Source organism: Meriones unguiculatus, chromosome 17 (genome assembly GCF_030254825.1).
Source record: "Meriones unguiculatus strain TT.TT164.6M chromosome 17, Bangor_MerUng_6.1, whole genome shotgun sequence".
Lineage (NCBI taxonomy): Eukaryota > Metazoa > Chordata > Mammalia > Rodentia > Muridae > Meriones > Meriones unguiculatus.
Window position 1 is genome coordinate 17,132,562 of NC_083364.1, and position 204,822 is coordinate 17,337,383.

The window sequence follows — 204,822 nt, forward strand, 5'->3', positions numbered from 1 at the left end:
TGAAGGCCAGGCTGTTTCTCAGGACACCCAAGTGGCAGGGGCTCTCTCCACCATGGACCTTGTCTGAGTAGCTGGGCTCACTCATCACAGGCAGAAAGGAATGAAGGCATGCCACCAGCTTGCACAGGGACACAGCAGCATTGTGACCCTCAAGGAGGGCTGGCGAGCACAGTCTACCCAGAGCTCTGGGCTCTCACAAGACTCCCAGAGCAGGGTGGCATGGTCCCAGGGCCCCTTGGATAGAGTTGGTTTTGGGACAAGGGAATCATTTTTCTTGACCCCGGTCACTGAGACAGGGGCCAGCCACATGGGGGTGTGTCAGAGTCCTGCCTGGCCCCCAAAGCACCACACACTATGAAATCTAAAGTTCATACAAACATTTATTCTGTCCTTACCCACAGAGGGAGGCAGGATGACAGCCCGCAGGCCCTTAAAGGCCAGGCCTGGGGGCTGGCTCTGAGGCTGGGGAGTCCTGGTAGACTGGGGTGAGTTCTGGAAGACACCCCACAAGGCAGGGCAGATATCCAGACCCATGGGACTGCCCATGTGGGGTTCAGCCCCTGGACCCCAGTGGCACCAGGGCTGGATTCCTCAGCTGAGGAGGAGGTGTGCAGGTCAGCAGGTTTAAATTAAAAATTAATAAAAATAACAGTATAAAGTAAAAAAAGACAAGCCCTGTCTCAAACCATGAGGGTCTGTCCTGTCGCCTGCGTTATGTACAAAGGGGCAGAAGGTAGGGCCCGCTGCCTGGAGCAGTGGGCTGGGGACTGACTGGGGCACAAGGGCCAGGCCAGCTCTGCTCTGGGCAGCAGCAGGTTCCGGGAACAGGACTGGGGAGGGATGGTGGTGACACGTAGGATAGGGGAGGGGCTAGTCTCTGGGTTGATCTTAGCCCCGGGCTCTGGGCTGCTCCAGACCTGTAGCCCGAGCTTGGGAGGCGCAGGGTCAGCTGTCATGTTTTATTACAGAGTTTGAAAAGAGGCCTAGGGCATCGGGGCTGAGGGCACTGGGGGCATCGGGGCCGAGGAATCGGGGCCGAGGGCAGCCAGGGTTGAAAGGAGGGGGGCGTCATGGTAACGGTGGTGGAGGGTGGGGAGTCATCGCTTGGTCTTGGCGTCTTCTCGGATCTTCCAGATGACAAGGTGCATACAGGCGCTGGCGTCCTCACTGGAGCTGTGCCCATCCACTACAGGGCAGACATGGTCAGCATGGCCCTGGCTTCCTGGACCTCCCAACCGCAGCCCTGGGCTCTGGCTCCTCACCATTGTCTTGGATGATCTGTCTGAGGTAGTCGGCCATGAGGTTGCGCAGGGAGCGCTTATAGGGCAGGCCCAGGCGGTGCGGGAACAGCACAGATGTGTCCACCACTGTGCTGTGGATGACCTACAGGGAGGCAAGTAGGTGGTGGAGAGCCGGCGGGCAGGGCTTCCCAGTGGGCAGGGCTTCCCACCCTCAGCCCCAGCAGGCGCAGCTACCTTGAGGGCCAGCAGGTCACTCTCGAGGCTGTGCCCAATGAGGATGGTGTCAGCGCTGAACATGCTCAGCAAGACGGCCTGCACGTCCCGCAGCGTGATGCTCGTGTCCACAAGGTCGGCCTCTGTCACCCCTGAGAACCTGCAGAGGGCCGGATTCGAGAGGGGCGTCGGGCAGGGCAGGGCGGGAGCGAGGCCGGGGTCCCGCGGTAGGCCGGGACACACCTGGTGTTGTAGTCGACAACTTCATTGTCAGGCTTGACAAAGGTGTCATACACGACCTGCATGTCTGTGTCCACGACTGTGACTCGGGTCAGCTCCAGGCCATACGTGGTGTAGGACTGAGGGCGTGAGATGGGCACCAGATGCAGCCGGCCTCCCAAGCCCACACCCGTGTGGCAGGCCACGGCTGCTGCACAGGCCCTGTCAGGGACAGCAGGGGAGCCACCAAAGGCGGAGGGCGGTGCCAGCTAGGAACTAGGAAACCTTCCCAAGCAGGCGGAGGCCTGAGAGCGCAGGCAACAACCTGGCACACGGTGGTGGCAGCCCTGGGTCCCAGGCAGCCACTCACTCACCTGCCGGCTCTAATCCAGCTTCACTTCCTCACCCCGCCTCGTACCCAGCCTCACACAGCACCCAGGTTCCCGAGACCCCAGACTCACCATCTCACAGTCAAGGGCGAAGACCCCCGCATGGGCATCTTCTGGCAGCTCCTTCTGGAAGGTGCGCACAAAGCCCTCCAGGTTCTCCTTCCGGCCGTCCTGCACGTGTTGCTGGGGGACAGGGAGGTCAGGAGCAAGGCCAGCCCAGGTCACACATGGCGCTGGGGGACGCGCATGCCCTGGCTAGGCTTGGGACCAGGTGCCTGTGGGGCGGCTGGGGCCACATGCAGGGCTGAGCATAGAGCTCAACTGTGCGCTCAACCCCAGTGCAGCCGGCACAGTGACCGAGTCGGAAGCCAGAGCAGGGTGGCACACAGCAGGACTTACCTTGGCGACCTGACAGCCCACAGAGCCGACCGCAGCTGAGCAGCACATGTACTGGGTCTCCCAGCCCCCAGCCACTGGCGAGAGAGACAGAGCAGCGGGGCTCACGGCACCTGCCAGGAGACCCTACCCACCCGGTCAGGGGCAAGGAGCTAAGGACAGGATCTGGGCCGGCGGCTGATGCAGGCCTGGGGAAGGACCCCACCCTCGGGGACAGTGCAGGAGTGACACAAGCAGACCCTGCGCTCTAGAATACAGAAGGCCAGGGTCTTCACACGGAGGCGGGCGAGGTGGGAAGGGTCCTTCGTGGCCAGGGAGGGCGTGGGCAGGGCTGACAGTGGCCAAGCCTCACCTCGATTCCGCCGCAGCCGTCCCCAGTGGTAGTAACACTCCTCATTGCGCACACAGCGGCCCGAGGAGGACACAAGGTACTCGGTGCCACAGCGACAACAAATTCTGCAGGATGCTGTGTGTGAAGATATATGGACAACCAGAGAGGCCAAGTGGGTGAGGGGCTGGCAGCCAGTGCCCGAGCACAACGAGGGCTCGGCCCTGACCTGTCTGCCACAACCCAGCAGGGAGCTAAGCACCCAGTCATCCCGGCTGAGGGCCTGCTGGAAGGACACTCACGGTCCTTGGGCTTCTTGTCCTCGGCTGTGAAGATGACGGCGCCCCCTGGGCGCTCTGGGTGGGGAAAGGGGTAGCCATTCTCCTTCAGCTGCTCCTGAGTGAGCAGGTACTCCTTGAGGCGGCTGTACAGGGCAGTCCCTGCAGGGGTGACGGGCTGTTAGTGCTGCCAGAAGGGCACACAAATACCTAGAGGCGCACATGGACAGAGCCCACAGGGCAGTCCCTGCGGAGACACTGGCTGTCACTGATGCACAGGAGGGGGAAGGAACAATGAAACAATGATAGGGGACAGGGTAGGGACAGTGCAGGACAGGCAGACCGACAGACGGACGGACGGACTGACGCAGAGAGAAGGCATGGGCCAGCAGAGCCGCTAACTGACCTTTCAGCTCCTCCACCCGAGGGCTGCTGGGGCGGCTCAGTGAGAAGCTGGTTTTAGCTGCCAATTTGCCCCCCAGGACAACCTCGTGAGAGACAACCCTGCGGCCACTGGCTTCTAGAAGGACGGACAGAAAATCCAGGGAGGGGTCAGCTAGCTGCAGCCTCAGTCATCACTGTCACCGCACCGCTGTCCCCAGCCCAACAAACGCCCCACTGCATGCACAGCACCCACTAATGCCTACGAGTGCCCCTCCTACGCTGGGGAGGAAGGCGTTGTCTGGGGGCATGGGAACTCAGGACAAGTCACCCCAGGGCCGAGCAGCTCTCCCACCTGAGCTCCGGGTAGTCAGGACAGGCCTGCTGCCCCTGAAGAAAGGTGTGAGGCAGGGGCCACGCTGCAGCCACTCAAGCAGATAACTAATGGATTCTGAGGTGGGGAGAAGCAGCTAATGGAGGCTAGGGGCTGCACCAGCAAGTAAGTCACTGTGGTGACTGCTTAATGTGGCCTCTCAAGAGGACATAATGAAATGTCTTCACCTTCCCTCCCTCCCTGGCTTAATGCACAGCGCTCAGCCACTCACTGTGAAGAGGCTGTGGGCGCCATTAGTGGAGGCCCCACACAGGAAGGAGGGAGGGGCACGGGGCACCTCAGGCAGTCGCCTGAGTGTGAGGACCAGGGACGTCCCTGCTGCTGTAGCCCGCGAGCACCCAGTTCTGGGCAGGACCCTCTGCACACAGCTGCCCCAACTCACTGCTGAGGCTGGGCACGGTGTTGGGGACGAGGCCCCTCAGCTTCTTAAGGGTGTTCACAGCCACGTTCAGGTATATGTTCTTGCTGGGACTGCGGTCATACGCTACCTTTTCCTCGTTCAGGGCCTGGGAAGACAGTGCTTGGCCTAAGGTCCTGGCAGACCCCGGCACCCAAGAACATGGGCAGTAGGGTCAGCAACAGCGGGATGACAGTGGGCAGGCTGCAGGACCAGCCTGAGCCAGGCACAGCACCCATGTATGTGGGGACACACAGGGCTAGTCCGTCACCCACAAGGAAGTGGCACCAGCAGGCACTTTGGACCAGGATGCTTAGAAGAGGGCCAGGGAGACAAGTGGGGACCTTCCCAGCTGTACCCCAAGGCCACGACAGCCAGGGCCCAATTGGGCCCCGTGCAGGAAATAAATGTGCACTGCAGGGCCTACCTTCTCAATGGCCTCCTGGTTGGATGAACAGAACTTGAGGCACTCCTCAATGAACAGGTTGAGATAGCGCTGGCGGACCACAGTGGGGACCTTGCCGCCAAATTCTTTTGGGATAACGGGCTTCTTTAGACTCTGGAGGAAGGAGACCAGGCCGTTAGGACACAGGGCTTCTGGGAAAGACAGGAATAGGTTGTCTATCACACGAGCTCAGCCATGAATTCCAGGGGGAATGGCTGAAGGGGCACGGCAGTGGGGGACAGCGCCTGCCTAGGATGCCCGGTGAGGGGCTGGGGCTGGCACAGGCCTAAGCACCTTGGCAGGTTTGTGTAAGCTCTGGGTTATGCTCAGTGCTAGGAAACAGAACACAGCATAAGGGCAACACAGAATCCTCCTAGGGGACAACAGGAGCAGAGCTCATGTCCCTCAGACCCCTGCGAGCACAGGGAAGAGGCGGGAGTACAGGGTACCTGGAGTGATGGGCTGTGGGCGATGCGCTTGGGGGTGGCGGTGGTGGTTGTCTTGGATGCCATTCCTGACAACGTGCGTGTCTTCAGTGGCTGGCTGCCAGGTTCGGGGCCGTGGGGCACCTGGCTGCTGCTGGCAGGAAGCGCCCTCTTGGCACCTGTGGGGGCTGGAGGGGGACAGGGGATATGAGTGCAGGAGGACAGTAGGCCCATGACGGAGCTGCGGAGCACCAGGAAGCTGCGGTCGTTGAGTGTGAGAAGGACGCGCATCTCGCAGCGCAGCGGGGGCCGGGGCACCGGGCTCAGGTTGCGGAAGGACATGGGACTCTAGCTGCTCTGGGGCAAGTCCATGGAGGTGGGGAAGGGCAACGCGGCTGCGGAGGCCGGCTCAGGCAATGCCACGGTCTGGGCAGTCTGGCGAATGGTGGGGCGTGGTCGGGGCCTCTGCCACATGTTCCAGCCCCAAACTCCGAGACATTGACGTCTGAGGGGTAGCCCTGGCTCCTGGGCACAGGACCAGAGGGCCTGGGATGCCCCAGCCTGCTCATTGTGACAGGATACCTGCCTGTCCCTGCAATGAGGTCACAAACCATACAGTCTCCGCCCTGGCAGAGGCAGCCAGAGCTGCTCCCTCATGTCCATGCAAGGGTGTGGGGTGCCTGACCACCAGAGCCCAGTGACAACAAAGGTGAGGAGGGAGACGCTAGGGACTACATCTGTCCCTAGTTGGGATCGCTCTCTGGGTAGGGCTCCAGGGGCAAGAGCAGGCTGCCTCTGCCACCCTTCCTGGAACCAACCCAAGGCTGTACTTGTCAGGAGAGCTCCTCAGTACTCTCTAAGCCCCTCGGGGGGAGGCCACACCTGCATGAGTAACTCCCAGGCCGTGAGCAAGGCACACCATGAGCACTGAAGCAGATCAAGATGTGTGTGGACACAGTCCTAGACCTGGCAAGACCCTCCCTGGGCAACGTAAGGCAAGTCCTGGCTCCCTGGGGCAGCTGCACTCTCAGGAGCTCTGCACAGCAAGGGGCCGGACCACCACTCAGAGCAGACAGGCCTACTCTACACCTGACCTTCAGAGCCGCTTCCTGCTCCAGGTAAGCCCAGGCAAGACCCACCGAGAGTCCCTGGCTGGGAGGGAGCGAAGCGGCTGCCCAGACTTCCCTGGCCGCTTGGCCCTACTTCACAGTCAGTCACCAAGGTCCTGGGAGGGTGCTCAAGGCCAAGTGCATCAGGAAGTTCTCAGGGTGCTACTTCCCTTCATAGTGCACTTGCGGGGAGTGGGGGTGGGAAGTGGGAGAGGGCAGTTGGGCCAGGCCTTACCAGTGGCCAGGCGGGGGTTAGGTACGTGAGCGATCCTCCTCTTCTCCCCAGGGGCTGAGATATGCACGGAGGAGAGCCTCTCAGGTGGCCGGGGGCCAGCCTGCAGCCAGCTGGCCGAGTCCCGTTGAGCCTGCTGTGCTCGCCGATAGCACACCTCCTGGGCAGTCGGGGGTCGCACTGGGGGCGCCACGGGAGCCCTCTTTGGGGCCTCTGCCTGAAAGATCACAGGTCCTGGAGCCCGGCTCTGAGTGCAGAGCACTCAAGGCAAATGGAGTGACGAGGCCTGAGCTGGTAGAGGCTGCAGGGCTCCAGGGTGAGGAGGGCTTCCCAATCCCAACCTCCCTCGGCTTCCGAAGCCCCATTACCATGTTCCCACTGTCCAGCAGTGTAGGGGCAGCGGTGGGACCTGCTTTCCACCCTCAGTTCTCCCTTTGGGGCTTGTGACCCGTCTGTACCCAAATCTCCTCCAAGATGAAACTTTCCTTGGAGATTGCAGCTGGGGCTCCAAGCCCCGCCACCTGGGACATTTGCGTGGGCCTAAGCTTGTCATCACAGCCCTGCACAGGCCTCTCCCAGCATCCTCACTTCTTCGGCTCACGAAGCACTGGACAGCAGGCACTTACCAAGGCCAGCAGTGGGGCTCCCGGGAGCCGGACCGTGGCGTCAGGCCTCCAGCTGCCCACCCTGTCTCCCCAGATCTGAGTCTTACCTCCTTGCCTGGCTTGCAGAGGTGCGAGACCCTCCTCTTCTGCCCTGGGAACAGAGTGGTCAGGGCAGCACGCGTCTTTTCCTCGGCCTTCTCCTTGGGGGGCTGAAAAGACACGTGCACTCCTCACTTGGGGTGCCTCCTTGGGGCACAGCCCTACCTTCCCACCCGGCCGTGACACCGCCAGACCTCAGGCGGTCCTGCAAGTGAGCGTCCTCCCCAGGATCAGCACCCTGCGGCCCAAGGCCTAGCCCTAGCATCTGCCTCCCAGGCCTTCTGTGGACAGGAGGACAAGTGGGCATGGCCCCTGCTGCTGCCCCCACACCCAGCCCAGGATAATGGCTCAGATACGGAGTGCCAGTCAAGGGCATCCCGCAGGCCCAGTGCTGGAGGGAACTGGCCAAGTCCATCTTTGTTTGTTCAGGGTGAGCTCCCTCTGGTGGCCAGCATGGAGACATCAGAAGAAGGGACACGCAGATGGGTCAAGGCTAGAGTGAGCCAGACAAGCAAGGGAGAGAGGAGAGAGGGGTTAGGGGCCAGAAAAGGAGCAAGAGAGCTGGGGTAGAGGCAGAGGGGCAAGACAGGCCAAGGAGCTGGGGACAGGAGGTGGTGTAAGGCAGGCGTGGGGCGGGAGGGCCCGGTACCCCTTTGCCGGTCAGTCTGAACGGTCAGTCGGAAGCTGCCTCGGGGAGCCGGCTGGGTGGGTGGAAAGCCAGCGTCCTTGTTCTGGGCAGGGTGCAGGGGGGCAGCAGGCGGCCACCGAGGGTTCCTGAATTTTGAATGGAGTTAAGAGGCCAGGGCTGAAGGAGCGGCTTCTGCCTGGGTCGCAGAGGCTGGAGTCAGCTGGAGATGGCTGCGGGACGGAGTGTCCCCTCGCAGGGCCCTCGCCTGCCAAGGCCAGCGCCCTCACCTGCCGGGCCAGCCGGCCCTTGTCCTCCGTCTTCACACTGGTGGACTCGTTGAAGATCCGCAGGCACTCTTCCATGGGGTCCGCATCAAAGTCCACCTCCTTCTCCAGGGCCGAGTAGTCCACATCCTCCTCTGCACACTGACTGGCTCCCGAGGAGGAGGAGGAGGACAATGGGGAGGGCGGTGTGGGGGATGCGGGCGGTGCGGCCTTGAGACGCTTGGACACCTGCGTCTCACCCAGGCCCAGGCTAGAGTCCGAGTCTGACTCTGAATCTGAGCTGAGGCTGGGCAGTGTGGGGGGCCAGACTCGGGGTGCTCCGGCCCCTCCCCCCAGGCCTGAGTCTTCCTCCTCACTTTCATCCCCAAACAGTTCTGCATGGCTCAGGGCCCGCTTCTTGAGCTTAGGGGTGTCTTGCGGGGCACTCTCGTCCAGGGAGTGGGCCTTGCGGTCCACCAACTTGCCCGATGGTGTCTTCCTTGCACTCCCACCTTTCCAGACCAGTGGTGCATGGGGACCGGGCCCAGAATCCTGGGGACCCCCACTGGAGGGGCGGATTGGTACCCCTTTCCCTGAGCTGGCCATTGTGGTGGTAGAGGATGGCTTTTTCTTGGTCCCTTCTGGCCCCTGGGTCTTGCCCCGGGGGCTGCCAGCCTCCGACTTCCTCCTGTCCACACACACCTTGTCCTTCCCTCGGGGCCTGGCTGAGCCTTTGTCTTTCTTCTTGTCTTTCTTGCGGGCCTTGTCCTTGTGGCTGAGGCTGGCTGGGGTCCCACTTTTCTTCTTCTTGGCTTTGCCCTCCTTGGGGACCCCAGCATCTTGAGAGGCCCTGACTGGGGAGGCCAGCTTGGCCAAGGACACTGTGTCTGGTGCTTTGGGAGGCTGCCCGAGGTCTTCCACGTCACACTGCACGGCCATCTCCTTGGTGCCCCGCAGGCCACCCTCCTCGGGCTCCGTGCCCTCTTTGGAGGCAGGCTTTCCAGGCGCCTTGCGCTCCGGGTCCTCGCCAGCCTTGGGGCTGCTGACATCAGCCTTCGGGGGGCTGGCCACATCATCTTCCGAGTCTGAGAACCTGGCCTCACAGCCACCAAAGGGGTCACAGGGCTTCTTGAGGGCGGGTGTGTAGGGCTCAGCACCTCTGGAGCCACGAGGCCGCTTGGTGGCCCTCTCGTCCCTAGCACTGGCCCTGCCAAGGTGCCGGGCTGAATAGTTGGATAGTGGGTCATACTCTAGATCTGTCGATGGTTTTGAGCTGTCCACCACATACTTGCCACCAGGTACAGGACGGCCACAGCGGTGGGGCTGGCCCACAGCCTTGGGGACATACTCCAGGGCACCAGCGCCTCCTCCAGCTCTGCTCTGACCCCTCTCTGAAGGGGCCAGAGAGTACTTGTGACCTGGCTCAGCAGGAGCAGCCAGTGGGGTAGGCTGGTAGCCAGAGTCTGGGCTCAGCAGGCCACCTGGTGTGTAAGTGAGGGCCAGTGAGAAGGTGTCATCGTCATCTATGCTCGTGGCAGGGCTGCAAGGTGCCAGGGCTGAAGGCCCGGCACTGTGGCCCCGGGAAGTCTCCAGGAGTTCCTGGTAGCGCCTCTGCTCCAGCTCCACCTCGCCACGCACAGCCTCGATGGCCTGGTTGACCAGCTCCAGCTCCAGCATGCCATCGCCCTGACCCAGAGTGCCATTCTCCCTCTGCACAGGAGGCTGAGGCAGCTCTGGGTTGTACGGGTCATAGCCAAGCCCTGGAAGGGAAGAGAACACAGAATAGCCTCTGACCTGCCTGAGAGAGATGTGCAGGGTAAGAGAACCAGCCTTCTAGAACCCACTGCACACTGGGCTTGGGCCTCCAGGACATTGCCACTGTGGCACTGCAGTGCTGGGAATCACCTGCCCTCTGTCAGGACCTGTGCTAGGTGCATGTGTGGCTATCTCAAAGAAGGGACGGGGTGGGGGGGAGGGGGGCTGAGGCTCAGAGGGTATAGCACTGCCGGGGAATGCACAGGTTTCATCTCCAGCACCATATAAACCAGGCTCATGCCCACCTTCCCACCTCTAGGAAGGTACAGGAAGGAGGATCAGAGGTTAAAGGTAAGTCTCCGCTACATAGTGAGTTCAAAGCTACCCTAGGTAACAGGAGATCCTATATCAAAAGGAGGTGTAAAAAAGAGAGGTTCCCAAGGACCTCTTGGCATGGCCTAGAGACCACTAAGGTGGACACACTACCCACAGGACCCACCAGGAATTAAACCCTGCAGTTCAAGGCTCTGGACTGGCCTACGATGCTGTCTCCAGCCTAGTGCTCATGTTTGCTGTTCTCACTGACCAGCCCCCTCCAGGCTTAAAAGCGCACACCAGAAAGCCTAGCTAGCTCTTCAAGTGTGAATTCTGGAGTAATAGCTCAGCCCGAGTCAGCACCCTGACCTCGTGGGCCTCACTTCTTCAGGGAGGACCTGAGGGAGGGGCTGTAGATGAGCAGAGGGTGAGGCCTGGCACTGAGCCTGTAGAGGACCTGGCTCACATCCTAGCCCCACAGCAGGTGGCTTACAAACCAGCAACTCCAGGCCAGGGGATGTGACATTTCTGGCCTCCATGGCACTACACCCACACAAACACATTCCTACACACAATTAGAAGTGAAAATCTTTTCTAAAGCTTTAACAAAGGGACTGGCACCTCTGGTATGGGAACCCTAATCACATATAGCATCTGCAGGAGAGCTGGGCTCCAGGCACGCTGTTGCCATCGTCTCTCCGAGCACTGACACCAAGGGGGCCGGGGACGGTCAATTGGGGTGCACAGGTCTGGGGCCAGCGCTGGTCTCCTATGGTGTCAGCCCGAGCCGCAGGATCAGGGAGGGCAGCTTGTTACAGACCTGCTGGCCTTCTCAACGGCCTGCAAGCGAGCAGGCATCTGAAGCATGAGCAGAAAGTCTGCCTCGCACCTGTGCCAGCTCCCCCATGGCCGCCTCAAACTGACATCCAGGACCTGTGGCTGAGAACCCAGAGCTGAGGACTATATCCAACACCATCAGGGGCCTAGGACCAACACAGTGTGGTCATCAGGGCTCAGTGGGACTGGAAGACATGGGAAGAGGCTGTGACAAGGCCTGCCAGGAGACAGGCTGAGGCCATAGGACCTATGCTGGCCAGGCAAGCTTCAGCTTTTCAGTTCTTATTCTCAGACACTCAGTGTCTCTGAAGCCAACACTCCAAAATGAAAGCTCTGTTCATGAAAGATGCAACATGAGGGGACAACTAACAAGGGACTTCCCATCTACAATGTGGAGGACAAAAGATGGGGTGCTCACAGGGAGCCTCCAATAGAGGGGCAGGGGCTTGGGGACACACTAGGACAGACTCGCCATGATGCATCAGTTCTCTGAGGCAGGATCTCAGTGTGGCATAGCCCTAGCTGGCCTGGATGTGCAGCTAAGGATGACCTTGAACTTCTGATCTTCCTGCTTCCACCTCCCAGGTGCAGGGGTAACTCAGGATGAGATAGCAGGCATGGCTGGGCTGGATTCTTAGAAAATAAGGTTCCAGCCCAGGTGTGATGTTGCACACCTGTAATCCCAGCGCTTGGGAGGTAGAGGTAGGTGGATCTGAGTTCAAGGCCAGCCTGGTCTACAAGGTGAGCCCAGGACAGGCAGTGCTACACAGAGAAATCCTGTCTCAAAAAAAACAAAACAAAAAGTAACATGTCAAGGATCAGAGGCAACAGCCATGACACTGAGGCAGAAGGATCAGAAGTTCAAGGCCAACTGAGACTGGCAAAACAATCTCAAACTTGCCTAACACACCCAAATCCCAGTGGAGGGGGCGGGGCAGGAGGGAGAGAGAAAGGGAAAGGGAGGGCATTGGAAGGGAAGACACCCAAACATGGAAAGCCCCGTAGACCACCCCTCTGGTGTCCTTGTTGGGAAAGTAACTTGCTTCCTGGAGCGTTTGGAAGCGGAGGTCAAAGAACAACAGGAAGTCAGTTCTCTCCCTCCACCACTTGGGTCCCTGGGATCCAACTGGGTGGTATGGCTTGGTGGCAAGTGCTGAGACAGGTCTTACAAAGCTCAGGCTGTCCCGGAATTCATGGTGATCCTCCTGCCTCGGCTTCCCAAGTGCTAGAGGGACAGGTGTGAACCTGTCTACAGACTTTGAGCACACAGCTAAGAGGAGCTTGGTTCTCACCCTCTGCAGCTCAGGCCACGGGCCCAGGGTTGGTCCTCAAGGAGGTGACCTGAACCTGAGGGCCCCGAGTGAAGGTGTTTGCTGGTTCTGGGGGACCTTGACTGACTCCAGGGACTCAGGGCACATGAGGGATAAGCATGGCACAGGTAACTTTTGAATCACCAGAAGGCAGATCTGTGGGAGGGCCCCGCTAACTTTGAGGGGTGACCATTGACTGTGTGCAAGGGGCGGACGTATCCCACAGTTGGGGGCACCATCGTACAGGCTAGGGTCTCAGAGATGAGAGGTGAGCACCAGCGTTTGCCTGCTTCCTGATTGTGGACAGTGTGAGCAGCTGCCCCCTGCCCGGCTGCCATGCTTCCACTCAGCCCTGCAGCCGCACCTCCTTCGCCACTGCTATGATGGACTGCGGCCACAGCTGACCCAGAAGAAATCCTAAGTTGCTGTCATTAGGCTTTTCTCACACACACGTGAGAAAAGCTGACCCCAGGAGTGGTTTTGCACACCTGTTCTCCCAGGACTTGGGAGACTAAGGCAGGAGGATTGCACCTGCCTGGGCTTCATAATGAGATGGTCTCAACAAGTAAAGAAAGAAGACTCTTCTGAGGGAAGGTGCGGGCCCTTCTGTGTAAATGTGGGGGCACATGGTGCTCTTTGGGGAGGGAAGACTGGGCCACACAGGTGACTGAGTGCTCGAGAGTTATGCTCCTGGAAATCCCCCCGCCTGCAGAGAGGCTGCACAGGGACCTGCAGCAGAGCGCCTGGTGCAAGCTCGGACTGCCTGCGGGAGGCATGAGCAGACACAGCCACGCAGCGCTCTTCTGGGCGCCCTGTCCACATAGCTGGCCAGCCTTCTGACAGGCCATGCTAGAGGCAGCAGTCTCAGGGGCAGCACTGCTCTAGGCCTCTCCTGCCAACAGGAAGTCAGCCCCTGGCCAGCGCCAGCCCCAGAGGTCTCTGCTCAAGGCCAAAGACTGATAAAGGCCAAGAGAGTGCTCAGGCCAGCCTCCAGCTCTGATAAGAGCTCCCCACCCTGGAGGCAGAGAAGGACGCATCCCAGACACCACAGGGGAAGGAGAGGCAGGCAGTTGGCAATGCAGGGCGCTGGGGGTGGGGTGGGATTCTGGGTGCACTAGCTGCTCTGGGCTGCCTCAGATGGGTTCTGACTGGCACAGTACTGAATGCCAGACCCATAATGGATGGCCACACACAGCCCAAGGTCTCCACAGAGGACTGCAACCCATCTTTCCTAGGCTGGCCCTGTCTACTCCACACTGGGACCCAGACACTGACATGCCCTCAGCTCAGCACCATTGGACAGATGAGGCTGTCCAAGCAGAATCAAGCTCCTAGGGTACCTCAGGAGACTCGTGCACAGAAGAGCACACACACTGGCAGCATGTCACCAGAGAGCCATGGGAGGCTGCACACAACTATAAGGCCTGGCCACAGAACATGGTGCTGAGCCTAGAAGTGCTCCTCAGCCTCAGTACAACTAAGCAGAACTCTTACCCTAGGAGGCTTGTTAAGGATAAGGCCAGGATCTCTGTACCCCAGGTCATCCTCCAAAGCCTTCCCCTTCCACAAGGCCAGCCCTGTAGGATGGCAAGGGCTTCCAGGCCTGTGGGGCCACTAAGCAGGATGCATGCCTCAGCCCCTGCATGCCTCAGGTACTAGGCTGTGTGAGGTCGGGACAGGAGAGGGTCCATGGTATCCGCCAGTCAGAGGCCCACATGCTAACATGCCCCCACGGCAAGGCTGCAAGTGGGCCTTCCTTTCCCACGCACCACAACATTGTGAAGCGCTTTGCAGCCCAACAGAAAATCCTCGACAAGGCCCTGTCCAGCCTTCCTAACTGGCTCCCAGTGGAGATAGCCAGGTCTCCTCTGTCCTGTTCCAGCCTGACATCAGCAGGAACCCAATATGGATGTCTCCCTGGCCAAAGCAGCCCCTGAGATGGCTCCTCGGGCGGCACTCAGGGACTGGAGGCACTGCATCTTCAGAGGAAGAGCATGCAGGCCAGGATGGTGTGAACACAGTCCTTTTATCACTTGACACAGGCTGGTGGGGTAATGTGCGGTTTTTAGAGGGCAAATGCGACCCCCCACTCCACATGACGTTTCTGCTCAGAACTATGAAGAGTCCCCAAGGACCTCCTGTTGCCCACCCAGGTCTGAGAGCAGCTGCCCCATGGCCCACCTCCCACAGCTCCATAGGCAGACCCAGGACCACCAGCCCTCATCACCTTCAACATGGACTCATGGGTTGCCAGAGAGTGGAGAGGCTTGCTGCCGCTGCAGGAACCCTGTTGGCAGGAAAGCTTGGGTGTGGGGCTGAGTCTCCAATCTTCTCCACAAGTCACTCACCCACACCAACTAGCGGCATTTCAGAGGCACCCCAGCCTTTCTAGAAGGCTGGGTTTCAAGCCAGTGTCCAGCCCCTGGACAAACTCGTACTGACCCTTCAAAACCCAGTTCAGGAGCTACCTGACAAGGACCTGCCTCTCAACTCCCAGCTACTCTATCCCAGAAGCGGAGCCAGCGTGCACACCTGTCCTTCTTTCCAGAGCCCCACAGGGGTATTCTGAGGTCAGAATGGCCAGAAAGACTTCCAGAGAGCCTAGGGGCACTTGCCCAGACCACTGCCAGAGTCTCTGGCCAAGTGAAGCAGGGCTCGGGGGCCAGCTTCCACCCCCAGCACCCCGTCCTCAGAGCGGCTCCTTCCAGAGAACAGCGGAGCACGGTAGTACCCAGGGACCAGCACCCGCAAGTAGTAGAGCCTGCCCTGACTCTCTCCCATGTGGCTCCTGATGGCCACGGTCCTCGGAGGGAGTCCCTGCAGGAGGCCACACTTCAGGACTCAGCCAGAGTAGCTTCCACCCCTCAACCCCATCCCACAGGTCTAACAGGCTATCGACCTGCCCTGGGGCACCTGCGCCTCTGTGGTTGGGTGTCCTTGGATAGAATGTCAACCACAAAGTCCCTGCACCAGCAGTCACTTGAAATCCTGTGTCCCTATGTATTATATGGCACCCCCGGGACAGAGAGGCCACAGAGTCAGGCCTCAAAAAGCAGCAGTGCCTGGGTGAACCCGCAACAGCCAAAGTAGCCATAATGAAGACAGAGGAGCCATGGCCAGGAGGAGCAGATGTGGGACAGATACAGGATGGATGGCTTGGCAACTTTTGTGCGCTCCCCAGGAGCCCACAAAAAGCACTCTAAAGACAGTATAAGACACACATGGCAGCTGAGTAGCAGGAGTCCTGAATCCTATCCTGCTTATACTGGGACCCCCCTCCCCACCGTCTGCCCTCCGAGCCACCTTCCCCAGCAACAATGGGGCTGGTGGAGGCAGCGGCCACCACTAGCAAGGTGGCCAAGTGGTGTGGCCCTGATGCCCCTGGCTGGTGGTGCTGGCCTGGAAGAGAGGACAAGAAGGCTGCTGCCAGACACCCAACACCACCTGTCCAACTGGGCGTACTACTGTCTTTTAGAGGAAGCCCAGGCCCCGCGCCTCACCTTTCAATGCACAGATGGCTCCTACACCCACAGTGCTGACTATCCCGGGCCCTCCTTGGGAGACACTGTGGCCTGCAGCACCCCCTGCTGGCACTTCCTAGACGTTGGCCTTTCCCTGGGAGGGAGGCCAAAGTGGCAAGAGTATAGGTTGCCAGTGGCTGGTAGAGTCCCCTCTGTCCCAGGCTTCTCCGAAAAGGAAAGCCACCCTGAAGCTTCCCCAGGCAGTGTACCAACCTGGTCTAACAGGACAATGGGTCCCATGTGTGGGTGGCAAAGTTGGTGGGAAGAGGCCAGCAGTGCATGGCCCCTCTGACCCTTGCTGTCCAAGCATATCGATGGGAACTAGGCTCGGATCCAGAAGAGAACTTAGCCATAGCCACAGCCACTTTCTTGGCCCTTCTCTCCCCCAGGAGCACCCTCCTTGTCTGTTTAAACCCTCTTCCTTCCAGAGAGCTCCACAGCTGGTGCTCTGGACTTGCCCCTCAGCACAAACTGTCCACAGGAGACTGTGGAAGCAACTCCTGCTATGTGGTGTGGTTGGTGTGTGTGGTGTGGTGTGGTGTGTGGTTGGTGTGTGTGGTGTGGTGTGGTGTGGTGTGTGGTTGGTGTGGTGTGGTGTGGTGTGTGGTGTGTGTGTGGTGTGGTGTGGTGTGTGGTTGGTGTGGTGTGGTGTGGTGTGGTGTGTGGTGTGTGTGGTGTGTGGTGTGTGGTGTGGTGTGGTGTGTGGTGTGGTGTGTGGTGTGTGTGGTGTGGTTGGTGTGGTTGGTGTGTGTGGTGTGGTGTGGTGTGTGGTTGGTGTGTGTGGTGTGGTGTGTGGTGTGGTGTGTGGTGTGTGTGGTGTGGTGTGGTGTGTGGTGTGTGTGGTGTGTGGTGTGGTGTGGTGTGTGTGGTGTGGTGTGGTTGGTGTGGTGTGGTGTGGTGTGGTTGGTGTGGTGTGCATGTATCCTCTCCTGGCCACCACCCACACCACACTGCTGGGGAGTCTCAGATGGAATGGAAGTTCCAGGGCCCTGAAGACATGGCGGCGGAGGTGGATAAACTCTCGCCCAGACATGCGGACTTCCCATTTCTGCTCCTCTCACCCTTCCTCCGTTGGCAGGGACAGCTGTGCAAGAGTGGAGACGGCTGGGACCCTGGGCTCCGAGGGCCCAAACAACCCAAGCCAGGAACCCCAAAAGATACCCAAGGCCCAGCCCTACCACTCATTGGGGCTCTTACCCAGGACCTACCCCTGACCCACACGCCCACAGCTCCAACCCCCCTCACTGATGTCAAGAGCAAATGTCCTTTGTCCCTCAGCCTGCCTCCCTCACGCCTCAGCAGGGCAACCATGTGTTCCCCAGCTGAGAAAACCCCTGCCCAGCGGTGCTCCAGGATCAGTTGTCACAAGTTTCAGCTGCAGCTCTGAGGCACTGGGGCAGCCACAGATGGATTTGCTTTGCTGTGGGCATTAAGGCCATGGAGGGCTGCTCCAGCAAGCCCAAAGGATGCCACCGAGGTCCAGCCACTTGAGTTATCCTAACCCTGAGCAGTACAAGCCCAGGCCTCCTCAGAGGGCCACTGTGGTGCACTGTGGTGCAGAAGATGCCGTGAGGAATGAAGCACCTTTTCCTGGGGGACAGCAGGACACACAGGGCGGCACCAGACCCCAAACATGACCTTCTGGGAAACCAAGGAAAGAGTGTGGCACAGGACAGCATAAGAACAACAGCGTGGGAGGGGACTGCCTTGGGCACAGCACAGAGCACATCAGGCAAGCAGGAGACCCTGCTCTCCATCCTCACACGCACAAACAAACTTTACACGCCAGGATGTCAGCTTGGTGGTGGCGCAAACCTTTAATTCCAGCGTTCCGGAGGCAAAGGCAGATAGAACTCTGAGTTCAAAGCCAGTGGCTGGGCCAGTCTACAGGGTGAAATCCTGGATAGCTAGAGTTACACAGAGAAACCCTGCGTCAAAAAACCTGGAAAAAAAAAATCTAAGATGTCCCTGGGCTGAAGGGTGTGAGCAGAAGTTTGAAGTCACAGTATCTGCCACATCAGGTCCCTGAAGTCCAGAACTGCTTACACCTTTAGCCCCAGCTTAACCTTTAGCTCCCACTTGGGAGGCAGAGGCAATCCAGGAGAGCCAGAGCTACCCAGTGAGACCTTGTCTCAAAAAACATGGGGCTGAAGAGACGGCTCAGTAGTTAGTAGCACTGGCCACTCCTGCCAAGAACCTGAGCTCTTCATGGCCGAAGGCTCACAACTGCCTGCAACCCCAGCTCTGGGGATTCAGTGCCCTGTCTGGCCTCTGTAGAGACACCCACACAAATGACAGATACACACATAAACGAAATCTTTAGGAAACAACAAAAGATACTGCATGTCACCCAGTCTGGGCACTGCAGCCTCAGAGAAGCTGATGATGCCAGGCCCACAGCAGTCCCTTGGGTTGAGATCTGCAGCGCTGTCCTTCCTCCTCCATGGCAGCTTCCCCAGGACCTGGGCTGAGTTCACAACTGACATAGCCAAGGACAGCGGGGGCTAGGTGAGGAACCGAACCACTAGGGAGCTGCTCGAGGCCACCTGCTGGTGTCTTAAGCCAGTGTATAAAGATGGAGAGACTCAAAGACAACAGGTAATGTGGCAGCTCATGCCTGGGCCCCCAACACTCAGAAGGCAGAGGCAGGCAGAGTACCTCATGTTCAGGGCCAGCCTGGGCTACACGATGAACTCTCGTAAGAAAATCAAACTAGCACGGATTAAAGAGATGCCTCACTGCTTAAGAATACCAGCTGCTCTCGCAGAGGACCCAAGTTCACCCACAGAGTGAAGTCACAAACACCTGTGACTCTAGTGCTGTGGGATCCAATGTCTTCTGCCTTGGGCACGACAGGCATCGAGGGCAAACGCACACATACATGCATGCATGCATACATAGATACACATACATACACATATACACAGACAAAACACCCATGTACCTAAAATAAAAGTTTATTTTTGAAACCAGATTGAGAGAGTGGTATCTGAAGTTAGCCTGGGGACTGAGGAATGAAGTCGGTGGTGATGCTCACCTCTGGTGCAGAGGCATGCCATCCCCAGTGCTGCATCAACACAACTGTCATGTCAGCAAGAGAACTGGAAACTCAAGGTCATCCTTGGCTGCTACACAGGCCAGCCTAAACTACACCATACACACACTCGAGAGTCACTCCTAAGAAACAGGGATCAGGGAGGTTTAAGCGGTACTCTATTCGACAACCCCCTCCTCCCCCCAGCCTTTTCCTCCAAATGTCTGCCTCTTTTTTGGAGAAGGCCACATATGTAACCAGGCTGGCCTTGAACTCAAAGAGATTCACTTGCCTCCGCCTGCCAAGTGCTGGAATTAAAGGTGTGCACCCCGGTGCCTGGGTGCAATACCACTTTTTAAAGTTTTGTTTTGTTTTTTTTAGCTTGATGCATATGAGAGCTCTGTCTGCATGTATGCACTTGCACCATACAGGTCTGGTGTCCAGAAGCCAGAATGAGTCAGGCCGCCTGGAACTAGGGTTACAAAACAGCCAACCCGGAGATTCTGCAACAGTAGCAAGTGTGTCCCAGCCCCAGACAGGGTCTCACTGCCTATGGCTTTTCTGGAACAAGGCCTCATATGCAGAAGAGGCTGACCTCAAACTCAGAGGTCTGGAGCTGCCTCCTGAGTACTGGGATTAAAGGTGTGAACCACCATGCCCAGCCCAAAGCAGCTAGTGCTCTTATTTCTGAGCCATCTATCCAGCCCCTACATGTCTTCTTTAATGCAATCGAGTTCTTCCTGGGTTGCGTTAGGGTCTTCCCAGAACCAGGTAGGTTGAAGCTTGACGCTCCTGGGTTCCAAACTAGCTCGGCCTACACGCTAAAAATAAACAAAAGACGGCTGACCAAATCCTAATTCCTCCCAACTTCTCTTTTCTAATACAATACCTCCTACACACCGGCGGGTCCTCGAGGCCTTCAACAGTGCCACCACACTAAACACGCTCCCTGCCACGCTCAAAGTCTACACCCGTCTAAGCCAAGCGGGTTTTCGGCTCGACGAACAGCAGGTGCCCCCAGAGCCTTGTGCATCCAACTACTGGAGACAGCGGGAACCTCGCCCGAGGAAAATGGAGCATTCATAAACAAGGTGTGTCACAAGCGCCCAGGGTCGAGGGCGCGATGAGAGCAGAGAATGACCCCTCGTACGGAACAAGGTGGGGACCGGTGGTGCACCCCTTGCACCACGTCCCCCAGCCTGGCGATGCGCCTGCACTGTGTCTCCCTGTCCAGCCCCGCTTCACGTCTTAGCGATCAGAGAGGCCTAGACACTTGCACAGCATCGCGACGGCGACTAGGAAAGGGACAGCAACGTGAGGGGGTGCGGCCGGGCTGCACACGGGAAACACGCAGGATGGGCGGACAGGCCCAGCTGTGGCACCGGGCGCGGCCGTGCGGGCTTTACCTGCTGAGGGAGACGCCGCGCCGCCGCTGCCGGGAGCACCCGGAGCCCGAGCTCCGCGGTGCCGGAAGTGGCAGTAGGGTCGCCGGCAAGGCCCCCCGGGAGCTCCCGCCCAGTACGGGCAGTCGATGGAGCGGAAGAATCCGGTAGAACGAAGCATGGTCCGTTCCGCAGCGGGGCCCCGGTCCGGAACTACCCGGGACCCCGGGACCCCTCCTCACACTCGCCCCGGAGGCCTCCGCTCGCGCCTCTCGGACCCCGCCGCCGCCGCCATCTTGCACCGAGGCCCCCAGAGGCCCCCGAGACGCTGTCGCTAGGGACGCCGGGAAGGGCTGCCCGAAGTGCGCCTGCTTGCAATGTCGGGTCCCGGGAAATTATAGTAGCAGACGGAGGACTTGAAGCCTAGGACAAGAGACCCTCTGAAGGACACATAGTTATTTCTGGTCTCTGAGAACCTCTCGGCACCGGACTTTTGGGGAATACAGACGCGCAATCTCGAGCGTCAAAGCCCCGGAGGAGGCTGGGCTGTCCAGAGCGCGCCTGACTGTAAATGCGCCTCGGACCTCGGCTCTGCTCATCGGACCCAGACTATGCCTATTGCATTTCGCTACGTAAAGCCTTCGTGCGCCCCTCGGAGGACAAGGAGAGCGTTACCGTCGAGTCTCCGTTTATATTTTTATTTTTGTTTGTTTATATTTTATTTAGGCTGTACTTTGTGTTTCTGTGTATGTGCACCATGAGGGTATCTGAGGTGCACTTTAGTCAGAAGAGGGCGTCGGATCCCCTGAACTTGGAGCTACAGGTGGTTGTGAAGGACCATGGGGATACTGGGAGTCGAACCCTGGATGTCTCCAAGAGCAGCGAGTGCTCTTCACCGCCGAGCCATCTCTCTAGCCAGAGTCTTATCTGTTGAGGTGACTATCCAGAGAGACCCACACGTGTCTCAGTTGCCGCTCAAATATTCACCTAACCGGTGGTATCAATGGGACTTTTTTTTTCTTTTGCATTGCCTGTTTACGCTAGACAAGCGCTGTCCCATTGAGCCACACTCTGGAAAGTGTGTGTGTGTTGTTTTGTTCTGGGGTGTTTTGAGGGGTGCAGGACTGTGCACCCATACGAAGAGGCTAGAGAAACAGTGTGCCTTTCCGCCTTTTTGTTTCATCTCTTTTCTTTCCTTTTGAGACAGGCTTCTTCACTGAAATACTTCAGCTAGGCTGGCTGGCTGGGAAACTTCCAGGATCTGCTCACCTCTAACCCCAAGGCTAGGGTTGGGTGCACACAGTCACGCCCAACTTTAAGTGGGTGCTGGGAGTTAGAACTCAGGTCCCCAGGCTTGTGCACAAGCTCTCCAACCCACTGAGTCCTCTCCCCAGCCGTTTTTTCCGTTTTGCTTCTGGTTGAGGTAAGGTCTCATGGAGCACTGACTGACCGTGGATTTGCCTATTATACAGTGCTGGAGATCAGACCCAAGGCCTTATGCGTGCTAGGCAAGCACTCTAGCAACTAAGCTATATTTTTGTTTGTATATTTGGGCAGGGTCTGTCAGCCTAGGCTGACAGGGAACCTGTGGCAGTTTTCCTAAGTGCTAAGGTTACAGAACTAACACACCATGGTTGCCTGCCTTTTTAAATTTTTTATCAGTTTATTTATTTATTTAAAAAGAATCTCCTGTACTCGAGGCTCATTTTCGTGTGTGTGTGTGTGTGTGTGTGTGTGCGCGCGCGCGCGCGCGCGCGCGCGAGCGTGCATGTGTTTGGTTCTTTTGCTTTGTTTTGTTTTTTGAGACAGGGTTTCTCTGTGTAGCCTTGGCTGTCCTGGAACTCACTCTGTAGACCAGGCTGGCCTCGAACTCACAAGAGATCAGCCAGCTCCTGCCTCCCAAGTGCTGGGATTAAAGGCATGCACTACTATCACCCAGCAATAAAGATATATATATATATATATATATATTTTTTTTTTTTTTTTTTTTTTAATTACATGAAGCACACTCAGGACATAGCACAGTCACACTTCCCAGGAGGTCGTGGGATCATCAGAGCCACTGGGTGTTAGTGGCCCTGGTTGGAGATGGACATTACTGTCAGATGGAGACAAGGCTTCAGTGTGGGAAAGTTGTGGAGACGCATAGTAGGACCTGAAGCACAGTTCTGTAGATGAACTCCGTGGCGCCAGGCTACCCATGGAAACATGGCTTAAGTTATTTAATTTTCTTGTTTTCTTTTGTTTTGTTGAGACAGGGTTTCTCTGTGTAGACTTGGCTGTCCTAGACTCGATTTGTAGATCAGGCTGGCCTTGAACTCAAAGAGATCCTCCTGCCTCTGCCTCCCCACTCCTGGGATTAAAGGAGTGTGCCACCACCGCCTGGCAGGCTTAACTATAGTTTCATATTCTGTGTGCATTTATACAACTGTAAACTAGTAAGTGAATGGAGCAATGAGAGGGCAAAGAGAACCAGGTGTAGTTTGGGGACAAAAAGCCTGGACACAGGAGCTGTAGGTGACCCCAAAGCAGGGTCCCTATATAGAAACACAGTCAGTTTGGCAGCAGGGCTCCGGGACCATCAAGAGCGATGTTCCTGGTGAGGTCTTTTCTCAGCAAAGTCCTTGGGCAAAGACAGCCTGTAAGAGCGGGAGATCATTTCTCATCCCAGACAGAAAAGAAATGGGGGAGCGGGGGACACCCCAGAAAGGTAAAGCTCTCAGCTGCACCTCTCCTTTGATCCCTGCCGACACCACTGCTCAGCACCTTCACAGACAGCGCGCCCTCTGAGAGTACAGCTAACTTGATAATATATGTCATCTCCAACCCCCACCAGGCTAGAGGGCCACAGCAAGGCAATCCACAGCACCCATCTATTCACCGAAACAGTGACTGCAAACCAATTAATTCTTCCCGCATTCGGGGTGCTTGTCCAATGGTGGCGACGTGGCATGGTGGCATGGCAGTGTCTTCCTTTCTTCTGGCCTTGAACTGGAGCCTCCTGCCTGGCCTCCCCAGGAGCTGGATGACAGACATGTGGGCTATCATGCATGTTCTCCTTCTGTTTTGTTTTCCTGTAGGCTTGTCTGGACACTGTAAGTAGTGAAAATGACCTTGAACTTCTGATCCTCCTGCCTTCCACTTTCCTAGCACTGCTTGGAACTGTGTGTAAACCACGCCCACCTCAGCCACACTTAGGACTGTGAAAAGAAATAGGCATAGGAGGGAACGGAACAGGGCTTCCAGCGGAACAGGGCTTCCAGCGGAACAGGGCTTCCAGCGGAACAGGGCTTCCAGCGGAACAGGGCTTCCAGCGGAACAGGGCTTCCAGCGGAACAGGGCTTCCAGCGGAACAGGGCTTCCAGCGGAACAGGGCTTCCAGCGCAGGCCAGACTGGTGCTCATCACTCAGCCATGCCCCAAACCCTCACTGGGGAATTCAAGGCAGGGACTCCAACCTGGCCACGTCCCCCAGCCCCCACACCTCACTAGAGAATTCTCAAAAGGATCTCTGAAATAAGCTCAGCAAGGGAGACGGGAGAACACGAGGCCCTGCCAGTGGATCCTTAGACGCTTCTGAAAGAAAAATAAAAACATGCCTCCAGGCTGGAGAAACAGCTCCGCTTAAGAGCACTGGCTGCTCTTCAAGATAACCGGAGTTCAATTCCCAGCACCTGCATGGCAGCTCACAACTGTCTCTAATCCGACACCTTCACACAGACATACATGCAATACACATGAAATAAAAAGTTAAAAAAGAAAACCCACTTCCACCCAAGAACTTAAAATGTCTGTTCATATCAGCATGAATCCTACAAATTTTAAACACAACCCACAGTCAGTTCATGGATGGATGGATAAAGAACACATAGGAGTCTTTTGTTTCACACACTGGAGTCTTGTTCAGTCCTGAATAGAAAAAAAGGCTGGGACACATGACAGTGCAGGACAGTGGTTCTCAACCTTCCCAGTACTGCAACCCTTCAGCACAGCTCCCCAACCATAAAATTATTTCCATTGCTACTTCAGAACTGTAGTTTTGCTGTTATTGTGAATCACAGTACAAATATCTGTATTTTCCGATGGTGTTAGGCAACCACTGTGAAAAGCTCGTTGGACTCCCCTCCAAAGGGGGCCTGACCCACAGGTTGAGAACCGCTGGTGTCGGGCTCTGGAAAACATGATGCTCAGTGAGGCAACCAGACACAAAAGGCCACGGTGAGTAAGGGACTCCATAGAAAACATCCAGAACTGGAAATGCAGTTTGGTTGGTTTGGTTTTTTGAGACAGGGTTTCTTTGTGTAGCCCTGGCTGGCCTGGAACTCAGAGATCCGCCTGCCTCTGCCTGGATTATAGGCATGGGCCAAGAGGCCCTGCTATTGGGAATGCAGATTTAAGAAGGGTTTTCAAGGTGGGGACGATTTGCGGTGGAGCCCTGCCTAGAATTTCCGACTAAGGGGCCCAGGGCGTGGTCAGGGGTGGAGCACCTCCCTAGTCTCTGCAAAGCCCAGGATTCCATCAAAAACGTTTAAAAATGAGTAGAAGCGAGGGGTTCTGGATAAGTGAGCACAATTGTGGTGCTGCTGTTGGAGCTGCAGGCCTCATACATGCTAATCAAGCTCTCACTATTCAACCGCACAGCTTGAAACTGCCGAGAAAGATTTTGAATGGTACAAGGACCCGTGAGCTGATCGTTGTGACGGGGCCTGGGGACAGCATGGCAAGACGGCGCAGTGAAGCGGAGGTTTCCCAGGTTTGCAGGTGGGGATCCAAGAGGCCACACAAGGAGGATGTTTTCGGCCCGCGAGGAAGCTAGAATCAGATGGGAGTGTGCGCTGCGCAATTATAGAGGACTCCAGAGAACCGTGAAAGCCGGAGGAGCCGAAGGCCTCGTGGATGCCTGTGCGCGAGGCTGTGCAGTAGGAAGTGACGAGGAGCGCAGGAGCTGCGGGCGTGCCCCACTCAAGGTCTCCAGCACTGACGAACAGGAGCCAGGGAGAAGTCCCACCAGGCAGGAAGGCTTACCCTTGGGGACGGGGTCCCCCCAGCCGACATATGCGCGCAATACCAGTGTCGGCCACTAGGTGGGGTGCAGCAGCGCCCAGGCACAGGTGCGAAGGGGCGGCTCAGCTCCACCCCAGCGCCAGGTCCCTAAGCTCTGCAGAGCTCTGTGAATCGGGGTCTTTTTCTCCAACAGGGATGTAAACTCCCATTGGTTCCTAAAAGCTCTCGACCTCTTGAATCCCCACCCACATGCCTTTTTCTGCACCAACCTCCTTCATAATTCCAAGAGGGAATGCAGTAGGCATTCTACTTGCTCAGGAAGGCATAGCAAGAATGGCACGTGTGTGTGGTGGGGTCGGTCCCGAGGCATCTTCTGGCTAGAGACTGTTGAGTTCCTCCACTATGTGCAGCTCTAGGGGTCCTTCCCCACCCCCACCTCCCCTGCTGTCTCCGGAAGGGGGCGGGAAGCGGACGCCCCCAGGCGCCCTGTCACCGAGCTCCGGTTGCTGGGTAACGGGGCGGCGGGTGCGCAGCTGCGCCAGGCGTGGGTGACTTTGAGTTGTGCATGCTGCTGTAGGCAGCCCCCTCCCAGAGCCTCAGAGGGTCACAGCCCAGCTGGAGCTGCCTCAGTTTCTCCAGAACGTAGCTGGGGACCTTGGGGGACATACTGATAGGGGCGGGACATGCGAACCAATCACACAAGACACCAGGGCAGGTTTTAAAAAAGGGCTTCTTTAATTAAATACAAGGGTGAGAGGCCAGGCGGAATGGAGGAGGGGTGCCCCCACAGAAAGAACAAAATCCCTTAGACTCTTGTCCTGGCTGCCCCTCAATGGTTAGACCCAGGTCCCAGTGACCAACCAGAACGTGAAGTTAGGAGGGAGGGAGGGAGGCAGGAAAGCTCTGGTTGCTTATGGACCTCAGACCCCGTTTGCAGGAAGAACAGGGGACCAGCAAGAGCTCGGATGAAGCAGGATACATCCAAAAGACACAAGAAGAATGGGGCCCCAGCCCCCCACCCCACCCCACCACTAAGGCATCTCATTTCTGTGGCCAAAGAGAAGGGGCAAATGGAAGTACCTGGGAGGAGGGCTGGGCCAGGACCCTACGAGCCCAGCTCTAGAAGGGTAACCCCTCCCCACACACAAACATAGGCTCAGGTAAAGGTGGCTTTACCCAAAGCCTCCCTCGCTGGACGATGGAAGGTTCTGGAACAAACTGGGTAGGCCAGAAACCTCCCACAGCCTACACAGGGCAGCTCAGCTATCTCTGGGTCCCCAATTCCTGGGGGGTGGGGGTTGTCCCTAATTGCCTTTCTAGAAAAGGAACTCCAAACTGCAGTAGAAAGAGGACCCTGAGAAAGGCTCTCCTGAGAGAGACCTCCCCAATCCACTTCCATGTTCACCGTGAGACCTTCCCCCAACACTTATACCCCTGAGGACGGTGGCCACACAAAAGGACCCCCTGGAACAAGAAACTAGAGCCTGAAAAAATAGTCTATCCCTTAAAAAAAAAAAAAAATTAAAAAAAGCAAATAAAACAAAACAAAAAAACCCAAACAGAACAAAAAAATGAGCTACCCCAGGAGGCCCGGGAGCTGAGGCCCCTGCTTTCAGCCCAGGAGTCCAAGGCCACCCTCTGCAGACACCCAGGAATGTGGAGGGCATGGCAGAGCCCTACACCCCTAGCCTGATGGCCATAGGGGTCCTAGAAAAGATTGTCTGAGACGCAAGGCCACCAAGGCCAAACTCAGGGACTCTAACCCAGTGGGAGCAGGGAGGCTGAGCCCCAGGCATCAGATACCCACTGTCTCTCTCACACATATGCACACCCAGATAGGGGAAGCCAGGGCCCCTTTACCAGCAGTCAGAGAGGACAATAAATAACGTTTCCCACCTGCCCAGCACCCCACCCTGAAGTGAGTGGTGATGCTCTGTGAGGGACCTCCACACCCCTGCCTGAGACCCCCTAAGTTCTCCTCTGAAAACTGTAGCATCTCCTGTACTTCCGGGGCTAGGAGCGCGGGGAGGCCCTTACTGAGGGCAGAACCTGTGGACACCTGAGATTTGAGTACCCATGGCAGGGCGTCAGCCAGGCTGCACGACCCATTTCCCTGAACTTCCGCCAATGGCTTTCAGTGGAGTGGGGACACGCTGGGGCCCGCGGGAAGCCCCAGTCTCCTATGGCTCTGTATACCTGTGTCCCAAGCTGGAGGAGTGACTGGGGGCTGAAGGAGTGGTACTGGGTCTGGGCTTCGTGCCCAGTGCCACCCAGGAGGGAAGGCAGAGGGTGGCAGGAGGGGAAAGGGGGCCTGCTGACTGCCCATTTAGGGGTCCCTGCAGAGGGAATGGAACAGCTGATCATGGCTATTTACAGACAGAACCCTAGGCCACCTTCCAGGCCCCCAGGTGACCCAAGTCCGTTCTCAGTACCCTGGCTGCCTCCTTGAGGTGGGCTGGGACTCCAGGACACGGGCTTTCCAGAGGACAGGCGTGTCCCTTGATGGAAATCCCTGCTGATGCGTGGCGAGCGGACCACTCTCAGGGTGGGTAGCCAGGGCTCTACAAGGCGGCAGGAGCTGGGCTAGGGACAGGGCTAGGGGAGGGGCTGCCAGCCAGGCTACAGGGCAGCGAGTCGCTGGGGGAGGCGCTGCGGGCACCGGGTCGCCGGAGCAGTTCCGGACGGAAGCCGGGATGGCGTCGGGCGTGCTTGGTCAGGTGGTCGCTGCGGGTGAAGCGCTTGGTGCACAGGGGACAGGGAAACCGCTTCTCGCCCGTGTGCGTCCGGTGGTGGCGGGCCAGCTCATCGGAACGTGCAAACTTCTTGTCGCAGCCAGGCCAGTCACAGGCAAAGGGCCGCTCACCTGGACAGAAAAAGAACAGAGCGGTCAGAGGGCCAGGGCAGGGAATGCCCATAAATGCCCAGGCTGCCACCCACCTACAGAGTCAGCCTAATTTACCCTCCACGTCGGGCAACTTGGATGAGCGTGGCTGGACCACCTTGCTTCCGCGTGCACTAAACGGCAGGCACGGGGCTCCGAGCCTGGCTTGTTCTGAACCCGAGGCCTTCCACATGCTGAAGGGAGCGCTCTGCCCCCTGAGCTACATTCCCGGCCAGCCCTACAGGTCTGTGGAGTGGGCCAACATGCCCATAGTTAGTCTATGTCTTTTTCCTGCCCATCCTAACAGGTCCTCAGATGTCCTTTCTTCCAAATGACCACGAGGCGGCGAAAGGAGGCGAAAGGACCTAGGACACATGGACACGGGACACTCCCCTGTACCCTGGGCCATGGGCAGATCTGACTAATCAGACCCAGCTAGTTTCAGCCCACGATTCTGAAGCTGGGGTACAGAGCAGAGCAGTCATGTGCCCTGCCGAGGTCACCAGGCAACCCCCAAAGTAAGCTGAAATTCACCAGCTGGATGGAGAGGAGAGTGCTGGGGGCGTGGCTTCAAGGGGCGGAGCCAGTCAGACTGGCTGCACTTGCAGCTGGGCAGGGGCGGGCCAACACTAGGCAACTTCCTCCACAGACCACTCCCATCCCTCTGGTGGCCTCGCTGGCCCTGCCAAGGACCCGCCAGCAACAGCTATCCCCTCCCTGGCCCCCCGGAGGCCCCCACACCACCAGGCCGAGCTCGCCTCATGGTTAGCATCTTCCTAGACGGACCTCCAAGGACCGAGGAAAGGCCGGTGGGTTCACCTAGAACCCCAGAGCCTCGGACTTGGTCTGGATGGCCCTAGGCTCCAGGGCCCGTGTGCGCACAGGGCCGACCTGAAAGCGTACAATTCTGCTTGTGACAGAATCCAGAGGGGGAAGGAGGCAGAACCAGGCCACTAAGTGACCCGGAGGCCTAAACTCTGGGAAGTCACAAGCCGGACTAGCACAAGGTCATCTCCAGTGGTCCCAGGCTAATCCACTGGGAAACAGGTACTCTGAAGGAGTCCCTCAGAAAATGGCCAAGGGGCCCTCCGGGCAGGACTAATGGAAGTGAGGAGAGGAAGTGTAGAGGCGACCAGAAAGCGGAACAGATACTGGGCTAGCCCGAAGACGGGGTGACCTGGTGACATCTTTGCTCTAAGCAGCTCAAGGGATCCCAGGAGAGAGGCACTAAACTGAGGAAGAGGAGGGAAAGCGGGCGGGTCCGGGACCAGGCACCCATCGCCGCCCAGGAAGCAGCCAGAAGAAAACTCTCTCCATCCGGGACCCCTGCAAACCACACCCAAGCGCCCCTTACTATGGGGCACAGGACGCAGGAAACTGGGGTACCCACGGTCCAGTTGCGTGTGGCATCCGGGCAACCCGAGGCCCCAGAAGTTGCGACCCTGGGCAGCAAAGGAAGGGACAAGGGAGCAGCGTTCCCGGGCGGTTGCCAGTAGCTCTCAGCATTTCCAAAGTGTCCCCTGAATGATCTGAAATGCCGGGTCCCAGTAAGAACGTCCGTCAGCGGGCCCCAGAGTCCCAAGGCAGCCCCAGAACGCACTGCCCCACCCCAGCCCGACCGCAGCGCTCAAGGGGCTCAGTCTGGACGGGAGGGACTCTTGGTTATGGGGAGAGAGGTTGCTAGCTTTGGAACCGGGCGACAGAACCATGTCCGTCCGAGGGGGACAATCCTGTCGCCATTTTGCGCTTGGAGGAGGGGGAGGGGCGAGAGGAAAGGGGATACCCCCAGCATGCAACCAGCTTACTTCCCCTTTCGGGGCCTCCCTGCGGGGCTGGTCCCCGCCTCTCGTCCCCTAGTTCCACTCTGCCAGAAGCTCCGCTCTGCCAGGAGCAGGTTGCAGTGGAGGCGCCCGCGGCCCGCGCCGGCCCGCTGGGAACGCAGCTGCCGCAGTAGCTCGGCGGCGACCGGCGGAGACATCGGCGGCCCAACCGGCCTTGCTCACGTGGTCCTCGCTCCCGCCACGGGGAAAACAGAGGCCCGGGCAGGGTCGCCTGGCTGCGCTGGGAGCCTGCCAGCGCCCGCCCCGCGCTGGGGGGGGTTGGGGGCGCACGTGTGCACACCGGTGGCGGTATGGTACCCAGAGCACACTCCCCCGCCCCTGAAACGTCGGGCATCTACCCGGAGGGGTGCTGCAGGCGAGGGAGCGTTCCCAAGCCCTAGACACCTGACTGCAGGACCTCCTGGCCCGGAGAAGGGTTAGGTGGGTGGGGACCACGCAGAAACGGCCCTGTGGGCGTGGCTATGGACTTGACCCTCTGACTCAGGCGGGGCCGAGGTGAACTGGGGACGACTCGGAAGCCTTAGGTGCTTTGCAGCCTTGAAAACAGGCAAGGTTGTGACATCCTGTAAACTCCTCCAGGAGGGGCGTGGCCAGCAGAGGGGGACCCGAAGGTGCAGTTTCCACCAGGCCACGCCTCACCCTGCCTGGGTCTGGCCTCCTCCGGGGAAGGCCTGGACTGGTACTTTTTTTTTCAGCCCAGCAGCTGTACAAGAGCTTGTCAGATCTCCACCTTGGCTGGGAGTCAAGGATGAAGCCCAAACCTTGGCTCTGTTGGCTGCCAGCTACCCCTTCCCAGAGGGGCATGACCTCTGACTCTGCTGGTGGTCTCCCAATAGGACATCTGTCCCTCCCCAGCTGGGGCCCAGTGCTGGGTTCCTAAAATGTCACAGCATGAGTCTGGCGTGCAGCGAGGGGCTTAACGCTTGCTGAGGGAAAGTCTACAGGATAAAGACACATGAACCAGGGCCAGGAAGGCTGGCTCACTGCGCCCCTCAGTTTGACATCTCCCAAGAGAGGGCTCCTATCACCCCATTTACATAAAAGAGGGGAAGTGGGCTAGCAAGATGCCTCCTTCCACCAAGCCCACGTTAGAAGAGAACCAATTCGCCAAATTGTCCTCTGACCTTTCACATATGCACCAAGGCACACACGTGCCCACACACACAGGAAATAGAAATATGTTCATCCAGGCAGTGGCAGCACACGCAGAGGCAGGCGGGTCCGAGTTCGAGACCAGCCTGGGCTGCATTTTAAGTCCCAGCCTAGTCAGGGCTACCAAGTTGAAACTGTCTCAAAAGCCCATCAATTAGAGAGGGGCGGCATGGCTCTGTACCCCTCCCAGGGGGCCCGGCTACCCGAATACTCCCCACCTCGCAGGAGCTCTTGAGACTGGGGAGTCAAGATGGCACCCTCACAAGACTTCCCAGGACAGACACCAACCCACCCCACCTGCTTGTATCATCTACCCACTGTCAGCCCATCTGGGTGCTTTTATCAGAAGCCTGGGTGGGGGTGTGGTTATCACCTCCAGCAATGTTGGGGCTCCACCACCAGCTGGGGAACATGCCCCAGCTGCTGTGGTGCTGGAGGGAGGCACGGAGGTGAGGGTGGGAGCAGTCCTCCGGGCCACCTGAACCCCACAGGGCCTGAGCCTTTCCCCTCTGCCTGTGGGCGTGACCAGGCCTCAGTTTCCCCATCTGTCTCTCCTCCTGGAGACATCTTCGGAAGAAACACTAGGGAAAGCCCTGGCATCTCTACACTCCACCCCTTCAGGCACCACCCCACACTGAACCCTCCCACCCTAATCCCTCCTCTATAAAGAGATTTCCTGATAAAGCCGGGCTAGCCTCCTAGACACCCCCCCCCCCCCGAGATTAAAGGCAACCCTTCAGTAGCCCTCAAAATCCCAGCCACACCGTTCCTGGCCCCACCCAGCTACGCAGGCCTCAGCAAATCTCTCTCCACTTTCCAACTCACGGTTCGTGGGGAGAGGGTGCAAGGCCCACAGAGCCCCTGACAGCCTTGGTAACCATAGGCATTAACATTTCTTCAGACGCTTGTAAGTGTTTGGCATTAGTGTGTGTGGAGGAGTGTGTGCACCTCGCCCCACAGTGTGTGTGGGACCCAGTGACAGCATCTCCCGCTGTGTAGGTCTCCGGGACCATCTCTTCGCAGTCACCCTTCCCCAACTGAGCCATCACCCTGGCACCGACACTAACGTTTCTCAGACTTAAGGAAACAGGATTTTCAGATAATATGCCCAGAGGTGACCCTGAAGCCCTCCAGAAGAAACTGAGCAGTACCTGGGAGACTTCTGTGGCTGTCCCCATCAGTGGGAGCCCATGGCGAGGAGTGCAGAGGCCACCCAGCAGGGCCCAGGACACCTTACTCAGAATAACCTGGTCCCAAAGGGCTGAGACCCTGCCTGGATGAACATTCAGGCCTTTCCCACATTCTGTCTCCAGGGACCAAATCAAGGACCCCCACCCCCAGAGGCCCAGGGAAAGAGGATGCCAGAGATAGAGGGGGCTTAGAAAGCAGAACGGGAGCCAGCCTCTCCTCCCGCCCCCGCCCCAAGGCTGGCTCTCTCTCAGTATCCATGGTAACCACGTCAACATCTCCCACAGTCTCTAAAGTCCTTCCCCACCCCAAGCAGGGGCTGCGGCATCCATAGTGCCAAGCTCTGCCTACTGCCTGTAGGCCTTCGGATGGGGGTGTCCTGTATTCCCCAGCTCTCCTCTGCACCCCAAGTACAACAGGGTGGATATAATGGGCCGCAAGGTGGCTCTCTAACCTGTTCTATCTATGGCTATGGCAGAGAACTAAACCGATCCAGGCCTTAGCATGCACGAGTGGGTGAACAGAGACAGGGCTCTCTCTCCTGGTCCACAGCCTTCCACATGACTCTGAAGGGGACCAGATCTACCCCAGGCCACTGACCCTGACACAGGCATGGCCACACAGGCTTCCTAAGTCAGACACGGTTCCTGCTTGTATTCCTAGCCCTCAGAAGAAAGCTGAAGCAGGAGGATTGGCTCAAGTTTCAAAGCCAGTCTGGACTACAATGAGAACTTGTCTCAGAGAATGAGGCTTTTAAAATTAACTACGCGGTACCAAGGTTGGTGGCACACGCCTTTAATCCCAGTACTCAGGAGGCAGGGGGATCTGAGTTCAAGGTCAGCCTCGTCTACACAGCAACTTCCAGGACAGCCAGGGCTACAGCCTATCAGGAAAAAATAAGTCATTTAAATTAACTATATGGCAGGACGTGTGATACCCCCAAATAACATTAAGGTGTCCAGATTCAATGTGGCTCTTCTGGTCCCACAAATGGCTATTATAAGGTGAGTTTGGGGCCACGGTACTCCGTTTCCCATGGTGGATGAGTGTCATGCAGGATCAGGAGAAGAATGGAACCCCACGTGCCCAGCACAAGGACTGCCCTAGCTATCCCAAGACCCTCGACTTTACCTCTCTGGCCTCAGTTTCTCTAGCAAGCCAAGTCACCCCTCCCAGCTTAGGGGTGGCTTGTAGCCATTGACAGTTGAACAACAGAACTGTCTCCTGATGTCCTAGGTTTGTGTGGGGGGGGGAGGGCTGGATTCCTCTTTTACAGACCCCAAGTTCTGAGAACCAGGAAGAATGCTGGATAGGAAGGTATGGGTGGTACGGCCTGACTCAGAAAGAAAGGGTCTCTGGCCCAACAGGCTCCTCTTACTCTACTGGCAAACTTACTTGGCATGAGCAAGGATACCCTAGACTCCAGTCTGTGGCAAAGAGAGGCATCTTTTTCTCCCTCCATCCGTCCCTCCCTCGCTCTCTCTCACCCTTGCTTTGCCTGTAGCCCCCTCAAATGTTCTGTAGAGAGAAATGTGTAGCAATAGCGAATGCGGTGGAGCCCACGCTCTGTCGTCCACCTCGGTTCCAACATGGGGCAGCCTCTAGACCGCAGCCTCTGAAGAGAGCGACTGAGGGACAAAGTAAGAGGAGGGACCATCTTTGCCCACCCTCCAGCTTAGCGGTTGCCAAAGATGGCGCCTCCACCCCATACCTGCCCTCAATATGCCTGGTGGCCACCCACACAGCTATGGAGGCTGTCCTAAACTCTTTCAGTGTGGCCATCATGCAAGCTCCTGGACCAAGCTCTCTTTGGGTGCCTTGTTGCTCACAGCCACGGTAAGAGTGGGGTAGTCTGTATCTTTTATACTGACAGGCAGACCAAAAGCAGGTAAGTCAGGGGGGATGACAAAGGCAGGTCGCTCTATGGGGGGGGGGGCTCAGAGCTGTTGACTATACCACACATAGAGGGACAGCCTCTCAGATAAAACCTTGGGGTAACCAATAGAGAAAGCAGCCAAAACCTGGCAAAAGGTTCTCTACCCAATCCCGAAGCACTGGGCTTCTCAGAGACCCTGATGTGTCTTAAGTCTAGCTGCCCACCTTGGGCAGATGTGTCACGGGTGTGTGGAGGGCGCAAACACAAGGGGTCGGTGGGGGGAAGGGAGGGAGTCGTCAAGATTTCAATCCCACTGGATTGGAGATTCAAGCCCCTAATCCAGGTCCAGGACGTGGCCTCTCTCCACTACATTTAAGTACACAGAATGGGGGAAAAAAATGTTGGGGGCAGCCACCCTCTCCCCACCGCCAACCCCTCGTTCAGGCCAGAGGCTTTGCCACCCTCCGGAGGGAATCCGAGAGGCTACCCTGGAGGTGGCGACCCGGATCCACCCAGCCCTTTCACAGATAAGGAAACTGAGGCTGGGGGAGGGTCGAGGAAGAACTACGGAACCGGATGTTCTGACCACCAAGCAAGCGCAAGAGACCAGGAGTGCAGAGAAACAGGAGAGGAACACGAATCAGAACTGAAGGGGTAGAGAGCTGAGGGCCACGATCGCGCGTGGCGAACTCGCCGTGCCGGGGTGGATCCCGAACAGCCCGCAGTCACGGGAGCTCCGGCCACCAGGACCGCCCTCCGCGCGCCGGCCGACCGCGTGGCCGCCACGCCCCCCGCGCGCGCCCCACCCACCAAGTCCACGCCCTCCCGGGCGGCGGGGCGGCGGAGGCCCGGGCGCGCCCCCCTCCCCGCCCCCCACGAGCCACGCAGTTTCGGGGTCCCCAGTGGGGTGGGGGGAGGGGGTCCCCGAGACCTCTCCATCGCGCCCCTGCACCCCACGGCTGCTAAAAACGAGGAGCTTACCTGTGTGCGTCCGCAGGTGTGACTTGAGGTGCGAAGACTTGTAATAGGCTTTGGCGCAGCCCGGGAAGGGACACCGGTGGCTCTTGGCGGCGCCGGGGGCGCGGCCCGAAGAAGGAGACGAAGCAGCCGAGGAGGAGGAGGCCGGTGAGGTGCCCCCCGCGGTGCTGGCTGCGGTGGCGCCTCCCGGCCCGCCTCGCAGATCCGCCAAGATGCTGGCGGCCAGCAGGTGGGGCGCAGCGGTGGCGCCTCCCGGCCCCGGAGCGGTGGCTGGCGGTGGCGGTGCCCCAGGGGTCCCGGGCGGCGTGGCCTCGCGGCGCGTGGCGCGCACATCCAGGCCGGCAGCGGGGCCCGCGCCCTCGGGGCCGGGTCGCCCGCGATGCACCACGGCTCCCGAGGAGATGGCCATGAGCACGTCGGCGGCGAAGTAATCCACGCACGCCACAGCCGCCGACATGCCGGGCAGGGGCGCGCGGGCGCGGGATCGGCGGCGGGAGAGAAGCGGAGGCGGCGGGAGCTGCGCCCGTCCGGCCGGCGGCGGCTGCTGGAGTGCGGGAGGCGGAGGAGGAGGGAAAAGAGGAGGAGGCCCCGGCGCGCCGCCGCCGCCGCCCGCGCTCAGCCCCGCCCCGCCCCGCCTGACGCGCCCTGACGCACCGGAGCCCGCGGGGGCGGCCGCGGACCGCCCCGCCCGGAGGACGCCCCCTCGGGGCTCAGTGGCCACGCCCTCTCCCCACCGCGGTCACGCCCCCTCCCGCCGCGCCCTCCGCCGTCCGGATGGTCGCGCGCCATCGCGGATGGGCGGAGCTCACTCCGCCAGCCGCGGGTCCTCTCCCACTTCCGAGCCTCGTGTGCCAGCGGAGCGCACCCTCTTTACGAAAGAACAAGCCAAACGGAGAGAGCCCCTCCCCTCGGCCTGGCACGCGCGGCCGCCACCGGCGCCCTCGCCGGATCGCCACCTCCCCACACGCTGGGGGTTACGCCCACCTCCGCGGCACGCCCACACGCCGCGCCCCGGCCGCGGGGGCCCCGCCTCCTGCCCTGTGCTCGCCACGCCTCCTCCGGCGGCGTGCTCCATCTCCTCCCGGGCGCGCCCACCGCGCTGTGGCGGGTGCGCAGTCGCTGGGAACCCTCCCCTTTCCAACCACCCCCCCGCCCCCGCCGCACACTCAGATCCTGGGGCGCGCCCCTGTCCGCGGAGGGGGGGGCTGGGATCCGCACGTGGCCAGGGTGGGGGTGCGGAAGCTCGCTGCCCCGCCCCCGGGCCACGTGCGCGACCCTCCCCCTCCTTCCTCGCCCTGGCGCGGGGCAGTAACTCGGCAGTCCTGACTTCCCGTAACTGGGTTCCCCGATGCCGCGCTGAGCTTGGGGACGAAAATATCCTGGAGGTAGGACGCGGGGACGCGGGGTACCCACCACCCCGCCTGGCTGAGCGAGTCTGGATGGAGTGCGTCTTTGCGCACCAGGATCCAGGAATCACTAGGCCTGTGGATAACCGGGACGGCAGAAGTGAGCGGCGGTGCCGTGGAAAGGCCTGGCTCGGCCGCCTATGCCAAGCTGGGAACGCCGAGGTCTGGGCGACCCTCCCCTGGCTCGGCCGGGCCCCTGCTGATAAGTCACTGGAAACTCCACGACCGATGGCCCCCTGGAAGCCCCAGGCGCCCGGTGCGCGGAAGTAGGCGAGCAGGCTCCCGCCCCTTCCTAACTCCCGCCGGGTTGCGGAGGCCGTGCAGTGGCCCTCGCGGCCTCCAGGGGGCGAAGCGCCCCAGCCGACCGCAGGCTCAGCCCCAACTCCTCCATCTTCGTGTTTGTTCCCCAGCGCAGGCTAGACGGTGGCGGAGCTCCCTACCCTGGGTGTCGTCTCTGCCTTCCCTACCTGCACCCAGGCTGACCTGGTCGGGCTCCACCTCTCTGCCGTCGAGTTGGCTGTGTACCCTTAGGCCCCGCTGTACTTTGGGGTGACACCCTGTGTCTCTTAACGGCAGAAGCTGCATACTCTGGGGAGCCCAGCGGTACTCTGGAAGGGCAGGCCACACCCACCATTTCCCCCCAGGCTTGGTCTCCAACAACCAGAACCATGGCGGTCCTGGCCCGGCTTCAGCGCCTTCCTGTGGGAATCCGTTGCCCTACCCTCTGCGCCCCTACACACACCTGAAGAGAGGCGCCGCGTACAGTTCCCTTCTGAGAAGGGCCGTCCGTGGCTCATGATGTCACACCTACAAACCGCCCTGTGGGCTGTAAGCCGGGTTGGTTGTACAGCCACCAGGTGGCGCCACTCAACATGCCCCGACTGTATCCCTACACCTCAGTGGTGTCCCCAGGGCTTCAGGCTGTGAGAGCCATCTGGGCCATGCCTGCCACTGCACAGAGCAGCCCCCGCGTGGGTGCCCGTAAACCGTGGCGACTTATCCTCGTTAGGCCAGCCGCAGCCACATGCAAGCCGGGTAACAATGGAGCCCGCTGCTGACCCAGGACAGTCCTAAGGAACAGTCGCCCTACCTTACCCATGGTACAGTCAAAACTGAAACCCTGCGCACACAGGTCTGCCGCGGAGGATTCTGGGAAAATAAACAGCTTGCTTCCACAAGGCAAAACAAGTGAGTCGCTCTCTGTGATAGTGTCCCTGGGGCTCAGGCACAGGCCCTTGCTAGTCCCGTGGGTGAGTTGTTTTGTTTCTATTTTCAGATAGGACTGGGGTAGAACAGGGCTGAGCTACCCTGACTACCAACATTTGGCTACAGCCCTGGCTGTCCAGGAACTTTGTAGATCAAGTTGTCCTCAAACTCACAAGAGAACCGCTCACCTCACCTTCTAAGTGCTGGTGTTCAAGGTGTGGCCATCACCCAGGCCCCAGAGGTGAACCCCTAAGGGCCCTGTTGAGAGCTCTCTCTGAGGGACAGGACTCTCAGGCAGGGAGCCTGAGAGCAAATGGAGCCACTTGGGTTTCAAAGAGAAGCTGGGGACCCCAGGGACCTGTCGCCTGCCTGAGACTTAACAGTGTGCCTGTTCTGACCTTTGCCCTGGGGAGGGCCACACAGACCTGGTCAGGTTTGACAGAGATGACAGGCCCGTGTCCCTGGTGTCCCAAGCCACGTGGCTGAGGAAGGTTGACACCAAATGCTCCAGAGGCCAGCCAGGCTTCGGCTGTTTTTCTTGGGGACGGCGACTCTAAGATTAGCTTCAATGATGGCAGCATCCAACACAAACAGAAGCAGGGCCAGGGTGTGAGGACCATGGTTTAATTATCCAAGCATGGAGTGCACACCTGTTTCCTAGCACTCCCAAGGTGGAGGCAGGAAGAGCAGATCAGGATCATGCTTGGCTACCGTCGTGAGTTGCAAAGCTGGCACAAACCTGTAATCCCAGCAGGCGGAGGCAGGCAGATCTCTCAAGTTTGAGGCCAGCCTGGTCTACAGAGTGAGTTCCAGGACAGCCAGGGCTACACGGAGACCCTGTTTTCAAACAAACAAGCAAAACCAAAAAAGCCAATAAACAGCTAAATAAACAAATAAACAAACCACAAAGTCATTGGGGAATGGTGGCACATCCTTTTAATGCCTGCTTTTCACAGGCAGAAGCAGCCAGGTCGTTGTGAGTTCAAGGCTAGCCTGGGTGGAATACATGAACAGACCCTGTTTCAGAAAACAACAAAAAGAGAGTAGGGCAGGGCATGGTTAGAACACTGGCTACTTTCTATTTTACTTTTTACTTTTTTCAGTTTGTTTTATTCTGAGACAGGGTGTTTCTGTGTAGCCTTGGCTGTCCTGGGCTTTCTTTGTGGACCAGGCTGTCCTCCAGCTCGCAGAGCTCCAGAACACTGTGGCTCCTCTTACAGAGGATCCGAGTTCAGTTCCCAGCTCTATGTGGAGCGGCTCACAGCCACCCGCACCTCCTGCTCCGGGGACCCGAGACCCTTTTCTTGCCTCCTGGGCACCTGCACTCTAGTGGTTCAGAGATCTACCTATAGGCCACTCACACACTTATTTTTTTTTTGTAAGTTTGTCAGCACTTGTGAGAGTCCAGAGGCATGAGATCTCCTGGTGTGACAGGCCGTTGTGAGCTTGCTGTGGGTGCTTGGAACTGAGCTGGGTCCTCGGCCAAGAGCAGGAAGTGCTCTTAACCACTGGGCTGTCTCCGCGAGCCCCCAGTTTCCTTAATATATGAAACACTTTAGCAAAACAAACTGGGTGGAAAGAGGCCACAAAGCACAGATGATTTAAATATACATCTTTATAATAAATGTACATTTACCCAACTTTGAAGTGACTGAGAGTGACAGAGACGATTAGAAAACAGGAAGCATTTCAAAAGTTGGCTGGAGCAGGGCCAGCCACATGGCTCTGTAAAGACACTTGCCTCCAAGCCTGACAACCTGAATTCAGTCCCAGAGAGAGCTGACTCCTGACCCTTGGCCTCTGACCTGTTCACAGACGTGTTCTTGTTGGTTTGGGTTGTTCCAGAGTTTCTATGTGTAGCCCTGGCTGTAGCGGAATCTCAAATCCAAAGAGATTCACCTGCCTCTGCCTCCCACGTGCTGGCATTAAACTCACACAGTACAGACACCATGCCTGCCTGTTTGTTTTTAATTTGCTGTAGCTGACACCTGGTTCATGTCAGTCATTCAGCAATGGGAAGGCTTAAGGCCTTAGGATTGCCTCGAGTTGGAGGGCAGCCTGGGTTAGTGAGTTGCAGTCCAGCAGGCTCAGAGACAGTGAGACCTTGTCTTACAGAAACAAAATGGCAAACACGTGGGCTGTGGCTGAGCGAGCAGAGCTCTCACCTGGCGCGCACTGCACCCAGGTTCCGGCCCCAGCAGCACATAAGCCAGATGGGCAACACTCTGGATCAGCTCAGGATGACGGCGAGCTACAGAGCAAGACCCTGTCTCAAAAAGGAGACAGAGGACTGGGGCTGCAGCTCAGTGAGCAGAGTGCTGGCCTTCTGTGCAGGGAGCCCTGGCTTCCAAGCCTAGCATCCAGGAAACCAGATATTTGGGGTGGCAACAGCTGGGCTTCGGGGAGAGGGTTGGGGGAAGATCATTTCTTCTAAGTATTCAAACACAGCTTTGCTGCTTGGCCGCTGCCCCCAGCCTCCACCTCCCATTTAGCTTTTGAGACAAGGTTTCATTCTGTATCCTAGGCAGTCATAAATATTGGTAGCAATCCTCCTGCCTCAGCCTCCCAACTGCAGGAGGACCTGCTAGGAGAGACTTACCCCTCCTTACCATCTACATCCTGGGCCTGTGTGCTTTTCTTCCTTCCTGCACCAAGATCTGCCTGCGACAGCTTGGGCTTTGAAGTTCAGCACTGGGGGGTTTGGGAGGTTGAGGGGCTGGGGGACAGTGGGCAGGGCTCAGGATGGGACAGGAGGGGGTTGGGGTGGGAAAGCCTGCAGCAGGAAGTCAGGATGGGAGCTCCAGGCCAGTGGGACTGTGGACAGGGATCTAGTGAGGGCCTCCTCGCAACTTGTGCAAAGGTCCTGAGGCCAGAGAAGAGTGGGCGCAGGATTAGGAATGCCCCAACTTGGTGAAGCTGGCTTGGGGGCCAGCGTCAGCACTACCTAGCTTATGGAGTCACTTCTGTCCCAGGTGCTATGGCCAGGTCCCCACACACCACCCACTCTTGAAGTGACCTTGCAGCAGCAGGAGTTAGCTCAGGGTGCCGACTTCCCTGCAGATAGGCCCTCCTTGCCCTCGGGACCCTACGGCTAACGGAAACAGCACATGGCTGAACTCCACAGAGCACACCACCCTAGGCCACCTGCGGTCCTGGGGAGACCTCTGCTCCCAGCTGGCACAGTGTATCACCTGGCCCAGCTTTGGGGTCCGCAGGGCCTGGGAGCTCATGCCCTCTGCACAGTGGGGACCAGGAGTCCTGCAGAGCAAGGTGCTGCCCTGACCCCTGGGTGCAGGCCCAGGCAGGGAGGCCCCCACCCACCTGGTCTTGGCGACCTCCCAACCGTAGGAAGGCACACTGGAGCCATGAAGAAGCCAAGGCAACCCTAAAATCTTAAACCTTTAATTACTTTCCCTCTTTCCTTCTCTTTTCTTCCACGAGGAGAGAAGAGGGACCTCTGTCACCTGCACATGGCTCGGGGCCCCTTAGGGTGCTGAGCAGGGTCCTGGGCGCCGGGTCACATGCAGCCCCGGCAGGAGGCCCGTATACTGCTGAGGTCCCTGTGGCTTGGCTAGGTGCGTTGGCTGGGCAGCTCCTGGGAGATGAAGCGTCGCAGGCGCTCCAGGTATTGACTGTACAGCTCAATGTCGTTGTGCCCAGCGCCCTCCACCCACAGCGGCTCCACGGCCTTCGGGCAGCGCTCATACAGTGCCAGCCCGTGTGAAAAGTCGATCACCTCGTCTTCCGTGCCGTGGATGATGAGCACCGGTGACGTGATCTTCGACACCTTCTCGATGCTGAGGGAGAAGTCGGTCAGGCTGGGGACCTGCCCCTCCCCTCCCCCGCCCCGCTCCAGCCCCACCCCCATGCTCACTTTGGGAAAGCATCGAAGCAGTAGGTCTTCTTGGTGTCAGGGAAGGCCACCCGCATGCCGGAGGTGAGAGGCGAGTGCAGGACCACCGCAGCGCACTCATAGCGTGACGCCAGGTCCACCGTGGGCACCGTGCCAATGCTCTGGCCATACAGGATGATGCTGTCCGGGCTGATGCCGTACCTGACCAGCAGCAGGATCAGGGTCAGCAGGTCTGGAGGTGAGTGGCTCCCTGGCTTTTCCCGCAGTCCCTCCCACGGGGGAGTCAGCATGATAGTGCCTGACTGGGGCAGACTGTGGACTAAGACCCCATGTCAACAGTTCCTGCTCCCTCCTGACCCCAGAGAGGAGGCAGGCTGACTTCCCAGCACTGCCTCCCCACCAGCCTGGGTCTTTGGGAATTTAGGAAACTGTGTCCCCACTGGCTTGGCCCACTTTAGGGGCCCCTGAGTCCCTCCTGCCAACTTAGATGCTTGCACAACATAGGCAAAGTGCCCGCTCAGGTCCTGGGAGCCGGTCCATTCCCAGCCCCCCACCCCCACCCCGTAGATCCATGTGGCCACTCCCCCTGGCTGAGCTGGCCTGGTGCTGCCCCTGCTGTGGTTCCCACCTGTCTCAGGCAAGCCTCCACAGGGTGCTCTCCCGATCCCAGGTAGGAGCTGGGTCACCTAAAGGCAACCCACACCTGTGTGCTGACCAAGGCCTACCAGCTCTGTCTGCTCAGCGCTCGCCTCGGCTCAGGCCCTTCCCACCATGGGGGTGGCCCCTTCAGGAGAGGCACCCCACCTCTCCTGAGGCTTAGCCTGGTGTTGAGGGAGGTCGATGCCATGGTAGGACAAATGGACAGAGCTCAGCACACACAGCAGTGAGTCTCCAGCCCGGGGCAAGGCACCTGTGGCACGGGGGAGGGGCACGCAGGTCCCCAGCGGCAGCACCAGCAGTAGCAGGGGACCCAGCCCAGTGGGACCAGGCCCTTCTCCAGAGCCGTCCAGTTCCAGCACTACATGGGGGCCTCACGACAAGGGTGGCGGTCCTACGGCCCCCGCATGGACCCTGCTCTATGAGTGCACAGAACGGGCCCCCGTAAGGTGGGGTGACCAGGAAGGCCAAGTCTGACAGGAGCCCCAAGACTAAGGGTCTGGAAGACAGGCTGGGGGCTGAGACCTGCTGACTGCCACCACCCGGGCAGCCTCTAGCACAGCTTGCTGGCCCTTCTGCCGCCTGCCCCGGAGCGAGTTCACCTGAGGGCACAGAGTCCTAGGGTCCCCTGGCCCTTGGCTACCAACCACCTGCTCCCAAGTCCCTCAACGGGTATCTCTTAGACTCAGTGTCCTCTGTTCACCCTCAGACCTTTTCCTGCGGACAGCAAGGACAGCTGGTGCCCATCCCCCACCACCATCACAGGTGGCTTTCCCTGCAGCCCCACCGGCCACTGGCATTCCCCCACCTCTGCCCCAAGAAGCCAGAGCCCTCACCTGGTCCGCAGGGCCTGCCAGGCAGCATCAATGTCAGCATAGAGGTTCTTCTCCGAGGGCCGGCCAGAGCTGATGCCGTAGCCGGAGTAGTCGTAGGAGAAGATGTTGCAGCCGATGCGCGTGCCCAGGCCGACGTAGAAGCTGCACATCTGGCCCAGGTCCACCGCATTGCCATGCGAGAAGAGAACCGTGTACCTAGCGGTGCAGGTGACAGGGGCATGGGCACAGGCTGGCCGCCCGCCCTGGCAGCCACAGCACCCAGTCTCTACTTGGAACTGCATTGCTGGGGGCCGGGTGCTGGCTGGAGTCACGCAGAGGGACCCGCTGCGACTTCAATTTTCCACAGACACAAGTCCAGCCAAGGAGGCCAGTGGCCATTCCCGTGATGGCATGCACAGCCCCATGTACGGGAACTGCCCAAAGAAAGAGCCTGCTCCTGCAGGCCTCCACGAGTGGGTTCCAGTGCTGGAGGGGGGACCTGGCCCATCCCTGGCCACCAGCAAACTTTTTTCCTTCGATACAGGGTTTCTCTGTGTAGCCTTGTAGACCAGGCTGGCCTTGAACTCACAGAGATCCACCTGCCTCTGCCTCCCAGAGTGCTGGGTTCACAGGCCCGTGACCGCACCCGGTACCAGCAAACTCCTAAGGTCCATCCTGTTTTCAGTTGACCTCTGGCCAACCCGGACAGGCCTGTAACAAAGCGAAGCTCTGCCCAGGCGGTTTCCTGAAGCACCTGCCTGACTCCTAAGAAAAAGGCTTGCCCTTGGACCCGAGGCTCCACTTGGCAAAGCTGTGGCTCCCTCTACCTCACCCTCTGGCAAGGGAACTGAAAGCAGGGTCTCCTGTCCCTTTCAAGAGGGGTGAGGTGGGCTGGAACACAGGGCAGTGCAGTACCCATGCATCCCTGCGGTGAGGCCTGGTGGGAGGGCCCAGCTCACCTGGCACCCGGTACGCAGCGCACATACATGCAGGCGATGCGGTTGGCGCGCGCGCTCTTGGTCACGAAGACCTCGATGGTGTCCAGCTCACGCTGGCCGTACTGGAAGTCAGCACGCTCCGTCAGGTGGATCTTCCAGCGCCCAGGGGTGGCCGCTGAGGTCCGCAGGGGACCCGAGGGGGCAGCGCCGGCCCCGCCGGGCCCCGGCTCGGGTTCAGGTACCAGAGAATAGGTGGGGTCGGGAGGCAGGAAGGCGAGCTTGGCGGCGATGCGGCCCGGGCAGGGAGGGCAGCAGAAGAGGCAGCAGAGCTCGCTCACCGACAGGCCGTTCATGGCGGGCGCCGGGCCCGCGCCGGGCCAGGGGAGGGGCGGGGGTGCTCCGAGAAGCGGGCAGCGGGCGGCCAGGCTCGTGGGCCGCACACCTCAGTCCCGTTAGGAGGCCGCGGACCGGCCCCACCGTGGTCCAAGGTGGGCCTCCGGGAGCCTCGCAGCCACAGGTCTCCATGCCATACAGTGGGACACCCTGCGGGGACACCGAGAGGTGGGTTCCCTCCAGGAAGCCCGGGTGGAAGCACGTGCCAGCCTGTGCCGGTCAAGGAGGAAGGCGTGTCCCCGCACTCGCGGCCTATCTTGGACCTCTTGGCCTGCCCACAGCCCTAGCTCATCCGGCAGCCTCTCCTGAGCCTCTGATCCACAGCTCCTGCTATGTATGCCCCCCGAAACCCCCAGGCCTATGCCCAGACCGTTCTGCCCGCTCCAGTGTCTCTCTCAGTCCTTGAAGGAGTTATCCTTCAGAACAGGAAACCAAGGCAGCCCCAGGTCTCTGCCCACCCCCCAACAGAGTTTTTCTGTGCAGCCTTGGCTGTCCTGGTCTCACTTTGTAGACCAGGCTGGCCTCGGACTCACAGAGATCTACCTGCCTCTGCCGCCCTGAGTGCCGGGAGACCCAAAGGCTCATAGGCTCCCAGGCAGGGGGGTGGGGGAGGGTTGAGCCACAGGGCCTTGGAACACAGAGAAAGAGCCCAGGGGAGGAAACAGGCACAAAGACGAGGAACAAGGACAGGATGCATGCCAGACATAGGGCCCCACTGACTGGGACAATGGGTTGTCCCTGTGCTTGGGGCAAGGCTGGTCTCCCTGGAGTCAGGGCAGCTGGGGCCTCCTGCCCCTTAAACCTCAGGGTTCAGTCACCCAACCTCCCAGGTCTTGGTTCCTTGCTTGCCTCGTGGAGGCAGCAAACTGCGGAAGGTAAGTTAAGTGGCAGAAAGGGGCCTGGCTCTAATGGAAACTCAAATGCTCCACTTGTAGGACACCCTGAAATGTGTTCAACACCAAAGCCACTACCATTGTGTACAGGGCTGCCCAATGGACAGACATTTCCAGAAGCTCCCCACCAACCATGCCTGCTGTCTCTCACAGCTCAATTTTAACAGGCTATCTATGAACGCCTGGGGTTTCGGCCACAGCATAGAAATCCACAGGGACAGAGGGCATGCATGGGTAACGAGCAAGGGGAGACACACGACAGACACATCTCAGACCCCCATGGACCTGAGAGGTGAGGCCAGGGGCTAGATAAACCAATGTCCTGGTCCACAATTAAGGGGCATAGCCAGGGCAGGGACAAAGACAGTGTCATGAAGTCCACAGCTCCCAGGTGGCAATTCTCAGAGGCAGGTGACCCTGTTTCCAAGAGACACCAGGCCAAATCTGTAACTGGGAGCACTCCAGGCACGGAGTGGGTGGGGACCAGGGATTCTGTCCAGGACCCCCAAGTAACCCAGAACAGCCTATCAGGGAATGATCCTGCCCCAAACGTCCACAAGGTCAATGTTTAGAGGTAACAGCTTTATGGCCCAGGCCTCCTTACCTAACAGCCCTCGATGACAGAGGGCATGGAGGGATCTGCAGTGAGAAAGAACCCCGACCCCACTGGAGAAGAAAGAGGTGGATGAGGCTTACAACCGAAGCTTGCCTCCAGGACACTCCCACAGATCCTCAGGCTGGCTGGGTCCATCCACCAGCCCCACCGGAACCTTTGCCCTGCTGCACTCTAGCCTCCTTGCCTGGGTCACACACGCCAAGCTCTTCCCCCCCTCGCCACAGCACACACCCATAGAGTGACCTCCCTTTTAGGGGTGTCCTCCTTCCTCCCAACACCAACCACATCCCTAGGCACAGGTTATCCGCTGTGCAATCCCTGCTGCCTCATCTTGCAGTATGCTTTCTAGACAAGTCAAACAGAGGCCTCCGTTTCCCTCCTACACCATTGACCTCTGGGTCCTCCACATAGTATTCTGAATCCTTCTGCATTTCTTCTACAGTTAACCAGATCTCCAGCCTACAACGAGAAACTCCATGTGGGCAGGGCCAGTGAGACCAATAAATACCTGCTTTCACTCAGCAACCACATGCCGAGCAGCCAGAGAAAATGAAGCTATAGGGAAATGACATAAGCCTCCGGGACAGACAGCTTGTGGGACCTCATGTTACAGATGGGTGCCACTGTGTAGCCTAAGCCAAGAGCTTTTCACTCACCGCCACTGAAAAGCCCAAGCACTGTGATCACAAACCTAAAACCAGGCCCTGGTGTTAAAAGTAGCCAGGCTACTATAAGGGCTCTGGGACGACCTACATATGACTGCCTGCACTGGCATGCCTCACCCAGCCAGTCAGAGCAGGGAGGCAACCCTCCCTGGGAACTGAAGGGTGCAAAGAATGTAGTAGGTTGAGGGAGATGGCTCGGCTTGCTACCAGATCTGAAGAGCAGTTGATCAGGGGACCCCCATGGCAGGAGAAGACTGACTACAGAGTGCCGGCCTCTGGCCCCTGCGTGGGTGCACACATGTTAAAAAAAAAAAAAAAAGGAAATAGCTAAGTGACAGAGGACGAGAGATAAGCCCGGGCGGCGAGAGAGGATTGGAAAAACTGCAAGAGGGGCTCTCAGGGGAGCGGGCCGGCTCTAGCTGCACCCTTGGGTTCTGTTGCAACGTGAGGACTTCATCGTGGGGTGATGAGGAACCATGAAGGAGCCCCGGGCTGCATGAGGGAAGCCCGCTGTGGGGCCCCAACTGGCAGGAAGACGCCAGACATGAAGCACAAGTGGCCGGCGAGTGTCAGGAGATGGAAGCGGAGGTGGTGTGGGATCGGGGCAGGTTCCGGAGCTGGCTCCGGGTCTGCGGCTGGGCCCGGGCGTTCCTCGGAGCAGAGCCGCATCCTGAGGAGGTTAGGCGATTGCTCCGGGGCCGCTGCCCGGGGAGATGGGGACGCCAGGGACAGGGTGGGTGCGCTGGTCCGCAGCTCTCCCCGGAGGGCGCAGGGCCACGCTCGACTCGGCCCCACTCCGCAAACCGCCGCAGCCCGCGCGCGCCCGCCCGCACTCACCGCCGCCCGCGCCCGCCGGCCCCGGGGCCGCACTCCATGGCTCCCGGCCAACCGCCCGTGCGTCCGTCCGTCTGTCCCTGGGGACCCGGGCCGGGCCTCCTGCGCCGCCACCACCGCAGCTCCGCCGCGGGCGGAAGTGAGCTTCGTTCTAGCACCGCCCCGGAAGTGATGCGGGGGACTGCGCAGGCTAGGGCCCCCGCCGGGGTGTTTGGGGGCGGGGCAAAGCGACGGAGAAGCCGATTGGGTGGGTTGTTGTGAGGGCGTTTCATGTGCCGGAGGTGGGGCCACGGGGGAGAGGAGCGGGAGTGGAGGGCGGGGCCTGGTTTGTGGGCGGGGCTGTCCTGGGGGCGGGTCCCCAGTAGTCGTGAAGGTGGGTGATCTGGGGGCTCGGCTGGGTACAGGGTGGTCTGGACGCCCGGCCTGAGCCAAACCTAGCGCGGTGGGCGGAGTCTGCCTTCCAGTTGGTTTTTAAAATTATTCCTGCTTACCCCCCTCTCCCATCCCCTACCCCCTCATCACCACATTCCTAGAAGAGGCGATAGAGCAAATGGATCTAAGGGTCTCAGGACAGGCTCCGGAGAGGTGATTCAGCCGTTAAGAACAGGGTCTGCTCTTACAAAGAACCAGGGGTCGGTTCCCAGCGCCCACTCTCATCCCTCTGCAACTGCAGGTCCAGGGGATCCTCCACTGTCTTGGCCTCTGAAGGCACGCGAAAGACGAGAGAATACACACAGGCAAAACACCTCTGCGTTAAAAAATAAGACGCCAAGCCAAGCGGTGGTGGCTCACACCTTTAGTCCCAGCACTTGAGAGGCAAAGGCCAGCCTGGTCTACAGAGAGCGTTCCAGGACAGCCAAGACTACACAGAGAAACCCTGTCTCAAAAAAAAGGGGGTGGGGGAGAGTCCCCTTCCCGATTCGGTTTGATTTGTTTTTCCATGCGTATACGTTACTGCGCCATGGAGCTCCTGCGGCGGTCAGGAAACAGCTTGTGGGAATAGACCCTGTTGCTCCACTGAGTGAGTCCCAGAGATTGAACTCAGCTCCTCAGGCTTAACGGCTAGAGCCTTTTCCACCCTGAGCCATCTCACTGGCCCTCTTCTTGGGTGTGTTCTTCTTCTTTTATATGCATGTGTGTTTTCACTGCATGCATGCATGTGTGCCCGCTGTGGAGGAGAAGAAGGTGCTGAATCCCTGAAACTAGAGTTAGGACAGTTGGGATGAACCGCTGTGTGGGTTCCGGGAACTGAGCGAGGTCCTCCACGAGAGCAGTAAGTGCATTCTGTTACTGTTTTGGGTTTTTTTGGTGTTTTTTTTTTTAGTTTTTATTTTTGTTTTTTAATCAATTAATTAATTGATTTGGTGTCTTAGTTTTTCAAGACAGAGTCTTTCTGTGTAGCTTGGGCTGTCTTGGAGCTCATTCTGTAGACCTGGCTGCCTTGAACTCACCACCGGCCTCTGCCTGAGTGCCGGGATGAAAAGCATACACCTTTAATTACACCCAGCTGCTGTCAGTGCTCTCAGGCCCTGAGCCAGCCTCTTTGGATCAGGCCAGTCTAGAACTCCTTATGTAGCACAGGCTGGGCCCTTCAAACTCAGCAATTCTCCTGCCCCAACTGCCAGAATGCCAGACTGACAGACATGAACTACCATGCCCAGCTGATTAAAGTTCTTAACCTCAAGTGACCCAAAGTGGCACTGGGCTCACGACCCGCCCCTGACCCGCACTAGACCATGTGCTCAGTTTCCCCACACGCCATGACTGCATCCTCATTCCTTCCTCCGCCACCCCACACCCAACCTCTTTTGAGACAAGAGTCTTACACAGCCCAAGCTGCCTTGCTTTTGACACATGATAAGGAGTGAAAGCTGCATGGACTCCTGCTCCGCCTGCCTCGGCCTCCCAACAGTGGCTGACAGCGGGACTGCATCACCAAGTCAGATCTTGGAGAGTACCAACCCGGGGGCTGCGCCACACCAGGACTCTGGCACCTGAGCACATCTAGTACCTCTGCAGTCAGTTTTGGCCGGTTGGTGGGTGGATTGAGGCGGGGTCTCACTCTGTAGGCTTGGCCGGCCACCAATTCACAGAGGCCTCTTGCCCCTGCCTCCACCACTGCTGGACTCTTGCTTGTTTGTAGAGACAAGGTGTCTCCCTGTAGGCAAAGGTGGCCTAGAGTGCTGGGATCCCAGGCACTTAGCTCCACACCAGCCTCATATGGAACTCTACGAGAATACATAGTGCGCCAGGCAGTGGTGGCGAAGGCCTTTAACCCCAGCGCACCAGAGGTAGAGGCAGGCGCGTCTCTGTGAGTTCGAGGCCAGCCTGGTCTACAGCGAGAGTTTAAGGATAGCCAGAGCTACACAGAGAGACCCTGTCTTGAAAAACCAAAAGAGAAAGAGAGAGCGAGAGAATAAAAGTGCACAGGTCAGCAAAATGGCTCAATGGGAAAGGCACTTACCGACAAGCCTGCAGCCCTGAGTTCAATCTCTGTGTGGACAGAAGGGGAAAAACTTACCCTGGCAGATTGTGCTGTAATCACCCGCACCATGGCATTCGCGTATACACGTACAAAAGAAGTAATACACTGGGCCAGTGATATGGCTCCGTGGGAAAAAAAAACAAAAAACAACAAAGACCTGATATGCATCCTCAGACCCGAGACGGAGGAAGGAGAGAAGCGATCCGATCCCACCAGTTATCCTCTGACCCCCCTGCGTGCACCCTCGGACACACACATGTATGCACAACATTAAATAAGGAAGTAAATATGCGTAAGTGAATAAAATAATGGGGACCAGTGGGGTGTGAGAGAGGTTAGTGAGAAACTGAGTTCATGGGTCATGTCAAAGGAACTTTTATTATCCCGTTTCACTAGCTGTCTCAGAGGTGGCTGCCTCTGTCTGCTAACCTAGGTCTACGCCTGGAAGCTTCCGGCCTCCATACATTCTAACCGAGGCCTACAGTGTTTTCAGCCTCTGCGGCTTACTGCGTAATATGCTCACGCCTTCTTGTTCTTTCTGAGCTCGGGACTGGCTGGTTCAACTCAGCAGTTCTGGCTCAAACTTTTCTCCCAGCTGACTTGTTCAATCTGGCTTTTCTCGGCCTCTTAATTGCTCTGCTTGGCCTCAAACTAACTCCAGCAATTATTTCTACTCTTCTGGCTCCCTCTCATTCTCTGGTTCATTAGGTCTTCACCCGTGTTTAGCTTGCTCTCTCGTTCAACCTCTTTCTGTAAAACTCTTCCAGGAAAACTGCCCCTCTCTCTCTCTCTCATTCTCTGCATTGCCCCTTAAGTCACTTCCTTTCCTCTCTCTTCTCCTGAGAGTTGGGCGCATCCTATTCTGTCAAGTCTTTCTCTGATTCATCACTTTTTCTGCCACTCAAACATGGGTGATTCCTTCTATAAACTTACTTTACCTTCATTATTTGGGAATAAAGGCATGTACCACAATGCCTGGACCTAAGCTTTTCTTAACCTGAAACTTGCTCTATACCAGGCTGGCCTTGAACTCAGATCCGCTTCTCTCTGTCTCCTGGACACAGATCACACAGACCTAGAAGGTCTTTGGATGTGGTATCTTGCCAGAACAGCCCTGTTCTGAGTTAAAATTCCTCTATACCAACATGCTGGAGGACAGTAGGGACTCCAGAGATTTTCTTAATGCCCATCCCATACACATACACTGAATGAATAAATATAATAAAATGTAAAAATAAATACTGCATTGGATCAAAAGTTCTGGTGCCTGTGCTTGTTCGTGCATGCGTGTGTGTGTGTGTGTGTCTGTGTGTGTGTCTGTGTGTGTGTGTGTGTGTCTGTGTGTGTGTGTGTGTGTGTGTGTGTGTGTGTATGCATGGGTGTGTGACTTAGATGGGGTTTCTCTATATAGCCCTGGCTGTCCTGGGCTCACTTTGTAGACTAGCCTGGCCTTACAGAGATCTATCTGCCTGCCTCTGCCTTCTGAGTGATGGGATTAAAGCCATGGGCCACCGCACCAATTTTTTGGCTTTTTTAAAAAGTTATCTTCAGCTGGGCAGTGGTGGTGCATGCCTTTAATCCCAGCACTAGGGAGGCAGACTTAGGTGGATCTCTGTGAGTTCAAGGACTGCCAGGTCTACAAAGTGAGTCCATAACAGCCAGGTCTACACAGAGAAACCCTGTCTCAGAAATAAATAGATAATAGGTTAAGATGACAAACTTTCTTTAAAACCATCTAAAGCTGAACATGGTGGCGTACGCCTGGGATCCCAGCACTTGGGAGGCAGAGACAGGAAGATCTCTGTGAGTTCGAGGCCAGCCTGGTCTACAAAGCAAGTCTAGGACAGCCAAGGCTACACAGAGAAACTCTGTGTCAAAAAAAAAAAAAAAGAAAAGAAAAAGAAAAAGAAAAGAAAGAAAGAAGAAAGGAAAATAAAAAGAAAGAAAAAAGAAAGAACAACAAAACAATTGTCCTTGGCTCTGTGTGCACAGCTCTGCCTCCACTGCCCACAGCTCCCTTCCAAATGCCCAGGGCTGTCTGGTGCTGTCACCTCTCCGTGCTGCTCCCAGCTGCTGTTGGATGGGTCTCAGAACCAAAAGTCATTAAAGCAGACATTTCCTTTTCTGGTGACTTCTCTTTTGTTTTGAGTCAGGATTTCACTCTGTAGCCCAGGCTGGCATCAAACTCGGAGATCTGCCTGCCTCTGTCTCCTGAGTGCTGCAATTATAGGCGTGTGCCACTATGCCAGGCTCACGTGATTTAAGTACTACGTCAAGAATGGACCCTTCCTTCGACCCCATGTGTCCCTCCAGGTCATTCTAACCCAGGGCTGGGAAAGGCCAGGGCTGGCTAAGCCAGAAAGCCAAGCTCTGCTGGAACAAATCAACAGGGAGTGAAGGTGGGAGGGCTGTCAGTTCAGAGAGTGCGGAGGAGGAGGATGACCAGAAACAGGACTACAGTTGGTGTGATAACAGTCCCTTCCCCACAGAAGTGTGTGTCCTGCTGTCCCTTCACAAGGCTGCCCACCCACCCCACAGCATTTGGGGGTTTGTTTTGTTGTTTGGGTTTTTGTTTTGTTTTGTTTTGTTTGTTTGTTTGTTCAAGACAGGGTAACGGCTGTTCTGGACTCACTTTGTAAACTAGGCTGGCTCACAACTCTCAAAGATCCGCCTGCGTCTGCCTTCCGAGTGCTGGGATTGAAGGCGTGCACCACCACACCCAACTCCCAGGGCATTCTGCAAAAGGAAAATCCGCTGTTGTAGCCAGACACAGCAGCACATAGCTGAAATATGAGCACTTCAAAAAAGGCACAGGCAGGAAAGGACCACAAGTTCAAGGCCAGCCAGAACTGCACACAGAAACATCAAAAATTAAAACACAGGGGCTGATAAGATGCTGCAGCATGTAAAGGAGCATGCCTCCAAGCCTGAAGACCTGAGTTCGATTCCCAGGACTCAAACAGTGGAAAGTGCCCCAAATCCTGAAAGCTGCCATCAGACCTGCACCCTGTGGCACACCCACAGACCGAATCCCAGCATAAATAATAAACATAACTGAAAAAGCCCACCGTCACGCCTGTGATGCCAGCACTCAGGGAGGCAGAGCGGGTGGATCTCTGTGAGTTCGAGGCCAGCCTGGTCTACAAAGCGAGTCCAGGACAGTCCAGGACATCCCAGGCTACACAGAGAAAAAAGAAAAAGCCCATCATTGCCAGATAGTGGTGGCATGGATCTTTTATATATTATATATACACATATGAAAGATGTATCATACTCATATAAAAAGATATATATATCTTTGGATATATATTCAAAGTGTGGTTTGGGGGATGGCTCCCACTCATCCTGAAGCAGGTGTGTTCCGTGCCGCTTCCTCCTGAAGCTAGCATCTTTCTGTCGGCCTTGCTTTTCTGTAGAAAAGAGGCGGAGCAGCCAACACATAATACTACTGTTTGTGCATGGCTGAAGACCGTGGTGACTTTGTAGCATCCTGGGCGTTTCACATCCATAAAGCGGGAATTGGGGCTCTGCACCAGCTGCTTTTTCCTGTGTTTCCTCTTCTCTTCTGGAGATCCTTTGCAAGAGGCGTGTTCTTCTAGGGACATCCTCACTCCTGGAAAGCGGTGGCACACATCTTAAATCCCAGCACTTGGGAGGCAGAGGCACTTGAGTTAGAGGCCAGCCTGGTCTACAGAGCAAGTTCCTTGACAGTCAGGGCTGCACAGATAAATCCTGTCTTGGCTCAGAAAACCAAACCAAACCGAAAAAGAAAAAAAAAAAAGATGATGAAATAAAGAAAAAAAAACAAAACAAGACTGGTGAGACGCTCAGCAGTCAAGGCTGTTTCTGGGGGACTGCGTTCAGTTCCCAGCACTCGCTGGTACGAGCTGAAACTCCATGTCCCCAGCCCTCTTTGGACTCCCCCTTCTCCACGACCCTGTCCCTGAGGCAGGGTCTCTCTGTGTAGCCCTGGCTGTTCTGGAGATCACTCTGTAGCCCAGGCTGGCCTCGAATTTGCAGAGACCCGCCTGCCTCCGCCTCCCAAGCGAGGGGACTAAATTAGGTGAGTTGCCAGCACTGCCCACGGCCCAGCTCCTGGGAGAATTTTTACAAATAAATAAAACTAAAAACGTTTAAAGGCTTTGGGAGTGTGACTCACAGGTAGACCTTCTGTCTAGAATCCTCAGAAGGGTGTAGCGCGACCTACCTTCCTGGGGATAAGGGAACAATGACCTACCTGTTCACCTCAAACAGAAGCAGTCATAGCTCAAAACACAAATACACCAAAGTCTAACTCAGCGAGCCAGGAATTATATTGGAGATTCTTACAAGAGTAAGAGGGACAATTTACAGCAGCAAAAATGACTCAAAGCTCACGCTGGTGTGGGTGACAGCTCAGGAAACCTGGGAACGCGGAGCACACAGCACAGCCTGCAGGCGGCTCAGCAGATTGGAAGGTGTCCCTTCCAGGCAGCCTAGCTAGTCTCTCCGCCTTCTCTAGGCATTTCTGCTAGTCGGAGGGTGTCCCTCAATGGTCTTTAAGGCTTATATAAGCTTGAGGAGCGAGGGATCTAGTGAATCTGCTCAGTTTCAGAGACTTCCTGACGCTATTAAACTGTTTGTCTTTTGGATGTAACAGCTTCATTGCAGGAGCAAGTGTTTCACATCCTCTGACAACATCTGTTGTCTGTCTTTTCACTCCCCTGTGTGTAGACGGCATTTGCTACTTTGTGGGTCCCTTTTTCTTCCTCATGCTTCTACCCTTTTAACTCCCTAACACTGGATAGGAAAAAAAAGAGAGAAAAAGGATAGAGAGGAAAGGGGGTATTGTTACGGTTAGACTACTTGCCGCTGATAAGGGGCATTGAGCTCCTTGGGGTAAGTCTGAGCTTCCCCATCAGGAAATATAATTTCCTCTCTCTCTCTCTCACCGAGATCTGCCTGCCTCTGCCTTCCCAGCGCTGGGGTTGGTTACATGTGTGCACCACCACACCGGCCTCTTCTTTCTCCCATTACTTCTTTGTACATAATTACTTAACAAGCTGCAACCAACAACAAACAACCTCCACCCACCAATCTGATAGACTGGCTACCCCATCTCTCAGATTCTAGAATTTATACATTTTCTGAAGAGGGCCCAGAATTCCAAAGGTCACACATTCCCAGAAACTGCAGATGGCAAAACCATGCTTCTAATAGAGCTTTAGACAAATCATGGCTGCTAGGGACAATCTGAAGCAGTCCCATATCCCACAACTGGGATTAAAACAAAAAACTATTCTCTCTCTCTTTTGGTGTTTTTAGAGACAGGGTTTCTCTGTATAGCCTTGGCTGTCCTGGACTTATTCTGTAGACCACCAGGCTGGCCTCGAACTCACAGAGAGCCGCCTGCCTCTGCCTGCTGAGTGCTGGGCTTAGAGGCATGAATTGCCATGTCCAGTTTACCCAAGATAGGTTTGTTTTATTTTAAAGATTTATGTATTTTGTTATGTATACAATGTTCTGCCTGCATGTGCACCTGAATGCCAGAAGAGGGCACCAGATCTCATTACAGAGGTTGTGAGCCACCATGTGGGTGCTGGGAATTGAACTCAGGACCTCTGGAAGAGCAAGCAGTGCTCTTAACCTCTGAGCCATCTCTCCAGCCCCCAAGATAGGTTTTAATCCCATCCTTGAGTAAAGGAAACTACTATACAACTGAGGGACTGGAGACATTGCTCAGAGTGAAGCTCCTGCCTACACTCTCCCAGTGAGGGGGAGGGGTATTGCTCAATGGTGAGTGCTTGCATAGCATCTTTTGTTATTCGTTCCTTTGTTCATTCATTCATTTTGGGTTGAGACAGGGCTTCTGTGTAGCCTTGGCTGTCCTGGACTTCCTTTGTACACCAGGCTGTCCTCGAACTCACAGAGATCCCTCTGCCTCCCCAGTGCTGGGATTACAGGCATGTGCCACTTGTATAGAATCTTTTAAAATGACTTACTTTTTTATGTGCATTGATGTTTTACCTGCATATATGTCTATGTGACAGTATTGCATCCCCTCGAACTGAGTTACAGGCAGGTATGAGCTGCCATGTGGGTACTTGGAATTGATCCCAGGTGCACTGGAAAAGCAGTCGGTGCTCTTCACCACCAAGCCGTTCTTTAGTCCTCTTGCATAGCATCCTTTAGAAGACTTGCGTATTTTTATTTTATGCATGAGGGTTTGTCTGCTTATCTATCTGTCTGTGTACCACATGCGAGCCTAGCCAGTGGAGGCCAGTGGAAGCCAGTGAAGGGCACTGGATTCTTCAAAGCTGAAGTTACAGATGGTTGTGGGTGGAGGGTATCAAACCAGAGTTTTCTGGGAAAGCAGTCAGGGTTCCCCACTACTAAGCTATCTCCCCAGACTTGGCTGAAGCATTTTTATGGGCCTGAGCTCAGCCAAAAACTATTAAAATAGATGAGTTTTCTGGTGTCCCTGTTTTGGTGTAATGACCCAAAACTCTTGGTTTTCTTTCAGAGTCCCTTCTTCCTGGAAGCCAGACATAGCACCTAAGGCTTCAGCCTTTGTGATGGCCACACGAATCTTTCACTTCTCTATCTTGCAAGTGGCCATAAACCAATCCTGTGGGACCTACTGTGCTCTGATAGCTAGTCACAAGACACTCCTTATTCCAGAAAGGTCCTGGCAGACAGGCCGGGAAGATTGCAAACAGGAAGCAACCCAGGCTCTCTGGTGCCAGTTTCCATCTTCTTGGCTAGTCACAGCTCAACCAGGCTGTGACTGGTTAATGCAGTGTTCGTCAAAGCAGCCTCATGAGGTCCCCATAAAATGTGATTGCTGAGCCACAGAGAAAGAACTGCCCTGGCCCCTTACAATGAGTTGTTAGCCAGACAAGGCTACACAGTGAGACTTTGACTAAAACAAATAGTAATTTAAAAGTATTCATGTTAGGCCCTTCTGCTCCTATTACTCATTTACTTTCTTTCTTTCTAAAAAAATTTTTTTTGAGACAGGGTTTCTCTGTGTAGCCCTGGCTGTCCTGGACATGTTTTGTAGACCAGGCTGGCCTTAAACTCGCAGGGATCTGCCTGCCTCTGCCTTCCAGTGCTGGGATTAAGGTGTCACCACCACACCTGGCATGCCGCTCTCTATTTTTCAGACAGGACTGTGTCACACAGGCCAGCCTAGGGTGGACTTTGTAATCCTCCTGGCTCAGCTTGCTCATGCAGATATGCTGGCATGAACCCAAGCTTGGCTTCACTTTACGTTTACACACTGCCAGAGACTGGACCCAGGGCCTCACAGACAGAGCAAGCGTTCACCACTCCGCGGCATCACAACTTTTGGAGACGTGAGCTAACTTGTGCCGTGGGATGGAGTCCAGCGATTCCCGGACGCTCTACAGACCGCACCACAGCCGTGGCTCCAATCCTCATTTCTATTCAGGAGCGCATATATTTGCTTCACCCACTGTACAGATACGGGAAATGACGGACTGAGTGGACCCAACTCTCAGACCACAGTCACCTTCCGAGCAGTGGAAGCGACTGTTCAACGGCAACCTGGGATCTTTACAGTAGTCTGAGGGCGGATGCTCTTTGAGTGACAGCCTATGGCCAGAGAATCTCCTGCCTCAAGTCTCTGCTGATGTCTAAAAATGTCAAGCAGGGTTCGAGTTTCAACACCATCCGTAGTTCCAAACACCGTGTTCTGTCCCCTGCAAAAAAAAAAAAAAAAAGCCCAGATACAGTAAGGTGGGGGCGAAGGAGCAACGCGCGAGGCCTTATGGGAATTGTAGTCGAGGCTCCGCCTCCACCTCGCGCACGCCCCGCCCACGGAACTACGCTCCCGTCGTGCTCCGCGGCGGCAGGCGGGGCGGCCCGGTTGCTAGGACTTGGAGAAGCGTGTCGTTCGCGCGGATGTCCCTCAGGTGAGCAGCCGCCGTGAGGGCTCGGCTTCCGCCGTTCCGGATCCGCCACCGGGCAGCGTGGTTGGTGACAAGGCCCCGGCGGTGGACGGGGAAAGGGGACCTTGGCGGGGTGGACCTCGTAGGCTCAGAGTGTCCCGCACGCCCCGGGAGGCTGGTGGGCTTGCGCGCGTGCGCGATCAGTCAACGCTGAGACGCGTGTGCACAGGCCTTTGCCGCCTCCGCGCCCCACGCCGTCGGTTTGCTGCGCACGCGTGTACCCTGCTTTCTCATTCCGGAAACCCCGTGATTTCCAGTAGCTTCCGGTTGTCTGTTCCGGGTCATCACAGTCCCCTGCCTCAGGGTTTTCTGTTCACCATCTTTACAGCAGGTGTGCAGTTTCCCTTTAAGCTGTGGTACCCTGTGGGAATTGTTGAGGTATCTTTGGTGGCATCAGGGATCGAATCCTGGACTCTGGTTATATTAGGCTGGCTCTGAACTACTGATCCACGCCCCCTCCATCCAGTAGCGGATTCCAGGCAGGAGCTCCGATGATCTCTGTGCCCAGCCCCCCCTCACTGGGAGGTTTAGGCAGCGGCCTTCTACCCCTGAGCTAAGCCCTAGCCCCTCACTCTAGTATATACGTAGGCCCTCTGCTGCTGAGCTCTGCCCCGAGGCCTCTGTATCTTATTTTGGAAGGTTTTGCTGTATGGCTCATGCTCCCTAGTGGTATATTGAGTGCCTGGTGTTTCAGTCCTGTGCTTCCAGACCTGATGCTGTGGTGCTGTTTCCTGTCCCTCCCCGCAGGCAGTCCAGGCTGCAGCCATGGTCCCCTTCTGTTGGACCATGGACCCAGGGCCTGCAGTTGTTCCATTCGGAGAGAGTCTGAGGCTCTTCAGAGAGCGGCAGGCTTCCTAAGCCACTGTAGGGAATGTCTGGTGGGCCTCAGGTCCGTCTTTGGCCCAAGGAGTCCTTTTCAAACCTGTTCCTATGCTGACCCGCAGTGGGTACCTGTCACCTAAACAAGGGAGCCATTCATGCTGGTGTCCACTTCAGTCCCAACATTTGTGCAAGAGTTTGACTGCAAGTTTGAAGCTGGCTTGGTATATGTGGCGTGCTCTAGGCCTGCCTGGGCTAAATAGGGAAACCTTGTCTCAAAACAAAACAAAAAAACAAGCAAACATAACAGGCCTCTTTAGCAATGAATTTGAAGGACCCCTTTGGTGACAGCATTGACTACTATCTTACTAGCCTGTAGCTATTAAACCCCTCGCCAGAGGTCTATAAGCCCAGGCTGTCTGTCCCCAAGGCAGTCTTCTTTCTGTGTCCCTTGTCTTGTAGTCTTGAGGGTACAAACAAGGCTGTGTCTTCTGCCCTGGAGACAGTGGTGCTTTGTGGCCCGGGCAGGCCATGTGGGTTGTAGGTGTGGTGCATGCCCTGGGGAGGCCGGATGTCACCGTGGCCCCTCGTGGGCTCTGCCTGCCATGGGGCCTGTGCAGGGGGAACCATGGTGACACAAGGCTCTCAGACGGGCCTGGTGTTGTTCTTCCTTCCTAGACTCACGGCTCCTAGTGGCACCTGCAGTTCTCTAATTAGCCCATAGGGCTATGCAGTGTTGACCTGGGCAGCCTGGGTGAGCCCTGAAGGCCAACAGATGTACACGAATCCATCTCACAGAATATTCCTATAGCCAGGTGGTTCCCCCTATTTCCTTCTGCTTTGTTTATTGGGCCACCTCCCCAACCCCCTGGGGGAGGATTCCAGGCAGTGGCCTGATGATTGTCCTGTCTAGGTGCCTACAGGCCGTGCCTATAGTCTAGTCGGCAAGGGCGAGGTGGGACAGGGCAGGGGCTGTCAGCCAAGCTGATGACTTAAGGATGGCCAGTGTGTTTAGAGGCAGAGAACCAGGCCACAGGGGGTCTGCTGTGGGGGTGCCATCTTGCTGAGATCTGCCTTCCTGCCCCTGTCTAGCTGTGACTCCAGAGCAATTAGAAGCTGTGTCTGAGGGCTAAGAGGGTCCGCTTCCCACAGCCTTGCCCTCACTGGGCGCCTCTCAGAGCATGGCTTTTTTCCTGTGTGTCACAGGGTGGCAGTGGTGCTGGCCATCAGCTGAGGCTTTACCTAGGTATTGGCACAGCAGGCCCTCAGTGTTGGCTGAAGGCTGAGGTGTCATGGACAGGCAGGTTCCCAGGCTAACTCACTGAAGCAGGAAATGGGTGGCCTTGGGCAGGCCACCCCATGGAGCACAAGTCTACAGTGGAAGGTGTCACGGCCACGTGCCTGCCTTTCCTCGAGGGGCTGCATTCTTAGGGTTCGTCTTAGGCCTGCCACCGTTTTCTGGGGGTACAGAGGATTGAGATGGGGTCTTGCTCTGTAGCTCTGACTGGCTGTCCTCCAGTTTACAGCCATCTTCCTGCTTCGGGGCCACAAGTGCTGGGCTGACAGATGGGTGCCACTGGCTAGACTGGTGTGGGCATGTCCCATAGGAGCCACCTGGGTCAGGTCCACTTTGAGGTGTATGCTTTTGGGGGTTGGTCCCGAACTTCCCCCATCGCCACTACATAGAAAATGTGACATTTAGCACCTTGGAATGCTCCAGCCCAAGGGCCAGAGCCAGAAGCTCCATGTCCTGTGGCCACTCCCTCTGCTTGGCTCTTTTCTCAGACCGGACTAGGCAGATCTACTCCCCACACCGCAGGCAGAATTCCGTTCCTTCTGACTATAGGCCTGAGGTCTTGAAGACAGCCAAAGCTGTCAGCAGCTCACACCAGACCAGTGACCTCTGGAGGCACAGACTGAGCAGCAGTTGTCTGTGGGTGAGGTGACCGTGGGCTTGTTTGGGGGCCAAGAACTGGGTTCTGTTTCTCATGTTTTTTTTTGTTTTTGGTGTTTCTTTCTTTTTCTTTTTTTGGAGACAGGGTTGTTTCTCTGTGTAGCCCTGACTCTCCTGGACTAGCTTTGTAGATCAGGCTGCCCTCCAACTCACAGAGATACGCCTGCCTCTCCCTCCCCTAGTGCTGGGATTACAGGTGTGCGCCACCATGCCCGGCTTAGAGACAAGAGTTTTTGTAGCCCAGGCTGGCCTCCAAATGAGCATGAGCTCCTGAGAGGACAGGGTGCCTCCAGGCCTGGTTTACACAGGGCAAGGGCTGGAAGCCGGGGCTTTGTGCTTATTGCTGGGGCGGGTTTTGGATTTGATAGTAATGAGTGCCTGTCTCCACACTATCTCAACACGGCGTCTTTTGGGTGCACTGGACTCCTCAGAGCCCTGAAGAGCCCGGCACAGTTACTCCTTGCGTGGTCGTGGAGGAAGCTGACTCTATCTGGCGCTCTGGACTCCACTTCTGGGCCTGGCAGTACCCACAAGTATCCCAGGACAGACCCCTGTCCCGTGGAAGCTGACGGATGACGCTCCAGTCCCATCTCTGTCTCCCGCAGTTGAGCCCCGCTGAGGATGGAGCCCACCTCTGGCCTGGCAGAGCAGCCTGGGCCCGAGAAGGCTGGAAGTGAGGAACAAGAGCCTGCGCAATGGCAAGCCCTCCCCGTCCTGTCGGAGCAGCAGTCCGGAGCCGTGGAGCTGGTGCTGGCCTACGCAGCTCCTGTCCTGGACAAACGCCAGACGTCCCGCCTTCTCCGGGAGGTGTCCGCTGTTTATCCACTTCCCGCCCAGCCCCACCTCAAGCGGGTGCGCCCCAGCCGCAGTGCCGGCGGCGCCCATGCATCGGATCTGTTGCTGTGCCTGGCAGGCCCCTCTGCTGGCCCGCGCTCGCTGGCTGAGCTCCTCCCCAGGCCGGCCGTGGACCCCCGTGGCCTGGGTACACCTTTCCTGGTGCCTGTGCCCGCCCGGCCACCCCTCACCCGGAGCCAGTTTGAGGAGGCACGAGCCCATTGGCCCACATCCTTCCATGAGGATAAGCAGGTGACCAGCGCGCTGGCGGGGCAGCTCTTCTCCACGCAGGCGCGAGCCGCCATGCAGAGCCACATGGAGCGGGCGGTGTGTGCCGCCCAGCGGGCAGCTGCCCAGGGCCTGCGGGCGGTGGGCGCCGTTGTGGTGGACCCAGCCTCGGACCACGTGTTGGCCACAGGCCATGACTGCAGCAGCGTGGACAGCCCCCTGCTGCATGCCGTCATGGTGTGCATCGACCTGGTGGCCCAGGGCCAGGGCCGGGGCTCCTGCGACCTCCGAGGCCACCCAGCGTGCACCTTCACCCAGGCTACCACTGCCCAGGGTGCCCGCGCCGGCAGCGTGCGCAAGCTGGAGGAGAACGAGGACGGCCTGCCCTACGTGTGCACCGGCTATGACCTGTATGTCACCCGAGAGCCCTGCGTTATGTGCGCCATGGCCCTCGTCCACGCCCGCATCCAGCGAGTCTTCTATGGGGCCCCCTCACCCGATGGCGCCTTGGGCACGCGCTTCCGCGTCCATGCGCGGCCAGACCTCAACCACCGCTTCCAGGTGTTCCGCGGCATCCTGGAGGACCAGTGCCGCCCGCTCGACCCTGACCCGTAGGCCCGCTGACCTGCCTCTGGACCGTTCTCTGCTCCTGGCCAGCCCGCGTCCCCTGCAGCTCCATGGCCCTGGACACCGGGGCCCACCCTCTGGGTCTCAGGACACCGACCACCTGTGTCAGCATGTGGGCCTCTTGTCTGCTGCCTGCTGGGACTGTGGGGCTCAGCTCCCCTTACATGCCCAGTGGCTGTCTTACAGCCCCCGTGGTCCTCCAGGCTCGGGCAGGGAGCAGCCATTGTGTGTGAAAATAAAGCACCTCAAACTAAGTTCCCGTCTGCACTGAGGTGCCAGGCTGGGTTGGGTATCCGAGCCAGGCTGTGTGGCTTGAGTGGGGAGGGCAGCCCTGCTGAGTGCAGACGGCTCTGGGTGTTTGCAGGGCGGTCCCTCCCCCGTCCTGGAGGCCAGCCAGGAGGTTCCAGCTTTGTCTGAGCCTGTTGGCTTGCGGTTGGGTTACCCGCAGGCTGTCCGTGGCCATTCCATGTCCCTCTCTGATGGGAGGCAGGGGCTCCAGAAGGATCAGGCTGAGTGTGGTGGGGTGCTAGGCCTTGAAGCAGGATGCTGGGGCTTCTGACGTGTGCTGCTTGCCTGGCAACGCTGCTTCTGAGGGCCGTCTGACCGTAGGGATCCCCGCCATCCCAGTCTGATGGGACATGGGGTTTTGCTAGCGGTGCTGGCTGTGCAGCTGCCTGCCTCAGGCAGGAAAGGCCAGGCCTGGGTGGGTGGACACCTCAGAGAGCGACCAGGCAGATACGGACAGAGAAAGTGTGGCCCAGCCTAGAGCAAAAGCGGGACTTGGGTTCCAGCCCGCATCTTCATGTGGTCTTCCAGCCTTTCTCCTCTGAGGGAAACCAGGGCTCTTCCTGGAAGCCAGGCTTCTGCGGCTTCACTGGAGTGACCAGTAGGCAGGGTGGGGCAGAGAGAGGCTCACAGCCTTGCCTGAGCACTCTGAGGGCCTGTGGCCATGTCCTGAAGGTGGCACCTAGGGTCACAGGTACTGCTGGGTGCCCCTGGGGCTGTGCCAGGCTGCCTGTGAGATCCCGGGGGTGAGTTCCGTACCCACAGCCGCTGTGACCTGGCTGCTGTCACATGGCAGGGAGCTCTCTTTGGGGTGATTCGATGGGGAGGGGAACACTAAGGGATGTTACTAGAGCCATCAATGGGGGCACAAGACCAGGACATCCTGTTCCAAGGCTGTGGGTGGAGTCAGCTGGTGGCCCGACCCGTCCCCTTTGGACTGCTCTGAGAAGTGACGAGAGGCTGAGCCAGCAGCCAAGCTGGTTGGCTTGTCCAGCAGAGCCTGCAGCCATGGGCCGGGCCAGGGTCATCGTGCTCCCAGCAGCTCCAGTCCCCTGACACTAGTCTCCTTTCAGGTGGGCCATTGTGCCTGGGTGCCAGGCCAGCCAGTACAGAAATGGCAGGTGAGTCTGCCCTGTTCCCCAGGCAGCGATCCCAGCTCCACTAAGCTGCGCTTTCAGAGCTGCCCTCCCTCCCTCCGCCAGCCTGGGTCCCATAGCAGAGCACAGACAGGCCACCAAAGAACCACCCACATCTTCCAGCTTGCAGATGGGGGAGGGGCTGAAGTGAGACAGCTTGGAGGAGTGTGCAGGGACCCCATGGGCTGTGGAGGGCCTCTGGCTGGCCTGTCGCTTCCTGCCCTCCTTGTTAGCCTAACCACTCCTGGACCCTGGGTGCCAACCCCAGGGCCTTCATACCGACTGCGGCTGCTCCCTCGTGGCTTCCTCCTCCCAACCCCAAACACACGCAGTGCTGCGGTGTGACTGGCTGCAGCCCACCAACGGGGCAGCTGATCACGCAGGGCCCGTGTCTTGTCCAGCTTTGGGTTCCCTGAGGTGTGGAGAGACAGTGGCAGGCCGCCTGGGGGTCTCCTTCCTGCAAGAAAGGAGGATAACTCTTCTCCCTTGGCTTGCTTCCTGCCTCTGAGGCCCTGCTTCTAACCAGGACTGATGAGACCCCGTGGAGCACCAGGTGCTGCTGAAGAGGTCTACCAGAGGACCCACTGCAGAGGTGTGAGCCTCTGGGGGCGGGCCCAACCCCGAGGGCACAGGGTCCCCCTGAGGGCAGGAGCAGTGTGGTCCCTGTGTGAGGCTCATCCATAAAGTGCTGGTAGGGAGGGTCCTGGGCCTGGCCCGTGTCCCGTGGTCCAGCTGGTGTCTCCCGGGCCTGGCAGAAGTCCCCAGTGACTTACCCCCTTACTCCTCTTCCTTCTGTGTCTCCCAGTTTACCGTGCGGCTCTGGGTGTGAACTAGTGGCCTGCCTGGCCTGGTGGATGGGGGGCGGAGCAGCGGCCAGCTTCCGCCTGGCCATGCTCTGGCTGCTTCTCTTCACTTCCTGCAGTTATGTGTGCTGGTTCCAGCCTGCATACAAGGCCTTCTGAGCCTGCTCCATGGCCGGAGGATCTCAGCCACTTGCAGAGCGAGCATGCTCAGAGCTGTAGGTCACCAACATGCTGGCCATGGAGGTTGTGTTTTCTGACTCCTGAAGACTTGGGATCTGCCCATCAAGGACAGGCCTTGGCCCAGTTACTAACAGATTATCCTGCGCTTGTCCAGGGTGGGTGACCACAGGCCACAGCCAGCTTCTATCTCCAGTGGCTGCCGAGGAGGCCAGGCCCTGGGCTAAGCCAAGCCCTGCCCTGCCCCCCGCTGCTTTGATGTGGAGTGTTGCTCCCTGCCTCAGTGTCTGGATTGCAGGCCCATACCTCCACACCCAGCCTTGTTTTGATGGTACACCCACAAGCATGTGCCACGGCACAGCCGTAGCAGTCACAGGCCGTCTGTTCTCCATCTGAGGAGTCTCAGGGCTCAAACTCAGGCCATGAGGCTTGGCAGCAAGCACCTCTAACCCACGCAGACATCTGTGTAGGCCCGGCCCTGCTGTTAGACTGCTTTAGCAGGCATTGTCTCATGCACTGTAGTTCCTGAATGCAGCGCACCTCGGGGTTGCTGGCTGCTGCTGTTAGAAGCATCCAACACCCCAAAAGGAAGCCAGTCCTCGGGGCACCTGCAGCCTCCACAAGTCCACGTGTCGTCACAGAGCATGTGGCCTTCTGGGTTCGTTTCTCTAAGCACAGGGTCCCTCCACTACCGTGTGTGTCAGGGCCTTGCTCCTGTTCATGGCCGCGTAGTACTCCAGCCTGTAGCTGGACCCGGCTACGTGTCCGCCATCTATCCACAGGCCTCTGCCTCAGCTGCCTCACCCCCTCCTCCTCTGGCGAGTGTTGTGTTTGCTCACAAATGGTGCCCGAGCTAGCCTGAGAGGAGAGCAGCCCACCAGATCCGTGACACATACACCGGCTTAGCCACCACGGCAGGAGCAAAGTGACCCTGAGCCGAGGCTGGCCCTCCTTCCACCCCCAGAAGCCCCCTTCCTTCCGAGCAGCAGCACCCTGGTGGTGGCCCCTTCCCTCATGGTGTCCATGCTGCTGGCACTCTGTGCCATCCCCAGGGGCAGTGGCACCCTGCGGCCCAGTACTCAGGCTGTCTGTCTGCTGAGGTTAGTCATTTCAGCGTGTGGGCCCATCAAGGACAGCGGACTCTTGGCACTCCGTCCTCCCTCTGGGCCTCACTCCCTCCTTGGTAGTGTGGTGACCACTGCATTCTCTCTCCCTTGCAGAGCCAACAGCTCCTTTTAACTTCACGACATTCGTCTTTGGAGCCCAGTTTGTGCTGGCCGTCATCCAGGCCATCGGCTTCTTGGCCCGGGGCGCACGGTAAGAAGATGGAGGCTGTGCTTCCTCTGCGGGCCTTTGTGTGAGGGTCTCTACCACCATGGGTCCAGGGCTGTCAGGCCCCAGGGACCGGAGGAGCCTGGGCCTTGGGCCACCGGCAGAGCACGCTGTCGAGCTGCCCCCAGCCCTGCGAGGCCAGCGCCACTTTTCAGGTTGAGGGAGAACCATCCTGCCATGCTGCCCAAGCCCGCCTTGAACAGACACCTGTGTCTGTTGCCAGTGTCTTGTTCCTTGGCTGCTCTGTAACCTGGTACTTAGACTACGCCTGCCTGGAACTCACAGAGCTTTGCCTCCCTGACTCCTGAGTGCTGCCATAAAGGCCTGGCCTGTTCCACCATGTCTGAGTGTCTGTTTCTTTTGTGTGTCCTAGTCAAAGTCCACATAAGGGACCCAGGCGCCCGCTTGCCTTTCAGTGCTTCTCATGAACCATGCCCTCCCACACCCTCCCCGCCAGCCAGAGTCTGTAACCTTTGAACGGCTGTCACTCAGCCATGCCGCCAGTGCCTGACTCAGGCTGGCAGGCTGCATCCTCAGGATGGGTGGGCTGCTGAGGGCGGAACCCTGCCAGCTCCCTCCTGCAGCCGCCCAGCAGCCCGGGCCCCTCCGGCGTTCAGCCAGACTTTTTTCCTACCTATCTTTCTATGACACTCCTGTCCAGCCAGTAGACGGCAGGACGCTGGGGTTGCCACCTGCTCCAGCACAAGGGAGGGACCATTCTAGGTGCCTGCCACTGAGCACATGTGTTTAATCCCAGCACTCAGGAAGGCAAAGGCAAGTGGACTTCTCTGAGTTTAAGGCCAGCTGGTCTCCATGAGTGAGTCTGAGGGACTGGGCTGTAGCTCAGTGGGTAGCACGCTTGCCTAATGTGCACAAGGCCCTGGGTGCCTGGCTTCAGTTCCTGGGACTGCATAATTCCAGCATGGTGTCACATACTTGTCCTTTTAGATGGGAGGCCATGAGTTCAAGGCCAGGATGTAGCTCAGTAAGTAAAGCACTTGCACATGGCCCTAGATTCAGTCCGCAGCAGTGCAGAAGTTACTGACTAGACTGTTTCCAAAAGATGGTTAAAAGGTGACCGTGGTGGCCTCATGCCTCTAGTTCCAGGAGGGTGAAGGGAGATCACTGCAAATTCAAGCCTGTTGCACAGTGAAATTCTGACTCAGCCTGAGCCGAGTGTAGGGCCCTGTCTCCGTTAAGAAAGCCCTTCACGGGGGCTGGAGAGATGGTTCAGAGGTTAAGAACACTGGCTGTTCTTCCAGAGGTCCCGAGTTCAATTCCCAGCAACCACATGGTGGCTCATGACAGTCTATATTAAGATCTGGCGCCCTCTTCTAGTGTGTAGGTATATACGAAGATAGGGTATTCATATACATAAAATGAAAAATATTTTAAAAACAATAAAAAAGGCATGTGTGGTTTTTGTTTTCTATTTAATTTTATGTTGGCTTTTTCTTAATATTTTTTATTATGTATATAATGTAGTGCCTGCATTGCGCCTGCACACCAGAAGAGGGCGCCAGATCTCACTATAGATGGTTGTGAGCCACCATGTGGTTGCTGGGAATTGAACTCAGGACCTCTGGAAGAGCAGCCAGCGCTCTTAACCTCTGAGCCATCTCTCCAGCCCTTAGGTTGGCTTTTCTCAAGACAGGGTTTTCTCTGTGTAGTCCTGGTCATCCTGGAACTCACTTTGGAGACTAGGCTGGCCTCTAACTCGGAGATCTGCCCGCGTCTGCCTTGCAAGTGCTGGGACTAAAGATGTGCCATTGTGTTTAATTTTTGAGACAGGTTCTTATATAGCCCAGGGTGGCTTCAAATTCTATGTGCAGACAAGGATGACCTTCAGCTTCTCCCTGATTCTCATGTCCACCTTATGAGTCCCTGAAAGATAGGGATGTCCCACTAATCCCCACTTATTCAGAGAATGAAAGACACCACATTGACCTGTAGGAGTGGTCAAGGCCTTGACTTAATGCCTTCTTTGAAATGCGGTTTCCTGCTCTGCATGTTCTGTGAGCCGAAACCTGTTAAATTGTTTGTTTACCTGAACTGGCGGCTCCTTTAAAGTTACCTTTTTCTTGATGATCTGTTGGAGCTCTGTACATGTGAAGGAAAGCAGGCCTTCTTTACCTGTTCCTTGTTGGTTTGTCAGAGCTCTTTGTATATGAAGGACAGCAGGCCCTTCTCTTGTGCTGAGCCCTTTTTTTTCTCCCTGTCTCCCCTCTCTTTCACTCTGCAGTGGCTGGCTGGCAGCTCTTGGATTCTTTGGGGTCACTGTTGGGGCTGCTATGGTCATGCTGATCCCAGACATCAAGTTTTCTTTGTCCGCTGTCATGATGGCCATCACTGTTGTTGAGTCCTCTGGTCTCACACTTCCCCTACCTGGGGCTGGAAGGGAGGTGTAAGCTTTAAGAAACTCCCCAATAAAGTAGTGTTGGAAAAACTAGCACCTGCAGGCTCCTGAGCCTAAAGCCTAGTGCCGGTGAGGCACAGTGCTCCCTGCTTGCCCTCCTCTGCGGCCTGAGGTGCAGTCACCTCAGGAGAGCTGCGTGTCCTCCACAAGCCCTGAGCTTCCAGGTCACAGCCCACAGCCGGGGACGCCGGCCGTCCTGTGACTGATGCACATGGGGTGCCTGGAACTCAGAGCTACGCCTGCCTCTACCTCTTGAGTGCTGGGGTCAAAGGTGTGTGTGCCACCACCACCAGCTTCTTTCTCTAACAGTACCTCAGTCATACCAGGCTAGCCCTAAACTCCTGGTCCTCCCACCTCCGCTACCTGAATGCCGACATGAGGGGCGTATACCCCCCTGCCCTACATCTCACCCCTTTCTTCCTTGAGGTCCCTTAAAAAGTGGTCAGAGGTTCCACTCACCAGTGACAGATGCCACGGTGGGTGGCACATGCGTCCCTGGAGAAGCCGTTTGTTGAAATGGGCTGTGGAGACAGCAGGGTGGAGATGAGGCCCCTGGGGCACAGTTGAGCAGCAGGGCCCTGCACTGCCCTATCCTGTCACTTGAGGGTTGTCTGTCTCGGTGCACGACTCCTGCTCGCTCTCCTTGTCTCCTGACTCTTCCTGACTGTGGTGCTGGTGGAAGCTTACAGAGGGCACAGAGTGCACGCTGGTACCCGGAGGAACCCACCATCACGGGAGGCCCCGTTTAACGACTTCTCTGGCAACAGCCTGCCTGAGCACCCCACTCATTCCAGCTACTCGGCCAGTGGAGGCCATTGGCCTCAGGCGGCTGGCCAGCCCCGGCACTGTCTCCTGCCATCACCCTTGGTCCTGAGGCCCGAGCATCTCCCTGGGGTCCCAGAATGGCCTTGGCCCGTATTCATCTCTTGCCCGAGCCCCCAGCAAGCAACTGCCCAGCAGCCATTGGCCACTGCCATCCCATCAGAGCCTGGCTGTGTATGCCCCGCTCCCACCTGTTAAGAGGCTAGGAAACCCCCGCCTCTGCTCCACCACCCAGCCCACCCCTGTGCTGCTTTGGGCACAGGATCCTGTGGCTTCCTTGTTCCATCCCTTGTGACAGTGACTGTCCCCTCTACTGTCCTCCTGAAGGCCCTGATCCACTTGGTTGAGGCTGCACTGGGCCCCAGGAGCCCCCTCCCTCTCTCTGGGCTGCCCTGCTGTGTGGCAGGCCTTACCCGCCAGCCACAGGAGAGTGAGGACCACAGGCCCTGGTCTGCTGGGAGCAGAGCTCGGGAGAGAGCTGTGCCTTACAGAGAACTCTATCTTCCTCCCCCCACCCACCCTTCCTGCCCTCCTGGGACAGCTGTGGCTGGGCAGGAAAGCCAAACTGAGTCTTGGAATGTCCGTAGTGCCCCTAATGACATTGGACTCAGTATTCTTCCTGTGAGCACCAACCAAGTCCCTGTACTCCCCAGGCCTCCCACAGGACCATGCCCCTTCTATGCCGGTGTCCTGCCAGACTGCCCAGGTGCCTGGCCTCTGTGCTCCACCCCAGGGTGTCCGTACGGGCCCAGGATGGACTGTTGCTGGCAGGCACAGAGGAAGTGGCCCTGCACCTTGAGGCCCTACCTCAGAGTGGCACTGGGATGTAACCAAGTGCCTGCCATAGGGGACAGGTCCTCAAGCCCCCTGCAGCTCTTGCTCGTCCACCCACGGGCATGTGGGCCCACGTGCCACCGCTGATTGTGTTATGTGAGAACAGTCCGGAATAAACTCAGTTTCCGCAGCAGCCTGTATCTCGGCTCTGGCTTCCGTTGCCGTCCACCCTGCTTTTTGAGGCAGTCCCCCACTGAACTGGGGGCTCGAAGATTTGCCTAGGCTGGGTGGCCGATGAGCGCCAGGGATCCTCCTGCCTATGCCTCCCCAGGGCCACAGGCGGGCACTACCACGTTCTGCTGTTTTCCTGGGTGCTAAGCCAGTGAGTGACACACACATCTAAAAAATAATAATGGGTTCAGGGTTATCCTGGGCGAAAGCAAGTTCAAAGCCTGCCTGGGCTACATGGAAATCTGTCTCAAAAAGAGAAGATGCGGAGAAGGGTGCCCTGGGAGCGCCCATGGACATGGGTTCTTTGCAGGGAACGATAGTGAGTCTGGCACTGGGATGGGTCCTCGACACACCTTGCGTGGTGACATCAGAGGCAGATGCCCTGAGGAGGAACGCAGACGGGACACTGCGGCCCTCCGGAGCAGGCAGGCCTGGGCTTCCCACAAAGTGAGCACGGTGGGGCCACCTCTTCCTTGACCTCCGGGCTGTGTCCCACAGAATAGAGACAAGCTTACCGCAGCCGCCAGCTGACTAACACTTTCCCTCTAAGCTTGTGTCTCTACACAACTCGTGGCCACACATGGAGCAACAGTTCATGCAGCGGCAGTGAGGAAGTCCACAGAATTCTCTCCCTACCCCATTCTGCTTCCATGGGTATGGTGCCACTCTGCATTCAGCCACCAGGGGGCACTCTTCTCTCAGCTTGTCCTCTACAGGTTCCCTAAGGCTGTCCTTAGGGACATGGCCCCTCTGTTCCACCCACCTTTTCCCACCCTGAGGCCTGTCTCCAAAGTCCCTAATACAATATTACATGCTGTAACCCATTCTCTGCTTTTGTTCTTTTAATCTGTTCTAGTTTTTTGTTTTTTGTGTTTTGTTTTGTTTCTTTTTAACAAGGCCTCCTGTAGCACAGGCTGGCCTCGAGAATACTGTGCAGCCAAGGCTGGCCTTGAACTCCTGATTCTCTTGCCTCCACCTTTTTTGGGAGGCAGGGGGGTGTTGACACAAGGTTTCTCTGTGTAGCCCTGGCTGTCCTGGAACTCACTGTGTAGACCAGGCTGGCCATGAACTCACAGAGATCCACTTGCCTCTGCCTCTCAGGAGCTAGGATTAAAGGCCAACCTTTAATTGAGGATTGAGGCCAACCTGGTCTACAGAGTGAATTCCAGAGCAGCCAAGGCTGCACAGTGAAACCCTGTCTCAAAAACCAAAACAACAGCCATTAATCTCACAGTCAGTGTTGCCCTTCCTCCATTCAGGCATCACTAATCTAGGCAGTTAGAGATACGCTCTTCTCAGCATGGAGCAGGCATCACGTCAATGTGTCTGTGGTGGTTTCCCTCCTATATGTAGGGCAGAAAGGTGGCAAAGAGGAAACCACGTGGCAGCTCAGTTCCAACTCAGCTTTTTACCGATGAGGCTGAGGCCTGCCAGTTCACTGAAAGACACCTACAGGCACATCCCGAGACAGGGTGAGCCCCGACAGGACAGCACCTCTGGCTCCCACAGCGTGCGACCTGGGGATTAGCTCCGCCTCTAGTCCCCAGAGCAACACCCAAACAGCAGCGTGTGTCTTCCAAGGCTGGTTCCTGCTAGATGACCCAGACTGTCCTGTCACTCAGAGAGACGCTACCATGGCTGGCGGTCAAGACTGGGCACCCTGCCACTCCGGGTGAGGAAGCCATCTGTAACCAGAGCCACCCGCCGAGAAAGCCAGCGCAGGGCGTGGGCAGCCCTCGCCTGCTGGGTCCTCTCGCTCCTTGCTGGGGACGGGATGTCGTCGGGCTCCTGTCGCCTCCTGGCAGCTCACCAGGGGCCAGTGACTAAGTTGCCTGCTGTGCTGGGCCTTTTTCAGTGCAGACATTACAACCCCGGTCTGGGCTGGGGCTAAGTGGGTGATGCTCGCCCAGCACCCAATACTCAGAAGTGGATAGTCGTTCAAGGACACCCTCTGCTACATGTGGGGCTTGAAGCCAGCTTGGACTACATGAGATCCTGTCTTAAAAAAATCTTGGAGCACACCTGGAATCCCAGCACTCTTGGGGGCAGAGGCAGGTGGATCTCTGTGAGTTTGAGGCCAGCCTGGTCTACAGAGTGAGTCCAGGTCTGGAGAGATGGCTCAGCGGTCAGGAGCACTGTCTGCTCTTCCAGAGGTGCTGAGTTCTCAATTCCCAGCAACTACATGGCGGCTCACAACCACCTACAATGGGATCTGATCTCTTCTGTCATGCAGGCATACATGCAAATAAAGTGCTCATATGTATAAATAAATAAATATTTTTTAAGTGAATCTAGGACAGAAATCCTGTCTTAGGAAACAAACAAACAAACAAACAAAATAAACAAAAAATCTTGGGTGCTGGCGCTAGAGTGCTAGAGTGATACCTCAGAGGTTAACAGCACTGGCTGCTCTTCCAGAGGACCCTGGTTGAATTCCCAGCAGCCACACGGTGGCTCACAACTGTCTCCAGTTCCATGGATTCTGACACCTTCATACCAGTGCACAAAGAATAAAATTAAATACATTTAAAAAAAGAAAGAAAATCCTGCCAGGCAGGGCGGTGCATACACACCCCTTTACTCCTAGTACATGGGAGGAGGCAGGAGGATTTCTGTGAGCTCCGGGACAGCATAGTCAGTTTCAGTCAGCCTGGGCTACACAGTGAGGCCCTGTCTCAAAAACAAACAAAAAATTCTTGGCTTGGAGGGATGGCTCAGAGGTAAAGATGTGTACCACAGTAGCTAGCAACCCGAGTTCAATACCCAGCCCCCACATGAAGGTGGAGGGGACCTGGCTCCACCACATTGGCCCCTGACCTTCACACGTGCTGTGGCACGAGCACGCACACACGATTTTTAACTATTCCAACATACGGTGAGCGTGGCAGTGTCTTACCTGCTCTCCAAAGATCACCCTGGGCTACAGCGTCCCCGTCCCGGTTAGAGCCGCCTAGTGAGGACCTACCGAGTCTCAAAATAATTAACCAAACCAATCAAAACAAAACAAAATCCAAACAAAATGAGGAGGGCTGGAGAGATGCCTGAGGTCAGGAGCCCTGGCTGCTCTTCTAGAGGTCCTGAGTTCAAGTCCCATCAACCACATGGTGGCTTACAACCATCTGTAGTGAGATCTGGTGCCCTCTTCGGGCGTGTAGGTGTACATGCAGGCAGAACATTGGATACACAGTAAATAAATCTTTTTTAAAAACATGAGGAGGAGGAAAAGGGAAAACATTCCAGAATTTCAGATAAGTTAGTCTGAGCTGGCCGTTTGCCCCAAGTTGCATCCAAACATGCTTAGCAGAAGTTCATTGTCTCTTTTGCCTTTTTTTCTTTCTTTCATTTTTGACACAGCCTCTGTAGCCCAGGCTAGCCTCCTCCTGAGTTACTGGGATTACAGGTGTCTGTGCACCCTCTCAGGCCCCAGCTTGAGTAGACACTCCTTCCAGCACAGGTCCCAGCGGAGGATCTGATTGGCTCGTAGTGGGCAAATCAGAAGGGGGCAAGGTGCAAAATTCCCAGGGGAGAAGCTGATTGGATCCCTCTGGACCAATCAGGTAAGCTGGGTGGTCCTAGGGTCCACGAGCCCAGAGCCCCAGAACTTCACCCTTTGGCGGTCCCCTTCTTTCCTACCACCACCCGGTTCGTTGGTCCTCGCAGCTTCACAGTGGTGTCACGGTTCTTGCTCCCTCCCTGGTCTGAGCTGCTCTCGGATCCTCTCTCTCTCCTGTTAGCCTGTGGCAGACTCACCTTCTGGCTTAGCTCAGCACTCCTCCACCATCGACAGTTAGGTAGGCTTCCCATTCTGGTCAGTGTAAACATTTCCCCAGTCTGAGGAAGTGACCCTTGAGTGTCCAGACTCCCTACCCCCAAGTCTTCAGGCTACGGTTGGCCCTCTTCACCACTGTTGCTGCAACCCTTGAAGTTCCCTCAGGCCCACGAGGGCTATTGCGACCCTTCCTACTGGGCCATTGCACCGGGAGCTACCTTGCCGTGTCTTCAGGCCCTACTGGGCCTTTGTGCTCCCACCTGCCCTCCTAGGCTCCTCAGGGCTTGGGGCAGTCTTCCCCTGGGAGGCCTCCTCTCAGAGCTGTGAGGTTCCTGGGCTCCCATGTCCTATCCAGTGTCCTAGAATACCCTTGGGACACTGTCCCACCTCAGAGCCGGGGCACCTTCCCAGCCCTCTTAGCTGGGCCTCACATTTGCGGCCCTGTGAGATGTGAGTGGTCCGGACACCTTCCCACCCCATCAGGAAGGCAGGCCAACACAGAGCAACAACAACACTCCTCCCTTCTCCACTGGGCCTGGGCTCAGAGCCCCCTGAGCTGTAGCCCTGAAAGTGATGTGAGTTGGGGATCCTGCACTGTAGCTGACATTGGAAACAGGGTGGGGGTGCGGAGGAGTCCACTGTACCACACACAGGTCAGTATCAGAACACGGAAGGGGCCTTAGGTAAGAAGGGACCCGAGACTCCTCCGCCTGCAGCGGGTGGCCTGGCGCTGGCCAAAGCTCTGCTGAAGTGCCAAGCACAGCCCCTAGCACCTAGCTGGGAAGGCAGCCAGCAGCATTTCACTCATTCTTGGATTCCCACCATCCATAGGCCATGCCATTAACCTAAAGTTATAGGAAGATAGTACTGAGGCCCAGAGAAGTTAAGTGATTGGTCCAGTCACCTAGCTGCTGCCTGGAAGGGCTCTAACTCAGCCTTAATTCCTGCATACTTTCAACTCCACAAGCCACTCACTGGTTTAAGGGATAAAGGCCATCGCCTAGCCTTTCCAGGCAGAGTTCCTGAGGAGTAGAGGGACGAAGTCAGGGTCAGGATGTCTAAAAAGGAAAAGCCCGACTTCTCCACCATCTGTGAGGGCTGTGTTCATTCAGTCATCCCTTCAAGCAGTTACTGCACATAGGCTGAGCGCCTACTGTGTGCACACTCCTGCGCTGGCTCCCAGAACAGACTATCGCAGCTCAGCTCGGGAGAGAATCGTGCTGAGGCGGGAAGGGAGAAGGGGGCTGCGGCTTGGACCTCTCTACAGTCTGCGACTTCAGGACTGTGTCACAAAAAGCTGGACTCAGCCTTCCCGGTGGACACCTTATTCACCTCCTGTGATTTCTTGTAAGCCCAGAGTGACGCAGGGTCACCGTGGAGAAGCTGGGATCTGGGCATGTCGGGTCTGGCCTTCCCAGGGGCTATCTGGCCAAGGCAACCACTGTCCCCAGGCACTTTACCCCCCCATGACATCATCTGAAACTTGGATCCCCTCCCCCACGACTGAGGACTCCCTAGGTAGTTCACCGTTTTTAGTCTTGGAGGCTCTGAGGATTTGTGAGATTTGTGGCCTTCAAATGAACAAATATCTACTTTGGGGAGGAAACGGGATTCGTGGGGCCAGTGTGCTTCCAGGAGTCACACAGGGACCCTGCCCAGCAAGCTTCCCCTCCCTGCTTTGTTCTCCCAGCAATGAACAAGCACTCTGAAAGCTGCCCCAATCTAGTGCCAACTGGAAGCGAAGCCTGAGCTTGGCGCAGGAGGCTGGCAGGGCACCTGCCTTTTGGCCCCAGCTGACCTGCTGAGGGATTGGGACCCCAGAGGCTCTGGCGCCCGGGCGTATCACCATGCAAAAGGATGAAGACAAACACCAAGGGGTCATGGGTTGTGCCTGTCATTCTAGCACTTGGAAAGTTGAGGCAGGAGGGATTCCTAAGAGGTGGGGTAGCCTGAGCAACACAGCATGTCTACAACAAAATAAATCACCAAAATAAAGTCTTAAGAACTGACACCTAAACCGGGCGTGGTGCTGCACGCCTGTGATCCCAGCACTCAGGGAGGCTGAGGCATGCGGATCACTGTGAGTTCGAGGCCAGCCTGGTCTACAAAGCGAGTCCAGGACGGCCAGGGCTACACAGAGAAACCCTGTCTCGGAAAAAATAAATAACACCAAGACGGACAGCCCTGACTGACCCGCGTGCCGCTCACCAAGATCTACTCGCTGCTGCGGGGCGCACCATTAATTTGAGGGTCCTATTTTCCTTTATAGACGCAACTTTCGAGTCCAGCGCCAACCCCAGCCACGCCCCTCCGCACCGCCCACCGTGACGTCGGATGGCGAGACAGTGACGTCACAGACAACGCTGTGGGTTGGCGCCCGGGAGACCGCCACGCGTCTCCATGGGAACGAGAGGGCGAAGCCCGGCGGATTCCCGAACCCCGCCCCCACAGGGTGGGGCTGCTGGCCCTATTCGCAGACCAGGTACGCTCTCGCAGCCACCAGGCTCTGGCGTCCCTCGGACCCGCACGGGGCCGGCCTCGGCTTGTCCACAAAGCGCGGCGGCCTCTTACCCAAGGCGCCGTCGCAAAACGGCGTGACCGCTACTCGGCCACGCCCCTGCGTTAGGGTAACGCTCGGCTTCTGCCTCCAACCTACGCACTAGTGTGGTAAAGCTCCGCCCTATCACTAGGCCACGCCCCCAACCCGTCGTAAAGCGCTCCCCCTACCTCATGGCCACTCCCCTACCTTGTGGCTAAAGTTCCGCGCCCACCTTCAAGCCACGCCCTCACAATGTCGTAAAGCCCCGCGCTCGCCTCCAAGCCACAGCTCTGAGAGTCGTAAAGCTCAGCGCCCTCCTCAGATACCATGCCTACAGTGTCGTAAAGCCACGTTCCCCGCCTCAAGGCCACGCCCTGCGCTGTGACGCAGCAACGCGCACGCCTCTAGCGGCCTGGTCGCGCCTGCGCAGTAGTGCGCTCAGGCCGCCGCCCCCCCGCTGGCCGACGCTGTCGGCGTAAGGCGCGCGGGGGCTCCGCGGAGCGGGCGCGGCGGAGCGGCGGAGCCCGGCCCTCTCCGCCGAACATGCCGAGGCCGGCCCCGGCAGCGCGGGAGCCGGATCGGGGGCCCGAGCCGGAGCGCGAACGTGCGCGGGGCCCGGAGCGGGGGACGCCGCGCTGCTGAGCTCGGCCGCCGCCGCCCGCGGGCCCCAGGCGGGGCGCAGGTAATGTTGCGCGCGCACGACCGGCCGCGCCCCACTCCCGCCGCGCCGCGACCCCGTGACCCTCACTGACCCCGGTTGACCCCATCTCCGCACCAGGGCGAGCATCGTCCCACCCTGTGGTTCCCGATTGGTGCTCCGCACCACGCTACCCCCACTTCCGGTCACCCTGCCTCAGTATCCCTCACTCTTTGACTCCACCTCTGAGGTGGCTCTCAGAGCCCTAAGTTACCGTGTTTACTGTTTTCCAGGCGCCCGCACTTCCGGTCACCCTCTTCCCGGGACTCCTCATTCTGCCTCTGTTCCCTCACACTCTGACCTCATCCGTGTGCCTGCGCTCTGTCCTCTCAATTTCCTGTACCTCCTTCCCAGGTGTTAAGCCCCACCTGCAACCCCCGCGGTTTTCTCCGTGTCTCGCTGTGTCCCTTTCTTGTCCGCAGACCCGTCCACCTGGGCCTCCTCCCTTCTGGGCCCTGCTCCTTGTTCCTCCGCACTCCCTGCCCTTCTCCCTGATGTTCACTCTGCACTGTTTGTAGTCCTGATGGTTTGTTGGGAGAGAAGAGCTGGGGGCTTGGGGACAGGCACAGAGGGTCCTGTGTAGGCGTTGGGGGGACCTGTTGCAGGGAGCTGCTTGGGAACTCTGGGCCCAGCTGCCTGGGCCCTCCCCCTTCCGCTCTGGCCACCGGCTTTGTTTTCCGGAAACACACGGATCAAGGCAGGAGGGGTGAGATGTCTGAGCAGGCAGCTGGATCCCCTGCCTGTCCGTCTCTGCCGCAACTTTGTCCACGGGTGACTTTTCAATAAGACAGGAACGCTGAGAATGCCTGCAGGGAGGGCTCTTCTGTGTCGTCCTGGGCTTCTGGGTTGGGGGCAGCTGGTTTTCATCTTGGCCTCCGGATGGCAGTTTTCAGGAAGCAGTCTGGGTGGTGTGTAGGTGGAGGCCGGGAGATGTGTTTGTGTCCTCTGTGGGTTGCAGTCTGCTCACCCAGCCTATCCCTCAGGGCTGATGGGGTCTTTGTCAGGTAGCCTCGGTGGTTGTCTGTGGCCTGGGGACTCTGGTTGCTGATGGGTGGAAGGCACCAAGGCCTTGTTGGTATTGGAGAAATGCCAGCTGCCCACAGGGACTGTGCTGAGCCAGTCAGGTGTGGGGGGACACACTATGTCTGGACTCCTCGCCTGTCCTGAGGGCTTGCTTTGGGTGTAGAGAAGGATGGTCTCTGCAGTTGTCTTTCCACCGGAGCGGTGTGGAGCTGGCTGGTGGGCTCTCGAGGAGATCACAGGCACACAGTGCCTGCCATAAGTCTCTAGGCTGGACAGACACTCTTCAGTCCCCACCGTCCCCACAAAGCCGGAGGCCTGGAGAGTCCCTGGGAGTCAGTGGAAGGGGCCCTGAGGGACTGAGCAAGAGAGCTGAGGACCCCCAGGGAGGGCCATATACCGGGGTTCTGAAGCTGGCCAAGGCTCCAGGGCCCGCTTTGGGCAAATGGGCTGAGGTCTGGTATCTGTATGCCCGTGTCACCAGCAGGGCTGCTTTGAGCATGCCTCGTGTATCGCTGGGCCTGCTCAGAGATGTGGCCTCTGTCTGTTTTGACTTCACATGGCATGGTTACTGTGGGCTCCAAGCATGTTCTAGAGGCCAGGCCTCCAGCGCTGTCCACCAGGGTGTGGAATTAATGTCTGAATTACCTGTGATTCCTCCTCCTTAATCATAGAGTAGTTGTGCAGCAGAAGGATGCAGGTGAGGTTCTTGGTGATTGAACTGCTTCCACACGCCCATCCCGGCTTTGGGGATGCAGCATGCCCATTTGTGAGTCAAACATGTGGCATGCCAGACAGATGCAGGGGAGGGCTACTCGGTGTCCGTGGGGAGCTGAGGGGTGAGGGGTGCTTGACCGGGACACAGGCTGAGGATGGTATCCGCACACCCAGACAGGACAGACGCTGTGCTGCAGGAGAGGCGGTGTTTATTCTGTGTGTGCACCCTCCTGCACTAGGGTCCACACAGAGCCACCCCAGGCCCCTTCCACCAGCAAGCAATAGCCAGTATACTTTCTACAAGGGGCTGGGGATGATGCGGCCTGCCCTTGGCTGTGTGCTAGGCCAGGTGAGAGGTGAGGAGAAGCAGGACTGTAGGGCCCTGCTGTGGTAAAGTGCCACGTGTAGTGTGGCCTTTGGTGTCATGATGGCATGGGACAGGCCAGTGGCTTTTTTATAATCTGGACTACAGAAGGAGGCTTTAACCACAGAGTCCTGGGCCTGGGTCACAGTGGGGAAGTGGCCGGGGCTTCATCCAGGCTCCCCCATACATCTGCCATCTACCGGCTTGGTGGCCATGCTCCCGCTGGACCCAAGCCTTGTCCTTGTAGGCAGGACATCAGCTTGCCAGCCAGCGCCCCAGGAAGTCTGTGTCTGAGAGCCTGTTGGTCAGAGCTGGCGCAGCCCTAGGCATGAGACTCACAGAGATGTTGGCTATGCCCTGAGAAAACCCACCTTGTGTGGCCCTGTGGGATTGGGAGGACGCACCGTTTCTTTGCTGTCCTATCCACGCCTCATCACCTCTGTTACTTCCAGAGACTGAACAGTAGTACTTATTTATGTAGGGACCTCAGTCAAGGTTGTCCCCATCCTGGTTCCCAAGAGTTGTCAGTCACACTGTGGGCACAGCAGGGGCTTGACTTCAAGGTTTGGGGTCGGGAACTCCAGCAGGAGTTCTGGCTACTGGAATGCAGAAGTCTGTGGAGTGTGGGTGGCCTCCTGGTCAGCTGAGGAGACGGCCTCTGGCTGCTGACACTTGGGTGGGACCAGATCCCAGGTGTTCAGGGATGTTGGACTATCAGACCCTACGAATCCCTTCCCTCTGTGCTCTGTCCCCCACACTGCCCTGTCACAGGAGACTGTGTCCTAGGCTGAGGGAGCACAGGACACCTGGAACAGGTGGCAGAGAGCCAGGTGGCAGGGACCTGCAGCTGTCAGATGTGCCCATGTGTCGTCTCTCGCCCCATGTTTGTGCCTACTGCCCCATGAGGCCTCCTGGGAGCCCAAACAGACACTGGTCCCCAGTCCTCACGGAAGCCCCTAGCGCCCAGTGACATTGTGGGGACTGGGTGATGCCAGGCTGCACCCTGGGTCGGTGCTCCCATTAGAGGCTAGGTGTTGTGAGTGGCCACCTGTCCTCTCTGAAAGAATCCAGTGGCCAAGGGGCCATTCCTCCCCTGGAGCAGGCCTTTGTATTGCTCTGGCCTTGCTACAACCCTTGCCCCTCGGACAGCTCAGCGCCACCAGGCCAAGACAGATTGAGGTCACATCCTGTTAAATGACAGATCTTTTAGAGCCTCTAACACCAGCCAGGGTCCAGTGGCAGCATGCAGCCTCACACTGAGTGCAGCGAAAGCCAGGAACAAGGGTGTCCACAAGGGCCTGTGAAGACCTGTGACAGCAGGGCACAAACCTGGGACAAAAGAACGCTAGCCTGGCAAGGCCCAGAGGTGTGATTCTCCAGCCAGGGTGCCGATTACTGACTCCCTAGAGACCCTCCAGGGCATGCCACACCTAGTTGGAGCCACGTGGGAAGAAACCCATCTTGCTGTTTTTATTTTAGGTTTTTGAGACAAGGTCTCAGGTGGATTAGGATGATCTTGAACACCTGATCCTCCTACTTCCCTCTCAGTGCTGGGGTTGCTGTGCCTGACTGTTTTGATGGGGGGTCTTGTATCTCAGGTGTGCACATGGCTGTAGAGCACATGCCACTTGGTGTCTGCGAGGTCAGAGGGCAGCTTCTCTTGCACTTAGGTACTTGGGTTTGTTTTTTGATGCACGGGTCTCTGTGTAGCCCTGGCTGTCCTGGAGCTTGCTGTATAGACCATGGTGGCCTTCTTTCACATTGATGCTGTTTCCAGGGGTCAAACTTGGGTTGTGAGGCTTGTGGACGACAGTGCCTTAAGGGCCCACTGAGCCATCTCGGCAGCCCTTTTTTGTTTTGTGAGACCCATTGCAACTCTGTAGCCAGGCTGTCCTGAACTCCTGGTATAGTGTAGTCCTGGCTGATCCTACGCTCAGCTCATGTCTGCCTCAGCTTCCTGAATGCTGGGACATAGGTTTGTGGCACCACATCCAGTGAAACTGTCCTTGACTCTGCTGTAAGGCTACTACTGGAGTAGCCTAGGCTGGCCTCCATGTATCTAAGGATGGCCTTCAGTTCCTTGGCTCCTGGGCTTTTGGTCTGTGTATATTCTCCTGGGGTTAGAGTGGGAAAGATGGGGGCATTCCTGGGGCAGCTAAAGTCAGCCCTAGCTTAGGCCTGTACGTTGTCAGGTGTGTCTGCAGATTGGGGGGGGGGGGGCATCAAAAGCAGGACCACCGTGCAGGCTGGGCCAGGAGCCCCGGGTCTGCAGCTGCCCAGGCACTGGGACCCACAGGGCTGGCAGGCAGTGTGCAGCCCCAGGTGCTGGCCTGTCCTCTCCCACTCGCTAAGGCTTGTGCTTCCTGTGGGGGCACACCCCTGTGGACTCCTGGGCAATCTGCATGCTGCCCTTGGCTGTTGAATTGGGCCCCTGAGAAGAGGTGCGGCCTGGGTGGGGCCCACTCTGCCTTTCCCCGGTGCCGGGAGCCTGTACTTCGCCCAGCACTGGCCTCTATCCAGTGGCGACTGCATGTGTGCGCTGGGCCCTCTGCACACTGACAGTGGTAGGCAGTGCTAACAACCAGGCTTTGAGGCGCCTCCTGGACAGGTGTCTCCGCAGAGTTAAGGTTCGTGGTCACCTTCACCTGTGTAAGAGTGTACAGGGCTTCTCCCCCCTGCCCAGTGTACTGTTACTAAAATGTTAAGACCAAGTACGGTGGCTTCTACCTATCTTCCCCACATTAGGGCAGGGAGGCAGGGGGTGGGGGTTCAGGACCAGGGTAGAAGTGCCGGGGAAGACAGTGGGCAAAGCCCTGCCCCAAGCTCAGGTCTCCCAGCACCCGTTAGATGCCGGGTGGGGCACACTGAGACACAGCCCCAAGATAAGGTGGAGAGCTGCCCAGGAAGACACTCCGCCCTTGACACCAGCCCCTGGCGCAGGAGTCTACCTTGGCTCGTGCCTGTAATTCCAGTGCTTGGAGACTGAGGCACCCTGCAAGTTGAAGGCCAGCCTGGGCTACATAGACTCTGTTTCAAAAACATAACCAACTGTCAGTTTTTGGTGACCATTACTGGTGACATTTCCGGAATTGCCAGTGGAGGATTCCCCTTCTCTCCACCGTACGCTGCTGAGTTGGGACCTGTGGCTGAGTTCTCGGAGCCCCACGGGCACTGCTGGTGCTCCTGTCCATGGCTTGTGCGGTGGAAAGCACAGATAGCACCCCACAGTCGGCCCTGGGCAGCGCCTGCGCCTGGCCATGTCCGTTTTCGTGTGCTCAGTGATGCCAGCTTTCCTGCCTTTCTACAGCCCTGAGACCGAGCGCTTTGCCCGGCTCCACCCTAGGCCCTGTGGTTGGTGAGCAGGACCCACGGCCTTTACTCACGCCTTGCTGGGTCTCCCCTAGTGGTAATGGCCACCCCGTGTCCTCAGACACATTTCTCCTAGGAACAGTTACCCTCGCTGAGACCTGGGTCAGGAGAGCCCATGGATCCCAAGAGTCTCTGTGTTCTCTTGGCAATCCACACGAGTGCGGAGGGGCCGAGGTCCTCAGTCGCGGAAGCTGGGCTCCCAGGGGGACGCCATTTGCTCTGTTGTGGCGGGCGTTCAGTTTTGACTGGTGAGTGGTAAGTGAGGCTTGAGAACTCCCCGCCTGGTTTCACCTTCAGCCCGGCTCCTTTTTGTAGTTCATGCTGTGGAGATGTCTGGACATCGGAGGCAGAGAGCAGGGTGGTAGCCCTTGCTGTTCAGAGGCCCGTCACCTCCCGTCTCCCGTCCTGTGTGCCCCGGTGTCAGGGTTCTGGGCTGCAGCTTCCGTGTGCCGGCTCTGTTGGTGCTGTCCTAGCTGAGGTAGTGTGCTTGAGCGCTCTGCAGCCGCTGTGGCCGAGTGCGGGTCTGCTGACCCTCACTGCCACACAGCACAGTCTCAGGTCTTGCGGAGCTGTGCTTCAGCCGTTGGTGAGGTCCAAGCAGAACAGCAAGCCCCTGTACTACCGTACAGGGGACCCCACTGCCCTTCCCAGCCGAGCCCACTGCCATGCCGCTTCCACCTCGTCCCCAGCCACTCTGCCTGCGCCTCTGGTGACGGTGATTCATGGCAAGGGGCAGGGGAAGCCATCTTGTGTGGGCAGGAGTCTCAGGGCTCCCCTTGGCCTGGGCCAGCAGCCTCCTGGGATGGGTGCGTCCCTCTTCTAGTCAGCAGACCCTAACTTAATGCCCAGCCGCCCGCTGGCCAGGCGGCACCAACCCCTTGTTGATCAGGCTTCTTTCCGGTTTTGGCTTGCACCCCAAACTTCTCCAGCCATCTCCCAAGATTCTCAGTCCTGGGAGTCGTGGTGTGCCACAGCCTGGGTGTACAAGGAACGGGGGAAGAGATCCCTGCTGGCTCTCCATTCAGGTGCAGCTCTGAGGCTGCAGCTCAGAGCCTCGCTCACTGCAGGGCTCCCATGGCAGGTGCTGTCCCTGCTTGTCCCCTAAGGTGGGTGCCTGGTCTAGCCTAGGAACTGCCAGTGACGTCAGGCAGGGACTGTGACATCACTGAGTGGAGATGCAGAGAGGGGCTTGGGGGCCTCCAGCAGAGGAGCAGCCAGGTCCCCAGCAAGATGGGGGACCCCAAAAAGAACAGGGCAGGTGCGTGCTGGGGCCTTGCAAGGAGGGCTGTGTGTCTCTGGTGGGAGTTCAGCCTGCTGTCAGCCAGCTCCCTGAGCAGTAAGCACCCTGTAGCTAGCCTAGCCTTGCCCAGGCCAGCCCAGCATTTCCCCAGGCCTGGGCTCACCATCTGGGGAAAAGCCTGATTTGGGTGAAAAATCGGGTTCTGGGCCTCTTGGGTCAGGCCAGGGAGCCCTGCCTTCCTTCCACAGCCTCTTTATAGTTCCAGGCTTCAACCAGGGCCAGGGCTAGTGGCGTCTCCTCTTCTCCGGGGTCTCAGGTCACTCCACACATAGTCAGGTGTGCCTGGGACAGCGCAGCTGCTTGGCGCTAAGGTCATCTGTCCCACTGGCCCTCCATGTTGAAGTGACGGGTTTCCTGTGATCTACATATTCTTGGGCACCGCTGACTGCCACATACCCTTGTCTGTGGCTCTTCTGTGAGTGTGGAGCAGCCGTGGTATCCTCAGGCCAGCTTTTATGTCCTTCACCTAGCCACCTCCCCTGGCCCCATGGAGCTGACATAAGCTAGGCAGTGGCCATTGTGTCCCCAGCAGTCCTGTAGGGTCCGTGGGACAGCAGATGGACAGCTGGCTCTCTGATCTTATCTGGCTGCCGTGTCCACTCAGGACATGGGCAGCAAACTTACTGGCCCAGGAAGGCCATGGGTCAAAGGCACAAAAGTGTAGAGGGGCCTGCTTCCTCTTCCAGCCTGCCTTCCTCTGCCCCCTCTTCTGCCATCCCTCCTGCCCAGCCCTGCAGCTGCCCCATTCCCACTGTGTACATCCTAGCTGGCCTGAGCTCCCACACAACAGAGCATGTGCTAGCTGTTGCTGCTGGCGATGGCAGTGTGTGTATGTCTGTGTATGTGTGCCATCTGGATCTTGATCCACACACATAGGTGCACACACAGCCAGGGCATTGAGTCACTCACCTCGAGTGTGGTGATGGGCAGCTTTGTAGGTCACAGCTTTGCAGCCAGCCAGCCAGGCTGAGGAAGAAACGGTGGGCCATCCCTGTCTTCCACAGAGGAGAGGGCAGTCCCCTCTGGGATCCAGCACCATCTAGGTACTTTCTGTTGGAGCCTCGGGCTCTTCTGCCCCTCATGACCTCTGCCCCATGCCCATGTGTGATAGTGGAGGCTCCTCTCTCCTGCCATGGACTTCTCTATACTGGACCTGGCATCCGACACAGCAAGGTGTCCACGCTCTGGGTGCTGATGCCACCTGCCTCGCCCAGCCCCTCCACCCCCTGGATCCCAGGGAAGCCTCTTTACTTGTAGGTTGCGGGGGAGAGGGGTGCACTTGGGGACATTGAGCATTGTGGGAGCAGGGTCCACACCTGACTCCCCAGGCTGTGGTCACAGGGGTCCATCGATGGTGTCCTGGCTGGGTACTTGAGGTGTGCACAGCTCTGTAGCAGGACATCAGTGCTTGGAAGGGCTGGCTTCCTGCACACCCTTGACTACCTGTGAATGACCCTCACCTGCATTTGAGTTCCTCACCCTGAGCTGAGCCTAGAGCCCTGGGGACATCTGTCTGGAGGCAGATGCAGGAGTGCTGGGGCCAGGGGACTAGCCCCGAGGGTGCTTCTTGTGCCCGTGTGCATGCAGTTTTTGAAACTAGCACGTTTAGGGGGAGTGTGAGCCCCATGTGTATGAGGGTCTCGGGACAACTTGTGGGGTCATTTATCTCCTTCCACCATGTAGATCCCAAGGATGAGACATGGGTCATCAGATTTGTCATAGGCAATCTTCAGTCTTCCCTGTGAGAAAGGGTTTCATGTAGCCTAGACTGGCCTTGAACTCCTGATCCTTCTGCCTCCACCTCCTGCATGTTGAGATGATGGGGGGGGGTCGGTGTCATTTGGCTTATGTGTTGAAGATAACCTGCATGCTTGGTGGAGCACTGCCAGCCGAGCCGCAGCTGCAGCCCTGTGAGCGCTTCCCAATGAGAAGGGAATCCCACCATGGACGTTTGTGACACAGAGGCTCTAGAGGAAGCTTTCTGTGACGCCTGCCCAGAGGTGTCCCTTGCTAGGCAAGAGTGAGGGGCAGATGCTTTGCTGCATAGCCCTCATCCTGGCCCCGGTGCAGCCTCTGCCAGTCTCCCGCCTCCACACCAGCCCCTGGAGGCACTCGGGTCCTGGAGCAGGCCCTAATCTATGCCTGTCTCATCATCCTCGAGGCCCACGGCACTGGCAGCCCACATCGTCAGCCTTCCGGGCATGCCTTCCTCCTCCAGTGCTGGTACTCCGTGTCCCAGTGAGGAGATCTCTGCAGAGCTGCCAGGAGCCCCTCCCCATGATGTCCATGGTGGGGAGAGGTGGGACCTCAGGTTGGCTATCTTGTCCCAGGGTGCTGGGCTGTAGCTTTTGAGGGTGTCCTGAGTGGGGTGCATGTTGGTAGCCCGTGGAACATGTACCCTGAGGGTCAGGGCCCCTGCAGTGTGAATCTGAGCTGGAAGCACTCCCAGGCCGCCTGGGCTTTTCCAGGAGTCCCCTTTACCTTGAGGAGAGTCTCACTGTTTATGCTTAAGGAGATTGGACTGTTCCACTGGGGAGCCAGGCTGACCGCCCAGGGTTCCCTTAGACCCCAGCAGGAGAGCCGGAGTGTGGGACCATCAGTGAACGCTGGGATGGTGCGGCATCCTGTGCTGTGCTTTGCTCGCTCACCGCAGCAGACCGGCTGCTGGCTGCAGCCCAGCGGAGCAGCACGTGAAAGCAGTCAGCAAGCAAACATACGAGCCACCCAGACTGGTGCTGGGAGGATGAGGGACCCAAGTGCCTTGCCAGTGCCTGGGAATTGGGGTGCTGCAAGGCTGAGCTGGGAAGCAGCCTGGCAGCCCATCCAAATGTGCCCCAAGAGTACACACATCACACGTGGCCCAGGGGAAGAGAATTCCCTTTCGTGCCTGACTGTAGCAGCATATACGTGTGAACTCAGGTCTCTGAGGCAGGAAGGTGGCTGAGAGTTCAAGACTAACCTAGGCTGTAGACTAGGAGCTTGTCTCAAAAACAAAACCCCCACAGATACATAACAAAACCCAACTTCCATTGCTAAAGTGCTTGCCTTGAAAGCGTGGAGACCTGGGCTGGAGACGGCAGCACCTATATAAAAAGCAGGTGTGGCAGCCACACCTTCATACAGCATTCAGGAGGCAGAGGCAGGCAGATCTCTGGGAGGTCGAGGGCAGCCTGGTCTACACAGTGAGCCGTAGGCCAGCCAGACCCTGTCTCATATTAGTCAATAAAAGTATGTGGTTGCCGGTGCCAAGGAGTCAGGGACAGGAGGACTCCTGAGACCTATTCAGGAAGACCTGTATGCATGGACTTCTGCACACAAAACCATGGCTTGGCCACATACAACACCAGAGTGCAGATCAGAGCACCAAATCTGTATAGTTGGGTAGTGGGGTCACAACAGTGCCACGGCTTCTGGTGCTGTACTGGGTGTTGGCTGCGTCCAGGCCGTTGTGGTTCCTGTAGGCTTGAGGTTGGCAGGCCATGGAATGCACAAGTGTGGGAGACCCACCGTGGCCTCTGGTACCTGAGGTCTCGCCTTCTTTGAGAGGTAGGGCTGTGTTCTCTGCCTAGCTTTCATGGGACCCTGCACTGTGTGACGCTTTGGCTGTTCTGGTCACAAGACAAACATGACCCCAGCTATGGCCAGTGCCTCAGAGCCCAGGCCACCTCCCTTCATGTAACCCCTGCTCCTGCAGAGGTCAGAGCCTGGAGACAGGCTTCCGTCTGTCTCCCATCTGTCTGCCCATTCTTGGGCTCTTGTACAGCTGGCCGTGCCCTTCTGTGTGGTTGGCCTGGCCAGCCCAGGATGGAGGGGTGGACACTCAGCACCTGGGCCCTACCAAGTACACCTTGTTTACCCAGTTTACATGCCATGCACCTGCGTGTCCTGGCTGTCTGCATGGCCGGATCTCTTCACCTGCTGACTTAGGTCAGGTGTAGCTCCTGTCCCCTTGTGGGCACTGTTTTCTCTGCCACTTTCCTTGTCTTGGCTGCCCTGGTGTGGGCGGATCTGTGGTCACCTCTTCCCCTGGACCTGGATGTCCCCTCCCGGCTCTAGCCTTCCACGTGTCCTCTGCCACTTGATGATGGCCTTCCCACCCAAGCTACCCACCCCAGCCTCAAACTGTATCAGCCTCCCCTCCCCTCACAGCATGGTGGCCTTTGCTGCGACCTCTGCTGGAGCCGGCAGGGCATGTGTGTCTCACAGGGTCTTCCTGTGAGCAGATGGCCTTCCCAGGCAGGATGTTGGCAGTCTTACTCAGACCGTCAGAGATCTTTGTGAGCCAGCCCACCAGGAAGGGGCATATCCACAGTCTGTCCTCTGACCTGTGCCTCTTTCTTCACAGCTGGGCGCCACAAGATTTAAGGCGGAGGGATCTGTTGGCAGAATGTCTTCTCTCCCTGCAAGCGACCCTGAGGCCACCAAGATGAGCGCCGCAGCCAGGCCCGCAAGCACACCTTGGTGTCACTAGCCGGGAGCCACCGGGCGCAATGGTGTACTAGGCCGGGCGCGAGCTCAGGTTTCGCACTCGGATCTCACGGCAGAGTCACCGTGGAGAGGCCAGGGTACCACAAACTTATGGATTTTGACAAGAAAGGAGGGAAGGGGGAGTTGGAGGAGGGCCGGAGAATGTCCAAGACCGGCGCGAACCGGAGCAACCACGGCGTCCGCAGTACGGGGACCAGCTCAGGGGTCTTGATGGTGGGCCCCAACTTTCGAGTCGGCAAGAAGATAGGCTGTGGGAACTTCGGAGAGCTTCGCCTAGGTGAGTCCTGCATGCATTGTCTTCCGTACTTGGCTGGGGCCTTCAGGAGGGAGGAGGAGCCCTGGCCGTGTTGGGCGCTCTGCAGGGGAAGAGGCTGCACAGTGAGGCCACAGCGTGCTCCCCTCTGGCTGTCCAATGGCTTGTGTCTGTTGCGCAGCCTTTGGCTGCTTGGACCTTGGGTGTCCATTGTGGCAGTCTTGGCGGACAGGCACGAGCCCCTGAGTGCCCGGGAGGCCAAGGGACCCCTAAGTGTCTGGCCCTGTCTGTGCAGGCCATGAGGACCTGTGTGTAAAAGCTCATCCACCTGCTACGTCAGGTCCCCTGACCGCGCCTGGAGTACTAGGCCAGGGAAGTGTTGCCAGGAACACACTGGCCACTGGGAGTCCGAGAGGGCTTTACTAGAGCTGTCACTCTCCACCCCAGACCCAGGGTTGGGTCAGTGAGGAGCAACAGTTGATAGGGAGGACTGAGTCTGGCCACCGAGGGGACAGCTGTGGCATGAGCTTGTTGGTCGTTGCACTCACTGGCCTGCTCAAGGCGCGCACAGGACCCCATTGTGGTGCAGAGCCTCTGCATCTCTGTGCTCTGTGGCCTCAGGCCTGAGCCTCTGCCTGCAGCCACCAGCTTCAGCTGGCTTCTGAGGCCCAGCCGAAAGATGGTTCCTCCACTGTGGAGATGCCAAACTGCAGCCTTGAAGCCAGCAGCGGCCACACACCCCTTTAATCCCATCACTGGGGAGGCAGAGGCAGGCAGATTTCTGAGTTCCAGGATAGCCGGGCTACACCTGTCTCAAAAAACTTAAGAACAGGAAGAAAGAAAAAAAAAAAACCTGAACAGAGGCTCATGCACACGGGCAGGCATGAACGTGTGCGCATGTGCTTGTGGCCAGCAACACTTTAGAGGGGTCCTGTCCTCAGGGAGTTTCAGGTACAGATTAAGGCTGCAGAGGCTTGGGTGGGATGCGTGTGCCCTGAAAGGGTTTCCGCTAGGCCCTGTGCAGGGCCCGTGTGTAGTAAGATGCTGTGTGAGGTGCTGGCTGCTCCCTGTTGTCGCTGCTGGGGGTGGAGCCTGTGTCGACAGCTTGCACACCTTGACCTTTGTGGGAGTGCAGGGCCCGCCCCTCCCTGCTGGAGTCTGAGCAAGGTGGCTCAGTGGCCATGTGTGCTCCCAGGGTTGCAGTCCAGCTCTGAGCTAAGCATGCTGAGGCAGGGGATCTTCCTAAGTGCAGGTCAGCCTGGGCCTGTCTCCCTCCCCCTCCCCCGCCAAGTTAGGGTGAGTATGAGCTGCCTCCCTGCCTGAGCCCTCACACACACACACCTGCCCCGCCACATGCCTTCCTTACTCCGAAGTCTGTCTGTCTGGCCTGGGTCCACTGAGCTCTTTGGATCTGTAGCGTTATATTTGTTCATTAAATTGGGAGAATCGAAGCCCTTACGTCTGTGCAACTTTCTTCCTCATTATTATGGGGCCATATTCTATCCCTTTCTGGGTGCCCCCTTCCCGCAAAGAGCCCCACCGTGTAGCCCTGGCCCTCCTGGGACACACTGTGTAGACGGAGGTAGCCAGAACTCAGATCCGCCTGCCTCTGCCTCCCGTGTGCCGGGATCAAGCGTGCTCCGCCATGCCTGCTTGCGCCCACACCTACTGTTAGATGTATATGGGCGTTTTGTCCCATGTATGTCACTGCATGCAGTTAGGGACTGTTGTGAGTCCCCATGTGGGTGCCGGGAACTGAACCCAGATCCTCTGGAACAGCAGCCAGTGCTCCTAGCCGCTGAGCCATCTCCCCAGACACCCCACACACACATTTAAGAGAAAGTATTACTGTGTATATTTGAGGAATAGACATTCACACACCCCTGTGGGTGTCAGGGGCAACTTTGGGAGTCTCATTTCTCTTCTTCTGCCTCCCTGTGGGTTCTGGGGGCTTGAACCCTGTTGTCAGCATACATGCCAAGTGCTCTGCCCTGAGCCACCGTGGCTGGCCTCCAGGCATGCTGTCTCACAGAGGAGGGTCACCCTTGCTCACTGTGGGCTAGAATGTCCATGCTCCACAGCCTGTGTGACCTGATGTCCACCAAAACATCCAGTGCCTGTCACACGCACGGGGAACCTGGGCCCTCCCAAGGACTTGCTCAGGGCCGGGCAGGCCAGCAGAAGAGCAGGGCCGGATCAGCGGAAGCTATTTTCAGCAGAGCCCCTGGGGAAATGGCTTAGAAGAGAGGGCGCCTGCGGTGGTTAAAGCTGGAGACCCCTGCTCACAGGCAGGCACGCGTGAGCCACGGCTCCATAGAGACACAGTCCGGGGAGAAGTGGGCAGGGACCTGAACAGACCCTCACAGAGAACAGCTGGCCTAGCACAGCAAGCCGGCAAGGCACAGCTATTGGCTGCTCACCCAGGAGAGCTGAAATACCTTCCGGGTGACGGGTGCCCATGGTGAACAGGACCCGACCCCAAGCTGCCTCCTGGAAGAAACTGAGCTGCCTCACCTTCCACAGCCTGGCATGGTCTGGTGGATCACAGGAGACAGGAGGCCATCACCATCAGTGCGACACAAGCAGTGCACTCTCGGCGTGACTGGTGCTGTGATGGAGTCTTCCAGGAAGAAAGCAGGGACGGAGCAGCCCTGCTGGGTGGCTGGGGAATCAGCTCTTGGGCGGCGACGGAGGCGCCACAGCCGCTGAGGCAGTTGTAGACAGCCTGGCCAGGGAACCCAGCCCAGTGGCTCTGCCTGCCGCTGTGTGCAGGGCCACTAGGTTTGGAGCATGTTTGCCCTGCAGGAGTGGCAGGTGCAAAACACTGGGGTGTGGCCCTGGGGTGGCCTTTGTGACTAGGGATGCTGAGGTAAACACAGCATACTGAGAGGCAGGTGTAAGGGACACCAGGACAGCAGATGTGACCCCCCAGCAGGAGAGGGCAGGAGAGGCTGACTGACAGGCTGAGCCTGCTGCGGGATTCACCAGGACGGGATCGGCAGCATGGGGGCCTCAGCCAGCTATCTGGGTACTATGTGTGCTTTTGTGGGGCTGCGTCCAATTGAGGGGCTCTGTCAGGACCCGCTGGGCCCAAGGGAGGCATCTCCCCATGACTGCATGCAAGGAGCGAGGTGCGGTGCAGGGATTCCTGGGCGGCGGGAGCAGCTCTGACAGCCTTCCCTGGAGAGTGCGGCCCTGGGTTCTGGGTGGAGTGGCTCCCTAGTCCCGAGCCCTGATGGCCCCTGTTGCCTCCCCAGGAAAGAACCTGTATACAAATGAGTACGTGGCTATCAAGCTGGTGAGTGTGCCCCCCACGCCCCGCTGTGCGCCCCAGGCCTGGGGAGAGGGCCTAGCTAATAGTGCCTTGTCCCGCAGGAGCCCATCAAGTCCCGGGCCCCGCAGCTGCACTTGGAGTACCGCTTCTACAAGCAGCTCAGCACAGCAGGTGAGGCGCGCCCCGGGGGCGGGCTGCCCTTCCGGAGCGGGCAGGGGCTCCAGCTCGCGTGCTTCTCTCGCAGAAGGTGTCCCTCAGGTCTACTACTTCGGCCCGTGCGGGAAGTATAACGCCATGGTGCTGGAGCTGCTGGGGCCCAGCCTGGAGGACCTGTTCGACCTGTGTGACCGCACCTTCACGCTGAAGACGGTGCTCATGATCGCCATCCAGCTGGTGCGGGGCGGGGCGGGGCCTGGGCGGGGGCGGGGCCTGGGTGCCGGCGCCCGCCCGCTGACCCGGTCCCACCCCCCCAGATCTCGCGCATGGAGTACGTGCACACCAAGAGCCTCATCTACCGCGATGTGAAGCCCGAGAACTTCCTGGTCGGGCGGCCGGGCAGCAAGCGGCAGCACTCCATCCACATCATCGACTTCGGGCTGGCCAAGGAGTACATCGACCCCGAGACCAAGAAGCACATCCCCTACCGCGAGCACAAGAGCCTGACGGGCACGGCGCGCTACATGAGCATCAACACGCACCTGGGCAAGGGTGAGCGGCGGGGGCGGGGCGGGGCCGGCGGGCGGGGGCGGGGGCGGGGGCTGGGCGGCGGCTGAGCCCGAGCCGTGCTGTCCCCCGCAGAGCAGAGCCGCCGGGACGACCTGGAGGCGCTGGGCCACATGTTCATGTACTTCCTGCGAGGCAGTCTGCCCTGGCAGGGGCTCAAGGTGGGCGGGGCCTCCCGGGGGCGGGGCGGCGTGGGCGCGGGCCGGCGCTCACGGGCCGCTCCCGCAGGCCGACACGCTGAAGGAACGCTACCAGAAGATCGGGGACACCAAGCGCGCCACGCCCATCGAGGTGCTGTGCGAGAGCTTCCCGGGTGAGGAGGCCCCGCCCCCCAGCCCACCCACCCCCAGCCCGCCCCGCTCCTTTCCCCTCCTCCCCCCCCCCCGCCGGGCTCCCCCGGGTGACCGCGTCCCCGTCCTCCTCTTGCGCAGAGGAGATGGCCACGTACTTGCGCTACGTGCGGCGCCTGGACTTCTTCGAGAAGCCGGACTACGACTACCTGAGGAAGCTGTTCACCGACCTCTTCGACCGCAGCGGCTATGTGTTTGACTACGAGTACGACTGGGCCGGGAAGCCCCTGGTACGTGGAGGTGATGTGGGAGCACCCGTCAGCACTCAGCGCCGGAGGGGTGTGAGGGTGGAGCCCCGGGCGGGGTCCACCGGGTGGGCGCCCCGGAGTCACGCCCCGCACTGGATGGGCACGCCGACCCGCTCCACACTGGGAGCCGGGAGGGCGCAGGCGGAGATCCCAGGTGATGGGTGGGGTGCAGGGGCCTCCCGGCCCGCAGGTGAGGTAGGGCCCCGCAGGAGGTGAGGTGGGGTGGGCCGGCCTCTCCGCAGGGAGGGGCGGCTGGGCCTGGGCGCGGGTCAGGAACTGTCCTGGGGCTGCAGCGACGCCTGCCGCTCCATCCCGTCCTGACAAACGCTCCCGCAGCCAACGCCCATCGGCACGGTCCACGCTGACCTGCCCACCCAGCCACCACATCGCGACAAAGCCCCGCCCCACAACAAGAACCAGGTGAGAGCCAGACCTAGGGGTGCGGCCCGGAGGGACGGAGGGCCGTGACCCAGCTGGCAGAGCTGGCCTGATCGGCCCCGCCCTTCCAGGCGCTGAACTCCACCAACGGAGAGCTGAACACGGACGACCCCACCGCGGGCCACTCCAACGCCCCCATCGCGGCCCCCGCAGAGGTGGAGGTGGCGGATGAAACCAAGTAAGGCCCACGGTGGTACCGTGCTGGGCACCACGCACCCGTCACCATTCCGCACCTTGCCCCGCCCCCCCGTCACCGCCCTTGTTGCCCCCTGTCACCGCCCTTGTTGCCCCTGCAGGTGCTGCTGCTTCTTCAAGAGGAGAAAGAGAAAATCGCTTCAGCGACACAAGTGAGGGTGGGTGCGTCCAGGATCCCAGGCGGGTGTCCAGGAAGGTTGCAGTGTCCTGGGTGGCGTGGGGCTCCTTGGCCCACGTGCAGGCACCATCTTCCGGGACTTGGGGTCGCTTCCTTCACACAGGACTTGGGCGGAAATCTCTACACCCGTGTCTCACCGTCCCCTTGGAGAGCATTAACTATTTAAACCAGGAGAGAAGCACCGCGCCGTCCCTGCTGCGCCCAGTTAGCTCATAAAGTACAGCTTGCCCCCTCGATCCAAAGGCCGTTTTCTCGAGCGGGGCAGGCCCGGGGCGTGGGTGTCACACGGAGAGGCCACGAGGCCTTAGCCACCAAAGGGGAGGCGCGGGCGCTACCGCTGCACCAAAGCCGGGGCGGAGCGTGGGAAGGTCTCCGCACGGGGACTGGTCTGGCCCTCAGGAGCCAGGGCGGCCATGACTGGTGTCCCTGCGTGCGGGACCCACCCACGGGACAGAATCGCCTTAACGCCCTGCCCCGGGGCAGCAGAGAGGCGGTCCCACGGGAGGGCCAGGTCTCGGGAGCCGAGTTCTTGCTTTACAACGTGTACAGAAATGAACTTATGTTTCTCTGGCGCTTCCTTGAAGCCGTAGAGTTTAGGGGCTTTTTTTAAAAAAAAAAATAAAAAATAAACAAAACCATCCTCAAGCATGGGCCTGGTCTTTACCATCCGTAGGAGGTTCGGGTCTAGGGAAAAAGAGGGACCCAGCTGGCTGGCTCACGGGAGGCCCGGGAGCTGGGCCCGCCTGGCTGCGGTGTGGGAGGGCTGCTGCTCCCGATCCCGAGGGACCCAGCAGTCCCCGAGAAGACGGTGGGTCTGGATCTGACCGGCAGTCCCACCGAGCCAGCGCCGCAGGGCAGGGGTCTGCAGAAAGGTAGGCCTCAGGCCGGAGACCGAGCTGAGGTGGCAGGCGCCTGGTGCCGAGCGGGGAGGGGGCTGTGTGAAAAAAGGGTTCATGGGAGAATGGAGGTGGGAAAGAAGATAGGAGCAAGGAGATAGGAGGCTGGAGAGATAACTGGGCAGGCAGGGACTCTGGAAGCGTTGGAGACCTGAATTCCATCCCCAGCACACAGGTCGCTGCTTAAGCCACAGGTGTCCAGGTGTCCACTGTCCCTGGGGAACTCAGCGCCATCTCCTGGCCTCCGTGAGCACATACACGCTGTCATGCAGACAATGCGCAAATGAAAAAAATTTTTTAAAGATTTTTTTATTGTGTATACAGTGTTGTCTGGACCTCAGAAGAGGGCAGCAGATCTCACTATAGATGGCTGTGAGCCACCATGTGGTTGTCGTGAACTGAACTCAGGACCTCTGGAACCAGTGCTCTTAAATCTCTGAGCCGTCTCTCCAGGCCACAAAAGAAAGATCTTAACCTGGTAACTGGGGCAGGCAAGATGGCCGCACAGGCGTTCACTGCCAGCCTGACAGCCCCAGTGGCACCCCCACAGTGGAAAGAGAGGACTGACCTCAGCACACAGTGCAGGCAGAAACATCAGGGCTTTTGGTTGGTTGGTCGGTTGGCTTTTTTATCCAGGCTAGCCAAGGCTACACAGATTTATTATCCTCTGAAATCACATGTGAGCACGTATGTGTATGTGAGCGCAGGAGCCTGTGCCACAGACTTCGAAATACCTGAGTATTTCACCTCCCCGGCCAGGGGCTGTGAGCCACCCAGCAGGGGTCCTGGGAGCTCAGGTCCCCTGCAAGAGCACTGTGCCATCTCTCCAGCCCCCCTTTTGTTTTGGAACGCGGTGTCGCGTATCCCAGGCCAGCCCTGGACTCCAGACCTCTAGTCTGCCTCCTCAGAACTGAAGTGATGATATTTCTAAGGCTCCTGGCCCTGGCTGGTGGCCAGCCTGGTGGCGTGCCTCTGCCCTCTTGGGGGTCCTGGGGGATATTTTCAGGGGGAACAGCACGGGAGCTGAGGCGCCCACCTCCCAGCCACCGAACACTCAGACAAAGTGGCACTCAGTGGTTCAAGGCAGATGTTTCTTTTATTTAAAAAAAACAAAAACATTTGGGGACACAGTGTGGAGGCTCACCTCCCATGGCTTTGGGAAGGGCATGGGTTCTGGGCAGGAGGTCACTGGTACAGAGACGTAAGGAAGGGGACCCCGAAAGGGACTGCGCCTTCTAGGCCATCACTGGACAGGGTGCCTGGTGGCCTTGAGGGCCAGGGCTGTGGTATGTACAGGGGTGTCCCGTGGTACCCCTGGGTGGCACATCAGGCCAGCTGGGGGCCCAGTCACCTGCTCAGGCCCTGCGGGCTCAAGGCTGAGCTCTGCCAGCTGCACGGCGGAGCCTGCCCACAAGGATGGACAATGGCCTCACACCGACACTGTTGGGAGGGGCAGAACGGCGGCCCACCAGCCCTGGCGGAGGCTCCGGGGGATGGCCACGTGCCCTCAACATGCGCATGCCCAGCAGGCCAGGGTTTCCGGTGGCATCAGTGCACGCAGGTCAGGCCCTGGGTTCCCCAGGGAGCAGCAGAGAACGAAAGGAACATGAAACCCAGAGCGTCAGCTGGGGGGGAGGCCGAGTGCGGCCCCAGCCGAGTGTGGGCTCGGATGCATTGCAGTGTGCAGTTTAATAAACGGATGGGCGCTGCCGCGACACCCCGGCTCGCTGGCCTGCTGCCCTGGGCTGCAGGGACCAGAGTGGGGACCCCGACCGCAACCCGCCGCCCTTGGCCCTGACAGCCGGCCGGCCGGGGCCAGGCCCACTCTGCCCCCGAGACTGAGGGATTGTCTCGTCGGGGCCCGGCCCATGGCCTGACCACCTCCCCAGGGACTTGGGACAGGCGGTCACACTCGTCACTGTGGACACAGGCCGCCCCTTCCGTGATGATGGGGGAGGTGGCAGGGAGGAGGCCGGCCGACGGCTGGCGATGGGTGGCCTGGGTGGACACTGGCTAGGTGTAGAAGATGACTTCCGGGATCTGGCCGTCCTCCACGGAAGTGCCGTTGTTGTTCCCGGCCGCGTAGCAGAAGGTGAAGCAGGTCTTAGCCCCCGTGGTGGGTGACTCGTGGGTCACCTTGCGAAGGCCTTTGGTGCCATAGTGGGAGTCCGGGCCCTGGCAGGGGGGGGGAGGCGCGGTGAAACTGGGGTGCCCCAGGACCGTCGGAATAGCGAGGGACCCCACACCCCCAGGGACGGGGACAATGTGCGCGGGCGCAGTGCCCGCCTCACCTTGAGCGTGGCGCAGGCGGTATAGTTCACGTTGGGCAGGACCTCCACGGGCTCCTTGAACATCACACGGAAGGTGCTGGCGGAGCCATCACAGCTGAAGCCTGTGTCGTTCTGGCCGAGGACCGTGTTGCTGTCCGTGTGGATGATCTGGGGACGGGAGGCTGCTCAGCGGCCTGGGTCCCGGGCTGGGCACGTGGGGCTGCGGGACGGAGCTGGCGCGGTGTGTGGGCAGGGCCTCTTGGGAGTTGCCTCAAGACGACCGGGCATAGTGGGGTGTGATGAAGGCCAAATGGCACAAGTGTGGGACGGCGGGGCTGTGGCTGCCTTTGTGTGGGGTGGGGGATGGGACAGGACCGGGCTGTGGGCGTGGCCAGAGGCAGACCGGCAGCGGGACCAAGCGCTGCGGGGCCAGGCGGCGACCTACCTGGATATTCACTTGGTAGTCAGTGGGCCCGTGGATGGATCCATAGAGCCCAAAGCCCACCACGAAGATACGCTTGTTGACCGAGAACCTGCGGAGGGGATTGAGTGGCAGACGGGTCAACGCCCGCCGCGGCCCCTGCTGCCCGCTCCCTTCCCGCCGCCTCCCAGCCACCTCCTCGCAGCCTCCCCGCCTCCCCGCCCAGCTGCGGACACCTCCCCGCCGCCGCCCCACCTGATGCGGTCGCTGGTGCCGCTGTAGCCCCAGCGGCTCTCCACCTGCTGGAAGCGGTTGATGCTGCACTCCTTGCCGCGCAGGCAGCATCGCGGCCTGTCGATGAACTCCACGCGAGGCTTGGGGTTGACCGTGAAATGCAGGAAGAGGCTGACCACTTCTCGGTCCACCAGGATGCCGGACTGTGCCGGGCCTGTGGGCAGAGGGCTGGCTGACCGCACGAAGGGAAGGCAGGCTCAGGCCTGGCCCGCAAGGTGGGGTGTCTGGTTGTCAGGACCCGGCCAGGCTGAGGGCTGCCTCCTTCCCGCCGCGACGCCCTGCCTGGTATTCTGGGCCGGCAGACCCCCCCATGGCCCCTCTGAGCCCCTGCTGGAGAGCACCTTGCTTCACGCTGGGGAGAGCTTGCACCCTGCCTGGCCAGGCGCTGGCTCCCTCCACAGCCACCGCCTCCAGCAGCCGCCCCAGGCCTCCCGGCTCATGGCAGACCCCAAACCCAGGGCTCCCTGCGTGCCAGGCAGCTCATCTGCCACTGTGTACCTGCCCACAGCTGAATCCCGAGTGGCAGATAGGACATGGCCCCAATGTCTAGAGACTCCAGGGTCTCAGGCAGTGTCCCCAAGCCAGAGCCTCATGGACACAGGCAGAGGGTGCTGTGGGCAGGCCACCGGGGACCATGGGGGCAGTAGCGGCCATGCAAGCCCGTTACCTGCGGCGAACTCCTCGATGGTCATCAGGGGGAAGCGAATGAGGCCCAGGGCCTTGCCTAGCACCTTCCTCTTATTCTCAGGGGTCACCTGGAGCTGCTGCCGTTGACACTCAGCCTCGGACCAGCGCACGACCGCGTTAAACAGCCGAACCTCACGGATGCCCAGGGTATCGCGTTCCAGCACCGCCACCAGCGTGTCTGTGGAACAGAGCAGCCGTGAGCCCTGGGGCCTGCCCCATGCCACCTCAGAGCCCAGGCTTGGCAATTATGGCCCTCCGTCCACGTTTACCAAGAAAGTTTTATTGACACATGACCCTCCCTAAGCACTCTCCCTGCCTTCAACACAATCTCATGTAGTTCACACTGGCCTTGAAACCATTATGCAGCTGAGGCCGGCCTTAAACCCATGACCTTCCTGCCTACACTTCCCAAGCAGGGGGCTGACAGGCCGGCAAGCATTAGGCAAACACTGCACCAACCCAGTTGGGTGCCTGCCCTCTCTCTCTATAGGCTAGGCGGGTCTATGACTCAGAGCAATCCTCTCGCCTCAGCCTCCTGAGCACTGGGCTCACAGGAGCACGTCCCCACACCCTGCCACTATTTCCTCTGGCTCTGGCTCCACAAGGGCAGTGGAGTATCCTGTCAGAGCCATTCTGCCTACAAAGCCATCGGCAGGAGCCACAGGGCATCTGCCTGGGTGACCACAGAGGGCCCGGCGGTCTCCCTAGGCAGGGATCACAGTGACCCTAGAATGAGGGGGCAGGGCCCTCAGATCCGGGCCAAGCTCTGCTCCCAAGTCCAGCTGTCTCTCCAACCCCAGCTCACCATGACACCCAAAAGGCAGGTTTCTAGTCATCTTCAAATCAGGGTCTCCCCCCGGACCCCAGCCCTGCCCTTTGTCCAAGCAGTCCTGGAGCCAGAGCCCGCTGGCCCCGATGCACTCACCCAGGTCAATGTCGGTGAAGCCCTCGGCGGCGATGGCATCGGCTGTGTTCTTGTCTATGCTCTCCAGGCACAGGCTGGCCAGCTGTGGCTCATCAAAGAGCCGCGCCTGGGGAGACGGGAAGGTCAGCGCCTGTCACCACAGGCCACAACAACCCCACAAGTTTGCCAAGCCTGGAGCAGCAGACCAGGGCGCCCGACAGGTAAGGATGTGCTACCAGGCCCGGCAACCTGAGCTCACTCCCAGCACTGAGCTCAAGAGCAAGCTCAGGCATTCCTCTCCTGTCCACCCGTCACTCACATCAGAAATGGAAGCAACAGTAACAGAGGCTCCATGGAAGCCAGGGAGATGGCTCAGTGGGGAGCGTGCTGGCTGCGCAAGCCTGAGGACCCCAGTTCAGATCCCAGTACACCCTAAGGAGCTGGGTTTGGGGCCAGCAAGACGGCGGCTCAGTGGGCAGAGTTGCTTGCTACCAAGCAGGAGCTCAGATCTTGGGGGCTCACATCACTTAATGAGGCAGACCCAGGCGGACTCCACCTCCCAGGACATAAGGTTGAGGGGCTGGGCAGTGAAAGAGCTGGCTGTGTGCCAAGAGCTTCCCAACTTGCAACTCACACCTGGAACTCCACAGTGAGCAGAATCCAGCGTCCTCTGTGCTCACCCACACACCTATGCACATTCATACTCGAAAACAAGCTGCAGCGGAAGAGGCTCCCGAGGGGGTGGGCACTGTCCCAGCGCCTCGGGAGCACAGGACGGTGCAGTACAGGCCAGGGCTACACAGTGAGCCTCCAACAAAGAAAAACGCGGACAGCGGCGGAGGACAGCTGGCAGGCCTGGCCTCGGTGCGGCGGCACAGGCACACAGGCGCACACGCTTGGACCCCAGCCGTCACGGACGCGGAGCGGCCCCACCTGTGTGAGCAGCATGAAGGCGTTGTCGGCCCGCAGGTGCTTCTTCAGGAACTCCACACAGTGGGCCTCCAGCGCGGGCACAGCGTACTTCTTGGCTGTGTACAGCGTGGTCATCACTGTCTCGGGCCCGATCTGCACTTCATCCGAGTACAGGAACCTGAGCAGGGGACACAGGCTGGGAGAGCACCGTGGGACAGGGCCAGGCGACCCCACCGCCACTAACCAGGCCAGGCACCACAGGCTTGTGTAAGGCTGTTCAGGGACCTTCTAGAGTTGACATCTGTCAGTGTTTCCTACCTGGGGCTACCCGTTGGTAAGGCCAGGCTGTCACCCACAAGATGTCCATGCACAGGCTGAACTAGGCCACCATGTGCCTAAGATGCAGCTCCCAGCAGCAGCCATGGCCCTATGGCCAAGCTTAGGCACTCACGGGTAAAACTCAGACACTGGCTGGGATAGTATGAGTGTCCACACCACACTGACCACGAGCTGGGTGGGCAGTGTGCCCACCTAGCCAGCAGGCACGTAGCCCTCGGCTCCACCCCAGCACCACAGGCCAGGAGTACCACACAGGCTATTTCAAAATGTTAAAAAAATTAAAATGCCTGTAATCCCAGCACACGGGAGGCAGAGGCAGGCAGAGCTCTGAGTTCGCGGCCAGCCTGGTCTACAGAGAGAGTCCAGGACAGCCGGGGACAGAGAAGCGCTGTCTCCTTCTGAGGCAGGGTGCCTCCACGGACGTCAGGGCTGTGGCTCCTGTCTTCACATTCCAGCCCCACCACAGCGAGAAAACCTGGCCACTTACTTGAGCAGCGCCAGGAAGGCGGCGGGCTCCACGTCAGGCAGCTCGATCTCGGTGGACGTGGTGGCCATCCCGCCATTGAACATGGCGTCGAAGACCGCGCTGCCCACAGCCAGCACGAACCTGTTCAAGGGGAGAGGGTGCCCGCCCCTCAGTCATGCTGGCGGCCTCCATCTGGCCCTGGCCAGCCAGCATCTCCTGTCACGCCTGCCTGCCAGCTCCGGTAGCAGCCTTTGCAGGCCGTGGGTCCTTCCAGAGGCAGAAGGAGGAGGCTGTGGAGGGGCAGTGCTTCCTTTCTCTAGGCCTGCACTCACCCACCCCTCTGCTCGCTCACTTGCCCAGCCCTTCCTCCCCTTGCTCTATCATCCCTCCCCCATTCATTCATTCCCTCACTAAGTCACTCCTTCCCCCCTCATTCCTTTCCCCTCCCTCAACTCTCTAGGCCATGGCAACAAGCATAGGGACCTGACTTTCCCTCGGGGACAGCCTGGGTCAGGGTCTTCAGCTCAGAAGGGTGTTAGGGCTTGGGAAACACAGGGGCAGAGGAAAGAGCCTTGGGAGGCTGTGGTGTTGTCAGGGATCGAGCAGCATAGGGGTCATGTGACTGCCAGGACCGCTCCGGCTGGCAGAGTGTGGGTGGACCGGGCAGGCTGGATGGCATGGCAGCTGGGCTCAGGACCCTCAATGATTGGGTAGGAACCGCAGAGCCCTGTCATGGGGAGGGTAATAGCTTCTGAGTCACAGGAACACAGCCTGCTCCCTGGCCATGTGCCCCACCCAGTGTCCACAGTGACAGGGGGTCTCTGGACACCTCTGCACAGACGGCTGGGTCCCTGTACCATGGGTAGGACAGAGCTGGCACCCACTCCAGCTGGGCTGGGGGCGTGGTCAGCAGTACAGCACCCATCTAGCATGCGCATAGCTGTAGATCTCCTAACCATCACTACGAAATCAAAATGGAGATGGCTGAGGACAAACAGAGGCAACACTAGAGTGACATGGGGTCACAAGCTCTTGGGCATCAAGAGCCAGAGTTGGGAAAGCCTGAGGTGACCTACCTTGGGAAGACTGTAGCTGCCCAGACCAGGGTGGAGAGATACATGTCAGTCACAGCCCTGCAGCCTTCCAGCTCCTAGCCCGACCCAGTCTCTAGGTGGGGGCTGGGCAGCCTCACTGCTCAGCACAGCACAGGCCCACGCAGCAATAAGCCAGGAATAACCTCTTCTTTCTGGGTGGGAAGCAGCTCGTCCCAGCAAGGAAGCCTCCACTCACCACGCAAATGCCAAAACCAGAAACCCAGGCACACCGCTGCACTGGCATAGCCATGGCCGCCCGACACGGATCATCACACCTGACATGGCCTCCCGTGACTCACAACGGGGTGACACATGCGAGGGCAGGCCATCCTGCTGACCAGCACCTCCACCCTCCTGAAGACACCCCAGCTGCCTTCAGTTTAGTCGCCAGCGCTTTGCCTGGACACTTCTGCTGCCTACTCTGGCCTCTGGAGCTCCGTGGAAGAGACACAAGTACCACAGGAATGCCAAAGCACATTCAGATGTTCCCAGGAGCCAAGGGTGGGGACACAAGGCACCGAGCGGGGTCGCCACGCAACGCGGCCCATCCACACACTGGGGTGCCACGCGGCCACGAGCAGGAACAAGGGCACACACGCACACACACCACACACACAGGTGGAGGGAGCCGGGGACTAAGGGAGGCCTCCAGAGTCAGGGCTAGCTGAAGGGCAAGTGCTGGAGAGTAACGCTGGCGGCCCAGTGTGCCCGTGGGCTTGTCTCGGCGAGCCCTGCTTAAGCGCAATTAAAGGGGTGAGCTGGGGCCTGGAGGAAACCCAGCTCACAGCCAGCTCCAGGGACCCGGGGCCTACACGCTGCAGACAGGTGCACACATGAACACAGCCAAAAACAGGTGCATGAAGACGTGCACACACACACAACTAAAATGAATCTTTCTGTTTTGTTTCTCTGTGTTTTGTTTCTCTTTGTTTTGTTTCTCTGGGTTTCTCTGTGTGGCCCTGGCTGTCCTGGAACTCACTCTGTACACCAGGCTGGCCTGGAACTGAGATGCTTCTGCCTCCCACGCACTGGGATTAAAGGCGTGTGCCACCAACAACTGGCTGAAATAAACCTTTTGCTATTATTGTCTGATTGGTTGAGATGGGATCTAATGACATAGCCTGGGCTGGACTTGAACTCAAGATCCGCTTGCCTCAGCCTCCAAGTGCTGGGATCTCAAGCCAGCACTACCACAGCCAGTACATGGCCCGGAGTCCTACAGAGGGAGCAGCTCAGCTCCCTGTGGGCTGGGGCATCCTGCCCAGGAGTGCATGCCAAGTCCGAATGCGACAGGGCAGAGGCCGAGGCTCAGACCCCACAGGTGCACGGTCAGAAACAGCCCAGCATGGGACTGGAACATGGCTCCCTGAGTATGGCAGGTGTGTGATCAAATCCCTATCACTGGTGTAGAAAGCCAGGTGTGGGCAAGGCATGCCTTTGACTCCAGCACTTGGAGGCAGAGGCAGGCAGATCTCTGTGTATTCCGGCCAGGCTGGTCTACACAGTGAAATCCTGTCTCAAAAGAAACAAAACTTATGTAGCTCAGGCCAGACTCAAGCTCATGATACTCCTGACTCAGCTCCCTGAGGTTTGGAATTACAGGTGTTGAAAATGGGGAGAACTTACTATTTCCTTATTTTAAAGGGTCTCACTGTGTAACCCTGGTTAGCTTAGAATTTGCTACATAGACTAGGCTGGGCTTGAACTCAGAGACCCACGTGATTCTGTCTTCTAGGTGGTGGCATTAAAGGCATGTGTCAGCACAGCCAATTATGAAGAGAATTTTAAGAGAATGCAACGCACACCATTTTCCGCAGCTTACACAGAATGAACTAGCCACAAAGATAAAATAACTAAGCCAGACATGGAGACATACACTTGTCATCCCAGGCCCCAGGAACGCAAGGCAGGAGAATTGTGGTGAGTTAGCGGCCAGCCTGGGCTACGTCGCAAGACTGAGTCTCAAAACAAAGCAAGCACATACAAAGGCAGCTGGGGTGAGTGGTTAGCCTGGGCTCCAACCTCGGCTCAGCCAGAAAGGGCCAGACACACAGAGGGAAGCAACACACTCCAAAACAAGACGGCCTGCCAAACTGTGAGATCTGCCACTAGAAGGGGTGCATCCCAAGCGACCCTAAGGGGCATCGGGAGGAGGCACGCACTGCACCCCAAGGACAAGCATCCCAGACAGAGGTTCTGCCCACTGGTTCCCGAGCCCATCCAGGTGGCTTCAGAAGCCCCGTGGCAAGCTGATTAGGAAGTAATCATGAGCTTCTGCTCTGGGACTGTCCAAGGAGCAGGGCATGGAGGAAGGAGCAGGGCTTGGAGGGAGGAGGAGGAGCAGGCCTGTCATGCCATCACTTAGGAGGACCAGGCTGGAGGAGTGCAACAGCCTGGGCTACTGGGGAGTCCACAGCATCCCCTCTCAAAAACAAACATTAGAACATGCACACACACTGGGGCCACACCCACCCCTCTTTGTTGTCAAAACTCCTTTATTTGAACAAAACTGTTCACCTAAGCTCCTCCTGCCCGTGGCTACAGCGAATTAGACCACTGCTATAGAGACTATAGGGGATTAAACAACATTCTCCTTTCTACGAGACTGGGGCTTGAACACAGGAGGGCCTGATCACTGCACCACACCCACGCTGAGCTGTAAGCTCTTGACGTCTGGCCCTGTCGATTCACCCAAAGCTGGGTCAGCCCTGGGTGTCTGAGTGCTCTCTACATCCTCTGCTGAGAGAGGGGGTCTCCCTTGGCCTAGCTAGCCAGTTTGCTGCAGGGGTCCCCTATCTTCTTAGCTGTCTGTCCATGATCCTCCTGCCTCATCCTGCAGAGTGCTGGAGACAGGCGTGTGCCTATCAGCCTGCCACACTGCTTCTCTGGGTGGCCTCAGGTGTCACATTCTCCAGTCACATTCTCAGGCCAAGTGGCCAGCCAGAACGGGACCCTTGTGCTTTCTGTGGTGGATTCCCCAAACGTTCCTTGGCACTTGACCTCAATGGAGGCTGCACCAGATAGCTGTCCTGCCTTCGACCTGAATCAGGTTTGTCTGCTTCTGTGGTCACACAAGCAGGCAGAAACCACAGGGATCCCGAGAGTCGAGAGACGCGTCGGTGGACCACTATCTACCTGCACACAGCCCTGGATCCCTGGAAAGGAACAGAACGCTACCCTGCTCCTGAAGGTCACATTCTGGGACCCTGCAAAGGCCACGTGGGGCCCCTGGGGAGGGGAAGCTCCCCCAATGGCTCTTTAATCTTTCCTTTTTCTTTTAAGTTATGTATACTCTTAATCACTGAGCCATCTTTCTAGCCCCCCTTTGAAAAAAAATCTGTTAGCCAGGCATGGGTGTCACACACTTGTAATCCCAGATCTTGGGGAGGCAGAGGCAGGCAGATCTCTGTGAGTTGAAGGCCAGACTAGTCTACAAAGTGAGTCTAGGACAGCCAGGGCTACACAAAACTAAAACAAAACAAGCCCAACTTACTTTTTCACTGCTGGACAGTTAACCAAGGTAGCCACACTCCTGGGCCCTCGCTAGGGGATTTCTAAGCCATGTCCCCAAATCTCAATTTACTTGTCCCCCCTTTTTTAGAGACAGGCTTTCTCTATGTAGTCCTGGCTGTCCTGGAACTCACTCTGGACCGCCTGCTTCTGCCTCCCGAGTGCTGGGGTTAAAGGTGTGCACCACCACGGCCTGGCTGTTCTCTTCTTCCTAATCTTCTTGTTTGTTTTCTGAGACAGGGTCTCCTTAGTGTCCCTGGCTGTCCTGGAACTTGCTACTGCCCACCCTGGCTTTGAACTCACTGAGATCCACTTGCCTCTGCAGCCCAAGTGCTGGGACCTGGCTCTTCTTCCTTTTCCTGACAGCGTCTTCCTGGGTCACCCCGAGTGACCTGGGGTGTTCAATCCTCCTGCCTCACTCCACCAAGAAGTAGCTGAGCTCGTGGCCTGCATCACCGCACTGCTTTGCTGCTCTACACTGACAGCCACGCCTAAGCTACACTGCCGGTGGCCAGCAGTCAGGTCCAGGGCTACCACTCCTGGCAGATGACACCTTCCCTAGCACAGCTCCCTGTGGGCTCCAGTCCCCCCCAACCCACGGGACTGCTCCAAGCACAGCGTGGAAGCAGCGCATTCTAGCAGTCCCGAATGGAGTGGCCTCAGTGAGTCCAGTTTGCAGATACGGAAACCAAGGACCAGAGAGCACAGGACGACAGGATTTTCTGATGTCTGCCAACAACTCTGACCACCCACCTCTCCGCCACATGCCACGGAGACACTAAGAAACCTCATCGACTGGGAAGTCAAGCCCCCCACAGCCTCCGCAAACCCCAGGGGGCTACAGCACCCCTCGCTCCTCGTGCTCTGTCCTCTGGGCCTATGCCCCCCAACCCCTGCTCCTCCAGCCCTCCAACAGCAAGTTTTCGTCTTGGGGAGGGGGCCATGCACACACCTACCTCCACAGTCCCCACTCAGCCATGTCACCAAGCTCATGCACTAATAACTACATCTCACACCCCGGAGCTCTCCAGAGTCCTCAGTTTTCTGAGGCCTTGCACGACCCTTGTTCCTCCCAAGGAGCTCAACTCATCAGGGCCATAGACTCAGATGTCCCTGGTGAGGTCTGGGGGTAACGGCTCAGGCAGGGTGGGAACCCAGGGCTGGAAGAACAAAACACAAAAGTCTCTGATGGAGACGGCGGGACCAAGGGTGCAGAGAGGCCCAAGGAGGTGTCTTGGGGAAAGGGGCTCAAAATGTGCTGAGGTCAGACGGTATGGAGCATGAAGACAGCTTGTGAAGATGGTGGGGTAGGAAGAGGAGCTGAGGGGTCAAGGGTGGAGAGACAGGGGAGCCTTAGAATTGGACAAGCTGGACAAGGAGTTGGGGGGGTGCCTAGGGGATCCAGGGAGCAGGAAGGACCCAGAATGGAGGGTCCAGAGCAGGGACTGAGGACAGAATAAAAGGACCCCAGAGCCAGGTCCAAGGGAGGCAGGACCCAGTATCGTCCAGGTGTGGGGGTTTGCCCTGCTCAGGAATCAGACTGTAGGGGAGAGGGGTATGTGAGAACCAGGTTCAGTTGAGGTTACAGGAATACCAAAGTACAAAGCCCGCAGCTCTAGAACCAGGGTCCAGGGGGCGGTGAAAGGAATAGGTGGGGTGTACAGCCTGGGGTAGATGGTCCTGGGTGGACTGCAGACTCTTGGGGTGTGGGGTTCTAGGTTGCAAGGTCTAGGGTGCAGTTCAGGGTCTTGGGATTAGGGCTGGGCTGCAGGGTCCACATAGGATTGCAGGGTTTGGGGTGCAGGACCCGCGGATGCAGGGCCTCGATGAGGGTGCGGGGTATGAGGTGCATGGTCGGTCCTGGGTAGAGAGAGTTCAAGGTCTCGGTGCAGGGTTCTAGAGTGCTGGTTCATGGGGTGCAGGATCGGGGAGGGGAACAAGATGGGGGGGTGCGGGGTCTGGGTGGGCTACAGGGTTTGGAGCGCAGGGTCCGGGGGTGCATGGTCTGTGATGCGCGGTCCTGGGGAGAGTACAGGGTTGCAGGGTGCTGGTTCCTGGCGTGCAGGGTCCGGGTGGGGTTCAGGGTCCAGGGATGCGGGGTCTGGGGTTGCAGGGTCCGGGCGCGTCCCGGCGGCCCACCTGTGCGCGGGGACGCGCTGCGAGCTGAGCCCCTTGCCCACGAGGAAGTGCACGTCGCACAGCACCTCGTTGTTGAAGAGGAAGGCGAAGCGCTCCTGCACCGTGGGCTTGGTGGCCTGCCAGTTGTACACGGGCTCGCGCAGCAGCGCGCCCGGGCCCGCGTCGTCGCGCTCGTCGCCCACGGCCTGCGCGTCGGGCCCGGGCCCGGGCGGCGGGGACGGAGGCGGCGGCGGCCCTGGGGCGCAGGCGGCGGCGTTGCCGGGGGCCGCGGCCGCATTGGCGCTGGGCCCCAGGCCGCCCGCGCCAGGCCCGACCCCCGGCGGGCACGACGCGCGCCCGCTGCCGCCCGCCGCCATCTTGTCGCTGCGGCGCGGGGGCGGGGGCACGGAGGGCGTGGCCATCGGGGGCGGGGCAGCGGAGAGGCGGGAACGGAGGGGAGGAGGGGAGGAGGGGCGGGGTCAGCGGGAGGCGGGACCTGAGTGGAAGAGGCAAAGAGGGAGGAGGGGACGGGAGAGGGCAAGGCCAGGGAGGGGTGGGACATGCAAAGGACTAGGGGAGTAGGGGGAGGAGAGCTAAGATGGGGAGGGACCGCAGAGGGAGAGGGAGATGCACAGAGGAGGGAAGGGAGGAGATGCGCTGGCAGGGCTAGGCTCAAGATTGGTGAGACAGGGAAGAGGAGGGGCCTAAAGACTCAGGGGAGGAGGGAAAAGGGACTCAGGGAATGGGGAGGAAGGACTGGATACTAGGGCAGGGAGGAGAAAAAGGGAGGGGAGAGCAGAGGAGGTGAACAGGAGGGATTGGATGGGAGGAAAGGGAAGGATGAGGTAATAAGGGGAGGAGCACAGACGGGAAGAGGTATGGAGGACCAGGAGGGGGAGGCAGGAGAGAGGCAGGAGTGCCATGGAGCGGTGAAGAAGGGCATAGGCTAGAGAGGCATGGAAAGACAGGAAAGGAGAGGGAGGGAAGGGGAAGGGAGAGAAATAATAAGGATGGAGAGGGAGGAGCAGAGGAAAGAGGGCAGAGGAGCCGGGCTGCCAGAGCAGGGGAGCCTGGAGACGACAGATGGGGAAGGAGTAGAATCATGGGAGGGAGGTCCAGAAGGGAGGGGAAGGGAAGGAAGAGGGGTGGAACCAGGGAAAGAAGCCAGAGGAGAGACGAAGAAAAAAAAAAGGGAGGAAGGGGAGGGGCCTAGGAGTAGTGGACAGGTGGAGAAGAGCGGACAGAGGAGTGTGGGAGGAGGAGAAAGGAAGAGGTGGGAGGAATAGATGGAGGGAAAGAAGGCAGTGAGGAGGAGGGCCGGACTTGAGGTGAAGGGGCGTGGTATGTCCTGAGCAAGCCAGGCGAAAGGGCAGGGTCATGGGCGAAGGGCGGGGCCACAGTAAAGTGGCTTTGAGATGGAAGGTGGCAGGGGAGAGGGTGGAGGAAAAAGGGAAGACTGTGAAGACAGTGGAGAGAGGACTAGGAAGACGGTGGAGGGGTAGGAGAAGCAGAGACCACCAGGAGGAACTGAGGATGAGGGCTCAGGACCCCTGTTTATAGAGCCCAGGCCCTTGATACCACCCATACACTTGCTCCGGAGCCCCCAAATGTAGACAACCCCAGCTTGGGCTCAGGCTGTAGGATATGAGAGACTGTAAACCCAGAAAGGGAGGTGAGGGAAAGAAGTGGGGTGAGGTAGAAAGAGGAGGAGAGGCCAGGCCAGACCTAGGAAGGAGGGACTAGAGGAGGAGGGGACGGTGTGATGAGATCCTTGAGGAGCTGATGGGGACAGAGGGGGAGGGAGCTGGGGGTGGTGGGAGGCCAGGGGCTGAGAGACAGAGAAGGGAGCGTCCTGGGGAGCTGGAGGGACTCAGTAAAAGGGGTGGATGGAGAGTGAGGAAGAGAAGGGGCAAGGAAGGAAAGGGAGGAAGGGAGGACTGGACCATGGATCCCTGACCCTACTCTGCCCAGAGCTTCCAGGACCCAAGATCCCATCAAGCACATTATAGACCCTGAGTGTTAACCCTAGATCCCACAGGGAGAATCCAAGACCCTAGTGGGCAACACTCCCCAGACTGTAACCCCAGCTCCTACATTCTGGCTCCCCTTCCCCAAACCCCACACTCCGGAGCCCAGAACCAGATAGCCTGTCTGCCCAGTGAAGTGGGCTTCTCAGTCCAGAAAGGGAGACTGAGGCTAGGAAAAGCAGCCTGAGTGGGAGTTGTACTAATGCAGTTGGAACTCCACAGAGGTCAGACTTGGTGGCCCAAGCTTTTAATCCCAGCGCTGGGGAGGCAGAGGCAGGCAGATCTCTGTGAGTTTGAAGCTAGCCTGTTCTGCAGAGTGAGTTCCAGGACAGCCACGGCTCCACAAAAGAGAGACCCTGTCTAAAATGAAACAGAACAAGAGCAAATGTCAATAGATACGCATTGCCCCCCCCTCCCAAAAAAAAAAGCCAGTGGAGGCTGAGCCTAAAGCAGGGATCCTCTACAGGCATGAGCACTGTGGCTCCAAAGAGTGGGCTGGGGTACAGCTTCAGCGCCCCACCCAGAGGAAGCCAGCAGGAGCCACCAAGCCCCAGGCTCAGGTGGCCAGAACTGGCTGTGGACATAGGAGGTGGCTCCCCTGGGCAATCCCTGTGTGGATCACCATCGCCTTCACGGATGGGGAGCACAGTTTGGCACTCAGAAGCAGAGAGAACTGAGAGCCCAGGCTCCAGGCCGTAAGGACTGTCCACCTGTGGCCAGTGACAACCTCGGAGACAACCCTGGCGCTGTCTGCCAAAGATTACCACGCATCTGGGCATGGCGAGCAACGCCTGTCATCCCAGCACCAGAGAAGCTGAGGCAGGAGGATCACAAAATCAAAGATGGCCCAGGCGACTCAGGGAGACTCTGCCTGCCTCAGGCTAAAGAAGGAGGAGGAGGAGGAAAAGAAGGAGAAAAGAACAAGGAGGAGAAGAAGGAGGAAAGGAGGTGGAGCAGAAGAATGAGGAGAAGAGGAGGAAGAAGAGGGGAAGGAGAGAGGAGAGGAGGAAGAGACAAGCTACAACAGTTTAATTAGCACCAGCTGACTAGCTCAGTCCTGAGTCTCATGACATCTCATCTAGAAGCAGGTTCGGCAGAGGAATTTGGACAGAAGGGGCCTGCCCTGACTCCATACCCCCACACCCCGACCCACCAGGCTAAGAAAGAATCCGAGCCTGAGGAACCCAGGTGAACAGGTTTCAACAACCTGGATCATGGTTTGCCTGCCGGCCACGGCAGCTCAGGGTCTTTTTTCCCCTGACTAATAAATGTCTTCACTGTCCTGGGAAAGTCCCATCGGTTTTCTGTTATTTGCAGCCAAAGGCTAAGGGTTGGGACAGCTCTCCTGGGCAGCCATCTTTAAACACCTGCTGTTGGAGACTTTACTCTTGAAATGCTAATGAAATGCTTCACTGTGATTGTGACACATTGGATCTCTGGGAGGCTCCAGGGTGTCGCGGCCAGCTAGCAGTCAACAGGGAAGGGCTGTGAACTGAATGTCCTGATCATACAGGTAGTGACATTAGACAGACGCTGCTCAGTTCTGGCTGTGTGGTGGTGGCCTTTAATCCCAGCACGCCAGAGGCAGAAGCAGACAGACAGACCTCAGTTTGAGGCCAGCCTGGTCATAGCTAATCTTCAAAACAGCCAGGGCTATGTAAAATAGAGACCCTGTCTCAAAAAGGAAAGAAAAGAAAAGGAAGGAAGGAAGCAAACAAGCAATCTGTTAAGTTTTAAAGACATTCTTGTGTAGCCCAGGCTGTAGCCAAGGATGACATTGAAGACCTGAGGCCCCTTCCTCCACCTTCTAGCGCTGAGGGGCAGAGCCCTGGGCTTCCTGGACGTTAGAGGAGCGCTGTGTCCATTCAGCTCTGGCCTCCCCTACAGCCAAAATCCTAGCACAGTGCAGTGTATCCTAAATTCTAGAGTGTGGAGTCAGACAAGGGCCTTTGGGAGCTACAGCCCCAGTAGGGTACCTGCAGCCTCGTTGGCAGCTCCAAGGAGCCCCTGTGTCCTCCCCTCTCAGCATCCAGAGGGCCTGCCTCTCTCAGCTGGTGGCCCCTTGGTCTACAGCAGCAGGGCTGTGTGGAGGGTGCAGTGTCTCCTCTCTCTCTCTCACCATCCTTCCTTGTTCTTAGACTCCATGGTACCCCTGAGCCCGGGGTGCTCCAGGAAGGGAGTCTGAAGGTCTAGGCCCTTCCTCTGGGTCTTCCACACCAGGTGATCCCTGCAGGACCTCTTTGGAAACCTAGATTCAGCTCATCACAGGGCGGATAACATGACTGAACAACGGGGCAGACAGACATTAGGATAAGTAACCTTCTGAAGACAATGTTCAAAGAGAAAAAACACCAACGCACTAGGCCACAGAGCTCAGGAGGCAGCAAGAGTCTCTTTTGACTTTCCTTGCTGGGAAAACGTCCAGGCTGTGAGAGAACCAACTTTAAACAGCCTGATTTTGTGATCCCAGAATATTCCTTTCATGCTTACGCCCCTTCCCTTTAAAGAACCTTTGCCTTTCTTCTTTATTTTTAGGGCGCTATCATTGGTTAGCGGTGGAAGGCATGCTTGTGGGGCTCAAGGCAGTAGGGGTTCTAGGCGGGGCTCCACACTGACCACGCCCCCGGCCTCACTGGGGTATTCTGGGCGGGGCTCCACATGACCACGCCCCTTCCCCTTACTTAGGAGTTCTAGGCGGAGTCTCCATTCCTGCACTCTACCACCTATACCATTAATCATCATTACCATAATTCCATCTGCTGTCTCTCTCTCTCTCTCTCTCTCTCTCTCTCTCTCTCTCTCTCTCTCTCTCTCTCTCTCTCTCTCTCTCTCTCTCTCTCTCTCTCTCTCTCTCTCTCTCTCTCGGTGTTTGATTTCTCTGTGTAGCCCTGGCTGTCCTGGACTCGCTTTGTAGGCCCTTGAACTCACAGAGGTCCTCCTGCCTCTGCCTCCCAAGTGCTGGGCTCACAGGCTCGCGCCGCACTGCCAGGTCTATGTGCTCATTTTTTTAGGCAAGGGTGTGCGATTCTGAGCAATCCTCTCACCTTCTCCTTCCAGGTGGCAGGGTTTCAGGATGGTACACACTAAGCTTCATTGCCAACCTCTTTGAAGGGTGTTTGTGGATTCTGGTGTCTTCCTTTCTCTCTTGTAAGCAGCCCTACCTACCCCAGGCCTCTAGAGAAAGCCCTACACCAGCACGCTCCCTGCTTTCCAGTTATTTTTTGCTTTTTCATAAATCAACTTTATTATATATTTTAAATACTTACAAATAAATTAAAACATCACACACTGCCAGGCATGGTGGCACACGCCTGTATGCACTCTGGGAGGCAGAGGCAGGCAGATCACTGTGAATTTGAAGCCAGCCTGCTCTACAAAGTGAGTCCAGGACAGCCAAGGCTACACAGAGAAACCCTGTTTCGAAAAAGTAAAATAAAACAAAACAGAGCATCACATACCAAAACTACGCAGGCCCGAATCTGTGTGGCTGGAGGTGCAGACCACTATAGAGTCAGAGCAGGCCTTCAGGCCGGAAGCCGTGGCTCCTCGTCTGGAGCCACACTTCCTCAACAGGGAAAACAAAAAGTTCCCAGCAGAATTAAAGCTAGAAGACTATTAGCCTTAGAGCATTTTTCGTAACTGGATTTGTTTGTTTGTTTGGTTTTCCATTTTGTTTGGCAAAAATCTCATGTAGCCCCAGCGTTCCATACATTACCTCAGATTCCAGACCCTCCTCACCCTACCTCCCAGCTGTGGGGTGACAGGCCAGGACCAGCACAGCAGATACTGGTTTCCCTTCTTCTTCCTCTCCTCCTCCTCCTCCTTCTTCACCATGGCTGGGATGCTGGCACACACCTTTAATCCCAGCACTTGGGAGGCAGAGCCAGGAGGATCTCTGTAAGTTTGAGGCCAGCCTGGAACTACAGAGTGAGTCCAGCACAGAAAAACGGAGAAACGTTGTCTTGAAAAAATAAAAAACAAAACAAAATTCAAAAACAACAAAAACCCAACTTTGTGTATGTGTGTGTGTATGCACACTCGGGCAAGCACACATGCATGCAGGCCAGAGGCTAAGGTGCCTTTCTCAGCTCTTCTCCATCCCTGCCTGACCCTGGAGCTCTCAGACTGGTGAGGCTGCCTGGCCCTGAGCCTGGGGTTCCTCCCTCTGTCCCAGCACTGGAGTGGGGCAAGCGCCTCCTGGCCAAGCCAGCTCCTCTGTGGCCACCGTTTGTTCTTGAAACACGGTCCCGGAGATCGGGTGTTCTCAAGCCACACTCCTGTATGCGCCTCCTGCGGCCTGCCACAGCCAGCCAGGGTGCCCGGCTTCTTTGTTTGTTTATCATTCGTCTCGAGGGTGGGCATTTTGCTTGCACGCACACATATGGGCCACACACATGGGCCACACATGCATGGCGCCACGGAGCCCCTGGGACTATGAGCTATGAGCTGCCGTGTGGCTGCTGGGAATTGAACCCCGGTCCTCTGGAGGACCATCTAGTACTCCTAACTGCTGAGCCTTTTCTCCAGCCCTGTTTATTGTATTTATTTTTACGTTTTTGTTTTTGAGATAGTGTCTCTCTATGTACGCTAAGCTGTCCTGGAACGCACATCGACTCACTTGCCTCCAGCTCCTGAGTGATGGGAAGCAAGATGTGAGCTGTCATGCCTGGCTTCTGTTTATTTATTAATTTGTTATTATTATTAGAATTAGAATCATTTTTAAAAGATTTATTTATTATGTATGCAATATTTTGCCCATATGTCAGAAGAGGGCAGCAGATCTCACTATAGATGTCTGTGAGCCACCATGTGGTTGCTGGGAATTGAACTCAGGACCTCTGAGTGAGCAGCCAATGCTCTTAACCTCTGAGCCATCTCTCCAGTCCTAGAATAATTTTTGAGACAAGGTTTCTCTGTGTAGCCCTGGCTGTCCTGGACTCCCTCTGTAGATCAGGCTGGCCTCCAACTCAGAGATCCACCTGCCTCTGCCTTCCAAGCGCTGGTAATAAAGGCATGTACCACCGCCAGCCGGGGGCAGCTTTTGCTTATTGTAAAAAAATGTGTGTATAGGTGTTATCGCCTGCTTGTTTGTCTGTGTGCAGTGCCCAAAGAGGCCAGAAGAGGGCGTGAGATCCCCTTGTGCCTGGATTTACCCAGGCTTGTGAGCCGCTGTGTGGGTGCTCAGAATCCAACTCAGGCCCTCTGCAAGAGCAGCCGGTGATGGAACCGGTGAGTTGTGATACCAGCCCCGGATATCCGCAGAGATCTGCTTTGTCACTTGACACTGAGTGTGTCGGGCTGGCTGATTGGCAAGCGGCCTGTCAAACCTTCCAAGCATTGGCATGGCAGCAGCGTTACGTTGCCGGGGTCCGAACTCAGCTCATCACAATCTCACCAGTGCGCACCCACTGTACTTTCTTTGTTTATTTCTGAGACAGTGTCTAATTGTGCAGACCAGGCTGGCCTTGAACCCACAAAGATCCACCTGCCTCTGCTTCTGGAGCGCTGGGGGTTAAAGATGTGGACCAAACTCACTCAACCAGGTTTTTTGTTTGTTTGTTTTGAAGACTGGGTCTCTCTGTGTAGCCCTGGCTATTCTGGAACTCACTCTGTAGACCAGGCTGGCCTCGAACTCATGGAGATCTGCCCGCCTCTGCGTCCCGAATGCTGGGACTGAAGATGTGTGTCACCACCATGCCTGGCCGTTCACTGAACCTTTTTTATTTGTCCATTTTTTTCTCTGTGCAGCCCTGGCTGTCCTGGAACTCACTTTGTAGACTAGGCTGGGCTCGAACTTTGAGGTCTGCCTGCCTCTGCCTCCCACATCACCTCCCAGCAAAACAATTTTTTTTTATCTACTTAACGCTGTGTGTGAATGTCAGTGGGTGGTCAGAGGACAATTTATGGGGCTCAGGGACTAGAAGTGAGGTGGTTGTGTGGAGGCAAGTCAGCGGCACACTTCCATTTCTTCAGACAGGAGTCCCTGTAGCTCAGGCTGGGCTCAAAGTCCCTATGCTGAGGACCTTGAACCTTGGATCCTCCACTTAGCCACCAATTCTTTTTTTTTTTTTTTTTCCTTTTCTTTTCTTCAGTGTTTCTCTGTGTAGCCCTGGCTGGCTTGGTCCTGTAGACCAGGCTAGCCTTGAACTCACAAAGATTCACCTGCCTCCGCCTCCCAAGTGCTGGGATTAAAGGCGTGCGCCACGGGGCCTGGTTCTTTTTCAGTCTTTTTATTTTTTCGTGGCCACCACTTCTAGTGTGTGCTTGAAGGTGTGTGTGTGTGTGGACCCCAGTGTTTTAGATATGCTGGGCAGCAGCCTACCCACGGAGCCAGCAGCTGGCCTATGCCAAGGCCCTGCTCCTCCCAGTCTCCTGTGCCCAGGGACCACATGCTAATCTCTAACCCTCCCAGGTGGCACCGCACCCCACCAGGCCCTGCCAGCTCCGGTGGTGACCGCTCCCTGCCCTCTGCCGCCTGCCAGGAACAGCTCGTCCTGGCGGAGGTTGCATTAGAATTTATTTTTGTGGTTTCTTGAAGCCGCAGGGCCCACCCTCCTCTACGTCTGTCTGCTGAGCGGCAGGGAAATCCTGGCGTTGGAGAATCCGGGAGTGGTGCTCCGGCAACGCCGCAGTCCCCACTGGACTCAAAGGGGCCAGCACACCACCTGCCCTCTCCTGGTAGTCCCATGAGTCCCTGACTGGGCTGAAATCAAGTCTGGTCGCCCTGGTCACGGGCCACAAACCCAGTGTGGAGGCTGTCACCCCGGCATCTTGGAGGTGAAGGTGAAAGGACCAGGATATTCAGGGTCCTTAGCCACTACACAGGGCTTGAGGTCAGCCTGGGCTGTGGGAGACCCCACACCCTCAGAGGCAAGCCCTGCTCCAGACCACCCACCCTCAGGCACCTAAGGCCACCCCTCTGGGTCCCTGCCTGCCTGGCCCAAAGCTTGTTTTTCTTTAGCTTGTGCTTCCCTCGGGTGATGTCACCTCCCTGGGACCCATCCAGAGGGGTGTGCGGTGAAGCAGTGACTCAGGACCTGCAGGCAGCAACCTCTGCTGCCGTCACTACACAGAGATTTTTAAATGACTTTTATTAAATCCTTACAAAACAGAATACAAAATCCTGGCGTTGACAGGCGGTGAGAAAGGAGTCCAGAGTGGTCGGGTCACCTGGTCGATGGAGCTGAAAGTGCTTGCATGCCCCCACTCTGCAACAGGGTCTCCAGGTTTCAGCATGGTCTGTGGCCAAGCCACCCAGGATAGCTCATTCACAGTTAAGGGTCCGACCTGCCCTCCAGGTCAGGCCTGGAGGGACAGAGGGAAAGACAGCCCTGCCCGCAGGAGGGCCCACTGATGCCCACTGTCCAGTCAGGCGCCCAACAGCCGAGTCATGCCGAGGAGTGAAACTAGGGCGCCTGGCGGGACCCCAGCCTCCCGGGCGTCTTTGGAAATGTGTCCACAGAGGCAGGCAGGGCAGGACCGATGGCATGTCACCCTACTGTGACGATCCTATGAGAGGGGAGCAGGGAGCTGGGCAGTGGCCCCGCCCACCAGACCCCAACATTCAAGTACTCTTCAAGCACAGGGAAGCAAGTCAAATCTAAAAAACCTAAACTAAATGTGACAAACAACCCTGACCAAGGACTTCTGAGGCCAGGGGCTGCCCTGTAGACACCTGAGCAGAGCAGCTGCAGGGCAGGGTGGCCTGGCCCCGGCAGCCGCCCCTGACCAGCAGGGCCATGGAGAAAGTGGGAACTCGTATTGCATAGTAGTTCGTGGCTAGAACAGTCCGCAGGCCTCGGGCAGTTAGGTTTGGACACTGCATGCTCACCACACCCCTTCCCAGCCTTTCCTGGGTGCCCAGTGAGAGGCCAAGGCAGCTTTGACCCTGAAAGCAGGCAGACCCTAGGGAAGGTGAGGGACTCATGGGTGTGGCTGCAGCTCTGGGTAACAGAAGCAGCCGGGAGGGCTTAAAGAAACCCCAGACCCAGGGATGCCATGGGGCAGGAAGCGGCCGTGGTCAGGCTGAGCCCTGAGAAGGGCACTCAGGTGCCCTGGATGGGGAGACATATGGGGACCCCATGTTTGCTGATGCGGGCCTTGTCCAGCACCTCTCCTGCCCCGATGAAGCTAGCTAGTTGCAGGGTCCCCCTCCATCTCTGCCCCTGGGAACTGGGGTTGGGAGCAACAGGCCTGTCCCAGGGGAAGGAGCTAAGCAGCCTGGGAGGGGCTTCTGATTGTCAACCCTCTAGGGGACACAGCAGGTCCCTTGGGGACTAGGGATCAGTCAAGTATGCTGTCCCTATCCACCTGCCCCAGAGGTCTCTATCCAAGACAGAGAGCCCCTGCCCCAGACCCAAGGGTGCTCTGTTGGGGAGACAGAAAGACTGTGCTCACAGGAGGACCTGTCCCTGACAATACTGAGGGTTAGGGAGAGGTGTGGGTGCTGACCCTGCGGGACCCCCAGCCCTGGAAGACAGCAGAGTGGCTGGAGTGGAGGTGGGGGCGCAGGTGGCAGGACCTTCACAGTTGACAGGCGAGCATCGCGGGGTGCAGGCCGCATGGCATGGCTGAACCCTCCGCCCTCCTCTGGGCACTTGCTTTCAATAGCGGCAAAAGGAACACAAACAAAACAAAGCCAAGTAGGCGGGGGCAGGGTGAGGAGGGGAGAAAAAGAAAACACCTCTCAACAGATCCCTACACCGCTAGCAGGACCCAGCTGAGCCGGGGCCTGGGACAGCAAGGGCGTCCAGGTCCCTAGCCTTCAGGCCCACGGGGCGTATGTACAAGGGGGTGGGGTCACGCACGATCCCCCACCAGGACCACCGGGACGGCCGACAGGCTAGCCCTCTGGCGCCTCTGGGCCAGCTTGGACTGCGAGGGCGGGGACAGCTGCAGGCAGCGTGAGGTAGCTCTGATGACCACAGGCTGGTCCTGCCCGGCGTCCTCCTCGCACTGGGCCAGCTGCCGGTTCATGGCAATGGCCTCAGCTGCAAAGGACGTGAGGTCTTTGGCACAGCTGTTCCTGGGGACAGGATGGGGGACTGTCACAAGAGTGTGCCCTTCTCTGCAGCCCTCTGGAGGCGCCCACCCCAACTCCAGGCCCTTCTGCACCAAGACCCCAACTTGTACACCACAAAAGCTCAGGAGCCTGGTCCCACTTAGGCTTCTGTGGCCCTAACACCCCAAGGGGCTCAGTGCTAAGGTACTTGCTGAGCATTCGCGGGGCTACAGCTTAGGAGCCCCTAGCATCCCAGGAAAATAAAAACCCAAACACATTCCTGACTCAAGACCCCAGGCCTCACCTCTGCAGAACCAAGGGTGTTGGCAGGGTGTTCTCTGGCGCACACTGTAAGAAGAAGGCAGGGCAGGGGCAGGGGTCAGAGGGCATTTGAGGGTCCTGCCGATGCTAGCCCAAGTATTCGCCATCAGCAGACCCACCCATAGATCCTCAGTCTGCATGTGCCTTCTGCAGACTGTCCCCAGAAGGGGTGTGAGCCACTGTGAGCCCCGCTAACCTGGGGACTCTCAGCATTAAGAAAGCAAGCTGCCTGGAGGGGCGGGGCCTCACTGGGGTGGCCAGCCCCAGATAGCCTGCTGAGTTCTCAGCTGGGCAGGGAGGGTGCTTGCAAGCCCCGTGGGGAACCACTCCCAGCCGCCATGCTAGGCCCTTCTTATAGGCTTGCTGAAAGCCCAAGGCCAGCAGATGAAGCTGGGTAACCTGCTTCCTCCCCTCCTCAGGCCCCAAGGCTCACCCCCTGCACCCAGGGGTGCTGCAGGACTTGGGCAGCACTCAGCCTCTGCTTGGCATCTCGGACCAGCAGCTTGGAGATGAGGTCTTTGGCAGCGAAGGAGATGTGGGCCCAGTCCTTGTCAGGGAATTCGTACTTCCCCTCCTGGATGCTTTCAAACAGCATGTTCTGGGGATGGGGGTGGGGAAGAGTCACCCCAAAACAGACATGGACCCATTCAGATGCCCTAACGGGGTGGGGATAAGCACAGGGGGAGAATATGAGGGGCACTGGAGATGGTCCCAAGACCAGATGGACAGGGCCAAACAGACAACTGTTCAGTGGTTAGATCACTGGCTGCTCTTGCAGAGGGTTCAAATTTGATTCTCAGCACCCACATAGCTGCTATATCTGTAACTCCAGTCCTATAGCACCCAATGCTGCTCTGGGCCCCTCAAGTAGCAGGCACTCATATGGTGCATACACATACAGGCAGGCAGAACATATGCAAATAATAAGGAAAAAGGTCTGGGGTCCTGGCTCCTGGGCCAGCACGGCACTTCTCATACTAGGGAGCCCAGAAACAAGGCCCAGTGCAGGATGGGGAGGGGACTCAGACAGGGCGCACCTGGCAGGCAGGGCAGGCCTCCCCGCGGTCCCAGCCACAGTCGCTGCCACAGTGGCCCACGAAGGGCGGATAGCCACTGAGCAGGATGTAGAGGATGACGCCCAGGCTCCACAGGTCGCAGCGCTTGTCGTAGATGCTGGCCTCCTCACTGAAGGCCTCCACCACCTCTGGGGCCATGTACTCCGCTGACCCGCACTGTGGGGCAGGCACAAGTCAGGAGGACCCGGCTCCGGCCAATCAAAGACTGCTGATGCATGAGCAGGTGATGGGCCTGACCACACCCCAGCCCCGCCCAGCCAACCAGCTGCTGTTGCTAAGCGGAAGGCCAAGCTGGCGGCGGAAAGCTGCAGAGCCGGCCTGGCACCTGAGCCCAGTGCCCGTCGGCTGCCCTGCCTTTCCCACCGCCCTCACCGGGGTGAGCAGCTCCGGCGTGGAGATGGGGGAGCAGTCTCCATTGAGTTTGATGCCACTGCCAAGGTCGAAGTCGCAGATCTTCACGGGGGAGACCTGGGGGCGGACAGGCATCGTGAGAGCCCCTCATGCTCCCTCCCCATCGCCGCTCCCTCGCAGGGGAAGGGTGTGCCAGAGCCTGGGTGGGGTGGAGTTCAGACAACTCACCTGGTTGGGGTGCTCACACAGAATGTTCTCTGGCTTCAGGTCCCTGTGGGCAATGCCTGGGAGGTGGAGCAGGGAGTTAGGAGCGGGTACCTCTAAAGCACCCGGGCCTGGGGGCACCCCCAGCCCACCACACCTTTGTTATGCAGGAAGTCCAGGGCACTGGCAACGTCCTGCACCACCACACTGGCCTCCAGTTCGTTAAAGTGACGCCTTCTATGGATATGGCTCAGAATGGACCCTGTGGTGCAGGCCAGGGGAGAGAGCTACATCACCTCTGTAAACCGGCAACCTCCCATTGCCCCGGCCCTCCGTCGGGACAGGAGGTCCAGCCCACGGAGGGTCCTTTCTTATGCTGCCCAGCCACCACTCCACCCCCAGCAGTACCTACCGCCACGCATCTTCTCAAACACCAGGTAGAAACGGTCCTCCTCCTCAAAGAACTCGATCAACTCGAGAACGTTCCTGAGTTGGGAGGGAAGAAACCAAGGCATCCTGAGGCCCCATCACCTGCTGCCCAGCACGGGAGGTAACATCCCCATGGTGCCGTGCGCCCATCGAAAGCCTGTTTCCCTGGCGAAGGCCAGCCTGTGCCCTGCTGACGTGGACTCTGGACGGATGGCCCGGGCGAGCCTCCTTACCTGTGTCCCTGGCACTGGTACAGCATCTCCACTTCCCGGAACACCCTGCTGCGGATGTGGCCCAGCTGCTTCTCAATGATCTGCAATGCAGGGGGGGACACAGCACCTGGACAGGCTGCCCAGAGGCCGCCTGCGAGGTGTCCCCAAGCCCCTGACCGGCCACCCGGACACTACATGAACTGCCGTGGGCCTGGAATTTGTTAGAAGTCAGACTGCAGCGTCAGCATGGGCAGGGCACCCTGTTGCTCAGGGGGGGCTCAGGCAAGGAGGAGTTCTTCACCCTCGCCCAGGAGCCCCTCCATAAGTGGCTGCCACACCTGCCCCAGGAAGGGCAGGGCCAAGCAGTGCCAGCTCTCACATGACCCATGCAACAAGGTGGCTCTCTGGCCCCTGGCTGCTGGCCCAGCCAGTTATCACACCAAGTCCTGCCTCTTCTACTCCAGACCAGATCGGGAAACTGGCTCCATTAGCCTGGATCTGGCTTAGACCAGTGGACTCAAACTTCAGGAAGCCGGCCCCACTGCACCCAGTAGATGGAAGGCCCAGAAGGCATTTCTTCTAGAGAATCTTTGCTCTCAGGAGTCCCAGGATCCCTGGCTCTCTTGTCCCGGGTTAACAGCCTCACGCCCCTCACGCCCCTCACTCAGCAGGTGGAAGGGCAGGGTCCCACTGCCAGGATACTACCAGGGTGCCTGGTAACAAACAGACACCAAGGGGCCTCCAGAAAGGGGCCTCCCATCACTAAGAGCCAGATCTGAAGGGCAGACCAAACTCTAGATGATGCTAATAAATCTCAGCCCCGCCCTTGCAGAGGCTGGGGACAGCGCCACAGAAACGTCTCTCTCTCCAACAGTTGAGTGGCCTTCCCTGGTGTCCTCCCACAGTGAGCCTGTGCCACCAGGTACTTCTAACGTTCTCTAGCCATCCCATCCTCGGCCCTTGCCATGTCCTATGCTGACACCAGCCCGTCCCTTTACCCCCAGGTGTCAATCATCACTGGGGACATCACCAGGAGGACCCCAGGTCCCAGGCACCCACCAATGGAAAGCCACCACATAGCAAACACAAGTCAGGCTACCTGTCCCCTCTAGGCTTCAGCTTCCCTAGCTGTCGATGACAAGCGACAAGGCTGCCCTGCAAGGGTCGCTAGGAGGAAAGCAGTCAGCTAGACACCTGCCTGGGAACACCCAGGGACAGGACTACTGCTCTGACACCCTGACTCCCCCTTTCTTCCTCCTGCAGCCACAGGAGGACTGGCTGGCCCTACAAGGTCATCAGGCTACACCAGGGCCTGTCAGGGCTCTAGGAACACACAGGAGGGAAAGGGCACACAGGACTCTCTGGAGGATCTGTACTGGGTTTCTCCAGGTGCACAGCTTCTTAGGACTCACGTGCTGCGGCAGCATTTCAATTTCTGTACCCCTCCTTCAGGCCAGTCCTCCTCTGAGGCAGAGGACCAGCCGTAGAAACAGGCAGGCCAGCATGCTCTGACAGAGGCTTCCAACCCTCAACAGCCATACTGGAGGGGACAAGGACCAGCTGTCATCGTGCCTTTCTGTGACTCTAGGTCTGATCTGGACTCCCAGGTGGCCTGAGTCACAAGTCTTGGGGCCATTTTTAGATACTGGTTTTCCAAGGCTGTCATCTGGGGGCGGGCCCCAGCTTACCTTGACAGCATACTCCTGGTTGGTGATCAGATTGACACAGGTCTGCACACGCGCATGGGCCCCTTCCCCCAGCACATCCTCCTGAAGCTGGTAGACATCTAGGGCGTGAAAGGAGAGGTGAGGGACAGTAGCCCGGGGTCCCCTCCCCGGCAGGAGCAGCACCCTTCTCCACTCACCTTCGAACCTGCCCGAGAAGCTATCTGTGGCCCGACAGCGCTTCTTTTTCCGGCCTCTCTTCTTGGCATCCGGGATGTCGATGGGCTGGCTGGAGGGCATGTCTGCAGAGGACAGAGACCCAGATGGTGTGTAGTCTGGCCTAGCCTAGCTCCCCACAGAGACCCCCCATGTCCTGCCCGCCTCCCAGCTGCTCACCAGGTCGGGCCTCACACTGTGGGCTGAAGTCAGTGTCCCCGTGCTGGGCAGGGTCTAAGGAGAAGGCCAGCTCGAAAGGATTCTGCCCCTGTTGGGGATAAATGCTTGGGTGGTTCTGCCGGAATCCCCAGTATGCAGCAACAAACGATCACTCCATCACAGCGCTGAGGCCAAGAGCAACTGGACACCCGAGGGTCTTGGACACCCAATGGGCATTCAGGGTGCAATAGCCTGTGACCGACCCTCTCCTCACTCAGCATGTGGGCTTTCTTAGGAGTACTTCAGAGTCCCTGAGAGGCCACGGAATCCCAACTCTGGGGTTTCAGCAGGAGCTACTAGGCCACATGGCCATCAGCTGCTCCTGTGACTGGTATGGGGTGGGAGGAGGCCAGGGACGCCCCACGGAGAATTAAGCAACCATGTGCAACTGCGCCAAGTGACCCCGTCGCCTGACTGTGAGGAACATGACCTTCCTCTCCAAGCCCAGGGCTGAGTGACAGGAAGTCTAAGCCACATGGCCTGCCCTGTCTGCTCATGGGTAGCATGGGACGCCTGTCCAGCCAGCTGACTGAGGGCTGACCTCAGGGACCGGCGTGGGATCAAAGGCGGTGGCGGTGGCAGGCTGGCAGCTTGTTTTCCCACAGCTTCCTAGGCTAGCTCTGGCCACACCCTTAGGTTCTGGAGCTCAGTTTCCCTGTAGCACAGGACACCACTTTTCCCTATGCATGTGCGTGCTCTCACCTCCACAAAAGTAAAAACAGTGCCTGACGTCTGGGAGGCTCTGGAGGTCATGGGTAGGGAGCATTTTTGTATACATGGCACCTTATTAACTTGCTCCATGTCTCCAAAGCCTCCTGTCTCCTAAGGACTGACAACCCTTGGAGTCACCAATTTCGTACACATAGCCGGTGGCAAGGGGGGCTCACAAGCAAGGTACCCATTGGTATGAGTGTCTAGGGCCCTGACCCATCCACAGCCTGCAATGTCTAAGGACCCTTTTTAGGGTGGTCAGGGTTCAAATTCATACCTATAGTTCAAGTAGGACACCAAAGGACACAGCTGCCAGATGGGCGGAAGGTCTTAAGACTGACCAGGGAAGGTGAGAGCTGAAGGCCAGAGAAACCTCCTGGTTTGGACAGGAGCATGCTGAAATACAACATTTCTTCATAATGGGTGCTGCTGGCACCTGGGTCTGCAAGATTAGAAACTGAGGCACACCCCAGTTTCTGAGTGAGCAACCCATCCAGAGAAGAAGGCATGGGTACGAGGAACCTGGGTTAAGCCATGCCTCTCTCTGGATATCCACAGTGGGAGGAGCTGACAAGAGAAAAGTCTATCCACAATACCCTAGGGGGACCCCAAAGGGCTACAGCAGAAGGAACTAGATACCTGGAGACCAGAGGCAGACCAACAGCAATGTAGAAACAACCTTGCAAGCTGTCCTGCCTCCAGCAGAGAATCGCTAGGAGGCTGGCAGGAAAGGGGGCATCCTAGCAGGCCATGGGGAAGAAGGCACCCACACCCAGTGCTTTGAAAAACCTTGGTGCCTGGAAGGCCCAGGGCAGCCACCTGCAGCACACAAGGCAGGGGGTTGGTGAGCAAGTGGAAAGGAAGGTGAGCCAAGTTTGAGATCAAAGGCTAGGCAGGGCACCTGCTCCATGACCTCAGCCTGGTGACCTTCCTCTGGGTGGATTGTCACAGGGCGAGAAACGGGAGGCTGCTGTCCCCACCTGCTTGTCCCAGTCTTCAGCTGAAAAGACTAGGACACAAGAGCCAGCCAGAACCCTGCACAAGGAGAGCAGCAGGACCACATCCTCGTAGGGAGACCCCCAGGGGCCACCAGACAGTCTCCCAATCTGTACATTAAAGACAGGAAACTAGGGCTGGGCTGCAGCTGAGTTTGTAGAGCATCTGTCTAGCAGGCATAAGGCCCCAGGCTCCATCCCCAGCGCCTTTTGAATGCCAGAAAGAAAAACAGAAAACTAGGTAAATAAGCCCAGCAGGACTGGCAGCTGTTCCTCTCTGCCCAGCTGCCGACTGAGGGCACTTGAGGAGCAGTGGCCTGCCTCCAAGGATGCAGCCACATGGGGTGGAGTTCCAGGAGGGGGATTCCTCTGGGGACTAGCCCCAGGCCACCTGCAGGGCTACCTACCAGCCGAATTTCCCCACAGTCCCAGCTCTGCGCAGCGCTGCACAGTGGCCACGCAGAGGGCAGTCTGCAGTCCCAAGTGCTGTGTGGGCAGTCCAGCCTGGTCCAGCCAGCCTCCCCTGGATCTGGCCAAGGGCCTTGAGTCAGCAGGCCTGCCGGGAGGCGGCTGGAACCATCCAGAAAGCTAGGGCTTGCTTTAGTGGCCTTGCTGACCCCGTCTAGGCTCACACAAAGCCCCAGGAGGGCAAAAAACAATGTAGGTGACATTCTTAGATCTAGCTCTCATTCCTGCTCAGCCCCAAAGCAGCTGGCCAAGGATAACAGGCATTTGGGGCAGGGGTTGGGCAGTCGGCCAGGGGCACTGGCTGGACAGGCCTGGGAATTCTTCCCTATCTGTGCACTCCTCCCACAGGGGCGCAGGCATGCACACAGACACGCTCCTGCCCTCTCTACAGGGCAACAGGTCCCTGCCCCAGGAAGCCATTACATAATCCAGCCTTCCCCATGGGGTGGGCAGGCTGACATCACTGCGTCCCTTATGCCAGATCCCATGGGAGGGGGCTCTGCCTAGCACCTGCTCACCTTTGCCAGCCCCAGATCCACTCATCTAAGACAAGACTCAATCAGCCACTATTAATAACACTGCAGAAACTTCCTGTTCTGACAGGAAATAACACTTTGGGCCTGGGGTGTCTTGAGGGAAGGTCGTCCATAGGCCACCACCAGGTTGGGGGTTGCAGCACACCCGCAGGGGTTCCTCCACAAGACTTCAGCCCGCAGATCCCAACCGACCAGCACATGGTCAGATTGGAGACCACAGTGGACAGACTCGGGGCTCCCCTGGGACTATATACTGGGGAAGACGAGGCTGAGAGACTGCAAGGAACACAGAGCCACTGATCATAAGCCAACCTGGGGAGGGAGCTAAGGCAGCTGTGAACGGGGCTGTGGCCTGCTGACACGCCCCCCCCAACCAGACCGAGGCCAACAGAGAAAGGGTGGGACCACAGACGGCAAGTGGGGTGGGAGCGCAGGGCTGTGATCAGACTGACTACAAGGGAACACGGGGCCACCAATCACATGCCTGCCAGGGGAGTTGGGGGGGGGAGTTCTGGAGGAGAAAGCTACTAGGCGGCTGGGGACAGGGTGTAGCCTGCAACAAGCACCCGGCTTGCAGGGGACAAATGTAAGATTCACCTGAGACCACACGGAAGCAGGACTGACAGACTGCAAAGGTCACAGATCACAGGGGAGACGGGGGCAGTTCATGAAGAGAGTTAGTAGGCAGTTAGAGACAAGACGGGTTGCAGTTTACTGACTTTCCCAACCAGCACAAGGCAGGCTTGGAAGTTGCAGGGAAGAGAAACACTAGACTCGCCTATGATCACACTTAGAAAACAGGCGATAAGACCGGAGCAGGCTGACAGCAAGGGACAGAGCTACCAATCACAAGCCTGCGGATGGGGGTGGGGGTCCTGGAGGAGGGAGCTATAGGCGTCCGGGGACAGGGTTGAGGCCTGCTGACCCCCGCCACCTCCGGCGCATTAGTCCAGCGCAAGCACCCCTTCCAGGCCCAGCACCGGCCTTCCGGGTGGGCTCTGCTCATCCCTCGCACCCGCCACTGCAGCGAGACCCCCGGATAGGACCCCTCACCTTGAACGAACGGTGGAAGCCCTGAAGTTCGGCGGTTCTCTTCTGCACCATCTTCAGTCCGGGCCCCGCCAGCGGGGGAGGGGTCGCGGGGCCCGGGGGGCGGCTTGGGAGGCGACCCTGCGGGCGGAGGAGACAAAGGGCCGAGGCTGAGTCGGGCGCTCGGCCGGGCGGAGGCGGCCGGGGCTCGGCGGAGCTCCCGCGCCTGGCTCGGGACTCCCTCCTCCCTCGGAGAATGTCGCCCTTGGCGCCGCGCTCACCGGAGTCGGACACCAGCCGGGGTCGCAGCGCCGTCACCAGATTTCGCACAGCCCGGACCCCGCTCCGAGGACTGCGCGCGGAACAACGCCGCCGCGGCCACCGCCGCCCCCTCCGCCGCGGCCACCACCACCGCCGCCGCCGCCGCTGCCGCCGCCGCCGCCGCCGCCGCCACCGCCGCCGCCACCGCCGCCACCACCGCCACCACGGACCCCTCCGCTGGGCCACCGCAGCCGAGAGGAGCCGCGCGCGCGGCCGCCGAGGCCGCTTTTATAGGCGCGGTCCCGGAGTTGCCCCGCCCCCTCGCGCAGTCCCCGCCCTTCTCAGAGAACAGAGGAGGCGGAGCTTCCAGGGGCGCCGGGGGAGGCTGCGAGAGCCCGGAGGCGATGCAGAATGCGGCTGCGCGCTGCCAGCTTGCGGGGCGGAGCTTAGCGGGGCGCCCGGAGGAGCCGCGCGAGGGGCGTGTTGGCGGCGCCGAGCGCGGCTGCGCACTTGGAGCGTGTGTTGGGGGTGGGGAGGGAGAGCGCCGAGGGAAGTGGCGCGCGCAGCGTTGAGGAAGTGTCCAGTGCGGCTGCGCGCTCCCGCCGTGGGGCGGAGCCTGGGAAGGCTTCGAGTGCGGCTGCGCGATCCGGGGAGGCGGGGAGCCGGAGTGGAGAGGCGTGTGGAGGGCCTGGGTGACTCGCTTGCGCCTGCGCCCAAGGGCACTGACGGCTTGAGGGTTCGGGCTGAGGCCAGTTGTCCCTCTAACCCGCGCTGCTGGAGGTTCTGAGCCTTGTCCTAGATCTGGGTTCCGGCGTCAGCTGCCGAAGGAGGGCAAGTCCTCCTTACTTAGGAACTAGAATACTGCTGCCCTTGGCCTGCGCGCCTTCCCGCCCTGCGTCCGGCCTCCGTTCGCTCTTGAACCTCTTGGGTCCTTGGAGCCCTTGGTGGGGGTAGCAGGGACAGGAGGGGCTGGGATCCCCGATTCAGGTTCGGACACAGGGAGGCTGAGTTGTGCCTGCTGGCTCGGCTGCTCCTGTGCACAAAGAGGTTCTCCGTCTCCACGGTGGTTTGTCTGCAAGTTTTCACCACCAACCCAGTGAGGCTGGAGCGCTAGGAACCTCAAGCTGTTGTTTCTGCGTGCGCGCGCGCGCGCGTGTGTGTGTGTGTGTGTGTGTGTGTGCGCGCTCTCACACGTGCACGCCTGTGTGAGTGACGTGTGACACATGCATGCAGAGGCCTGAAAACCCAGCGGAGAGGCGGAGTTACAGGCTGCTGTGACCTGGCTGGTGTGGGTGCTGGGCTGAACCCTGGGTCCTCTCCAAGAGTAACAGGTGGGCTTACCTTCCGAGTCTAGTTCCCAAGCCTCTTTATCGTCTTTGTTAGATTTTTATCTCCAGTTCAAGCCCTGCTCAAGGGTCATTATCTGGACAGATTTGGGCAGAGGAACAGAACTCAGCGCAGGGCCTTCAGAGGAATCATTCCTGGCTGGCACAAAGCAGGACCTCCACTTGCCTGTTAAAGGACTTTGCCACGAAGTTTAACAACTTGAGTCTGTTCCTGGGGCACACACATTGGAGAACACTGACTTCCATGAGTGGCCATGACTAACCTCCACCTGTGTGCTCACACACACACACACACACACACACACACACACACACGCACTGGAGGCAGAGGAGAGCTGCTTCGAATCCGAGACCAGCATAACATTATACCAAAGTTCCTAGGGTGAGGCTGGGATGTGCCCCTGGGGCAGAGGTTGGCACCATTCAAGCGTGGCCCACCAGGGGCAGCTGTTCACACTCACGGCAGGAAACAGCCCTCAGTCAGGGATTTTGTTCCATGCAGCTTAGCTCAGAAGTTGGGAAGAAAAGCTAATTAGCAAAGGCCTGACTGAGGTGGTACTTCTGGTCCCTGATCTAGAGCCAGTGTCCTCACTCTCCCAGCCTGGTCCTGAGACTCCCTCCGGGAGCCCCATACTGTAAATGGGGAAACTGAGGAACCCCAGAGAGAAGCCGAACCTTGAAACTGGTTCCTTCTTCCTGGAGTCCTCCCCAGGCAGGAAGCTAAACCTTTGTAAGTAGGGGGTGTGGGCCCTGTGGGTGCTTCTGCCATTCTGTGTAAGAAGTTCTGTGAGTTTGACAGCCAAGTGTGTTTTCTGTCACGAAAATAGTCACGTTGGGTCTCCAGGGTTACTCAGAGGGACCCCCTCACGCTTTCATCTGGAAGGGGCAGCCAGTTGAAAGAGGAAGGAGGCGTGCCATCCTGTAGGCACCAGGCAGGGCCTGGGAGCTGGTCACTCCACCCTGCCATGCCCTGCCCTGCCCGGGCACGCCGCCAGCCTGCTGTCAAGCCTCTACCTCCAACTGCCTGTTTACAAGCTCCCGGGCTGGGGGTTGGGAGCTGGGTGACAGCCTGACTTCCCCTGCTGGCACAGCTTCTGCCCCACGGGGATGTCAGTGGCTTTCTGGAGAGGAATGCCTGTAGGAAGCTTGTGTGGACCCTCTGCTTCCTCTGTCCTTCAGACTAGGCATGGCTGGCCAGGTGATGGGTGGATCAAGTCCCAGACGAGGCCAGGACAGGCAGGAAGGATGGGGACGGGACGTTCCCAGGCTTACTCCCCCCACAACCCAAGATCCCAGGCAAAGTAGTCATTCTTGGAAGGGGCTTAAAACTGGCCTATGCTTTAGGCCCAGCTGGGACCACCAGAGCAGTAGGTTCAAGTAGACTCTCAGACTACAGAGGGAGAACAAACAGGAAATGAGGTGGGGCCCTAGGCAGACAGCCTCAGCTTCCTGTATCACTTGGCTCCTGGGCTCTCTTTCCTTCCTTGCCATCAGGTTAGGCATGGAACCTAGACCTTTCTACCAGATAGGGCCATGCCCAAAACCCCTCACTGGGTTATTCTAGGGGCCTTCACCCTGACCACCACTCTCTCGGTTCCTTACTGGGAAAGTCTAGGCAAGGTCTCCCCTGGCCACAGCCCCACCCCTGATTCTTTTGTTTGCTTTTATTCTTTCTTTCTTTTCTCTTTCTTTCTCTCTTTCTTTCTCTCTTTCTTTCTTTCTTTCTTTCTTTCTTTCTTTCCTTTCTCTCTCTCTCTCTTTTTTTTTTTTTTGAGGCAGGGTTTCTCTGTGTAGCCCTGGCTATCCTAGACTCGCTTTGTTATCCAGGCTGGCCTGGAACTCATAGAAATCTACCTGCCTCTGCCTCCAGGGTGCTGGGATTAAAGCTATGTGCCACCCTGTGCCAGTCTTTTTTTTTTTTGCCTTTTTGAGGCAGGGACTTTGCTTAGCTCAGGCTGGTGTCAGCCTTCCCACAGCCTGAGGCAGCCCTGTCCTGGGGGGCTGAATTGCTGACAGGAATGGGCCCTCACGTTCTCCCAGCCTCAGGGCTGTGTACCCCTGCTGTCTGTTCCCACGGACCCCCTCTGCGTGCACGTGTTTTACCTTCCTTGGTGTCAGCAGACATTCTGTCCACGTGCGCTAGTGTGAGCAGGCACGGTGGCCCAGCTTCCTGCAGCTGGTGCTAGGACCACTGCAGAATCCCCACCTTCCTGTACTGAGCGGAGGGCTAAGTCTCTCCTGCCCAAAGCTCTCAGCCCAGGCTCGGGGGCTCCATACACGGCCACCAACTCCAACACAACCCAGCGCTCCAGGATGGTAATGACCACCTAGGGAGTCCCCAGGCCCAGCACTCAAACCCCCAAACAGCCCAATGAGGGGTCCCCAGCAGAGTGACAGGCATGTATGCAAGTCAGAGCTGCCTTGTGGCCACAGGGCTGGTCTGATGCAACTGGATGTAAGCAAGCCTTCCTGCTGGCTGAGTCACCTCGCTGTCCCAGTCCTGGGCAGAGGAAGGACGGAACCCTGGCCTGCCCGTGCCCTATGCCAGAGCTTGAGAGATGACCTGGAGCGGTGGGCGTGGCCCGGGAGTTGTGGGCGTGGCCCGGGAGTTGTGGCTGCGAGGTCTGACCAGGCTGTGAATGTCCCGGCAGCCTTGGGGCCCCATCCTCCTGACCAGTCACACCACACAAGGCCCACCTCCCTCGGAGTCCAGCATTGCACTCACTGTCCCTAAGGGAGTGACAGTGGCTGTAACCGTGGCCCGGGAAGGACTGGCTCAGCAGTTGGTTGAAAGCCACCACCCTGGCCTGGCCTGGCCAATCCGCTGTGCTCCTGCCTTCTCTGATGGACACCAGGTGGCTGTGGGAGGCCGATACCCTGGTCACCGGGTCCTCACTGGCCTGTCCTGACAGGGATGTAGGGTGTCACAAAATGCGGAGCCTGCGTGGGGACTTTTTTACTGTGCCATGAGGTACTGAGAGGGTGTGCCACTTCACCTCTTGGGGCTTGAGCAAAGAAACGAGCTGGGGACCGTGATATTGGAAGCCAAGTGCCACTGTGGGGATCTCCTCAAAGGGAGACAGAGGGTCAGAGCTCAGCCACACAGACTCTGAGCTGTCGCTCGGGAAGAGGGAACAAATGGCTGCTGGCCTCTACACACCGGGACAAGTGCCAGAACCACAGGGAGAGACCGGCCTGGCCATGCCGGCCTTATTTTTTAACCCTTGTCAGACTTGTGACCTCTAGTCACATAAGATGACCAGTCTTGGCCCTGTAAGTTCCTAAACTCGTAGTCACTTGTTGCAGCCAGCTTGGCCATAGGAGAAGACACTAAGCCAGGCCCTGGCAGCCGGTAGGAAGTGGGTACAGGCTTGATGTCTGTGTCCCCTGATTGTAACAGGCCCTTGCAAGGTACAGACATGCGCCCTGCCATGCTGGTCCACAGCCCATCTGCGGCCCTTGACACCAAGAAGCCAGCTGTTGCCAGGCAACACATTTGCTTCGGCCATCCCAGAGCTCTTCTTCCATCCCTGGGTGCATGGGATTCAGTGGCTGACTGATTCGGACTCGGGCCTGCCCGAGGGTCGGGGTACGAGCTGGGGCAGGCTAGCCCACAAGGCTCTCTCATGGCTGTGGCACTCCTGGCCTAAGCCTGGGTCTCCCCAGCCTAAATTTTTCTTTTCCTTTTGCATTTTTGAGATGGGGTTCTTGTATGGAACCCCTGATTCTCCTGCCTCCACCTCCTAAGTGCTGGGGTTGGTTAGACATGGGCACCAGAACACACAGGTTATGTGGGTGCAGGGGATCAAATCAAGGGACTTACTCATGCCAGGAGTGCGTTCTAGACTGAATTTCTTTTTCAGTCCTCAAATTTTTATATTTCTTATTTTGTTGTTAAGACAGATTTTTCTCTGTGTAGCCCTGCCTGTCCTTGAACCCAGAGATCTGCCAGGGCTACACAGAGAGACCCTGTCTGAAAAACAAAACAAAAACTATTATTTTTAAGTTGTGTGTGAGTATAGGCGACAGAGGTCGTGGATTGTCCCAGCCAGAGTCACGGGTGGCTGTGAGCCTCCAGTGCAAGTACTGGGTGTGACAGAGGTTTTGGTTCCTGTAAAAACTCGGTTATGTCATGTAAACATATTTTTGTTTTAATTCCAAGTGCTGGGATTTAGTTTGTCCTTTACTTTGTCCACAGCGGACAACTGTCCCATGCAGGGGCGTGGTCTTTGCCAGCTGTTGTTGGCTGAAGTCTGAGGACTCTGTGGGGTATAAATACTAGAGCTCAGAGGGAGAAGGTGCTTGGGGGAGAGCAATGGGGAGGGCGCTTGATGCGTTTGCTGCCTTGCTGGTTCCTGGACTGCTGGGTATCCTGACGACTGAGATTAGTATTGCCCCAAAAGAACCTGACAACCTTACCTAGCTGTAAGAAGTAAAAAGGCCAAGATCCCCTCTCCCTTCTAACCTTTCTCTCCTATCTGGGGTTGTGGGTTGGAAAAGAGAGGCTTTCAGAACCCCAAATAAAGTAGAATTAAAAATTGCACCTACTTAAAAAAAAAATCACACCTACTGGGAAGCAAACTCGGGTCCTCCCCTGTAAGAGCAATGTACATTTCTCTTCATTACCATTTAAAATGGTCATCTCTGTGAGTGCTTTGCCTGCGTGTGTGGCTGGACAACACATGTGCCCGCTCTCTGTGAAAGACAGGAGAGGGTCGCACATCCCTTGGAGCTGGAGCTACAGGGGGCCATGCGGCCGGGGCGGCAGGGGCCACCGTGTGGTTCCGGCGTGGTGTGATGTACAGGCGGGGTTTTGCTAAAGAAAGACTTTGGGAGCCAGCCAGGGGCCACACTAGTCACTGTGTATGTGTGTACATAGACCCCAGCGTGGCCTGGAGCACTTCTCAGGGTGAGTTTTTAAGCACAAAACCACATCCTGAGCTGACATACCCCAGTAAGCAAGAATTCAACCAGACAGAACGACAGAAGCCAAAAGCCAAGTACATTGTGTTTCCCGTCACGGGGCCGGGGGGGGGGGGGGCTTCGGTGGGTCAGGCCTTTCCGCCGTGGCAGGCGGGGCCTCTGCTTGCCGGGGCTTCTAGCCTGGGTGGTACTTCCATCATGGAATCAGTTGTGCTAAGGTTAGGAGGCCTGTTACACTGGGCTGTAAACCTGTCTCTGCTGCAAGGGCAGCCAGTACTCTTGACCACTGGGCCATTCCTCCAAACCTTCAGTTAAAATTTTAACTTAGCGTACAAAAGGATAGATTTCAAGGAATGGGGTCTGGAGCTCAAGAGGCAGGTCACTTGAGCACTGGCTGCTCTTGCAGGACCAACATGGTGGCTCATGACTGCCTGTAAGTCCGGTTCCAGGGACTCTATAATGGCCTCTAAGGGTACACAAACACGTGTAGGTAAAATACTAATACATACAATTATTATTATTTTGAGACAGGGTTTCTCTGGCAGTCCTGGACTCACTCTGTAGACCAGGCTGGCCTCGAACTCAGAGAGCTACCTGCCTTGGCCTCCTGAGTGCTAGGATTAAAGGTGTGAGCCACCTCGCCTAGCAAAATAAATAAATCTTTTGTAGAACTTTAAAGTAAGGTCATAGAGGCCAAGGAGGGGACTTCCAGAACACAGTGCTCAGTGACACGAGCCAGACACAGAACACACACCACACAGACACTCCAAGAGGTCCCTGGAGTCAGCAGAGCCACAGAGACAAGAAGTGGGATGGCAGGGAAGGATGGAGTTAGCTGGACAGCGTTTCAGTGTGGGTAGCAGAGCGTTCTGGAAACAGCCGTATCGTGCCGATATCGTACCTAAGGGGTTGCAGGTGACAAGGCAGGCTAGAAGGCACCAATCTGTCTAGAGGCCCCAGGGGATGCCACAGCAGATGGCCACTGGAGCTGGCATCTTGGAGTCCCCAGGCAACAGGACAAACCAGCAACATCCACCGACACAGTCCCCAGCCTCGCCCAGCACGGCAGTGACCCGGCTGGCCTTGGGCACGGGTTAGGGGGTAGGAGACAGAGCGCTGAGCATGGTGGGGCTTCTCTGGTGATCTGGGCCAGCTGCCCGAGTCGTGACCAGGCCACAGGCCTGCCGTACGCTGAGACCGGGACTGCAGCAGGCACTGGTACTTGACGCACACACTTGTTCCCAAGAAGCCGAAGGACACTGTGTGGGGCCTAGGTGGAGGGGGCAGGAGGTGACCAAGCCTGCCTGATTTTGTGTCCCCAGGCAACTGGGTGCTGAGGAAGGCTAGAAGTTGGTGTGCCAATGATGGCCTGGCCTTCTCTGGAGGCATGCTGGGGACAGAATCTCTGGGAGGAGCCCAGGGTGACCAAAGCAGGGCCCACAGAAACATCTCGGAGCAGAGGCCATCAGAAGGGCTACCTAAAATACCCGTGCTGGACACACACAGTGTGCCGTCCATGCTGGACACAGTGTGTGGCAAGGCCAGCACTGCAGCCAGTAAAAGCCAGGCCAGGTCCCCTGGGTACGGCCTGGGAACCATCCCAGGAGTATAGAGAGACACTGAAGACACGCACTCAGTGACAAGATCAGACAGAAGCGTTCACACAGTGTAGAACTCCATGACGAGAAATGCCCAGGGGCTGGGCACAGTGTGCACCCCTGCAATCCCAGCGCTCAGAGAGGCAGAGGCAGGCGGATCTCTGAGTTTGAGGCCAGCCTAGTCTACAAAGCAAGTCCGGGATAGCCAGGGCTACACGGAGAAACCCTGTCTCAAAAATGAAACGAAAACAACAAAATGCTCAGAGCAGGCAAATCGGGAATCAGGATGCCATATCCACCCGGGAGGTGGGGACGCAGATTTGGGGTGTCCTCACCCCACTTGCATGTGTGCCTCCTGTCATGGGCCGTGTAACGTCATTGTGTGAACGCAGTCCAAACGCAGGCCTACGAAACCGGAGTCCTGGGGCGAGGTAGTCTTGCTGTCGGAGTTACGTCTTGCAGAGTGTTACTTAAAGCAGATCACTTGAGTGTGACGGCGATGGCCACAGTGTCTCTTGGGGACAGGGACAGGCCACCTCCACCCTACACCTTGGCCACTTGTGTCTTATTTCTCCTTAACTTGCCTGACACTAAGAAGGTGCTCTGCCTTCAGCTCTGGCCGCTACCCCCCCAGGCCGCACAAGCCAAGGAGGGAGAAAGCTGAGGCCTGGCCCAGCGGCCGCGCTTGGACTCAGGGGCTGCTCTCCTCCCTTAGTTCGCAGCGCCCTCTATGGATGAGAAGCAGCATTGCGACCAACGGCTGGGGGCCGGGGAGCTTGCTTAGCTCACACTGGACACACAAGCCTTCAGTAGCTGCTCCAACAAGGCACGTAGGGAAAGCCTGTCACCCCACGCCATGGGAGACCGAAGCAGAAGGGTCATCATGAATTCGGGATGTCAGTGAATACTGACACTAGGAAGAGCTAAACAGGAGCCCTCTCTAAACCAAGCTCTTGTTGCCATCTACAGCCGTAATATACGCACGGAAAGGGACTCAGGCCGTGGTCTAGACTGCATGCTTTTCAATAAAACAGAGGGGCCGGGGGCGTGGCCGGGGCGAGCCCCGCCCAGAACCCCCCACTGGGGGCCCGAGGGCGTGGCCAGGGGTGGAGCTTTCGCCTAGAATCTCCCGGTGCGGTGCTGAGGTCCTGGCTCAGGGTCAGCACTAAAAACGGACTCCCTGTCCTCCACGCATCACACACATTCACTCACCAACAGGAAACTCTATCGCAAAAGAAAAACGAAACCTGTCAGCTACCCGTCTCGAGCGCGTTCTGCGTCGCTCAGGTCCTCTCGGGCTACCCTGGCCCTCTCGCAGGAACGGCAGCCAGCAGCATGAAGAGGACCGCTTTATTTAAGAATAAAGGCTGGCAGGGCTGTGGGGTGGGGAGGCGGGCGGACCCCTCCCCGCGCTGCTGGCATGCCCCGCAGTGGCCAAGTCCCGCAGGTGAGATACATTCAGTCAGGCCTGAGGGGGCTGGTCCCCGGGTTTCTCCAGGGCGGGGCACTGGCGCAGAGACTCCTGGAGGCCCCGGGGTACCTCTTAGGCTCCGGGCTCAGGCATGGACATTTTGTTAACTGCACTCAGTTTGGTGGCAGCCTCAGTTCGGGGAGAACAACCGGGGCTTTTCACAGTGCAGGGGTCTCAAGGGGAGGGCCAAGAGGGTCAAAGGCTGGTGCGGGGACGTCACAGCCCGCCCCACCCTCCGTGGCATGGCAGGGTGGTCCGCTGCAGTTTGGTCCTGTGCTCCACAGGGACCACGCACAAAGTTTTGCTACACAATCGGCTGCCACCGAAGAAGGAAATGTCCCTGCTGCCACCCTCCGGGGAACTCCACATCCAGCGCCTAGTGGAAGCCACGTGAGAATTAATCAGCGGATTCCAGGATGCGCTGGACACTTCCCCAGAGGGCAGCCACTAGAAAGTGGTTAAGGATTTTCTCTAAAACCTCCAGGTGGGCTGGGTGTGGTGATGCAGGTCTTGAGTCCCAGCACTCAGAAGGCAGATGCAGGCAGATCTTTTAAGTTTGACGCCAGCTCGGTCTAAAAAATGAATCCCAGGACAGCCAGGGCTACACAGGTCTCCTATCTCGAAAACAAAACAACAACAACAACAAAAAAACCCATTTTTTCTGAATGGACTGAGTGTGCTGTCTTTATATGCTTTAACTGAACACTTGAGAGGCAGAGGCAGGAGTATCTATCTCTGTGAGTTCAAAACCAGCCTGGGCTACATGGTAAGTTCCAGGCCAATCAGAGCTACACAGTGACCCCCTGTGTAAAAATCAAAACCAACAATGTAAAAAGAGAGATAAAAGGAGACAGCGACCTCCACGACAGAATTGGCCTGTGTGTGTGTTTGTGCAGACGCACATGAAGGTCAGGGGTGGACCGTGGTTGCCTTTCCCTCACTCTGCACCCCAGCGACCCCAGGTCCGCCTCTCTGAGGCTGGACTTGCAAGTGTCACCACCTGGCTTTCCGTGGGTGCAGGGTCGTATGTGTGTACTCAGGGTTATGCAGCAAACACTGTCTCACTGAGCTGTCCCTCGGTTTGTTTTGCAACACGGTTTCTCTGTGTAGCCCTCGCTGTCCTGGAACTTGCAGCTGGCCTCTAACTCAGAGACCCCCTCTTCACCTCTTCCTCTCTAGTACTGGAATTACAGGCATGTGCCACCACTGTAATTCCCCCCCCCCATTTTTTTCCCCACCAAGACAGAATTTCTCTGTGTAGCCCTGGCTGTCCTGGACTCACTTTTGTAGACCAGGCTGGCCTTGAACTCACAGAGATCCTCATGCATCCGCCTCCTAAGTGCTACGATTGCAGATATACAACACTGTGCCTGGCTTTCCTTTTTTTTTAAAGACAGTCCTGTTATGGAGCCTGGCTGGCCTGGCCCTCAGTGTGTAGGTTAGGGTGGCCTGGATCCCAGGCATGCAGTCTGTGTCCCCTTCCTGACCTGCAGAGACCCTTCAGAACACCCGCCACTGGGACTCTCACCCTGGGGTGCTGGAGAGGTACGCCCAGCAGGGCTGGGGCAAGGAGGGCTGGCATGTTGGCATATCTTTGGAGGTATGACGGCTGCCCACGTGGCTACCCACACACAATGTGGCTCTAACCAGAGGAGATCGGAGCCACCTCCCCTTCCAGGCTGTGAGAGAAGCACTGGCCGCGCGTACCAAGGTCATGGCCTCAAGGGCAAACAGAGAAGGGACAAGGGGTGGGTGGCAATGGCTCAAGATTGTGCCTCGTGCCAGAGGCCGTGGCACAAACACAGTGTAAACCCAGGGGCTGAAAGCACACAGTGTCCAGAATTCCAGTTCAGCCCCTGGAGGCAGGCCAGGAACAGGTTAGAGTCGGAGGGCTCACAGTCACCAAGAGGGGAGGAAGCCAGGGTCCCGCTGCTCCTCTGTGGCTGAGGGAGTGATGCCGTGGAGACACAGGCTGCACAGAGCTGGCACGGCCTTGGCGGCCGGAGGGGCCCTCAGTGACACATCCGTGAGGTCATCTCCTTCTGCAGAGACAAGGTGGAGTGAGCAGACAGGAGGCATGTGGGGCACAGATGGGGAACGGAGGGGGAGCAAAGGCCTCACACAACCCAAAACACGCAAGAAACTGGACCGGAGAGGGGGCGGGCAGCTCCCTGGGAGGCTCAGAGAGCTTGTGCCTCTGAGTAGGGCCGGGTGGACATGTGCTGTGATTAAGCCTGGTAAGTGTACCGTGGACCAACACGACTTACTAGAAAGGTCAGCAGTGGGAAGTGGACAAGCTACTGTCTGTAAGAGCCGGGGACGGTGGCGGCACCTGTCACTGCGGCACTCAGGAGGTAGGGGCAGGAGGATCAGGAGTTCAAGGCCAGCCTAGGCTACATGAGATTCTGTCTCAGAACAAACACTCCAGCCTGCTGCTTGCACATGCCTTTAATCCCAGTGCTTAGGGTTGCAGAGGCAGGAGGATCTCTCACCTGAAAGCTGTCATGTGATCGTCATGTACATGTCATGGCAGTCATGTTCATACACGGGAATACACAACATAAATAAACAAAAATATAACACGATTAAAAGATCACAGGGCTGGAGAGATGGCTCAACAGTTAAAAGCCCTGGCTGTTCCAGCAGAGAGCCAAGGTTCAGTTCCCAGCACCCACACGGAGCCTCACAAATGTCTGAAACTTCAGTTTCTGGGGATCTGAGGCTCTCTTCTGACCTCAGTGGGCACCGCACACATGTGGTGTACCAACAGAAGCACAGGTGACACAGCACACACAGAAAATAAGAGTAAGTGAGGTCAAGCCGGGCAGGGGTGGCGCACAGCTTTGATCCCAGCACTCGGGAGGCAGAGGCAGGCTGATCTCTGTGAGTTCCAGGCCAGGCTGGTCTGCACAGTGACCCAGTAAACAAACATACAGACAAGCAAGCAAACAGATAAAATTCTTTTTAAACAAAGAAAAGACAAATGTTTTGTTTTTCAAGATAGGGTTTCTGTGTGTAGCCCTGGCTGTCCTGAAACTTCATAGACTGGGCTGGCCTCTGCCTCCCTGAGTGCTGGAACTAAAGGTGTACACCACCATGACCAGCTGAAAGGACAAAAATAAAAGCAGACTGTGGCCAAGCCTGATGGCACAGGACTATGGTCCAAGCACTTGGGATCCTGAGGCAGGAGAACCACCTCAAGTTCCAGCAGGTGTAGGCTATGTGGTAAACCACAGGCCAGGCCTGGGTTACGGAATCTAAAACAGGATGAAATAAAAAGAAATCAACCCATCAGTAAGTAAGTAGCCCTGGTCTCTAGGAGTGGGGGCACGGCTGTCCACCCTGGGCAGGTCCCCAGCGTGTCCCCGCCGCACGCTGTGAGCCACGCGGGATGGGATGACCACAGGGCACCCTCTCTGCTGTGGTGAACTGGAACATCTGGGACTTCTGTGTTCTGGGGGGCTATGCAGGAGACGCCTGCTGTGGCCCCTCCCAACTCCCCTCCCCGCTGGTGCCCGAGCGCACACTCGCGCGCACTCGCGCACCCCGCTCACCAGGGGCTCCAGCTCCTTGGGGTCGATGAGGCCGAACTCGGTGACGAAGTAGTAAAAGTGCTTGTAGCAGGTGTTGACGTGCGCCTCGGAGCCCATCTGCGCGATGCGGTCAAAGTGGTGGATGTAGACGTGGACGAACACGCGGAACAGCCGAGACAGGATCTTGCGCACTGCCTGCAGGAAGTTCTTGGGGAACGGTGTGCCTGGGGGTGGGCGGAGGGGCCGGGAAGAACAGCTTTCAGCACAGCTGGCCTGACACCCCCAGAACCCCCCTCAGCCCGACATGTGCTCTGCCTTGAGCCCCAGCGATGAGAACATATGAGCCTCAGAGAGGTCGAGGCACAGGCTGGACGTCACACAGCCTGTGGCCCCATCCTAGCTTCCACCGGAAGCGGGCAGCACCCACCGTGTGCCCGGGAGCGTTCCCCTCAGTGATCAGTGATGTGCCACTGCATTCTGACCACCTTCCCCTTCCGAGGCGAAGTCCCCTCAGCCTGGCAGCTGCCACCCTGCCGCAGCCCACTCCATACGGCCCTGAGGGTGCCAACCACACGGCACGTGTGTGTCCCGGGACGCGGGGGCGGCCGAGCCAGCAGCAGTGTGACTGGGTTCCTAACAGCAGCAACATTATTATGACGTAGCAATGAAAATCACCTTGCGATTGAGCTGTTTTAAAGGGCTGTGGCCTCAGGAAGGCTGAGAACCCTGCTCTGGAAGGTGAAGGCAAGCAGCAGCCAGCACCGGGCCCTGCGCTCACTGAATGAGGCCACAAAGGTCACTACTTCCTGGTCCCTACAGTGGCAGAAGGGAGTCTGAAGGCGGCCTCGAGCTGAGGACCTTCAGCTGGGGCCAGGATTACCCAGTGCTCAGTGTCACCACGGGGTGCTCAGAGGAAGCAGGGAGGGCACCAGGCAGGAGGCTGTGCCAGCTCTGAGGATGGAGGAAGGGGCCTTTCTACCCTGCGCCAGGCAGGATGTAAGCTCCATGCAGACTCAGGCTGGGAACTAGCTGCTGGGAGCGGCCAAGGAAGCCCAGTGACGCTCTCGCTTTCCCTTTATTATGTTTTGCTGCTGTTTTCCTTCCTTCCTTCCTTCCTTCCTTCCTTCCTTCCTTCCTTCCTTCCTCCCTCCCTCCCTCCCTCCCTCCTCCCCTCCCTCCCTCCCTCCCTCCCTCCCTCCCTCCCTCCCTCCCTCCCTCCCTCCCTCCCTCCCTCCCTCCCTCCCTCCCTCCCTCCCTCCCTCCCTCCCTCCTTCCTTCCTTCCTTCCTTCCTTCCTTCCTTCCTTCATTGTTTTTTCTGAGACAAGGTCTCACTATGTAGCCATTGCCCTGACCTCAGAGATCTTCCTGCCTCTGCCTCCAGAATGTTGGAACTAAAGGTGATCACCACCATCACCTGGTTCTGTGGGGGAGTCTCTTGACTGGACCACCCCCTGGGCCACACTGTCCGGTGGCAGCCCACACAAAAGGGCGTGGAGGAGGAAGCTTTTGCTTTCTGCCTGCTCGCCCTCACTCTTGCTGGCGGGTTCGTCTACCCTGCTGCGGAGGCATTCCTTCGCTCGTGATAGAACCTCTTCAGGATTCCAGTGCAGACCGAAGAGCAGCTGAGGCATCTAGAATCCTGGACTGAACAACTATGGGATTCTTGGCTTTTCTGTCAGGAGACAGCCATTGCTGGACGAGACAGACGCCAACCTATAAGCCACACTAACATACTCCCTCTATATACATATTTTACTCTTAGCAGTTCTATTCCTCTAGAGAACCTGCTGAGCCATGTCAGTAGCCCCAGGCCTGGTTTAAACTATCCACTTTAGAGTATGAATAAAAGCAAGGTGTGGGGTCACATGCCTTGATCAGGATGGATAGAGGGGCAGGTTGATCTCTGAAAGTTTGGGGCCAGCGTGATCTACATAGCAAACTGAGGCCAGCCAGTGCTATGCAGTGAGACCATGTCTCAAATAAATGAACAAATGGGTAAGTAAAATCCAAAACAAATGATCAAATGTGAATAAAGAGCCAGGTATGGCACAGTTCTGTCTTCTCAGCATTTGGGGAGGTCTGAGGCAGGAAGGTCAGGAGTTCAAGACCAGCCTCAGCTACACACCAAGTTCAAGGCCAACTTAGGCTACTGAAGCTTTGTCAAAATGAAAATAAAAAAACAAACCAAAACAAAAAAATAAGGGGCTGGAGGGAAGGCCAAGTTGGAAAATGCTGACGTCTTAAACATGAGAGCCTGAACTGCCGGGTGTGGTGGCTCACGCCTGTGATCCCAGCATTCGGGAGCAGAGGCAGGCAGATCGCTGTGAATTCGAGGCCAGCCTGCTCTACAAATCGAGCCCAGGACAGCCAAGGCTACACAGTGAAACCCTGTCTCAAAAAAACCAAAAAATAAAAAATAAAAAAATAAAAAAAATCATCATGCAATCCAGTGGCGGTGCACACCTTTAGTCCCAGCACTTGGGAGGCAGAGGCAGGTGGGTCTGAGTTCCAGGCCAGTATGAGCAAGGTACAGGACAGCCAGGGCTACACAGTGAGACCCTGTCTCAAAAAACCAAAAATAAACAGACAGACACTACCACGCAGGGTTAGAAGAACGCCCAGTGGTTAACGGCGCGCGCAGAGGCGCAGGGCCAGTTCCCAGCACCCATGCATGGGGCAGCCGGTGGCTCCAGTCCCAGGCATCCCACGCCTTCCCTAACCTTCGCTGGCTCTTGCACATTGTGCGGAACAGGCACACACTCACCGACATTGGTGGGGAAGATGTCCTCGTTGTTGATCTGCACCTCGATCCAGTCCATGAGCAGGTCCATGTAGCGGGGCGCCGACAGCGCCGTGGGCTTCCGGAAGCGCTGCTCGTCCTGCCAGCGGTACTCGTACTTGGGGCCCCCGGACATGACCGGGCAGGACTGCTCGGTGCAGCCATCGCTGATGGTGCCGTAGATGAGGTTGACGCGGTTGAAGAAGTCCACCACGTGCACGGCCACCCAGTCGTGGAGGTCCTCGCCGGGGGGCAGCTGCACGGCCAGCCGCAGGTCCAGCCCCGCGTTCAGCGACGCCTGCGCACGCTTGTGGAGCTCGAAGCGCTGAGTGCCGGGCTCGAACTTGCGCTTGGGCCTGAACGTCTTGTCCTTGTTGAACACTTGCTTCAGGAAAGGGTTAGACATCTTAGTGGCACCTGAACCTCAGAGTGGGCAGCGGAGAACACAGCGCGATTGGCAACTGTCCCCTGGAGGCCTGAAACAGGAAAGGACAGCGTGAGGGCTGGGCCTGTGCACAGGCCTGTCAGCCCAGCACCCGGGAGGCGGAGCAGGAGGACTGCCCCAAACTACAGAGCAGCCTGGGCTGCAGGGTAAGGATCTGGGAGCTGTGTAAGCACAGGGACTTTTTCCAAGTGTCTGCACTACAAACAAAGGTCATGCTTGCAGACTTGTGGCAGGGAACGGCCTCGCCACAAGGGGCAGGGTTCTAGGGACACATGGTCATGTGACACCGAGTGATGGCCTCGGAGGTGCCTGTATCCTCCCCTGGCCTGACTGCTCCCTCAGGAAACATGGGGAACACGTGGAGGTGACAAGAACAGACGGTGTGGCCTGCAGATGCAGAGCTTGGGCTGTGACCTGCGCAGTGTCTGTACAGCATGAGGAAGAGTCCTGACACAAGGTCATCCAGCATTAGCTGCCCGCCCTACACCCACTGAGCAGACTTCAGACACACCGGGGGGCCTTGCCCTTCGCTGTGCCAGGGGAGGCATGCTGCACCCTGCTCCCTGAGATGAGCCAGGGTCGACTTGAGCTGGACCTTGGGGTGTGGCCATGAAATGAACCAAGGGTACTAGGGAACTGGAGAGACAGGGGCACACAAATGGGGAAGTGGAGGGGGCAGGGGAGCAGCAGGAGGTGTGGGCTGGCCCCACCCAAGACAGGCAGCCCCACCTCAGTCGCAGGAAATAACTTGTGTGGGGTTTTTGGAGACAGGCTCTCATGTGGCCCGGGCTGGCCTCCAACTGGCTCTGCAGCAAAGGCTGACCACCGAGTCACTGATCCTCCTGCTTCCCCGTCCTGAGTGCCGGGATGCCAGGCACCTTGCCACATAATGCAACACTCACGATGCTCCCGTCCGTCCTCAGCACGTTTCCTTTGTTCTTAAATGGTTTGTGGGCACTATGTTGTACCTGCCGGGACCCTCGAGGAGAGTGGACAGGAAGTGGCTTTGTGAAAGCTGAGGAAGGGACATTATAATTCACGGGATGACAGGAGGTTCTGGAATTAAGGGGTGGTAATGGAGCAAGGCATGGTGGCACTCACCTGTAATGCCAGCACTCAGGGAGGCAGAGGCAGGTGGAGCTCTATGAGTTCGAGGCTAGCCTGGTCTACCAAGCCAAGGCTACCAAGAAACCCTGTCTCAGAAAAAAAAAAAAAGGTAGTGGCTGTACTATTTAGCCTGTATTTAATACTGTCTTATCTGCCTTAGACCTGTGAATGAGCCCCAGGGCACATGAATTAGAATGTCAGCAAAAGTGCAGCAAACCACTCAGACTGCTCTGGGCGCCGGAAATGAAGGAGCAAAGATTGCTTCCCTGGGGCTCATGCTGGGTCAACTGCTCCCTTCAGAACCTGACAGGCAACAGCACTACAGGGGAAATCTAGACAATAAGGGTATAAACCGAGCATGGAGGCTCATGCCCATGATCCCAGCACACAGGCAGAGACAGAACAATTACATACTACATACCTACATACCTCGTTCCAGGCCACCCCTGGCTATACGAGACCCCGTCACACAAAAACAAAACATGGGCTTCCCATGGAGTTGCACACCTATGACCCCAGCACTCTGGGACAGAGGCATGTGGCGCGCTGTGAATTCAAAGCCATCCTGGTCTACAGAGTGAGCCCATCTCAAAATAAATGAAAAACAAAGCGCAGTTTCACAGCTGTCTGACAGACCCGGGGGGGGGGGGGGGGGAATCACAGTTCCCTGGAGGCAGGCACCTGTGGGCCAAGAGTCTGTGGACCCCAGAGGCCTGAACTTCCCCACAGCAGCCACACCACCCTCACCCCACGTCAGCAGCCCCTGGTTCACACCTGAGTAGGCACTGAGGACTTCACAGCCTTGTGAGGAGATGCCACCTGCATCTTAGACAGGCCCTGAGGCGCACAGTGGCCACCGAGCCAGATGTGTGGGGCAAGCTTGGTCACGTAGCATGGGGAAGCAGCATCCCTGTCCATCCCGCCCGCTGCACACCGGGACAGCTCAGGACACTCAACCATCCCCACCACGACCAGGGTCCCCCAGAAGTGACCAGGCAGCCATCCCCTCACCAAGGACCCTCCAGGCGGGAGGCTGACAGCTGCCTGGTAGGCCCCACGGCATATGGGAGGAGCCGTGGCTGGGCAGTGATAGCAGGCTGTGTGGGCTCAAGTGTCAGCCGCCTCGGGCCTGCACATACTTCAGGAATCTACTGACACATGCTGTCAGCACTGGGTCTCTCCCAGCTCCGGTGTCTTCCTGCTTCAGCGCCAAGCAGTGTTCGGCCTCCCCGGGAGGCATGGAGTTAAAAGAAGCCACCACCTCTTCCTTTCATGTGGCTGAACCAGGGCCTCAAGTAGCCCAGGTAGCCGGGGTTGGCCTTTATCCCCCGTCATCTCGTCTCTACCGTCCCAGGCGGAGCCTTGGTGGCCTGGCCTTCAGAACTAGGCAGCATACGGCCCATTCCCACTGGCATCAGGGAGACAGCGCTGTGCCATGCCCTTCACTGCAACTGTCACCTGCCCAGCACCTCTGCCAGCCAGTCCTGCAGGCCCTGCCCACGGCTGGCCATCTGAACACCTCACAGCCATCCTGACTCAACAAGCCTCAGTTTACAGTGGCTGCTGCTGGGGGCAGGGCTGAGTCTCCTGGGTCCTGCCTGGCCTCTGGCTTGTGCTGAGGGGAGCGGGGCCAGCTACTACCTGCTGGTGGCCGCCCATCTTCCTCAGGGCTTTCCTGGGGACAGTTTGGGGGATTCCCCTCAATGCTGTCACCAAGCTGTGGCAAGCAGGAGGTGGGGCCACCATGGGGAGGTGGGAAAGGTCCTCTGGGGCCTCCCTGCTCTATCTGCCTCTGTGTGATAGATACCAGCTCTGGGTTTGGCCGAAAGGGACTTTGGGAAGAAAAAAACCCTCTCAGCCAGCTCTCACCCCCTCCATCGGCCCAGGCCAACAAGATTCTGAAACTTTCATTTCTGTGCGTCTTAGGTTTTACTTTGAGACATGGCCTTTAAGTGCCTGGGCTGGCTTTAAACTCATAGTGTAGCTCAGGCTGGTCCTGAGTCTCCATCCTCCTGCTGCAGTCTCCTACCAGCTAGGCTGATACCATCACACCTGCTTGCTCTGGGTCTTCTGCCTGCCTTCTGTACTCCCAAGACTGTTACAGAAACTGAAGTGGCAGAAGGCCTCATGGAGTGCCTCTCCCACATCTGCGTCCTCTTAGAAGTGGGAGGGGTTTGTTTTGTTTTAAGGAAGTAAATCCTTCCTTCCTTCCTTCCAGTCCTGGAATTCGCTTTGTAGACCAGGCTAGACTCAAGCTCAGGGAGCTGTCTATTTCTGCCTCCCGAGTGCCATGCTGGAATTAAAAGAATTAAAAGTGTGCGCCATGCTGCCCCAGCAAAAATTTTCTAGGAACTCTGGGGCTGTGTGGAGCCCCTATTAAAATCAATGGCTTTTTAACAGGAACAAAGGCTCTCAGCACAGAGCCCCAGGCCGGCCCCAGCCTGTCACCCTCCCGCCCCACAGTCCCCGGGCACTGTCTGGATACCTCCTCTCAGGTCCTCTTAGGGAACTTCCGACAGCCACTCAGAACTGGATGCCAGCACCTCGGGCCTCTTCTCTGTCCCACTGATGAAGAGGACATGACAGACACTTAGAACCTTCTGCAAGGTCATGAGGTGAGCTGAGCCTCTCTTCTACCCCAGCACCCACACACTCCTCTTCCTCCCTTTCTGAAAACAAAACAAGAAAACAGAGCACTAAGTAATGAGGCTCTGACCCGCCCAGGCTGGGGCACAGGAGCCCAGGGTCACCCATTTCCTTCCGGACGTTTCCACATCCTGTCACTGCCTTGGGGACAGGCCCAAGCTGGTTCCATGTCCTCACTCTGTGGCAGGGCAGCCCAGAACCTGAACAAAGCACAGCCTCAAGGCTACCTCCACACAGAATGGGTTACTGGGGGTGGCTGGGGGGAAGGAACTGAGTCTTGGGGTTAACACCCAGCACCCCAACAAAGACAAAACAAAAGTGAAATGAGGCCTCTGTACACTGCCTGTTTTGTTTTTTTGAGACAGGGTTTCTCTGTTTAGCCTTGAGTGTCCTAGACTTGCTTTGTAGACAGGCTGGCCTCCATCTCACAGAGATCTGCTTGCCTCTGCCTCCCTGAGTGCAGGGAGCACAGGCGTGCACCACCATGCCTGGCTGCATTGCCTGTTTTGATTCTGCAGGCTATGCCACGATTTCTGAGCCCCACTGGGGTGGGAATACATCCTGGAGCTTTAGAGGGGACCTCTGTAACAATGGGACCTTACTACAGGGCAGCAGGCACAGGCCTATTCAATTTTCTTTTCTTCTTCTTCTTCTTTTTTTTTTTTTTGTTTTGTTTTGTTTTGAGGATGAGGCCTCAAAGTATAGCCCAGGCTAGACTAGAACTTGCTGTCTTCCCCAGTGTTTGTTTATAACAGCGTACACTCTGGTTTTCTGATCTAAATACAACTACCTTCCGGTAACCAAGCCGCAGGGGCGGAGCCCCACCTGGAATCCCCAGAGAGGGGCTGGGGGCATGGCCAGGGGTGAGTGCTTGACCAGAATGTGTTCAAGGATTCCATATCCCAGTTCCACCAGGGTAAAGAAAAGAGGGCAAGGAGAGGGAGCCATGGGCATAGGAAGGCCTTCAGAAAAGGGAAGTGCTCCTCTGTGGGACTCAACTGCACACTCCTCTTGCTGTAACAGTTTTCCCCTTTCAGGTTCTGGGCATTTTTGAGAAAGCCAGATCTGTTCCCAGCTGCCGGGGATTCCTGAGAACTTCCCTGGGTGAAAGCCAAGCTTTCGGAGCGGAGGGGACTTCCACAGCCTGGCCAGGCCCAAGTGTTTCCTTGGGGCACCAGCTGCCCATGACCCACCCGGGCTTTCCCTAGCAGGGGGTTCCTGCTGGAAGTGTGCATGTGAGCGGGCCAGCCCACCCGGAGACCGTCACACGCTCACACTGTGTTTGGCACTGTGCTTGGCTCTGGCTTTTCAGACAGCGCCTCAGGTAGCCCTGCTCTTCCTGCCCCTCCCTCGAGGCTAGGCTGACAGACTTGCCCCACCGTGCCCGGCTTTTGAAGTGGCAGTTTGCGAGCTTCCTGCGAGATGAATAACAGGGTCTTGTGGGTTTACACATGGAGCTGGGGAGAAGAAAAAAATTAAGCAGGGGCCAGTGGGTGAAGGCCCCGGTCACAGCCTGGGAAACTGAGTCCCACGGGAAGCCATATGGAGGAAGGATAGACTAGGCGCTTCCCTGTCAGCTCCTCCTGTACTAAAGAAATGAAGAAATAGATAGATGAACGCAGGTTTCTTTAAGGCAACAGACACAAACTAAAGCAGCTTCACCATTGCTGGGGGGGGGGCTGCTCACACCCCTGGCTCCACAGGCCCTCAGTGCAAGGCAGAGCCGGCGGGAGAGCAGGCCCCTTCCCAGTGAGGCCCTATGCACAGCTGCAAACTCAGGTCACGGGAGACCACACCCTTACCCCTGTGGCTGAAACCCGGCCTACCTCACACTCAGCTGTGCTGCAAAACCAAAACCTCTCCTGCCATGGCAGCACTTGGAAAGCTGAGGCAGGAGGATCGCTTGGGCTGAGAGCTCTGGGCCAAGCTACACCCCACAGCAAGATGCTGTTGTCTTTAAAAAACAATAAATACAGTTGGGTAGTGGTGGTGCACACCTTTAATCTCAGCACTCAGGACGCAGAGGCAGGTGGATCTCCGAGTTCGAGGCCAGCCTGGTCTACAGAGTGAGTTCAGAAAAGCTAGGGATACACAGAGGAACCCTGTCTTGAAAAAAAAAAAAAAAAAAAAAAGAACAACCAAGGCTACACAGTAAGACCACGTCTTGGAAACTAAGTAACTAATCCATGCAGGTTCCAGGCACTTGCTGCAGAGGCCTGGAGCCCTGACTCCACTCTGCGGAGTCTCACTTCCATGGTGAAGAGACCAGCTGTCAGAAGTTGTCCCGCCACCCTCACCAGCCAAGTGGAACACACCACACGGACATAGCCAGTAGTGAACTCACGGCCACCCTCCTGCCGCTCCTCCCCAGTGCCAGCCACCACCTGGCCTCTTTTTCCTTTGTTTGTTTAGGTTTCTGCCAGCTCTCACTGTTGTCACTACTACACTATCATCACCATGGGCACACGGACGAGGGGAGTGCATGGGGGCTGAGGACAGCCTGAGGGGTCAGCTCTCTCCTCTCATCTGAGGGCCTCTTGGGGTGTCTGCCCTAACCCTTGTGTTTTGTTTCTTTTGTACGCGCCTGTGGGGTGGACACTGAGATGGACTCTCATGTAAGCAGACATTCATTTCCCTCGTGCGGGTATGAGTGCTTGCCTGCATGCACCTGTGTGCACAGCCACTGGACCCCCTGGGCTGCACTTCCAGGGGCTCCTGAGCGCCTCCCGGGGGCTGAGACCTGAGCCCGGGTCCTTGAAGAAGTAGTAGGTGCTCACGCCGCTGCTCTCTGCAGCCCTTCGCTAGTCAGTTCCTAAACGTGATGCAGGAGATTTAAGGTTGGTGTTTGCCTTTTCGGTGCTGTGGACGGAACCAAGGCCCACCAAGGAAGCAGTCTCCACCAGGCTCTGTCCTAGGCCTGTCTTTTTCTCTTTCCTTATTTTTTCATTTAAAATTTGTAGTTTATGGCCAGGCTTGGTGACCCATGCCTGTAATCCCAGCACTCTGGAGGCAGAGGCAGACGGGTCTCTGTGAGTTCGAGGACAGCCTGGTCTACAGAGTGAGTCCAGGACAGCCAGGACTTCATTAAACAGAGAAACCCTGTCTCGGGAAAACAAAACAAAACAAAACAATGACAAAAGAAGGGCTGGAGCCATGGCTCTGGGCCTAAGAGCACTGACTGCTCTTGCAAAGGGCTGGGGTTCGGATCCCAGCACTCCCGAGGTGGCTCACAACTGCATGTGATCAAGTTGCAGGGGACCCGATACCCCTTCTGACTTCCTGGGGCTCCTACAGGCAGGTGGCACACGTACAATCAGGCTCACACACATACACAATACATGAATATAAAAACTCTACATATCTTGGGTCAAAGGGCATGTCGTCCATATTGAACGGAAACTGAAGACCATCCCGCCCCAGCACCCTACACTGTCATCCTGCTTTCAGTAAGCACACAGGCTGACTGGGGCCTCTGCCCCAGGTACTGGTCCCACACAGAGGAAATTCAAACCAGCTGTTTCTATCACTCTCAGTCCATCCTAACACTGAATAATTAATTCTAGGGCTGGAGAGATGGCTCGGTAGATAAGAGCATCAGTGGCTCTTCTGGAAGACCTGGGTTCAATTCCCAGCACCCACATGGCAGCTCACAACTGTAACTCTTATTCCTGACAACCTTATACTGACACACATACAGGCAAAACAACAACGTACATTAAAAAAATAAATAGAAAATAGGAAAATTAATTGTACTTTGGAGCCGTGCTTATCTTTCATTCCCCTCCAATACTGGGGAGGAACACAGGCCCTTGCATATCCTAAATTAATGTTCTGCTGCTAAGCCATGCCCTCAGGCCCCCACTGGGGGATTCTAGGCCGGGGCTCCAGGCGTGACCACGTGCCCAACCCTTTCGCTCTTTTTGAGATGAGGTTTCACTAAGTGGCCCAGGCTGCCCTTGAATTTAAGTGTAACTATAGTGGATCAAGGTAGAGAGAGGACAGCCGTCAAGGAGCCCCGGCGTGGAACTCTCACGCCTTGTCACCACTCTACAAACAGCAGACTGTAGTTCACTGAGTTTTAATAATGTGCCCTGGACAGGTGAGGCTAAGAACCTAGCTTCCAGAAACTCTCAGACCTTGCCCTTGTCAACAGATAAGTCTGTGCTTCCTTTTGCATCTGTCTCCAAGTCTCCAGCTAACACATCTCTGAAGCTGTGTCACTTCCAGAACTATCCAGCAGTTCCTCCATGCTAAAGGAAGTGCTGGCCTGAGAGGAGAGTCCTTACTGTCAACCTCAGGGAACTTGAGCGTTCAGGGGTGCCTATGATCCAAGACTGGAGGAGGTGTGGAAGGAACCTAAGACTGGGTAGACACTGAAGACGCTGTCTCCGTGTCCTCCCCACCCCCCAAACCCTGAGCTCCCAATTTTGCATAATGGTAACACAAGGATAATGAGGTAATTACTAGGATACAAGTGGGCTCTGGAAGATGCAAAAACGACCTCTGCCACGCCTCATACTATGCCAAATCTTCGCTTTGAATGCAGGCACTTTATTCTATGGAGCCCAGGGAAAGGAGGAGGAGGGACCAGGAAATGGAAAGGCAATGGTACAGGCCTCTAATCCCAGCGTTCGGGAGGCAGAGGCGAGGGGGTGGAGGGGGGAGGGGGGGGAGAAGGAGGAGGAGAAGAAGCTGCCCCCAAAGTTAACTTTCTGTAATCTGTTTTCGAATCTCTCCTTTTCACTGGCTTTTCCTGTTTGTTTGTTTGTTTGTTTGTTTGTTTGTTTGTTTTTGGCGGGGGAGCGATGAGGCAGGAGCAGGGATGGAAACCAGGGCTTTTCTACATACAAGGCAAATGTTTCGTCCCTGAACAAGAGCCCAGACCTTCAGTGGATTTCTATCGGAAACGTCGTTTCAAAGAGATGAGTCAGGCGGTTGACGGACGGAGGATCCGACCCGGGAGCTGAAGGCCAGCCTATGCTACCCGAGACCTCAGATTTTAAAAGGGGAGTTTGCGGTCCACGACTCACTGTCCCCTCCTTTTGACAGATCCAGGTCCCCACCACCCACTTTGGGCCTCTGGACAAAGTCATCCCGAGGGATGGAGCCCCGCCGCCCGCCTCCGCCCCCCGAGCACGCACCTGGCCTGAGGACCGCCACCGCCCGTCCGGACTGCCGCTCGCCTGGCTGTGGGCCGCGCCCGCAGAGGGACACGCCCGCGGAGGGACACGCCGCCAACCCCTCCCGGCCGCGCCCGCGGGCCGGATTCTTCCCTTAAAGGAGCAGGGCCCGGACGGAGGCGTGGCGGCCGAGCTTCCGACGGCGCCGTAGAAAAGGCGGGCGCCGACGGAAAGCGCGGCCGCACCCCGGAGACCAGGCCGGGCGCTGCTCATTGGCTGCAGTCACTACGGCTGAGGGGCGGCACCAGGCCCTGGCGCCCGCGTGAGCCCTGCGGAACCAATACGGGGGCGGGGGCGGAGCCTGGAGGTAGACTGGCGTTGCCAGTGACCAATCGTAACAGGACTCTGGCCAGGTCTGGGGCAGAGCCAGGTTCGGGGGCGGAGCCAGGCCTGGGACCGAGGTGGGGGCAGAGGGTGGGGGCGGGGGACAGGCAGGAGGTCGGGGAGAGCCGCCAGAGGGCGGAACCAGGCTGGGGCAGGGGCGGAGCCGTTCCGTGGGCAGGCCCGGCCTGAGGGCGGGGCCAGGGCGGGGATGGCGCGGCTGGGTCCGGAGCGCGCGCCGTTGGTTGGTGCGGCGTGACGGGCGCGGCGCGGGCGGCGCCGTTGGTTGGTGCGCGGCTGGAGGGCGCGGCGCTGGCGGCGCCGATGGATGGGCAGGGCCGGCCGGGCCAGGCCCTGGCCATGCTGCTGTGCCTGGGCATGACAGCGGCGCTGGCCCTGGGCTGTCTGCACTGCGACCCCAATTTCTCGGAGAAGTTCTCCTTCTATCGCCACCACGTGAACCTCAAGTCCTGGTGGGTGGGTGACATCCCTGTGTCGGGGGTGCTGCTCTCCGAGTGGAGCCAGAACACGATGAAGGAGCTACACCTGGCCATCCCCGCTGAGATCAGTGAGCGGCGGAGCCCATCCCAGGGTCAGAAGAGCAGCGGGGACCAGGGCGGGGCCGCTCATGTGCTTCCTCTTCCTCCCGCCCTCAGCCCACGAGAAGCTGGAGCAAGTGGCAGGAGCCGTGTACCAGAGGATGGACCAGCTGTACCAGGGGAAGATGTACTTCCCAGGTAAAGAAAATAAGTAAATAGATGAAAGGAAACCGAGATGGGGCCTGTGCGTGCCGCCAGGCAACTGAGCTGGACCACCTGCTGTGACTCCCACCTCAGGGTATTTTCCCAATGAGCTGCGGGCCATCTTCCGGGAGCAAGTGCGCCTCATCCAGAACGCCATCATAGAAAGTGAGCAGTGGGCTCCACAGGGGAAACAGTGCCTGTGGCCGCCTGCGCTTCAGGGCTGGCCCTGGAAATGGGGTTCAGGAGGGAGCGGCTCCGCAGGAGGGGCCCTTTGCATGAATGGTCACCAGCATCCCCGTCACCTGCTCACATCTGTCAAAACACCCTTCCCCTAGACTGGCCCCCTGTGGCACTGGAGGACCCCTTCCAACTTTTATAAAATGCATGCGGCACATGCCTGTAATCCTAGCACTCTGGAATGAGGGAAGAAGGCAAAGGGATTGTCAGCCTAGACTAACTTCTCTGTGCCAGGCTAGCCTGGGCTACAAAAACAGAAGTGGGGCTGAGGTCTTGAGCTCTGGGCCTTGTCAGAAGGCCCCGTCCTATTGTGTCCTCCCCCTCCCCAGGCCGCATCGACTGTCAGCGTCACTGTGGTAAGTGAACCACGGTCCAGGCTGAGGGACACAGTGGCAAGGACCCAGGCTGGGTGCGGGTGGGGGGAAGGACAGGGGAGCCTGTGGCTGCCTCCCATGTATCGTAGGCATCTACCGGTATGAGACCATCTCCTGCATCAACTGCACAGACTCACAAGGCATCTGCTTTGGCTACTACTGCAAGTATGGCTCAGCCACAAATTCCACCGCCCCTGGGATCCCATGATCGTTACCTGGACAGGGGAGGGGACCTGGGCCTTGGGGATACCCCATCACCAAGCCCTGTGTCCCCCCAGGACATCGGCACAGTGGAGGTCAGCTGTACAGGGCCTTCTGAGTTACATGTGAGCTGGGGCTTCTTGGGCACCAGGACCCAGAGAGGGGGACATGAAGACCGCTTGGTCCCCTGACTCCAAACCTGCTGTCGTTGTAGACATACCTGGCACAAGTAAGTTCCTGCTCGATTCCGAGGTGAGGCAGTGTGTGCCTTAGGTGAAGGCTCGAAGCCTGTGGAGGCGCAGGAGGACCTCGCCCTCAGCCCTCAAGGGTCTCCAAGCTCACCTGGAGGAAGGGGGCAGACTGTCCTGGCTGAAAGGTCCTCATGAAACCTAGGGCTACCCCAAGTTGGTGGCAGACCTGGAGGGTCTAACTGGAGTCCCATTCTATTTCAGACAGGATGTAGGCACCAGGTGAGATCAGGCCTTCCACTGGAGAGGGGGGAACAGGGAGGGAGGGAGGGGAGGATGGGAAGGAGGGAGGGGGGATGGGGTGATGATGGGGAGGATAGGTGAGGTGTGGAAAGGGCGAAGGAGGAGGGGAGGGGAGGAGCAAGGGAGGGATGGAGGAGGTCTTTTGGGTCAGTGAGTGGGGGGGGATGCTGGGCAGGGCTGTGTGCCTAGGGGCACACTGGACATCTGTTATCACACCCACCTGTGTGGCTACTGCGTGAACCATGCTGTCTTCCTTCTGTACGGCCTCACCTTGGATGTGCAGAATCATCCCAGCCTTGTGAGTGAGCTGGGAAATAAGGCTACAAAGAAGCAGGTGGCCTGGGGAGAGCACAGAACTCCAAGTCAAGTGACCTCTTTACCACCCCAGAGCCCACCCCCTCATGCCCTAATAAGGCCTGAAATTGTGGGTAGGGGAGGGTTGGGTGAGCCCCCCTGCACCCCACAGCACTCAGGAGGACTCAAGAACAGGGGACCAGGGGCAGCCATGCATACCTTAGTCCTCGCCTTCCAGGAGGCTGAGGCAGGAGGAGCTCAAGTCTCGAACAGGAACTAGCGTGGGACTGTACTGGGGCCTGAGAGGCAGCCTAGGAAGGGAGGCAGAAGGGCAAACAACAGGCAATGGGCTCAGGTAACCTCCTCCTCCTCCCACAAAGCCTTTCACATACCATAAAGTGTCTGGAACCACAGCACCTGATCCACCTGACCTTGGAGAATGCCTCTGAGTGTCTGACCCAGCACTGACAGAGGCTGCCCGCCTGCAGCCGCGAGGGGGCTCAACCACACTGTTGCAGACTGTTCCCCTGGGAGAGGCTTGCCACTGCCTGCCGTGGGTGGGTCACCTCCCCCCACTCCCATGGAGCCCGGGCTGGGCCGGGGCAGGGGAGGGCAAGGAGAAGGGCTCGTGTATAGAGAGTGGCCCCCCTACCCCCGGCAGGGCCCTCAGGGATATTTTGATTAAAGTGCCCTGACATTTCTCATGAAGAGCAATTCTTTTCTGCCAGATCTGGCTGGCACAGGCTTCCTTGGTGGTGGCGTGGGCTTCGCCTGAACGTGGTGGTGTGCCGGTGTGGGGATCCCACTCTCCTACCCATGGAGGGAGGAATCCAACAGCCTGGCTGGTAGCTGCAACACCTCCCTCAGGGTCCAGGGGGTCTGAATTTATCCTGCTCTTCCTGAGTGACTCTGAGGAGGGTTGCAGAAGGGCTGTGGAGGCGAGATTGGCCTGGAGCACACCAGGTAGCAGAGCCCTTGAGCTCCTGATGGTTTCACCTCCACTTCCTCAGTGCTGAGTGACAGGCTGCCTGCTGGGCCTTCCTGAGCCCAGGTCCTGCCCTCCTTTGAAATAAAGCCTCAGCCCATAGGCCCAGGCTGCCATGAACTGTTCTTTCAGCCTTAGGGTGGTGATGCAGCAGAGATAAAAGCTGGGGCAGGTCAGTGTGTGACACAGGTCAGGAGACAGGCGGGCCGCACCACACAGAGCCTAGCAGCGGGTGACCAGAGCTGGGAGATGATGTGGGAGATGCAGGGGCTTGTGCCTCAAGACTCTTGAGTTGGTCTGGTATCCTCCACCTGGTTTCCTTGCTGCCTTTAGTGTCCTCTGGTGCCACACTGGCAGGGGTGCAAGTGTCCCTGTGCACCCCTGCAGTTCTTGCTCAAACAGGAGAGGCTGCAGGTTAGTGGGGGGGGGTGTGGGGGTGTTACAAGGAATACACTACATGGCAGCATCTAGAGTCCTCTCTTCCTTCAAGGGACTGGACGTAGGGCAGTCTGAACGGGACAAACTAATAGGAACAATGGGTATTGTGTTGGGAGCGGAAGCTGCTACATTCTATGGCCAGAGCAACAGTCAGCCATACTGCAATTACCAGTGCTGCTGTGGCTCCTGGCTAGGGCTGGTAGGGTGCAGCGGGACAAGGCGCTGCATGGCACTTGAGAGACAGCATGGCCTCAGGTGGCACACTGGCTAGGGCCTTGGGCACAGCAGCATGTTGGGATTTATGCTGCAGTTGACAGGGCTTAGAGTTCACTGGCTGACGAAGGTGTGGCTTCTTCCCTTGTCCCCATCAATGAGGTTACAGGGAGCAGCTGAGCCACAGCAAGGGCCTTTTCTAATCCATGATCTTGTTCTGGCCCCTCACAGCTTGACAGGAGCAGTCAGGAGACCAGGCTGGCCTTGAACTCACACAGATCTGCCTTCTGTGTGCTGGGATGCCAACTAATGTACTCTGTTTTGAATCTGAAGGGGAAAGGAAGCCTGGCGTGGGGGAGCACGCCTGTCACTCAGCACTTGGGAGGTGGAGGTCAAAGTCCCTCCAGCAGTCTGCCTAGCATCCGCCTGGGCCTCAGAGGGCTGTGTGCGGCCCACTGCCGTCTTCCCTGTGTCCCCACAGTGTTCTCTGGCTAAACCTGCTCCAAAATGGGGTCCATGTCTGTCCCGTCTCCTGGCTCCTCAGACCAGGGCTCAGCTCCAGTGTCTACCATGGTCCTGGTATTTACCTTAGAGCCAGGGTCTAAAGACAGACTTCCTCAGCCAGGTGTGGCAGGGCACACCTTTAATCCCAGCACTTGGGAGGCAGAGGCAGAGCCAGGTGGATCTCTGAGTTTGAGGCCAGCCTGGGCTACAAAGCAAAGTCTAGGGCAGCCAGGACAGGGCTACACAGAGAAACCCTGTCTCAGAAGACTGAAAAAAAAAAAAAAAAAAAGGACAGACTTCCTCATGGGGCCCAGGGGCCACACATCCCCACCTTGGATGTGTCTGCAGTTCTCATGTCTGTGCTGCTGGAATGTATCTCTGAGTAATCTGTTGATGGTGGCCAGCTCCAGACTTGTCACCAAGTGAGGCTTCAGGCTTCTGGGTGTACACTTGTCATCTGTGGCTCCTGCCTCGCCCCCTCCAGGTTTTTTTTGGTTATTGTTGTTTTCTTTTTGAGACAGGGTTTCTCTCTGTAGCCTTGACTGTCCTGGAACTCATTTTGTAGAACTCAAACTCTGCCTCCAGAGCGCTGGGATTAAAGGTGTGAGTCACCACAAATATTTTTTTTTTAAACAGGGGAAATCAGGGAGATGGTTTGGTGGGAAAAGGCAGTTGCTGCACAGGCCCAGAAACCTGAGTTGGAGTTCTCGTGAGTGGAGGCAGGAAGCTGGCCCAGCCTGCAAATTCAGTGAGAGGCCATTTCCACGGAGTAAGATGGTGCAGGGCCGCACTGCCCTCTGGCTCTGCACTCACACACACACACACACACACACACACAAAGGTGGGTGGTGGCACCCATGGCTGGAGGTCGGGGGAAGGCACTGACCTGAGCCACCTGAGCCCCAGCGGCCTAAATGGCATACTGGGGACTGCTCAAGGGCACCACGGGCACACAACACACAGATGTTTTGAGACTCTTTATTGGGTCATTGTGACACCGATCGTCAGCAGCGTGATATATCTCTCTTCACATGGGAATGTCGACAGCAAATCAATCATGGAACATCATAGAGCTGGAGGGTCATGTGGGGTCGGTAACAGAGTACTACATGCTAAAGTGACAGTCATCCTCGAAGGAACAGCCAGAATGTCTGTAGACACTGTCACCTCTGAGGAAGGCTCAGCTTGTGCCCAGCTAACCAGCTGTAGGGAGTCTCCAGGTTGGGGTCCTCTGACTCTGCCTAGGAACGGCTGGGGGAGCGAGCACTCCCAGGATGCACCCCTCCACAGCTAGGCAAGTGCAGGGACACACCCATGATGTGTAGGGACAAACTGAGGGGCATCGGTTGCCCTTCTCCACTGACCCCCAGGACAGACCAGAACTCTGTTGAACAGAAGAAACCAAAGGGCCACCCCTGCTGTCAGCAGCTTTGCTGCGGGCCACCCGCTTTGTCCGTATCTGGCCACGCAGGCTCTGGGGAAAGGCAGAACAGCTCGCCTAGTCACTTCTCCACAGGCACCACCCACTGGGCCATTTGGGAACAGCAGCAGTTGGAAGGGTTCCTCCAGAGGCCGCATGGGGACAGAAGAGCGAGGTCATGACAGCCTCACTGTTTGCTCTAAGCCTGGAGCCCCCACAGCCACCATCAAGAATGGGGAGCGGAACCGAGAGCCCCTTGCTGGCTAGGGTTGGGGTGGCCTTCCTTGCCAAAGGAGTGTGGGTTGGAATAAAAAAAAGGATAATAAAATAAATTGATGCAACATAGGACCTCAGGGTCACACAGTGGAGGCCGGTGGCATTAAATTAATGCTGGGTGTGGGGACAGTGCACAAAGGAGGGGCAAGACCCATCACACTGCGGTCTGCTGGGCGTCCTGGGCTCCACCATTCAGCACTGGGCCAGCGTGGTCTTCATTTCCTCCAGCAGGCTGCTGAGCAGTGTGGCATCACTGCACTTCCCGTCCACGGACACAGAGCTCTCACCCTAGGGCACAGCCACATGTACATACTGCCCATGCTTGTGCTGGGGCCGGGGCACACAGGGCTGCAAATGCCACTCCTTCTACCCAGCTGACCTAGACCTCATTTTACTGTTTGAAGCTAGGTAGCCTGAAGGCCTGGAGCAAAGCAAGCCCTGCCTCAGTCTGCAGAGTGCTGGGATGCCAGGTGAGCAGCGCACAGTCCACTAGGCTCTCAGACAGTGCTGAGGTCACCCTTCCCTTCCTCTTGCCTTGTGTCCCAAACACAGCAGCGTCTGGAGGGCCTGGTGCAACTGTGGGAGGCCTGGTCTAACTGGGGAGACAGCTGCACTCTTGGGATGGGAACCTGGGGGAACGGCCGTGGGCTAGGAGCTCACCTTCTTCACCAGCAGGCAGACATGGTGGCCCTGGATGGAGCGGCTGTACATGGAGGCACAGGAGTCTACTCGCTCCACAACTGCAACAGACAGGGGAGTCAGGCCTGTGCTCCCTGGCAGGGCCCTCTCCAAGAACTGGGGCTCATGCTGAGATGGAGCTGTAGGCTAAGGCCAGTGCAGGAAGGAACAGGCTGGGGAGGGAGAGTGGCTTCTGTGATTTCTGGGATGAAATCATCAAGAGTGATACCGTTGCTTACCGGAAAAATGGTGGTAGAAACAGATCTTTGCTAGAAGGTTCTGGAAAGACATACTAATGCCATCGACTTTGATAGAGTTCATGCTCAGGTCTCCTGATTCCAGCAACTTGGCGAAGGCATCACTACAGGAGGACAGAACCGAGGATGGGGTCAGGCCTGTCACCTAGCACTAGAAATGTTGGAGCAGGACTGCTTCAAATTCCAAGGCAGCCTGGGCCACAGGAAACAGACAGGCACACAGGGCAGGGCAGTCCTCTGAAGACAGAGAGAAGCAACCACCTGCAATGCCACCTGGCCGAGGAAGAGGTGGCCTCAGGGACAGCACCAGGGACAGGGCAGCCATGTCTGGAGCTGGAGAGGGTGTGTATGGCACTTGTGATGATGGCCTGAGCAGACTTATGTTACCGGCACCTTACAGCCTACATCACCACGGTCCGGCCTGCTACCCCACCCCACCCCAACCCCGATGAAAGGGCCTGCGGTGGGGCAGAGGTGCACACCTGTAGCAGGGTGTGGTGATCAGGTAGGAGCTACAGCTGAAGTGCAGCCGGAAGTCCAGCTTCTCGTGGGTGGCTCCTTCATCATCCTGTGAGGAACAAAGCTGTGGGGTGAGCTTCCCAGGCAGTCACTCTTACAGGTAAGGCCTGGCGTCCCCTGGGGCAGGCAGGGCGTTGGAGGCCAGCAGAGCGCATACCTTGGCGATGAAGGAGAGCGTGCCTTTGAGCTTCTGGGCCATGACAATACTCTGAATGGTGAACACAAACTGGGCCTCGTTGGAGACGCCTGGTGGGAGACATGGCAGTCAGGGACCCAGCACCGACTCTGGGGTGTCAGAGCTCACTCAGTGGGCCAGGGTCTGGGCCACCACTGACTCTGGGGTGTCACAGCTGGCTGAGATGCTAGAGTGACAGAAACAATGGGCACTGCTGCAGGTCCAGACCCCAGCACAACTGTCCCCAGTAAAAGCCAACATGTGTGGCTTCACCATGCCCTAAGAATAACAGCAGGATACAGAACATCAAAAGCTTGGGGCCTGTGGCTTCGGCTGTCCCTGGGAACTCTAGTTAAGTCTATTGTGTAGGAGACAAAGTGACATGGGGTGGTGGTGGGGAGGGGGAGCAGAGCTGGCTAGCATGGCAAATGCTAGCGCTGATGGGTGGGCTTACCAGGGGGCAGCTGGAAAGGCACGGGCACACCGTCATGCACTGACGAGCCCTCTGGCCGGGCCATTTTGGTGTTGAGCGAGTCCAGGACGTTGAGCTCCATGTTCTTCAGGAAGCTGTTGCTCTGGTTCTCCAGGATGACAGACACAGTCACCTGGCTGTCCTTCTGTAGGCTGGCTTGGATGTCGTATGTCTGCATGAGCAAGGGCAGGGTCAAGAACCAGAGAACAGATGAGGGAAGTGAGCTCATGACCAACATCAAGGACAGTGGCTCCTGTGAACACTGCCTGTGGTCCTCAGAACCTCGCCCCTCACCACATGCTCTTCATGAAACTACGCCCCAGCCCTTGTCTTTCTGCCTCCTTGACACTGTCTTATACTGCAGTCCTGGTTGGTCTTGAGCTTGCAATCCTCCTGCCTCTGCCCCAAGGTGTGTGCTGCACAGCCAGTCTCCTTTTCTCGCTGGGAAAGCTGTCCTCACATGGCCTGGCCACAATGGGCTCTCCGGCTCTGGCTGGGTTCCAAGTAGCCTACACTGGTGTCTGAGCTTGGTGCCTGGCTGCTGCCAGCTCTGCAATGCTTCTTGTGATGGTTTGCTGGACAGCAACGGCCCCACCCTGCAGCAACCCAGTGTCACTTACCACTTTAATGTAGGGATTCTCCGCCAGAAGGCAGTAGCTGGACATGGGCTGAGGGAGGAGAGACACTGTTGTCAGTCAGCTCTGGGTAACAGGGACTGGGCTATAAACCCATGCTTGGAGCAAGAGCACCAGATGGTGCCGGGTCCCTGGTCCCTCACCAAGCATGGGTCCCCACAGAGCACAGAGGCCCGGGTGTTCTCTGGACAGAGCCTGGGTGGGTCCCCACAGAGCACAGAGGCCCGGGTGCTCTCTGGACAGAACCTGGGTGGGTCCCCACAGAGCCCAGAGGCCCAGGGTGCTCTCTGGACAGAACCTGGGTGGGCCCCCACAGAGCACAGAGGCCCAGGGTGCTCTCTAGACAGAACCCGGGTGGGTCCCCACAGAGCACAGAGGCCCGAGTGCTCTCTGGACAGAACCCAGGTGGGTCCCCACAGAGCCCAGAGGCTTGGGTGCTCTCTGGACAGAACCCGGTGGCAGCATGCTCACCGGGATGGGCTCCTCTTCGTCTGCTGCGCCGTTCTCCAGTGGCTCGGCCTGCTTCCTCTTGGATTTCTTCTTGTCTCGTGGCTTCTCCTCTTTCTCCTTCCTGTGTTTTTTCTTCTTGTGCCGGGACGATTTCTGAAGCAAAGTCTGGGCTCAGGCCCCATGTGTCCCGCAAAAGGTACCCTGCCATCATTCTCTCCCCCCATATCACATGGTGGGGACCACAGAGAAGGGGAGCAGGTGGGACAGCAAAGCCAGGAATCCCACAGGCCACCATGGTTGGAGGGGGCCAGGCCTGGCAGACACTAGAACCTTAGGGTGACAGGTCAGTGGCAGGAGCTTCTGAGAGGGAAGGGAATGTACAGCACACATCAGTGAGATTCACTGCATGGAGCAACCTGATCACACCTCGGGAAGAAGGAACGCTCAGGGAGGTGTGCTACATTCTCATCAGGCAGGGGCAAATGGCCCAGAATCTAGGCTAGCACACACTGAAGCATCACAGCTTCAGGAACAGCCTCAAGAACGTGGGCCACGGGCTGGGTTGATGGCTTTGTGATGAAGAGTGCTTGCAGCTCAGTCACGACCTCAGATCCCAGAAGCCATGGAGTGACACTCACACACACAGCTAAAGTCATCTTTTTAAGAAGAAAAGAACATCAGAGATGTTCTCAATGAGAACCAGACATCCGAGGCCACTTAGTGTGGGCTCCATGATAGGCAATGTCCAGGACAGCAGCACCCAGAGACAGCCAGTAGATGTAAGGTGATGGGAGCTCAGGGGGGATGTGGTAGACTGCTCAGGAGGTGAGGCTTCCTACTGGGGCGACGGAAGGTTCTGAATGAAATGTGCTGTGGAGCACAGCTTGCAAGCTGCACTGGAAACACCAGATCCCTTCCAGAGGCCAAAGCACCAGGAGCAGCCACTTCCTGAGGAAGCCACTACTGAGACCCTTGTGAGCAAGCCTATGTCCTGGGGTTCGGGCCTGGGCCTGGCAGGGCTCCCCTGCCATAGCCATGGGTGGCTTGTCTCACATGCCTCACCCTTTCCTCGTCTTGATCCACGTGCTCCTCCACGTCCTCTGGCTCATCCCTTCTGAGTACCTCACACGCATCCTTTGTGGGGGCGACAGTGCTCACAGCAAGTTCTTCCTGCGGAGCAGGAAGGTCAGGGGAATTCTGGTGGAGCGACATCCCCTGATTGCTCAGGGCGAGCCAGCTTGAGAAGCAATGAGGGAACTAACTAGTGCTGCCCCACTTGAGGGCTGCGGACATCCGAGGATGCCTTGTGGACAAAGGTCCTGTGGCCACCGAGTCCTGCCAATCAGAGTTCCACAGGACCACAGCCCCAGGCCAGGAGTACAAAAGGCCAGGAGGGGAGCATGGGCATAGGGCCTGACCCAGCGCATCCCACAGGGCTGGCCTCCACGGGTAAGGCCTGCTACTTCTAGGTGCCTACGGGAGTGCACAGGTGAAACTGAGGACAGGTGGGGCAGGTACTTACCGTGGATGGGGCAGGAACGGGGGCAGCGGCAGGTGGTGGGGTGGTGGACAGCCAGAAGTCTAAGTCCTCGCCCTGAAGCCACAGGAAGAATACTTTCAGCAAAGGCAGGGAGTGCCACGGGCAAGAGCTAGTCTCTAGCCAGCCACCAGCCATGAGGAAGACAGTGACATCACAGCAAAGCAGCAGGGCTGAGCAGGTGGAGTTTGTGTGTGTTTTGAGACAAGGTCTCCTGCTGTAACCCAGGCTAGCCTAGAAGCCAGGGCAATCCTGAGTGCTGGGCTCAGCCCTGTCTGTGGGCTGGGCTCAGGGTTGCAGCCTGGGCAGCAGCAGATCAACAGGCTGTCTCCAAAACATCACTACACTGATGCCTCAGGGGCTTCGGTGGGATCCTGGGCCTGATTCCAGTGCTCAGTTATTTCAGCCACTCAGGAGGCCAAGGCAGGAGGATTCCAGGCTAGCTTAGAGAACTCAGCGAGATTTAGTATCAAAATGCAATGTAAAAGTGACCTGGGAGCTGGACATGGCAGCACAAGCCTTTCATTCCAGCACTCAGAAGGCAGGAGGCAGGTGCATCTCTGTGGTCTACACAGTGAGTTCCAGGATGGCAGAAGCTACATAGTGAGACCGTCTCGAAACAAACAAAACCAAAGGAAAAACCAGCGCTGGGATGTGGCAGGGCTGGGGACGAGGCAGGCTGGGATGTGGCAGGGCTCTTCCCACCTAGAGTGTGCACACTGCAAGTCTGGCATGCTCCCACTGGCCCAGCACACACACAATTCACAGAAGCCAAGCGTGCGAGCAGCACTTTACTGTGCATGGCCTCCCTGGCTCCCTCCTCACTGCATCCAGCCCTGCCCCTCAGCTGGGCTGGCATGGTCCCCAAACTCTGCAGCCCTAGCTTCACTCCAGCTGGAGCCCCAGGGTACATACCTTCTTGTCCTTCTTCTTCTCTCTCTCTCTCTCTTTGGGCTTCTTCTCCTTCTTCTTGGGCTTCTTGCTCTTTTTCTCTCCCCCAGGGACACCCTCCTTTTCTAGGGATTTCACTGTCTCTGCATTTCTATGTTTCTGAACGGGCAGCTTCTCACTGTCGGCCAAGGGCCTTGGAAGAGGGGGGGAGGTGGGGTCAGCAGGCTGAGCTGTGACCCAGCCCTCTGGCTGCTGGCCCTGTGAATCCAGAGGCTCCAGCAAGTACCCACAACAACTAAGGTGGAGGAGCACCTGTGGGTGTGCCCTGGTCTTTCCTCCTGCTGTTTTGGATGTGATACCATATATCCATGCTCAAGTGGGATGTGGGTGTCTATGTGCTGGTGCACACGTGTCCATGCTCATGTGGAGGACAGAGGCCCATGTCAGGTGTTTTCCTCTGCTGCTCTCCATTTTCTCTTTTGAGACACGGTCTCTTACTGACCCTGGCGCCTCCTCACTTGGATAGGCTGGCCAGCCAATGAGCTCCAGGGATCACTTTGTGCCCTGGCTGCTAAAGTGGGCCTTTAGTGAGTTCTGGGGCAGAGCTCAGGTCCTCAGGCTCCCACAGTAGGCACTACCCTGAGCCACCACCACAGCACAACCCCCCCCCCCCGTGGCCGTGCACTTCCTACCCTAGGCTAAGGACTTCCCCAGCACCCTGGGAATGGGGACCTCAGCACCCAGGTGTAGCCCCACCCAGCCTGTTCCTCAGCCCTCACTTACTTATCCAGGTCGATGTCCAGTGCCCTGTAGGGGTCGTTGGGGTCTTTGTCGTCCTCGTCACTAGGCAGAGCATTCTGAGGGGATGGAGGGGCAGCGTTCAGCCAACTAACCACCACAAGTCCTGGTGGAGACTCTGGCCCCTTCTGACCCAAATAATAGGGCTATCTGGGCAGCTGCGCCCACACCTGCATGTGCCAGATGCCCAGCCTGGGGGGCACCCTTAAGTGCCACACACAGCGGGGGCTGCCAGCTCACAGAGCGGAGGAAATCCATGTCTGTCATGAAGGACTTGTACTTCAGGCAACTGTGTGGTCATCTGCTCAGAGCCAGCCTCTTGCCTCCTGCACTTTTAGGGACACGCAGACAAGCCTGTTGCCACCAAGGCTGAAAGGGCTGGGCAGGGGCTAACCTCGGGCATCTCCTCAGTGATGATGTCCACGCGCTGAGCAGGGGCAATGTCCTCATCGCTCTCTGTAGGCAAGGAGCTGTGGCGGCGCTTGCCCTTCTCCTTCTTCTTCCTTTTCTTGTCCTTCTCTAGCCGCTGCCGGTGCCGCCGCTGCTCTTCCAGCTTCACATACTGGTCTGACATGGGCATGCCTGTGGGGAAGTGTGGATGGCCACAGCTCAGGGACACCAAGAACCCCACCATGTCTGCACATAAGCTTAGAGCCAGAAGACACTTGCCTGGAACCTTCAGAGGCACTGAGAGATCTATCTGCACCACAGGAATGTGCTCCACGCCTGGTGCATCCTGGTATCGCTGAAGGAGGGACCGCAGGGTGTCAGTGAGCCTCAGGGACTCAGGAGGCAGGAAAGGGGGTACCCTGTGTGCCAGAGAGTGAGGGCCCCACATGCAGCCTGGGAGTATTCCTCATATGCTCCAGGGTCCATAAAGATAAGAAGGGACCGCAGCCCAGGAGCATGCTGCCATAGGGCTATGAGGAAGGTAGCCTATGTAAAAGGTAGCCTTCCTTTTACACCAAAATAAAATCTACCCACGATTGTCACTTTTCATTTATTTACTTTGGACATCAGGTTCGCCTCAAACTCACTATGTAGCCAAGGGCGGCCTTAAATTTCTGATTCTGCTGTCTCTACCTCCTGAATGCTGGAATGAACATGCCTGCTTTGTGTGTGCTGGCCAAGGCTCTCCCCTACCACAGAGTCCTCATTCTAGTGCCAATCCTGACTTCTTTCCAAAATGGGAACTTAACTCCAGAGCAGGTACCTTCCACACCCTGGGGTACTGTCAACTCGCCTCCTTGGCCGTGATGGTTAACAGTGACCCTCATACCATTGTAGGATCTGCCCACAAAAGCTGAAATCTCCTAGGAACGTGAGGATCTGCAAAGGGCTAAGAAGCCAGGCACTTGCCCATGTGGGAGCAGAACTACCTGTGGGTGCAATGAGCCAGATGGGCAGAGCATCCACCTCAAGGCGGGGACCCTGGCCCTGGGGACCCATCTAGACCACCCAGGGCTCTCCACCAACACCTAGACGCAGCATAGCCCTGCTTGACTGCAGCTGGGGCTACACAGGCCCAGGCTCCTCCCCAAGGCACTGCCATAATTACATTACTCTCTTGGGACTTCAGCATGGCAGCTGGTGGGGGAATGCTCAAGGCCACCACTTGCCTTCTGTGGGGACGTGGAGCTCTTGATGTAGAAGGGATTGTTGGCTTGTTCCTGCTTCCGGGCCTCTCGCCGCTGTGGGGAAAGGACTCCACGTGAGCACATGTCTCAGAGACATGCCCGTCCAGCTCCCAAGACCCCAGGCGGGCGGAGAGGGGTCACAGTAGGAGGCATGAAGACCACCTCAAGGAGCAGAGCTTATGGGTGGGCAGACCACACTGTCTCCTGGGAGCAGAGCTTATGGGTGGGCAAGCTGCCCAAGGTTCCTGCCTCCTGGGAGGAGAACTGGCTTCAGTCTGTCCATCCTGAGCAAGCTCCTGCCCACTGAGCCTACTCTGCTGTTCCTGCTCAGGGTCCTGAAGGGACTCACGGGAGGTGCTGGTCTGGACAAGAGGACAAGATGGACGTCAAGGGTCCTCCGACCTGTGCTCCAACAGGCTGTGTCTGGCAGCACAGCTAAGCCCCAGATGTCCCTAGGCCTGACAATCAGCTACTTTTAATGAACAGACCCCAGCCTGGGCAGACCCAGCTTCTGCCCTGTGCTGGATGCTCCTGAAATGGCATGCTCACCCGGGCCAGCTCCTCCTCATCCTCCTCAGGCTGACGGCGCCGAGCATGCCTCGGCTCCTCTTCATGAAAGATGGCCTTGGGTTTTTCTTCCTCAGACTCACTGTCTGAAGGTGGCTCATTGATCCAGGCATCCAGGTCTAGGCTGGGAAGTACAGAGGGGGTGTCACATGGTGGCCTGGTCTCCTTGTGTGCCCTCCTTTCTCCCATGACCACCGCAGACATGTATGTATCCCAAGCAGAGGGACACCATGAGTCTGTGACATCTCTCAACACTAGTACCTCTGGGACCAGGCAAGACACGGATGCTACAGGCCCCTTTAAGAAGTCAAAAGATGGGAAGGCAGGAAGCCTGGGAGGAAATACAGACCAGGAGGAATACAGAGACCATGGAGTCTGGCAGAATAATGGCAGGAAAAGATACTCCTGGAGGACCAGGGAACAGGGGTGCAGGAGTTCCAACACAGAGCGGCTCACACAGAATGAGCAAGGGCAGGCTCAGGCCACCTAGTCCCAGGGCCATCTCTTGTCCCGCTGGCTGGTGGCAGGTCCTAGGGTATGGAAGTCCCTACCTAATTTCCTAGAGCAGGGATAATTACAGTGGCTGCAGCCTCATTTCTCCCTCATGTCCCCAGTCCTCACCCTTCAGGAACTGGGACCTTCTTCTGGGCCTTGGGGGCCACAGGGTTCAGCTCTCCTGCAAACAAGGCGCTCACTTCCTCGGCCACCGGCACACCTTTTGCCTGCAGCTTCTGCACGTGCTTTACCAGCTGCAGGATGCAAGATGCCTAGGGGAGCAGCGGCCAAGAGTAAGATGTCTGCACAGAGCCACTCAGCCACTTGGGGGGACTCAGCAGCCAGGTATGTGAAGACGGGGTGCCCCTCTCCATGTGGCTCAGCTACAGACCCAGTCCCGTCAGTGGCCATCTCAGATGGCGAGGGACAAGCCCTTCCAGGGTCAGAAAGGAGGGAGCTCAGCTCAGGTGGAGAAGACTACATGTAATATCACCTCCTGTGGGGCCACCAATGGCCACGCAGTCCTGTGCTGGCTCTCGCTCTGTGTAGTACCCACACCCACACACAACTGTACTGAGTAGCTCTTGCTACCATGCACCATGATCAATCCCAACAAACGTCAGCTGTGACTCAGTGTGGGTCCATATTTTGCACAGGGCCCAGCCTGGGCCAGCTCCTCTACCATAGCTGGGTTGGCACTGAGACCTGACCTCTTCAAAGGAGAGTCCCCAAACACCTCGCAGAAGCCACATGGCACCTGGTTCAGTGACAGCCTACATTACAGGGGGTGCCAAGAGCAGCCCTGGCAATGGGGGCCCAATCCTCAGTTATCAGCCCAGGACCTTGGCCACTTGCTGTCCTAGGCTGGGGTGTGATTCAGTGACACAACACATGCATGACACACACAGGTTCCTGGTTCAGGGCCTGCCCCACAACAAAGCTGGTGCCAAATCGGCCCTCGCACAGCAGCAGCAGGGCCTTGCCCACCCTCATCACCTCCTCCCCTGGCTCTTAGGCCGATCCACACACAATCCCTGCTCACGGAGCCCAAACCTCAGCTGGACGGAGCTAGGATAGGGACTTCAACACTCACTTTGGAAAAGGGAGAAAATCCAAATCCCTCCCATCTAATGGTTCTGCTGGGGACAAGGACCTGGAGAAGGGCCCAAGAGTGGAACACCACCACCGTGAGTCCAGCCACAGCTGTGTGGGCCTACACGTTTAAGCACGATCCCAGCTGCAGGTGCTGTGCAGGAAGCTAGGGAACCTGCAGGAGGTGGCCCCGCTGCCTCTGAGGTGTGGGGTATGAGCGGGCATCCCTGCGCTCCTGCCTGATACCAGGCCAGCCCCGGATGTGCCCACAAAGCCTGAGCTATGGCCCTTGCCAGGTTCCGTCTCAGCTGCAAGCAGAACCCCAGTTTGCAGGCTTACCCGCTCCTGCACCTCCAGGTCGGCGCTCTGCACGAACTGCGGCAGCCGCTCCACCAGTAGCTGGGTGACCTCCTGCGCAGCCTCCGCGTCGTCAGCCTGCTCCTTCTGCTGCAGGATGGACGCGTACAGCTTTACCACGTTCTGCACATACACAGCCTGGATGTGGCCGGGCAGTGTGGTGACCTTGGGCCGCAGCATGGCCTCCAGGGTTTGCTGGGGGCCCTGTAGGTGCCTGAGGGACAGGAGCTGCATGAGGCTACTGCACACACACAGGCACATCTCACAAGGAAGCCAGGCCAGGGGATGGGGAGCCTAGTCTTCTCAGCTAAAGTGCAGCCTTGGGGCGCTTGCTCTCACTGTGCAGAAGCAGGAAAAACCAAGAACCACGAATTCCACACAAAGGGACATGGTTCAAGAAAGCACGGCAAAGCTGTGAATGTCACCAGCAGCCACAAAGGACAGAGGACCTGCATGGCCACGCACTTGCTGCCATTTATTTGCACTTGGTAATGAGCGTTTGCCTAATGTGTATAAGGCCCTAGGTTCAATTCCCAGCACCACAAAAGTTGGTTAATAAACTTCTGCAGGCATCTGTGAACGGTAGCTCCCCTGTGAGTTCAAAGGGGAAGCTCCCACTAAGTCCTCAAAAGGGGACTGACACGTAGCTCTTGGGCTGAGCCCTGGGGCAATGGGAGGTGCTGGGCAAATTTTGTTCTCTTCCAGAGAAGCGTGCTTCCCAGCAGATCTCTGCGTCCCCGGGGTTTGATATTTAACAACAAATGCACACCTGCTGTGGGTCACAGCTGTCACGTGTGCTCTGGGCCAGGTATGGGAGGTGGAATGGAGTGCTGCAGCCACCCCAGCCCACCCACCCGTGCACTCCTGAAGCCTGGCACAAAGGCGAAGCAGCTGCCATGTGGAGATCCACAAGGGTCTCAGGACTGGCGGGCACAGGCCCAGCTAAGAAGTCACCTCAAGCAGAACAGATCTGCTCCATGATCTACGATCTAGAGGGCACCCTCTCCACAGCCAGTGAGAGCAACAGGCAAGCCACTCCATGGAGGGAGACAGGCAATCACTTGGGTGGGGCTGCCCAACAGTGACCATATTTCAGGCCAAGGGTCTGCCTACGTGTCACCCCACCAGACTACCTCTGAGGGCCACACCAACTCACTCTGAGAACTCCCCGCAGATCCAGGCAGCAGCATAGAGCACCTCACAGATGCCATTGCGCTGGGTGCTGCTGGTCACCAGGTGGGCACTGTCAAGCAGTGCAGACATCTGGGACACAGCAAATTTGCGAATGGCCTTGACCCGGATGGCCACATCCAGCATCTGTGCAGCAATGAGGTGGCCATGGCGGGTGCCCTCCAGCCGGGTCAGCTCCACGAGGATGCTGATGTACCACTCGAAGTTGGTGATGTGCTGGTAGTTGGATTGGCTGCAAATGTCAATGATCTTGGTGAGCAGCTCATCTCGATAGGTAGTGCCCTCGGCCTTGTCCACATGGGTCATCAGCTTCTTCACAATCTCCATCAGGTTCTTTTTGGACACCTGTGGCACAAGAGCCAGCTGCTCAGCACAGACAGACATGGCCGACTGTGACCTCTGAGAGCCGAGATGGAACCTTTATGAGCCCAAGAGGGATATCTTCCTCCCCACACAGAATTGTGTCTGACCAAGGGATGGGGCAGAGGCCCTCAAATTGGGTACCCAGCCTCATTCTCTACAGCCTGGACTGCAGTGGCCCAGGTGCAGGATGGCACACACCATTCCGTAGAGCAGGTCGAGGGCGCGCAGGCGGATGGACTCGTCCTTGTCGTCCAGGCACTGAAGGATCAGGTCCTTGTGAGACTGTACAGACTTGGGGTGCGTCTTCAGGATTTTAGACATGGCCAGCAGCCCCAGGTACTTTACTGTGAAGACCAAGTGGCCATTAGCTTGGGGAGAGTGAATGCCACAGCCCATGGGTACAACCGCCTCCAGCCACTGTGGCCCAGCTGGTGCTGGTTGCAGCTGATGGCCACTTTTGTGGGCCCCTCCAGGAAAGCCAAGGTGGAGGCCGTGTACACAGCATGGTCTACAGGCATGGCCTTCTGGAAACTGGAGGAACCGGCGTCAGGAGCAGGCAGCGAGGAGCCCCACAGCAGATTCTGCAGTGGCTCTGACTGTAACTCCAGCTCCAGAGCAGCAGACATCTCCCACCCCCTTGGGTGCTGGCATTCCTGAGCACAGACCCACACACATACGCTAATTATGAATGGAAAAATTACAAAGAACGTAAAAACATGTATATTAAAAGCAAACAAGCAAACAAACAAACAAAGCCTGCTGTGCTTAGTGGTGCACACCTTTAATCCTAGCACCTGGGAGGCAGAGGCAAGTGGATCTCTCTGAGTTCAAGTCCAGCCTGATCTACACAGTGAGTTCAAGGCAAGTTTGGGCTACACAGAGAAACCCTGTCTCAAAAAATAAAACAAGAACCCTAATGATGGTATATTTGAGGACCCTGCTACATACTCTAAAGGTCATTGCTAGCCAAAGCAATAGTGGCTGCTAGCCCAGTTCAGGCCTCATGAAAACTGAAGGGAGAGCCGGGTGTAGTGGCATACACCTGTAATCCCAGCAGCTGAGAGGCAGAGGCAGGCAGATCTCTGAGTCTGAGGCCAAACTGGTCTACAAAACAAGTCTAGGACAGCCAGGGCTACAGAGAGAAAACAACAATAACAACAACAGGAAGGAAGGAAGGCAGGAAAGAAGGCAGGAAGGAAGGAAACTGAAGGGAGAGGGTTACGCAGGAGCCACAGATGACAAGTGTGCACCCAGAAGCCTGAAGCCTCACTTGGTGACAAGTCTGGAGCTGTCCACCATCAACAGATTACTCAGAGATACATTCCAGCAGCACAGACATGAGAACTGCAGACACATCCAAGGTGGGGATGTGTGGCCCCTGGGCCCCATGAGGAAGTCTGTCCTTTTTTTTTTTTTTTTTTTCAGTCTTCTGAGATAGGGTTTCTCTGTGTAGCCCTGTCCTGGCTGCCCTAGACTTTGCTTTGTAGCCCAGGCTGGCCTCAAACTCAGAGATCCACCTGCCTCTGTCTCTGTCTCTGCCTCTGCCTCTGCCTCTGCCTCCCAAGTGCTGGGATTAAAGGTGTGCCCTGCCACACCTGGCTGAGGAAGTCTGTCTTTAGACCCTGGCTCTAAGGTAAATACCAGGACCATGGTAGACACTGGAGCTGAGCCCTGGTCTGAGGAGCCAGGAGACGGGACAGACATGGACCCCATTTTGGAGCAGGTTTAGCCAGAGAACACTGTGGGGACACAGGGAAGACGGCAGTGGGCCGCACACAGCCCTCTAAGGCCCAGGCGGATGCTAGGCAGACTGCTGGAGGGACTTTGACCTCCACCTCCCAAGTGCTGAGTGACAGGCGTGCTCCCCCACGCCAGGCCTCCTTTCCCCTTCAGATTCAAAACAGATTACATTAGTTGGCATCCCAGCACACAGAAGGCAGCTCTGTGTGAGTTCAAGGCCAGCCTGGTCTACAGAGTGAGTTTCAGGACAGCCAGGGCTACACAGAGAAACCCTGTCTTGAAAAACCAAAATCAAACAAACAAAACACACACACAAAACAAACCATTTCTTTGTACATGGGGTATGTTCATCAAGGTCAGCAGAGCACTGTAGGAATCATCTCTTCCCACCATGTGGGCCCAGGGATCAAGTCAGGGCATCAGGCTTGGTGGCAAGCACCTTCATCCACTGAGCCATCTCGCCAGCCCCCCTTCTTTCATTTTAAGATGGGTCCTGCTGTGGAACCAGGTTAATCTTGAAATCCCAACTCTCTTACTGCAGCCTCCTGCTTGCTAACATGGATATAGCTGTGGCTTCAGTGCAGCCCTCACAATATTTATTTCTGAGACAAGGTTCATGTAGCCCAGGCTAGACCTGAAGTCATTAAGTAGCCACGCATGATCTTGAAGCCTGTGCCACACCTGGTTCCTGAGGCCTAGGTAGGTCTGGACCTGAGGCCTGGCACACTAGGGAGCCCAGCCTGGATCGTCTTCCTGTTTTCTGTTCCCACACTACACTCAGTTCAGCCCCACCTTTCAGGTATGCCTACACTGCAGCCACCACTCGGCCCTTCCCTGGGTGAGTGCTTCCTCTCAGCCCACAAAGCCCTCGTGCCCTGGGCCCACAGGCATCTGGTAGACAGGTGTGGGGCCTCTGAATCCAGGCACAGCATTTAGGTGTGGAGGCAGGGAGATGGCAGCGACTTACAGTTCTGGTCCGAGTCCTCTATGAGTATCCTCAGCTTCTGGACGCACAGCTGAGAGGAGAGGAAAGCCATGCTTGGTCACATCCTCCCCGGCAGGGCCGGCACTGTTCTCCTCCCCACCACCCCGCCCTGCAGCCCGACACCAGCCCTGACCAAGGGCATGCATCTGGGGACAGGAGGGGAGGTGACTGCAGCCTTCTCACTGGGGGCCTGCTCAGCATGAGGACAAGTGGGAGTGAGGGAGTGATCACTGGGGCATCCAGTGTACACAGCAGCTGCCCAGGCAGGCTGCTTCGGTCCCCTCAGGGCAGGTCTCACAGGTTCAATAAAGAAAGAAGGTGCCCATAAGCGGACTTCCTGCACACTCGAGCTGTTTGAGAAAAATGAATTTGGAGGTGACCACCACAAATTTTTTCTAGACTGGCTGAGGAGTCCTTGGGCCTGGCCACCACCCAAGATTCAGTCCCCCTGATCTGCACAGGCCCCGCCTTCCCGGAGAGGTACCTGGATGCTGGCGCTGTGGTTGGGCATTCCAGAAGACAGCGAGATGAGCACTGGGACACATGGGGGTGGAGGTTAGTGCCCGTGGGCCAGACACTGACACCCTACTGACCCATCCCCACCAGAAGGGACCTGGCTGCCTGGCTCCAGGAGGCTTGAGGAGGCTGCGTGTTCAGAAGGCAGATGGACAGGTTGGGCCTTGGGAAACCAGGGATCTGGCCTGGGTCTCCCACCCTTCCTCACAAGCTCTTGGGCCTAAAGCACCAGTACCTAAGACAGGCTCATGCATAACCCTTGTTCCTCTCGGGGTTCTGGGGTGGCAGGCCTATGCTGGGCAGAGCTGGCCCAAGGCCCCGCAAAACCCAAGTGCTAATGGTTTGAGGTAGCCCTCAGGCGACAACACTCCACCCCTCACAGCTGTGTCCTGCAGCTGAGGAGACAGCATGAGCTGGCTCCCACAGAGGGCTCCAGAAGCCCCCCTGCTCTTCCTATGGCTGAGACTTGGGTCCTGTCACTGGGTACAGCTGCAAGGGCGGCCATTTGACCTGGGGGCTCCCCTGTGATCACTGAGGCCTTCAGACCTCGCCTCAAGCCACCTTCCCTCCTCCTGCTCCTTCCACCCAGGCAGGACAGTAGGGAGGAAGGCCATGGTTAATTACAAGCCCAAGAGTGCTGGCCCAAATCCTAAGCCTCTACTTGGGTGTGCTGTGCGCATGTGTGCATATGAAGACAAAGGTGAACAGCAGGCATCCTCTGCAATCCTTCCTACCTGGCTTTTTTGAGCCAGGGTCTCCAGATGACCCTGGAGCTCACTAAAGTGGCAGCCAGAAAGCTCCAAGGACCTGCCCGTCTGATACCACAGTGTTAGGGTTCCACGGCCCAGCCGTGACCTTTGTTGTGACTGCTGTACATCGTGCTCAACTCCCTTTGTCTGTAAAGGATGGCACCTAGTAGCTCCCAGCACTACTCCTAAGTGATCTGTGGGTGAAAGGACCACCTCAGCTCAGTCCTGCTGCAGGGGCCTGGAAAGTCGATGCTGCCTGCCAGGTGGACGTGTGCTGGTCCTGGGCTCCGTCCACAAGTTGGGGCTGACCTCTCAAAGTTGCAAAGGGGCCTGAGAAGGGAGGTGAGCCGTGCAGAGATAGAAAAGAAGACTCAGGCGGGGCGGCTGCCTCATCTAGGGACGCTCTGGGTCCTAGACAACTCAGGACTCTCAGTCCTCTCAGCAGGAGCATCTGCACCCTCTCTCAGCTTGGTAACAGCCTATGAGGGGCTGAGCCCCGCCCCCTCGTCAGTGCCCTCCTGTCAGGGCTATGCCAGTGCACTCACCTGCAATCACAGTATTCACACACTCGTACAGCAGTGACATGGCAGAGGTGCTGAAAGGGAGGAAGGTGTGAGGACCCAGCCCAAGTAGTGTCACACACAAACAAGGTCACTCTGCTGAGCTCCATGGAAACAGTACCACTGACAACCCTCTAAAGCCCAGTGACACCATGATGATTACTGTGGCTCCTTCCTGTGGACAGGGAACGCAGCCTACACTGACTCCTCCCACCCCAACCTCATCCCTGTGCGCCTAGATGGCCTGGCAGGCCCTCCTGCACCATGCTTCCAGAGGATGAGTCCAGAGGGACATGACAGCACTGGGGGCCCAGGAGGGTAAAGAGCAACATGAATGCACTGCTTGGTGTATGAGGACAGGGGCAGGTGACTGAACTGAGTATAGTGGGTAGTGGTGACACTTACAAACCCAGCACCCAGGAGGATAAGGCAGCAGATCAGCACAAATTCAGGGCAAGACTGGGCTAGAGTAAAATGTGCCTCAAAATCAATCAAACAAAAATCACATAGACTAAACAGGCTGGTCTCAGTGGGACAGGGAGGGCGAGGTGGAGAGGGTCGATGTCAGAGTGGCACCAATGTCCCTGCCAGGGACAGCAGCCGAGGAGTAGGTACCTGTGAATGAGGTTGGTGAGAGGCTCGATCAGCTTCTTGCCCAGCCTGGGCTCCAGGGGAGTCAGGGCACCGAACTACAGGGACAGGGATGCTATGGTCACCAAGATACCCGTAGACCATGGACCCAGGCCCAGCACACACCTGGCCCTTCAGCACTTACCAGCTTGATGATCTTGATGAGGACCCAGTTGTTGGTGGAGGATGTCATGAGCTTGAAAAACAGTGGGGCCAGGGACAGGTAGTTCTTAGGGTTGCGGCGAGCCAGCTCGCAGATGACATTAACGGCCGCAGACTGCACCCCTAAAGACCAAGAGAAGGGTCCACATGAACAAAGAGTGGAACATTCTGCTACCCAGGTGGAGTCTCCATCAACAAGGACGCCCTGTTTACAGGGACCGCCCACCAATAACAATCACGCTCACAGAGCAGAACATCCCCATCACAGAAAAGGAGGCTTCCCCATCTACAAGGGGATTCCCCAGACAACAAGAACACGGGGTACAGGGTTCACTGTGGAAGTCTAAGGACACAATGGTGATTGTCACCATGCAGAGACAGCTAGAACCCCAGGCCTGTGGCACAGTCAATGTTTCCCAGGCTCCTCTGAGCAGAGGGGAGATGAGGAAACACTGCTCCTGCTTAGGACAGATATGATGTGTGTACACGCTGCCCCTTTAAGTAAAAAGAGATTCTATGAGTGTTTGTTGGCATGTGTGTGTGCACCACGTGTGCACAGAGCCTGCAGACCAGAAGAGAGCATAAGGTCCCCTGGAACTGGGGTTACAGATGGCTGTGCCTGGAACTAAACCTGGGTCCTCCGAGGGAGCGGGCAGTGCTGTCACCACTGAGCCATCTCTCAGCGGTGGCCCAGCTCTGCTTGCTTGGGATTGGGTGTCGATGTGGAGGAGACTCCTCAGTGGTGAAGGCATCTACAGGTGGCCCATGCCCTCGTGGGCAACTCCACTGAGCTCCCTGCCTCTTACGGCAGAGCCGAGCGGACTGTTTCCTTGTTCTGTCACTGTTGCCCTGCCTGGGAGAGGACAGCACATGGACCACAGTTGTTCTCTCCCAAGGAAAGGTTCACACAGCCCCAGGCCAGACAACACCCTGCTTTAGCACACTCACACACACTCAAAGAAGCACAAAATGACACCAATGCGCAGACAAAGGGACACCTCAGCCTCCAGCCCAAGGAATCCAAGGCTTCCAGGGTGACAGCACTGCTCTCTATGCCTCTGGCCCAGGACAGCACCAAAAAGACCACCTGAGGCACAGAAGGGCTAGACAGAGGGAGAATCAAGAGGCCAATGATTATTAGTTGTCCCATCTGTCCTATCTAGTGAAGCCCCAGTATGAGCTGTCCCCGGGATGGAAAGAGCACTTCCCAATAGCTCGACAGCTGTGCGAGGTACTGCAGAGCCCCTCCCCGACAGGAGGGTGCTGCCACCCCCTGCCATGCCCAGCACCAGCCACTGCTTACTTTTTCTGAGGCAGGGTTCCATAGAGCCAGGCTGGCCCTGAACCCCTGACTCACTGCAGGCACGTGCTATCACGCTGCTCTACTCAGTGCTGGGGAAGAGATCCAGGCTTTACCATGTGCTAGGTTAGCATTTTTGACCTAAGCCACAGTCTTTGCCCTTCCACTTTTGACCTTGGGAAAAGGTCTCAGGCCAGGCTAGCCTTACAATTCTCCTGCCTTATTCGCTGGATACCTGAGGGAGGGAACCTACAAGCCACAGGATGGCTGGAGTTCTTTTCACTTTCTGAGCTGCAAACAGCTGAACTGAGCTGAGCACCTGGCCACCGAGGGAGCGTGATCACTCATGAGCTGTATGCTGCTCTGAGCCTTATCTCTTCCTTCAGAGGCCCGAAGGAAGGGACCTGGCTCTGACTGGCAGGCAGCAGCCTGTGTGGGGGGAAACATGAGGCTTCGGGGCTGAGCTTCGAGCTTTAACCACACCCAGCACCTGCACAAACACTCACCTGCCCCGTGAATAAAACGCCAGGTGGGTCCCTTGTACTCTAGTCTGGAGGAACTGAAGGGAGACTTTGCCTCCAAGGACCTACGCCGGGCTGTGTGGCTGCGGTAACATGTGGTCCTGAGGCCACAGGCCTGCTCCACTGCAAAGTATGTTCCTCCAGAAGGCCTGGGTGTATTACGGTTTTTCAGGCCAGGACTTGGGTCCTCACACACTTTCCAGCCTCATCTCTTCCCAGGGGTGGGGGGCTTCGACCACACACCATGCAGATGTGCATGCAGATGTGCTACAGCAACCTGTCTTAGGACGCTGCTTACAGGGCAACAGCCAGCACAAGCCTCTGGGGGACACAGCTGTTACTCTACCTGTGTGTCTCATAGTGGAAGGTGCTCCTGTGCTCTAATTCTAAATGACCACAACTTTAATCAAGTGACATTTAAAGCCTCCACATACTCCGCAGTCCCTCAAGGCCCCTGCGCTGGATGTAAGGTCTACAGCATCCTACCCTGCTCAGTCAACTCTGCAGAGGTGGAAAATAGCAAGACTGACTCACTTGCCAGTGAGTCATAGCTCCCAGGGGAGCCCTGCACCCTACTGACCTCATAGCAAAGCTGGCTGCACTGGACCTGACTGTCCACTCAGGCCAGGAGGGACCTGAGCCACGGGGAGTCTCAAATCACTGCATGTCCTGTAGCTTGTGGCTGCAGCCATCACCAGTGCAGATCAAAGGGGATTTGCAGCCTGTACCCATATCCACATTCTCACCATTCCCCATCCTCTCATCCACCCAGGAGGTGGCTAGGCAGAGCTTCCCATCACTAACCTGGGTCTGGGTCCTCCAGCTTCTCCTTGAGCCGGGGGAAGGCAGGCCGCAGTGACTCGGGGTACTTGAGGAACACCTTATACATGATCAGCACTGCCTTCTTCCTGATGTAGGGCTTCGTGTGCGACATCTGCAGGGACAGCAGGTGGCTGGTGACTCACCTGCCCAGCGCCCCTGACTCCTTCACATCTCTTCACTCCCTCCAACCCACCCAGAGAAGGCCTTCGCCCCCCATCTGCCCACAATCAGGCCTCGCTGACAGTAGCCTAGGCGTGCCTCCCCCTGCATCAGAGAAGTGATCTGGTTATATATAATGTGTGGCCCCGTTCCAGGCTGCCCTCTCTCAAGCCTCCTCCAGGACAGTCTCTGCGCTGGCACTGGCAGGGGTAACTCTTAGGCCACCAGGCTCCAGGGGGCTCCATGCAGACCCAACACACTGTCTACTCCACAGGGCTGGCGACTGACTGGAAAGCCCCACCAGCATACGTCTCCCCAATGGGCCAGGCAATCTGCCACAACAGCTACAGCCACCACAGGAAAGGGTGCGTGGGCATGGCGGGTCCCGGTGGAACTCTGTTTATAACAGGTACCTGTTGTATCTGGATGAGGACGTGGGCTCTGACTCCCCCCCCCCCGTAGTACTGATGAACTTTGAGACCACCAGACAGGATCCAGGGGGCAAACACAGAAGAAAGCAAGGCTGACTTCTGCTCGGTGGCATTCACGCCGGCCATACAGCAGCACTCTGAGGGCCTCTCTCTGTCTCAGAGCAAGGGCTCCACACTGGGTTCTGGGCATCGCTGGATGAGGGGGAAGGGTGGTGTAGGCACACAGAAACTCACCAGGGTCATGATGTCATTTGCCAGGTCTCTGGCAAGATCTGGGGTGACAAAACAGGACAGACCAGTCAGTGCCACTCCAGTGTCGTACTGGCTGGGGCTGCTCAGGTCCTGCAAGGGGATAGCAGTGGCAGTCCTTTAGGTCTTATCTGTATGTCTGTACCCCAGCTGCCCTGCAGCCCAGAATGCAGCAGTATTTCACAGCTCCTCTACTGTCATGGAGAGGAACTGGAACATGGGTTGGAGGAAGAGGACCAGAAAGCTCTGCATGGAAGCCACCAGGCCTCTGGGCTCCTTGGGGACAGAAGCTACCTTGCAAGTCACAACTCCTGGGCAAGGACTACCCGCTCCTGGCAATGCTATAGGGGCATGTTTCTACTCAGGGACCCCCCATGACACCAGGGACAGTCCTCTGGCCGTTCCTGAGCTGAGACACTCTGGGCCAGTGTTCATCCTTCTAGTGAGTAGGGGCCTGAGGCTGAAGACTGACTCTAGCAGCTATCCCCACCGCCCTCAACTTCCTCCCAGCGCCCTGACTCCCCCTGCTCTAAGACAGTGCACCTATCACTCGAGCGCACACCCTGTGGGCACCACATCCACTTTCAAAGGGCGTGCTTAGAGTTCCAGCCTCAGGGTAATGAACAGAACGCTGTGAGCTTTAGGGCCTTTATTATAGAGTGGGCTCAAACTGCATCACAAGCTATCATTGGCCTTTGCCCTCATGGCCAGTGTTTGCAGTGACACCTCCCAAAGGGACAGAGAAGAAAGCAGTGATTGCAATGAGAGTACTGCCCTCCAAATAAGAAGAGCATCAGGGAGACACACAGAGATGACAGAATGTCCTGGAGCTTGGCCTTGAGAGAGCCCTCTCCCTAGGTCCCAGGCTGTTGCAAGCTGCACAAAGGCTGCAGAGGCCTGGGATATGGGCCTGTGCTGAGCTAGCACGCAGGCCTCAGCTACACAGACACCAGGTCGCAGCCAGCAAGTGCTGAGGGCAGCAGTATCTTCCCAACCTTCTCTGATAGAGCTGATCTCCTACGTGCCTTAGAGAGCAGCACACAGCCTAACCTACAGCCTTGCTTTACAGGCATGCAGACAGCAAGATGCTGATCCCAGAGCCAGCCTCAGCCCTGACCCAACCCTGCTCACCTCTGCAGCCCACGCCCCTTCCTCCTACAGCTCACATGTCCAGTCCTTTCCTAAAGCCTGGACATTCAAGTCTGTCTTCTTCCCACATGGTCCACCCATCAGGACCCTTACTTTAGGAGGCTCCACCCACCTAGGCCCCTACTGCTCCCAGAAGGCCCTAATCACTCAGACCCTTGCTCTTCTCAAAAGGTCTGGACAGCATAGTGTCTGCTCCACCAAGAAGCTCTCGATCACCCAGGCCAACTGCCTGACCCCATCACCCAGACAACTGCCCCCTGCTTACAGCTATGACACCATTAGCCTCTGTACCTCCTGCCTCACCCTCGCCTCAGCCAGGCTCTGTCCTCATCAGCCATAAGCCTAGCTATGCCACTGTAGCTCCCATCTACTCATTCCTCTTCCACCTGACAGCTGGCGGAACATACTCCTGGAACCCCAGCCCCCAGCTCCCACTGCAGGGTCCAGCCCTTGCTCCAGCGTTTGTTAACAGAGGGCTATGCTCTACGACAGGAATTATAAAAGAGCTGGCGGCACAGAGAAGGCAGTCAGCACTCTAAGGTCTGCAGCACAAGGCAGGCAGGAAGGGACGGGGCACGGTCAAGGAGGACTGACTGACTGATTCACTCACTCACTCACTCACTCACTCACAGACCATCCAGAGATAAGACACTGACAGGCACTGGGAATCAGTAGCCTGGTCAGGTAGCCAGTGTGGACAGAGAGGCTGTAGCTACTCTGCAGAACTAAGCAGGGAGGTCAGAAGGGGGCATGTACAGAGCACCAGCCCCAAGCCCTCTAGAGTCTAAGAGCTCCCGCTGGCTGAGACGGCCCTCCCACCTGCTGAGACACAGGTGGCACAAGCAGCGGCACGGTATTGAGCAGACACCCCAGGCAGGTGGGAGTGCAGCACTGATGGAGACCCCCAGCTGACGTCTGTGGCTCACTTGAGTGGCAGGAGAGCGGCAGGGCCTACCTTTCGGATCTGGTTGGTGGTCAGCATGATGACGTCAGTACCTTCGTGGAAGCACTGGGAGGCTGCAAGGTAGCCAACACGCTGCAGAATCAACAGCCACAGTGTCAGAGCCAGGGGACTGGAGCCCTGGGGGACACTCCAGCCCCCTCAGGAACACCCACCAAACACCTGGAGACACTGAGGGTGGCAGCAGTGGGGCACCTGGATGTCCAAAGGAGCTCCTACCGAAGGGGACGGGGCACTGGGGCATGGGGATCTGAGGTGCCCTCCCTAATGGTCTCCCAGTACTGCTGTGCACAGGCAGCAGCACCCTGGCTCTGAGGACACACCACTCCATCCCTCCCTGACAGGGACTTGCTTAGGGGCTGGGTGCATTCAGCATATGCCACACATGCACAGAGTAAGACAGGAAGCAGAAAAATGTCCAGAGGGACCAATGTGCCCAACTGTGTCTATCAGAGGCTGGAAATGACCCACCATGACAATGACCCCAAAAACAGGTATCAGAGTCCTCAGAACAGCAGTGCTAAGCCAGCTGGGTCAGGCATGAGCCAATCAAACACTGCTACTGCTGCGCACAATGACACAGCCTGTCATGGCAGCACTCAGGAGGCAGAGGCAGGTAGATCTCTTGAGTTCAAGGGCAGCCTGGTCTACAGAGTGCGTTCCAGGACAGCCAGGGCTATACAGAGAAACCTTGTCTCATTAAAAAAAAAACAAAAACAAAACAAAACAAAAAAAAAAAAAACCCACTAACAACAACAACCAAAAAAGCCCAAAATGTAAACAATAAACCCAAACAAAAAAAAAAAAAACAATCCCACCATGTGTTACTGGTATAATTCAAAGAATTGGTTTTGCTATGGACAGGCAAAACCATGGAAGTGCTTGCTTTATGCTCTGTAGCCCAGGCTGGCCAGAAATTTGCAATCCTCCTGTCTCAGCTTCCCCAGTGCTGGGATTAGAGCTGGGCATCCTGGGTGTGGGCTTGGCAGATGTTTAAGGGAACAGGGGTGAGGCCTCAGTAGGAGTTGCCATGGTAGTGTCCTTTCTTGCTGTTGTTTAAAGACAGGGTCTCCCTCTGTGCCCAGGCTGGTCCAGAACTCACAGCAACCCTGTCTAAGCCCTTCATGTGAAGAATTACAAAAGCACGCTGCCATACTCAGCACTGTGGGCTTTGGGGGGAGGGGCAACACCAGCTCCTTCAGGGCAGTACTGGGAGGGTCCTGGTTTCTGTCTACAGGGCTGGGAAGCAGCAGGGGCCAATGCAGCCTGCAAAGTACTTTGGCTCTGAGCCACACTCTCTGCTCAGACCCAACAGAGACAGGTCTCTAGCTGCACATGTGGTTGCCAGCTGGGAAGACCGACACCAAGGGCAGAGTTGAGGGTGGCTGACACTCACCTGCACTGTCTCCAGGTAGAAGCTGCTGACACCTTGTCTCTCTCACTCTCAGGCCTTCCCCACTGGCAGGGAGTCTGACTGACAAGTCCTGGGAGAGCATGCTGTCTCCCTTCCACAGCAGGGCGACTGGCTAGAGGTCCTCAAGGATACCCCCATGCTGGAGGACCTCCCCCGGCACACCTCCTGCTGTGCATCCTAGGTGCTCACCTTGAATGTGAACTTGGAGGCACTCATGACTTCAATGATGTTGAAGGCAGCCCAGCTGATGTCATACCCAAGCATCTGTAACTGTTAGGGGAGGAATGGTGACAGTGACTTGTACTCAAAGAGATACAGGGACAACAGTTTCAGCCACAACCAGAACATCCACAGCACATGTGGAAGAACAAAATGCATTCGGTCTCAACACATAAACTTCATCCATCACAAGCCCCTGGGGACTTTATATCCTCTTTTCAAAAAATGACTCCAACAAGGCTAGAGATGGTTCAGAGTGAGAGCTCCTCAGGGTGACGCCCCCACTTGTAACCCCCCCCCCACCAAGTGAGGGACTGGGGACATGGTCAGGGGTGGAGCTCCTGTTTAAAAACTCCCAGTGAGGTGCTGGGTGTGGCTCAACAGGAAAACTCCTGCCTGGCATGTGTGAGGGACGGGGTTTCCTATCTAGCACTTAAAAAAATTTAACAATACAAAATATAAACTATTTGAAGTCTAAGACGACAAGTTCATATAACAGTAAGATAAGGAGCAAGCACGATTGAGAAGGTGCTGCTGCTGTACAGAGCCCTACATCATGGCACATAGTTATGCTTTCGTGTGACCTGGGCACTTGGAAAGCTAAGCTAGGAGGACTAAAAATTCAAGCCAACTTGGGACACACACATGGTACAGATATACACACAGGCAAAACAGCAACACATATAAAATAGACCTTTTTAAAAATTAATAAACAGCCAGACATAGTAATGCACGCCTTTAATCCCAGTCCTTGGGAGGCAGAGGCAGGAGGATCTCTGTGAGTCCGAGGCCAGCCTGGTCTGAACAGTGAGTTCTAAGACAGTCAGGGCTGCACAGAGAGACTAGGTCTCAGAAAAATAAATAAAGTTTTAAAGAAGCCAACTTGGGCAATTTAGACTTTACGTCAAAAAGTTTAGAAAGCTGAACACTGGTGGCACATGCCTTTAATCCCAGCACTCAGGAGGCAGATGCAGGCAGATCTCTATGAGTTTGAGGCCAGTCTGGTCTACAGAGCTAGTTCCAGAACAGCCAGGGCTAAAAAAGAAACCTTGTCTCAAAAACAAGAAAATAAAATTTACAAAGCGCTCCCACCTGAGCTTGAGAGCACTTGAGCACTTGCCTCAAGGGTACCAGGTCCTGAATTCAATCCAAAAACTGTTCAATAATGAAGGTAGAGGCACCAGCTGCCAAGCCCAACAACCTGAGCTCCTGCTACTCAATTAATGGAAAGAATCAAGCCCTGCATGTTGTCCTTTATAGAAGGACCATGACATACTAGCATACACATCAAGAACATGCAATTTTTAAAAATTAAAAGAACTGGCATTGGTGGTACATGCCATAAGTCTCGGCACTCAGGAGACAGAGGCAGGCAGATCTCTGAGTTGAAGCCAGCCTGGTTTACAGAGTGATTTCCAGGACAGCCAGGGCTACACTGAGAAATCCTGTCCCAAAAATAACAAATAAGGTTTTAAAAGGCCAAATTTTTTCTAAGATGGCAGTGAACTACCCTGTGACAGCCTTGTGGCATACTCCAGCACTGAGAGTCCAGCACGGTACCTCGCCTCCCCATACCAGGAGGAATGGGGACAGCCAGCAGTCACATTCGTGTACACCTGTAGCCAAAAGGAAGTTCAGAGCCTGAGTTTTCCACCAGGCACCCAGCACCTCACCACATTCCCAACCTGTACCAGCCACATAAGCAGTAGGGAGGACTCTGCATGAACTCTGTGCTGCACACAGCAGCAGCCTTTGATGGACAGATGATATACAGCAGACAGGAGGGGCCACAGGGGAGGCACTCACATAGGTGAGCTTGCAGACGGCATTGGCCTTCACAGCAATGTTGTCCTGCTTCAGCTCCTGCTTGATCTCATCGATGCACTGGGAGATGTACTTGGCCTGGGAGACAGCAGTGCAAAGACGGAAGGATCAGTGTGGTCAGGCTGCTGCTGTCAGCAGGTGCTCAAGAAGACAGGGAGATGTGGCTCCTTTCTCTTCCCTCTTTGCGGCATGGGGATCTGAACCACAGTCAGTGCATGCCAGGCTAGTGCACTGTCTTGGGTTGTCTCTCAAAAACCACTGAGCACATATTCTCCAGTGACAGGAAATGTCCGTAACAGAAGACTCTAGAGGTGGGAAGTGGACCTGTGGAGCTGGGGGGGGCCACAGTGACTGCTCTAGGTGACAGCCTTCCACTGGGAGAAGGGGGAATACACTGAAGCTAGGCTGTTGCCAGCCTCATGACACTATTGTATGGCCTGCTGCCTATCTGATCTACCCATGCTGCAGGGCCCACTGGGGCCCCTCTACCTCCCACAGGCTGCTTGGCATAGCCCCCCCCCCGACATTCACCCTTGGCCTCCCCCCCAGCGCAAGCTCAGCAAATCTACCAAAAGACTTCTTGGGGCAGACAGGTCGACCCAAGAGAAATGAGGCACAAAGTCCAGATGGAGAAGGGCAGGCATGGGCCCCAGGGAATGTCTCATATCCCACAAATGGAGTCTGAACAAGCACAAATGGAGTCAAGCCAATTCCCAGGACAGCATGAGCTGGGGGAGGTGCTGAGGTATGGTCATAGCAGGTATGGACTGACTCCCTCAGCCACACGTAAGAGCCATCATCAGCTTCCATGTACCAAGTGAGGAAAGAGGAGTCTGGCTTGGTGACATGACAGTGACAGTTCCTCTAATACAGTCCAAAGCTGCTCACCCCAGCTGATACACTCCAGGAGCCATCACGCCCCAGAACCCCCAGGAATGCATGGGTATCACGCTCCATCCCAAGTCCCTGTGAAGCTGACCTAGTAGGCTCCTTGTGGATCATTACTACCCAGGACATCTTGTCCCTAGCATGGAAGTCATAAGGAAGAGTCACAACTATTCAGCACCCTCTCAAACACAGATTTGTTTTGTTTTTTAAGTTTGCTTGTTTATCTTTTTCAAGACAGGATGTCATGTAACCCAGATGGCCATGCAATTGGGCTGGCCTTAAACTCCTGTCCCCCATGGGATGACAGCTATCAGTTATCATACCTGGTAAATCAGAGTACTTTCCTGAATATTTTATGATCTGGACTGAGTTCATTGAACAAGTGTCACCACAACCTGCTTCAAGTAACTAAATGCCACCCAGGGATCCCCAGGACCACCCTGGGCAGGAATGTCTTTGTCCCTCTTTAAAGAAGTCAGACTGTTAATGATGGAAAAGAGAAAGAAAGAACTCAAGGCCAGCTCTGTGGAAGAAGTAGACCTTCAGCTGAGGTGTGGTAGGGTGAAGAACGAACCAAGTGGAAACTCCAAGCAGAGCTGCAGAGTTCTGCCTGCCCAGGTATCCAGAGCAGCGCTCCAGCAGGACCCAGAAGCTGGTGTTCACAGCCCCTGCAGTAGTCCCCTAGTTTCCAGGACGGAAGGCCACTGTTGCCTGCAACACAGCCTAAAGTGATCCCACTACCCTGGTGGAGCACACCCGTAATCACAGCACCTGGGAGGTTGAGGCAGGAGGATTGCCTCAAATTCAAATCCAGCCTGAGATACTTGGTGAGTTCCAGGACAGCATGGACTATAAGAGTCCCTGACTCAAAAATCCAAATTTAAAAAGAAAATAGCCAGGGGATGGTGCACACTCTTAATCCCAGCACTCCCGAGGCAGAGGCAGAGGGATCTCTATGTGTTCAAGGCCAGCCTGATCTACAGAGCAAGTCCAAGAGACAAGAGAGCCAAGGCTACACAGACTCCCCTGTCTCAAAAAAAAAAAAAAAAAAAAAAAAAAAAAGAAGAAAAGAAAAGAAAAGAAAGGAAAAAGAGAGAAGAAGCCTGGAAGACAGCACACTGGGTAAAGCTCTGCTCGTGCTGAGGACCTGAGTTCAGGTCAGAGCAGCACGTGTGCAGTCCCAGTGCACTGACAGCAGTGAGCTCACGGCCTAGCCTGCACACATCAGCCAACAGCAGAGACTGCTGTCCGGATTGCCACAGGAACACTGAGGCTTGCACCAGGCACAGGGCACAGGCCCGCGCACGCACGCGCGCGCACACGTGCACACACAGCATACACGTGAAGCTCCTGCACACACAGGGCTGTGAGAGCTCTGATGTAATGTAATTCACCAAGAAAATTTTTGCAGCCTAGAGGCAGGAACTGAGGCTGTGCAGACTGAACCCCAGAAGAACAGAGAACACAAGGGAAAATATTTTTCAAAACAGTGACTCAAACTCCCCCAATTTGGTGAGAGACAAGCTCACTTCATCCAGGAGTGGTGGCACATGCCCTTAACACCAGCACTCCAGAAGTAGTAGCAAGCAGAGCTCCAAGTTTGAAGCCAGCCATATTGAGTTCCACAGCCACGGCTACACAGTGAGACCCTATCTCAAAAAAGCAAACAGCTGGGCGTGACTGGGCTCACATTTAATGCCAACAGATGGGGGGGGGGGGGAGCATGAGACAAGGATGTTCAGAGGCAGGTGGATCTGAGTTCAAGGCCAGCCTAGTTTGCAGGGTAAGTTCCATGTAAGACAGTCAGGACTATAAAGAGAAACCTTGTCTCAGAAAACAAACCAAAAAGAGAAAACAAAATAAAAAAGAAAGAAAGAAAGAAAGAAAGAAAGAAAGAAAGAAAGAAAGAAAGAAAGAAAGGAAGAAGAATTACAATTCAAGAGCAGCACGGGCCTGGAAGACACTCAGCAGTCAAGGGCAAGGGCTGCTCTTTCACAGGACCAGGGTCTGATTCCAGCACGTGATGGCAGTTCACAGAGACTCTAGGCCCAGTCCCAGGGGCTTCATACTCTCTTCTGACACTATGTACACGGGGCTGCCTCTGCCGGCCCCTCCTCTGCCATGCGCCCAAACAAGCCAGATTAAGATATGCTCCTTCCAGTGAGGCCTGGGGGCACTCACTTTTAACCTCAGCACTCAGAAGCAGGTGGAGCTCTGGGAGTTTGAGGCTTGCTTGGTTCACAAAGCAAGTTTCTGGCCAGTCAGAGCTACATAGTAATACCCTACCACAAAAAAAAAAAAAAAAAAAAAGAAAAAGAAAAAGAAATGATCCTAAGAACTAACTCTGCAAGGTATCCTTTGATCTCTCCATGAACACACACAAAGTTATAGGTGGCTGTGTAAGACCTGGGACCCAAACTGAGGTCTTCAAGAAGAGCGGAAAGAAATGTTAACTGCTGAGCTATCACTCCAGACCCAAAGACATTTTATCAAAAAGATATGTTCCTTCCAGCTGGGGCCATATAAGCCTCCCTGAGCTACAGAATAGACGTGGTAGGGCTGGCCTCTCCTGTGGCTCCAGTTCATGCCTTTTTTTCCCCCAGTACTTAAAAGGCAGAAGCAGAAGGTTGTCTCTGTGAGCTCAAGAGCCTAGGCTACAGTGTGAGATCCTGTCTCTAAAAGAAATGACAACCAAGCCTGACCCCCTCAGGAATAGCCATGAGCTCCCAGCCTGTGAGAGCCTGGTCAGTATTTACTAAAGACAAGCAAACCCAGGACCTGGACAACCGCTGACCCTGAGACAGAGCTGCACACACAGGACCTTTAACTGAACAAACAGGTTGGTGGCTAGACAGAAGCAAGCTACGGAGGCAGGCAAGCCCAGCAAGGCCAGGTGGTGAATAAAGCAGTCGCTAGCTGAGACAGAATGGTGGCTCCGGTACACTGCGCACCAATGAGGAGAGTAGTCCACCTCCTCCTGAGCACTGGTCAAGGTCTGAGGCCTCACCTGGGATGCTATCATCAGTCATTAGTGGGATGCCGCAAGTGTCAGGTAGCATTTTCGGGTTCTGAAAGTTCCTAAACTCTTCAAGAGACAGGCAACAGAGAAGTACCAACATGGGCAAGGAGTGTCCTCTGGAAATCCCTAAATCCGGGCTCCACAGACATTGCCACAGGAAGACATGTTTCCATCTGACCCTTGGAACATCAAAAAACCCACCGAGATAGCTACACCAGAGTTTCAGAAACAACAGGCTGGGCTGACCACAGCACATATACAGGGGCTGGGGCCCAGGAAAGCCTCCAAAGATGCTGAGCTAATTGCCATCAGGAGAGGCCCAGCAGAAGCAGAGAAACTCGCCCCAAGGGCAGTGCAGGGACTAGATACTCCAGTGTACCTTGCCAGTTGTCCCTTTCATTCTTTCACTCCTGCCCACTTCATCAAGGCTCATGAAAGTGGCCACTCTGAAGGAGTGGGGGAAGGTGAGTGGGGAGGGTGCTTTCAGTTTTTTTATTTAATAACAACATGCAGGAGGCAGAGGCAGACAGAACTGATTGAGGTGGCTGGAGGGCATGGCTTGGCAACCAGGCACTACCAAGCAAGTACCTGTAGAATCAGAAGTCATAGCTGGAGGTAGGGTCCTGGAGCTAAGAATTAAAGGATGGAGGCAGAGGGAGGCTTCAGCAGTTAAGAATGCATGCTGCTCTTAGACAGGACCTGAGTTTGGTTCCCAGCACTCACTCACAAGACAGACACACAGATACCCACACACATACAGAAGAGAAAGTAATCTTTATTTACTTATTTTGGTTTTCAAAGTTTTTCTGTGTAGCCTTGGCTGCCTTGGACTTGTTTTATAGACCAGACTGGCCTCAAAATCACAAATCCGCCTGCCTCTGCCTCCCTGAGTGCTGGGATTACAGGCGTAAATCACTGTGCCCAACAGGAAAGTAATCTTTAAAAAATACATATACAGCCAGGCCTGGTGGTGCACTCCTGTAATGCCAGCACTCAGGGAGGCAGAGGCTGGAAGTCACTGAGAGCTTGTTTCAGACACAGAAAAACCATCTCAAAAAAAAAAGAAAAAAAAAAAAAAAAGAAAAGAAAAGTGGGGGCTGGGCATAATGGCACACAACTTTGATCCCAGCATTCAAGGAGGCAGAGGCAGGAGGATCTTCATGAGTTACAGGCCAGCCAGGTCTACAAAGAGAGTCCAGAACAGCTTGGGCTATTACACAGAGAAATCCTGTCTCGACAAACCAAAATACATACATATTACAAATACAAATACACACACACACACACACACACACACACAGGATACATTAATACTAAAAAGACAAAAATTCACATCAATTCCCAATGAAAATATGAGCTTTGGGGGTACGGGAGGACATGAAGAAGAAAACACAACAGAGCCTCCTGGGGACATGGGCACCTGCCCCTTATAATCAGTCATCCTAGCACTGGGAAGGCTGAGGCAGAATCATGCGCTTCTGGCCAGCCTGGGTTCTGTCCCTAGCTACAGCCTGTTTGAGATACCCAACCTAGAATGTGACCTGTCCTCAGGACCCTGGAACAGGCTTCCCAGAGAACACTCATTGAATGGGAAGGCAAGGGGGAACTGCTGAATCCCTCTCAAGGGGAGAGAGGGCCACCAGAGTGTTGGAATGGCAGTTCAAACACGGCAGTCCACACTTGGAAAACACAGGCCAATCAGCGATTTTCAACTGAAGTCACAGCCAGGGAGAGAAGGGAGAGTACAAACTGGACCAGGTTGGGTAGAAGAGATGGGGGCTCCAGAGAAATGCCTGTCCCAGCCAGGGGCCTGCTTCCTGAACTCTGTGTGTCACATAGCAAGCAGGGGCCAGCTGGTACCTGTCATGAATGCCCTCTTTCAGGACAGCCTTCCTGCCCAGGAGACCTGTGTCTTTCCACTGAGCCAGGCACTAGGCCGCCACTATCTCACTTCTTCCTTAATCTAGGTCACAGGCTGGGGGCAGGAAAGGAAGCGGTGCTCTCGTGGTCACAGCCTAACTTCTGGAAAAATAGCTTCCACACCCTGACTTCTGCCTTCTCTGAGCTTCCAGTTTTGAAGTCAGGCTTCCTCATCCCAGGACAAGTCTGGGCCAGCAGCTTATGGGGACGCAGACTGCAAACACTGGGAGTCCAGGGGTCTACAGACAGGGACTGAGACCTGGCAGGGCTCCCAAGTGAGCCCAAGACAGCAACCTGGACCTGTGCTTTCCTGACTGAATGACAAGGGGGTTCCCCCATGGGAGACCCGCAGACCCATGACTTGATTTCCCTGGGAGGGTCCCCTGATTCCTCAATATGTGATCCAGAAACAAGCTCAGGTGGGAAAAGCTTTGCCTAAGCATGTGTCCGTGCTAGTTCTTTGGAAGGCTAAGTCCTCTCCAAGCAGGGAAACTGAGGCTCAAGGAGTGGCACCCAACTGCAAGACCTAAAACACCTGGGCCTCTGGGGACAGCGCTTGCTCCAAGCAGACAAACTTGGAGGCTCTGGGAGTGGCCCCCAGTTACAACAGATGCCTGAGCCGTTTGGACAGCGTCTGTTTCAAGCCGACAGGAACTGCTGGGGGTAAACTGAGGCCAGGGGAAGGAGAGGCTGTGCAGAGCCGCAGCTCCAGAGCAGGCAGGACGGGAATGGCGATGGGGTCGAGGAGGAGACTCCGTGGAGGCCAGAGGCTGTGGGGAAGAGCCGGGCAGCCCAGCTCCGCGCCGGCTCACCTCGTCCTCCTTGTGGTTGCGGATGCCGCGGACCAGATCCTGCAGGTTCTTGTCGAACATGCGGTCGATGCTGCCCTTGACCATCTTGAGGGCCATCGCGGCGGCCCGCGGGCTGCGGCCTCCGAGGGGAACACTGCCGCCGCGGCCCTGGGAGGCGGGGGGACCCGGGGACCGCACCTCAGGCGGGCGACCCGCTGCGCTTCCGGCCGCCGCGGACGGGACGACGTGGAGGCCAGAGCGACGGCTGCAGCCGGAGACCAGGTTGAGGACAGGGGTGGCGATTAAGGCCCCGCTTCCACAGACCCCCTCCCTTCCGAGCTCAGGGCCGCTCGCAAATGGCGGCCAAGATGGCGGCGGGTCAGCTGACGAAGAGCTTCGGAGTCCCGGAAGACCCGCCTCACCTGAAAGCCCCGCCTCCACACTGCAGTTTCCTTGACAACCACACGCCGCCCAATAGAAAGCAGCGCCTGCCGTGCGGCCCACCCCTTCCTGTGCAGAGTCCTGCAACCTCATTGGTGAGCAGAAACGGCCACGGCGTTCTAACCACTCCCACAGGGGGAACGAGGGCCGCCCTCTTTTTACTCGGCTGAATGACAGCAATGGGCGTGGTGTCGTGTGGGCGTGGCCAGGTGAGGGCGGAGCTCCCACGTGGAGCTTTCGCAGTGTCCTGGGGAGGCACATCCAGCCCCGCCTTTTCTGAATCCGTGTGGTGACACTGGGAAGCGGTGTCAGGAGACAGTCCCACGAGCAGTCCAGACGCTGAGCACGTATGAAACCCTGTCTGAAAATACCAACACTAGGCTTGGGGCGTGAATGGCAGAGGCGGGAGAACCTGGCGTTCAGGGCTCGCACAAACGCAAACATGAAGGTTGGGGGACTGACTCGGCAGTAATGCCCGAGCCTGGAATGCTCCTGAGAGGGCTCGGGGGTGAGGCTAATGCTGGGTCTGGCATGCATGGAGCCGTAGATTGAATCTCCAGCAGTGGAAAATAAATGACAGTAAATTAAACTGGGGCTGGAGAGCAGGCTCAGAGCTTGAAAGCACTGGCTGCCCCTCGAGAGAACCCGGGTTCAGTTGCCAGCGCTCACAATCGTCCACACGGGCATCCAGTTTCCTTCTTCTGTCTTCCTCGGGCATCAGGCACGGAAGTGGTGCATAGGCCTTGTTTCAGTTAGTCTTCAATTGCTGCGACAAACACCATGACCAAAGCAGCTTGTAGAAGAAAGCATTTTATTAGGCTCGTGGTTTCAGAGGGTTAGCGTGCGTGAAGGTGGAACAAAAGCATGGAGTCGGAAGCAGTGGACAGCTCACATCTTGAGCCACAAACGAGAGCCGACACAGACGCTAGGAATGGCGACAGTCTTTCAAAACTTTAAAGTCCCTCCTCAGCGGCAGACCTCCTCCGACATGGCCACACCTCCTAATCCTTCCTAAATAGTCCCAGAAACTGGGAACCAAGTACTCAAACATGGGGGTGTTTGGGGGCCATTCTCATTTAAACCACCACAAACATACACAGGCAAGACACCTAAATATCTAAAATAATAATTAAAATTAAAAATAACAAAAGTGGACACTGATAGGGATGAAGTGATCTCACAATGGTTATTAGACCCAGCACTGATCTTGCAGAGGACTGAAATTTGTTTTCTTTGTTTGTTTGATGTACAAGTGTCTGTCTGCATGTGTGCCTGCACCCCAGAAGAGGGCACCAGATCTCATTATAGATGGTTATGAGCCACCATGGGATGGGGTTGCTGGGAATTCAACTGAAGACCTCTGGAAGAGCAGCCAGTGCTCTTAACCTCTGAGCTGTATGCCCAGGCATGAGGACCAGGCTTTAATTGCCAATACCAATAAGAGTGCCCAGTAGTGCATACCTGTGATCCCAGCACTCAGGGAGGTAGAGGCAGGAAGTGAGTCCAGGACAGCGAAGGCTACACAGAGAAACCCTGTCTTAAAAAACTTAAAAAAAAAAAAAAAGAATAGTAGACTCACAGCCTCATATTCACTCCACTACCAGCATATTGCATGCCCTCTTCTGGCCTCCATGAGGAATTACACACACCGCGTGGTACATAAACTCAAGTAGGTCCTCACACATACCCACATAAAAAGAAGGAAGAAATTAAAAAGAAATATTTCCAATAAATAAATGGTGCCTGGAGGGAGGACTTTGTGTTTGAGAGCAATTGCTGCTCTTCCAGAGGATCTGGGTTCGATTCCCAGGTTCGCCCTGACAGTTTACAGCTGTGCAACAACAGTTCTGGGGGATCCGAGCCTTTTTCTGGTTTCCACGGGCACTCAGAGTGCGCACGGGGCATAGAAATGTCTGCAGACAAAACATTCACAGGTGTGAAAAAACCACATAAATAAGGAAGGAAAAATTAAGTAGCATTTTATGCATTTCAATCAGGCAAAATGACCACAGAGAGTTTGAAGCCAGACTGAGGGACATATGGAATTTCAGGACTCGGTACTAAACAGATGAACACAGCCAGGTGAACAGAGGCAGGCATGGTGGCTTTCATAGAATCATGGCAGCCAGGAGGCTGGGGCAAGGGGATTGAGACACTACAATTACACAAAATGAACAGAGAAAATAAAATAAACAGAGAGAAAGGCTCGTGTGATAAGGTAAGCCTGGAGACCTGAGGGTCGGAAGTTCAGGTTTATTTTAGGCCATCTAGTGATTTTAAGGGCAGCCTGAACTACAGGAGACCAAAACACCAAAACAAAGCCAGGCATAATGACCCACGCCCTTCATTTCAGCCCTGGGTGGCAGAGGCAAGGTGTTTTCTGTGCATCTTATGCCAGCCTGCTATGTGGTGAGCTAGGTCAGCCTGAGCTACACACAGAGACCTGTGGAATACAATTGTTAACACCTGGAGCTACAGTGCCAGGGGCGAGTGTTTGCCCAGCAGGCGGAAGTCCCAGGCTCCACAGGAACAGATGTAGGAGTGCCAGCAGTCTCTGAAGAGGGATCAGGAGTTCAGGTTGGCCTGGCCTACCTGACACACCAAACCAAGTGAAGGAAACCATTTGAGTTAGGAGAGCATTTGACATCGAGGTGGTAGTGGTAAATGCCTTTAATCCTGGCAGGATTAAAGGAGGCAGAGGCAGGTGGATCTCTGTGAGGCCAGCCTGGTCTACAGGCAAGACCCGGACAGCTAGGGCTGCTACACAGAGAAACTGTCTTGAAAAACAAAACGAAACGAAAAAAAGCATTTGCATCACTGGGCGTTAAGGTGCTAGTCCTAAGTGTAGCCAGCAGGGGGCAGTGGTGGCCAGGTGCAGAAGTGTCAGCCCTTGATTCCTTCATTCATGTATAAATAATCACTCCACCTACCCATCGACAATCCACTCACTCCCATCTATTCATCCACCCACCCATCCCCTACCCATCCATCCATCCACTCACCCATCCATTCATCCACATATCCATCCACCCACCCATCACCCATCCATTCACCCACCCATCCATCCATCCACCTACCCATCCATCCATCCATCCACCCACCCACCCATCCATCCACCCACCCATCCACCCACCCACCTACTCATCCATCCATCCATCCATCCATCCATCCACTCACCCATCCATCCACCCATCCACCCATCCATCCATCCACCCATCCATCCACCCACCCATCCATCCATCCATCCACCCATCCATCCATCCACCCACCCATCCATCCATCCATCCACCCATCCATCCATCCATCCACCCACCCACCCATCCATCCATCCACCCACCCACCTACTCATCCATCCATCCATCCACCCATCCACCCACCTCCCCACCCATCCACCCATCCACCTCCCCACCCACCTCCCCACCCATCCATCCACCCACCTCCCCACCCACCTCCCCACCCATCCATCACCCACTCAACAACATACTAGGAATGTATTCCAACTTTAACAACAAGCAGAAATGAAGGAGCCACAGAGAAGTCCTGGGAGGAGCAGACAGGCAGGGTGGGGAACAGACTGAAGGTCAGCAGAGGAGCAGAGACTGTTGACAAAACTCAGCCTCATGCTTGCCTGGGAAGGACAAGGGCCCAGGATCAAGTTCAAGGGAAAACAGACAAAAGCATCTCAGCCTGTGAAGGCGTGAGCTGCGCTGGCTGGCAGGGGCCAGATGAGCGATTGCTCTGCAGGAGCATTCACTGAGTGACACAGTATACCTGCATGAGCCTTTTGTCAACCCTGTGACAGTAAGTGATGGTCACTTTCCTAGCCAGCCCTGACCTTGCACTTGACACAACCTAGGGATCCCTGAGAGAACTGGGTCAACTGGGGAGCTTGTTATTCCAGACTGGAAGGTAGGCATGTTTGTGAGAGACTGCCTTAAGTGGTGATTGACAGGAGAGGCCCTGCCTGAGCTAGCCCACTAGGTGGAATGGCCAGCAGGCCTGTTTCTAGCTCCTACCTTGAGCTCCTGCCCTGCTTTCCTTCAGTGAAGACTTTCTCTGGCAGAGAAGCCAGGTAGACCCTTCTTTCTTCGTATGGCTTTTGGCCGGCATTTTATCGGAACAGAAATGCAACTCAAGTTCTAGGCCTCCAGTTCTCAAAAGCAGAGACTCGGTGCCCTGCCTGCTCTCACCAAGGACCCAGACTCAATTCCCAGATCCCACAGGGATCTGACTCCCTCACACAGACAGATAAAACAACAACGTACATAAAAGAAAAAGAAATTAATGTTTAAAAAGCAGAAACTCATAAGAACTGTCTTCTGACCTTTGAGGGCTGCTGTATGCTATGTTTTTTTTTTTTTTAAGATTTATTTAATTATGTACACAATGTTCTGCCTGCATGTACACCTGAATGCCAGCAGAGGGCACCAGATCTCATTATAGATGGTTGTGAGCCACCATATGGTTGCTGGGAATTGAGCTTAGGACCTCTGGAAGATCAAGCAGTGCTCTTAACCTCTGAGCCATCTCTCCAGCCCCTGTATGCTATGGTTTACATATTCATAATATATAAGTATTTTTCAGAAGTAGCAGAGACAGTGCAGCCAGTCCTGATGAGACCTGATAGACTAGGATCAGAAGGAAGGAGAGGAAGACCTCCCTTATCAGTGGACTTGGGGAGGAGCATGTGTGGAGAAGGGGGAGGGACGGTGGGATTGGGAGGGGAGGGAGGAAGGGGCCACAGGGGGATACAAAGTGAATAAAGTGTAATCAATAAAAATGAAAATAAAAAAATTGCAAAAAAAAGAAGTAGCAGAGAGGGGCTGGAGAGATGGCTCAGTGGTTAAGAGCACTGTCTGCTCTTCCAAAGGATGCAGGTTCAATTTCCAGCACCCACAAAGCAGCTCACAACTGTCTATAATGCCAATTCCAAGGGATTTGTCACCTTTACACTAATGTACATGTAATAAAATTAAATAAATCATTAAAAGGAAGCGCAGAAATGTAAAATGAGCATAATGAAAAAGCACTGTTTAAAAAAAAAAAAAAAGAAGAAGTAGAGGCTTGGAGATGTGAAGCCAATTAACCTAACCTCCACTGTTCCACAGCCCAAACACTCTCACTCTGACGCCAAGGCCTTCATCACACCTTGTGCTCTCACGGGGCCTTACACTGCTGGAGCCTTGGCAGTGCAATGAGCCGGGTGCCAGCATACCAGTCATCAAGAATTGAAACAGGCTGGGCGGTGGTGGCACAGGCCTGTAATCCCAGCACTGGGGGGGGGGGGGGCAGGGGCAGGCCGATCTCTGTGAGTTCAAGGCCAGCCTGGTTTGCAAAGTGAGTCCAGGACAGCCAGGGCTACACAGAGAAACCCTGTCTCAAAAAGCCGGTGTTCAGAGGACACCAGTTCCATTTCCAGTTCCCTAATGGTGGCTCAGAAGCATATGTAACTCCAGTTCCAGGGGTTCCAACTCCATTCTGACCACGATGGACCCCAGACACACATAGACATACATGCAGGTAAAACACACGTGCACATAAAATAAAGAAATCTAGAAAAGAAAATAGAGAGCAGGTTGAAGGTACTGTAAGCCGGGCCACACCCACCTCCCCAGAAGACAAGGCCTTGCCGCCCGCGAGTGCCTCCTTCCTCCCAGGGCGGACCACGCCTCCCGCAGGCGGCGGAGCTCTCCATGGTGCTGAAATGTCTCTGCTCTCGCCTCTCCGGGACAGTGAGCTTCCAGCCCCGGCCCCGCCCATTCCAGTCTTGCTAATTCCCGTTCCCCAAGCACTGTTTTTGTTCGCCTTGTTCTGCTTTTTTGAGACAGGGTTTCTCTGTGTAGCCCTGGTTGTCCTGGAACTCACTCTGTAGGCCAGGTTGGCCTTGAACTCACAGAGATGGCCTGCCTCTGCCTCCAAGCGCTGGGGTCAAAGGCCTGTGCCATCACCGACCCGCCCTTAGGCCTTCTCACGCACAGCTCAAGGTGTGCTGTGCACAAGCCTCCACCTTGTGAAGGTCAGAGGTCAACTGTGGATGTGGTTCCTCAGATTCCGTCCAACTTGATTTTGGGGACAGTCTCTCTCACTGCCCTTGAACCTGAATGGGGCAGACTTGGGTGGCCGACTGGGGACCCCAGGGATCATTCTGTCTCTGCCTTCCTGGCGCTGGAATCACAAGTGTATACCACTATTGCTGGGCCTATTGTGGGTTTTGAAGTTCAAGTTCTGACCCTCAAACCTACATTTTCCTACCTGAGCCATCTCCCCCGCCCTCTGTCATCTGACAGAATTATAGGCGTGTGCCCCCGAGAGCCTGTTTTAAAACAACTTTTTATTAAATTTACTTATGCACAGTGTGTAGGCTCCTGTGCATGTGGAGGTCGGAGGACAGTTTGTGGGAGCCAGCTCTCGCCTTCTACCACAGAGGGCCCAGAGCAAACCCTGGCAAGCCCCTTTTCCTGAACTGCCTCCACAGCCTCGGTGGCTGAGCTTGTTCTGGTTAGCTTTGCGTCGACTTGACACAAGAAAGAGTCGTGTTGGGACTGGAGAGATGGCTGAGCAGTTCAGAGCACTGACTGTTCTTCCAGCACCCACATGGACATGGCAGAGCACAACTGTCTGTAACGCTTCATATCTGACACCCTCCTACACGAAAACCATGAGGAGCAAGCCAGTCAGCGGTGCTCCTCCATGGCCTCCGCTCCAGCTGCTGCCTCCAGAGTCCAGGCCCGACTTCTCTGACGATAAGCCACAGCTGTCAGCTGAAATAAGCCACAGCTGTCAGCTGAAATAAGCCTTTCTTTCCCAGCCTCATTTTGGCCATGGTGTTTCACCACAGACTTTTTTTTTTAATATTTTATTTATTTATTATTTATACAGTATTCTGCCTGCATGTGTGCCTGCATGCCAGAAGAGGGCACCAGATCTCATTATAGAGGGTTATGAGCCACCATGTGGTTGCTGGGAGTTGAACTCAGGACCTTTGGATGTACAGCCAGTGCTCTTAACCTCTGAGCCATCTCTCCAGCCCCCAAAACTTTGAGCAATTTATTTATTTTTATGAGTGTTCTGTCTGCAGGTATACCTGCACACTGGAAGAGGACAGCAGTATAGATGGCTGTGAGCCACCAGGTGGTTGCTGGGAATTGAACTCAGGACCTCTGGAAGAGCAGCCTGTGCTCTTCACTGCTGAGCCATCTCTCCAGCCCCACCACAGACTTTTTTTCTCTTCTTTTCTTCTTCTTCTTTTTTTGGAGACAGGGTTTCTCTGTGTATCCTTGGCTGTCTTGGATTCACTTGAAGGCTGGCTTCTAACTCACAGAGATCCACCTGCCTCTGCCTCCTGAGTGCTGGGATTACTGGCATGCTCCACTGCCCCACTTCACTTTAGTTTTAGTTTTAAAAATGTTTAAAGATTTGGGCTGGAGAAATGTCTCAGAGGTTAGGAGTACTGGCTGTCTGAGTTCAATTCCCAGCAACCACATGGTGGCTCACAACCATCTATAGTGAGATCTTGTGCCCTCTGCTGGTGCAGACACATTCATGCAGATAGAACATAATAAATGCATAATAAATAAAAAATTTAAAAATGTTTAAGGATTTATGATTTTTTAAATGAATTACTCCCCCCTGACAGAATTTCATTCTGTAGCTCTGGCTGGTCTAGACTGAGTTACAGCGACCAGTTTGCTCCCGATCATGAAGCGATCTCCCTGCAGCTCCTTCTCAAGTGCTGGCGTAAAGCTATGTGCTGCCACCTCCAACTGCTTATGCTACTATTTTATTTTAGTATCGATTGATCGATTTATTTTTTTTTTGAGACATGGTTTCTCTGTGTAGCCTTGGCTGTCCTGGAACTCACTCTGTGCACCAGGCTGGCCTTGAACTCGGAGATCCACCTGCCTCTGCCTCTCAAGTGCTGGGACTAGACATGTGCCAGTGTCGCCTGGCCTGTTTTCTTTAAAAAACAAACAAACGTGTTATTTATTTATTTATTTATTTTCTCAGTGTGTGTGTGTTTGTGTGTGCAGCTCCGTGTATGTGCATGGAAGTTGGAGGACAGCATCAGATGTGATTCTCAGGGATGCTGCCCACTCCTTTTTAGCCAGAGCTTCTCTAGGCTTGGAACTCACCGATGAGGCCTCAGCAAGCTGCCTCTGCTTTCCCAGGTGCTGAATTTCAGGTGGCAGCTACCGCACTGGCCTGGCATTTGCGTGCGGTGTGTTTGTCAGGACTAAAGCAGGATTCTTATCTTTGCAAGGCAAACTCCTTACCAACTGAGCCATTCCCCTGGCTCTTTTTCTTTATGTGTGTATGTGTGTGTGTGTTGTGTGTTCTGATCTTGAAATACATTGTTTTTCTTCATCCCTCTCCACCTTGGATATGGACATGAGGTCTCTCAGTGAAGCTGTGTCTGGTGAGTCCAGCCACTCAGCTTCTTGTGGTATGATGCCCTGTCTGTCTTCTCTGTGCTAGGATTAGCTGGCGTCTCCAAGTTGCATTGATAAGGCTATTGGCAATCCTAACTCCATGGCAAGCACTCTTCCTTCCTTCCTTCCTTCCTTCCTTCCTTCCTTCCTTCCTTCCTTTATTTTCGTTTGTTTTTTGAGACAGGTTTTTCACTGTAACAGAGCCCTGGTTGTCCTGGACTCACTTTGTAGTTCAGGCTGGCCTCAGACTCACAGAGATCCACCTGCCTCTGCCTCCCTGAATTCCAGAATCAAAGGTGTGTGCCACCCACGCTGGAGGCAAAGCACTTTTTCATTGGCACCTATAGTGGAAAGTTTTTGTCTTTAAAAACTCAGTTATGGAGTCAGCTGTGGTGGTGCACACCTGTAATCCCAGCACTAAGGGAGACAGAGGCAGGCAGATTGCTGTCTGAGGCCAGCCTAGTCTACAAAGTGAGTCCAGGACAGCCAAGGCTACAGAGAGAAACCCTGTCTCAAAAAGCCAAAAACAAACAAACAAAACCCAAACTCAGTTATGTTATGTAAACATGTTTTCATTTTAATCTCAGATGTGAGACATGGGGCTGATTCTGATGGTCCAAAGCAGCAGACTATTTGTCTCATGTGGGCTCTGAGAGGGGCTCTTTGCCAACTGCAGATAGTTTAATTCTGAGGACTCTAAGAGTTTAGTATAAAGGCCAGAGCCCAAAGAGTATTAGGGGAAATCAGAGAAAGAAGCAGGCTGATGCTCCCCTCTGAGGCTCCTGGTTCCTGTTAATGCAGTTTGAGGAGAAGTTGGAGATAAACTGAAATGAAGATTGGATTTGTCCCAAGGAACCTAATGACCCTAAACAGCAAGAAGTAGCCAAAAAGAACCTTCTCCCCGCTAACCTTCTTTCTCTCCTACCTGGTGTTGGAGGGGATTGGGGTGAAAAAAGGGAGAAAGAGGCATAAAGAAACATAAATAAAATATTTTTTAAAAGTATGCTAACAGGAGCCTCCACTCTATCTCCCTTCTTTTTAAAACACAGGGTCCCAAGTAGCTCAGGCTGTCTTAGGCTCACTGTGAAGCTGAGGGTGCCCTTGGACTCCCGAGGGCCTCACTTCCCAGTGCTCAGGTTACCACACCCAGTTTATGAGTTGCTAGTGATACAACCCCGGGCTTCCCACATTCTACGTCAGCCCTCTACCCACTCAGCCCCGCGTGTGGTGTTGCCTGGAACCTTCCGTCCTCCTCATCAGCTTCGGCTGTGCTGGAGTACACAGTGTTGGGGGGGGAGGGAGTGGCTGACGGCAAACCCGCGTCTTCCTAGGCGATTACTCAGGCTTCCAGAAATAGATCCCAGTGAGCACAGATATAGAGACAGAGGTTTATTTTAAGGTGTGACTCACAAGATCCTGTGGGCTCTGAGCCCAAAATTAGCACAGGCGGCCAGCAGCTTTCAGACCAAGAAGTGCTGGGAGCCACACAGGAACCTCAAAGGCAGGGGCAGCGTGGGGGTGAGACACTTCCTCTCCCTCTGGGCCCACGGGGAAGGGAAGGGGCTTCCCTTTCCCACTGGACCCAGCTTTTCTGCTTGCTTCTTCCAGACGCGGCACTGAGTTTGATAAGAAAAACTAAAGGGGCATGTGGGGCCCAGTGAGGCGTCCTCTCGAGGTCCTGTGCCTGACCCCTACATCCCGGTGATAGGTATTCACTGATGCCGACGAAATAAGCCAATTCAAGCCAAATGAAAGAACAAAGACAGGTTTATTGGGGGCAGCTCGAGAGGGTAGAGGAGAGAGAGAACCAAAATATCTGGATTATATGGTGAAGAGCCTCTGGGTGAGAGGGGAAGCCCAGGCCCCAGAACTAGAAAGTTCAGCATCCTGTTACAGGTAGGGACTGAGGGATGCTGGGAGAACCTGGAGGCCAGGTCCACTTTGGTATGTTAAATGAGAACCTAAGCCTCTTGTCCAGGGTCTGAACCCAACATCTAGCACATCCCACCCTCATATCCCAGCAAATAACCCCCACACCCAAGCACACACCTCCACATCCCACCCAGCACACATCCCAGCACTTGGGGAGCTGAGGCTGAAATAGCATGAGTTCAAACCTTCCCAGGCAACATATGAACACTAAATTTCAAAAATCCAAGGGTGGGGTGTAGTTTATGAGAGAGCTCCTACTAAGAATCCCCCAAAGAGGGGTTGGGGGCATGGTCAGAGCCCCTGCCTAGAATCCTTAGCGAGGGGCTGGGGACTTAGTTTGCTGATAGAGTACTTGCCCTAGCTCCCAGGAGGCACCAGGTCCCATCCTTACCTTTGGTAAGGAGATCAAGGGGGACCTGGGAAAATTCTGCCCAGGACCACTGAAATCAGCTTAGGAATCACAATGACTGTCTTGTAGGGGAAAGTTGGAGTCTCTCTCTGGACAACCAATTTAAGGACAAGTAGAAATTGATAAACAGGAAGACTAGAGAGGAGGGCTCTGGGAAGGAATCCTTAGGATAATATCAAGTCAAACAAGAACACTGACTGACAGGGTCGGACCTCTGAAGGGGAGTGAGGAGATGCAAGCTAGGAAATGTGCTGTTCAAGGTTAGGGGTAGAGTTCTGTGGGCTAAAGGAAATAAATAAAATAAAATAAATTCAAGGTCATTCTGGCCTACATAAGAGCTTCTCAAAAACACCCCATTAGACAGGGCATAGTGGCACAGGCCTTTGATCACAGTGCTCAGAAGGCAGAGAGGCTCGGGCATCTCTGTGAGTTTGAGGCCAGCCTGGTCTACAGACAGAGTTCTAGCACTACAAAATGAGCTCCTCTCAGAAAAGGTAAAAACAAGAAAACAAAGTCAAACCAAAAGCTGACAAATAAAACAATGAAGTAATCTGGGAAGAGCCCGCCCAGAGTTTGGGAAAGAGGGATGACTCCTGCTCAGGTCCAGGCTACAGAGATCCACTTGCCTCTGCCTTCTGAGGCTACTGGGATTCATGGTGTGGGCCACCCCACTTGGCTATTTTATGTTTATGCGTATGAACATCTCGCCTGCGTGTATATTTATGCACCAGAAGTTTGTCTGGCGCCTGCGGAGGCCAGAAGAGGAGAACCTTGGAACCCTGGGAACCCAGTGACCAAGGGTTGGAAGCCACTGTGGTTTTGAGTGGTTTTGGTTCTCTGATACAGCAGCCAGTGCTCTTAGCTGCTGAGCCAACTCTCCAGCCCATTTTAAGTTTTAAGGAATGCCTTCACTCTGTAGTCCAAGTGAGTTCCAGGACAGACAGGGATACACAGAGAAACCCTGTCTCAAAAATAAGTAAATAAGTAGGTAAATAAATAAACAAAATGAAAAAGATAAAAAAAATGAAAAAAAACAAAAAAAGGGAAGGAAAAATTGAAAATAGAAAACTGGAAAGTAAAAAGAAAAAAAAACCGGAAAGACAACCAGAAAAAAACCAAACAAACACAAAAACAAAACCAAGC

At 56.8% G+C, this 204,822-nt stretch overlaps 11 protein-coding genes and 1 long non-coding RNA gene across 27 annotated transcripts; 5 read left to right on the forward strand and 7 right to left on the reverse strand.

Annotated features, from left to right (window-relative positions):
• Positions 1 to 362: 362 nt before the first annotated feature.
• Positions 363 to 20,522, reverse strand: Rexo1 (RNA exonuclease 1 homolog). Its single transcript, XM_021648866.2, has 16 exons — positions 20,221 to 20,522; positions 8,067 to 9,802; positions 7,160 to 7,261; positions 6,451 to 6,664; positions 5,131 to 5,294; positions 4,664 to 4,795; positions 4,222 to 4,345; positions 3,471 to 3,584; positions 3,089 to 3,226; positions 2,811 to 2,924; positions 2,462 to 2,535; positions 2,135 to 2,245; positions 1,698 to 1,813; positions 1,476 to 1,614; positions 1,263 to 1,383; positions 363 to 1,186 (listed from the first exon to the last, which is right to left on the reverse strand). Exons 1-16 carry the CDS (start codon positions 20,375 to 20,377, stop codon positions 1,098 to 1,100), a joined length of 3,645 nt encoding a protein of 1,214 aa, XP_021504541.1. The 5' UTR covers positions 20,378 to 20,522; the 3' UTR covers positions 363 to 1,097.
• Positions 20,523 to 20,554: 32 nt separating this feature from the next.
• LOC132648762 (uncharacterized) lies at positions 20,555 to 26,758 on the forward strand. 2 transcript variants are annotated; one of them, XR_009587162.1, is made up of 3 exons: positions 20,555 to 21,131; positions 23,033 to 24,413; positions 24,837 to 26,758. It is a non-coding gene; the product is annotated as an uncharacterized LOC132648762 (long non-coding RNA). The 2 variants fall into 2 exon arrangements; XR_009587161.1 differs by having other exon boundaries at positions 20,555 to 24,413.
• Klf16 (KLF transcription factor 16) lies at positions 25,912 to 35,580 on the reverse strand. 2 transcript variants are annotated; one of them, XM_021648891.2, is made up of 2 exons: positions 35,119 to 35,580; positions 25,912 to 28,062 (listed from the first exon to the last, which is right to left on the reverse strand). In XM_021648891.2, exons 1-2 carry the CDS (start codon positions 35,570 to 35,572, stop codon positions 27,761 to 27,763), a joined length of 756 nt encoding a protein of 251 aa, XP_021504566.1. In that variant the 5' UTR covers positions 35,573 to 35,580; the 3' UTR covers positions 25,912 to 27,760. The 2 variants fall into 2 exon arrangements, with proteins under 2 accessions (XP_021504566.1, XP_060227111.1); XM_060371128.1 differs by lacking the exon at positions 35,119 to 35,580 and adding an exon at positions 29,886 to 31,468.
• A 5,533-nt stretch (positions 35,581 to 41,113) lies between these two features.
• On the reverse strand, positions 41,114 to 47,561 carry Abhd17a (abhydrolase domain containing 17A, depalmitoylase). Its single transcript, XM_021648871.2, has 5 exons — positions 47,395 to 47,561; positions 44,012 to 44,533; positions 43,074 to 43,268; positions 41,602 to 41,781; positions 41,114 to 41,524 (listed from the first exon to the last, which is right to left on the reverse strand). Exons 2-5 carry the CDS (start codon positions 44,341 to 44,343, stop codon positions 41,299 to 41,301), a joined length of 933 nt encoding a protein of 310 aa, XP_021504546.1. The 5' UTR covers positions 44,344 to 44,533; positions 47,395 to 47,561; the 3' UTR covers positions 41,114 to 41,298.
• A 10,072-nt stretch (positions 47,562 to 57,633) lies between these two features.
• Adat3 (adenosine deaminase tRNA specific 3) lies at positions 57,634 to 66,365 on the forward strand. 5 transcript variants are annotated; one of them, XM_021648873.2, is made up of 4 exons: positions 57,672 to 57,792; positions 61,033 to 63,696; positions 64,221 to 64,305; positions 65,912 to 66,365. In XM_021648873.2, exon 2 carries the CDS (start codon positions 61,223 to 61,225, stop codon positions 62,276 to 62,278), a length of 1,056 nt encoding a protein of 351 aa, XP_021504548.1. In that variant the 5' UTR covers positions 57,672 to 57,792; positions 61,033 to 61,222; the 3' UTR covers positions 62,279 to 63,696; positions 64,221 to 64,305; positions 65,912 to 66,365. The 5 variants fall into 5 exon arrangements, with proteins under 5 accessions (XP_021504549.1, XP_021504548.1, XP_060227113.1 ...); XM_060371130.1 differs by having other exon boundaries at positions 64,238 to 64,305; XM_021648874.2 differs by lacking the exon at positions 64,221 to 64,305 and having other exon boundaries at positions 57,634 to 57,792; positions 61,207 to 63,696.
• Scamp4 (secretory carrier membrane protein 4) lies at positions 63,690 to 70,228 on the forward strand. The gene is given in 7 exon segments (XM_021648868.2): positions 63,690 to 63,696; positions 63,980 to 64,050; positions 64,407 to 64,673; positions 65,914 to 66,008; positions 68,266 to 68,399; positions 69,106 to 69,139; positions 69,141 to 70,228. Coding segments are annotated over 7 exon segments (927 nt in total). The 3' UTR covers positions 69,460 to 70,228.
• Positions 70,229 to 77,027: 6,799 nt separating this feature from the next.
• Csnk1g2 (casein kinase 1 gamma 2) lies at positions 77,028 to 94,834 on the forward strand. Of its 4 annotated transcripts, XR_002476835.2 has the most exons (13): positions 77,028 to 77,256; positions 88,387 to 88,806; positions 92,040 to 92,080; positions 92,158 to 92,227; positions 92,301 to 92,449; positions 92,530 to 92,764; positions 92,855 to 92,940; positions 93,008 to 93,092; positions 93,211 to 93,359; positions 93,671 to 93,797; positions 93,887 to 93,993; positions 94,112 to 94,168; positions 94,292 to 94,834. XR_002476835.2 is itself a non-coding variant. In XM_021648870.2 (12 exons), exons 2-12 carry the CDS (start codon positions 88,620 to 88,622, stop codon positions 94,164 to 94,166), a joined length of 1,245 nt encoding a protein of 414 aa, XP_021504545.1. In that variant the 5' UTR covers positions 77,031 to 77,256; positions 88,387 to 88,619; the 3' UTR covers positions 94,167 to 94,834. The 4 variants fall into 4 exon arrangements, 3 of the variants coding, with proteins under 3 accessions (XP_060227115.1, XP_021504545.1, XP_021504544.1); XM_021648870.2 differs by having other exon boundaries at positions 77,031 to 77,256; positions 92,304 to 92,449; positions 93,714 to 93,797; positions 94,112 to 94,834; XM_021648869.2 differs by having other exon boundaries at positions 77,032 to 77,256; positions 93,714 to 93,797; positions 94,112 to 94,834.
• A 1,327-nt stretch (positions 94,835 to 96,161) lies between these two features.
• On the reverse strand, positions 96,162 to 108,494 carry Btbd2 (BTB domain containing 2). Of its 2 annotated transcripts, none has more exons than XM_021648867.2 (9): positions 108,121 to 108,494; positions 101,399 to 101,518; positions 100,594 to 100,750; positions 99,682 to 99,787; positions 98,737 to 98,934; positions 98,031 to 98,223; positions 97,800 to 97,887; positions 97,376 to 97,522; positions 96,162 to 97,259 (listed from the first exon to the last, which is right to left on the reverse strand). In XM_021648867.2, the coding sequence occupies exons 1-9, from the start codon at positions 108,474 to 108,476 to the stop codon at positions 97,098 to 97,100; spliced, it is 1,527 nt and encodes a 508-aa protein (XP_021504542.2). In that variant the 5' UTR covers positions 108,477 to 108,494; the 3' UTR covers positions 96,162 to 97,097. The 2 variants fall into 2 exon arrangements, with proteins under 2 accessions (XP_021504542.2, XP_060227116.1); XM_060371133.1 differs by lacking the exon at positions 108,121 to 108,494 and adding an exon at positions 102,454 to 104,703.
• An 8,706-nt stretch (positions 108,495 to 117,200) lies between these two features.
• Mknk2 (MAPK interacting serine/threonine kinase 2) lies at positions 117,201 to 128,013 on the reverse strand. 2 transcript variants are annotated; one of them, XM_021648864.2, is made up of 14 exons: positions 127,840 to 128,010; positions 127,583 to 127,699; positions 123,781 to 123,868; positions 123,585 to 123,686; positions 123,409 to 123,506; positions 121,742 to 121,821; positions 121,492 to 121,565; positions 121,237 to 121,341; positions 121,104 to 121,159; positions 120,897 to 120,992; positions 120,486 to 120,680; positions 119,882 to 120,046; positions 119,432 to 119,475; positions 117,201 to 119,151 (listed from the first exon to the last, which is right to left on the reverse strand). In XM_021648864.2, the coding sequence occupies exons 2-14, from the start codon at positions 127,631 to 127,633 to the stop codon at positions 118,926 to 118,928; spliced, it is 1,380 nt and encodes a 459-aa protein (XP_021504539.1). In that variant the 5' UTR covers positions 127,634 to 127,699; positions 127,840 to 128,010; the 3' UTR covers positions 117,201 to 118,925. The 2 variants fall into 2 exon arrangements, with proteins under 2 accessions (XP_021504539.1, XP_021504540.1); XM_021648865.2 differs by lacking the exon at positions 119,882 to 120,046 and having other exon boundaries at positions 127,840 to 128,013.
• A 9,009-nt stretch (positions 128,014 to 137,022) lies between these two features.
• On the reverse strand, positions 137,023 to 153,048 carry Mob3a (MOB kinase activator 3A). Of its 3 annotated transcripts, none has more exons than XM_021648851.2 (5): positions 152,810 to 153,048; positions 147,508 to 147,587; positions 143,456 to 143,946; positions 140,712 to 140,914; positions 137,023 to 139,199 (listed from the first exon to the last, which is right to left on the reverse strand). In XM_021648851.2, exons 3-5 carry the CDS (start codon positions 143,874 to 143,876, stop codon positions 139,170 to 139,172), a joined length of 654 nt encoding a protein of 217 aa, XP_021504526.1. In that variant the 5' UTR covers positions 143,877 to 143,946; positions 147,508 to 147,587; positions 152,810 to 153,048; the 3' UTR covers positions 137,023 to 139,169. The 3 variants fall into 3 exon arrangements, with proteins under 3 accessions (XP_021504526.1, XP_021504527.1, XP_021504528.1); XM_021648852.2 differs by having other exon boundaries at positions 147,508 to 147,691; XM_021648853.2 differs by lacking the exon at positions 147,508 to 147,587.
• Positions 153,049 to 153,372: 324 nt separating this feature from the next.
• Positions 153,373 to 156,213, forward strand: Izumo4 (IZUMO family member 4). 2 transcript variants are annotated; one of them, XR_009587163.1, is made up of 10 exons: positions 153,373 to 153,737; positions 153,826 to 153,906; positions 154,006 to 154,077; positions 154,479 to 154,505; positions 154,613 to 154,688; positions 154,802 to 154,849; positions 154,939 to 154,953; positions 155,118 to 155,194; positions 155,499 to 155,513; positions 155,890 to 156,213. XR_009587163.1 is itself a non-coding variant. In XM_021648888.2 (10 exons), the coding sequence occupies exons 1-10, from the start codon at positions 153,494 to 153,496 to the stop codon at positions 155,975 to 155,977; spliced, it is 684 nt and encodes a 227-aa protein (XP_021504563.1). In that variant the 5' UTR covers positions 153,373 to 153,493; the 3' UTR covers positions 155,978 to 156,213. The 2 variants fall into 2 exon arrangements, 1 of the variants encoding a protein (XP_021504563.1); XM_021648888.2 differs by having other exon boundaries at positions 155,177 to 155,194.
• Positions 156,214 to 158,613: 2,400 nt separating this feature from the next.
• On the reverse strand, positions 158,614 to 192,858 carry Ap3d1 (adaptor related protein complex 3 subunit delta 1). 2 transcript variants are annotated; one of them, XM_021648863.2, is made up of 31 exons: positions 192,490 to 192,855; positions 185,833 to 185,928; positions 183,997 to 184,077; positions 182,388 to 182,468; positions 180,269 to 180,376; positions 179,427 to 179,556; positions 176,785 to 176,924; positions 176,625 to 176,698; positions 175,995 to 176,044; positions 174,669 to 174,718; positions 174,167 to 174,215; positions 171,658 to 171,803; positions 171,062 to 171,441; positions 169,888 to 170,119; positions 168,583 to 168,728; positions 167,944 to 168,085; positions 167,377 to 167,448; positions 166,427 to 166,502; positions 166,152 to 166,339; positions 165,743 to 165,816; positions 164,984 to 165,152; positions 164,054 to 164,125; positions 163,594 to 163,701; positions 162,553 to 162,684; positions 162,067 to 162,114; positions 161,429 to 161,618; positions 160,957 to 161,045; positions 160,763 to 160,848; positions 160,263 to 160,384; positions 160,006 to 160,085; positions 158,614 to 159,633 (listed from the first exon to the last, which is right to left on the reverse strand). In XM_021648863.2, exons 1-31 carry the CDS (start codon positions 192,583 to 192,585, stop codon positions 159,538 to 159,540), a joined length of 3,603 nt encoding a protein of 1,200 aa, XP_021504538.1. In that variant the 5' UTR covers positions 192,586 to 192,855; the 3' UTR covers positions 158,614 to 159,537. The 2 variants fall into 2 exon arrangements, with proteins under 2 accessions (XP_021504538.1, XP_060227118.1); XM_060371135.1 differs by lacking the exons at positions 158,614 to 159,633; positions 160,006 to 160,085; positions 160,263 to 160,384; ... (2 more) ...; positions 161,429 to 161,618; positions 162,067 to 162,114 and adding an exon at positions 162,121 to 162,379 and having other exon boundaries at positions 162,483 to 162,684; positions 192,490 to 192,858.
• Between the last annotated feature and the right edge of the window lie 11,964 nt (positions 192,859 to 204,822).

Bases quoted from the DNA above. Each gene is read 5' to 3' on its own strand.
- Rexo1 (XM_021648866.2), bottom strand. From the start codon at position 20,377: ATGCTTCGTTCTACCGGATTCTTCCGCTCCATCGACTGCCCGTACTGG. The intron at 4,796-5,130 runs GTACCCTGTACT...TCCTTCCTCCAG, and splicing joins CCCACAGCCCATCACTCCAG to AGTCTAAAGAAGCCCGTTAT. The intron at 1,187-1,262 runs GTGAGGAGCCAG...TCTGCCCTGTAG, and splicing joins ACAGATCATCCAAGACAATG to TGGATGGGCACAGCTCCAGT.
- Klf16 (XM_021648891.2), bottom strand. From the start codon at position 35,572: ATGTCGGCGGCTGTGGCGTGCGTGGATTACTTCGCCGCCGACGTGCTC. The intron at 28,063-35,118 runs GTAAGCTCCTCG...TTTTCTGTCCAG, and splicing joins ACACCTGCGGACGCACACAG to GTGAGCGGCCCTTTGCCTGT.
- Abhd17a (XM_021648871.2), bottom strand. From the start codon at position 44,343: ATGAACGGCCTGTCGGTGAGCGAGCTCTGCTGCCTCTTCTGCTGCCCT. The intron at 43,269-44,011 runs GTGAGCTGGGCC...CTGCACCGCTAG, and splicing joins CGCTGCGTACCGGGTGCCAG to GTACACGGTTCTCTTCTCGC. The intron at 41,525-41,601 runs GTGAGCATGGGG...CTTCTCCCTCAG, and splicing joins TGCTTCGATGCTTTCCCAAA to CATCGAGAAGGTGTCGAAGA.
- Adat3 (XM_021648874.2), top strand. From the start codon at position 61,223: ATGGAGCCCACCTCTGGCCTGGCAGAGCAGCCTGGGCCCGAGAAGGCT.
- Csnk1g2 (XM_021648869.2), top strand. From the start codon at position 88,620: ATGGATTTTGACAAGAAAGGAGGGAAGGGGGAGTTGGAGGAGGGCCGG. The intron at 88,807-92,039 runs GTGAGTCCTGCA...TTGCCTCCCCAG, and splicing joins CTTCGGAGAGCTTCGCCTAG to GAAAGAACCTGTATACAAAT. The intron at 93,360-93,713 runs GTACGTGGAGGT...ACGCTCCCGCAG, and splicing joins ACTGGGCCGGGAAGCCCCTG to CCAACGCCCATCGGCACGGT.
- Btbd2 (XM_021648867.2), bottom strand. From the start codon at position 108,476: ATGGCGGCGGGCGGCAGCGGGCGCGCGTCGTGCCCGCCGGGGGTCGGG. The intron at 100,751-101,398 runs GTAAGTGGCCAG...TCCCCTGCTCAG, and splicing joins GCCTTCCTGGCGCTGCTCAA to GTTCCTGTACTCGGATGAAG. The intron at 97,260-97,375 runs GTGAGGCGGGCA...CCCCCCTGCCAG, and splicing joins CCGCCTGCGCCACGCTCAAG to GGCCCGGACTCCCACTATGG.
- Mknk2 (XM_021648864.2), bottom strand. From the start codon at position 127,633: ATGGTGCAGAAGAGAACCGCCGAACTTCAGGGCTTCCACCGTTCGTTC. The intron at 123,869-127,582 runs GTGAGGGGTCCT...TATCCCCAACAG, and splicing joins GCTTCCACCGTTCGTTCAAG to GGGCAGAATCCTTTCGAGCT. The intron at 120,993-121,103 runs GTGAGTTGTCTG...GTCCGCCCCCAG, and splicing joins TGTGTGAGCACCCCAACCAG to GTCTCCCCCGTGAAGATCTG.
- Mob3a (XM_021648853.2), bottom strand. From the start codon at position 143,876: ATGTCTAACCCTTTCCTGAAGCAAGTGTTCAACAAGGACAAGACGTTC. The intron at 140,915-143,455 runs GTGAGTGTGTGC...GCCCACCCCCAG, and splicing joins CATCTTCCCCACCAATGTCG to GCACACCGTTCCCCAAGAAC. The intron at 139,200-140,711 runs GTGAGCGGGGTG...TTGTCTCTGCAG, and splicing joins CCAAGGAGCTGGAGCCCCTG to AAGGAGATGACCTCACGGAT.
- Izumo4 (XM_021648888.2), top strand. From the start codon at position 153,494: ATGGATGGGCAGGGCCGGCCGGGCCAGGCCCTGGCCATGCTGCTGTGC. The intron at 153,907-154,005 runs GTAAAGAAAATA...CTCCCACCTCAG, and splicing joins GGGGAAGATGTACTTCCCAG to GGTATTTTCCCAATGAGCTG. The intron at 154,689-154,801 runs GTATGGCTCAGC...GTGTCCCCCCAG, and splicing joins TGCTTTGGCTACTACTGCAA to GACATCGGCACAGTGGAGGT.
- Ap3d1 (XM_021648863.2), bottom strand. From the start codon at position 192,585: ATGGCCCTCAAGATGGTCAAGGGCAGCATCGACCGCATGTTCGACAAG. The intron at 170,120-171,061 runs GTGAGTTGGTGT...CCTGTCCCTCAG, and splicing joins ATCTGCGGGGAGTTCTCAGA to GCACCTACAGGGCCCCCAGC. The intron at 162,685-163,593 runs GTGAGGCATGTG...ACTTTGCTTCAG, and splicing joins TGGATCAAGACGAGGAAAGG to AAATCGTCCCGGCACAAGAA.